The sequence below is a fragment of the Carcharhinus amblyrhynchos genome, chromosome 10 (genome assembly GCF_965287045.1).
Source record: "Carcharhinus amblyrhynchos chromosome 10, sCarAmb.v2.hapA, whole genome shotgun sequence".
NCBI classification, from domain to species: domain Eukaryota; kingdom Metazoa; phylum Chordata; class Chondrichthyes; order Carcharhiniformes; family Carcharhinidae; genus Carcharhinus; species Carcharhinus amblyrhynchos.
The window spans coordinates 63,752,429-63,994,496 of NC_137333.1; the positions used below are offsets into that span (position 1 = coordinate 63,752,429).

General features: G+C 41.3%; 3 protein-coding genes across 12 annotated transcripts; 2 read left to right on the forward strand and 1 right to left on the reverse strand.

Annotated features, from left to right (window-relative positions):
- The first annotated feature begins 6,541 nt into the window (after positions 1–6,541).
- Positions 6,542–148,687, forward strand: LOC145349000 (LIM and senescent cell antigen-like-containing domain protein 1). Of its 6 annotated transcripts, none has more exons than XM_080197189.1 (11): positions 6,542–6,779; positions 101,653–101,812; positions 116,522–116,588; positions 120,094–120,214; positions 125,465–125,614; positions 128,508–128,658; positions 141,912–142,004; positions 143,892–143,940; positions 144,347–144,422; positions 144,648–144,821; positions 146,525–146,611. In XM_080197189.1, exons 1-10 carry the CDS (start codon positions 6,751–6,753, stop codon positions 144,793–144,795), a joined length of 1,044 nt encoding a protein of 347 aa, XP_080053315.1. In that variant the 5' UTR covers positions 6,542–6,750; the 3' UTR covers positions 144,796–144,821; positions 146,525–146,611. The 6 variants fall into 6 exon arrangements, with proteins under 6 accessions (XP_080053315.1, XP_080053316.1, XP_080053314.1 ...); XM_080197190.1 differs by lacking the exon at positions 6,542–6,779 and adding an exon at positions 44,437–44,527; XM_080197188.1 differs by lacking the exon at positions 6,542–6,779 and adding an exon at positions 78,531–78,725.
- Positions 120,533–123,717, reverse strand: LOC145349386 (uracil nucleotide/cysteinyl leukotriene receptor-like). Its single transcript, XM_080197905.1, has 2 exons — positions 123,629–123,717; positions 120,533–122,677 (listed from the first exon to the last, which is right to left on the reverse strand). Exon 2 carries the CDS (start codon positions 122,656–122,658, stop codon positions 121,636–121,638), a length of 1,023 nt encoding a protein of 340 aa, XP_080054031.1. The 5' UTR covers positions 122,659–122,677; positions 123,629–123,717; the 3' UTR covers positions 120,533–121,635.
- A 10,022-nt stretch (positions 148,688–158,709) lies between the features above and the next one.
- Positions 158,710–239,877, forward strand: ranbp2 (RAN binding protein 2). Of its 5 annotated transcripts, none has more exons than XM_080197192.1 (32): positions 158,710–158,863; positions 159,709–159,776; positions 166,611–166,722; positions 176,339–176,494; positions 176,845–177,075; positions 177,517–177,659; positions 186,475–186,670; positions 186,777–186,867; positions 186,996–187,205; positions 187,583–187,764; positions 187,850–188,025; positions 188,125–188,248; positions 189,646–189,807; positions 196,702–196,839; positions 196,921–197,070; positions 199,605–199,814; positions 200,353–200,436; positions 202,117–202,258; positions 202,858–202,952; positions 203,038–207,673; positions 210,480–210,557; positions 216,316–216,456; positions 217,197–217,280; positions 217,357–217,443; positions 217,675–217,752; positions 222,432–222,631; positions 228,591–228,801; positions 231,159–231,251; positions 233,306–233,445; positions 233,770–234,043; positions 234,270–234,604; positions 237,274–239,877. In XM_080197192.1, the coding sequence occupies exons 1-32, from the start codon at positions 158,789–158,791 to the stop codon at positions 237,580–237,582; spliced, it is 9,411 nt and encodes a 3,136-aa protein (XP_080053318.1). In that variant the 5' UTR covers positions 158,710–158,788; the 3' UTR covers positions 237,583–239,877. The 5 variants fall into 5 exon arrangements, with proteins under 5 accessions (XP_080053318.1, XP_080053319.1, XP_080053320.1 ...); XM_080197193.1 differs by having other exon boundaries at positions 217,681–217,752; XM_080197194.1 differs by having other exon boundaries at positions 202,870–202,952.
- Positions 239,878–242,068: the final 2,191 nt, after the last annotated feature.

The window sequence follows — 242,068 nt, forward strand, 5'->3', positions numbered from 1 at the left end:
ATTATTCTGCCCCCTCTCCAACCTCCCACATCCCCACCCCGAGAAGCTTTTGTTCAATTCAAAATGGGAACAACACTTGGACAACTTTTTTGTCTACAGAAGACAGATCCCTGTCTATGAACATATGTAGCTTCTAGCAAGCATAAAGGACACGTGATAAGTCTGACAGTCTTAAACTGGTTGTCATGTAATTGTTGGCATATTCTGGATCATAAAATTGTTAGTGCAGAAGGTGGCCATTTGGCCCATTATGTCTCCACTGACTCCAAACAAACATCATGACTTGGTGCCATTCCCTTGCCTTTTCCCTGTATCCCTGCACATTGCTTCTATTCAAGTAATCATCCAATACTCTCTTCAATGCCTCAATTGAATCTGCAGGCAGCACATTCCAGACCCGAATCACTAATGCAAAGATGTTTTTTCACCGCGTTTGCTTCCTTTGAAACTAATTTTAATTCTGTGCCTTCTTATGCTTGATCTTTTTATGAGCAGAAGCTATTTTTCCCCATCTACTCTCTCCCGCACCCTCATATTTTGATTGTGAACCTTTCTACCAATTCTGCTCATAGCTGTTCTCTTATAAGCTCTCCAAGCCATGTCATAACTTAAGTTTCTCATCCCTGGAACCATTCTTGTAAACCATTTCTACACTCCACTGTCCTCCATTCCTTCCTATAAGGTGGCAGCCAGAACTGTGTACAATATTCCAACTGAGGTCCAACTAGTACCTTGCATAAATTCAGCATAACTTACTTGCTCTTGTACTCTATGCCCCTATTAATAAAGCCTAGAATACTACATACTAAGATATCTATTGCTCTCCTCACCTGTCTTCTGATCTTCAATAATCTATGCACATATACACCCAAGTACCCATGTTTCTGTATCCACTTAAGAATTTTATCCATTATTTGATATTGTTTCTCCATTATTCTACTAAAATGCATAATCTCACACTTCTCTGCCTTGGACTTTATCTGCCCATTGCACCAACGTATCTATACCCTTTTGAAGTTCTATGTTGTCCTCCTCATAGTTTACAATTCTTACAGGTTTATATCATTCACAAAGTTTCAAATTGTCCCCTGAACACTAAAATCTCGGTCACTGTTTGACCGACCCCTGAGAACACCACTACAAACCTTCCTCCAAAGTATTGTGGAACTGTGGCCCAGCGAAGGAAGTGTCACAGCATAGTGGTTAACACAGAGCCAGGGACCCGGGTTCAATTCCAGCCTCTGGTGACTGTGTGAAGTTTGCACATTCTCCCTGTGCCTGTGTGGGTTTCCTCTGAGTGCTCTGGTTTCCTCCTACAGTCCAAAGATGTATGGCTTGGGTTGATTGGGCATGCTGAATTGCCCTTTAGTGTCAGGGGAATTAGCAGGGTAAACATGTGGGAGTTATGGGAATAGGGCGTGGGTGGGACTGTTGTTGATGCAGGCTCAGTGGGCCGAATGGCTCTTTCTGTACTGTAGGGATACTGTGACTAAGAAAGCTGAGAAAATTGGCAAGAAAAATGTCACCTTCAACTGGTTAGTTAAACATTCATTTTTTTAAATTTCAAAACTAATTTCCTGGAAATATTCACCAGAAAAGACCTTAGCAGCATGCCTAGAAGTTGCATAAAAGGTTCTGCAGAAATTGGTATAAGCTCAAACTCCATCATCGTTCAGGACAAAGCAGCCCACTTGACTAGCACCCTATTCACCACTGTAAATATTTACTCCACTGTTGGTGCATATGAGCCAAGTGCTGGAAAGTGAAATTTGTGTAAATTTAGTGTAGTTTTGTTGGTGCATACTCAATAGGCTGAAGGGCCTCTTCTGAACTGTATGATACCATGGCTCTACTATTGAGTCTTAAAGCAAACTTGTCCAACCCCATGGCCCACGGGCTGGATTGTGGCCTCAAAACAATTGGTTGGGGCCCCCAGAGCCACTGGTCAAAATGCCAGTCCCACGGGGAAGTGGAGTTGAAGATTCTATAAGGGGCTGCTCCACCAATGGAGTGGTAATGAGCCAATCAGCTGCAAATGTTGGACAGCACCAGTCTCTGAACAAGCAGTGATCACTGGCAGTGCTACGTGTGCTGGGGAGAGAGAATTTACGGAGGGAAAGAAGAGACAGATGTTGATCCGGAGCCTGGGGAAGAGAAGGTACTGAATTGCCCAGGGAGAGAGTCTGGGAGATCTGGAGAGAGAAGGTTTTACAGGGCCCAGGAAGAGAGAGAGAAGCTGCAAGGCAGGGGAGAAGGACCATAGGACCCAGGTTGAGAGTGGGTGAGAAGAAACTCACCACCAGGGGTTGTGTGAGAGGGAGAGTGTGAGTGAATGTATATGTGGTGGGGTGGGGAGAATGTGTGTCTGTGTTAGAGACAGAGAGAGAGAGAGAGAGACGGGAAGTGTGTTGTGGGGTAGTTGTCTGGCTTACTCCCAGTCTCAGGATCCTCAGTCAGCCACATCTCCATATACCAACATACATTCTCAGTCTTTCTCACAGTGGATAAGGGTGAGTGAGTGAGCACCCTGAGATGAGGAGTGAGCTGGACACACACAATCCCACTTTCTTGCACTCTAATGATCATGTTTATTCATTACTCTTTTTTTAAATTATTAATTTATTGCTTTAACATTGTTTTATCTTTGCTCAACCAAGTTACTTTTTCAGTCATACATAACCTTTTATGAAATTCATGTACTTTTCCAGTAACTGCTCATTAGCCCCTTGGCTGTGAAAAAATGGAAATGTGTCCCCCAACACAAACAAGGTGGACAAGCCTGGCTTAAAGGTTTCCAAATTATAAATCCTCAATGGTCAATTTGTACTGCCAAAGCTCAATTTGTACTGCCAATGCTCTGACCAAGACCTCAAGAAACTACAAAGGGTCGTGAACCAGTCATGGAAACCAACCTCCCATCTGTCAAATCTCCACACTTCCCACTGCCTTGGAAAAGCAGTCAGCATAATAAAGGACCCCATGCACCTGGACATATTCTCTTCCACCTTTTCCGTCAGGAAAAAAATATAAAAGACTGAGATCACATACTAATCGACTCAATAATAGCTTCTTCCCTGCTGCCATCAGATTTTTGAATGGACTTACTTTATATTAAGTTGATCTTTTTCTATACCCTTGCTATGACTAACACTATATTCTGCACCCTCTTCTTTCTTTCCCCCATATGTACTCCATGAATGGTATACTTTGTCTGTATAGCTCACAAGAAACAATACTTTTGATTGTATACCAATACATAAAATCATAAATTCCCCATAATACGAAGGAGGCCATTTGACCCATTGAGTCTGTACTGACCACAATCCCACCCAACCTTATTCCTGTCACCCTCATTTACCCTTCTAATCTGACACTAGGGACTAGGGTCAATTTAGCATAGCCAATCAACCTAACCCGCACATCTTTGGTCTTTGGGAGGAAACCGGAGCACCCAAAGGAAACGCAGACATGGAGAGAAAGTGCAAACTCCACACAGACAGTGATCTGAGGCCACAATTGAACCCAGGTCCCCAGTGTTGTGAGGCAGCAGTGCTAACATTGTGTCCATGTGACAATAATAAATCAAATCATATTGATGGATTGAAAGCAAACTAATATCATACCCATTTTCAAAAAATCCATAAAAACAAATTTGGACAACTGCAAATCTAGTTGTTTTGCAAAATAATAGAACTCATTACTAGGAACAACATACATTCCAAAGTGGCTTCAGAAAGAACAAAGTTCCCCTCACTGACCTCTGATACTTTGAGGAGGTAGCATCCCTAGACAACCTTGCAAAAGCCAACGATATCAATATACCTAAATGCCCAAAAAGCCCTTGATAAAGTTCCATGTAATTGGCATTTACAAATGGAATTGACAGAGCAGAAGTAGTGGATCCTAATGAAGGGGACAATTATTAGGCTGGGAGGATGTACCAGTGGAATATATCAATGATTGGTGTCATAGCCCCTACAGATTGTAATCTACATTACTGATCTAGATTCAGTTAGGCAAAGTATTTCCTCATATTTGTAAATCATACTAATCAGGGGGCTAGAAAGGCATTCAAGCCTGACTAAGCAATTAATGAATTACAGAGACATCTAGTCAATATTTGTAAATAGCAAGGACAATAGCAGCTTCAGTTCAATACAGTTAAGTGCAAGTTCTTACATATTAGGGAAATATAAAGAACATACATAATGAATGGGATTAAATTAGATGGAAAATATGGTCTAAAAGGGTTAATGTTAATTGTGTAAATATATAGTCTGCATCATTAGCGATGTAAGATCACATGACAAGAGAGAATTGAGAGAGGTAGTTTTATGTGGAGCCTTGTGTTAAGCCTGTACTGTATATAGTTAGTATTATATTCAATAAAAGGTAAAGTTTGCTAACGGCCTTGATTCCAGCAGCATCTGGAAGTCAAAGTCATAAATAGCTCCAACTGAGACCCAGAACAATGGTAACAAATTTTGACAGTGGAAAAATGATGAAAGAAGCTACAAGTGAAGAAGCAGCAAGAAAAATGACTGCTGGACAAGTACAGTGTGGGAAAATCACCAGATACAGCTACAGTGAACCGAAGCCATGGAGAAAATCCTATTTTCCATCAGTATATTTATGGCTGACATTTTACAGTAGTCTCAAACCACAAGACATTGTTAGGTCTTTTCAGAGAAGATAAGTTGGTGCCAATTGCCTCTGCAAGAGTGCAGAGGTGGATTACGTTGTTAGCAGCCTACAGTTATACTTATCAGTATCGCCCTAGAAACACTTAGCCAGTTGCCTTTGCCACAAGTAATAGCAGCACCAACAGGTTTTCAAGAGATCATACTGGCTCTGCATTTGGTAGACACTTTGCCAGTCTTGGCAAAATACATAAATTTGTGGACAGAAAGGGACACTGTATTGGTGAAAACAAAAAGATGGTCATGCAAGGGCAGTGATATGAAACATCAATGTTGTTAAAATGCTACCAAAGTAGAAAGTCAAAAATAACCAGGGAAGGGATGTTACTGTAGGAGTTCCGATTTTTAGTTCTATTCCAAAGTAGACAACTCCTGTTACAAAAATTGCATGACTCTCATCCACATAAAAGTAGAATGAAGGCCATAGCCAGTTCTGTGTGGTGGCTGGGTATTGACAAGGAAATAGAAAGGATGGTTAGTCAATGCCCAAGTTGTGAAGCTCAATGGGCTTTACCACCACCAGCAAATTTGCATTCAATGGAGTGGCCAAACTGACGATAGGTGAGGCTACACACAGACTTTGTTGGGAGCTTCATGGGTCATATCTTTCTTATATTAGTAGACACACACTCCCAAGTGATTAGATGTACAGCCACGATCATCACTGATAAGAAAGCTACTTGCTATTCATGACATTCCATGAGTGGCAGTGTCGGGCAATGGCACATCATTCACGGCATTCACCATGTAAGGTCAGCACCTTCCCACCCGGCATCAAATAGGCTGACAGAGTGTGCGGTACAAACATTTAAGTCATCAAAAAAAACAGGTGAACAGGCCCCTTCCTTCATGCATAGCCAGTTTTCTATTTTATATAACATCGCTCCAAATGTGACCACTGGCCATAGGGGTCAAGCCAGCCAAGTTACTGATAAGATATTGATTACAATGTAATAAGATTGGATGTGATATTACCAAATTTGGTGGAAAGTTTGGAGGCTAGGTAAGTCTCCGAAAGGTAAATAACGATTTAGGAAGGAAAAACAGAGTCTTTAAAGTGGAGGATGCCATCTTAGCTAGAAATTTCACAGCAGGCCTGGCACGGGTGGCTGGTAAAATTGTGGAGAGAGGACTGATCTGTTACATCAGTAACAGATGTGTAGTAATGTGGCTCCTTAAGAAAAGATGGAGCATTTTCCGAGGGACACATGATTGGTGATGACCATCCCGGTGAGAAGTTGGGCAAATCAGCATGAGGGTGCAAACGAAGGGGCTAGCAGTTTGAGCCAGGGAATCCAGCAGACCAGTTGCATTTGTAATTTAGTCTGACCTTGTTGTGTAAAAATATATATATATTGATTCCGTTGGTAATAAAGCCTCTTATTGTGAAAGCCACATCGAGTCACCCTCGATATATTACAGTTTGCATATCCTTTATCTGAGATATATATTGGCATAAAGTACAAGTCACTAATTCACAATGAATCGTTACTTAGCTCGCCACTTTCTACATCGAGTTCTTAACATGCTTCACGTTCAGACAGATAATTGATATTTTGATAAATATAGGCTGGTATTGCATACCATCCATTATGACAAAGAGCACGCTGACAGGCGCTCATTTTCCAGTCAGTTTAACCAATGTAACAATAAAACTGCAACTTTTCTGGCTGTCTCTCAGCAGTACTCATTTCCCTGAAGTTCTCGCTCTGCAGTAGTGTACATATTCCCCACGTAGTGCCCACCCGCCCCCCCCCCCGTATGCCCTGTGTTAGTGATTTAGTTCATTGCTACTCCGCCTCCTCTGTGTGCTTGCTGGTGCGTACGGTTACCAGAATTTACCAATCGCAGTTTGCCTGCTTCTCCCGCATTTAGTGAGCGATGTAAGCGGTGGGAGTCAGCGAGCCTGAGAATGAGTGAGTGAGTGACAGAGAGAGAGGGAGGAAAGCAGAGCTGCAGCATCGCCATTGCTCCGGCCCCTTGCGCACGGACAGCACTGACCACAGGGAGTGGACACTGGAACAAACACACCGCAGTGCTCGAGCGGGTGATGTTCGCCGTCGCTGGAATGACCGGAAGGTAAGGCAAAAGAAAACACAGTCATTGAGAGAACAACCAGATTTTATCCATGTATTTTCCCATTGCCTTGAGGTGGGTTTTTTTTCTGTATTTTTTTTTGAATAAAAGCTTGAACACATTCCAGCTGCACCGTACCGCCAACCTCAGCCTCGCTCCATGATTGCATTTTAATCCTTCTTGCTGGTTTTGTTCCTGTAGTTTGACTCTTCATTTCAGGGGGCGGGCGGGCGGGCGGGGGTGGAAAAAAAGGGCGGAAAAAATCCTCCCTTCTGTTAAATATTAAGTTCTGCTCCGCTTGAAAAGGAAAAGTTGGCTTTAGCCCAGTTGGTTGTAACTCTTGCAGGCCGGGTGGGGATTGCTGAAAGTTGGCTCCTGGATTTAGGGTCACCCCGCCCTAACATACCAGATTAGGTCAGTTTGTGTTAAAATAAAATTACACTGAAATAAAAAGTTTCTGTGATTTGAGGCCTAATCTGGGGTAAACCTCGAGTAAGTACAGTGAGCAGCAGCCAGGAATCCGCGGTTATTTTCTGCAGAGAACTATCTACCAAAGTACAGACTTGAAACTAGGAAGTGAATTCGGCAACAGGGGGAGGGGGGGATTTACACATCATGAAAAGCCAAGACATTACTCATTCAGTTACCAGCAATGCAGCTACAGTGAAGACTCTGAAATGGAAAAAGAATCCTGACCATATATGAAGGCTTATTTCCATTTCCGCCTAAAATCTCAGATACGTCCCGTTTTGAAGGGGCCGAGTTCCCCCCTCCCCCAATGAAACATTTCATTTCTGAAACGTTAATCAAAGCGACCCATGTGAAGGAAGATTTGTAATGAGCGCTTTTGATTTACCAAGGTTACAGAAACGTCTTGCATGCTTCGCAAAAGAATTGCAAGTTACAAAAACTTAAAACCAAATTAAAGTAAAACAATTTATTTTTTTTGCTTTGGGTTCAATTTCAACCACGTTTTGTATTTAGAATATCTTTAATGGAGCAAAACATCTCAGGGAGTTCAATCAGATTTAAAAAAAAGTATATCACGCCATAAAAGGAGACACTGGAACAGATGAGAAATAGGTTCATTCAGGAAGATCTTGCAGGAGATTGAGTGTTGCATGGTGGGTATTCCAGAGCTTAACTTCTAGAGGGCTGTAAGCACAACAGCCAAGGGAGAGCTCGAGTGGAAGAATGCTGGGTCTTCCATTGATTGTGGGGGTGGAGAGATGAGAGTATTGAGGGATTTGAACATGAGGATGAGGAGTTGTCAAACCAGGAGACAATGTGGGTCAGCAGGCATAGGGTTCATGTGTGAACGTGACTTGGTGTCAGTTAAGATTTGGGTAGTAAGTTTACTGATGTTAATTAGCTCTGTTAATTAAGGATAATATCAGGACGGTAGTAAGAGAAGATATAGGCTCCAAAGAGCAAAAGGTGGAATCGTTGTGGGTGTAGATAAGGAATAGTAAGGGGAGGAAGATGATGGTGGGTGTGGTCTATAGGCTCCCAAACAATAACTTTGAGGTGGGGTGGGCAATAAACAAGCAAATAATTGATGCGTGCAGAAACGGAACGGTGATAATTAAGGGGGATTTTAATCTGCATGTTGATTGGATGACTCAAGTCGGACGTGGTGGGCTTGAGGAAGAGTTCTTGGAATGCTGTCGGGATAGTTTCCTTGAACTGTATGTAACGGAACCTACAAGGGAGCAAGCTATCTTAGATCTGGTGCTGTGCAACGAGGCAGTTACAATTAGTGATCTTCTTGTGAAGGATCCTCTTGGGATGAGTGACCATAGTATGATTGAATTTCTGATGCAGATGGAGGATGAGAAAGTAGGGTCCGGAACCTGTGTCCTCTATTTGAACAGAGGGGAGTATGATAGGATGAGAGCGGAATTGGCGAGTGTAGATTGGGGGCGCAGATTGGTTGGTAGGACGGCTGAGGAATAGTGGAGGATTTTTAAGGAGATCTTTTTCGGTACTCAGCAGAAATATATTCCGATGGTAAAGAAGGACAGTAGGAGAAGGGATAACCAGCCGTGGTTATCAAAGGAAATAAAGTAGAGTATTAAATTAAAAGCTGATGCGTTCAGAGCGGCTAAAGATAGTGGGCGATTAGAAGATTGGGAAAGATTTACAAATCAACTAAGAATGACTAAGAAGGTGATAAAGAAAGGAAAGATAGAGTATGAAGCTAAACTAGCTCCAAATATAAAAAATGACAGGAAAAGTTTTTACAAATATATAAAGAAGAAGAGACTGGCTAGAGTGAATGTTGGGACCCTTGGAAGATGAAAGGGGGGATTTAGCAGTGGGCGATGAGGAAATGGCTGAGGCTTTAAATAAGTTTTTTGCCTCGGTCTTCACAGAGGATGACATGAATAGTTTGCCGGATATTAAAAATAGAAGGATGGTAGGAGATGAGGGCCTGAATGCGATAACTGTCACCTAGAGAGGTAGTGCTTTATAGACTAATGGGACTGAAGGTGGACGAGTCCCCAGGACCGGATGGACTGCATCCCAGGGTTCTGAAAGAAATGGCAGAGGTGGTAGCGGATGCCTGAGTAATTATTTATCAAAATTCGCTGGACTCCGGGGAAGTGCCGGAAGATTGGAAAACAGCTAATGTCATGCAGCTGTTTAAAAAAGGTAGCAGACAAAAAGCAGGAAATTATAGGCCGGTTAGTTTAACGTCTGTAGTTGGAAAAATGCTAAAATCTGTCATCAAAGAAGAAATAGCGAGGTGCCTAGAAAAGAATGGTTTGATTGAGCAGACGCAGCACGGATTCGTTAAGGGGAAGTCATGTTTAATGAATTTATTGGAATTCTATGAGGATGTGACTAGTGCGGTAGACAGAGGGGAACCAGTGGATGTGGTGTTTTTAGATTTCCAAAAGGCATTTGATAAGGTGCCTCACAAAAGGTTGCTGCAGAAGGTTAGGGTGCACGGAGTTGGAGGGTAAGGTGTCAGCGTGGATAGAGGATTGGCTGTCTAATAGGAAGCAGAGAGTTGGTATCAATGGGTACTATTCTGATTGGCGGTTGGTGACCAGTGGAGTGCCACAGGGATCGGTGCTGGGGCCTCAACTGTTTACCATTTATATAGATGATCTGGAGGAGGGGGCTGAGCATAAGGTGATGAAATTTGCTGATGACATGAAGATGAGTGGAAAAGAAAATTGCATGGAGGGTGTGGAAAGTCTGCAGAGAGAGCTGGATAGGCTGAGCGAGTGGGCGAGGACCTGGCAGATGGAGTACAATGTTAGCAAGTGCGAGGTTATCCACTTTGGCAGAAATAATAGTAGGAGGGATTATTATTTAAAAGGCGAAAAGCTGCAGCATGCTACGGTGCAGAGGGACCTGGGGGTCCTTGTGCACGAATTGCAAAAACCCAGTCTGCAGGTGCAGCAGGTGATCAAGGCGGCGAATGGAATGTTGGCCTTTATAGCGAGGGGGATAGAATATAAAAGCAAGGAGGTCTTGCTGCAACTGTACAGGGCACTGGTGAGGCCGCAGCTGGAGTACTGTGTGCAGTTTTGGTTCACGCACTTGCTCAAGGACATATTGGCCTTGGAGGGAGTGCAGAGAAGGTTCACTAGGCTGATACTGGAGTTGAGGGGGCTAGCCTATGAAGAGAGACTAAATAGACTGAGTCTGTACTCGTTAGAGTTTAGAAGGCTGAGGGGGGATCTTATAGAGACATATAAGATAATGAAGGGGATAGATAGGGTAGAGGTAGAGAGATTCTTCCCGCTTGGAAAGGATAGCAGGACTAGAGGGCACAGCTTTAAGATAAGGTGGGTGGGGCAGTTTAGATCAGAGTTGAGGAGGAACTTCTTCACTCAGAGGGTGGTTAATCTCTGGAATTCTCTGCCCGTTGAAGTGGTGGAGGCTACCTTGCTGAATATAAGAACATAAGAAATAGGAGCAGGAGTAGGCCATCTGGCCCTTCGAGCCTGCCCCGCCATTCAATAAGATCATGGCTGATCTGTCGTGGCTCAGTTCCACTTTCCCGCCCTCTCCCCATAACCCTTAATCCCCTCTCTTATCAAAAACCCATCAACCCGCTTCTTAAAAATATTTAGCGAGGCAGCCTCCACCAGTTCAACGGGCAGAGAATTCCAGAGATTCACCACCCTTTGAGTGAAGAAGTTCCTCCTCAACTCCGTTCTAAACCGCCCCCCCTTTATCTTGAGGCTGTGCCCCCTAGTCCTTCTGTCTTTTTTGAGCGGGAAGAGTCTCTCCACCTCTATCCTATCCATCCCATTCATCATCTTATACGTCTCAATGAGATCTCCCCTCATTCTTCTAAACTCTAACGAGTACAAGCCTAGTTTATTCAGCCTCTCCTCATAGCTCAACCCCCTCAACTCCAGTATCAGCCTAGTAAACCTCCTCTGCACTCCCTCCAAGGCCAAAATATCCTTCCGCAGGTGCGGTGCCCAAAACTGCACACAGTACTCCAGCTGCGGCCTCACCAATGCCCTATACAGCTGCAGCAAGATCTCCCTACTTTTATATTCAATCCCCCTCGCTATGAAAGCCAGCATCCCATTTGCCTTCCTGACCACCTGCTGCACCTGCAGGCTGGGTTTTTGCGACTCATGCACAAGGACCCCGAGGTCCCTCTGCACCGTCGCCTGCTGCAGTTTTTCGCCACGTAAGTAATAGTCCTTCCTACCATTCTTCCTACCAAAGTGGACCACCTCACACTTGCCAACATTAAATTCCATTTGCCATTTCCTGGCCCATTCGCCCAGCCTATCTAGATCCTTCTGCAGACTCTCCACACCCTCCGCACAATTTGCCTTTCCCCCAATCTTGGTGTCATCAGCAAATTTCGACACCCTACACTCGGTTCCCTCCTCCAGATCATCTATATAAATGGTAAATAGCTGAGGCCCCAGCACCGACCCTTGGGGCACCCCACTAGTCACCAACCGCCAATCCGAATAGCACCCATTGACCCCCACTCTCTGCCTCCTATTTGACAACCAATCCTCTATCCACGCTAACACCCTACCCCCAACTCCATGTCCTCTGACCTTCTGCAGTAACCTCTTGTGAGGTACCTTATCAAACGCCTTCTGAAAATCCAGAAAGACCACATCCACCGGCTCTCCTCTATCCACCGCCCTAGACACATCCTCATAGAACTCCAGTAAATTTGTCAGACACGACTTCCCTTTAATGAAACCGTGTTGCGTCTGCCCTATCAAGCAATTCCCTTCAAGATGCCTCGCAATTTCCTCCTTAATGACTGATTCTAACATTTTACCTACCACAGACATTAAACTAACCGGCCTATAATTCCCCGCCTTTTGCCTGGCACCCTTCTTAAACAACGGCGTAACATTAGCCGTTTTCCAATCTTCCGGCACTTCCCCGGAATCCAGCGACATCTGGAAAATAACCACCAAGGCATCCACTATAACCTCCGCCATTTCTTTCAGAACCCTCGGATGCATTCCATCCGGTCCTGGGGACTTGCCCACAATCAGCCCCTCCAGTCTGTCACGCACCACCTCTCTAGTAACAGTAATGTCATTAAGACCCTCCAGTCCTACCACCTTTCCATCGCTAACACCCGGCAAATTATTCACGTCCTCCTCCGTGAAGACAGAAACAAAAAAGTTATTCAAGACCTTAGCCATATCCCCATCCCCTACCACTAGGTCCCCTTTCTCATCCTCTAAGGGACCAACGTTCACCCTAGCCAGCCTCTTCCTTTTTATATATTTATAAAAACTCTTGCTATCCTTTTTTATATTAAGCGCTAGCCCAGCTTCATAGCTTCTTCTACCCTCCTTTATCAACTTTTTTGTCAATCTTTGTTGACATTTAAACCTTTCCCAATCCTCTTCTCGCCCGCTGCTCTTAGCTACTCTAAATTCCTCCGCTTTTAATTTAACACTTTCCTTCACCTCCTTCGTTATCCACGGCTTATTACCTCTCTTCCTACTGTCCTTTTTAACCATCGGAATAAATTTCTGCTGAGCACCAAGAAAGATCTCCTTAAAGATCCTCCACTGCTCCTCAGCAGACCTACCTTCCAACGCGCTCCCCCAGTCCACATTCGCCAATTCTTCTCTCATCCTACCATACTCCCCTCTATTCAAACAAAGGACGCGTGTCCGGGAACCCACTTTCTCCTCCTCCATCTGCAACAGAAACTCCACCATACAATGATCACTCTCTCCAAGAGGATCCTTCACCGCAAGGTCCCTAATTCTACCCGCCTCATTACATAGCACCAGATCCAAGATAGCTCGCTCCCTCGTCGGCTCCAACACACACTGTTCCAGGAAACTATCCCGGCAGCATTCCAAGAACTCCTCCTCGAGCCCACCTCGTCCAACATGGGTCGACCAATCAATATGCAGATTGAAATCCCCCATAACTACTGCCGTCCCATTCCTGCACGCCGCACTTATTTGCGCGTTAACAGCCCGCCCCACCTCCAGATCATTATTCGGGGGCCTATAGACGACACCCACCAGCGTCTTCCTCCCTTTGCTGTTCCTGATCTCCACCCACAACGATTCCACTTTCTGCTCTTTGGCTCCGATATCATCCCTTGCTACCACCTTGATGCTGTCCTTAATCAGCAGAGCTACGCCACCCCCTCTTTCCTCCTGCCTATCCTTCCTAAACACTTGATAGCCCTGTACATTCATCTCCCAGTCCCTGTCACCTTGCAGCCACGTCTCTGTAATGGCCACCAGATCATATCCATTTGTGTCGATCTGCGCCACCAGCTCATCCACTTTATTCCGAATGCTTCGTGCATTCAGATAAAGCGCTTTCATCCCAGCCTTCTTCTGGACCCTATTTGCCGTAACGCCACCACTTGGGACATCCTCAGCCTCTTCCCTTACCTGTACCCTATCCTTAACTGTAGACCTCCTAACATCACCTAACCTCGCACCCTCCCCCCCCCAATTAGTTTAAAGCCCTGTCTACAGTCCTCTTTACTCGATTCGCCAGCACTCTGGTCCCAGCACGATTCAGACCAACCCCATCCCGCCCGAACAAGTCCCACCTACCCCAATACTGGTGCCAATGCCCCATAAATTCGATCCCATTCCTCCCACACCAATCTCTGAGCCACCCATTCATTTCCTTTATCCTGTCAACCCTACGCCCGTCTGCACTCGGTTCAGGCAGTAGCCCAGAGAAGACCACCTTGTCGGTTCTACTTTTTAATTCCATTCCCAGCTTCTCATACTCCCTCCCCAGATCCTCAGTCCGCACTTTGCCTACGTCGCCGGCACCCACATGTACCACCACAACCGGGTTCTCACCCTCCCACTCCAGATTCCTCTGCAGCCCAGCTGCGACATCCTGTACCCGAGCACCAGGCAGACAACACACCCTTCTGTGCACTTTGTCATTGTGACAAAGGACAGTGTCAATACCCTTCACCCCACTATCCCCAATCACTACTACGTATTTAAGTCACGGGTGGATAGGTTTCTGATAGACAGGGGAATTAAGGATTATGGGGCAAAAGCAGGAAAGTGGAACTGATCCACTTCAGATCAGCCATGATCTTATTGAATGGCGGGGCAGGCTCGAAGGGCTAGATGGCCTACTCCTGCTCCTATTTCTTACGTTCTTAAGTTTAAAGTGAGCTTAAGGACATGAAGGATGTAGGAGTAGGAGGCAAGTCTGGAGGGTAACAAAATAAGAACGTAAGAAATAGGAGCAGGAGTAGGCCATCTAGCCCTTTGAGCCTGCCCCGCCATTCAATGAGATCATGGCTGATCTGTTGTGGCTCAGTTCCACATTCCCGCCCTCTCCCCATAACCCTTAATCCCCTCGCTTATCAAAAACCCATCAACCCGCATCTTAAAATATTTAGCGAGGCAGCCTCCATCACTTCAACGGGCAGAGAATTCCAGAGATTCACCACCCTTTGAGTGAAGAAGTTCCTCCTCAACTCCGTTCTAAACCGCCCCCCCTTTATCTTGAGGCTGTGCCCCCTAGTCCTACTGTCCTTTCTGAGCGGGAAAAGTCTCTCCACCTCTATCCTATCCATCCCATTCATCATCTTATATGTCTCAATGAGATCTCCCCTCATTCTTCTAAACTCTAACGAGCCTAGTTTATTCAGCCTCTCCTCATAGCTCAACCCCCTCAACTCCGGTATCAGCCTTGTAAACCTCCTCTGCACTCCCTCCAAGGCCAAAATATCCTTGTGTAAGTGTGGCTTACACCAAAACTGCACACAGTACTCCAGCTGCGGCCTCACCAATGCCCTATACAGCTGCAGCAAGACCTCCCTACTTTTATATTCAATCCCCCTCGCTATGAAGGCCAGCATCCCATTAGCCTTCCTGACCACCTGCTGCACCTGCAGGCTGGGTTTTTGCGACTCATGCACAAGGACCCCGAGGTCCCTCTGCACCGTCTGGATGAGACTTTCCATAGAGGATGGGATGAGGCAAAGGCAGAAACGGGTAACATTGAAGAGATGGAGTTAACTAGAATTATATGCAGTTTACAGCACGGATGTGAACAAAGGATAGTATAGCACAAGAACTGGCCCTTCAGCCCCCCAAGCCTGCACCAATCATGATGCCTGCCTAAACTAAAACTATGCACTTATGGAATCCGTATCCTTCCATTCCCATCCTATTGTACCTGCTCCCACCATCTCCCCAGACAGCATGTTCCAACCCTCTGTTTTTAAAAGTTTGCCTCGCACGTCTCCTCTAAACTTTTCCCCATGCACCTTAAACCTACGTCTTCTAGTACTTGACCCTTCTACCTGAGGGAAGAGCATTTGACTATCCACGCTATTTATAATCTTGTAAGCCTCTACCAGGTCACCCCTCAACCTCCGTCGTTCTCGTGAGAACAAACAGAGTTTATCCAACCTCTCGTCATAGCTAATACCCTCCAGACTAGGCAACATCCTGATAAACCTCTTCAGTGATCGGTGGGCATGTACGCCCAGATCTCTCTGCCTGTGAATACTCCTAAGGATTCTACCATTTACTGTATAATTCCTGCATGCATTGGACCTTCCAAAATGCGTTAGCTCACACTTGAGGAATTGGAAGATAAGCTCTGGTCAAATAAAATGCTAAGACTCAATAGTCTTCTCTGGAAATTAAAATTTTAGGACACTTTAACCCTTACGTTTTGTTAGTATTGCTCTTAATGGGTACCAACTGGTGATGCAAGGATCTGCAACAGCCGATGGGAGCCACAGAGCAAATTTGCTGGACTCATTAACTGGCTGTCAGGAGAAGACTCAATAATGAAATGGGTACTACATCATCTGGGATGATGTTTCAATCTGTTTATGTTCATAAACATTTTGCACTGAATTCTAACCTTAATACCTGTATGTTCGGATGGCTCTTTCTACTGAGAGCTGTACAATCGAAGTTATTGCAACTCTCCCTGTAAAATATGACCATATTGCATTAATATATGCTTCTTTCTATTAATTGAAAGAAGTTCTGTCATATGTCTTATTTGTCTTTATTTTGACAGTGCTTTCGTCCTGATTTTTTTCCCCAAGACTATTTCTCTAAGATCTTTAAATAATTATAGTATACTTCACCTATCCAGTTTCCCTCCACTCTCTCCAGTTCAGTGCAAGTGAACTACATAATGATGAGCCACTGTGTCTTTCACTCTGGCTGCTCACTGGAAGAAGGGGTCAGGCTGCATTTAGGTGTGGGGAAATACCTAACTGTGGTGATAGTCATCCAGCCAACATAAAAATTGCTTGCCTTACTAGCGCAAAAATAACTCAATTTGTAATGTTTTGCATTTGTATTCATTAAGTTGTTGGTGAAATTATCATATTGCTGTGAAAACTAAACAATTAATTGGCACGAATACTAAATTTGAATGCCTTAAGTCATTGTGCAAGTAATTTTTCTGTAAATCTCCATACCTCAATATGCATTCTATTTAAACCACTGTTGTGTACGTGTAAAGTATTTTAATTTGCTGCTGTTTTCCCACATACTTCCAATTTTAACGTGTTGTGATTTGAGTGTGCAGGTTTTTCTGCTATTTGAAGCTGGAGGACAGGCTATATTTTTTTCAAAGGACTTAGTGTGCATGCACTAATCTTGATTAACTTTCAAACAATCCAGGAATTTGTTTTCAATGTGAAGGTTAATTTTTCAGTATAGTTCAATGTGCTAATGTTTTATTTAACAACCCATTGAAACTTGGGTGGGGCAAAAGACCTTGTCGACCACAAGCAAGTCCCACCCAATCTGCTTTTGCCTGACACTATAAAAAAAAACCTAATCAGAATTGATGAGAAAAATTTCACTGCTTTTGGTGAGATACCAATAAAAACAAAATACTGACGATGCTGGAAATCTGAATTTAAAAACAAGAATCGCTGGGGATACTCAGGTCTGGCATCATACGTGAAGACAGAAATAGACTTAAAGTTTTGAATCAAATGTGACGCTTCATAATTGAAGAAAGGTAGAAATGTGATGAGTTTAGCTATTGAAGGTTGGGGGAGGATGAGGGAAAAACAAAAGGGAATGTTTGCGACAGGACAGAAGGTAAGAAACACTAAATGACAAAGACATCACGGAACAAATGCAAAGGGAGTGGTTATGGTTGTGGTGAAGAAACAAAACGTTTTGCCCAGAGTGACTGAAAGGCAGAAGAATGAGCAGTTTTGTCTGGAAGCAAAAACATGAAAAACAAGGTTAAGACTTGCACACAGCAGAAACAGAATCAACGTGGGGGACAAGGTTAATTGTCTGAAACTGTTAAACTCACTATTGAGTCTAGAAGTGCCTAATTGGAAGATGAGGTGCTGCCCCTTGAGCTTGCATTGAACTTCATCTGAATATTGTGGGACATCCAAGGTTAGAAAAGTATGCCTGGAGCAAGGTGATGAATTAAAATGGCAAGCAACTGGAAAATTGTGGTCGTGCTTACAGTGTGAATGGCAGTATTCCGCCCAATCTGTGCTCGGGCTCCCCAAAATAGTGAAAACAGCATTGTGTACAGCAGACTGTAAATGAAATTGGAAGAAGCACAAGTAAATCATTGCTTCACCTGGAAGGAGTTTTTTGAGGCCTGGGATGGTGAGGACAGTAGTGGCACGATAGCACAGTGGTTAGCACTGCTGCTTCGCAGCTCCAGAGTCCTGGGTTCGATTCCCGGCTCAGGTCACTGTCTGTGTGGAGTTTGCACATTGTCCTCGTGTCTGCGTGGGTTTCCTCTGGGTACTCCGGTCCCTCCCACAGTCCAAAGATGTGCGGGTTAGGTTGATTGGCCATGCTAAGAAATGGTCCCTTAGTGTCCAGGGATGTGTAGGTTAGAGGGATTAGCAGGGTATAATATGTAGGGATATGGGGGTAGGGCCGAGGTGGGATTGTGGTTGGTGCAGGTTCGATGAGCCGAAGGGCCTCTTTCTGCACTGTAGGGTTCTATGATCTATGACAGAGGAGGTAAAAGGCATGGTAAGTACCCTCTCGACACCAGGTTAAAGTCCAACAAGTTTATTTGGTACCACGAGCTTTCAAAGCACTGCTCCTTCATCAGGTGAGCGTATTTGTTTCACAAACAGGTTATATATAGACACAACTCAATTACAAGATATTGCTTGGAATGCAAGTCTTAACAGGTAGTCAAGTCTTTACAAATGCAGACAATGTGAGTGGAGAGAGGATTAAACATAGATTAAAGAGGTATGAATTGTCTCCAGCCAGGAGAGTGAGATTTTGCAACCCCAGGCAAGTTATGGGGGTTACAGCTAGCGTGACATGAACCCAAGATCCCGGTTGAGGCCGTCCTCGTGTATGTGGAAGTTGGCTATCACTTTTCTGCTCAGCGTTTCTGCATTGTTGTGTCTCGTGATGGCTGCCTTAGAGAATGCTTACCTGAAGATCAGAGGCTGAATGCCCTTGATTGTTGAAGTGTTCCCCTACAGGAAAGGGACACTCCTGCCTGGTGATTGTCGAGTGGTGTCCAAAAGATGGTCGCGTGGGAAGATACTGTGGGAATAAGATGAGGTGTTGGGATTGATTGAGTGGAGTAGGCTGTTGCAGAGGGAACAGTGCCTTTGGAATGTGAATGTGGCATGTTGGGGAAGGGATTGTGGAGTTATGTTTAGTGGTGGCATCATGCTGGAAGTGACGGTAGATGATTCTTTGAATGTAGAAGCTGGTCGTGAACACGAGGGAAACCCTATTGCTCTTCTGGGAGGGGGAGGAAACATGAATGTAGAAGTGTGGGGAAATATGTACATAAAAATATATGGGAACAAGGAACTTTCATCATTTGGCTCCTTTTCTTGGCTGAATTCAACCCTTTCTCAGGTCTGCCTTTCATGGCTGCGGTAGGTGTAGCTCACATTGCTGTCAAATGCATGGCGCAGTGTAAATGGTCTAGATTTCTGAGTACCTAAAATTTCAGCACCTTACCAAAACTGTCAATAGAAGCAGTTCTGTAATACAAGTCCTCTCAAAGGTCACATTCCATGTTGCCAAATGTCATCATCCATAGAGACCTGACTCTTTTGTGCCCAAGTTGAAATACAGAGCCAAGTGTCACATGTAGAGAAGTGATACTATGGCGTACACTAAGTAATGGTCTTGCTACAATTTTAAAAAAAAGCTTCTTGTACATTTGATAATCATTAAATGAGCTTTAAGATAAAAATAATTACTATGTCACGTAACAATGTTAACGGATAGGGTGAGGAGAAAACTGAAACCCTTGTATCATTTCTTTTGCTGTCCATAATCTTGTGCATTTAGGAAAGGAAGATGTATGTTTGTCTCTTGGTCCCCAAGTGTGTAGTCAATTTTAATCATAGCAGCAAAGTTTCATGAGTTTAAATAAAGAAGATTGTTTAATCATAGATTGAATCATAGAATCCCAACAATGCAGAAAGAGGCTACTTGGCCCCTTGAGACTGCAGCGTCAACAATCCCACCCTGTAACGCAACACATGTACCCCACTAATCTTCCTGGCAATAGGCATTTGAGCATGGCTGATCCACCTAATTTGCACACCTTTGGACTGTGGGAGGAAACCCACGCAGACACAGGAAAACATGCAAACTCCACACAGACAGTGGCCCATGGCTGGAATTGAACCTGGGTCCCTGGTGCTGTGAGGCAGTGATGCTAACAACTGTGCCACCCATTTAGTCACACATTCAGCCCGAAAGTCAATATTCTCACATATAGACGCACACAAAATGTACAATTAAAGAGATTAATGGATTTTTACAAGTTGTAAACAAAAGAACAATTCATGTCTTACATATTTGGTACATCGTAGGAAAATTAGTCATTGTGGACCTGGTAAAGAGATGCGTCATTCCAGTAGAATGGGTGGTTTGGAATAGTACATCAGGACTATTACAAGATTCCTTCAAAGAGAAGGAGTTTCAGCAGATCGCAAAGCTAGTCCCTTATCTATTTTCTCATCAGGAAGTCTGGTTGATAGATGGATGAGGAGTAGGAATTAGGCTGGGAGGCTTTTAACATATTTGATTTATTATTGTCACATGTATTGGTAAACAGTGAAAAGTATCGTTTCTTTCATGCTATACAGACAAAGCATACTGTTCATGGAGAAGGAAAGGAGAAAGTGCAGAATGTAATGTTACAGTCATAGCTAGGGTGTGGAGAAAGAACAACTTAGTGCGAGGTAGGTCAATTCAGAAGTTTGATGCCAGCAGGGAAGAATCTGCTCTTGAGTCGGTTGGTATGTGACCTCAGACTTTTGGATCTTTTTCCTGATGGAAGAAGGTGGAAGAGAGTATGTCTGGGGTGCGTGGAAGGCAGCTGGAAGTGTAGACAGAGTCAGTGGATGGAAGGATGGTTTGCATGATGGATTCAGCTATATTTATGACCTTTTGTAGTTTCTTGCAGTCTTGGGCAGAGCAGCAGTCACACCAAGCTGTGATACAACCAGGAAGAAGGCTGTCTGTAAAACTTGGTGAGAATCGTAGCTGACATGCCAAATTAAGAACATAAGAACATAAGAAATAGGAGCAGGAGTAGGCCATCTAGCCCTTCGAGCCTGCCCCGCCATTCAATGAGATCATGGCTGATCTGTCGTGGCTCAGTTCCACTTTCCCGCCCTCTCCCCATAACCCTTAATCCCCTCTCTTATCAAAAACCCATCAACCCGCGTCTTAAAAATATTTAGCAAGGCAGCCTCCACCACTTCAACGGGCAGAGAATTCCAGAGATTCACCACCCTTTGAGTGAAGAAGTTCCTCCTCAACTCCGTTCTAAACCGCCCCCCCTTTATCTGAGAAAGTAGAGGCGTTGGTGGGTTTTCTTAATTATAGTGTTGGCATGGGGGGACCAGGACTGGTTGTTGGTGATCTGGACGTTTGAAAACTTGAAACTCTCAACCATTTCTACTTTGTCTCCATTGATGTCGACAGGGGCATGTTCTCTATAATGCTTCCTGAAGTCAATGGCAATGTCCTTCGTTTTGTTGACATTGAGGGAGAGATTATTGTCATCGCACTAGCCTCAAAGATTAAAAGGCTTTGATATTAATGCTTGGTCAGAAGCTGATATTTTGCAATGGTGCTTTTTTGTAGACTGCATTGTTCATTCTGGATTTTGGAATAATAAAAGATTTTGATGTCATAAGCCAGTACTTGTCATATGATCATCTGTTTTCCACCCCAGAGTGGTTTAATGCTGAAAGTCATTGCTGCACATTTGGAAAAAGATGATGGTCATTCACATCTACTTGAGGTTAACTGATTTTCTGCAGTTTCCCTTTTAAATTGCAAACTTGGAAAGACAAAATCCAGAAATCCATTGAGTTTTGAATTTGGAATTAACCACAAACAATGTTAAGTGTAAATTCCACTGTTGGATGCTCTGTGGGTAAATTCATTCAAAGGGGAACCCCCCCCCCAAAAAAAAATCTGGGGTGATTCAATTCTCCGGAAGTTTAAGGTCGTCTGTGTTGAAGTTGACAGTGATCAAAACCACCCTGTTAGTGTCAACCATCAAAACGGAAAGACAGTTCCAGGAGCTTCCATACAATCCATATTTGAATAGGCCAAGCTTTCACTGAAGATAACAACAGACCACAAAGGTGTCTATTTCTGGCCTGGGATAAAACATGATGCTGCACTGCTTAAAGAATTGATCTGCACAAGATACTGGTATTCTTTTTCTCTACTTTTTGTTACCAATTTTCTCCCGTCCCCTCCTAAAGTTAGGTCGATTCCATTCTGGGTTAGCGGAGCCATGTTCTCTGTAGTAATTCATCAAATGATTGTTATTCATGAGGGAATAATTGCCAAGTCCAATCCAGCACTTGTCAAATAGAGCAGGGCTAATTAGGGAGCAATTGCGAATGGCACGCCAGTGGTCACATTCTCATTGATGTGCCAGAAGTGATTCACCTATTCTGCAGCTATGTTGCAGGTCAAAACTGGGACCTTATAGATCGTCTTCATTTAGTCATATAATAAACTTTGAGATTAGTTCTTGAATTTTTATTGACCACTGAAGTATTTTAAAATAGATAATTGATTTCTTACATATTGGAGATATCACTTTTGTAGTTGTTCATTTGAAAATGAATTTGCTGAGCCTTTTATGAAGTATTTCAGATTTTTAATGAACAATAAAGTATTTGTCATCAAAGGAATAAAGACATTTTAAGCATTCCCATGTTGGTGCCTGAACACTAGCCATTATTGTGGCCCTCCTGTCACATGTCTAGGGTTTGGCCCTGCATTGTGATCTTTTGTGAACTTTTTGCAGAATGAAATCTCATGGCATACTTTGTTGCAAAATATCGTAATCGTAATCTTACTGGAACCCATTAAACTCATTAAAGAGTTACTGTAGTGGAAATTCTGTGCTTAGCATTTCTGGAAGTTGGAAACGACAAGTTGAACAATGTTTGTAACTGGCACCAATTATGTGGATTTAAAACCTGAATACAAAATACCTAATTAAGAAGAATAGTTGATTTATGAAGGGGGCAAATTAGAATTATAAAATGATCTGGATTTTTAAAAAAAATCTACAAGTGAAACTTGATATGAACATATGTTTTTTCAAGTTTTTTGCTAGTGTCACAGGTAGGCTTACATTTAACACTGCGATGAAGTTGCTGTGAAAATTTTCTGGTCGCACAATCTGTTGTCTGTTCGGATACACTGAGGGAAAATTTAACATGGCCATTAGCACATCTTTGGACTGTGGGAGGAAACCGAAACACAAAATACTGTAAGAAGGAAAAAAAAGATAGTTAAGTACTTTATTACTTATTTCCCTCTTGTCCAAGGACATAGATTGATGGCTAGATGAACATTTATTGGCCATCCTATTTTATCTTTGAGAAGGTGTGGGTGAGCAGCTTTTTTGACCCGCTCAGTCACTCTGGCGCAGGTACTTGAAACTCCTTAACCAACAACATTTCAGGATTTTGACCCAATGATGATAGCAGCAATATGTCTCCAGGTCAGGATTGTGTGTGACAGGATGACAGTGGTAGTGGAGAAATAGCCACAAGTAAAGTTTAAAGATACCTCAGGTTTCAATGCTGAATGTGCCTGGTACAGGAATAGCAATCAAAATAAACAACAAGAATAGAATGTGGACCTTGAGGCCAAATCACTGGAATGCAGGTCAAATGCAGCATGACACAGTGGTTAGCATTGCTGCCGTGTAGTGCCAGGGTCTCGGGTTCAATTCTTGGCTTGGGTCACTGTCTGTGCAGAGTCTGCATGTTCTCCCCATGTCTGCATGAGTTTCCTCCGGCTGCTTCAATTTCATCCTACAGTCCAAAAGGTGTGCAGGTTAGTTGCATTGGCCAGGCTAAATTCTCCCTCAGTGTATCTGGAAAGGTGACGGAGTGTGGTGACTAGGGAATTTTCACAGTAACTTCACCGCAGTGTTAATAGAAGCCTACTTGTGACCCAATAAATAAACTTTAAAAATTAAATGTTGTGTCAAACATGCACAGTCCTCTGCTCAGACCACAGTTCAATTCTGGTCACCAAAATACTGAGTACCTTCAAGGTTTGAAGAAAGCACTGCCCACTAGGGATCTATCTTCGCTGAACTATCATAGAACTGAGTTACATAAGAACATAAGAACATAAGAAATAGGAGCAGGAGTAGGCCATCTAGCCCTTCGAGCCTGCCCCGCCATTCAATAAGATCATGGCTGATCTGTCGTGGCTCAGTTCCACTTTCCCGCCCTCTCCCCATAACCCTTAATCCCCTCTCTTATCAAGAACCCATCAACCTGCTTCTTAAAAATATTTAGCGAGGCAGCCTCCACCACTTCAACGGGCAGAGAATTCCAGAGATTCACCACCCTTTGAGTGAAGAAGTTCCTCCTCAACTCCGTTCTAAACCGCTTCCCCTTTATCTTGAGGCTGTGCCCCCTAGTCCTACTGTCTTTTTTGAGCGGGAAGAGTCTCTCCACCTCTATCCTATCCATCCCATTCATCATCTTATACGTCTCAATGAGATCTCCCCTCATTCTTCTAAACTCTAACGAGTACAAGCCTAGTTTATTCAGCCTCTCCTCATAGCTCAATCCCCTCAACTCCGGTATCAGCCTAGTAAACCTCCTCTGCACTCCCTCCAGGGCCAAAATATCCTTGCGCAGGTGCGGCGCCCAAAACTGCACACAGTAGTTATCAGCTAAAACTTAGGGCTTTCAAAATTGAAATGAGGTAACCCTATAGAGAGAGATATATAGGATTGTAAATACTGTGCAAAAGGTAGAATAGGAAAATTACTTAAGACTCGTCAGAGACTGGACATGGAGACACGCATTTAAACAAAATAAAGTAAGTCTAGAAAGAACTGTAAATACTGATATCTCAGAAGCATTAAAGAAGCAGTTGGAGGTCATGATAGTTTTTTAAAAGTCATTTATGGGATGTGAGCATCACTGACTAGACCAGCATTGATTGCCCATCCCTAGTTGCCCTTGAGAAACCACTGCAGTCCCTGAGATGTAGGTATGCCTACAGTGCTGTAAGGGGGGGAGATCAGTTCAATTTCATTCTTTTTTGTTCCATTTGTAATGGTTGAATACAACTGACTGTCTTGCTAGACCATTTCAGAGGGCATTTAAAAGTCAACCACATAGCTGTTGATTAGAGATAGGAAGTTTCCTTGTTGCAATATTATAATGGACCGTAGGTTTATTTTCAGTATTCAAAATTGCTGGCAATTTTGTAATTCCTGCTCCCAGTGCTTGTGGTCAAATTCAGCACATCAGTATGGTCCAACTATCTTTCTTTCTTCCCACAAAAAGATATAAGCCTATATGTGACTAATAAATTAACTTTAACTACATTGCAAAGACTCTGGCTGAAAGCATACACTGTGAATACAACTTCTACCTAGCACAATCTGAGTATGTGTTGTTTTCACATTGCCTCTAGTCTCCATGTAGCCAAGCTACAAAATGATATCAGCTCAGACTTGATGAATAGCTTTTACTTCATAGCTCCTTCCGTTATCTCATAAGAAACCCATTGCAGTTTCCATTGTTCTTCTGAAAGTTATACTTCCTAGTTTAATATCATCTGCAAATAGCAACATAGTTTTCTTTTGACCTATAACCAAATTATTGATCAATGAAAGGAAGTGACTGCAGCACTGAATCTTTGGGACACCACACCAAACCATTTTAAAAGAACTACCCGTTTTCTCCCTGCAAGACAATTTAGTCCAGTTTTTTTCTCCTCCAGCTAATTCCATAGTCATTTGTTTTTCTTAAAGATGTCCTTTATGGTACCTTGTCAATGGCTTTCTGAAAATCCATGTACCCTACAAACATTATAGTTTTCCATGTTTACTCTGTTTTCTTTTCTCACGTGAGAGCTTTACGTCAAGCACAATTGTTTGTTTGTAAAATTCCGTCTATTTTTCTCTAATTTTAGTTGCATGGTAATTTCATTCCTAATTAGAGACTCTAAAATTTCTCTGGCACGGATGTTAAGGTAACTGCCATTTCATTATCTGGATTAGTCTCTTCATTAAAAAAATGGATGCTATAATTGCTACACCCCTAATTTTTCAATAGGAAACATTTCCATAAAAGGGGATTTCCAAATTGTGCCCAATTGGAGGAACATATTTTACTTTGGTCTGTAGAAGGAAATTCATAACTTATCTTGCTGTCCCTTTACTATTAACATGCCTTTAGGAATTGGTTGGGCCAATATAAGGAGCAAAAATTGAAACTATATATGAAGGTAAAGGGTATGACAGAGATACTAAAGTTAATACCTTGCATATTTCTTTACCAAAGAAGAACGTGCTGCCAAAGTCAGTGAAGTAATAGGTAGTTGAGGGACTGGCAGGCTAAAAATTCATGAAGAGAATGTATTAGAAAGGTTGGCTGTATTTGAAGTTAATGAACAATCAGACCCGAAGGATTGAATGCATCTGAGGATACTAGGGGATCTAAGGGAGGATATTGTAGAGTCGTTACTTATAATCTTCCAATCCTCAGGTATGAAGAAGTGTCAGAGGACTGGATAACTGCCAAAAAAAGGTAGTTAAGGAAAATCATCAAGGACTTATTAAAGGCAAATAATATTGAATTTGTTTGATGAGCTATTTAGAGAATTGTTGAAGGTAATGTGGTTTATCCAGTCTAAATGGACTTCCAAAAGATAGTGGATAAAGTGCCACATAAACACTAGCCGGCAAAGTTGAAGCCTACAGAATAAATGGGACAGTGGCAGCACAGATACAAAGTTGACTGAGTGACAAGAAAAAGAGTAGTGGTGAACAGTTGATTTTTTTAGTTGGTGGATGTATGAAGTTCACCTGTTTTTGTTGAAATATATCAGTAACCTAGACTTGGGTATCCAGGACATAATTTCAAAATTCGCAAATGACACAAAACCTTAAAGTATGACATATTGTGAGATGAATAGTGATAGTCTTCAAGAGGACATTTTATAGTTATTTTATATAGAGGAACTATTTTATAGTTCCATTGTTAAAAAGTGACATAAGTGTAGACTTGTTGTTAGGGAAAGGCTGATGGAATAAATGGACATGTGGAGGATTAAATTTTAATTTGGAGAAGTATAGAGAGGCAAATAAACTGAACAGTACAATGCTAAAGGGAACACAAGGACCTAGAGGTATATATGCACAAATTGTTGAGAGTGACAGAGCAGGTTGGAAAAAGTTCTTATAAAGGCTAACGCAATATTGGGAATTGTAAATGGAAGCATGAAATACAAAAGCAAGGAATTCCTTATGAATCTTTATAAATCACTTCCCTGGCCTTAACTGGAATATTGTGTCCAAATTTGGCCTTTAGGAAAGCTTTGGAAAGTGCAGAAAAAAATTGCGGAATAATACCATGGATGTGGGATTTCAGTTAGGTGGATAGATTGGAGAAGCTGGGGTTATCTTTTTACTTCCCTTTTGAAACTTAATAGCTGAAAACAGCAAACCCTTACTTGCATCCGAAGGCAAAGTTCTACCTGCTGCTTGTTTACTTATTTAAAAAAAACTAACTTGACCATACCTAATTAAAATGCAGGCCTTTAGCACATACACTCCTTCTTTGCCCCAAACCCCACAAATAATGTTTTCAGTTTAATTAACTTAGTTTCACACATGCACACAGACCCACAGGTCTGCTTCACAACATGACACAATAGACTCTCAGAATATTAAGTATAACATTTCTCATCACAGTAGGTAAAGAAGAACTACACCGTTAGAAGAATGGCTGAGACCTAGTGAATTGCAAAAGGACCAATGGTGTCATGAAGAAAGGTTTTTTAATGCCACAAGTGGTTAGGATCTGAAATGCACTGTTTCATAGTGTGATGGAGAGAAATTCAATTAGGACTTTCAAAAAGGAATCAAAAGAGAAAACTTGCATGATTTTGTGGAAGCGGAAAGTCAGCACAGATGCAGTGGGCTGAATTGACCCCTTTGTGCTGTAACCATTCAATGGTTTGACTTCAACTTCCATCAGTGAGAGTTTAAAAGTTTATTTATTATTGTCACAAGTAAGCTTACATTAACACTAATGAAGTTACTGTGAAAATCCCCAAACTGCGGCGCCTGTTCAAGTACACTGAGGGAGAGTTTAGCATGGCCAATGCACCTAACCAGGCACATCTTTCATACTGTGGGAGGAAACCAGAGCACCCAGAGGAAAAAAGGGGTGTGTTTTCTAATTCACCGTGACCCTAAACTGTGACTAACTGAAATAAAAGTTAGCACTAAACACATTTTAAAACAACATTTCTACTAATAGGGCAATTTTTAATACTGTTTTGGATCTGCACATTTGCTGTAGCAAATGGTATAGCTATAATTAGAGAATATAACATTTTAAAATCATAGGCACATTATCAATAAAGTGGTATTAGGAATGAAAAATTGATGTGTAGCCAGAAGCCACTCTGAGACACAAGTAATGCTAATCAGGACCAATTTTCATGTCTATTTTGTATTCTGATGAATATAAAACATGGATGATTTTTGGAGTAGGGAAATCAAAATATTTACCACAAAATATATTCCAAAATATGGACTGTCTAAATCAAATGGAGTTTAATTGCTGGGAAGGAAAAAAACAATAGATTTAAAACAAATGTTTAAACAACTACCAGTGAAAATGGAGCTATGAAATTAAGGTGTGAAATAGTTTAAAAAATTAAATATTATATATGTGTTCAAATATCAAGAGTAGCAATTTGTATATTTGCCCATACCATAATTGTAGAAGTATTAATGTGAAGAGATTTACCTATTGCCAATTTAAATTATTCATAAATTTAATAGAGGTCATTTTGCAAAGGTGTCTCTTGCTTGAATAAAAATAAAGTGATTTCCTGGAGAAACAAAAGCTGTGTTTGCAATCATGGTGCTTTGTGCTTTCATGGTCACAACTACACAGGAAGGAGCCTGTGGAAAATAAAACATGAAGCTGACATTTACTGGATTGTGGCTAACGGCCAAAATCAGATAATGAAAGCATGGCCGTATAGAGTTGAATATTTCAGCTAAACAGTGGCTAGTCCTGTCCAGTATCTAAGCGACAACATTTCGACAGGATTTTTGTGGAACTGTCATTTGTAAAGTCAATTTACTAAAAGGACTGTCTTTGATCTATTTAGATTGTGAACCCTTTTGAGGTCAGCATCTTTCATTAAATTTCAACATCGACCATTTTGAATTATTCTAGTAGATGCATTGGAGTGAGTTTGATTTTTCTGCATTTGACTAATGAAATACAATGTGAAATATCTGAGTACATTTTTGAATATAATTAACTGGGAGGCATGATTAAACAGGTCAGTTACTGAGCAATTTTTATTCAGTGTTGGCACAAGGCAACCTATCTTCTACATTAACTTAACATGCTTCAAGACATGTGTACCTTGTTCACCCTGTGAGGCAAAGGTGACCATGTTCTGTAATGTTTGGCAAGGTTCCAGTGGGAACATAGGTGGCTGCTACGGTTGATCTGTGCCTGTAGGGTCCTGCTGCAAACAGGACAGGATACCACAGACTCTACTGAGTTTTAGACAGGTTGCTTTCTTGGGATTTCCTCTCCTGTATTTTCTCTCCATTTTTAATATGCACTTGCTTTTGAAGGTTGTATTAGTTGATGCTTCTCCTATGACTCAAAGTTGATATCAAAGCACCAAAGTAAAGTCTTCAGTGTTTCCTTGTTGTGTTCCTTTGACTGCCATTGGGCGTATTCCAGATTTAAGTTCTCTAAAGAAGATTCAGTTTACTAAATAAGTGTCGGGCAATTTCCTGCATGAACAGCCCAACTCAGTTGTGACCATCTTAGTATGGTGTGAATGCTTGGTATGCCAGGTTGGCTGAGCACCTCTGTGCCTGGTATTTTGTCCTGTTATTTGATACTCAAGCTTGTGAAAGCAGCCCAAGTGGAAGTGGTTGAGTATCTTAGCATGATGCTAGTACACAGTGCAAGTCTCATATATATTAGGTAGGGCTATTGCTCTATGGCTCTGGTAGGCAGACTTCATGTTCTTCATTTCTGGACTGATGTTCAAAGTTTGCTAAAGACTACACTAGTTCTTGCAATTCTTGCACATATCTCATTATTTAGTGAATCATAAGGAAATGTTACAAAACCTATTTATTAGCTTCACTTAGTAATGGACTATCCACATGCTTTGGCATAAATTGATACTGGGTTTACCTTCACAATTATTGGGATACCTGGTGAGAGAAAAGTTATTTTGGTACTTGTGTTAACTGTTGTTGCCAGGCCTTGGACTGTTGTTCCCAGGCCTCGACCAGACTGGGAATAGAAGGATACAAATGGATGGTCTAGTTAGGAACACATGATTGGTGCTTGGAGGGCCAAAGGGCCTGTTCCTATGCTGTGTTGTTCTTTGTTCCTACCGGTTAGTTGAAAACACCTGCCCAGGATGTTCTCGCTGGACATTTTATTTTGAAGTCAGCATGCCTTGGAAGCAGACAGTGAAAGAAGGCTGTTTTTCTCTCACTCCCTTTGTGTTGCCTGAAGTGAGAGTGACTTCAACCAGATAATTCTCATCTCAGTATAATTCACCCGTATTTTGAAAGCCTGCAAATCTATGACAAGTGACAGCTATCGAAGATAGTGGGCAGAATTTTCTTATCCCATCTGCCATGGAAATCGTGGTGGATGGGGGTGAACTATGCAAAGTCCATTGACTCTGAGCAGAATTTTCCAGTCTTGGGGCGAGTGCAGCTGGAAAATCCCACAGTGTTTCATCAAAGATCTATCTGAAAGGATTTCCAAGTTTACTGTCACCAGAACTCTGTCAGATTAACAGCTATGAGACATTTTCAAACTTTTGCCATCTTATGGCATTCCCTTCCTTTAACCTCTTTGGACACCTTATTTGTCTCATCCTTTAGTGTATGCAAGTGTGAGTTTGTTGAAAAAAGCCTGGTTAAGGTTTCTCATGTTGAGTGGGATTTGCCGGCTGTGTTCACCCAAGACCAGAAAATCCCACCTGAGGTCAATGGACTATTGATGATCCGTCCCCCACCTGTTAGGATTCCTGTGGCAGGTGTGATAGGAAAATTCTGTCCATTGACTATAGCAATAACAAAGATAAACAGTTGGTCATTTTGGTGGGTGAATTAACTTTTGCATTATGTTGTGACCTGTAAGCAGTGAGACTAGCATTAACTGTACTACTACTATCCACGTCCCATAGTAGTTCTAATCTAATGGAATGAAGAGGCAAATAGTATTATCCCAGCCATTGGCACTGGGTATTACCATTGCTCTAAAACTAATCAAGTAGTGGCATTGGCACAAATTATGGAGATGGAGAACAGGAAAAGGTCATTTAGCCCTTTTGACCTGTTCTGCCATTTGAGAAATCATAATATTCTGCCATCACCACATCCCTGCCTATGTCACATATTCCATGATACTTTTGGTTCACAAAAATCTTATCAGTCTCAGATTTAAAGTTAATAATTGACCCACCATCAATTACTGTTTGGGAAAGAGTGTTCCAGGTGTCCCCCAAACCCTTTGTGCACAGAGCTGTTTCCTAATTCTACCGTCCGAAAGGTCTAACTTTTTTGACCGTGACAGGAATTTTACTGCCCTGCCTGCCACGGAATCAGACCTGGCGAGGGGCGGACAGTGGAAATATTTGTTGACCTCGGGCGGGTTTTTACGGTTTCAGGACAAGCGAAGCCATAAAATCCTGCCCTGTGTTCAATCCTACACGCTTCCAAACAATGGAAATCGTTTTTTCTCTATCTACCCCAGGTGTTTCCCCTCAATATCTTAGAAATTTCAATCAAACTACCCTTTTCTAAATTCTGGGAACTATAATTCCAAATTGTTTAATGCCTCTTTGCAATTTAACCCTTGGACTCCAGATAATGTTTTGGCAAATTCTCATTGCGCTCCCTCCAAAGTAAATATACCCTTCCTAATGTGTGCTACCTGGAGAATCTCTCAGTAGTACAGGTGTTGTCTAACCAAGGCTTTACGTGGCTGAATCATATCTTCCTCTTACGATCTAGTCTTCTAAATGTACAGGCAAGCACTTTTTTCTGTATCTGTTCATGTTATTTTAATAATGCATGTATACAAACCCAAAGTCTCTTTGGACCTCCGCTGGTTTTAGCTTCCGTCAAGATCGTTTTTCTTTCTTTTGTCAATCCAAAGTCTCATTGTTGCCAATGTTCAAATCCGTTACCACATTTTGTCAACTCAATCTTTTAATAATCTATTTGGAATTTTGTTTTTATCTGCATTTTGTGTCAGTTATTTCCTAACTGTTGGAAGGTGAAAAACATTGAAAGCCCAAAAAGATTTGGGGTTCATATACATATGTTGTTAAAGTATCATGTATTGGACGTGCGGCTTTCTATCCCATCGTCTTAGTTGTTAAAAAATATGATGGATAGTTCAGACCTCACCACAGATCCTTGGAGGACACCACTAGTTACATTGTGGGGATAGGGTCTGAATGAGATAGTTGTTGGTGCAGGCTTGACAGGCCGAATGGCTTCCTTCTGCGCTGTAGGGGTGTTGTGATATTTTTCTGCTGCTACTTAGATCAATAATCAATTCTGTGAACAGGTTCCAGTCTGTTATGAGGATTATAGCAAATGCCCTATGAAAGTCCATATAAGCATTCATCAACATTTGCCTGTCACTATTTTGTTCAACTTTTTAAAAAAAATCAGATTATTCAGGCGTGACCTATCTTTTGCAACATCTGTGCTTGCTTTCTTTTATCACCTGAAAATGTTCAAGCTTTTTATTCACTCTATCCTTAATTTATAGGTTCTATTTCCGGTTCTTGGATGATAGGCTTAACTGGTCCAAAAGTCCCTGCCTGCCCTTAAGTGTAGTGACATGCAGTTTTCCAATCAATTTTCAAATAGTTCCCAAATGTGGGGAATATTGGAAGGTTACAGTTAGGGTATCTACAATGTTCTCTCATATTCCCTTTAAATCCTGGGATGGAAAGCATCTGATCCTGGGGATAAGTAACTGACTTCCTGCATGCATGTGTGGATGAGATCTTGGAGTCTGCAAAACGGGGTAAATTATTTTCACCCTACTGTACTGAATGCTGTCTCAAATGAAAGAATTCCAATTTGAAGTTTTGCTTTGTGAGACCCTTTCTACTGTGTGGTGGTATAATGGTGTAAGTAATAAATACTATGTAGTTTTATTACCTAAATAAGAATATGATCATGAGTCAAATTTATGACTATTAATTTTAAACAGTTGCAGATTTAGGCAATGTGAATAGGTCTCCAGTGTTATAAGTTGGCTTAGTTTTTGTGTTTCCTGCTGCACTCATTGTATGTACTTGCATCAATTACAAATACGTCAATAGGATTGTGTTAGTTCTAAGACATTTCAATATGATGACAAGTAACTTGATTGTTCTGAAAGCTAATTCTAAACAAAGTATTATTGAATTTAATGTATGGACTTTTGTTACACGTGTCAACTTGGTCGAATCTCTACACACTCAGCTTTTTAAAGTTTTTCTTTATAGTTTATTTATTAGTTTCACAAGTAGGCTTACATTAACATTGCAATGAAGTTACTGTGAAAATCCCTTAGTCGTCTCACTGCGGCGCTTGTTCGGGTATACTAAGGGAGAATTTAGCATGGCCAATGCACCTAACCAACTCCTCTTTGAGTGTGGAAAGAAACTGGAGGACCTGGTGGAAACCAATGCAGGCATGGGGAGAATGTGCAGATTCGCACAGATAGTGACCCAAGCTGGGAATGAAATGTTTTGGAAACCTCCAGAAAAGTTTTTTAAGAAAATTGCAAAATTTTGTCCAGATCTTTTTGTCTCACCTATTGTGTTCCACGTTTTAATTATTATTATACTTTACTTTTGGGACTTACAATTGTTGTAACACGCTGTTATGGGATATCAAAATACAAATACCAAACTAAGTAGCTGCATGTATATACAAAGAAATACTTTCACAAACACTGATACACATTTTTTGGAAGAAAGAATTTGATCATTTAAGTGTTTTCTTAAAATTTCACCAATAGCTTGATTTCCAAAATTTTCTTTGATTGTGGTGTGCTTCTTGTAGTGTGATTTAACAATAAAATTCTCATTCATTTCCATGAAATTTAAACTTGAAGCATTGAATTTACATCTGCTTGTAGACTGTTGCGAAATACTTGTACTTCAAAGTTAACTTTTTTCTCCCTTAACTGCTGTTGATCTGACAAGTTGCACAATTCAATTGATGTTTTTAGTTGACAATTAGTTTCATTTACATAATTTCAATGCTGTGCCAAAGCTATAAATGTTGCAAAGTAGTCTGCTCGTGCTTGGATTGGTTGTTTGGGTCCTGTCTGCAGAAGGTTCCTGATTGTTGCAATAATGTATGAACACCGCCCTGTCTACAAACTGCGCCTGAGACTTTGAAACCTGTCACATTATCTCTTACCTGTCTCTGTTTAAACCAACATGTTTATCCTAATCTTTGCATGTGTAACCTGAATTCCCTTTGTTCGTTCATAAGAACATAAGAAATAGGAGCAGGAGTAGGCCATCTAGCCCTTCGAGCCTGCCCCGCCATTCAGTAAGATCATGGCTGATCTGTCGTGACTCAGTTCCACCATCCCGCCCTCTCCCCATAACCCTTAATCCTCCCTCTTATCAAAAACCCATCAACCCGCGTCTTAAAAATATTTAGCGAGGCAGCCTCCACCACTTCAACGGGCAGAGAATTCCAGAGATTCACCACCCTTTGAGTGAAGAAGTTCCTCCTCAACTCTGTTCTAAACCGCCCCCCCCCCTTTATCTTGAGGCTGTGCCCCCTAGTCCTACTGTCTTTTTTGAGCGGGAAGAGTCTCTCCACCTCTATCCTATCCATCCCATTCATCATCTTATACGTCTCAATGAGATCTCCCCATATTCTTCTAAACTCCAACGAGTACAAGCCTAGTTTATTCAGCCTCTCCTCATAGCTCAACCCCCTCAACTCCGGTATCAGCCTAGTAAACCTCCTCTGCACTCCCTCCAAGGCCAAAATATCTTTGCACAGGTGCGGCGCCCAAAACTGCACACAGTACTCCAGCTGCGGCCTCACCAATGCCCTATACAGCTGCAGCAAGACCTCCCTACTTTTATATTCAATCCCCCTCGCTATGAAGGCCAGCATCCCATTCACCTTCCTGACCACCTGCTGCACCTGCAAGCTGGGATTTTGCGACTCATGAACAAGGACCCCGAGGTCCCTCTGCACCGTCGCCTGCTGCAGTTTTTCGCCCCGTAAGTAATAGCCCTTCCTACCATTATTCCTACCAAAGTGGACCACCTCACACTTGCCAACATTAAATTCCATTTGCCATTTCATGACTCATTTTAGCTCCCGTTCTTGAAATGAATCCAATATCTCTTATCGATGCCGCCACAATTACCCCTTTCCCCACCCTCACCAGACCCTTCCCTCTCAGTTCCATCTCTTCCTGCTGCGTTGAGACATGCCATCTTCCATTCCTTCTTTCCTTGGGCATTTTGTTTCCCCCAGCTATATCCCAAGTCATCATTGTTTCTTAGTACTGCTGCTATCTTGGGCTTGAATCCCTCTTTGGTAAGTCTGCAGCTCTCTGCCTTTTCCTGCACTATCAAACCATTTAAGGCTTCCTTGTGAGCAGCACCCTGTAGCAGCCCCAGACTCCTTTTTTAAGCTTCTTCCTTTGTACACTTGGTGCAGGCGCTAATCTCACCAACCCCATTCTACCCTATTCGGCACCTGGCTAACTCCTCAGATTCTACCAGCTGAACAATCACGATGGATTTTCCTCCAGAAATTGTCTATTCACCGACAGAGAAGGCTGTTACCATCCCTGATTTAAGGTTTGAGGGCATCCCTAGTTCCTTTTTTTCCCCAGGCCTCCTGCAGTGCCATGATAGGCCACCAACCCTGATGCAGCACGGAGCTGCAGGAGACGGACGGAAACAATAAATCCAGACACGTAGACTTTTTTCCAACATTTTAGAGCAGTTGACACAGCATTGAAATTATGTAAATGAAACTAATTGTCAACTAAACGTCAACTGGATTGTGCAATTTGTCAGCTCCCATCTCATACTAATTAAAGATGTTACTTTTTTAGTGATGCATAAAGCATACTGCACCAACATGACATGATTTGTGAGTTTCTAGCCACCTTGTCTGAATTATGCAGCTTATCAGTGTTGAATTTCAGCATTGTGTTATGCACTCTGTTTTAAAAAATCAGACTGATCCCTACTTGATCAGCATCAGTGTTTTGTGCTTGTATGAAGTTGTAGAATGACAACTGTCTTGCAAGCTGTTGATGAATTCACAGTTTCAGGTGGGAATGTTGTTTCCATAGTATTCCAATTTTGTTTCCAATTGCTCTATGGTTTTGGACTGATAAACTACAATTAAAAACATGTTAACATTGAAGCTGGAGGAAAACCTACAGCTGGTTATCAAACTTCCTTTTCTCTGCCATGACATTGTATTGTTTGTGTCCCTTTTACTTACTAATATTAAAATAGACCAGGTGCAAAGTACACACCAGGGTTTGTTGTGCTACGTACATGGCATGTAGGAAATATGTCTTTCCTGTTTCCTCTGGACTTCAGAGAGGTAACATGCCACCAGTGACACAAAAGGATATGTGACTGTGGGAACAGGGGGCAATATTGGCGAGAATACAATCAGATAGGCATTGTGTTTTTTAGACATTGTATAATGGAGTGAATTACAAATTACAGACTGTGCATTCTCATTGGGCTATGATTTGCTACGGCAGTAACCTGCCCATGCCCATTTCGCCTCAGTGATATTTTGCACCACAGGATTAGTACTACTGCCTCACAACGCCAGTGACCTGGGTTCAATTTCGGCCTTGGGCCGCTGTCTGTGTGGAGTTTGCACATTCTGCCAGTGTCTGCATGGGTTTCCCCCAGCTGCTCCAGTTTCCTCCCACAGTCCAAAGATGTGTGGGTTATGCTAAGTTGCCCCTTAGTATCAGGGAACTAGCAAAGTAACTATGTGGGGTTAAGTGGGTTAGGGACTGGGTGGGATTGCTGTTGGTGCAAGCTTGATAGGCTCAATGGCCTTCTTCTGCACTATAGTGATTCTATGATAACAGTGCAGCGAGAGAAAATGACTATTTGGGCTTTGAGCAGACTGAGGCTGTGAAATAAAGGACTAAGTAGGAAGTATAGATCAGAGTAGGTGAATTCAATCAATTCAAGTAGAGAAAGAGAAATTCGGAGAGGAAAAAATTAGGATTGAAAGAAAAACAAAAGGTTTTGAAACACAAGTTTTCATTTTCAATTTAAAGTTTAAAAAAGACTCCAACTATAATTTAAAGCCTTCAGGATTGTTCATTTTCAGATGCCAGATAGGTTTATTGGTGCTAATTAAAATCCCTTTGTTAAAATAATCCAATTAATTTTTTTAGGATCTTTAATATGTAACTCCAATCTATAGCTTCAAATCAGGCCTGGCTCTGTGATTTACTTCAGACCTGCTCTAACTTTTTGTAATTTTAATTTGTATGTACCATGCAAATACAGCAACTTAATTCCACTTGATGGATTTCAGTGGTACAGTGAAATGAGAACCAGATAGCAAAATGATTTTTTTGTAAATCTAACTTGAGTGGTGCATGTTGGAGAAAAGCATTAGGATTTCCATGAGGTACCCTTGTAGTTGTAACATTTGTGCTATTAGTCTCCCCATTAATTGGATCAAAAATTATAAGCCAATATATCTTCGACTAGCTGCACAGATTGCCATCCTGTTTTGCTGCCTTCAGTTTGTGTGTAGAATATGACACAACCGTAAATGTTTTTAGAAATGACGAGTCTCTTTGAACCAATGATAACTTCCCAGATCAGTCCTTTTCCGATCCTACCCTATGTTTGAACTTACTTTATTATAATGCAAAATCTGCATTGATGGGAATTAGTGTTACATTACTTAGAAAATTATTTCTTTAAAAGGTTAGCCTTTGGTCACCTGAATATGGCATCCATTCAAGGCATTAGATAATTGTGTTTGCACAAGTCCTATATTAGATAGTTTGTTTTATCTTAGGCACACATGCACATACAAGTATACGTGTTACTGGCAACATTACCACGTTTCTTCCCATTGGCTAGACAAGGGAGTGAATGTATTTGTCAGCTGTGGGGCAATATGTTATGAATTCCAATTCTACATGCTTCGGAGAAACAAATCAGAAAGTTCTTGTTATGTTGTTTGCTGATTAAGCACAGTAGTTTAAATTCAAACTATTTAGCAGTTCTCTTTTGTGTTCTTATTGATCATTTCTTAGACAACATTGTGGCCCACAATCCAGGTCCCTTATGGGTGGTTGCTGAGTTTTAGTTTTATCTGATGTTTATTCTGTTCTCCCCTGGAGATGGAGAAGGATTGGGGTCCAGTTAACAATGCATGTTTCCAGGAGGGTTATGAACCCTCTGAACATTGCTCCATCCTGCCTATCTATCTATTTTAACACTATGTTAGTCTTCAAAGCCAATTTTCTCTTTATGTACTACAGTTTTTCTTCTGTACTTTCTGTAAGTGGAGCATGCCTGAGTATGATCCAGAAGCTGCATTTTAATTTTATTTATTATTGTCTCAATAGGCTTATATTAAGCAATGAAGTTACTGTGAAAATCCCCTAGTCATTGCATTCCAGCGTCTGCTCAAGTACACCAAGGGAGAATTTAGTACGGCCAATGCACCTAACTAGCACATCTTTTGCACTGTGGGAGGAAACTGGAACAGCAGGAAACCCACACAAACATGGGGAGAATGTGCAGACTCCGCATAGACAGTGGCCCAAGCTAGGAATCAAACCTGGGTCCCTGGTGGTATGAGCCAGCAGTGCTAATAACTGTGCCATATGCTGCCCTGAAGCTATACTTATTCAAGAGTCAAGAAACAAGAGAAAGACTCATTTAAACACCAAAGACGTTTCAAGGCCACAAGCTGACGTCTATTGCCAAAGCCCTGAGTTATGAGGAAATACTGCGACAATTTTGGTTAGCCTTTCAGAAATTTCATTTCCAGGCTATCTTACAAAGGCACCAAAAAATTTTTGTTTCCGTAATGATTAATCCAAAATATGTGTTCATGTTAAAATGGAGAGTGAGACAGGAAGGCACAGGTTCAAAACAGTGGAAGGTAAATTTTAAGATGGATGTGAAAAAGTTCCTCTTCATACACAATAATCAATATTTGAAATGTAGCGCTAATGCGACCACACACCCACACCATTTAAGAAATAATTAATTTCAGCAATAGGTGGTCTCTACTCATTTTCTCGATAGAAATAAGAAATAGGAGCAGGAGTAGGCCATCTGGCCCTTCGAGCCTGCCCCGCCATTCAATAAGATCATGGCTGATCTGTCGTGGCTCAGTTCCACTTTCCGGCCCTCTCCCCATAACCCTTAATCCCCTCTCTTATCAAAAACCCATCAACCCGCTTCTTGAAAATATTTAGCGAGGCAGCCTCCACCACTTCAACGGGCAGAGAATTCCAGAGATTCACCACCCTTTGAGTGAAGAAGTTCCTCCTCAACTCCGTTCTAAAACGCCCCCCCTTTATCTTGAGGCTGTGCCCCCTAGTCCTACTGTCTTTTTTGAGCGGGAAGAGTCTCTCCACCTCTATCCTATCCATCCCATTCATCATCTTATACGTCTCAAAGAGATCTCCCCATATTCTTCTAAACTCCAACGAGTACAAGCCTAGTTCATTCAGCCTCTCCTCATAGCTCAACCCCTTCAACTCCGGTATCAGCCTAGTAAACCTCCTCTGCACTCCCTCCAAGGCCAAAATATCTTTGCGCAGGTGCGGCGCCCAAAACTGCACTCCAGCTGCGGCCTCACCAATGCCCTATACAGCTGCAGCAAGACCTCCCTACTTTTATATTCAATCCCCTTCGCTATGAAGGCCAGCATCCCATTCGCCTTCCTGACCACCTGCTGCACCTGCAAGCTGGGTTTTTGCGACTCATGCACAAGGACCCCGAGGTCCCTCTGCACTGTCGCCTGCTGCAGTTTTTTGCCACGTAAGATAGAAGAACATAAGAACTAGGAGCAGAAGTAGGCCATCTGGCTCCTTGAGCCTGCTTCGCCATTAAATAAGATCATGGCTGATCTTTTTGTGGACTCAGCTCCACTTACCCTCCTGCACACCAAAATCCTTAATTCCTTTACAGTTCAAAAATTTGTCCTTGCCTTAAAAACATTCATTGGAGATAGCCTCAACTGCTTCACTGGGCAGGGAATTCCACCGGTGATATGATCTGGCAGTACATTGGCTATGCCAATTGCTGTACGAGAATATCGCATTTTAAGTATTAGGTATGCTCCTGGAAACCATTACTGAGATCAGAACTAATATTGAAGCAAGTTTTCCAATTCAAATGTATGTAATATCTGGAGCTACGTCCCCAGCCCATGATTTTTGACCCCAATATGTAACTAAAGATGAAATAAATAAAATGTATTCCAGGTGATGTGGCAAAGAATCAAAACAAACAGGCTTTGTTTTTCTAATTGTTCTGTAATCGGTTAATAAGTCGGAGGCCACTGCTTATACACATACTGCTGATCAGGACGCTGATTTCTTTTTCCTGTGGTGCCAGTAACTGCTCTCCAGCTGATGAGAGCACTGGTCAGCAGTGTTTTTCTCCTGATGCTTTGCTTGATGATCACGCTGCAAGCTGTGAAGTGCTTCAGCAAGTACTTAGAAATCCAAAACATGGTGTTGGTGATCAGGGTTGGAGCCACTGGACTTCTGGTTGACTTCCTGGGATTCCCCTCCCCAAGCTGGAGATATGTGAGCTGTCCAACTGAATGTCTGAATGGCCTTTGGTCACTCCTCTGCCAGCAGAACCGTGGCCATAGAACATGCAGAGCCCTTGGCATTGATCCAGCCAAATGTGTTCTGGACCGTTGACTGGAGGAGCGGAGGCTGGAGTTCACTGCAGGTTTGAGGTGAGTAGCCTGTAAGTCGGTGGAAGGAGAGATAAATTGTTACAGTGCAAAAGCAATGGTATCTGATAGCATGTTGAAAGAGGATGACAGGGGAGAGATGAAAACCAGAGAAAAGGGAAACAGCCTTTTCACTCTCTCACCCAGCCAATAACTGTGCAGATGATTACAAAAAAAACCTTTGCACCTGTAAAGAGGAATTTTCGGAGGTGTCCCCCTTGGGGTGCCCTGTATTTTGTTGAACCTCACTCAACGAATACATAGACTGCGAAAGATAGTATATAGTTAAAGAATGAAAAGGAATTCATTTGCTAATGCATGCATCAGGAGAGAGACACAGTCAATGAGGGTTGACTGTCCTCTGTGAGCTAATATTGAGGTAAAATTATTATATTATTCTGAACATTTCACTATCTCACCCAGTCATGTCTGTTAGACTGGAGGGCCTAATCACAACATGACTCATTATTTTCAATAACATTCTATCTGTCACAGGAATAAGAGTTGAGCTTATTGCCCATGTAGGTTCCTTCCCCTTTACCTAAGAAACCTAACCCACATTATTGCTAGTAACCAATTTTTAATTGGCAAAAGGAGCCACTCTTTCGCTGGAATTGGGGCCTCCTTTATCATCTTGAGAGACTGCTCTAACCTCGCTAACCATGAATGAATTTACTCCCTTAAATAGCAAGCCTAAGATACGACTTGTTTTCGCATGTCCAGAAACAGTTAAGAGAACCTGCCTTTCTATGCTCCATTGTACTAAAAGAAGTTGGTTTGTCTACCACTGTTTGCCATTGTGCTGCATTCAGAACGAAGTTGGCCAAGGCACACGATACATATATATTGAAAAATACAGTTTAAGCTTATTTACTTTGTTAATTTTGGTTATACAGTTTATAATACCTTTGCATATTTTGTTCCAGGCACATTGTGAATTCTCTCTCTCTTTTCTTATATATATGGCACTTTATATTTACCTTAACCTAGTTGACTTATTATAGTAAAACTAAAATGAAGGGCCTCATACTAAGAATTCTGTACTATCCCTCATTAGCATCCTGTTCCCAACTACTTTATAATGGAACAGGTTTGAACAAATGGGAAGTCATTTGTTAACTGTGTAATAATTAAACTATGCTATTCAAAACAATGTAAACCAGGTGCCCATAACATAGGTACTAATTTATAAGAGAATGAGACAGCTCAATAGTAAAATATCGAAATACAGAGCATTTACCAGCTCAAATAACACATATTTACAAATTTAAAAATATAGTGTTTTACGATCCCAGTTGATGTAACTGGATGGAAGGTCCCGGAAAGGAACCATGGCTCAAAAGATTGTAACTTGTTACTTGAATTTTTTTATCAAACATGGAAGAGCACAGTCACAGGACTGCTAATTAGCTTTAACAACAAAAAATTATTAAACATAAAAAAGAATTATAGTACAATACTTTTCTCCTTTTAGCTTAATTAATACATGCAGGTTTTAAGACTAACACGAATGACGCAGTAGGTTTGAAACTGCAGTGGTCTCATTAGCACACAAAATTAGTGTTTGTGGATTTCTCCTCCAAATCACACCCGCCTCCCCCCCACCCCCCAAGATCCCAAGATGATTGTTGTATGAGGGTTTCCAAATCCATTCCCAAAAAACTTTTTAAAAATTTTCTCTCATAGCAACATGTTCACTTAGCAATCCGCATTCCAAAAGCCAGTTCATGTTTTCTAAAAGACCTGTTTGACCAGAGCTTCTGCTCATTTTTAGCAGCAAGTCTGTGCCTGGATTAATCTTTTCAAGGTTTTCACTGTTAGAGCAATTCTAATACCCAGTCACTGTTTTTTAATTTATTAATAGACCATAGTAAGAAAGTTCAAACTTTTGGATTATTTTTAGAAAGCCTTTCTCTGGTTTCCTCACCAATCGATTTCATCTCAACCTTTTCTGGTGTCCCTGAACAGAATTCTGTTCTATTTTCCAGATTCTTATTTCTTCCCTTAGCTCCAGACATTCTGGAAACTTTTTTTCATTTCAGTAGCTTCTTAGCTAGTTGCTCTTCAGATCTTTGATTGTCTGAACCATTTACTCCATTGTAGGGTTTTCTTACAACAAACCTGAAAGTACTGTTTCCTCATTAGCTTCCCCTAGCATTGTTGGGAGAGTGGCTCACTGCTTCATTATTTGTCTCCAACTGCTAATTTTCAGCTAAATCTAAGCACCCATTACAGAAACCCTCTAGTTACTAAGCAACTATTTTTCTTCATGCCATATCTTTCCGAACACAATAATATCTCATCTGGAATTGAAACTAACCCTTACACAGACGAACAGTTTTGTTCTGCATGAAATCTAACTACATTTCCCTTCCAGGCATAGAAACGTTAAGTTGAACTTACACCTTATTCCTCATGTTTACCAATACAAATATAAATTCCTTAAAACTACCTTTGGTTTCCTAACAAATGAAGTATCAGAATTTGGCATTACAAACAAAAACTCTATAATAATAGGTCTTTTAGACAGGAAGTCAATGTAAAGTATCATCTCAAAGTGATGATAAGCACATTCTGTTAAGCTAACATACATGTTTCGCATTTAGTGAACAATCAAAAACTGTTTTATTTCAATGGTTGGTAAAATTAACAGACAGATAAGAAAACACTATTTGAGGGGGTACAGGGGTTTTGAAACTGCGGTGCGAAGACCAGAAGCCTCGGTGTGTCATTATTCCACCAGATATAGAATGCCAGCGCTCCCCATGACAGTAGGTTCATGGGTTTTTATATACTGCTTGGTTCGCTTTAATATATACACGTGTATGCAAGAAAATCTTTACTCTTGCAATAAATAATTTCTAGCAACAGTACAAGAATAAACATGAGTAATTTCCACAGAATTTAGAGACTGCTTTTGAAAGAATTGTGCCAGTTACAGTAAATTTTAATGCAAATATTTGAATTCAAATCATCATTTAAATACAAACTGTTCCTCTTCCACAAAACATATTAGCCTGTCCATCAGTAAATGGCTGGTCTGTTGGTAATTAACAGCCAGTCAGTCCTGTGTGTTTGTGAAAATATAGAGCCTGTAGAAGCAGCTGCAGCAAAACCAAACATGGTGAAATGGTTCTGCGAGAAGTATGTTACCACCATAAAAGAGAAATGAAGAAGTGTCTTCATGCATTTGTTTAAATTATGTCAAAGTTAGGGAATGTGAACCAAGATGTAATTTTACAGAACCCTCGTAAATCAGAATTATGAAATAAGAGCTCCTGAACTTTAAATTGAAGAAAAACTTATGTGACCATTCCTGCAAAATGTTGGCTGTGATACTACCCAACATTCAGGCTGGGGGCAAATGCAGAACAGGAAGAAGCTGTTGCAGTGAATAAGCATATTTATATTAGAAGATGATTGATGTCCGGAAGGTAAAATGTATTCGATTAGCTTGGCAACAGCAGCAATGTCATTTTTTAAATAAATTTGAACGGAAGGTGGAGAGCAATTTTCAAATGTAGATAGGAGCTGACATTTCCCGTATTAGGTGGCAATGTCACAGCGGGGCAGTGCACAGTGAAGTAGGAAGTGGTTTGATGTGTCATCACTAAAGGTTTTACAAAATAACTATATTAAGTCTCAAGATAGAACATGCAAGTAGTTTTGCTGTTAAAAGTATTGGTGCAGTCATTATCCAGTGAAGAATTCGACTGATGAAACTTGAAGCAGCTCTTTGGGTAGTAAGTAGTGTTAAAATTTTCCTCTGACGTTTGCCCAATTAGTACATTAATCACTTTAAATGTACAACAAAATGAATGCTTGTGGTTTGTCATCTCAGTGTACTTGGGTGGTATGGGTGCATCAGTTCAGGCTTTTCAGCCACCTCCCAACTGTTGGATAATTTTAGGAATAATAATAAAATTGGGCAGCATGTTGGCACAGTGGTTAGCATTGCTGCCTCACAGTGCCAGGGACCCAGATTCGATTCCCAGCTTAGGTCACCGTCTGCAAGAGGTTTGCACATTCTCCCCGTGTCTGCGTGGGTTGCCTCCAGATGTTCCAGTTTCCTCCCACAGTCCAAAAGATGTGTGGGTTAGATGGATTGGCCATGCTAAATTGCCCCTTAGTGTCATGGGGAACTAGCTATGGTAAATCATTGGATTATGGGTATAGGGTCTGAGTGGAATTGTGATCAGTGCAGACTCGATGGGCAAATGGCCTCCTTCTGCACTATATGATTCTATGATAATACTTGCCCCGTGAGTCTTTGTTTCCAATTTTAATCAGCAAGAGGAACCAGGCCCATGTTTCGCCCTTTCCTGCAGGATAGAGAAAAAAATTAAGAGTGAGTCATCCTGGACCACACCCTTATGTCTTTGATCATAAAAAGCCTTATTGACTAGGACAAAGTGCATAATCCCTCAAGAAGAACGAATATGTGTGGTTTGAATATTTACAAAATCTTTCCTAGTTGCCCTGCCACACTGTTCTTCAACTTCTAGTTTTCACTACTTAAAACAGGAAGTTAATTTTGCCTCTAATTGGAAGAACACTATGTCCACAAGAGGTAATCCCCTTGTGTGAAAAGATTGTTTTTGATAAGATTTTAACTATTTTATTTGTTTGATGTAATTTTTTTACAGTCAATGTAGGATTTAAAATTCCCTTGTGTCTGGAAATGTCTCATTAAATATCTTGTAAAATCTACTCTACATAATTGTTGGGTTCTCTGACTGCAAATGCTCAGCATCCAATGAAAAGCCTTGCCACGTATACTTTTTGTCAGACGAGATATGGTCTGGTTTGCATCTCCCCACTCTGACCATTTTGTAAATCATAAAACCATAGAAAAGTTATGGTGCTGAAAGAGGCCATTCGGCCCATTGTGTGTGCACAGGCCAAAAAAGAGAAAAACAAACTAGCCATTCATCGCAGTTTCCAGCACCTGGATCCGTGTCCTTGCAGGTTGCAGCACTTTGGATGCAGATTGAGGTATCTTTTTAATGAGCTAAGCATTTTGAGTTTCAACCACAAACTTAAGCAGTGAATTACAGATGTCCACCGCCCTCTGTAACACAGGTGTCCGCCATCCTCTGTTAACACAGATGTCAGAGGGATGTATTTTACACAGAGGGTGGTGGGGGCCTGGAATGCACTGCCAAGCAAGGTGGTAGAGGCGGACATGCTGGGATCGTTTAAGACTTATCTGGATAGCCACATGAACAGACTGGGAATGGAGGGATACAAACAAATAGTCTAGTTGGAAGAATGAGTGGCGCAGGCTTGCAGGGCCAAAGGGCCTGTTTCCTGTGCTGCACTGTTCTTTGTTCTTTGTTCCAAAGTGAAAAGGTTTTTCCTCATGTCCTTCCTAATTTTTCTACCAATTACTTTAAATCTATTACCCCTGGAAAATATAGAATTCCAGAATTTGCTATTTATCTGTCTATGTGCATTTTGCAATGTTGTTTTATTATTAATTTCTGCCGTATGCAGAGTTGTGAGAGTCAATTTTTTATCATACTGAAATACAAAATAAAGTTACATTCGGGGAATGGAGAGCACTGGACCTGTGAGAGACATTTTGCAGAGAGTAGAGATAAAGGGAGCACAAGGCTCAGGCCCTCACTTACTTATAGGGAGGAGAGAGCACTGGAGCTGTGAGGGACACTGTCCTGGGAGTGGAGGATAAAGGGAGCGCGAGACTTAGGAACCTGCGAGGGACACTGTCCTGGGAGCGGAGGATAAAGGGAGTGTGAGACTTAGGAACCTGCGAGGGACACTGTCCTGGGAGCAGAGGATAAAGGGAGCACGAGTACCAGAGATCTGCGAGGGACACTGTCCTGGGAGTGCAGGACAAAGGGAATGCAAGGCTCAGGGAACCTGTGAGGGACACTGTCCTGGGAGCGGAGGATAAAGGGAACACGAGGCAAGGGATATTGTCGTGAGTATCGGGCACCTGCGAGGGACAGTGTCCTAGGAGCGGAGGACAAGGGCAGCATGAGGCTCAGGAAAATGCGACGGACACTATCCTGGGAGTGGAGGATAAAGGGAACGTGAGTCTCGGGAACGTGAGTCTCAGGAACCTGAGAGGGATAGCTGTCGTAGGAGTGGAGGATAAAGGGAGCGTGCGGCTCAGGAACCTGCGAGGGACACTATCCAGTTTAAAGTAATCCAAGAGTGATGTCACAGGTGAGTAGTAAGCTGATTGGTGAGTAATTGATATTCGGGACTATCTTTAAATAGTTGAAACTTAAATAGCTAAACATAATTACAATTACGGAATTAAGTTAGGAGGATAAAGGAGTAAAGGAAAAGTGAATCAAGAGCAGAACTAGGTGGTTAAGAGACTAAGTAAGAGCAAAGTGCATGTTTACATTTCCTAAGGAAATCTAAACAGCTGTTTGGATGGGTACTTATACTACTATTGGTTATAATTGTTAAAATATCATTCTGTGATTCACTGTGAGAAACATATCCAATAAAAAGTGCAGAGAAGAACAAGAGATCTAAGAAAAGTACAGCACAGGATAGGCCCTTCAGCCCACCAAGCTTGCACTGACACATGATGCCATCCTAAACTGAAGACCTTTTGCCTCCATGCGATCTGTATCCTTCTAGCCCCTGCCTATTCAAGTATCTGTCAAGATACTTCTTAAACATTGCCATTGTGTTTGCTTGTATCACCACTGCTGGCAGCACATTCCAGGCACTCACCACCATCTGTGCAAAATAAAACTTGCCTGCCAAATCTCCTTTAAATATTTCCCCTTTTTACTGTAAATCTATGTTGCCTAGTAATTGACATTTCTACGCTGGGAAAAAGAGACTGATTATCCATTCTATCCATGCCTCTCATAATTTTGTAAACTTCTATTTAGCTGCACTTCAGCCTCCAACATTCAAATGAAAACAAACTAGCCCATGTAAGGATTCAGAGCAAGGGGAATCCGGAACAAGATAAAAGACTGCAAGGAGAATAAGAATAAGATGGGCAGAGAAATCAAAGGCCAGAATCAGATAGGCACACTGTAAAAAAAAAGTAGGAATGGGACAAAGAATGTTAAAACAATTAACCTTCAGATTTTGTTTCAAATACTTGGCTCATTTGAAATAAAATGGATGAATTAATTGTGTCGATGGATGTAAAGGGGTATGATATAGTTGGAATTAGGGAGACGTGACTCCAGATGACCGATGATGGGAACTAAATATTGAGAGCTATTCAATGTTTAGGAAGCACAGACAAGGAGGAAAAGGTGGTGGAGTTGCATTATTGATCAAAGATATTGATACAATGTTGAAGAAAGATAGATATTAGCACAGATAATGTGGAACCTGTTGGGTTGAGTTAAGAAACACCAAGCACCAAAGGGCAAGAAACATTTGTGGGGGTGGTAAACCACTGAACTGCAGTGGTAATGTTGGGAATAGCATTAGAGATGCATGTGATAAAGGAATATCTGTGATTAAGGGTGACTTTAATCTGCATATAGATTGGGTGAATCAGATTAGTCACAGTACAATAGCGGAGGAATTTGTAGGGTGTATACCGGATGATTATCTGGATCAATATATTGAGAAACCAACAAGGAAACAGGCCATCTTAGACTAGGTATTGTGCAATGAGAAAGGATTAGATGGCAGTCTAGTTGAAAGAACTCTTGGGGATGAGCGACTATGATACAATTGAATTCTTTATCAAGGTGGATAGTGAGGAAACTGATTCTGAAGCCAGGCTCCTGAATCTCAATAAAGTTAACTATGATGGTATGAGGTATGTGTTGATTATGATGGAATGGGAAACATTACTGAAAGGAAGGACAATGGACTAGCAACGGCAGGCATATACTTTGCAGTCTACTCTGTGAACATGTGTGTTATGTAAATATTATATATATACATTAATACAGCAGTCCTAACTTTGAACCTTAAAGAATACCATTGTCATTTCCCAGAATGTAGATCAACTGTTTGCCATGACCCTCAGTTTTCTGTAATAAATGACTAAGTCATGCAAGAATAAACTCAGAACAGGAAAATGTGCAATATGGAGCTGGTGAATTATTGAGAAGTTAAACAAAATATCTCTAGTACTGATGAGTAACTTTCTAATTGAATTTAGTATTTACTAAAGTTGTTAAGTTTGTTTTTCGCGAGACCTTTCCGTCCTTGATACAAAGGCAAACACCAACTGCTGTCCGATTCAAAAGTTCTTTATTCTTCTTACATGTGCACGCTGGCAAGCCTTTGCTACCCAACTTTCACTCAGCGCTGGGAGTCAGTCAGCAAAGACGCCCCCAATAATGGGACATTCCCCCTTTATGTAATTTTACAATCCTCATGGCCACATTGGTCTGATGCAAAATAAATAATCATAAGACACCCTTTGTTCTAGTCAGGTTAACCATACCTAAGGTCATAAAATGGTTATGTTAAAAGAAAGAGAACTGTTAATCAGTAAGTTCATTAATCACAGATGTCTTAAGCTTGTCATTTTGAAATCAACTCACAGCAGGCTAAAGTTATTTATGCCTTTCATACCCAAACTGCTGATTTAGCAGGTTTTTACAAAAACTCATAGTTGCATGAGATATTAACCCCTTAATATCTCAAAGTTAGCATAAAAATGTTTTGCCCACTATAATTAAACAATTTAGCTAAGTACACAAGCTCAAGGTTTGTCCTTGGCACTGTCCAAATATTAGAACAATGCAATAATGCCTTGGTTCCAGAGAATTATAGGCTAAGACTGACGATAGGTAGAAAATATAAATCTAGAAAACGCAAACCTGTTGCTATGCGATGTTTGTTGTGTGATCATGATGAAGTTCATTGTTATTTTAAGTGTTAATTAGTATAAGCTTGTTTCTACTACAGTTTATACTTAAAATGTCGAATTTCCAAAACCATTGTTTCATGTTAAGGTACATTCTAAAACAATGTTCTAGATGGAGTGAGAGGTGTTGGGGGGAGGACATGACAGTAAGCGGCAGGGGGATAGAGGTCATACTAAACCTCTGCCCAGAGACAGGCCCATGTGAGCTGCTTTTTAATGGGAAAATAAACCCAAAACAAAACCTGTTGAAAATCAGATGACAGTTTTTACATCTTGACACAGAAAAAGATATAGCTGTGTTTTGAACACAGAGTGAGAGAGTGCATCGACTGTTCTGAAAAGCAGGAAATAACTGTTTTAGTCTTTGCAATCAGGCAGGATGCTGGTGACATCTGGTTTTCTGTCCGGAAAGAAGGCAACAACAGATAGGACTTTTGGTGATTTAAGGAACAAGGTGTGGGTCTTGTTGGAGGAAATTGGTTCTTGAATACTCAGCCTGAGTAGAATGATTTTTGAAGGACACTGCAAGATTCAACCTGGAATTGTAGGGAGAAATAAGCCTGTTAGAAGGCTGAGAGTAACTTGGAACTTGACCTTGTAATGCTATAGACGTATGTGATTAGCTTGGGATGTTGCTGTTGGAACGCCTTTTCTTGCAACTGAATTTGGAAGATCTTGTGAAAATACTGCTGGTGGTCCTTCTCCAGTACTTTGATGTACCTGGTAAATGTTGTCCAAGTCTCCAAAACCCACACTCTGTTCAGTAAACCATGACCTTGGTCTCAATTTTGAGACCTTTCTCTCAATTGGCTGAATGCTGATTTGGGACATTGAAATTCATTTTTGTCTTAACCTGCCTTCGTCGAGGGAGGATTCCAAGAAAGATAAATTGGCTCTTATTTTTCAGTATCCCACCATTGACCTTGATCAACAAGAAGAGAAATGTTGTGCTGTGGAAGCTGAATGGAAGATGACCTTAGTTTCCCAGTGGTTAGTAAAAGGCACATTTTCTCATAGGCTTATTACTCAAAATCAAATCCGTGGGCAGGACACATTGTTCCTATGCCTAACACCAGACACCCAAAGCAACTGTTCTACCAGAAACTCTGTCATGGTAGTAGACTTCCAGGAGGACCACGGAAATGCGTGAGGGATGAACTGAGGAGATCCCTAAACATATCAAACACCTGCACTGACGTATGGCAATCTCAGTCTTGCAACCGACCAAAATAATACAGGTCTATTTAGGGGAGGCAACAAACACATCCAGAAACTAAGGTGCAAAGTGAGGCAAAGTCAAGGCATCAGAGTGAATGCACAAACCTCCAAACACCTCGTCTGCTCAATCCTTTAAGCACCTCTGTATGTGGCAGAGTAAGAAGTCTCACAGCAACAGATTAAAGTCCAACAGGTTTATTTGGTAGCAAAAGCCACTAGATTTCGGAGCGCTTGCTTCACCGCTTGACAATCACCAGGCAAGACTGTTCTCTTCCTGTTGGGGAACACTTCAGCGGTCACGGGCATTCAGCTCTGATCTTCGGGTAAGCGTTCTCCAAGGCGGCCTTCACGTCCTTGCTCAGTGAGCGTGCGCTGTCGTGTGTCAAGTTCCGCACCCATGAAGACGGCCTCAACTGGGATCTTGGATTCATGTCACACTATCTGTAACCCCCACGACTTGCCTAGGCTTGCAAAATCTCTCAAACTGGCCTGTCTGCAGACAATACACATGCCTTTAAACTGTGCTTAATGCTCTCGCCACTCACATTGTCTGTACCTTTGTAATTCCAAGCATTATTTTGTAAATTGAGTTTGTGTCTTTATATGCCCTGTTTACGAACAGAACTCCCACTTACCTGACGAAGGAGCAGTAAGAGCTCTGAAAGCTGGTGGCTTTTGCTACCAAATAAACCTGTTTGACTTTAACCTGGTGTTGTGAGACGACTTACTGTGTTTACACCAGTCCAACGCCGGCATCGCCACATTGTGGTAGAGTTCACAGATTATGCATTGGATTGTGCCACCATCTCCGAATCCACTATCAGGAGTGGAAGCAAGTCATCCCTGATTCCAAGGGACTGTCTAAGAAAAAGAAGCAGCTCTATATTTGCATAGTGTAGTGCCCAGCGAAAGAGGTTGTAATACTGTCTCAATTGCATTAGTTAGTTATGCAGATGTACCATTTCTTTAGTTGGCTGTTAAATAATATTTGATTTATATTCATTTTAGTTGATTTCTTACAGCAACAACCTGAAAAATACATGAAATCTTGTCTTATGGTTATTTCCATTGGTAATTTGGAAAATTAATCTTTTTAAAAGTTATCGGTCACTATTAGGATCATAACAATTTAACACCTTTAAAATTATAAAAATTCAAGGCACTTTACAGGTGAATTAAAGAACACAATATGATACTGAGCCAAATAAGCTGTAGCCATATCTTGATTAATGCTCATTTTAATAGCATGTTTTCATTTTCCATGGCATGTAAATTACAAAGTTTGCTCAATTAGTGCTGCCTCCATTTACCGCTTGGCTCAGTCACTGTGCATGCATCAAAATCCAAGTTATGATTGTACATAATATGCTTTTTTAACCACACCCTCTCACTGCCTCTCCCAGATCTACCACTCATTGCTCCCTGGTTAGCACTGCTGCTTCAGAGCACTAGAGACCCAGGTTCAATTCCAGTTTCGGTCACTGTCTGTACAGAGTCTGTACGTTCTCCTCATGTCTGCATGTGTGTCCTCCTGATGCTCTGGTTTCCTCCCACAGTCCAGTGTGGGTTAGGTTGGTTGGCCATGCCAAGATTGCCCCTTCGTGCTCTGAGATGCCTAGGTTAGAGGAATTAGTGGGTAAATGTGTAGGGATATGGGGGTAGGCCTGGGTGGGATTGTGGTCAGTGCAGACTCGATGGACCAGATGGCTTCTTTCTGTACTGTAGTGTTCCTATGATTCTGTGTGCTGGTTAGGTGCATTAGCCATGCTAAATTCTCTCTCAGCGTACCCAGACAGCTCCATGAGTGTGGCGACTGGGAGAATTTCACAGTAACTTCATTGCAGTATTAATGTAAACCTGTTTGTGACAATAATAAATAAACTTTAAAAACTTTAAACTTAAACCTTCCCATTCATCACCTCTCCTGACCCTCATGTTCACTGTTTTCCTCACCAGGACACCCTTGCTTACTCCCTTGCTCACCAGGACACCTTCTGCTTACTGCCCCTCTTTCAAGTCTTTACTGTGAGCCAGGGCTCAGGGGAATGGTGGCGAAAGGGAGGAAAAGAATGGGGAAGAGGGAGCAGGAGGGTCAGGCGGGAAGTGGCAAATGACTGGTAAGTAAAAAGAGTAATGTTAGAGGATTTTTGGACGAGTGAGGTTCAAGAGAGGCAATAGATTTTGAATGTGAAAAATGAAGGTCAGGAAAGTGATCTACCTCCTTACATATTCTCTTATAAGAAAGTGATCTTCACTTTAGCATGTTTTAGTTTAGCATACTGTTTTTGAAGAACACATTGGGAGTGCAAAAAAAATAGTTGTATTAGATCAGAAGACAAAGTCTTGGTGCTCAAAATGGAAGATTAGTATCTTAATGGAGAAAAGTGAAATAGAGAGGCAGAGATGTCTGGGGAGAGCATTCCAGAACTGCAGCCTAGGCAACTGAAAGAGTGATTATCATTGGTAATTAAACTTGCCAGTGTTCCTCAGGGCCAAAGTTACCTAAGCACAAATCTTACTAGATCTTCAGGTTTCATTACAGATGGATTTAGCCTAAGAATCAGGCAAGGAGGCTCTTATGAAACAGCAACACCCAAGTTTAAACAGGCCCTGATGATGTTGCCTGCATCTGATATTCTGCAGTGGTGTTCTTTGTAGACTGCCTTTTCCAATCTGGTTCTTTGGATAATAATGGATTTTGCTAACAGAAGCCAGTTCTGGTTACGCAATCAACTGCTATTCTCTACTCAATGGTTTCAAGTTTAAAGCCATTGCTACACAATGGTTAACTGGTTTTATGCAGTTTTCCTTTTGTTAAATTGCAGACTTGAAAACATGAAGTCTGGAAGTCTATCAATTTTGAGTTTGGAATAAGCTACAAACAGTGGCAGGCGTGAATTCCATGGAGGAGTTCCAATTGGCTAGCTGTGTTGAAGGGGGAGACATTCAGTTGAGGTAATTGAATTAGCAATTTTCCAGAAGCTTGAAGTAGTCGGTGTTGAATTTGCAAAGTCACCTAACCTTTGACCGTCATCTTACATCGTCATTAAGTATCCATTTTCAAAGCTAAAAGTCCATTCTGGAAGCTTGCATACAAACATGGTCCTTGTTTGAAGTTCTGAGTAGGGCATTTCACTGGGCATAACATATTTATCTGTCCAAGATTCATGTCATCCTAGTTGCAAATGGATGTGGGCTGCATCAGTATCTCAGTTGTGGCGGACAGTGCTGAACATTGTGGAATCATCAGCAAACACCTCCCCTTCTGACCTGTTGATGGAGGGAAGGTCATTTGAAGCAGCTGAAGATGGTTGGGCCTAGGACACTACCCTGAGGAATTCCTGAGTGATGTCCCGGCGCTGAGATGATTGGCTTTCGATAACCAACTCCTACAGTACAATGTACAACATTGTACTAGGTATAACTCCAACCATTTGAGAGTTTTCTCCCAATTCAGTTTTGTTAGGGCTCCATGTGGTTAAATGCTGTCTTAGCATCAAGGGAAGTCACAATCGCCTCACTTCTAGAGATCAGCTCTTTTGTCTGTGTTTGAACCAAGGTTGTAATGGGGCCAAGAGCTGAGTGGCTCTGGCAAAGCTTAAACTGAGCACTGGTGAGCAGGTCATCACTGTATAAGTGGTGTTTGATAGCATTATCAGTGACACCTTCCGTCATTTTGCTGTTGGGGTGGTAAATGGCCAGATTTGATTTGTTCTGCTTCATCTAAACAGGGCATAGCTTGCAAACGTCCCACAATGTCAGATAGATGGAAGCATTGTAGCTGTATAGCTTTGCCAGGGTCATGGCTAATTCTGGAGCACAAGTCTTCATTTGTGTTGTCAGATTTCATAGCCTTGCAGTATTCAGTGCCTTCAGCTGTTACTTGACAACATGTGAAGTGAATTGAATTGGCTGAAGACTGGCATCTGTGATGCTGGGGACCTCAGGAAAATCAGAGGTGGATCATTCATGTGGTACTTCTGGTTGCAAATGCTTCATCCTTGTCTTTTGCACTGATATGTGGGCTCCTCCATTATTGATGAGGGGGATATTTGTGGAGTCTGCTCCTCCAGTGAGTCGTGTAATTGTCCACTTCCATGCATGTCTGACTGTGGCAGGATTGCAGAGCTTTGATCTGATTTGTTGGTTATAGGATTGCATAGCTCTGTCTGTCGCTTGCTACTTTCGCTTTTTGGCACACACGTCATTCTGTAGGTTAATGTCTCGTATTTAGTTATGTGCTCTTGCTGTTGTTATGGTAAAATATTGAAACCACTCAAATCTGTAAGTTGGACCATAAGATCATAGGAGCAGAATTAGGCCATTCAGCCCATCAAGTCTGCTCTGCCATTCAATCATGACTGATACGATTCTCATCCTCATTCTCCTGCCTTCTCCCCATAACTGTTGATCACCTTATTGATCAAGAGCCAGTCTATTTCTGTCTTAAAGGCACTCAATAACCTGGCCGCCACAGCCCTCAGGCAATGAATTCCACAGATTCACCACCCTCTGGATGAAGAAATTCCTCCTCATCTCAATTTTAAAGGAGCATCCCTTCGCTCTGAGGTTGTGCCCTCGAGTTCTAGTCTCTCCTACTAGTGGAAATATCCTCTCCACATCCACGCTATGCAGTCCTCTCAATATTCTGTAAATTTCAATTAGATTCCCCCCTCAGTATGATGTGGGAGCTGGTGGACCCCAGGGTCCTTCCCAGTGACCATGTCTGCAGTAAGTGCAGGTTGCTGGAGGAGCTCCAGCTCAAGGTAGATGAGCTGGCCTCTGAGCTATAGACACTGAGGCTCATCAGGGGGAGAGAGGGTGCCATTGTCAATGGGGTGCAAGTGACATCCACCCCCCCTTAGACTGGCTAACTCTAAGGGTCAGGAACAAGAGGGGGCTGCTGAGAGGAGGAAGGGGGGTGGGGAGCGGAGGCCTCAGCCTCTCAATCTGCATAACAGGTTTGAGGTTCTTGCTTCCAGTGAGGACGAGGGAGGTGAGGTCGGTGAGCAAACTGCACACAGTACAGTGATGCAGCAGGACATAGGCAAAGAGAAGATGAAAAGGAACGTAGTAGTGATTGGGGATAGTGGGGTGAAGGGTATTGACACTGTCCTTTGCCACAATGACAAAGTGCACAGAAGGGTGTGTTGTCTGCCTGGTGCTCGGGTCCGGGATGTCGCATCTGGGCTGCAGAGGAACCTGGAGTGGGAGGGTGAGAATCCGGTTGTTGTGGTACATGTGGGTGCCAACGACGTTGGCAAAATGCAAACTGAGGATCTGGGGAGGGAGTATGAAAAGCTGGGAATGGAGTTAAAAAGTAGAACCGACAAGGTGGTTATCTCTGGACTACTGCCTGAACCGAGTGCAGACGGGCGTAGGGTTGATAGGATTAAGGAAGTGAATGGGTGGCTCAGGGATTGGTGTGGGAGGAATGGGTTTGAATTTATGGGGCATTGGCACCAGTATTGGGGTAGGTGGGACCTGTTCAAGCGGGATGGGCTTGGTCTGAACCGTGCTGGGACCAGCGTGCTGGCGAATCGAGTAAAGAGGGCTGTAGACAGGGCTTTAAACTAATTAGGGGGGGGAGGGTGCGAGGGTAGGTGACATTACAGGGTCTAAAGTGAAGGAGAGGGTACAGGTAAGGGTCGAGGCCGAGGATGTCCCAATAATAAAGGGAGTAGGCGGCGTGAGTATGGTTGGTGGCGTTACATTAGATAGGGTCCAGGTGAAGGCTGGGATGAAGGCACTTTATCTGAATGCACGAAGCATTCGGAATAAAGTGGATGAGCTGGTGGCGCAGATCGACACAAATGGATATGATCTGGTGGCCATTACAGAGACGTGGCTGCAAGGTGACAGGGACTGGGAGCTGAATGTCCAGGGGTATCAAGTGTTTAGGAAGGATAGGCGGGAGGAAAGGGGGGGGGGTGCGTAGCTCTGCTGATTAAGGATAGCATCAGGGTGGTAGCAAGGGATGATATTGGAGACAAAGAGCAGAAAGTGGAATCGTTGTGGGTAGAGATTAGGAACAGCAAAGGGAGGAAGACGCTGGTGGGTGTCGTCTATAGGCCCCTGAATAATGATCTGGAGGTGGGGCGGGCTGTTAACGTGCAAATAAGTGCGGCGTGCAGGAATGGGACGGCCGTAGTTATGGGGGATTTCAATCTGCATATTGATTGGTCGACCCATGTTGGACGCGGTGGGCTCGAGGAGGAGTTCTTGGAATGCTGCCGGGATAGTTTCCTTGAACAGTGTGTGTTGGAGCCGACGAGGGAGCGAGCTATCTTGGATCTGGTGCTATGTAATGAGGCGGGTAGAATTAGGGACCTTGCGGTGAAGGATCCTCTTGGGGAGAGTGATCATTGTATGGTGGAGTTTCTGGTGCAGATGGAGGAGGAGAAAGTGGGTTCCCGGACACGCGTCCTTTGTTTGAATAGAGGGGAGTATGGTAGGATGAGAGAAGGATTGGCGAACGTGGACTGGGGGAGCGCGTTGGAAGGTAGGTCTGCTGAGGAGCAGTGGAGGATCTTTAAGGAGATCTTTCTTGGTGCTCAGCAGAAATTTATTCCGATGGTTAAAAAGGACAGTAGGAGGAGAGGTAATAAGCCGTGGATAACGAAGGAGGTGAAGGAAAGTGTTAAATTAAAAGCGGAGACGTTTAGAGTAGCTTAGAGTAGTGGGCGAGAAGAGGATTGGGAGAGGTTTAAATGTCAACAAAGATTGACAAAGAAGTTGATAAAAAAGGGTAGGAGAAACTATGAAGCTGGGCTAGCGCTTAATATAAAAAAGGATAGCAAGAGTTTTTATAAATATATAAAAAGGAAGAGGCTGGCTAGGGTGAACGTTGGTCCCTTAGAGGATGAGAAGGGGGACTTAGTGGTAGGGGATGGGGATATGGCTGAGGTCTTGAATAACTTTTTTGTTTCTGTCTTCATGGAGGAGGACATGAATAATTTGCCGGGCGTTAGAGATGGAAAGGTGGTAGGACTGGAGGGTCTTAATGACATTACTGTTACTAGAGAGGTGGTGCGTGACAGACTGGAGGGGCTGATTGTGGACAAGTCGCCAGGACCGGATGGAATGCATCCGAGGGTTCTGAAAGAAATGGCGGAGGTGATAGTGGATGCCTTGGTGGTTATTTTCCAGACGTCGCTGGATTCCGGGGAAGTGCCGGAAGTTTGAAAAACGGCTAATGTTACGCCGTTGTTTAAGAAGGGTGGCAGGCAAAAGGCAGGGAATTATAGGCTGGTTAGTTTAACGTCTGTTGTAGGTAAAATGTTAGAATCCGTCATCAAGGAGGAAATAGCGAGGCATCTTGAGGGGAATTGCTTGATAGAGCAGACGCAGCACGGTTTCGTTAAAGGGAAGTCGTGTCTGACAAATTTACTGGAGTTCTGTGAGGATGTGTCTAGGGTGGTGGATAGAGGAGAGCTGGTGGATGTGGTCTTTCTGGATTTTCAGAAGGCGTTTGACAAGGTACCTCAAGAGGTTATTGCAGAAGGTCAGGGGACATGGAGTTGGGGGTAGGGTGTTAGCGTGGATAGAGGATTGGTTGTCAAATAGGAGGCAGAGAGTGGGGGTCAGTGGGTGCTATTCGGATTGGCGGATGGTGACTAGTGGAGTGCCCCAGGGGTTGGTGCTGGGGCCTCAGCTATTTACCATTTATATAGATGATCTGGAGGAGGGAACCGAGTGTATTGTGTCGAAATTTGCTGATGACCCCAAGATTGGTGGAACGGCAAATTGTGCGGAGGGTGTGGAGAGTCTACAGAAAGATCTAGATAGGCTGGGCGAATGGGCCAGGAACTGGCAAACGGAATTTAGTGTTGGCAAGTGCGAGGTGGTCCACTTTGGTAGGAATAATGGTAGGAAGGATTATTACTTACGTGGAGAAAAACTGCAGCAGGCGACAGTGCAGAGGGACCTCGGGGTCCTTGTGCATGAGTCGCAAAAACCCAGCTTGCAGGTGCAGCAGGTGGTCAGGAAGGCGAATGGGATGCTGGCCTTCATAGCGAGGGGGATTGAATATAAAAGTAGGGAGGTCTTGCTGCGGCTGTATAGGGCATTGGTGAGGCCGCAGCTGGAGTACTGTGTGCAGTTTTGGGCGCCGCACTTACGCAAGGATATTTTGGCCTTGGAGGGAGTGCAGAGGAGGTTTACTAGGCTGATGCCGGAGTTGAGGGGGTTGAGCTATGAGGAGAGGCTGAATAAACTAGGCTTGTACTCGTTAGAGTTTAGAAGAATGAGGGGGGATCTCATTGAGACGTATAAGATGGTGATTGGGATGGATAGGATAGAGGTGGAGAGACTCTTCCCGCTCAGAAAGGACAGTAGGACTAGGGGGCACAGCCTCAAGATAAAGGGGGGGTGGTTTAGAACGGAGTTGAGGAGGAACTTCTTCACTCAAAGGGTGGTGAATCTCTGGAATTCTCTGCCCGTTGAAGTAGTGGAGGCTGCCTCGCTAAAAATTTTTAGGACGCGGGTTGATGGGTTTTTGATAAGAGAGGGGATTAAGGGTTATGGGGAGAGGGCGGGAATGTGGAACTGAGCCACGACAGATCAGCCATGATCTTATTGAATGGCAGGGCAGGCTCAAAGGGCTAGATGGCCTACTCCTGCTCCTATTTCTTATGTTCTTATGTTCATCCTTCTAAACTCTATTGAGTATAGGCCCAGACTCCTCAATCACCTCGTGACAAGCCCTTCATTCCTGAGATTATTCTTGTGAACCTCCTCTGGACCCTATCCTTCCTTCCTCAGATATGGGATCCAAAACTCTTCTTAATATTCCAAATGGGGTTTGACCAGAGCCTTATACAGCCTCAGCAGTGCGTCTCTGCTATTGTACTCTAGCCCTCTAGAAAGGAATGCTAACATTGAATTTGTGTTTTTAACTACCAAATGAACCTTCATATTAACTTTCAGAGAGTCTTGAACCAAGATCCCAAGTCCCATTGTGCTTCAGATTTCTGAAGCCTTTCCCCATTTAGAAAATAGTTTACACCTCTGTTCCAACCAAAGTGCATAATATCACAATTTCCAACATTGTATTGCATCTGCAACTTCTTTGCCATTCTCCTAATCTGTCCAAGACAATCTGCAGCCTCCCCATTTCCTCAACACTACCTGTGTCGCCACATATCTTTGTATTATCCACAAATTTAGCAATCATGCCCAACTTCCAGATCATTAATGTATATAGTGAAAAGCTGTCCCAACACTGACACCTGTGGAACATCACTAGTCACCGGTTGCCATTCTGAAAAGGACCCCATTATCCTCACTCTCTGCCTTCTGTCTGTCAGTCGGCCTTCTGTCTGTCAACCAATCTTCTGTCCAGGCTAGTACCTTGCTTCTAACATCACTGGCTCTTTGCTTATTTAGCAGCCTCCCTGTAAGACATCTTGTCAAAGGCTTTCTGGAAATCCAAATAAATCACATCCACTGGCTCTCCATTGTCCAGTTTCTTCATGACCTCCCTTTGACAAAGCTGTGCTGACTCACCCCTATTTTACCATGCATTTCTGCAATTTCATCCTTAATAATGGACTCCAAGATCTTACCCATGACCGTGGTCAGGCAATTGGCCTATAACTTCCCATCTTCTGCCTCCCTGCCCCCTTAAACAAGAGTGTTACATTAGCCTTTTTCCAGTCCTCCTGGGACCTTCCCTAACTCCAGTGATTCCTGAAAGATCACCACCAGTCTCCTCAGAACCCTGGGGTATAGTCTATCCAGTCCAGGTGATTTGTCCACCTTCAGAGTCCCTAGCACCTCCTTGGTGATGGCCACTACATTTACCTCTGCCCCCTGACTTTGTTGAAGTTCTTGAAATTGCAATAACTGAAACTTTTTATTCAGGGATGTAGTTGAAGACATAGCTCTCTTCCCACGGTCTGCCTGATATATCTCTTTTGGTTATCACCTTTTGCACTATAAATTCTAATAAGCAGCATTTTACAGGCTGCAGTTGTAATTTAACAAACTGGAGGCTGAAGTCTGACCTATCCTTGAAGGTCATTAAATTTGTGATTGTTACTTTCTCACACCAGCATGTTGAGAGAGGGCTCTAATAACTATTCTTCAAAGATGTTAATGCTCATTACCAGAACTACTTACTTTATAGCTAATTGTAATTAATGTCAAATTATTTCAGTTACCCCATTTCACTATGTTCTCCTGCATTCTTCATTGAATTAGGATTGATCCCTTGGTTTGATGCTAATGGTAGAATGAGGGATTTGCCAGACTTTGAAATTACAGATTATGATTGCATACACTTATGCTGGTGTCTGACAGTGTCTCAAAGATGGCCAGTTTTTGGATCAGTTCTGAATCTATCCCATTTGACTTGTTGGTAGTATCACATACACAGTATCCTGGACATGAAGTCGATCTTGTCTTCACAAGAACAGTCTGATGGTCACTTCTACCAATACTGTCTTGAACAGATGCATCTGTAACAAAAATTGGGTAAGAAGGTGGCCTAGTAGGTTTTGCCCCTTTATTGATTACCTCCCAACCTGCTGCAGACCCAGTCCTCAGGGTATGTCTTCAAAACTTGGCCACTAGTGGTGCTACTGAGCCACTCTTAGTGTTGGACATTGAAGTTCCCCAGCAAGATTCTTTGAAGTTATGTTCAACATGGAAGAGTACTGATTCGTGAGCTGAGGGGGCTGGTAGCTGATTATCAGAGGTTTCCTTGCCCATGTTTGACCTGATCCCATAACATTTCATGGAGTCTGGGTCAATGTTAGGGGGACTTGTAGGGAAACTCCCTCCTGACTGCCATTATGCCGTCACTTTTGATTGAACAGGAGATACCATCACCATGCCTAGGTATCCGGGAGTAGCCTGTAAAATATGATTCAGTTATTATGACTTTTTTGTTCTGTTTCTGGACTGGTCTGTGGGGACGGTGCAGAGGGACCTCGGGGTCCTTGTGCATGAGTCGCAAAAACCCAGCCTGCAGGTGCAGCAGGTGGTCAGGAAGGCGAATGGGATGCTGGCCTTCATAGCGAGGGGGATTGAATATAAAAGTAGGGAGGTCTTGCTGCAGCTGTATAGGGCATTGGTGAGGCCGCAGCTGGAGTACTGTGTGCAGTTTTGGGCGCCGCACCTGCGCAAGGATATTTTGGCCTTGGAGGGAGTGCAGAGGAGGTTTACTAGGCTGATACCGGAGTTGAGGGGGTTGAGCTATGAGGAGAGGCTGAATAAACTAGGCTTGTACTCGTTAGAGTTTAGAAGAATGAGGGGAGATCTCATTGAGACGTATAAGATGATGAATGGGATGGATAGGATAGAGGTGGAAAGACTCTTCCCGCTCAAAAAAGACAGTAGGACTAGGGGGCACAGCCTCAAGATAAAGGGGGGGCGGTTCAGAACGGAGTTGAGGAGGAACTTCTTCACTCAAAGGGTGGTGAATCTCTGGAATTCTCTGCCCGTTGAAGTGGTGGAGGCTGCCTCGCTAAATATTTTTAAGAAGCGGGTTGATGGGTTTTTGATAAGAGAAGGGATTAAGGGTTATGGGGAGAGGGCGGGAAAGTGGAACTGAGCCACGACAGATCAGCCATGATCTTATTGAATGGCGGGGCAGGCTCGAAGGGCCAGATGGCCTACTTCTGCTCCTATTTCTTATGTTCTTATGTTCTTAAAACTTTAATAATTTTGCACAAGATCACAGATGCTAGTGAGGAGGATTCTGCAAGATTTTACAGGGCTGGGTGTGTCATTGTCACTTCTGGCGCCTTAATTCATTTTATTTGGACTTCTGGTTTTATTCCTTCAGACTTCTCTGTTGTGGTTTGGCACAATTGATTGGAATGCTAGATCATTTCAAAGGGCATTTCAGGTCAACCATATTGCTGTTGATCCGGAATCACATGTAGGTCAGAGCAGGTAAGGATAACTGTTTCCTTCTGTAAATGACATTTTTGAACCAAGGTTGCAAACAGTTTAGTCTTAGATAGTTGTCAGGGGGAGAAAAATAGTTTGGAGTGGGGACTGAAAACCATGGCTTCAGGCTTTGAAGAAGAAGGTCAACTATGTCAAAGGCAGCAGACATATCAAGAAACACAAGGAGGGATAGTCTATCTTTGTCACTATCACATAGGATGCCATTTGTGATTTTTAATTACAGTAAACAGAGATGGAAACCTGATTGGAGAGTTGCAGACAAAGAGTTCTAGAGAAGTTGGGCATGGATTTAGTCAACACATTAAAGGTCTTTGGTGAGGAAAGTGTGTTTGGAGATGGGGTAGTAGATGGCAATGATGGTTGGTCAACCTGAGAAGAATGACGCAGATTTAAATAAGAGAGGAACAACATCTGAAGAGTGAAAACTGTGAACCGTATCAACCAACATTGTTGGCCAGAAGGGGAGGTTGGGTGCTCACCAATTTGGTGGGAATTGCCTAGAGGGAACAGGGGTATGTTTCACAGACAAGAGAACTTGGAGAGGGGAGATGGCAGAGAATCCAAAGAAAAGTGTATGATTTGTCCAATGAGCCAGTGGAAAGGAAGGGACCTCAGCAGAGGGAGCTGATCAGACCGTCTGATTTTAGTGATAGAGTTCGTGGATTCATCATACTTCCATTGTTGATGTATGTTATTATTATAATACCACAGGTTTTCTCAATTTTTGGAGAGTACCAAATTGAGAAAAAATTAAGCATAAGAGAGAAAGTCAACTAAGTAAAATAATAATTGAAATTGTGTTGTACTTTTTCAGATGGATCACTGGTGTTTTATAAATTTGTGTTTTTTTCAATTAAGAACCCTTTAAAAACTCAAGACAAAAGATAGACACACTTATTCAGGCTCTCTATAGGATACCAGAACAGTATAGTTTCACATTGTCTTTCACTGTGAAAACCACCCTCTTCATTATGACCTGGATAGGAAAGGGAAACTGTGGCAGTCCATTAGTATTCCAACTTAGCCCCTGTATATTCCAAATTCTGCCTTTAAACTTCCATCCTGGTTTCTCCTCTGGCCAATAGGCTAGTAATCAAATTCTATTATCCAACAAAGAAGGTATCATATTTACAGTTGTTTTGCAAATCAGTTAATTTTTTTTCAATTTTTTTATTTGTTCGTGGATTTGGGACATCAATGGCTGGGCCATTTGTTATCCATCCTTAGTTGCCCTTGAACTGAGGGCATTTTAAGAGTCAACCGCACTGCTGTTGATCTTGAGTCATGTAGGTTAGACCAGGTATGGACTACAGATTTCCTTCCTTAAAGAATATTAGTAAACCAGATGGGTTTTTACAATTGGCAGTGGTTTTCATTGTCATCAGTAGATTCTTAATGCCAGAAGTTTATTAAATTTAAATGTAACCATCTGCTGTGGAGGTATTTGAACCTGTAATACCTGGGATTATCAGTCCAGTGACAATACCACTTCGCCACCACCTTTCCCCTTGCAGAATGCAATGCTGCAAATATTTGTTTGTACTTTTGCCTTGTTTGAAACAAAAATAAAAGCAAAATACTGCGAATGTTGAAAATCCGAAATAGAACATGTGCTGTTTACCAGCACATGCTGGTAAACGCAGAGAGAGACAGTTAAAGTTTAGAGTTCGTATGGCCCTTCTACAGTGCGAACCGAAGAGGGGTAGAAATGTAATAAATTATATAGCTGGGGATGTGGGGCTGAACAGAAGAATAGGGATAGTTCAGAGCAAAGAAGAGACTGACAAATGTGTCATGGGCATAGGATAAAGGTATGTTAATGGTGCCAATAAGGATTGAAAAATGCTAATAGTGGCAAAAAGTATGATAGCAGGATGTGTGACTAGGAGAACAAAGGCCAGTGCTCAGTGAGAGCAAACCTGAACAAGGGACAAGTGGCCATATGGGGAAAGGATTGGAGTTGTGTTGGGGCATGCCAAGGACATCGAAAAACATAAAGCAGGGGTGTCAGGGAAAAGTTCACAGTCTAAAATTTTGAATTCCATTTTGAATCCAGAAGGCTGTAATGTGTCTAATCAGAATTTGAGGCGTTTTTCCAGTTTGCATTGGGCATCACAGGTGCATTGCAGCAGGCTTAGGATGGACGTGTGGGCACGAGAGCAAGAGAAAAGGAACAAAAGCACATTTTTTCAGTACCTTTTATTACATCCTCTATCCACCCCAGAATACTTCATGTCAAATAATCACATCACGGTGGGGCGGGCAATAAACAAAGAAATAACTGATGCATGCAAAAATGATACAGCAATCATCATGGGGGATTTTAATCTACATTGGTCAAACCAGATCAGTCAAGACAGCATCAAGGAGGAGTTCATAGAACGCATCCGCAAAAGTTCCCTCGAACAGTGTTTAATGGAGCGAGCAAGCTATCCTAGATCTGGATCTGTGTAATGAATCATAGAATTGTAGAATCATAGAACCCTGGTGTGCAGAAAGAGGCCCTTCGGCCCATCGAGTCTGCACCGAACACAGTCCCACCCAGGTCCTACGCCCATATCCCTACATATTTTACCCACTAATCCCTCTAACCTACGCATCTCAGGACACTAAGAGGCAATTTTTTAGCATGGCCAATCAACCTAACCTGCAATCTTTGGACTGTGGGAGGAAACCCACACAGACACAAGGAGAATGTGCAAACTCCACACAGACAATGACCCGAGCCAGGAATTGAACCCAGGCTCCTGGAGCTGTGAAGCAGCAGTGTTACCATGCTGCCCTGAGACAGGAATAATGAATGATCTCATATTTAGGGATCCTCTCAGAAAGAACAATCACTATATGGTTGAATTTAAAATACAGGTGGAGCACGAGAAGGTAAAACCCAATACCAGTGCCTTGTGCTTAAACAAAGGAAACTACGAAAGAATGAGGGAGGTATTGGGTAAGATAGACTAGGAGCAAAAACTTTATGGTGGGACAATTGAGGAACTGTGGAGGACTTTCAAAGTGATCTTTCAGTGCTCAGCAAAAATATATACTGGCGAAAAGGAAGGACTGTAGAAAAAGGATAATCAGCCATGGATACCTGAGGAAATAAAGGAGGGTATCAAATTGAAAGAAAATGCATACAAAGTGGCAAAGATTAGTGGGAAACTAGAGGATTGGGAAATCTTTAAAGGTCAGCAGAAAGCCACAAAAAAAAGTTATAAAGAAAAGTAAGATAAATTATGAGTGTAAACTACCTCAGAATATAAAAACAGATGGCAAAAGTTTCTATAAATATATAAAATGAAAAAGAGTGGCTAGAGTAAACATTGGTTCTTTAGAGGATGAGAAGGGGGATTTAATAACAGGAAATGAGGAAATGGCTAAGGCATTGAACAGATATTTCATGTTGGTCTTCACAGTGGAAGACGCAAATAACATGCCAAAAATTGATGACGAGAAGGATATGGCAGGTGAGGACTTAGAAACAATCAAATTGAGAGAGGTGGATACTCAACAAGGCCTTGGCGTCCTCATTCATCAGTTGCTGAAAGTAAGCACACAGATACAACCGGCAGTAAAGAAGGCAATTGGTATGTTGGCCTTCACAGCAAGAGGATTTGAGTATAGGGATAGGGATATTTTGCTGCAATTGTATAGGGCATTGGTAAGGCCACACCTGGAGAATTGTGTGCAGTTTTGGTGTCCTTATCTAACAATGTCCTTGCTATGAAGGGAGTACAGTGAAGGTTTACCAGGCTGATTCCTGGGATGGCAGGATTGTCATATCAGGAGAGACTAAATCGATTAGGATTATATTCGCTAGAGTTTAGAACAGTGAGAGGGGATCTCGTAGAAATTTATAACATTCTAACAGTGTTAGACAGGGTAGATTCAGAAAGAATGTTCCCAATGGTAGGAGAATCCAGAACAAGGGGTCATAGTTTGAGGATAAGGAGTAAAGGTAAGTGTAAAGTTCCTTTCAGAACTGAGGTGAGGAGAAACTTCTTTACCCAGAGGGTGGTGAATGTCTGGAATTCATTATCGCAGAATGTAATTGAGGCCAAAATGTTGTCTGATTTCAGGAAAAAATTAGATATAGCTCTTAGCGCTAAAGGGATCCAGCGATATGGGAGGAAGTGTGGATCAGGATATTGAATTCAATGATCAAAATGAATGGCAGAGCAGGCTCAAAGAGCCAAATGGCTGACTCCTGCTTCTAGTTCCTATATTGGGCAAGTAATGGGGCTAAAAGTAGACAAGTCCCCTGGCCGTACTAAAAGAGACGGCAGGGGAATTAGCAAATGTACTACTGGTAATTAACCAAAATTTGCTGGACTCAGGGTGGTTCCGGCAGATTAGAAAACAGCAAATGTGACGTTACTGTTTAAAAAAGGAGATAGACAAAAAGCAGGTAAATATAGGCCAGTTAACTTCTGTAGTGGGGAAAATGCTTGAATCTATCATCAAGGAAGAAATAGCGAGACATTTGGATAGAAATTGCCCCATTTGGAAGACGCAGCATGGTTCATGAAAGGCAGGTAATGCTAATTTACTGGAATTCTTTTGAACACATTGTGAGCGCAGTGGACAGTGGGGAAATGGTGGATGTGGTGTATCTGGATTTCTAGAAGGCATTCAACATGGTGCCATAGCAGGATGAGGTAGCCTATTGGATACAAAATTGGCTTGATGACGGATTTGAATTGATTTATTATTGTCAAACGTATACTGTGAAAAGTAACATTTCTTGTGTGCTATACTGCTAAAACATTCCGTACATAGAGAAGGAAAGCAGAGAGTGCAGAATGAAGTCTTACAGTTATGATTGGAGTGTAGAGAAAGATCAACTTAATGAGAGGTAGGTCCATTCTAAAGTCTGATGGTACTAGGGAAGAAACTGTTTTTGAGTCGGTTGGTAAGTATCCTCAGACTTTTGTATCTTTTTCCCGATGGAAATGGAAGAGAGTATATTTGGGGTGTGTGGGATCCTTGATTATGCTGGCTGCTTTTCCGAGGAGCGGGAAGTGTAGACAGTATCACTGTATAGGAGGCAGGTTTGAGTGATGGACTGGGCTTCGTTTATAACCCTTTGCAGTTTATTGCGGTCTTGGACAGAGCAGGAGCTGTACCAAGCTGCGGTACAACTGGAAGGAATGCTTTCTATGGTGCATCTGTAGAAGTTGCTAAGAGTTGTAGCAGACACGCCAAATTTGCTTAGTCTCCTGAGGAAGTAGAGATGTTGATGGGCTTTCTTAACCATAGCATCTGCATGGAGGAACCAGGACAGTTTGTTGATGATCTGAACACCTAAAAACTTGAAGCTTTCAACCATTTCTACTTCATCCCCATCTTCTTTTCTATGCTTCTGAAATCGATGACTACCTTCTTCATTTTGTTGACACTGAGGGAGAGATTATTGTCGCCACACCAGTTCACCAGATTCTTTATCTCTTTCCTGTATTGTGTCTTGTCATTGAGATCTGACCCACAATGATGGTGTCATCAGCAAACTTGAAAATTGAGTTGGAGGGGAATTTGGCAATATCGTCAGAGATGTACAAGGAGTATAGTAAGAGGCTAAGAACACAACCTTGCAGATGATGGTGGTGGAGGTGTTGTTGCCTATCCTTACTGACTGCAGTCTGTGGGTTAGGAAGTCTAGGATTCAGTTGCAGAGGGAGGAGCCGAGCCGCAGAAAATAGAAGTGGTTGTAGAGGGTTGTTTCTCAAATTGGAGACCTCTGACCAGTGGTGTGCCTCAGGAATCCGTACAGGGTCCAATATTATTTGTCATTTATATTAATGATTTTGATCAGAATTTAGGAGGCATGGTTAGTAAGTTTGCAGATGACACAAGATTGGTGGCATAGTGGGCAGTGACAAAGTTTACCTGAGATTGTAATAGGACCTTGATCAATTGGTCCAGAGGGCTAATGAATGGCAGTTGGAGTTTAATTTAGGTAAATGCGAGGTGATGCATTTTGGTAGATTGTACCAGATCAGGACTAATTCAGTTAATGGTAGGGTGTTGGGGACAGTTATAGAACAAAGAGATCTGGGTATATAGGTTCATAGCTCCTTGAAAGTGGTGTCACAGGTGGACCAGGTGGTGAAGAAGGCGTTCAGAATGCTTGGTTTCATTGGTGAGAATGTTGAATACAGGCTTGGGACATCTTGTTGGAGTTGTACAGGACGTTGGTGAAGCTACACTTGGAATGCTGTGTACAGTTCTGGTTACCCTATTATAGAAAGGATACTATTAAACTAGAAAGAGTGCAGAAAAGATTTACTAGGATGCTATCGGGACTTGATAGTTTAAGGAGAGACTGGATAGACTGTGACTTTTTTCCCTGGAGTGTAGGAGGTTTAGAGGTGATCTTATAGAGGCCTATAAAATAAGGGGCATAGATAAGGTATGTAGTCAACATCATTTCCCAAAGATAGGAGAGTCTAAAACTAGAGGGCATAGGTTTAAGATGAAAGGGGAGAAATACAAAAGGATCCAGGTGGGCAATTCTTTCACACACACAGTAGTGAGTGTCTACAATGAGCTGCCAGAGGTAGTAGTAGAGGCGGGTACAGTTTTGTCTTTTAAAAAGCATTTAGACAGTTCCATGGGCAAGATTGGTACAGGGGGATATGAGCTAAATGCCCACAATTGGGACCATCTTAATGGTAAAAACTGGGCGGCATGGACAAGTTGGGCCGAAGAGCCTGTTTCCATGCTGTAAACCTCTGACTCTGATTCTGTGCTTCTTTGACTATGATCCCTTGTAAGTTTTTGGTCTGTATTCCTACTGGACTGGATCTTGCTGAGGCAAAGCGTGTTGCAACATGTGCCATTTGACTTTCTCTGTACCCTTCAGCACAAATTATTGTACTGCACGTTTTGCTGGAAGTGCAAGTTAGTGAGAGTAACAGGGCATCCAGGACCTCCGTGAAAGGTGGGAGCTATAGTGTTTCTCCTTAATGGTTGAGATTTAAGGAGATTATGAGAAAGCATGAGATTGAATAATTCAACTTGTTCCCATTTTGGGCTGGATGGGGGGTGGGAGTGGTGGTGATTTGTTATTTGCTGCATTTGTGTTACTAGGTAGTGGAGGTTGCAGGTTTGGAAGGTGCTATTGATTGGCAGTACATTAACAGCTGTATATGTGTGTGTGTATTTTTATATATATATATATATGTATATATCTATTATATATAAAGGATATTCCTAGTTTCAGGACTTAAATTGTTACATAGAAACATAGAAAAACTACAGCACAAACAGGCCCTTCGGCCCACAAGTTGTGCCAAACATGTCCCTACCTACTACGCTTACCTATAACCCTCTATCTTACCAAGTCCCATGTACTTATCCAAAAGTCTCTTAAAATACCCTATTGAATCTGCTTCCACCACCACTGCCGGCAGCCGATTCCACGCGCTCACCACCCTTTGAGTTAAAAACCTACCCCTGACATCTCCTCTGTACCTACTCCCCAGCACCCTAAACCATTTCAGCCTTGGGAAAAAGCCTCTTACTATCCACTTGATCAATACCTCTCATCATCTTATACACCTCTATCAGGTCACCCCTCATCCTTTGTCTCTCCAAGGAGAACAGACCGAGCTCTCTCAACCTATCCTCATAAGGCATGCCACCCAATCCAGGCAACATCCTTGTAAATCTCCTCTGCACCCTTTCTATGGCTTCCACATGTAATGAGGCGGCCAGAACTGAGCACAGTACTCCAAGTGGAGTCTGACCAGGGTCTTATACAGCTGCAGCATTATCTCCCGACTCCTACACTCAATTCCTTGATTGATGAGTGAATTGTTGTGATGAGATTAATGGGCAATTCATATGCAAATTCATCAAGTTCTTAAAATAAAGCTAGGGCTAAAGATGAAATGGTCCTTATGCAAAGCAAATGGTAGCGAGCGTAAATCAATCAGCAATTTTTGGAGATTTACAATCGGTAATATATCTGTTTAACACCTTGAACTTTCTGGCTAATTAACGCCTCATTAACAAGGTGCATTGTTAAGATGGCATTGTTTTTAATGCCAACTCTGGCTGATTGAAGTTAAATGAGGTGGCACATTTACAATCTCAATGCTATTGGTAGAGAAAAACTGTGGATTATACAGCAGAGGGCACCATATCACTATAATGTCATGGCTTTCTGAAATATTTTCTGTTGATCAGGCCAAGTTTAAGTAGTGATAGCTGCTATTGTACACAATGCTATTAGCTCTTTTTCATAATCCTTAAGGTAGAGACTGATTTATCAGAAAGGAATTGCATTTGGGATGGTTGAAGATCAAAACACAACTGAAGTCAAAGCAAAATAAGGATTTAGCTGTAGGAACTTCTCATGGGCTGATGAAGAATATGCGTTCCACAGACAGTTGCTAAGCTGCAGGGTCAACCTTCTGAGCTAGAATGGTTGTGAGTTCAAACTCCTCTTTGGACACTTAGTACTCCTCTGAGACAATATAAAAGCAAGGGGTAATATTATTCCTTTTTTAGCGTGCTATTTGGGTCTGAAGAAGAATTTACAGAGCTACAGGAAAAGTGAGGGGGTCTAATTGGATGTCTCTTTTAAAGAACTGATGCAAGTATAATGGGCTATTGTACTTCTGTGATACTACTCCAACACACACCAGTGCAGTGCTGAAGATAAGCTGCATGGAGGAATGTGTGGTCTTTTGAATGGGACAGTATAGCAAGATGATACGATTTTCAAGGTCTACTGCAGAAGGAAAGTATACAGTTAATGGTAGAGCCCTTAGAAATATTAGCATACAGAGGAGTCTAGGTGTTCAGATCCACGGTTCCCTGAAAGTGGCAACTCAGGTGGACAAGGTGGTCAAGAAGGCATATGGTATGCTGGCCTTCATTGGCTGGGGTGTTGAGTATAGGAATTGGAAAATCATGTTGCAGCTGTATAAGACAGATTTGGAGTATTGTGTAGAATCTGACTGCCACTATATTGGAAGGACGTTGATGCGTTTAAAAGGGTGCAGAAGAGATTTAGCAGGATGTTGCCTGGCTTGGAGGGTACAGACTATGATGTAAGGTTGAATAAACTTAGATTATTTTCATTGGAGCGTCAGAGATTGAGGGGTGACCTGATAGAGGTTTACAAGACTATGACAGGCGTGGATAGTCAGAGCCTTTTTCCAAGGTTGAAAGGTCAATGACTCGGAGGCATAGGTTCAGAGTGAAAGGGAGAAAGTTTAAAAGAGATGTAAGTTTTTCACAGAGGGCGTGGATAGAGGGCGGGGGGGGGGGGAGAGAGAGTGTGTGATTGGAGGAGCAGTGAGTTTGATCAGGGGTAGGGGAAGAAAAGAAGAGCTTGGGTCGACAAGAGAGCAACCCTAGAGAGAAGGATTAGAGCAGAGGAGCTGGACAAGGCATCAGAACTCTAGGAGAGATTGGGAGAGTGCTTTGGTTAAGTGTTGTGGCTGGGGGAAAGATTTGGGAAATAGGTCAGCCTGTGAAGTAGTAGGAGCAATTCACCTTGGTGATGCCATAGCCATCAGAAGCTCTAGATAAATGCAAGTTCATCCTTCCAACTGTTTTCTGTCCTTCCAGTTGCCTTTCTATCTAATGTGAAACTTTTGGTGGATCTAAGGAGTATTGGGTTCATGTGTTCAGGATTTTACTGCTTTCAGTGAATATTTTGAAGAACTTGCTTAAAGTCACGTGACAGTTGAGTCAAATTTGATTACGACTGCTACGTGACGGGACTCAAGAATAGTGGTTACTTACAAAAAGGTACCAGAACTAATTCCTGTGGAACTATTAATCATCCATGAGTCAAAGCATTTTGGACAGGAAGGGAGAAAATTGATAATCATCGGTGGAGTGTTGTAATTAGATTCAAAAAGCTGAATAGAATTATCTTACAGATTCCAACATTTACTTCAGGATAACATATATACATGAGTAGGAGTGGACCTTGTGTAAAAATCAACCCTTGACATGGCCAAAAAATGTTTAATTATTCATGCATCTCGTGTATAAGTTGATCGTAGTTTTTGAGGGATAGTAGAGTGGGAAAACACGTACTTCCTTTTTTTTGCTATACAAGTTATATCAATTCACCAGTTACTACTGATAATTATAATTTCCTGATGCTAAAGTCATACTACCAATAGTATTACATTACCTATGCATGGATCAAAATATCCTCCGACACCATACTTCATAATAAGTCTTATAAGGCTATTTGAGATGCGAAATACTGTCAATTACGAACCCATTCAGAGGCAGATCATCAGCAAAATAAAAAGTGCTACTAACAGCGTTGCCAGGTCTGAAACGGCATTCCTACCAATCCCAGGCTCTAAACCAGGCAACGCTATGATAACTAACCTGTTAGTTCATAATATCAGGAAATTACAATTAATAATAGTGTCTACTAATTATTTTGGATTATGTACTTTTTTTCTCATTTCTCCCTGCAATGGGAGAGGATGACATTGCAATTAAAGTAAATTAAAATGAGAGAATATTTTATGTATAGATTTAAAGTGGAATATGGCGATTAAGTGCGGTTTTGCCCTCACCGCACCCAAGAAATCAAGTCTAAGGCTATCACTGCGTAACCTACTGCAAGGATTCAGCGACTTACCAGTAATTCATAAATGTTTTCCATGTCTTAAGAGAAGGTATCCCGCATGGATTTCAACTTCTTGAAAGTATTACTTATGTAAGTCAGTCCCCTGCTTTTTGCCTAAACGTTTGGTCTAGAAAAAACTACTTTTAAACACATGTATGGTAACTTGATCTCTTAGTACAGCAACTTCATTTTTATACAAAATAAGAACATAAGAACATAAGAAATAGGAGCAGGAGTAGGCCATCTAGCCCTTCGAGCCTGCCCCGCCATTCAATAAGATCATGGCTGATCTGTTGTGGCTCAGTTCCACTTTCCCGCCCTCTCCCCATAACCCTTAATCCCCTCTCTTATCAAGAACCCATCAACCCGCTTCTTAAAAATATTTAGCGAGGCAGCCTCCACCACTTCAAGGGGCAGAGAATTCCAGAGATTCACCACCCTTTGAGTGACGAAGTTCCTCCTCAACTCCGTTCTAAACCGCCTCCCCTTTATCTTGAGGCTGTGCCCCCTAGTCCTACTGTCTTTTTTGAGCGGGAAGAGTCTCTCCACCTCTATCCTATCCATCCCATTCATCATCTTATGCGTCTCAATGAGATCTCCCCTCATTCTTCTAAACTCTAACGAGTACAAGCCTAGTTTATTCAGCCTCTCCTCATAGCTCAATCCCCTCAACTCCGGTATCAGCCTAGTAAACCTCCTCTGCACTGCCTCCAGGGCCAAAATATCCTTGCGCAGATGCGGCGCCCAAAACTGCACACAGTACCAAAATATACTTGCCCTTTCTATATTGCAATCAGCAAAAGATTATGAAGCAGAAGTTAGTGTGTTTAGTGATGGGCAAGTTTTAACAGACTGAAATGTGTCATGGTACGTGGGTGAAAGTGTCAATGAATTGCAACTTGTGTAACTTACTTATTTTTTCCCTATTTTGTAAAAGTATTAAACATGTTGGATTTATAAACTGATAGTTTTGCCCTTGTCAGTTATGTGTTCTCACTCGGTTTGGAACAAATTTGGGCACAGCTGACGTCTTTGTTGAATTTATTAAGTTGTTTTATGTTCTTTAGTATTTTGACCAAAATTGTACAATTTTACAGAGTATTTTAGCATGGCTGATATTTTAATGGCCAGTGGCAACATAGACAGCCAAATCTTTACTGGCCCCGAACCTCTGCTTCTGCTTTGGCTGTGTCAGCATCACAGAAAAGGAGAAACCAGTTTTGAATTCAGTGAGATTGATCAATTTCTTCCTCTCTACCAATGTTACGTGTTGATAACAGTCACCTATTAATTGCTTTAGATGTTTAAATTTGAACTTGTTACTACATAATAGGTACAACTTTCCCCTGAACTGTTTTCAGTGTACAACATGTCAGTATTGCTGCGATCTTATCTCTAAATGTAGGTTGTTAGGCATTATTGAAATATGATTGCAATATGCTTACATTTAATTTGAGGAATCTAATATTCTGTTGAACTTAACCACAAGCAATACGTGGAATAGGGTTGGGAAAGTGAAGAGAGGTTATACAAATATAGTGTTTTAAAAAATATGTAAAGTTGAAATAGGAACATATATCCCAGTGATAGTTTAATTAAATAGTAGTAATAAGCATGGAATCATTCAGTGCAGTACAAAAGCTTAACTGAGTTAACTGAGTGAATTGGAGTGAGTTTTCCTGTCCATTTGAAGAGGTCAACCTTAAATATAACTACTTTGCATGAGTATGGCCCATGTAATACCACTTGAATAGCAGGATAAGTGACAACTAATTGCTGTGTAATGATGCATCTTAAACTTCACGAGAAGTCATTTCAATCATTGCAAGTGTATTCTGTGCAGCACCAACTAAAAAGCACATAAGGAGTCATGAATCACCACTTAAATTCCTAATCTTAACAGTGCTATTTCAGAGGAGGAATTAAACAGAATTTTAAGAAATTTTGCATCTTAAGATTTTCAGCTGAGGGGAGAGGAATTGCATAGAGCTCCTCGGGCTGCATGACTCTCATTGAATGTGTACAGTGAATATTACATGCATCACAGTTGTATTGAAGCACTTGAGTGCAATTTGATCTATACAGACAATGTTAAATACCACTGCATTCTTTGTAATGATCATTTTGAAATGTCTGTAATGTTTCTTTGATTGTATTGAAGGATGCAGAGTGCAGCAAGATCTATGTAGAAAAGTTGAATATCATCGCACTTCCTGTAATAGCCATTTTAAAAAGTGTGTAATGTTCTTTCAGATATTTTACAAACAAAGTATATTTTAGCAAAAATTAAAATTGCCATATATTTTGGTCACTTCCAAGCGATATATTCCTGAATGGCATTGGCAAAATGTTGTGATGAGACCAGATTACTTTCTTATCTCTGTAACAAGAAATCACACATGTACAAGAAAGCAAAAAAACATAGAATCCCAACAGTGCAGAAGGAGGCCATCCGGTCCATTGAGTCTGCACCAACTCTCTAATAGAACACCTTACCTAGGCCGTATTGCCATAATCCCATATATTTACCCCACTAATTTCCCAACTTACGCATCTTGGAACAATAAGGGACAACTTAGTAAGGCGAAACCACCTAACCTGCATTTCTTTTGGACTGTGAGAGGAAGCTAGAGCACCTGGAGGAATCCACACACACACAGGGAAATCATGTAAACTCCACATAGACAGTGAATAAGAAACATCTGAGCAGTCGGAGGAAAAAAACACTCATCCCAGAAGTTAGTCTGTGTGATGGTGTGTTGCACTGAGTTGTCTGATGGGTTCTCCTGTTGCTTTGACAGATGAGAAGTCAGCAGGGAGACCAGCTGTTTACCATCTAATTCGGTGATATTTCAGATGTGATGTTAACAAAATCTTGACTTTCAGATCTGATTACAGATATTACATATGTCACTGCTAGAGGAATGGGTGAGGGCACTAGCTTTATAGGGTGCTTGCTTATCATGAAGAGACCTATTTCAATACGCTTCTAATGTTGACATTGCTTGATGAGAGATTTATCCACTTGGATTGTTTCTTCACATATAGCGGGGTGCAACTTGCAGGGCCTGACATTGACTTTCAGAATATCTTTTCAAGTTTGGGGCTTTCTATGATTTCCAGAATACTTCTGGTACTCTGGAAGCCTCTGTGTGGACCACACAACCAACCCAGGGAAGGTGAACCATGAATATGCTTTTGATACCAGATACATGGCACCTTGTAATTACTTTGATGTTGGGATTTTTGCCCTGTCACTTGATGTTGCAGGTAGATCTTAAGCTAATGAGTGTGGAATGCTTCTAGATACTTTGTGACTCCAGTAGGTGGTCCACTGCTCAAAACCATAAAGAAGTCATGTCAGAATCACTGCCAGGTAGACTTTGATCTTTGTTTTCAGACAAACTTTGTGCTGTCTCCAAAACCTGTAAATGAGCCTGCCAAATGCTGTGCTCGACTCAGTTACCTACTTTGATGGTGATCAACATTAATGGAATTAAATTCCATCTGTTTGCTGGAAAGGTGCTGAGTGAAATGTGTTGAGGCAATCTCAATACCAGTTCTTCTTGATACAATTTCCACTTCAGGTAGAAAAAATAAGCGCAAGTAAAAAGCAGTAACATAATTAAAAAAGAAAGAAGAGAAAGCTGAAGTGCAGGACTGAAGTCTTAGCATAATGCTATTTTCATATTTAGATGTTGGCTAAACATATCTATAGATACAAGTTATTGGCATGCTTTCAATATTGTGATTTTTCAGAACAGCATATGCCATTTTCTATCTCTATCTTTCTTGCTTCTCCCTGGGTTTTTGCACCCTTTTGAATTTTCTTTTTGTGTCGTGCACGGGGCCTTTGTCTTCAGTTCCAAGTCCCTTTGGTCATGTGCATGGGCTTAACCAATGTAAAACAAAATCTAAATTGTGCATGTGTGGCTCTTTCCTAGCTTGTCGAGGAGGCCTGAGGTTCATCGGGCCTTGGTGATGTCAACCACAAAGCTGTAGACACTGGTTAGTTTTAGGTTGATTATATGGTATTTAATCATTTTGAATGTTTTTTCTTGGCACATTTGGGTTTGGTGGGGGGAGGCAGTCTTCGTGGTACATCAGTGTGCTGCATCCCACCACTTGGGAACCACTGCACTAGGACATACCTTGTGATGGTGATTGAGGAATCTTGGGAATTGGCATTGGGTGTGTTTCAGAATGCATGACTGTTAAGCTGTTGTAGGACTGTGCTTCCAACTTTAGCAGCAGTCTCCTTGTTTAAGATGATTATATTTGGGATCATTGTCTGTAAAGCTGCTTAAATATTTATTCTGCTCACCATTTACCTGTATTAAAAAAATACATTATTTGTACTGTTTGAATTTATTTGACAGTTCAGAATTTTTTGACTTCTTTTGATTACAGCATGGAGTTCACGGAGAATTTTATAGAATTTATTACTTTGGATTCAGTTTTAAACATTTACAGAATGTGTTGGTGAGTTTTGTTTAATGCTGAAAATTCTTCTTGGTGAGCAAAGAGTTAAATAGGGTGTACAACATCCCTTTAAGAAGTGTAGTTATGCAAAATCGAGGATTAACTTGTTCAGTCTTGTGTGTTATCTTCAGTTGGTTTAACCTTGCTAAAGCGAACCTAGAAGATCTGGGAACAGGACCTAAAGGAACTTAAAAGTTGCGCAATGATCTTGCGCAAAAGGTGTTCTTCTAAGACTGTTTACAGATCAAATGCCTGCCAATTGTGACGCATTTGAGCTTTCATACGTCTCCACTTAGGAAGGGAGGGGGAATAGAACCGTGTACTGATAGGTAACTTGTAATGAGGGTGACGACTTACGTTCTTTGTAACTTTATTGGGACTGAAGGGGAGGAGAGGAAGTCATATAGTTTTTAATTCAATTGAGTTTAATCTGTTTTGTGCACAGATAACAAATTTCCCACATGTGCATTCATTGGTTAAATTGATACTACTGTGTTCTGCAGTTTTTAAGAAAGCAACCTGTCTTTTAGAAGGGTGTGATCAGATGACAATTGAGAAGTAACCCAGCAACAGATTGCACTGTAAAGTGTGCCAGCAGTACTGCAGGTGTAGACATCGACCAGGAGTTGCATTTTGTGAGAAATAACTAGCTCATAGTGCTGTGTTGTTCTTTCTCATTAACTGCTGGGCTGGGCTACGAGAGCTGGTGGTTTTTTTAAAAATCCCAGAGAAATCTGCCATAACCGCCGTACACTGCAGACTTGATGATGAATTTGCTGCAGTTGAAGGAACTTTCTCAGTCTGACCTGTATCGACGGCGCCAAGAGCGTCATGACAGTTTTGGATCTGCAGATTTGGAGAAGAAGAAGTTAAAGTATGTTGTTTTATTTCTAGATTGAGTTGATTACAAATTGTACCTGGCATGTATGAACCATATGGAGGAATTCCTCAAAACATTCCTATTTGCGTTGATGCAGCTAATCAGGAATTAATGGAATTCTTGCCATGAGCAATGTTCAAAAGTAACTAAAGCAAATGCAGGTGTGTATGTTTTTCGATAGGTGTACAGCTTTTGAAATATATTAGTTACATTTATTTTGCTATCAGTCATCAAGGACTAATGTGACATCTGATTAGGCTTGACATTAGACTGGTAGTAACCTTGCACTGAATATTTAAAGCAGTAAATGTTAGTAAAATACTTGATGTGCACATTAAGTTTTGTGTAAGGGAATTGGAATTAATGTAAAGTGATTGGTACAAATTTAGATTTTCCATTATAGTTTTCATTTACTTTTGTCGTGGAGTGATGGGGTTTAGTGATGGCACTGCAGAGATTGAGAGATATCGGTTTGATGGCAGGAGTGCTTTCAGTGTAATGAAAGAGACTGTCGGCCTTTGTCATTCACTTAGTTTCTAATATAAATGCCACTCAACGCCTCCCTGGAGACGTCTATTGAATGCACTGCATTCTACAAATGCTACTGTTTGAGTCCTATGTGGAGTGTGCTGTAGGAATGGCAAAGTTGTGTATTTTCATGTAACTTGGTCGCAATGTTAGTGTAAGCCTACTTGTGACAATAATAAATAAACTGTAATTTTATTTCTAATTGTTGTTAAAGAAGTTACTATCTGTTTCATAAGCCAGAATCTAAAAGTACTGAATTGACTTGGCCATTGTTGAGACTCGGTCGTCATTCAAGACGTACAGAGGTTTCCTTACATGAGTTTCAAAGTGGTTGTTGGTAGAAGGTCCTTTTTTACAACCAGGTGTAGGTTCAGGAAGTTAAGTTATAGGAAATCTAACAAGTGCTTCAAATTGGAAGTATTATACTTTTCCTGATCTTCCTCAATATGGGAATATTTGACTCCAAGTAATTTCCCCTTTTTTAAAAAAAATAAAGATTTGGGATCAGTAAAGAAGCAGAGTTTATGCAGAGATCTTTACAATGTAAAGACCTTGCTTAACATTGTGAGGTGCGAATAAACAAACTTGACAAGTTGCCAGATATACAAAATACATTTCAAATTTTGAAATTTAGTATCTTTATCTGCATGAATATCAATCGTTTGAGGGTCTTAGGAAGCACTTGTCTCCGTTTTTAAAAAAAAGGATTCATGTATCCATTGTTTTTTGTGTCCTTCCCATACAAATAGAAATTATATAATTACAATTGTCCATTTTCGTGTGTCAATGTAATGGAAAGATATTGATGATTTTAACAATCTTTTTTGTGGATTTTTACAAATGAGCATTAGCAAGGTCTATTTCTACACTTCTAGGCTCATAAGGGAAAAGGTCAAATTCGAACTGAATTTCAACAGTTTGTAGTGACTGAGTTCTGGGGCAAAAAAACAGTGATAGGAAAACCCCAATTTATAAAGGAAATTGAAGTTTGAGAAGTCATTAATTTAGATAATGAGAGCAAAAACAGCTTGTATAGTGCCTTTACCTGAATGAAATGTGCCATAAAACACATTCTCCACCCCCCTGAAAAGTTAAGAAAGCCCACCAACGCCTCTAGTTTCTCAGGAGACTAAGGAAATTTGGCATGTCTGCTACAAGCTCTCACCAGCTTTTACAGATACACCATAGAAAGCACACTTTCTGGTTGTCCCACAGCTTGGTATGGTTCCTGCTCTGTCCAAGATTGCAAGAAACTATAAAGGGTCGTGAACAAAGCCCAGTCCATCATTCAAACCAGCCTCCCATCCATTGACACTGCCTACACTTCCCGCTGCCTCGGAAAAGCAGCCAGCATAATGGAGGACCCCATCCACGCACCCCGGACATTCTCCTCCTCCTTCATCGGGAAAAAAGTACAGAAGTCTGAGGTCACGTACAACTGACTTAAAAACAGCTTCTTCCCTGCTGCTGTCAGACTTTTGAATGGACTTTTCTTGCATTAAGTTGATCTTTTTCTACACCCAGCTATGACTGTAACACTACATTCTGAACTTCCTTGTTTCCTTCCCTATGTATGGTATGCTTTGTTTATGCAAGGAACAATACTCTTCAGTGTATACTAATACATGTGACAATTATAAATCAAATCAGAAGTCTATGGGTGGGTGACTGACCATATATCCAACTATCCTGCAATGATATTAAATTGAGAACAATCTTATTTCACACCCATCTTTTGGAGGGGGGGGGGGGGGGGGGAGAGAGTGTAGAGCGAGATTGTGATCCTGTGTCTCCAGTGCGCGCATGGGACCCCTTAATGCTCCGAACAGCAGTGAAAGCTGTTGGGCTGCTCATCTTGCTTGCCACCCCCTGCTGTTATATCAGTGGTGACAGAGTAAGGCTCTGATGCACAGAAGGCACGCCCAAAGTTAGTACCCCAGTTCCTTCCTGCCCTTTTAAAAAAGTTTATTAAAAAAATGCTCCTGTCTGACTGCTCAGGTCAAATGTTTAAAAGTTTGGGCAGGCTATTATTGGGGTCAATTGGCTTGTTAACGAGCTCAATTGACTCTGGATTATTTATTTAAATATGATAGGCAGGCTGCTGATTTTGGTTCCCTCTCTCCCCCTCCACGTTTGAAAAAAAAGTTCTGGTGGGGGATACATAAAATGCAGCCCATGAAATGCTGCTTGATGGACTGGGTATTTAACATGATTTCAAAATTGGTACCTGCACTAGCTAATATAAAAGCGAGACATACACAGAATCTATGCCCTGTATTCACTTCCTTCCATTGTGGATTCCTGTAGTACTTTTGTTTTGGAAATGGTGTTCCAATCAAGGCTGCACTTCATAAAGTTGCATTATTAATTTGGTTAAACATTGTTATAGAGCTTCATGTGGTCAGTTTTCATTGGAGGTGGGAGGAATTGCAAAGAACAAAAAAAAAATTACAGTACAGGAACAGGTCCTTCAGCTCTCCAACCAGGCTGCCCTCTGAAATACAACCCTCTTCCCTTCCAGGGACCATATTGCTCTATTCCCATTCTGTTCATGTATTAAACAGTTTTGGATAGTTTTAAATAGAATTAAATAGTTGTTCTTGCAATGTTTTTATTACATGAAGGTCTAAGCCAAGGAATAATATTTTGTAGAAGAGTGAGAGATGCTTTTCTCCCCCCCTGCCCCACTTGCACACCTTTGCTTTGCACTTCCCTTTGCATGAGAAACCATCCATGAAGGCACCTCCCATAATGAGGCCCATGACTATGCTGATGCTGAATTCAAACGCCAACTGAGAAGGGTTGAATTTCCCAATCTGGGATCTACCATATCTGTTCATTCTGAGGATAAAATTGATCTCATTAGTCAGCAAGGAATGCAGTCCATAAACAAGATCATATTCAGGCTGGCTTCAATATTGACGGGAAAACAATGACTTCTCTTACCATCAGGAAGAAGTTTCATAATAAAAAGTATCTGAGGACATCTTGTGTTGCATCTTTCAGTCAAAGAGGTCCAGACAGGGATTCTGGGGAAGTACCGGAAGATTGGAAAACGGCTAATGTTACGCCGTTGTTTAAGAAGGGTGGCAGGCAAAAGGCAGGGAATTATAGGCCGGTTAGTTTAACGTCTGTTATAGGTAAAATGCTAGAATTCGTGATCAAGGAGAAAATAGTGAGGCATCTTGAGGAGAATTGTTCGATAGAGCAAACGCAGCACGGTTTCGTTAAGGGGAAGTCGTGTCTGATGAATTTATTGGAGTTCTATGAGGATGTGTCTAGGACGGTGGATAGAGGAGAACCAGTAGATGTGGTGTTTCTTGATTTTCAGAAGGCGTTTGATAAGGTGCTGCACAAGAGGTTATTACAGAAGGTCGGGGGCATGGAGTTGGGGGTAGGGTGTTAGCGTGGATAGGGGATTGGCTGTCAAATAGGAGGCAGAGAGTGGGGGTCAATGGGTGCTATTCGGATTGGCAGTTGGTGACTAGTGGAGTGCCCCAGGGGTCGGTGCTGGGGCCTCAGCTATTTACCATTTATATAGATGATCTGGAGGAGGGAACCGAGTGTATGGTGTCGAAATTTGCTGATGACACCAAGATTGGTGGAATGGCAAATTGTGCGGAGGGTGTGGAAAGTCTGCAGAAGGATCTAGATAGGCTGGGCGAATGGGCCAGGAACTGGCAAATGGAATTTAATGTTAGCAAGTGTGAAGTTGTCCACTTTGGTAGGACTAATGGTAGGAAGGACTATTACTTACATGGCGAAAAACTGCAGCAGGCGACGGTGCAGAGGGACCTCGGGGTCCTTGTGCATGAGTCACAAAAATCCAACCTGCAGGTGCAGCAGGTGGTCAGGAAGGCGAATGGGATGCTGGCCTTCATAGCGAGGGGGATTGAATATAAAAGTAGGGAGGTCTTGCTGCAACTGTACAGGGCACTGGTGAGGCTGCAGCTGGAGTACTGTGTGCAGTTTTGGTTGCCGCACTTACGCAAGGATATTTTGGCCTTGGAGGGAGTGCAGAGGAGGTTTACTAGGCTGATACCGGAGTTGAGGGGGTTGAGCTATGAGGAGAGGCTGAATAAACTTGGCTTGTACTCGTTAGCGTTTAGAAGAATGAGGGGAGATCTCATTGAGACATAAGATGATGAATGGGATGGATAGGATAGAGGTGGAGAGACTCTTCCCGCTCAGAAAGGACAGTAGGACTAGAGGGCACAGCCTCAAGATAAGGGTGGGGGGCAGTTTAGAACGGAGTTGGGGAGGAACTTCTTCACTCAAAGGGTGGTGAATCTCTGGAATTCTCTGCCCGTTGAAGTGGTGGAGGCTGCCTCGCTAAATATATTTAAGATGCGGGTAGATAGGTTTTTGACAGGCAAGGGGATTAAGGGTTATGGGGAGAGGGCGGGAAAGTGGAATTGAGCCATGACAGATCAGCCATGATCTTATTGAATGGCGGGGCAGGCTCGAAGGGCTAGATGGCCTACTCCTGCTCCTATTTCTTATGTCCTTAGGTGAATTTGGTTTGGAACCCTCTCAAATACACCCAGAAAACTCATTGAAGGGGTGAACTTTCAATATCTCCCCCTGTGTATTTTGATTGGGGAAGTATCAAGCACGAGAGAGAGAATCTACAAGGAGCTCCTTTACCAATCACGGATTCCATCTGTCTATAGTTCCACCTCCTCCAATCACAGGTCCCTCCCGTGTGCTCTATTTATTGATCTTTTTCTATCCTTGCCAGAGTGTCTGTTCTTTCTGGACATCAGCTTGGCCTGGATGTTGGATAGGACCCCATCTTGGACAATCGTGAGCCCTCCCAGCAGATTATCAAGCTTCTAATCATTGCAGATGGCGGGGACTGATTCACATCATATTAGAATCATAGAATCCCTTTTGTCCATCAAATCTGCACCGACTCTCTGACCAGAGTATCTCACCCAGGCCCTCTTCACTACCCTATCCCTGCAACCCCACACATTTACCATCTCTAATCCATTTAACCTACACATTTTGGGACTCTAAGGGGCAATTTAGCATGGCCAATCCACCTAACCTGCATATCTTTGGAGTGGCAGGAAACCAGAACATCCAAAACTCATGGAGACAGAGGGAGAACATGCAAACTCCACACAGTCACCCAAGGCCGGAGTCTCTGACACTGAGACATCGGTGCTAACCGTTGTGCCTCCATGTCACCAAGCACCTTGTCCCAGGCTGCGTTGTTTGCCAATTCCAGGATCTGGGCGCAGGGACTCCAACCCTGACAGTCTACATAGTGACCTTAGTCCACTGTGCAGGGCAGATGGATGTGGCCAGGAGGCAAGGCTGATATTTATTCTGTTTGGCGAGAAAACGCTCGCCCAAGTTTTTAGTTGGCTTACATTGAAATTTTTAATTTGATTACAACATTGAATCTCCTTCATTATTTAAATGTTTTCTGTAATTTTACAGTCTTTCTTTATAGCCCTTCAGTTTCACTTTCATTGCGTCAAGTAGTTAGAATTTGAGATGAATCTGATCTTCGTATATCTGTAGAAGTTAGTCATTGTATTTAAAATCCAAATTAGAGAGAAAATACCAAGGAATTAAGGAAGAATAGTATCCTTAACTCTTCATGTGAAAATGAAGAGGAACCCTGGGGTGGAGGGGATGCTTTTTGACTCTTCGTTCTAACCCATCGAAAATTCTAATTTTTAATCATCTTTTAAAGAGATACCTTAGCAGGTAACATTTTACTATGGGTTCATTTGGATTACTTGCACGGGAGAGAATGAAATTCTTTTTGATTCTTGTTTTACTTGTTAGCAAATTTTAAGAGTTGTAGTTTGTCTAATTTTCTGGTAAAGTGTTTCATTCGCCCTCCCATCCCTCTGTTTGAACCTGTAATTATCTATGATGATGTGGATTCACACATGTAACTCTTACCTTGCTTGGAAATGTATTGGAATGTTTGGAATTGGTGCACGAGCACCCAAAGTATTCCTGAGGTGAGGATTTGGTTCACACACCAGCAAGGAATGGAAAATATTACTTAAAATAATTGGAACTCAGTTTATTCAATAGAACTAAATCCTTAATTTCTGGGATTTGACACATATTGGGATTTATCAAAGTCTTAAATATTGTATGTACAGTACTCGTACACAGTAGAATAAGTCCAGTGTCTGTCTTTCCAATGATTAAAAGTACATTTTTCCTATTGTCCAGTTATATTCCATATCCATATTTTTAGTATTCAGCTTGTCAGTTCATGTTACAATATCCATAGTTCCTTTTCATACTTATTTAATTATTTTTAAATATCCAATGAGGAAGGTAATGAAACAAACTCGAATGGACTCTGTATATTAACTGCATATGCTGGGGATTGGAAAATTGCTGATAAACATTAACACACAGAATCCTCTAGATTATCAGAAAATAAACTTGTAATTTCAGCATGTTGACTGAAAAATGCATGTTGCATTAAAACAAGTAGTGTCTTGTCCTCTGAGCACTTGTTCGGCTGTATGAATACGTTGTATGTGATCCTTTCCAAGCAGAATCCTTAGGCTGTGGACACCAATCTTAATCCTATCACAAGAATATTTGGGATGGGGCACTGAGCTGTGGAATTTTCTAGAATGAATGGCTCTCATTTTTAAAGGTAGTTGTTATTTTAGCAAGAGCCTGATGGTTATCAGCAGGGCTAGAGGAACTGAACTGTTCTCATCACTGTTATGTTAGCTTTTTCACTGCAGTGACTGTGTCTGTTTGGAATGAGGCTGAGTTATGCTGGGTGTGCCCTGAGGGGAAAATTGTTCCATTTCCTTTTGAGCGAGCAGCTGGTATCTATTCGTTCTTGATTTTTTTTAAAAATAAAAAACTAGTTTGGATTTTGACATTTGTAAGGATGAGCATTATAAAGACCATTCTCTCATCTGGTAGCTCAAAACAACTTTATCTCTTAATTCTAATCCATTCTGTCTGACATTCCCCTTGCTGTGTAATCACACAGTATTCCATGAGCAGTGACGGAGAGGAAGTGGGTGGTCAGTCATGCAGTTCTTAACTATGAGTTGGAACAGTGATTCAGTCTCCTCACCTTTAAAGGGTGGCAAGTGGCTTCTAGGAAGAGGGCAATAAATTGCTCACAGATTCATGTTGATCTGCTCCAAATTTATAATCAGTTTAAGTATAAATAGTTTTTTTGCAGAATGTTGTACCCTATGAAAATAATAATAAAAGAGAGAGTATGGACAGGTAGCAGGCTTTCAGACTTATGTAACTGCTATGGTTAATTTAGTTATTTAAAGCACATAGCTAGTTTTTAAACTGAACTATTCTCAATATCACTAGTTCCCAAACTTTTTTGGACATGTAACACTATTTAGATCTACTAACTTTGTGTACCCTGACAGTTTCTTTGCTGATATATTTTCTAAATCATTAGAATTACACATTAAAAAATAATCTTTACCATTAGAAACATAGAAGATAGGAGCAGGAGGCCATTTGGCCCTTTGAGCCTTCTCTGCCATTCATTATGATCATGGCTGATCATGCAACTCAATAGTCTGATCTCGCCTTCCCATACTCCATTCTTAAAGTTATAAAACCTATGTTCAGAGTGGACCAGGCAGACCCAAATCCATTCCTTGTTTGCTCCAAAATTCAAATTCCAGTTGAATCCAATTCAAGGTTCCCACAGGAGAGGCAAACAAGATCCAAGCTGACAAGGTATTGTACCCCATCTTGGGCTTAATCTGATTCTCAGTCTTAACCAAAACGCTGTGAACGTTACACATTTTGTCTAAAAATTTGCACTTATCACTGAGCAGTCCCTCTTCTCAACCCCTACTTTCCATTCACTCCTATGCATCCTAGCGAGATGGTCCCCACTAAGGTGATCGACTCAGTCAGGCATGCCATGTTCACCCAGGAGTCTACTGGCCTCCCATTTTAACACCTGGTTTGAACCAGGAGCTGCTGCTCTTGAACCACCACCACGTGGGTGCTCAGGTTCATGTGCCATCACTTAACTACCCTGCTGCTCACTGCTCCTCCAGTCAGAGGTTGTTTCTGCCCTGTGCTTGCTGATGTACTCGCAGTGGAGAGGATGGTATCCAGGGTAAGGGAGGAAAGGGCAATTAAAAAAGCAATTGAGATGAGATTTCATAAAGTTGACCCCTTAGGTGGGTTAAATGTCAGGAGAGAAGGTTGAAAGTAACTAAAATGACCGATTAAAAGCAAAATACTGTTGATGCTGGGATCTAAAACAGAAAAAGCTGGAAAATCACTGCAGGTCTGACAGCATCTATGGAGAATCTCTCCATGCTGTCAGACCTGCAGTGATTTTCCAGCCTTTTCTGTTTTTGAATAAAATGATTGATCGTTGAGAATTGAGAACTGTTGGAATGGATGCAAGTGAAACTCCTTTGATTATAGCAGATTAAGGCTGTGAGCATGCCTTTCCTTAAAAAAGGGAGCCTTTGGCTGTAGCAAGTTATGAGTTTAGCAGACTAGAAATACTAATTGCATGTGAGATTGACAAAGGACACGTTGCACTGAACCAAACACAGGGAATATTATTGGGGAAGTCAGGAAGAGGCTGAAGATGCGATAGGGAAGCAAAATATGGCAAAGGGATAGAGGACAAGTGGTTCAGAGGAAGCCACAATATGCACGTAACTGAGCAAAGAATTGACCAGTAATTGGTATTACAATGGATTTTAATTTGGGATTGGCAGCACATGTCCAATGCTTTGATAGCCAGCTGAGGATTGATTAACATTTTCCGGCACATTGGAAAGTTGAGCCCAGTCTCCATTTCAATTTTGGGGTCATCTGTTGAGTTGAAGCCTGCACATTTTAGAGCTGTACTTGTATCGTCAAAGCTGTTACAAGGTGTAGCTGTATCAAGAACAACAGAGGAAATTATTATAAGAATACTTTGTGATTGCTAGAAAAATGTCTTTTTTTTTTTAAGAGCATCGATTTTTCTAATCTCTTTAAAAATCAAGCACTTCTAGGTGATTTCTATAATCACCTTGATGAGGTTGAATTCATATAGAGACCATTGATGGACAATTGATCTACCAAATCTCACACAACTATATTGAAACTGACTCTTTCATGCCAGGAGAGTGCCTTAAAATGCTTCAAGGAAGGAGGGTGGGTGAACTGGTGTGGGAAAAGTAATTTTTTAGTCATCTTTTTAGAGGTGAGGATTTGAGGTAACAGTTAGTTGGCATTTAAGATAGTTGTAGACTGTAAACTTTATTTTTATGGTGCAGATGTGGTATGAAAAAATCATAGAATCCCTACAGTGCAGAAGGAGGCCATTCAGTCCATCAAGTCTGCACCGACACCAATCCCACCCAAGCCGTATTCCCACTCAGTTATCCTGCAAATCCCTCTAACTTATCACATCCCAGGACACTAAAGGTTAATTTAACAAGCTCAATCAACCTAACCTGCACATCTTTGGACTATAGGAGGAAACCAGAGCACCCGGAGAAAACCTATGCAAATACAGGGAGAATGTGCCAACGCCACGCAGACAGTGACCCAAGCTGGGAATGAACCGAGGTCCCTGGAGCTGTGAGGCAACTGTGCTGGCCCCAAAGCTTGTCAGAATAGATGCAATAACATACTTGTTATATTCAGGTTGCTCAAAATATTCAGTGGGGATTACAGATCAAGGATGTTTATTATTTGCAATATTTTTCAAAATCAAACCTTTGTAAGCATACACATGGGTGTGCAACAGTGTTGCTTGTTGCTAGTTTATATATTTTGAGTCCATTTTGGCGTTATTTTGCAAATAGTTACATGCATAGTGAGTCAGCATCTCAAGTCTATTATTCTAATTTTTTTAACAGTGAATGAATTTCACAGATTAAGTAATAAAACATAAACCTTGCTCCCTATGATTTGAGTTTACCTTTCCCGTTCTAAAACCTAAATAAGTATTATTAGTCTGAGGCGGATTCCTTAGCGCTATATTTTAATAAGATAAACATACATTTCCTAGCCATAGAGCAGTTTGTCGGTTACAGAGAATTACTCCATTAGCCCACTCACTTGTTCTCACACCCTCTGTTCCTAATCTGGTTTAAGTCTTCCTTTGATTTCCAGGAATTTAAGAAATGCAAAATAGTTTTTGCTCACACAAATGCAATTGCCCTATAGTATAATTCATAAATACTTCCCATTGTATTTGAGTTGAATGACAATACCATATACAGATACAAATTATTCTGGTCCACACAATTGTTGCTGGAAGAATGTAATTGACTTCTGGTGATTGTATTTGGAACAAAATGCACCAGGCAAGCTGGTAAAGGTTACAGTTTACAAATACATGTGGTCAAACTATTTACTTCAAACAGTAACTTGTCTTTGAGTCTCGAATATATGAAGGACATTTATGCTATCTTCTTTGTTTGAATCTTAAATCTCAATCTTCTGGCCAGCAAGAAATAAACCAATAATATCCTTGAGTAAAATTCTTCCTTTTTGTTGCAAAGTAAACCAGGATGGTTAACATCGCACATGCGTGTTAAATCCATATTTGGCATTTTACAACAGAAAAACCCAGTTATAAGCCACATTTAACTGTAAAGAGGCAAATTAAAAGTTTTATGTAGATAAATTAGCAGATGGGCTCAATATTCCAAATTGCAAATTTAGTTAAAAGATCTTCAATACTAAAATTGTACTCTTAGATTTTTGATAGTATGCAAATATTTGATTGTAATCAGCAGCTGTCAGTGTGCTGGTTTTGATTGAATCTTGAGGTGCTTGGTGCTGAATTACACGTTTTATCTGCTTTGTGAACCTTCAGTCATCATAAACTTCGAAAGGACCTCAATACATTGAAAGGATTCAAGGAATAGTGGGTACGAAATCATGAGCAATAGTCTGATTAAAATTGAACTTGTTCTCAAAATTGAAGACGTGGAAGTTTAGTGGTTGTAATCCAATTCTGTAACTCGTTGTTTACACTCACATTTTCTATTTACTTTGTCACATCAAATTTTGGAATTGTAGTCACAAGCTCAGAGGACACATGAAAATGTGTTATGCCTCTACTAACCAAACTCCATGAATGAGATGTGAAAAGGAACTGATGTGTTTGAGTGAACACACTGAAACCTGTTGGTGATAGTAAAACACGACAGCAGAAAATTCAGTTGGATTAACCTGTAATTTGAGGAGTTTCATAGTGCAATCAGTCTTACTGAATATAAAAGAGAGTGCAATCAGGTTAGATACAGTAAGAATTGTGGTTATAATTTTGATTTCTTGCTCTTTTAATTATATTGAGTGGTGGGGGAGGTTATGATATTTTCATCTGAGGTCTACCTAGTGGTCTCTGATCCTTGGTCCCAGGTGTTCAGCAGGGATTGTCTGGCACAGCCCAGCCTTGCGTTACGAACATTAAGGTAATAAATGGAAAACTGCAACAGCAGCAGAATCATCAAAGGCTGTGAGAATATTAAAATACATAAAAGTAATTAGAAGTTACTTTGTGTAAGGCAGGAAAGGTTAATATAGGGAAGAACAGTGTGTTAATTATTTTGCAATGATGAGTTGTAATTATTAAACTCTCTGATCTTAACTGTTCACTAACTGCAATGTAAATCCATTAATAATTCAGATCTATAATCCAAGCATATGTTTGATGGGTCTATAGGATAATAGAATGATACATCACAGAAGGAAACCTTTCAGCCTCATCATGCATGTGCCGACTCTTTGAAGAGTTTTCCAGTAAATCTAAATCTCCTATTTCCCACAGCCCTGCAACATGGGTGCCATTTTTTGAGAAGATTGAAAGGGTATGGTGTGAATTTAGTGCTGGATTTGAGGGCGAACAAACAGTCAGTGGGATCAAGAGACACATCTTGTAACAAAGTGTGATCTGGAGTCACCACAGTCAGTCAGGCAGGCCCCAGCAAAGGTGGGTGGGGGCTAGTGAGGACAGGTTGCGTTGTTGCGGTGGGGAGGGCATTGCAACTGAGATCCCCTCTGTAGGCCAAATTAACAGCTGGAGCCATTGTGGTACAGTTTTGGTCATCGTATAATGGGAGGGATGTGATTGTACTCCAAGAGGGCACAGAGATTTACAAGATTGTTGCAGGACTTAGGAAAGTTTTTTTTTCACCCTGGGGGTGTTGATGGTCTGCAACTCAATGCTTGAAAGGCTGATAAATGTTGACATCAAGTACTTAAATAAGCACTTGAACTGCATTGTTATTCCCAAGATAACTATGCATGGAGCCCTTTGAACTGCCACCACTTGCAGTGTTCTGGCAATCCCAAAAACCCAATGTTTTAATTACCTTTATCCTTGTAACTTTAACCTTCCCAAAAATAAAACTTATTCTAAAATACTAATATGAACTAGATGGCTACGACAAGCGCCATAACTTATAAGGCTACAGACCAAGAGTTGGAAAGTGAGTTTGGGCAGGATAGCTGTATTTTGACCAGCACTGACATGATATGCAGAATGGCATTTTTCTGGGGTATATGTTTCTGTAATCTATGATAAATGTCTTCATTCATTCACCTTCATAAGAACATAAGAAATAGGAGCAGGAGTAGGCCATCTAGCCCTTCAAGCCTGCCCCGCCATTCAATAAGATCATGGCTGATCTGTCGTGGCTCAGTTCCACAATCCCGCCCTCTCCCCATAACCCTTAATCCCCTCTCTTATCAAAAACCCGTCAACCCGCGTCTTAAAAATATTTAGCGAGGTAGCCTCCACCACTTCAACGGGCAGAGAATTCCAGAGATTCACCACCCTTTGAGTGAAGAAGTTCCTCCTCAACTCCGTTCTAAACCGCCCCCCCTTTATCTTGAGGCTGTGCCCCCTAGTTCTACTATCCTTTCTGAGCGGGAAGAGTCTCTCCACCTCTATCCTATCCATCCCATTCATCATCTTATACGTCACAATGAGATCTCCCCTCATTCTTCTAAACTCTGACGAGTACAAGCCTAATTTATTCGGCCTCTCCTCATAGCTCAACCCCCTCAACTCCGGCATCAGCCTAGTAAACCTCCTCTGCACTCCCTCCAAGGCCAAAATATCCTTGCGTAAGTACGGCGCCCAAAACTGCACACAGTACTCCAGCTGCGGCCTCACCAATGCCCTATACAGCTGCAGCAAGACCTCCCTACTTTTATATTCAATCCCCCTCGCTATGAAGGCCAGCATCCCATTTGCCTTCCTGACCACCTGCTGCACCTGCAAGCTGGGTTTTTTCGACTCATGCACAAGGACCCCGAGGTCCCTCTGCACCGTCGCCTGCTGCAGTTTTTTGCCACGTAAGTAATAATCCTTCCTACCATTATTCCTACCAAAGTGGACCTCCTCGCACTTGCCAACATTAAATTCCATTTGCCATTTCCTGGCCCATTCGCCCAGCCTATCTAGATCCTTCTGTAGACTCTCCACACCCTCCGCACAATTTGCCGTTCCACCAATCTGTGTCATCAGCAAATTTCGATACCCTACACTCGGTTCCCTCCTCCAGATCATCTATATAAATGGTAAATAGCTGAGGCCCCAGCACCGACCCCTGGGGCACTCCACTAGTCACCATCCGCCAATCCGAATAGCACCCATTGACCCCCACTCTCTGCCTCCTATTTGACAACCAATCCTCTATCCACACTAACACCCTACCCCCAACTCCATGTCCCCTGACCTTCTGCAATAACCTCTTGTGAGGTACCTTGTCAAACGCCTTCTGAAAATCCAGAAAGACCACATCCACCGGCTCTCCTCTATCCACCGCCCTAGACACATCCTCATAGAACTCCAGTATATTTGTCAGACATGACTTCCCTTTAACGAAACCGTGCTGCGTCTGCTCTATCAAGCAATTCCTCTCGAGATGCCTCACTATTTCCTCCTTGATGACGGATTCTAACATTTTACCTACCACAGACATTAAACTAACCGGCCTATAATTCCCTGCCTTTTGCCTGTCACCCTTCTTAAACAACGGCGTAACATTAGCCGCTTTCCAATCTTCCGGCACTTCCCCAGAATCCAGCGACGTCTGGAAAATAACCACCAAGACATCCACTATCACCTCCGCCATTTCTTTCAGAACCCTCGGATGCATTCCATCCGGTCCTGCCGACTTGTCCACAATCAACCCCTCCAGTCTGTCGAGCACCTCCTCTGTAGTAACAGTAATGTCATTCAGGCCCTCCAGTCCTACCACCTTTCCATCTCTAACACCCGGCAAATTATTCACGTCCTCCTCCGTGAAGACAGAAACAAAAAAGTTATTCAAGACCTCAGCCATATCCCCATCCCCTACCACTAAGTCCCCCTTCTCATCCTCTAAAGGACCAACGTTCACCCTAGCCAGCCTCTTCCTTTTTATATATTTATAAAAACTCTTGCTATCCTTTTTTATATTAAGCGCTAGCCCAGCTTCATAGTTTCTCCTTCCTTCTTTATCAACTTCTTTGTCAATCTTTGTTGACATTTAAACCTCTCCCAATCCTCTTCTCGCCCACTACTCTTAGCTACTCTAAATGCCTCCACTTTTAATTTAACACTTTCCTTCACCTCCTTCGTTATCCACGGCTTATTACCTCTCCTCCTACTGTCCTTTTTGACCATCAGAATAAATTTCTGCTGAGCACCAAGAAAGATCTCCTTCAAGATCCTCCACTGCTCCTCAGCAGACCTACCTTCCAACGCGCTTCCCCAGTCCACATTTGCCAATTCTTCTCTCATCCTACCGTACTCCCCTCTGTTCAAACAAAGGACGCGTGTCCGGGAATCCACTTTCTCCTCCTCCATCTGCATAGTGAAGTAAAGGTTGTAGAGTCCATATTACCTCTACTGTTGCATCTAGTCATGGTTCAGCAATACTAAGTCGACTCATTTAGTATTTACATAGGTGACAGAATATTGGAAACACCAACCAATCCTGTTATAGTACTACACTTGCCTGGTTCCTTTGCAAATGTTAACTGTGCTGAACAGAAAAATCTTGTTCAACAGATTTATGTCAAATCTGTTTTGATTATTCCAATTTACTGTAGCTAGAAAACATTTTTTACTTGATTACATTGCCAAGGTAAATCTACTGTTATTAAACTACAGTAGTCCATTATGTAAGGGGAAATTGCAATGAATTCTCAGAATTGCTGAGCATTATATAATTGGATTTTGTGATAACAATGACAATGAAGCTGTCAATATTTGCTGTCATTACCTTTCTAAAGCTGACAGCAACGTTTTGAATCTGCACATTGGCAGATTTGCATAGAAATCCAGATGTTGCTTTAATAATTCAGTGTTCCTCCAGAAGGTGTGCTGAGGTTCCCTCAGTAGCAGTCAATTGGAAATAAATGGATTTAGACTTCCTGGTTTAGGGATCCTGATTGCAATTAGGCAGGCTGTAAAAGCACTTGTAAAAGTTACGTGTTGAATGTGATGTAACTGGATTTTTTAAAGTGTGCTTAACAGCCTCACTGTTAAGTAATTTTATATTTACTGAATGTCAGATCGCTCCTTTATGATAAATTACACTTTTTAAAAAAGTAATCACTATATTTAAGAAATAAAGGTGAAGGGGTTCTGGTCTGTAAGAATGCTTGTGTGTGATTGGTTCTTTTTTCTGCTTTTGTGATGACATAATGTTTTGCTGGACACCGTGATTTCACACTGAAAACAATGTTGGGAAAGGGAGATTCCACACCACAGAAATTGAGACAGTTGTAGAAAGCTTTTCAGTGGTCAGCTATGAGTGTGTAGCTTCACTGCTGATTTCCAAAACCAATCCTATGGGACCACCTGGCTTGAGTTGCAAGTGCATGCAAGTCAAAAGCTCTGCACCCCCAAAAAATTAACGTAAACGTGCTACATGATGGATATGTAAAACAATCAAAAGCCACAACAAAGCTCAAAACTGTGCATCTTTCTTGCATTGACCTCCTTAGCATTGGAATTTTCATCATTAGAAATAATCAATCTAGTGTTTGATCAAGCAGGTGTGCTAACTTTGACTGGGCTTTATCTTGTTGGGTTGATCGCATGACACCAATTTTTGTTTTTATTCCAATTCAATCAAATCAAGTCCAATTCAGAGTCTCAACAAGTTGAGGCATTTCTGATCCAGGCTGACGAGACAAGGCTCTCACCTCCTATCTTGGGCTTGATCTACATGATCCAAGGTGATTGAAGTAGGCATAGCTCTTCCTCCAAGGCTTGGTCTTGTTTGCATCTTAGCCAAAAGGCCGAGATGCTGCTTTTAAAAATTGGTTCAAATGAAGCTAAAATGTAACCAAATGACTTCAACCAAGCACAGCATGTCGTTACTATACTTGGTTTTAGCCAAGAAGCATGACACCAGTTACTGCAATTTGCAAATTTTATTGTAGACACCTTGAAAATGTCACTTTGTCTGTAGTAGAGTGCCTTTGTTTTCAAGCTCTTTCTGCTGGATCTACTTAGCAAATGAGTGGCAGAGAGGGAACAAGGTATGAACAAACTCAAGCTGTTAAACTGATTGTGCACCCTATCTCTGTAACCCAGTGCATTGTACCATGGCTACTTTATTTAACCTACACATCTTGGGACACTAAGGGGCAATTCAATTTAACATGACCAAACCACCTAACCTGCACAACTTTGGACGGTGGGAGGAAACTGGAGCACCCAGAGGAAACCCACGCAGACATGAAGAGAGAATGAGCAAACTCCACAAGGACAGTCATCCAAGGCCAGAATTGAACCCAGGTCCCTGACACTGTGAGGCTGCAGTGCTAACCACTGTGTCACCATGCTGCATTATGTATGTCTGTTAATTCTGTAATCTCAAGAATCCAGCTTCTGAGCAAGTCACCTCTGGGTTTGAGACTTACCCTAGAACTCTCGGCCATGAAAAGATCGTTCGCTAGTCTCAGGTTTGAGGAGCAGGCAGAAGGGGCTAAATGGCCTACTTTTCCTATTTCTTATGATCTTGCATACAGTTATAATGAATCTAAAAAGCAGAAGTCAGGTAAGTATTTACCTGCTGGACCTGCTCCATTATGTATGTAGATCACAATTTTTTTTTCTCTACTTCATTTGACTTTCTAGAAGTTGTAGGCACTCCCAGTTGTGGTCCTTGAAATCCTCATCAAAATCTTTGTACCTCCAATCCAGTCCATCCTCCCACTCTTCATTCCACAGCAGCTCTTTCTCCACGAGTTCTTTGGCTAATGCACCTCCAGTAGTTCCAAACAATACCCAAATAACTTCACTGGAACTGTGACAAGTGGTGGGCATGCAAACAGCTCGTGGCTGCAAGAAAGCTGCCTGGAATATGTGTATGTGTGAGCTGCACACCCAACAAACCTTCTCCCAGGTTTCCCGCAGATAGATAGCTGGTTTAAAGAGGCTTCCAGCTAAGCTGAGAAGGATGATAGGATAAAATGCTTGAATAAAGTAGCATGGTACTTTGATAATGGAATTAAATTATTTAAATAAATACACTAGCTCACTTACCTACTTATAGATAGCTTTGTAACATTAAAGAAAGTTCTAAGATGTGTATTTTCGATAGTGAAATGGTGATTTGATCCTGAAAATCAAACTTTAATTAACATGCTCTTGTCATCTTCTACTCTTTTGAACAGAACATTCCAGCCAGTGGTGATGGCAGCAGATAGGTTGGGTGTTCCCAAACCATTGGGGCCAATCATTTGGGGTTATGAGCTCCAAGTCTATTGAGCAGAGATTCTGGTGGGACAGTCCTGGGATTAGTGCCAAGACACCATTATATGTGCACGCATGAGCCTTGGCACCAAGGCTAAGGCTTCAAGTTGTGGACAAGCATTGGGAGTTGCTCAACAACAGCTGCTATCCCACCCCCTGGTTTATAGCTTCCCTCTTCCCCTCTGATTTGCTGCCACGTTGTATGTTGCATTAATTAGAACTTCTTAATATGTTATTCTTGAATGATTATGACAAACTGGAATTGCTAATTATAATGCGGTGATTGGTATTATGCAAGTTGGGCACATAGATGAATAGTTAACCTCCACAAAATATTTCCTGTGCTAATGAAGTAAGCTGTTTAGATTGAAAGGACGTAGGGCTAAGGTCAAGGTGGTTGAATGGGATGTTTTTTATTTATTATATTAAGATGGCTATGTTACATATCTCTGCAAGACATAATTAGCTATAATTTTAATAGCATACCATTGAACTAGTTGAGTTAATAACTGTACGTTTATATATAATCCCTTTCACAAACACAGTGTGTTTACTTCTGTGAGAAAGATGTTTCTCTGCATAATATCTTGCCTGAAAGACAGCACCTTTGATATTACAGCACTGCTTTAATACTGCTCCTATGGTCTATTGTGCAATGAACCTAATTATGTTAGGGAGGAAGGGAGCTACTAATTCTTGATGCCTATTTAACAGTAATTGGCTCGTTGCAGATAGATGATCATTGTTTATTGTATGTCTTTGGCTACTGTAAAGAGTAAGCATTGAAACAGAGAACTTCCTAGTAACCAATGTTTGGATTGGTATTATACGATAATTATATTCTGGTATAATGACACCATATCTGTAAATATCCTCTTTAAATCAGACCGGGCGGCATAGTATTTCCAAATTAAACCATTTCAAACAGCTGTTGTCATCAAGCACCTAGTTTGGAAATGTGACTACCGTGTGTGCCTATTTGTGGAATGGGAGAAAATATTCAGAAGGCACCACTGCTCATGTGCTTTACTGTGTAAAAGTCCTCCTCCAAGAGGAGGACTTTTTAATGATAACATGTGGAGACTAAATTGTGACTTTTTATTATGTTGGTGTTTAATGAGAGCTGTAAAAACTTACTTCGTATTAGATAAGATTACATTAAATTTGTAATGTAGACATGGTTTTTAAAATTTTAGTTGTGCTTTATTGTTAACATTTCAAACTTGCCGATGAGTATTTCAGAGAAGATGAAACAAATTCTCCAAGCTTTGGAGAACTAAATCCACTATGACTTTGAAGATAAATTTGTTCAGATTGTGTGGCCAGAGATGAAACAATGGTGCTTGCCTATGACCTCAAAAGAAGATGCCCACAAAGTCAGAACAATCTCTTAATGTGTGGATTTCCCCTTCCCTGACATCAGTTTGGATCTGACACAAAAATAAGGGGATGTCTTGCCACACAGCAGCAGTTTTGCCACAAGCTGACAACGATTCAATCGCATCGTAGCATTCACAACAACAAACCAGAAAATTAAAAGCACTTTTCGTTTAAATTTTCAGGTAGTGAGATGGAAACTACGATAAATAAACTTTAGGCAAAATGGGGAAAAAATGCTTTCTTTGTTAGCATTAAGGGGAAATTTGACATTGCATAAATATAAAATTGAAATTTGACGGCCAGTAAATCTGTTTAGTAATAAGTCTGAAGTTGGTGAACCATTAAAAATCCAGTTACACTTTGTTAAACAGAGTGTCCTTTTACATGGGTTTCTACAGCAAGATTAACTATCAAAGTTTTTGTCAAATCATGATTGCAATGGAGTTTGCAACCTGTAGCACAGCGGGCCCTTTGGAGGGGCATAAACTCACTGACAGCCCCTTCTGCATTTCTGCATTATTTTGCACATGTTAAGTTCCAGAAGTTGCTGCCATTTTTAGTTGAGTAAACTCTATTATTGCCATAGAAAATACCAAGTTATTGTGTATGCGCATTAAGAAAATATCTTCAAAAAATACTTTCTATATACTTTTGCAATTAAAAGAGTGGAGTAATAGGTTATTTGTTTTATTCACTGCACTTTTTGGAGTAAATTAAAATTAGAGGTTTTTTGTCCAGAAATTTGCCTTAAGTCCTTAAAGGGATAATAAATATTGACGATGACAGAATCCATAATTTTTCTACATTTTTATGAATTAATTCATCTGTAAGATCTTCAGAATGACTATTGAATAGATTTGACAGCCATTTTCTCATAAAGTTGTTAAAGTAGCCATACCAAGCTCAGCAGTTCTGCTTCACGTCCTTGCTATGAGATCCTATGAATCATACCAATGGCATTCTGACCTTTCTCTTGGCAGAACTCTTAATTTGAAGCTGTAACATTTCCCCAGAAGGTTATGCTGACTCTCCTCTCTCTCAGAGTTGGAAAAGTTTACACGGTTTGGGAAGAGTGTGTTACAGTAATCATCAGGCAACGTTTTGTAAATTGCGCAGCGCATTGTGTTTGCTCAGATTGTCTTCAGCATCAGACAGTGTTTGTGTTTGGACCGTTTTAACAATATACCATGGATCCTGAAGAAAAAACATTGACCTACATACTTCCAGAGACAGAAGTAGTCCTCCATACTAGCATCAATGGTGGCCCAGAAGCCATTGAAAGCGATGAAAATCAGAAAGCTGTGGCAAAATTACAGAGAAGACGGAGTGATATAAAAATATATAAGGAGTTCTGTGACTTTTATGCCAGATTGTAAGTTGTGGTTTTTGGTGCACTGCTATCTTTTGTTGTACTTTCGCTCAGATGAATTTTCTGATGGATGTTTGTCAATGCAATATAGTGTTAAGATTTCTACACAATCCTATAAATTCACCTATCACTTCTACAGTAAGTTTGACACTCCATTGTTGTAGCAGGAGGTTTGCACTGGAGCATGCTATCAATTGTTTGGTATAAGCTGCTGTTTCTGCTGTAAACATTAGAAATTGGATATGGCTGTTCAAATTGTCATGCAGTGAACATTACCATTAATGGCCAAGAGACTAGAGACATCTGAAAACAATTTAATCATATAAACTAAGATTCTTCGCCTGGAAAATAGCATGTTTGCTGCTGTCTTTGGGAGTCCCTTGAGCCTTTGTCGCAACTTTGAGGAAGTGCTTGTTTGAGTGGTTGGAATTTTGGATGTCTTCCACCATGTCTTGCCAATTATTCTAATATTTATGCTGTGCTGATATCTGATTAAAGCAAAGCCAAAACATTATCCATGTGATTCTTGAGTCTCCAAATCGTTTCAGTACTGCTCTGAACTAGAGTTGGGATTTAGTTGTGTTGAGAATGACACAATTTGTTTATCTGGTACCTCCCAATGTTTTAAGAAAAATCTTAAAGTGCTTCGCGGATGGGCATAAAAGAGCAAATGGTTGACAAGTGGAAAAAGAGCAGTAAGGAAGAGATGACTGAAGGATGTGTTCTGACAGCATTTTTGATGAAGAAGGGGAGATGTTGGGATAAATGTCTACAAATAGTGCTCTGGAAGCTGGAGGCTATGATGCTAGAGGTAGGACAAAGCATAATGGAATAGATTTACATAGAAACTTTCATTCCTTCATTCTAAACAATAAAAATGGACATACTTTATCACTTCATCCACTTACCTTGTTGCTTCAGACAGACTTTTACCGATTTTGATTGTTCCCTCAAAAGAGAGATAATGGAGGAGAATTTTATTTTTACTACCTGAGCATTCCTTGACAAACTGCAGAAAAGAATATTACGTACTGGAGACATACTTATCCAATTTTCTTTGCATTAAAGTTAATAGCAAGAAAATCAGTGAATCCTATAAAGTTCCATCCTCCCTATTTATTTATCCTGCTTATGCTCTGCCCAAGTGCTGCTAAATGTTTAGATGATAACCACCAAAAACTATTCTGTAAGATTCTATAGAATGTCTTCAATTCTTCCCTCATGTTGTGTTTGCTCTCCCATTATAGTGTCATTTGAATCACATTTGGCTGTATTTAAAAAAAACTATCTCATTCCAGATACTTCTCACAATTCACTTGCAATTTATTGTTTTAATATTATCTTGCATTAAAGTGCACAAAAGAGGAGAGTATCTTAACTATTTTATCCTTTTTCTCTAACTTTCAAGTGATAGGTAAAACAGCCCTCCCTCAAGGAGCGAAACCAAGTGTCTGCCCGTTTGGAGCAAGTTCCTTTGACAATTAACTTTTAATTAACCTCGAGACCTATTTAGCCTAACTGCCCAAATGGTGAGAGTTGGCAAGTGGTCCTAACTATGATACTAACTAAATATTATATCTGTGCTTGTACACGATGTTACGGGAGATTAAATGTTTTGTGTACATTAGATGCACCATGGAACTTTAGGAATTGATTATTTGGATGCAGGGCTATGTTTCAAATTATTGCCTGCTTATCAGCTCATGAATTATGTGAAGCTACTGATGCAGGAGGTTCCTATGACATTAATGGAAATTCCTTTAAAAATGTGTACATTCCTGGAAACTTGTTTGTTTTTGTCGAAGGTTGAGGGAATGATGGGGAGAAGGAAGAAATAAGAACGTGGGCAAGTTCATTCATTATCAGTGTAGTGACATACAATGTCAGTTTAACTCTTAATGTATCATCTCTTTCTTCTATTGCAGCAACATGGCAAATGCTCTGGCTAATGCCATGTGCGAGCGATGCAAAAGTGGCTTTGCACCTGCTGAAAGAATTGTGAACAGTAATGGAGAGCTGTATCATGAACAGTGTTTTGTATGCGCTCAGTGCTTCCAACAATTCCCAGAGGGGCTCTTCTATGAGGTGAGTTGATGCTTGCGGGACAGCTGCACAGTCCATTAAATCTTTGATAAATGAGTTTCTCAATGCTGAAGATCATTTCCTGTTTCGCAACTATTTTAGCAGTTGATGACTTGTCTCTAATAATTTCCACATTTTGTGGCTCTTGACCTCAGCATAGCTATCTGAGCAGCTCAGAAGACCTCAATAAATCTGCATCTCTGTTTGCATTCCTTCAATATGGCACTGACCCAGTATTGTAGACGGGTGAAGTCTAAAGCTTAGAGAGCAATATTATTTGAAAGAAATAAATTGTATCATTGATCTCAGAACATACATGCAGATATGGCGAGGGCTGTGATTTCTAACAAAGAAGATATTTGGGGAAAATTCTGGATGATTAATCATGGTAAAGGTGTCGACATTCATGGATTAGCAAACAACTTTAGACACCAAGCCACTTTCCACTCCTCCTGCCTTGAAACTGTTTCTAAAGTGTGGGACCTGGAATTGAACACAGTGATTCAGCTGAAATCTAACTTTGTAAAGAAATAACACAGCTTCCTTACTTTTATATTTCATAGCTCCATTAATAAAGCCAAGAATCCCTACAGGCTTTTTTGACAGCCTTCTCATTGTCTTGGCACTTCCAAAAATTTGTGTGCATAAATGCCCAGATCTCTGTTCCTGCACTCCCTTTTAAAATTGTACCAAGTTTATCTTGCGTCTCCTCATTCTTATCAAAATACATCACTGCATGGTATCCATCCATTTCATGGCCTGCCTGTCTGTCCGCCTGAAATCTGTTACCATCTTCTTCATTATTTGTTGCATTTTCTGAACTTTTGTCTGATCTGCAAACTTTAAAATTATACACTATGTACCTAAGTCCAAGACTTAATATATTTAAGAACCACAATGGTCTGAATACATGCTATTGAGGAAGGCCATAATGATGTGACTAAAGATTTCTCTCACAATACTTTGTTTTCTGTCCCCCAGCGAATTTCATATTCACAGTGCCATTGTCCTTGCAATCGCACAGCTTTAATTTTACTAACGTCTATTGTGTGCTATTTTATTGATTGCTTTTTAAAAGTTCATATACATAATATCAACCTCAGTATTCTCATTAACCCTTTCCAATAATTCACAAAAAAATCAATCAAGTTTGCCAAAAACAATTAAACTTGTGCAAATTTGAGCTTACTTAATATTTATCCATTATTTTCTGATTGCCAGTTAATTGTGCCCTGGATTATTTTCTCGTTGAGAGTCTCTCGAAACCATAATGTTAACCAATATCTAATTGCCAGGTTTATTCTTCTCTCTCTTTTTGAACAGGGATGTAACACATGCAATCTTCCTCTGGCACTTACTCCATATGCCAGGATTAAAAGCTTGTGATCAGTCTGTGTAGTTTATACCCTTACAGTAAACTTGGATGGATCCCATCTGGACTGAGTGACCTCTCAATGTGAAGGACTTCCACACTTTTACGTACTTTTTATTTTTATTTTTTTTGCTGCTAGTACCTTCTTTATGTGGCATAGGTAACAACTACTTTAGTAAATACCTAAGCAGTATCCTTGCCTCCACAAGATGTGTTTTAAGGTTCCAAATTGCCCCATGTTTTCTTTGTCCACACATTTACTATTTACGTTAAAAATGACGTTTGGGTGCCCTTTCATGCTAGGGAATCCTGATTGCCCTCTTATTGCGCTGTTGTTCCTTAAATCTAACTAAATGGGTTATATCTCTAACTCCCTCATTAATGTATATTTCCAGAAGTATAATAATTAGTTTGATCAATGCTGTCATCATCTGCACTGCCCTCCTTTTTTTTATTTTCCATTTCTTGAATGTTTTCATTCCCCAATCCTCCCAGATCTCTTATTATCCTTTGGTTCCATGTAGTGACTTGTACCTGCAGTCCATCAACTTTATTTAATATATTGTATGTATTTATGCACATGTACAACAAACCCACCTTGGGACTGCCCTGCATTTGCCCCTTGACTGTTACCTTCTATTTCTGTTCTATTCTTGATTTGATTTATTATTGCCACATGTATTAGCATACAGTAAAAAAAATTGTTTCTTGCATGCTATACAGGCAAAGCATGCTGCTCATAGAGAAAGAAAGGAGAGGATGCAGAATGTAAGTTCATTAGATATAGGAGCAGAGTTAGGCCATTCAGCCCATCGAGTCAGATTGGCCATTCAATCATGACTGATATGCTCCTCATCCCCATTTTCCCCATAATTCTGCAGCCCGTTACCAATTAAAATTTGTCTAACTGTCTCACTGTCCCACCATCGACTACACTTTGGGTTGCAAATTCCACAGATTCACAACCCTTTGGGAGAAGTAGTTTTTCCTCAACTCTGTTTTAAATTTGCCACACCTTAATCCTAAAACAATGGTCTCTTGTCCTAGGATGCCCCCAAGAGGAAGCATCTGCTCCGTGTCTATCTTATCCATCTTGTATATAATCTTTTTATCATCTTGTATACCTCAATTTGATCTCCCCTCATTCTTCTAAATTCCAGAGAGTATAGGCCTAAACTGTTAATCTGTCTTCATTCGAAAAACCCTTCATCTCTGGAATCAATCTAGTGAACCTCCTCTGAGCTGCCTTCAATGCCACTACATCTTTCTTCAAATAAGGGGACCAAAACTATGCACAGTACTCCAGGTGTGGTTTCACCAATGCCTTGTATAATTGCAACAATATTCTATTCCTTTAATCTATAAATGCCAAGATTCTATTCGCTTTCTTTATTACCTACTGTACCGGCATGCTAATTTTCTGTGACTCATGAATGAGGACACACACATCCCTCTAGTGTTACAGACATAGCTAGAGTGTTGAGAAAGATCAACTTAATACGAGGTAGGTCCATTCAAGAGTCATATAGCAGCAAGGACGAAGCAGTTCTTGAGTCATTTGGTATGTGACCTCAGACATTTCATAGAATTCATAGAATCCTTGCAGCGCACAAGGAGGCCATTTGGCCCATTGAGCCTACACTGACCCCAATTCCACTCAGGCCCAATTCCCATAACCCCATGTATTCCTGCTAGTCCCCCTGATGCTATGGGGCAACGAACCTAACCCGCACACCTTTGGACTGTGGGAAGAAACTGGAGGAAACCCACTGAGACATGGGGAGATCATGCAGACTCCAAACAGACAGCGCCCCAAGCCAGGAATTGAACCCGGGTCCCCGACGGTCTGAGGCAGCGGTGCTAATCACTGTGCCACTATGCCACCCCTTTTCATCTTTTCCCTGACAGAAGAAGGTGGAAGAGAGTATGTCCAGGGTTCAAGGGTCCTTAATTATGCTGGCTGCTTTTGAGGCAACAGGAAGTGTAGACAGAATCAATGGATGGGAGGCTGGTTTGCATATTGGACTGGACTTCGTTCACGACCCTTTGTAGTTTCTTGTGGTCTTGGACAGAGCAGGAGCCAAACCAAGCTGTGATACAAGCAAGAAGTCCTATGTGTGCCTTGTTTCTCCACGGTAATTCATCCCACTGCCCCTGCCTTCAGAATTAGTTAACTGCCCTATGTGGATAATGGTCTCATCTCTATTGACTACAACTGTCCATTTTGATCAGGTCCTTCCTGTTACCACTGACCCAGCAACCTGAAGCTCTCCCTCCTCTGTTCTACTATTCCTGTATGCAATAGTACGTGGTACCAAGGATTAGCAAAGAGATTTTTAGATTCTTCTCCTCCTTCCATAGCTTCTGAAACTCTGATTGCAAGACTTCAGACCTTTTCCTTTCCATGCCTTCGGTTTTTGCACGCATCACAACTTCTGGCTATTCTCTTCTCTTTCAAGATTGGATTGATGAAATCTATCACATTGTCACATCTGAAGTTAATATGGGTCTATTCATTTGTCTACTCCCACCTTTCTCACCATCTCAAATACTAACTTGCATGTAATTTGATGCATGACTGAATAAATAAATTACAGAAATAACAAAAGACGAGATCCAGAAAAAATATTTACCAAGTCAGATACGGTGAAATAATTAATAGTATTGATTAAAATATGGAAATAATTTACAAAATGTAAGGAAAATAGAACTTAACAGTCATCTCACATAACTTACCTATTAAAATGATAACAATTGCATTGTATATGATTGAAGAATGTATTTCTACATATGAATTTGTTAAATGGATAAAGTACCATTGATTTTTATTTGCATATGTCTGTGACTTAGAAATGATGATTAAATGAATTGTGATGTATGAAGAAGATGGGGTGGCATAGTGGTTAGCACTGTTGCCTCAGAGTGCCAGAGACTCGGGTTCAATTCCGGCCTTGGGTCAATGTGCGGAGTTTGCACGTGGGTTTCCTCTGGGGGCTCCAGTTTCTTCCCACAATCCAAAGATGTGCAGATTAGGTTGATTGGCCATGCTAAATTGGCCCATAGTGTCAGGGGACTAGCAGGGTAAATACATGGGAATAGGGCCTGGGTGGGATTGTGGTCAGTGCAGACTCAATTGGCTGAATGACATCCTTCTGCACAGTAGGGATTCTATGAAGATAAAATAGAAGTTACTAAAGGATAAGCAGTGGGGAGAGACGTGGCTGTAATTGAGGCTTGATTTGAAGTCATGCAGTCAGTGTGACAGTTGTGGGTCAGAGGATGTTATAATGGCCACAAGTCCAGTCTCAGGAATAAAGTATTTTTAAAAGATAGATGCCAAAGAGGGAAAAGTGATAGTTCATGAATTATTGACAATATTATTGACTAGGGGCTGTGGAGGTTTTGAGGTTGGGAGGTACGCCAAGGAGGAGTTGGAAGCGGACAGTTAAATCCCAATCTCACAAAAATTGAGCCATAAAAAGTTACAGAAAATCCTCTGCAATTAATTGTGTGCAGCACAAGGAGGCAGAATCCAGCGTTCAAAATATTTAATTCATCAGAGTAGGAGGGAGGGCAGTTGAGTTGATGCAACAAAAAGTGAAGGGAAAGCAGGTTTATAGTCCACAAAAAGTATTTTTACTGTCAAGATATAGTGGTGGAGGAATTGAAAATAGGCTGAGCTGACATTAAAAGAATTCAGCTGGGATGTGAGCACTTATCCATAACGGGGAAAAGAACGGGACAGAAATTTAAATTTTGTCAACATACATTTCGTAAACGTGAAAATTAAAAACTATTAAATATTTTGGATTACTACTTTAAATGAACAAGGTTTTAAGAAAACGGCCATACTCTTGTACAGTAATGTGGAGTGGCACAGTGGCTAGCAGTCCTGCCTCACACCACCTGAGACCCAGGTTCAATTCCCAGCTTGAGTCACTGTCTATGTGGAGTTTGCACGTTCTCCCCCTGTCTGCATGGGTTTCCTCTGGGTGCTCCGGTTTCCTCCCACAATCCGAAAAATGTGCTGGTTAGGTGGATTGATGTCCAACTGTCACATCAACTGCGTGGTTTCAAATCAAGCCTCAATTACAGCCACGTTTCTCCCCACTGCTTATCCTTTAATAACTTTTATTTTATCTTCTTCATACATCACAACCGAACAGATATCGGAGTGTGACGATGAGGGGAATTTCACAGTAGCTTCATTGAAGTGTTAATGTAAGCCTATTTGTGACTAATAAATGAACTTTAATGTTGACTGCATATGGGACAAACCTGAGACTGGTGAAGAGCGGCACTCTTTTAATGCAGCAACTTATCCTACTGCTACTTATTGTGTGTAGCAAATATTGCTTCCTTTGGCAAAGATCAAGCCCTTGATAGGGTGCAAAGCCTTTTCTTGTCAGCTCGGATCGTTTACATCTCTCTTGTGGGGGCCATGAACTGAATTCAGTTTGAAATTGAATTGGTTTTTGGAGCAAACAAGGAGATGAATTAAGGGCTTGCCATATCCACTTTGCACATTGGCTTCTGAAACTTTAAAAAGGAATAAAATAAAAACTTCGCTCAAGTGTAGTTTTTGCAAAGAGCTAATGGACTTTGATGTGGATTGAAGAAGACAATGTTTGAGCTCTGCTGCTATTGTTGGTTCTCCATACTATAAGGATCCTCTTGGAGAGAGTGATCATTGTATGGTGGAGTTTCTGGTGCAGATGGAGGAGGAGAAAGTGGGTTCCCGGACACGCGTACTTTGTTTGAATAGAGGGGAGTACGGTAGGATGAGAGAAGAATTGGCGAATGTTGACTGGGGGAGTGCGTTGGAGGGAGGGTCTGCTGAGGAGCAGTGGAGGATCTTTAAGGAGATCTTTCTTGGTGCTCAGCAGAAATTTATTCCGATGGTCAAAGAGGACCGTAGGAGGAGAGGTAATCAGCCGTGGATAACGAAGGAGGTGAAGGAAAGTGTTAAATTAAAAGCAGAGGAATTTAGAGTAGCTAAGAGTAGTGGGCGAGAAGAGGATTGGGAGAGGTTTAAATGTCAACAAAGATTGACAAAGAAGTTGATAAAGAAGGGTAGGAGAAACTATGAAGCTGGGCTAGCGCTTAATATAAAAAAGGATAGCAAGAGTTTTTATAAATATATAAAAAGGAAGAGGCTGGCTAGGGTGAACGTTGGTCCTTTAGAGGAAGAGAAGGGGGACCTAGTGGTAGGGGATGGGGATATGGCTAAGGTATTGAATAACTTTTTTGTTTCTGTCTTCACGGAGGAGGACGTGAATAATTTGCCGGGTGTTAGCGATGGAAAGGTGGTAGGACTGGAGGGTCTTAATGACATTACTGTTACTAGAAAGGCGGTGCTCGACAGACTGGAGGGGCTGATTGTGGACAAGTCCCCAGGACCGGATGGAATGCATCCGAGGGTTCTGAAAGAAATGGCGGAGGTGATAGTGGATGCCTTGGTGGTTATTTTCCAGACGTCGCTGGATTCCGGGGAAGTGCCAGAAGATTGGAAAACGGCTAATGTTACGCCGTTGTTTAAGAAGGGTGCCAGGCAAAAGGCGGGGAATTATAGGCCGGTTAGTTTAACGTCTGTGGTAGGTAAAATGTTAGAATCCGTCATCAAGGAGGAAATTGCGAGGCATCTTGAAGGGAATTGCTTGATAGAGCAGATGCAGCACGGTTTCATTAAAGGGAAGTCGTGTCTGACAAATTTACTGGAGTTCTATGAGGATGTGTCTAGGGCAGTGGATAGAGGAGAGCCAGTGGATGTAGTCTTTCTGGATTTTCAGAAGGCGTTTGACAAAGTACCTCACAAGAGGTTATTGCAGAAGGTCGGGGGACATGGAGTTGGGGGTAGGGTGTTAACGTGGATAGAGGATTGGTTGTCAAATAGGAGGCAGAGAGTGGGGGTCAACGGGTGCTATTCGGATTGGCGGATGGTGACTAGTGGAGTGCCCCAGGGGTCGGTGCTGGGGCCTCAGCTTTTTACCATTTATATAGATGATCTGGAGGAGGGAACAGAGTGTAGGGTGTCGAAATTTGCTGATGACACCAAGATTGGGGGAACGGCAAATTGTGAGGAGGGTGTGGAGAGTCTGCAGAAGGATCTAGATAGGCTGGGCGAATGGGCCAGGAAATGGCAAATGGAATTTAATGTTGGCAAGTGTGAGGTGGTCCACTTTGGTAGGAAGAATGGTAGGAAGGACTATTACTTACGTGGCGAAAAACTGCAGCAGGCGACGGTGCAGAGGGACCTCGGGGTCCTTGTGCATGAGTCGCAAAAACCCAGCTTGCAGGTGCAGCAGGTGGTCAGGAAGGCGAATGGGATGCTGGCCTTCATAGCGAGGGGGATTGAATATAAAAGTAGGGAGGTCTTGCTGCAGCTGTATAGGGCATTGGTGAGGCCGCAGCTGGAGTACAGTGTGCAGTTTTGGGCGCCGCACCTGCGCAAAGATATTTTGGCCTTGGAGGGAGTGCAGAGGAGGTTTACTAGGCTGATACCGGAGTTGGGGGGATTGAGCTATGAGGAGAGGCTGAATAAACTTGGCTTGTACTCGTTAGAGTTTAGAAGAATGAGGGGAGATCTCATTGAGACGTATAAGATGATGAATGGGATGGATAGGATGGAGGTGGAGAGACTCTTTCCGCTCAAAAGAGACAGTAGGACTAGGGGGCACAGCCTCAAGATAAAGGGGGGGGGGGGGGGGGGGCGGTTTAGAACGGAGTTGAGGAGGAACTTCTTCACTCAAAGGGTGGTGAATCTCTGGAATTCTCTGTCCGTTGAAGTGGTGGAGGCTGCCTCGCTAAATATTTTTAAGACGCGGGTTGATGGGTTTTTGATAGGAGAGGGGATTAAGGGTTATGGGGAGAGGGCGGGAAAGTGGAACTGAGCCACGACAGATCAGCCATGATCTTATTGAATGGCGGGGCAGGCTCGAAGGGCTAGATGGTCTACTCCTGCTCCTATTTCTTATGTTCTTATAAGTGTTTGGTTTAGACCTAATGCTGGTACAGCGCGATTCATTGTTTGAGCGATGGCAGCAGCAGCTTCTCGAGCATCAGGCCAAGGGGTGTGGAACATTCCCCAAGTAACAGTGGGGACCATCGGGAGAAGACTCGCCTGTGGATTGAACCTGCTTCTTGAAGCGCATGCTTTTCGACTACTGCGGGTTTGAAGTGGCAGACATCTGCTTGAAAGATTTCCCCTGCAGTGGATACTTTGATGTTGCCTTCAGAAGCATTGTGGTTTGCATCAAGTTTCAAAGGCATTCAAGGAAAAAAGCAACCAGGGACCCCCTTCTGACTGTGGAGCTTCTGTTTGCTTTACCATTGCAGCAGAACCAGGTTGTCACATTCCACATATACAGCTCCCACATCCCTGTGGTGTACGTGCTCAAGTTCCTCACCAGGTACTTGGAGCTGAATGGAAACAGCACAGAAGTGAAAGAAAATTTTGGTATTTGGACAAGCAAACACCAGTTCAAGGTGACCTTGAGAACAGTTGTGAATGGAGCTATCCTGCGACCCCCTCCAGTTTCGCCATTGGAGGAAGTCAAGGTTACCTATTCTATGCAGACAGCCATGAGTGCATTGCACCTGCGGCAAACTGGAAATGTTGCTCTTAACTATAGTGTCACCTTCTATATAGAAACTGCATGCAGGAGGGACACGCAACTAAGGATTGCAAAGAAAGAAAATACAGCAACCTGTGGAGGGAGACAGGCCATCTTTACAAGGCCTGTCCAAAACGGGATACCACATATGCTCAAATTGTCATTGGTGTCCGAAAATGGAAGTCACCACAAAGGAGCTCAAGTACCATCTAACAACAAGAACAAAGACACCACTATGCAAGATGATGTAAAAGAAGACAGTGCTCCTTAATAAAAGGTGGAAGCCCCAGCACTCCTGGATGACAGCTCCCCATCGGAAAAGGAAGATTCATTGGAAGAGGAGGCAGCAGAACAAGAATAGCCCTAGTATATGTGGAAACGTTAAAGAAATTAAATGACTATACTCTTATGTGAACAATAAAAAGTGGTAGATGAGGAAGGACAAGCTAGCTGTCACTGACAAAATAAGTGTCTAAACACCAAGGCAGTATGGGAGCCATAAAGACCCCTGACAATAAAGACGTAAAACGTCCTGGGAACATCAATCTTTGGTAGATGGGAGCAGAAATGTGACCCAGGAAAATAAACTCAAAACACACAACTCTGGAAAACTGGGAGTAGCAGCATCCTAGATAAAGAATGGCTTGCAACCCCAAAATCATGTCCCAACTCCAGAAAAGCATTCAGGATCTTTTCCAGCTACAATTGATGGGGTTTGATGTCAAGGAAGATCTCCAAGAGGTGAAGAGTCAGTAAGCCTTGCTCTTTGCCCCAGAGGCCTCCAAGGTATTCTTCCAGTCCAGAGTCTGCTCTATGGAGCAGGATGGAATGTGCTCACGTTTCTTCCAAAAGGTACACAGAGAAACTCTGATCAGCAACCTGAAGGAAGAAGATGGCTTTGTAAAGTCATTGCTGTCTGACATTCTGAGGATTAGCAAATCCTTTTGTGCTGGCTAGTATGATCTGAAGCCAACAGACACCACAGCCTCCCAGTCCTTCCTGTCACCTATCATGGAGGTCTTCAACGGCAGCGAGCAGGAAATCCTGGACAAACCACTAACTGGATAAACTTCAGACACCGTCAAGGCCTTTGAGATGAGTAACACTGGAAGTGCCAGCCTACCAGCTGAGTTGTATCTGGCTGTGTGGGGCGAATCAGCCCAGACCTGCGAAATGCATACAAATGTATGCTCTTGGTTGGCAGTGTTATCGGACAACAAATTTTATGAAATTGGGCGCACAAAATGGAAGCAGACTAAATTTACGCTCAGAGCCTCTCCACTAAAAATCACAAAGTAACAGACACCAATCAGCAGGCAAGAGCGTGCTTTTAGAATGCAAATGAGGGCTAGCACATAAGGGAAGCTGGACAAGATGGCACCTACAGGAACTAAATCCCCACCCCATCAAAATCAGCACTTCTAAAACAGTCAAACAACCCATGGAGACACCTAAAATTAGCATAGTTAAGGAAACATTCCTGGCCCCTCAAACCTCTCTTGAGATCAATGACACACCTATGGTTCAAACCCCAGAGATTCTAGACCATTAATAACCAATCAGACAAAAACGATTAACACACACTTAAAACAATTGCTGCAACACTCAAACATCGAGGCAGGATGGCTGAAGTCGAATACTGTAAATAAAGAAATAGCGTTTAAATCGCGTACTACACCGAAGTTCAGGTATAACTGTAGCCCATTGCGGGGGAGTCTTTAGAGTGCTTTCGGGACAGTCCAATTGTATGTCCTGACTGCACCTCCGTCGACATAAAAGAAAATAAAGCTGTGCCGTTATTGAACTTCACCCTGAGTCCATAGTGGTCGTTTCGCCCACTCGCGCTAACAGCAGCATGTCAGAATCCATGAAGAAAAGCATCATTACACTCATCTATAAGTGGAAGGGGGAAAGGGACAAAATTAGAAATTGTCAACACATTTTACTGATGAAAGTGGAGTATAAAAATTCTAGCCAGTGTCATCGCCAGTGGATCAAATCTGCTCAGGAGTCAGTGATCCACCCTGATGAGGCCTGTACTGCACCAGGCAGGAAAATCTCTGATAGCCTCGATCATCTTAGCGATACGATTGCCTATATGCAGGACAGAAAGGTGGACACCTGCTTCATCAAACAGGACCAGGAGAGGGTGTTTGATAGAATATCGCAGATGTACATGATGTATGTACTCTCCAAAATTGAGCTTTGAAAGAGAATCTGCAATTGGATAAAACTGCTCTACTCAAACATCAGTAGCACAGTTTCAATCAATGATTATGAATCAGAAAATGTTCAGGTCTTATCTGGTGTCAGGCAGGCTGCTCTCTCTCCTCTGTCCTGTCTGTGTGTTGCATAGAACCTTTTGCCAACTTCATCAGGAAGGATTCCGGGATAAGAGGAGTGATAATCCCAAGCAGCGGAGGCATGCAGGTCAAAGCCTCCTTGTACATGGAAGAAACATCCTCATCTGGTTGAATCCGATATTGGTGCGCGTGCTCTTGAACAGCTGTGACCAGTTCGAACTGGCCTGGGGAGCCAAGGTAAACCATGGCAACAGCGAAGCTGTGTTCTTTGGGAGCTGCACTGCCTGATCCTTTGTCCCCTTCACTGTCAGGTCAGATTACCTGAAGGTGCTGGGAGGAGCATATTGCCAAGACAAAGCAGAAACTGGGCACGAGGGAGTGACTTCCCGCTCCACAAACCTGGTCATCAGGTATGAGATACACTCAGTGTTGCTGTACGTGGCGCAGGTCTAGCCCATACCTCGATCCTGTGTCGCAGCAGTCACCCGAGCAATCTTCAAGTTCGTCTGGAGATCCAAGATGGATTGTGTCCGAAGAGACACCACTTACAAATCTCTGGATGAGGGAGGAGGAAAATGTACCCAATGCCACCCTCATTCTGATGGCCACCTTTTGTGTGTGGCTGCATCAAGCTGTGCTTAGATTCCCATTATACAAACACCAAGTGTCACTATGTACTGAGGTTCTAGCTGTCCCTGGTGTTGCAAAGGATAGGTCTGGCAATGTTGTCACAGAATGTTTCAAGTCGTTGGACTGTACTACATCACCTGTCTGTCGTGGATAAATTTATTCAGAAAAACACAGTTGACCACATGGCGATCAAGCAGTGGTCTGCAAACAATGTCCTTGACACCCTGAGGGATAAGGAGGCCACTTGTCCCTTCAGCCTGTACCAGGAGTTGCAGACTGGCACATTCCAAGGTCCAAGACTATGTGCTACAAGCTTGGGGCAGCCACCAAAGTGCAACGGAAAAAGGCCATTATCTAATAGGGGTTGGCACAGTGGCACTGCCTCATAGCACCAGGGACCTGGATTCGATTCCATGCTGGGTTATTATCTATGTGGAGTCTGCATGTTCTCCCTGTGGCTGTGGTTTCCTCCCACAGACCAAAGATGTGCAGGTTGGGTGAATTGGCCATGCTAAATTCTCCCTCAGTGTGCCCAAATAGGCACCAGAGTGTGGCGACGAGGAGATTTTCACAGTAACTTCATTGCAGTGTGATTGTAAGCCTACATGTGACTAATAAATAAAATTTAAGATTGCTTTTACTTTAAGGCCTTTCAGGTAGTGCGCACTGAGGGGTTGAGAATCCGTCATTAAGGAGGAAATTGCGAGGCATCTTGAAGGGAATTGCTTGATAGAGCAGACGCAGCACGGTTTCATTAAAGGGAAGTCGTGTCTGACAAATTTACTGGAGTTCTATGAGGATGTGTCTAGGGCGGTGGATAGAGGAGAGCCAGTGGATGTAGTCTTTCTGGATTTTCAGAAGGCGTTTGACAAGGTACCTCACAAGAGGTTATTGCAGAAGGTCGGGGGACATGGAGTTGGGGGTAGGGTGTTAGCGTGGATAGAGGATTGGTTGTCAAATAGGAGGCAGAGAGTGGGGGTCAACGGGTGCTATTCGGATTGGCGGATGGTGACTAGTGGAGTGCCCCAGGGGTCGGTGCTGGGGCCTCAGCTTTTTACCATTTATATAGATGATCTGGAGGAGGGAACCGAGTGTATAGTGTCGAAATTTGCTGATGACACCAAGATTGGGGGAACGGCAAATTGTGCGGAGGGTGTGGAGAGTCTGCAGAAGGATCTAGATAGGCTGGGCGAATGGGCCAGGAAATGGCAAATGGAATTTAATGTTGGCAAGTGTGAGGTGGTCCACTTTGGTAGGAAGAATGGTAGGAAGGACTATTACTTACGGGGCGAAAAACTGCAGCAGGCGACGATGCAGAGGGACCTCGGGGTCCTTGTGCATGAGTCGCAAAAACCCAGCATGCAGGTGCAGCAGGTGGTCAGGAAGGCGAATGGGATGCTGGCCTTCATAGCGAGGGGGATTGAATATCAAAGTAGGGAGGTCTTGCTGCAGCTGTATAGGGCATTGGTGAGGCCGCAGCTGGAGTACTGTGTGCAGTTTTGGGCGCCGCACCTGCGCAAAGATATTTTGGCCTTGGAGGGAGTGCAGAGGAGGTTTACTAGGCTGATACCGGAGTTGAGGGGGTTGAGCTATGAGGAGAGGCTGAATAAACTAGGCTTGTACTCGTTAGAGTTTAGAAGAATGAGGGGAGATCTCATTGAGATATATAAGATGATGAATGGGATGGATAGGATGGAGGTGGAGAGACTCTTCCCGCTCAAAAAAGACAGTAGGACTAGGGGGCACAGCCTCAAGATAAAGGGGGGGGGGGGCGCAGTTTAGAACGGAGTTGAGGAGGAACTTCTTCACTCAAAGGGTGGTGAATCTCTGGAATTCTCTGCCCGTTGAAGTGGTGGAGGCTGCCTCGCTAAATATTTTTAAGACGCGGGTTGATGGGTTTTTGATAAGAGAGGGGATTAAGGGTTACGGGGAGAGGGCGGGAAAGTGGAACTGAGCCACGACAGATCAGCCATGATCTTATTGAATGGCGGGGCAGGCTCGAAGGGCTAGATGGCCTACTTCTGCTCCTATTTCTTATGTTCTTATGAAAACTGTATAAAACCCCTCCAACTGTGTGCTTAACCTGAATCGGATCTAACTGTATTGAATCACTGCAGAATGCAATATGACTGAGTACATAATTCTTTTTGAACTATATACATTCAGCACCTTCGGGATTCTGTGGTGCTATGGTTCAATAATATCGTTTTGGTGCTTTTCTGAGTGTCAGCTCTGATACAGTGGGTAGAACTCTTGCCTCGAGAGATGGAAGGTTGTGGGTTCAAGAGACACTCCAGCACTTGCACAACAATCTATGCTGACAATTCAGTGCAGTACTGTGGAAGTTTTATACCATCAGAGTGCCTTTTCAGATCAGATGAAACTGAAGCCCATCTGCTCCTGCAGATCCTGTGGTTATTATTTCTAAGAAGAGCAGGGTAGTAATCCCAGGGTAGTTTTCCTCAATCAATGTTGCAAAACTTATTACCTGGTCATTCTTGCATTGCTGTTTGTAGGAATTTGCTATGTGCAAATTGGTTACTGCCTGTCTTACATTACATCAGTGACTACATTTGAGTGCGTTGGGACATCTGATATTGTGATAGGCGCTATATAATTGCAAGTCATTTTGTTATTTCTCCCAATGTTTTCTCATTTAAACTTGCCATCTGTGTCCGTAAAACAATCTGACAAGGGTTTAGTTTAAAAAAAATTATAAATTATGCTCTTCAAATAAGTAAGCGAACAATGCTGTGGTGTAAAATAATCAGTTATTACCTTTTTTAACTTGCAGTTTGAAGGTCGAAAATATTGTGAGCATGATTTTCAGATGCTGTTTGCTCCCTGTTGTCATCAATGTGGTGAGTGTCCAACATTAATGAATAAATTGTTTATTTTTGTGCAAGAATAAACTCTCTTCTCATTTACTGTAATCTAACTGTGTGGTCTATTCATTCTCTCTGCATTAATCCTTGTTTTATTACAGTATCTCAGTAATATTTCAGTTAAATTACATTTCTGATCTTGGACCTGTAGCTGAAGAGCGTAATCTTCTGATCAGCAAAACTGAGTTAATGTGGCTGTAGAATTTTAACATGTCAAATGAGCTTCCATTTTTTTCAACATTTACCTCAGGAAAAATGTGCACAAATGACCTGAGACTGCTTGAGTATTTGTTTGGTGCTACAAGAGTGAAAATCTTTTCTTCTATTAAACTTAACAAATTCCTTTTGTCAGTAACAGTGCCCAAGGGGTTAAATATGAAGGTTCACGCAGTTATTTTTAATACACAACAGCTAAATTTGAATAAGTTATCTATATAGCCCATCTATATCGCACAAATTTGAATAGATTATCCACATAGCACATCTATAGCACCACTAGATACAGGGTTTTAACACATTACTTGTTCAAACAATTCAAACACTTTGAAATGTAGAATATTTGCAGTTTCTATTTCAAATATCATTCATCTATTTGGAATGAAATGGCAACCGAGCTAGTAATCAGATACGGAAGTTTGTTGATATACTTTGCTCTGACATGTCTTCATCGGATTGAGAAACGTGTCATCGAAATCCTTTGACATGGGTCAAAGCAGTCAAATATTGTGGAATGGTAGAATTGATTAGACAGCTGTGTCTGAGGCCCTTAAAGAGGTACGGTTTGACTCAGTGACAAGAAAGCTCATAGGATTAACTCTTAGTACTATTTAACTATGTTACAGTGCAACTATTTTCAGTGTTTTGGAAAAAATATTTGGTTTTGATGTATAGAATAATAAAGTTTATAATTACTGTGAACTGTTCCCATGAAGCACTGAAAACTGTTCATCTGCTTGTGCCATTGAAATTATCACTATCAATAGTACATCTTCCATTGAAAAATGATATGTAAACACACCAACCATATGGAATTTCCTATTTTAAATGCTGTGAATAATACCTTCCTATTTGTGATGCCTATAATATTTTAATAGTATTTGAAATGTCTTCTGTAATAACATGACAGAAACTGCAGTTACTCGGCTTAAGATGTAAGGATCTGAGATTCAGGAGTTAAAACATTTGCAGTTTATTAAGGGCTATATGTTGCTTACATTTTTAAAGCTAATTTGAGGGAGTGTTGAGAACTCAGATGGTTAGAGGAGGTTAGAAATTGAGAGGGGAGGTCAAAGCCATGGGGTGATTTGAAAATTAGGATCTTACAGAGAATATAAACATAATTGTATTGATGAGATGACTAGAATTATGCATATCTGGTTTATATGGTGACTGTTAGACTCTTATAGGTTTGTTGATGGTCTACAGATATTGTTAATCAGCTGCACTGCATTTTCAAGCTTTTTAGATTACTCTTTTAACTATAGAGCTTGTTATAAGAGGCACCCTAATGTCGGCGTGGGCAGTCTATGTTTGAAGCACTTCGTTAAATATCAACTAGTTCAGTCATTAAAGGAGCTGAGTAATTAGCTTTAGAAGTCAATGTTTGAGTGGAAGGAAATCTGTTGCATTCTTACAGCTACCGTATACTTCCTACCACTGACATTTCTGCATTCCACAGGAAACCTAATCACACTCTGCCTGCAGTCTTGCTTGTTTGCCTGTTCCCCATACAAGATTGTTTACATACCTGCCTGTTAATGTACCCACTGGTTTTGTCACATTTAGTGGATGGCTACTGCTGAGCTGCACTCTGGTCTTCATCTTTCCCTGTCTGCTAATGAGCAGTTTTAAAACATTTGCTGAATCCTGTAGCTGAACAGGAAAATTATCCCTCGCTCAGTTCTTCCTGGGATCAAAGCATGCCCTGGAAAATTAATTTCCTCCCAATACATACATGTAAATCAATGAAACAACACCAATAACATCATCCATTCCTTTTGCTCATTATCTTCCTGTCTCTCTCCTCTTGCGTCTCCTCTTGCATACCCCAATTAAATAGGTCCTTTCATTTCACTTTTTTGCTCATCTCTGTGATTTTCTCCTACTCGCGCTCTCTCTCTCTGTCCTTCCCCAACATTGTTTGTTTCCTCCCATTCTCTCTCCCTAACATATGCTCTTGCGTTCTCTCCATTCTTTGTGCTGCGCTCTCTTTATTGCACTCTGTCCCACACCCTCTCCATCGTGCTTCCTCCTGAGACTTCTCCAGTGCACACTTTCTTGTTCACAGACTCTATCATACTTTTTCACGTTCTTCCCTCCCCTCTTCCCTTGTCCCACGAGCAGTCTCCCTCACGAGTTCTCTCCCCCTCTCTCTTGCACACATACAGCCCTGCCATCTCTTTCACATGCCCTCACATTGTCTCTTGCATCCTCATTCACTCACACGTTCTCTCCTCCTTTCCTCCTCATGTTTTCTTTCATATGTACTTTTCACACTCATGTTCTTGCTCTTTTATGTATTCTTAAGCTCTCTCGTGCTCTTGCTCCACGATCAACTTGTTTGTATAAAGTTTAAAATGATTAATGACAAATAATTCTCTTACACCCTTTTGCCTTTTTAATTTTCCTCTTCCCCGCCCCTCACCATATTATTACCCCCTCGCGCAGAGTACTACTTTTTCATTCACAGTGCATTGTAAGTACCCAGTTGTGGAGCCACAAAAGTTACAGCACTTCCAATGACCCAGAACAATTCTGTTTGGCTGAAGTTCAGGTCCCCAGTTGCTAATTTGTGCTGCATTGCCCTTCCCAGCCCAGGAATTTTGCCTAGATCATAACCACAGAAGAGCAGCCTGCTAATGATGATTAATTTCCCAGTTGCCATACCAGCTGTTCTGGATACGCAAAAATTGCACCGATCAATTGTAATCTATTCTTTCTCATGTTCAGCTTAAGGATTTGAATTCCTAGCATCATTGCTTTGAATCCTAAAATTTTTATGATGAGATTTTCGTCATAGCTCTACTCTCTAAAGTGATGACTTACAGAGAGTAGAAACTAGACACCCAAACTTTGAGTCTTCTAACCCTATTACAATAGTAATAACATTTAACACAAGCAAATATTGTAGATTCTGGAAATTGAAACATTGCAAATGCTAAAAATGCTCAGCTAGACAGGGTGCATCTGTGGACAGAAAAACATTGCAGGTTGACCATTCTTCAAAACTGCAACAAAGTTTGATTATGTACCACATGAAATGTTGTGCTTCCATTTAACAATACTGGCTGTCCAGCAAACTGGATTCTACCAAGATCCTATATTTCTAAAACTTAATTGATGTTTATGCTGTTCAAGACATGGTCAGTTCAATCACCAAAACCATTTGTATAATCTGTAATTGCAACCAAAAGTCAAGGTTGGAGTGAGGGAAGAATGTTGTCTGCAAGTACATTTTTAAAAATTCTATGTTTCGTTGCAGGTGAGTTCATTATTGGCCGAGTGATTAAAGCTATGAACAATAGCTGGCATCCAGAATGTTTTTGCTGTGATCTCTGTCAGCAGATTCTTGCGGATATTGGATTTGTGAAGAACGCTGGCAGGTTGGTATATTTGATAGCCCATTTATTATGAATACAGTCTGCTGTGTGCAACTGACTTGCATGTTGTGATAGAGCTGCAATATTTTACAGGTGAAGATCACTTGGCCCATCCTGTCTGTATTTGCTCGAACATCCCAAAAGTTGATTTGTACTCACTGCCTACTCTATCTTCCACTGTTTTAAATAGTTAACAGTCTTAGCACACTCGTCTCTAAGTCTGAAGATCATGAATATTCTATTCCAGAAAGCCAGATGGTGAAGAATAGAAATAAAGCCAATCTTTACAGACAATTATAAACATTTATTTACAGTGATACATATTGCAAACCCAACAACCAAAACTTTAATCTGTTTCAATTTGTACGAACAGAAGTGAATTTCCAGTTCATAACCATTAGCAGATTACAATTAACACCATCATCCATTCAGCTATTATCAATTTTATTTTTAAAAGTTACCATTCTCCTGGCGATTGTAAGTGTGAATCTGTTTTCTTCTGCACTGAGGTTAATCAAAGAACCCAAATATAAATGCCTAACAGTACAATTGGAAAGTAAATCTGAGACTGTTTTCTCTGGCTTAGTATGACAGTATATCACTGAGAGAAAAATAGTAGTTATATTTTTCAGATATACTTGTGAGTTCAAAATTGCCTTAGTGTAAAACCTGATTGTCCATGTCAATTTATATCATTTAGCTTTAGTTTACATTTCTGATTCAATTTTCCTTTTCTATTATACATGCATGAACATGAAGTATGTCATATCTCTATCAATCTTTTCCAGCTCCTTATTTTCATGATTCTGTTAAATCCTACTCACTCTTACATAATTCAAAATCCAAAAGCTTTATGATAAATATGATGTGTATCACAAGAAAGTGTATATAAGAAAATATTGTTTCAATGCTTGTATTTTTAGCTGAACTCTAAAGAGCATTCTTTATTGTTAAGCATAAATAAGTAACGATATAAACAAGATCAAACCATGTCTTTGTATTATCCTAAGATTCATTCAGCACTGAGTCTTCATTTTGTAAGTTAGTTTATGCTTACTCTGCTATAAATGTAGGATGAAGGTTCAGAATTTTGACTATGTCATCCATGAAAGCCACAAAATATATTAGCTTCTTCTCCCATAATGAGAGATGTTGAGGAGCTGGTTTATTTGCTTGATCTTTTGGTTGAGAAGTGGACCAGTAGGAATCTTGAGAAAGAAAATCATTTGGAAGGGAGTGAATTACTGGTGGATTCAGGTGATTTAAATTTATCACATAGATCCCCTCTTCAGTGATTTGTTTATTTTAATGCTGATTTTCTTTTTGGTAAGACAGCTGCTGCAGTAGGTGAGATCATAAAAGACAACCAGTTTATAATCATACAGCTGACTTTGGGCTCTTCATTCCTGATCAAATATTGTACTTTATATACCATCTGTTGTAGTAGTGTTAACACTGGGGTGCGTTTCTTGGCCATTATATCCAGTTGTCGTCATCCACAACTTCTCTCTGCAAAGAGACTCCTTAAAATTCTCTCCTACAAAAAAGTAAACCACCGGATCTAAGCAGCAGTTAACGCTGGCCAGACAATAGAATGCACGGTTGATGATGGCAAGGCTTTGAATTGTGGGTGTAGACTCCAATTGTTGACTTGCCATAATAATGTACAGTAAACGGGCAACATGATATGGTAAGAAGCAAACTAGAAAGACAGTTAATACTGTGAAAATCATTCTGGAGGCTTTGTGCTTGTGGTCAAGTCGCCGGTATGACTGAAGATGTCTGATTATGCATACATAGCAACAGATAATGACTAGAAATGGAAAAAGAAATCCAACTACCAGTGCACCAGAAGCGTAAAGTGATGGCTTCTCCCTATACAATTGTAGGCAAACAGTAGTGTTCTCTTGTACCTGTACAGTCTGAGTGGTCACTGCAAGCTGAAAAGTTCCTAATACAGCAGTTACCCAGACAGTTGCACTGATTATTTTTGCATAGCGAACGTTTCGAAAGCTGAGAGACCGAACTGGGTGCACTATTGCCAGGTAACGATCAATACTGATGCAGGTAAGAAAGTAAACACTGCTGTACAAGTCAAGGTGAAAAAGAAAGCCAGTAATTCTGCAGGCTACCTCCCCAAATGGCCAGTGGCTTTGAAGTATGTGATAGGTAATGCGTAACGGTAAAGTCAGAATGAGGCAGAGATCAGCAATTGCAAGATTTAACATGTAAATACTGGTTATGGTCTTGGTTTTCATACGACTGCAGAATACCCAGACAGAGATGCTATTTTGAATTAACCCGGCTGTAAATACAGTGCTGTAGATAACAATGTAAATCAGTCTTTCAGCTGCTGCAACTGTAAAGTTGAAATTGGGTTCCATTGTCAGCTGTAACTTTGTGGTTATTGTAGATGTGTTCTTCCAATGCAGAGGATCATGAGCCATGATTATAGACTGTTACAGACTGTAATTAAAAACAAGGTTATTTTTCCACCTGAAAATTATAAAAAACTATGCATTTTTATTGTTTAAAAACTTACAAACTCTCTTCCTCTAGTGCCCCATACGTGAGTACTAAATTCTGCAGAAATGAAAGAAGTACCAAACACAGATTAAAGACTTGTATTTATTATAATAATGATGGATATTCGCATTTTCATCTAAGAAGTGAACACTTCAACTAATATTTACTGCAGTACTGAGTCAACAGCTTCAGGGAAGAGGAAAGAATTTGCAGTGTGAATGTACTCATCATAAACATGAAACAAACTCAATTAAATGAACAATACAAAAATGAAAAAGTTTTCATGGGAGCACCAGAGAGTGCTTTCAAATGAACGGAGCAGAATGGGTAACTATTAAAGTTTGAATTGCACCCCTTTCAATTTAGGAACATGAGTAACCATCCTGCATCTCCAAGATGCAGAAAGGAGTATAGGTAATGTCTCCCTGTACCAAGATCAAGTCAGAATTTGATAACACCCAGGAAACATCAGAAAATCTATAATTATATGCAAAATAGATTAGTGTACACTAAAGAACAAAGGTTACTTTTTGATAATTTACAATAGGCAGACTTAGACTAGCACAGTGGTTAGCACTGCTGCGTCACAGCACCAGGGACCCGGGTTCGATTTCCGGTGTGGGTCACTGTATGTATGTTCTTCTCCTGCCTGTGCGGGTTTCTTCCAAGTGCTCTGGTTTCCTTCCACAGTCCAAAAGATGTGCTGGTTAGGCGCATTGGCCATACTAAATTCTCCTTCAGTATACCAGAACAGGTGCTGGAGTGTGGCGACTTGGGGATTTTCACAGTAATTTTGTTGCAGTGTTAATGTAAAGTTGACTTGTGACACTAACAAATAAACTTAAAACTTTTAATCTTTATACTTTCCCCGTTGCAACATGTAGTACTTACAGTTTGCTGAGTGTAGCCTGCAACTGTTTGAAGAGCAATCATTCCAGTAGTGCACGACTCCTGCTTTTTTTGTGAATCTAACTCCGTCCCTTCATGCAGCTGTGAGTTGTTGTGCTGACAATGTATTCTTTCCATTATAGTAAGGAAACAGTTTCCATACTCCTTTTAAAAGCTGCTTTGATTATGCAGGAAACACTTCCTCTGGGAACACCATTCCATGTAGTAGTGTGTTCCCACAAGAAAATAGCATCTCCGTCAAAAGTCTCAAATAGAAACTTCCTTTTCCTAACTGTAGGCTATATCCTTTAGCAATTTGAGAACATGTATTTTACAACATATTTCCTTTCTTTTTTTTTCCTGTGTTACCTAACATAGCTTTGAAATAAACTAGTGTTCATGTTGACTAAAACAGGTATAATTACATGTGATGTATGTTAGTTCAGATGAACATGTGGAATTTGTTTTAACAAAGAGTATAACTAAAACAAGGTTTAAATTCCTTCCTCATCAAATCCTGATTGCGAGCCCTTCCAGATTTCTTCTGGCTGTCAGTTTTGAGAAATTAAACAGGGGAAAAGTTCCTGAAAATGTTAAAATGAGAAACAGAACACACAAACTAAACTTCAATTAAGCATTTCTCAAAACTACAATTTAGGAATAAAACTAAGACTAACATTATTTCGCAATCAATCCTGGAATAAACATGAACATTTGGTAAGTAAACTACTTTGAGTTAATTAAGATTTGGGCCCTAATCTGTACCTTTGGCTATCGAGCATGAATGAAGCATTAATATATGGTGTTAATGTTATGAGACTTGCTCTGGTCTTGTGCATCTTTTGACAGCTGTACATTTCAGACAGTTAGGCGTGGAGATCAGCATACCTGATTCATGTCTCAGTAAGATCAGATCAGCAAAAACTGGACTTGTGATCTCTGCACCAATTTGCATGATTTCCCATCTGCAAAATCATGCATCAAGAAAGTGTCATTAATTTTACCCTTTGATATACTTTGAACTATTAAAATTTTTGAATTTTTATTAGAGTTTTGAATTAAGGTTTTTGGTTTCTATGAAAGTGTTCTTGACGCACATTTGTGCTAAGTGCATCAGTGTGGATTGTAATTTTGTTTGTTTAATGTAACAACTTTGATATCTGATGTTTACTGTGTGTTATCATTTTCTGATTTGATCTTGGCACAGACAGATGTTACCTGTGCTCCATTCTGCATCTTGGGGATGCGGCTTGGTTACTTATGTTCTTAAATTGAAAGGCGTGCAAGTAGTTTAGTAGTTACCTGTTCTGTTCTGTTCATTTGAAATTGCTCTGTAGCACTCCTGTGAAACCTTTTCTTATTTTCATATCGTTCATTTAATTGAGTTTGTTTCATGTTTATGATGAGTACATTCACATTACAAAATCTTTCTTTTCCCTGAAGCTGTTGACTCAGTGCTGCAGTAAATATCAGATGAGCAGTTCACTTGTGATGGGAATATCTTGGACACTGGATAATGATCAAAAGTAAAACTCTTGGCCGATTTTGCTGCTGCACCCCCCCCCCCCCATTCCCATCATCCAATGTTCATGTAACACCTTAACCACAGCTTTGGTGGAGATCAACTAACCCAGTACAGACTGGGTTCTTGCTGATCTGTATGTCTCTGGCGCTCAATAAATCATTGAAGCATTAAGGACCACGTTAAAGCATTTTTAAGACACAAATTCTTATAGCACCACCATTTTATTTCATTTTAAAAGTACACATTTGCTGTTTAAAAAATGAGTAGAAAATATTTTGTTCCATGAATAATTATTTTAAACTTTTCACCTCCAGGCATCTCTGCCGTCCTTGCCATAACCGTGAAAAGGCCAGAGGTCTGGGGAAATATATCTGTCAGAAATGTCATGCCATCATTGATGAACAGCCGCTTATATTCAAGAATGATCCCTACCACCCTGATCATTTCAACTGTGTACACTGCGGGTGAGGAATGTTCTATTTTTTAATGTACATTCATTCAGTATATGTGCATAAGAATAGATCTAAACCACAGGTATTTGTCTTGGAGAAATTATCATTAATGATGGAAATGATTTAAGTATAAACGCTAAGAGGTAGGATGTTCAAATTTATTAATTTAGCAATAAATATTTGTCTCTTTCCCCATCCATCATGGTCTATCTCTACCTTGTCTTCCTTATTGCTTTTATATTTCCCTCAAGTTTTGTTCTCTCCTTTCTCCCTCCCTTTCTCCCTTTTTGTTTCTGTCTCGCGTGTGTGTATTTCTCTCTTACCTCCTCTCTCACTCACACTCTCTCATTCTTTCACACAGTATCTTCATTAGCCCCAGCCCCATTAATGTATATTGTTTAAATACCTCCTTTATTGTGTGAAGGTGTTCATTGAGTATTAACAAGCTATTCCATCATTGCTCATCTTTGTTTTTCTGTTGTCTAAAGATTTTTTGCATAATCAGGAAATTGTGATCAATATGCACTTGCCTTGCCAGTGCTGCTGGGGCTAATAGTCACATTTTTGCTGCTAACCTGATTTTGTTCAGTTAATCATACATCTGACAAACTTTCCAAAGCTCTTAAGTCCATTCAATGTAACTGATATAATTGTCTGAATGTGCTGAAGGGAGTATAAACTTCCTTGTCAATATTCAATGTTCACTTTAGTAGCTTGACATTTGAATGATGTACGAGGAGCCTATAGTGCTCTCACAAATGTGTACCAACAGGGAGGCTGAGGGGGAATGGGTAAAGACTGAACTAATTAAAATTTCGATAGTTTCTTTCAATATGCAGTTGTACTATTCTTCTTCCAACAAAAACATTAAAATCTGTATTACATAATATTTTATATTTTGTGGGGAGGGGGAGTTGTTAGACATGCATTGGTTTTCTCTCCAAAGATGATGTTAAATGAAAAACAAAGCCTACATTAAATACAAAGCTGATGTAAAAGTGTATCTTAATTAAATGGAAAGGTTTGTAGTTGGAACCATAAGCGCTATTACAATGCATTTAAACAGCAACAATAGGGCAGCATGGTAGCACAGTGGTCAGCACTACTGTTTCACATCTTCAGGGACCTAGGTTCGATTCCTGGCTTAGGTCACCGTCAATGTGGCGTTTGCTTATTCTCCTCGTGTCTGCATGGGTTTCCTCCGGGTGCTCCGGTTTTCTTCCACAGTCCGAAGGTGTGCGGGTTAGGTTGATTGCTAAAAATTGCTCCTTAGAGTCCTGAGATGCGTAGGTTAGAGACTAAATATGTAGGGATAGGGGGGCTGGGTGGGATTGTGGTCGGTACAAACTTGATGGGCCAAATGGCCTCTTTCTGCACTGTAGGGTTTCTATGATTCTATGAATATGAGAATGCTAAAATACAGTTCTAAAAGGATAGCACAAAGCTCAAATCTAAATCCTGATAGCACAAAGCTCAAATCTAAACCCTGAAAGTTCCAGTCTTGTTTCAAAATGTATATTTTCAAATATTGCATCCTGCAAGTCTGTTATTCATGTTTGAGAGGCTATTTGGAAGTCATTTTGCAATAGGGTGTAGCTATTCAATGCATTTTTAGTGAGTCATTGTATGCTTAGGCAGACATTGCCTGAAACACCAAGGGAGCAGTGGAATCTGGAGACTCTAGTGAAAGGTTACTTCCTAGATAGATTATTCTCTCCTTTGGTCTAGCCTTATCCTGTGCACCTCTGTTATTTCCACTTCCTGATTCTGTCCTACCTCTGTCTTAAGAAAAAAATGGGGAAATGACCACAGTTAACCCCCATGGTTAAGGGATCCCTGGTAGAAGAGTGAAGAGCAAAAGCTTTTCCTGTCTAAAACTGCTGAATGGCTATTTTCAGAATACTTTATTTGGAAGCTAAAAAAACATTTTTATTACAACTTCAGTTAAACCTGACATAGTTTGTAGACATTCAGAACCTGTGAATACAATTGCTTGTGGCTTGACAAGTTGTACATGTAATTCACATCATACAGACTAAATTTGAACATAGCTCTGATGTAAATGGCAGCATTTCTAAGATAACAGTTTTTGTTCTCCGTTTCCTGTTACTTGCATACATGCAGCACTTTGGGGAAGAATGTGCACATCTTCTGACACATGCACTGCTATTTGAACTTGCATGCATTTTAGAATAGCTGTAATCCTGGCACACCTGGCTTGTACCTCAAATACTAGTCCCCTGTGCCACTATTGCATCTATTTTGCTCTACCCTAGTTTACTTTTATTCTATGTATTATATGATACATTGGCATTCTGGGATTTAGTTGTTATTTTGGATACATTCCAAATGATAGAAAAATGAGCCTCATTCCATTTAGTGAATTCGTAACAAAAATGTCCAATTTCCAGCAAATTTCATTGCAGAATTTTAAAGCTACTTGGAAAAAGATAAACCAAGTATCGCACTTACTAAAGTATTTTATATACTTATAAGTTTTATGAATTAAAAAAAATTAATAGATTTAAGCACAGGTTTCCTGCATACAGACAATTAGTCTATATGGTCCATTTTAAAGTAATAATTATGAATGCAGATTTCCTTCTGACAAAAAAAACTTTCTTTTAAGTGCAGATGTAATGATTATATATCAGCGGCTGAAAAAGAGACCTGACCCTCATTTCCACGTCACTAACTTAAGTTTTTTTAACTGCACACAAGTGGCTTGAGTGTCAGAGTCCCAAAACCTATACTTGTATTTTTACGTTGCATCCACCAAGCACAGAAGGCTTGAAATAGGAGGAAATGTAACAAAACATTTCTTCGAAACAAGTGTCCTCATTACTTGTGTCAGAGATTATATACACAGTTACTGAGTATGTTTCTGATATTTCATTCCAACCAGAAAAGAGTTGACTGCTGAAGCTCGCGAGCTGAAAGGAGAATTGTACTGCTTGCCTTGCCACGATAAAATGGGAGTTCCTATTTGTGGTGCCTGCCGACGACCAATTGAAGGACGTGTAGTTAATGCAATGGGCAAACAATGGCATGTGGAGGTAAACTAATTAATCTCTAGTCAAATTCATTGTTTTAACTTTGTACTTTGGAGAACAAAGAAGATAATGATCAGTGCAAATGCAAGAATTTTATTCATATTTGTAAAATAAATTTGCTACTGAATATTGTTGCACTTTTTCCCAGAATTCTAGAAAGTGAGGTGTTTTTGGTTTCAATATGATGCAGTACAGTCGTTTCCAACTCTGGCAAATGGATTAAATCTAACCCACGGAAGGGGATTAAGGTCACCTCAGTGCAGCTGATGAATGAGCTGACTTTGGCCTGCATCACTCCATAACCAATAAATACAAGCCCCTAACACAAACTATTAGCAAGTGTTGGGCAGAGATGGTATGATCGTGAGAAATTGAAAAGTCAGTTTTACCAGTGAGTTTTCTTTTACATCACCCTTGATTTATGCAAAAATTAGGTACAGAATGGTGAAAAGTACCCCTTGAGCACAAGGAGGTTCTAATGTAAATCTTACTATGTAACCTATACATTTGTTTTGTGTCTGACGGCTGGGTGTTCATCAACTGTGGAAAGCTGCCACCATATTTAAGATTCACCAAGTTATTGAAAAATCTACTGGAAGACAAGCAGGAGTGTGGGATGAGAACAGGAGCACAGGAAGGGGAACGGGAGTGTGAGAGTGAGTGTGATTCTGCCTTATATCCAATCTTGGATTTTCCACCACCACACACCAACCCATAAACATGCAGCCACCCACAAGCACTGACTGTCCCACTCTGGTCATTTTTATTACTTTTTTTTAAACTCAACAATTTATTGCTACGACTGCTATACTTTTGTGAAGCAGTTTCCTTAAAACCTCAATTTTTTTTGAAATTCAATTTATTTTTGTGCCAACACTTGTCTTCTGAAATCTGCTCATCAACCCTTTGAGTAACAGAAGTATGTAGATGTGGTGCCCTGAGCCAAAAGGTTGGATAAACCTGCTATGCTGCCCATCAACGACCATTGGGGTTTTACAGGAAGAGTCTGTTGGAGTTGAGTGGGAAGAATCTGTGCCATGTTCCATGAGGCAAACTGGCTCATCGAATGTTACCAATACTCATCCGCCACAACCTGGACTTCGAGACTCTACCCAGAAATGCCCTTTTAAGCCTAAAGAGACTTTGTCATGCTGTATCTTTCATTACCCCATTACCAGAGGAAGATAGTGGCTAACTGGCTGTTTGACAACTGACAGATGTATGCTTGAGCATAACAGTTAATAGATCCTCTTCACGAGTAGAATGGCCAGCAGTACAATGAATCATAAAATGGACAAGTATATTTCCATCATATTCCTGACAACAGCATGAACATAAACTACTCCATCCACTGATTTGCCCCTCTGCAGTGCAGTTGTGGATGCTGCTGAGTATTAGATACATGAGTGTGTTCCCATTCCTGGCCTCTGAGTGAGAACACCAAGAAGCTTAAAGTTTAAACTTCCTCATCAGCTGTATATCTGAAATTTGACCTATTTTCAGCAGTTTGCATTGTGCCATGCAGTTTGGTATTCTGGACATCCAGGTCCCAGACTGGTATTTAATTATTCTTGAGTTGTGGATGATGTGGACAAAGTTCTTGCCCCAAGTTGTTCTAAGTGTATTTGGAGTCAAAGTAAGCTAGACCAGTTTGCAGTGGCAAATTTCCTTTCTGGTTAGGCTTTTGCAACCTGGCATCTTGGTGGTAATTTTTCAGTGTAATACTCCCTTGAATCCTTGAGGTTTGACTGGTAGTACCAGACTTAGTCGTCATTAGCACTGCCGCAGTGGAACTCTTTTGAATGATTGATGACTCCATTTAGCCAACAGAGAAGTTATTTTGGATTGTTTTCTACGTAATTGCAGTCTCCTGTGGTTGAACAGAATCCATTGTTCACTTTTTATTTTTTGTAACCTCCTGGCCTTACAACATACTGCATTATAATCTAGCTTTGCAGCAGCTCCTGACTGTTTCAAAAAGGCTTAAAATATCTTTGTTTTCACAGGCAGTTTTCCTTCCTTTCCAATTATCTTAATAAGGTGCTGCTTGGATGGCAGTTGACATGCCCAGTGATTTCCTTACTTTCTGAAGTCATAACAGTGTTAGCCTGATTTGAAAAGTGGTATTAATTGCATGCTGTTGTTTGGTCTGGGTAAAAGTCTATTTTAAGCCATTCCCCTTATTTCTTGACAGTAACGTATTTTGAGAATAGTAAATTCAATTTTTGCAGAACCTTTATTATCCCTTTCTACATAGAACATTACAGTGCAGTACAGGCCCTTCGGCCCTCGATGTTGCGCCGACCAGTGGAACCAATCTAATAACCCTCGAACCTAAACTTTCCAATATTATCCATATGTTTGTCCAATGACCGTTTGAATGCCCTTAAAGTTGGCGAGTCCACAACTGCTGCAGGCAGGGCATTCCATGCCCTTACTACCCTCTGAGTAAAGAACCTACCTCTGACGTCTGTCCGATAACGATCACCCCTCAGTTTAAAGCTATTTCCCCCCCATGTTAGCCACCACCATCTGAGGAAAGAGGCTCTCACTATCCACCCTATCTCTAATCCTCTGGTCATCTTGTATGCCTCAATTAGGTCACCTCTTAACCACCTTCTCTCTAACAAAAACAACGTCAGGTCCCTCAGCCTTTCCTCATAAGACCTTCCCACCATACCAGGCAACATCCTGGTAAACCTCCTCTGCACCCTTTCCAATGCTTCCACATCTTTCTTATAATGCGGCGACCAGAACTGTACGCAATATTCCAAGTGCGGCCACACCAGAGTTTTGTACAGTTGTAACATGATCTCTCAGCTCTGAAATTCAATCCCTCTACCAATAAAAGCTAACACACTGCACACCTTCTTAACAACCTTATCAACCCGGGTGTCAACTCTCAGGGAGCTATGCACATGTACACCGAGATCTCTCTGCTCGTCCACACTACCATTAGCCCTATGTTCTGTAATCCTGTTACTCTTACCAAAGTGAATCACCCCACACTTTTCCGTATTAAACTCCATCTACCACCTCTCGGCCCAGCTCTGCAGCTTATCTATGTCCCTCTGCAAACAGTAACATCCATCCTCACTGTCTACAACTCCTCCGACTTTAGTATCTCCGCAAATTTACTAACCCATCTTTCTACACCCTCATCTAGGTCATTTATAAAAACAGCAGTGGCCCCAAAACAGATCCCTGTGGTACACCCACTTGTAACTGAACTCCAGGTTGAATATTTCCCATCAACCACCACCCTCTTTCTTCTATCAGCTAGCCAATTCCTGATCCAAACTGCTAAATCACACTCAATCCCATGCATCCGTATTTTCTGCAGTAGCTTACCATGGGGAACCTTATCAAACGCTTTGCTAAAATCCATATACACCACATTAAGTGCTTTACCCTTATCCACCTCCTTGGTCACCTTCTCAAAGAACTCGATAAGGTTTGTGAGGCACAACCTACCCTTCAGAAAACCATGTTGACTATCCCTAATCAAATTATTTCCCTCTAGATGATTATAAATCCTACCTCTTGTAATCCTTTCCAAAATTTTGCCCACAATAGAAGTAAGGCTTACCGGTCTATAATTCCCAGGATGGTGTCTACTTGAACAAGGGGACAACATTTGCTATCCTCCAGTCTTCCGGCACTGTACCAATGATGACATAAAGATCAAAGCCAAAGGCTCTACAATCTCCTCCCTAGCCTCCCAGAGAATCCTAGGATAAATCCCATCCGGCCCGGGGGACTTATCTATTTTCACACTTTCAAGAATTGCTAACAGTACCTCCTTAGGTACCTCAATCCCGTCTAGTCTAAAAGCCTGTCTCTCAGTATTCTCCTCGACTATATTGACTTTTTCCTGCGTGAATACGGACAAAAAATATTCATTTAGTGCCTTTCCTATCTTCAGGCTCCATGCACAACTTCCTGCTACTGTCCCTGACTGCCCCTAATCTTGCCCTAATCAATCTTTTATTCCTGACATAACTATAGAAAGCTTTAGGGTTCTCCTTGATCCTACCTGCCAAAGTCTTCTCATGTCCTCTTCTAGCTCTTCATAACTCTCTCTTTAGCTCCTTCCTGGCTAATTTGTAACTCTTCAGTGCCCTAACTGAGCCTTCACGTCTCATCTTTACGCAAGTCTCCTTCTTCCTGTTCACCAGAGATTCAACTTCCTTAGTACACCACGGTTCCCTCGCTCGACCACTTCCTCCCTGCCTGACAGGTACGGATTTATCAAGGACTCGCAGTAGCTGCTCCTTGAACAAGCTCCACATTTCAGTTGTTCCCAGCCCCTGCAGTTTCCTACTCCAACCTGTGTATCCTAAATCTCGCCTAATAGCCTCATAATTACCTTTACCCCAGCTGTAACTTCTGCCCTTCGGTATATACCTATCCCTTTCTGTCACTAAGGTAAACGTAACCAAATTGTGGTCACTATCACCAAAGTGCTCACCTACCTCCAAGTCTAACACCTAGTCTGGTTCATTACCCAGTACCAAATCCAACGTGGCCTCATCTCTTGTTGGCCTATCTACATACTGTCAGGAAACCTTCCTGCACGCATTGGACAAAAACTGACCCCTCTAATGTACTTGAGCTATAGCTTTTCCAATCAATATTTGTAAAGTTAAAGTCCCCCATAACAACTACCCTGTTACTTTCGCTCCTATCCAGGATCATCTTTGCAATCCGTTCCTCTACATCTCTGGAACTTTTTGGAGGCCTATTTTAAAAAAAAACTCCCAGCAGGGTGACCTCTCCTTTCCTGTTTCTAATCTCAGCCCATATTACCTCAATAGACGAGTCCACATCAAACGTCCTTTCTGCCACCGTAATACTGTCCTTGACTAACAATGCCACGCCTCCCCCTCTTCTACCACCTTCTCTGCTCTGACTGAAACATCTGAACCCCGGAACCTGCAACAACCATTCCTGTCCCTGCTCTATCCATGTCTCTGAAATGGCCACAACATCGAAGTTCCAGGTACCAATCCAGGCTGCAAGTTCATCCACCTTATTGCGTATGCTCCTAGCATTAAAGTATACACACTTCAAACCACCCTGTCACCTGCCAATACACTGCTGCGACCTTGAAACCTTATCCATGACCTCCCTATTCTCAACCTCCGGTACACTGGAGCTACAATTCAGGCTCCCATCCCCCTTCTGAATCAATTTAAACCCCCCCCCCCCCCGGAAGAGCATTGGCAAATTTTCCCCTAAAATATTGGTACCGCTGTGGTTCAAGTGCAAACCATCCCTTTTGTAGAGGTCCCACCTACCCCAGAATGAGCCTCAATTGTCCAGGTATCTGAAACCCTCCCTCCTGCACCATGCCTTTAGCCATGAGTTCAAATGTTCTCTCTCTCTATTCTTCTCCTCGCTATCCTGTGGCACGGGTAACAAACCAGAGATAACAACTCTGTTTGTTTTAGCCCTAAACTTCCAACCTAACTCCCTGAATTTCTGTCTTCCATCCCCATCCCTTTTCCTACCTATGTCATGGGTACCTACGTGAACCACGACTTGGGGCTGGTTCCCCTCCCCCTTAAGGATCTCGAACACTCGATCGAAGACATTACGGACCCTGGCACCTGGGAGGCAACATACCAACCGCAAGTCTCGCTCGTTCCCAAGAATCTCCTATCTGTCCCCATAACTATGGAGTCCCCAATCACTAATCCTGTACTCTTCTTCCCCCTTCCCACCTGAGCATCAAGGACAGGCTCTACTCCCGAGACCTGTACCCCATGGCTCACCCCTGTTGAGTCATTCTCCCTAACAGCATCCAAAACAGAGTACTTGTTTTGCAGCGGAACAGCCATGGGGATCGCTGCTCTGACTGCTTCTTACCCCTTCTAGCAATCACCCACGTATCACTTTTAGGAGTAACTATCTCCCTGTAGCTTTTATTGATAACTGCCTCTGCTTCCTGAATGATCATTAGTTCCTCCAGTTCCAGCTCCAGGTCCCTAACATGGTCCTCAAGGAGCTGGAATTGGATGCACTTCCTGCACGTGTACTCAGCTGGGACACTACTGGTGTCCCTCACCTCAAACATCCCACAGGAGGAACATCGTACTGCCTGCACTGACATCCCTGTTACGTCCCTTACCAAGGAACAAAGAGAAAAAACTTATCTGCTCTCAGTCCGAGTCTCTTTTTTTAAGTTAGAGGAGGGGGGAGGGTGGGATACTCTACATGTGTAGAGTATCGGGATTCCTCGGGATTCTATTTCAGTTTCTTCATGCCTGTAATTCATTGATTTAATACAGTTCTCATTTGTATAGAAGTATTGTCTGAAAAGCTGATTTTTTTTTGGAAGTACAATATTTGATTGTGCTTTTCCACTCAATTTTTTTCAAATTCTCCTACTGCTGTTTTTGTTTAAAACACTTTGATCATGTTGTCATATGTAATTTATGCATCAAACATTCATACCAATTGAGGTCCCACAAAAAAAGCTAGAATACTTATCATCTGATATTTTGCTTGTCAGAAATTAGAAAAGTGGAGGATGCAGGGACCTCAGAATTTCTTCCTGATCAATTTGTAAATATTTGAGCCAAGTACAGAAGTTGTAGAGGAGGAAATCTTTGGATCTAAATACATATTTTTACGTTGCTTTTACTTTTGAATCACAAATTGTTCCATTGTTATGATGCAGAAGGAAGTAATTTGGCTCATTGTGTCTGCATTGGCTGTCTGAATGAGCTACTCACCTAATACTATTCTTCTGCCTTCTACTCATAACCTTGCACATTCTTCCTTTCAGAAAGCAGTCTAATTCTCTTTTGAATGCTTCAAATGAACCTGCCTCCACTACGGTGCATTTCAAATCCTAACCATTTGCTGCATCACCCTATTACATTTGTTTCTTTTACTAGTTACTTTATATCTGTGCTTTTTTGTTCTCAATCCTTTTACAAGTGGGAACGTTTTCTCCCTACATACTTTGCCCACATTGTGCATGATTTTGAATACCTCTATCAAATAGGAACACAATCCTAACTTCTCCAATATATTTTAACAACTGAAGTTCCTCATCTCTGGAACCATTCTTATGAATCTTTCCTACCCCCTTTCCGATACCTTGAATCCTTCCAAAAGTGTGGCACCCAAAAGGAGGCACTATATACCGTAGCTGAGGCTGAACTAGTGATGCTTACAAATTTAATATATTCTCTTTGTTATACTCAAAGTCCAGACTTTACTTCTCTCAACCTTTCCTGTCACCTTCAATCATTTTTGCACATAAACACCCAGGTTGCTTCTTCAGAGTTGTATACTTTATTTTCTATTGTTTTCCCCCCCCTCCCAAATATTCTTCCTACCAAAATTAATCGCTTCAAATTTCTCTGCTTTGGACTTAACCTGCCACCTGTCAGCCCATTCCATTACCTTTACTATGTCTCTTTGAAGTTCTATACAATAAGACCATAAGAAATAGGAGCAGGAGTAGGCCATCTAGCCCTTCGACCCTGCCCCGCCATTCAATAAGATCATGGCTGATCTGTCGTGGCTCAGTTCCACTTTCCCACCCTCTCCCCATAACCCTTAATCCCCTCTCTTATCAAAAACCCATCAACCCGCGTCTTAAAAATATTTAGCGAGGCAGCCTCCACCACTTCAACGGGCAGAGAATTCCAGAGATTCACCACCCTTTGAGTGAAGAAGTTCCTCCTCAACTCCGTTCTAAACTGCGCCCCCCCCCCCCCCCCCCCCTGTCTTGAGGCTGTGCCCCCTAGTCCTACTGTCCTTTCTGAGTGGGAAGAGTCTCTCCACCTCTATCCTATCCATCCCATTCATCATCTTGTATGTCTCAATGAGATCTCCCCTCATTCTTCTAAACTCTAACGAGTACAAGCCTAATTTATTCAGCCTCTCCTCATAGCTCAACCCCCTCAACTCCGGCATCAGCCTAGTAAACCTCCTCTGCACTCCCTCCAAGGCCAAAATATCCTTGCGTAAGTGCGGTGACCAAAGCTGCACATAGTACTCCAGCTGCGGCCTCACCAATGCCCTATACAGCTGCAGCAAAACCTCCCTACTTTTATATTCAATCCCCCTCGCTATGAAGGCCAGCATCCCATTCGCCTTCCTGACCACCTGCTGCACCTGCAGGCTGGGTTTTTGCGACTCATGCACAAGGACCCCGAGGTCCCTCTGCACCGTCGCCTGCTGCAGTTTTTCGCCCCGTAAGTAATAATCCTTCCTACCATTATTCCTACCAAAGTGGACCACCTCGCACTTGCCAACACTAAATTCCATTTGCCATTTCCTGGCCCATTCGGCCAGCCTATCTAGATCCTTCTGCAGACTCTCCACACCCTCTGCGCAATTTGCCGTTCCACCAATCTTGATGTCATCAGCAAATTTTGACACCATACACTCGGTTCCCTCCTCCAGATCATCTATATAAATGATAAATAGCTGAGGCCCCAGCACCGACCCCTGGGGCACTCCACTAGTCACCAACCGCCAATCCGAATAGCACCCATTGACCCCCACTCTCTGCCTCCTATTAGACAGCCAATCCTCTATCCATGCTAACACCCTACCCCCAACTCCATGCCCCCTTACCTTCTGCAATAACCTCTTGTGAGGTACCTTGTCAAACGCCTTCTGAAAATCAAGAAAGACCACATCCACCAGCTCTCCTCTATCCACTGCCCTAGACACATCCTCATAGAACTCCAATAAATTCGTCAGACACGACTTCCCCTTAACGAAACCGTGCTGCGTCTGCTCTATCAAGCAATTCCCCTCAAGATGCCTCGCTATTTCCTCCTTGATGACGGATTCTAACATTTTACCTACAACAGACGTTAAACTAAGAGGCCTATAATTCCCTGCCTTTTGCCTGGCACCATTCTTAAACAACGGCGTAACATTAGCCGTCTTTCGGCACTTCCCCGGAATCCAGCGACATTTGGAAAATAACCACCAAGGCATCAACTATCACCTCCGCCATTTCTTTCAGAACCCTTGGATGCATTCCATCCGGCCCTGGGGACTTGTCCACAATCAGTCCCTCCTGTCTGTCGAGCACCGCCTCTCTAGTAACAATAATGTCATTGAGACCCTCCAGTCCTACCATCTTTCCATCGCTAACACCCGGCAAATTATTCACGTCCTCCTCCGTGAAGACCGAAACAAAAAAGTTATTCAAGGCCTCAGCCATTTCCCCATCCCCTACCACTAAGTCCCCCCTCTCATCCTCTAAGGGTCCAACATTCACCCTAGCCAGCCTCTTCCTTTTTATATATTTATAAAAACTCTTGCTATCCTTTTTCATATTAAGCGCTAGCCCAGCTTCATACTTTCTCCTACCCTTCTTTATCAACTTCTTTGTCAATCTTTGTTGACATTTAAACCTCTCCCAATCCTCTTCTCGCCCACTATTCTTAGCTACTCTAAATGCCTCTGCTTTTAATTTAACACTTTCCTTCACCTCCTTCGTTATCCACGGCTTATTACCTCTCCTCCTACTGTCCTTTTTAACCATCGGAATAAATTTCTGCTGAGCACCAAGAAAGATCTCCTTAAAGATCCTCCACTGCTCCTCAGCAGACCTACCTTCCAACTCACTCCCCCAGTCCACATTCACCAATTCTTCTCTCATCCTACCGTACTCCCCTCTGTTCAAACAAAGGACGTGTGTCCGGGAACCCACTTTCTCCTCCTCCATCTGCACCAGAAACTCCTCCATACAATGATCGCTCTCCCCAAGAGGATCCTTCACCGCAAGGTCCCTAATTCTACCCGCCTCGTTACATAACACCAGATCCAAGATAGCTCGCTCCCTCGTTGGCTCCAACACACACTGTTCAAGGAAACTATCCCAGCAGCATTCCAAGAACTCCTCCTCGAGCCCACCGCGTCCAACAGTTTAATCCTCACAGTTTACAATATTTCTGAGTTTTGTAATATCTGTAAACATTAAATTGTGCATGGTACATCGAGGTTTAGGTCATTAATATTTGTCAAGAAAAACAAGGGCCCTGACACTGACGCTAGAGTCACAACAAGCCTTCCTCCAACAGGAAAAATATCTATTAAATGCTATTCTTTCCTGTCACTCAGCCAATTCTATATCTATGTTGCCACTGCCCCTATTATTCCATGGACTCTAAATTTGCTCATGTCTGTTAGGTGGAACAATATCAAGTGCCTTTTGAAAGTCCATGTACACCACATCAACAGCACTGCCCTCATCAGCCCTCCCTTACCATCCCAGAAAAGAACAAAGAACAACCCAGCAGGGGAAACAGGCCCTTCGGCCCAACAAGCCCACGCTGCCATTTCAACAAAGCATTTTCCTACACCTACCCTGCCCCGTGTGTATGTGAATGGTACCCCTAATGTAGCCAGATTCAGGGGAGAATAGTGTAGGGTCCTCCAAGCTTGTCAAATATGATCTCCCTTCCATGTTGGTTTTCCTTTGTTTACCCACGTTTGTCTGTGTGACTATTAATTTTGTCCCGAATTCTGGAAGATTACCCACCATTGAAGTTAACCTGTTATTGTTGGGCTCATTCTTGCTCCTTTCATGATCAAAGGTATAATATTTACACAATCCTCTGGCACCACCACTGAGTCAAAGGAAGACTGAAAAACTTTGGTCAGTGCTTCTGTAATTACCACTCATTATTCTCTATTTCATCTGGTCTCAGTGCCGTATCAATTTTAAGTACAGATATCCCATCTAACACAATTTCCTTTTCACTGTTTCACCCACCTAGGCTCTGAATTATCTTGTCTTTTACAATGGCTTGGGTAGCGTTGTCTTTCTTCATAAACACGGATGCAGAATATTCATTTAGTACTTCAAATTTACCTTGTGTAAATTTGTGAATCCATGAAAGTCCCTACTCTCTCGAGGGGAAGCAACCTCTCAGCATCTATTCTGTCAAGCCCCCCAAGAATCCTATATGTCTCACATTTCTTGCATGTTATCCATGTAACTCTCAACCTCATGGATGCCTCGCAGTAACACCAGCTGCTGCTCATGATCCACAACCTGGATCTCAAGCTTCTGTAACTTATGACTTGTAACTTCTTGCAATAATGGTTATCCAGAATATGGGAGTCCTTCTAGAGCACAGGATGAATGCATTTGAGATTGGAGCATCCCTGCCATTTCTCTATTTATTAGCAGATAAACTTGTAACTACAATTAAATCTTCTTAGTGGTAATAAACCTTACCATTATTAATAAAGCTTTACCGATGCTAGTAAAATTTACTACTATTAATAAAGTTTAGCATTATTCATAAATTCACTTCACTTCACGATAAACTTTACGATAAATGAATAAACCGTACCAATACATGTTACTAATACTTATGATCCCTACTAATAGTTTTTGCGACTTACAAGTAGTAATAAACCCTATTTTATAAAATTAGATGACTCTCACCTGGTATTCCCTAGGTTAGATCACAAATACTCACCAGCTAATCATCTATCTATATACCTGCGATGTCATGCCTGAATTTATTTTCTCAAATCAGAGTTTTGACTGGAAACCGTCCAGACCAACTGCTGTTGGTGATTCCTGTGTCTTGGACTGATCTTTCACCTTCCCTCCCCACTCTTTATAGCCTTGCTGTTTTCACTGATACTCTCCACTCGGACTGAGCCCTCACCTTTCCTCGCTACTCCTTGTGACCCTGCTGCTCTCGCTGTCTTTCTCTACTCAGATTTATTTTCCTCTGTTCTTCCCACACTTTTGGGATACAATGAGCAGATTATCTTTTGTTGTAGCTCTACCACCATTATGAACCAACCACTAGTAAATATGGAAATGCAACTTGTTGATGTCTACATGAAGGATTTTTTAAAAAACATTGTCCTTCAAGACATGCCTGGTATCCATTATGCTTTTTTCCAATGTAGTGTGACCTAGGCTGTGGGCAATGTATATGCCTTGCACTCCATGGCAGCACATGTTGATGGTCCCGGTATGTTGTATTGAATCATAGAAACCTACAGTGCAGAAAGAGGCCCTTCGGCCCATTGAGTCTGCACCAAACACAATCCCACCCAGGCTCCACCTCAACATCCCTACATATTATACTCACTAATCCCTCTAACCTACTCATCCCTAGACACTAAGGGCAATTTCTTAGCATGGCCAATCAACCTAACCCGCACATCTTTGGACTGTGGGAGGAAACCCACATAGACACGAGGAGAACGTGCAAACTCCACACAGATAGTGACCCGAGCCGGGAATCGAACCCAGCTTCAATCATATTTTACTTCATTATTGAATGGTAAAATAATGAGGGATATAACTGGCAATATATATTAAATTTATAAAAGGATTCCTCTTATCACAGTTGCATGAGTATGTTTTGTAATATATTAAAATGGCATTCAAAGCTGTGTGTCCCTGAGCATCCTTTAGCTTAGGCTTTGAAGTAGCAACCCAGATTAGGATATTTGGTGTTGCCAGACTAAACATTAAAAGTAATCGTTTTAAATATGCTATTTTGACTTTTAAGAAATCTGCTTCAGCACTGAGCTTTTGTTTTCATAACTGCACATATCTCAATTTGTTATCATGATTGAACACTTTGTACTGATTTAAATTGTATCCAAAACTTAGACAAGAATCCTTAAAACTGACCCATGTCTAAAGTTCAAAGTAAACAAACTAACAGTTAGGTAGAGTGGAATGGACGACAGGCAGCATTTTTGCCTCTTATATCTTCCTTTTTCTTCCACCCGGTCCTCAAAACAGATGATTGTAGAGATCTGCATATGACCCAAAAGAAACTAAATGAAAAGGCAAAATTAAGTGAGTTTCAAGTGCCTATTTAAATTTTAGTGTGTTTCCTTATGTTGCTCAGAATAGATCGGATGATTGAAATCAGAAGTCATCAGAACCGTATCCTCTTCTGATAATATGCATCTTCTGACTCAAATTAATTGGGATTTTCATTTTGCCCATTGTTTTTCTTTATGTATATGTCCCTGTGCAACAGTTTTCATGTGGGTTTGTAAAATTGTTACTTGAACAAGACTTATTGGATACAGAAAGTATGACGTATACCTACAAAGAAAATATGACGTTTACCTTTGGTTATGCTTTGCCCTGAACAATCATTCCCTCTTTAGTTCTTTTTCCTGACCGTGCACTTGACTGAACAGCCACAGTGGCTGCAGCTAGTGATTTATTTGTGAAAATATCAATTATTGAACTGAAGCTGTTAAAATTTTAATTGCAGCATTTTGTGTGTGCCAAGTGTGAGAAACCTTTTCTGGGTCATCGTCACTATGAAAGGAAGGGATTGGCTTACTGTGAAACTCACTATAATCAGGTAAATGCTGTGATAATCAATAACACGTAATTTAATAACAATTTTTTTTGTTTTCATGGAAACATTATTTGATTTTTGCATTTACTATTAGTTTGACATTTTTAATTCCAGTAGCAAGACTGCTGTTTGCAAAAATGTTCATAATGTTGAACATAGAACACTACAGCACCAACAGGCCCTTCGGCCCACGAGTTCCGCTGATCACATCAACACCTATCTATAACCCCCAACCCCATAAAACCCCATATACTCATCCAGAAGTCTTTTAAAAGACCCCAGCGAGTTCGCCTCCACCACCACTGACAGCAGCCGATTCCACTCACTCACCACCCTCTGAGTGAAAAACTTACCCCTAACATCACTTCTGTACTTTCCTCCCTGCACCTTAAATCTGTGTCCTCTCGTAGCGACCATTTCAACCCGGGGAAATAGCCTCTGAGAATCCACCCTATCCATTCCTCTCAACATTTTATAAACCTCTATCAGGTCGCCTCTCAACCTTCGTCTCTCCAGGGAAAAGAGACCCAGCTCCCTCACCCTAACTTCATAAGGCATGCCTCCCAGTCCAGGCAACATCCTTGTAAATCTCCTCTGTACCCTTTCAATAGCTTCTACGTCTTTCCTATAGTGAGGCGACCAGAACTGCGCACAGTACTCTAAATGAAGCCTGACAAGGGTCCTATAAAGTTGCAGCATTACCTTCCGATTCCTAAACTCAATCCCTCGATTAATGAAGGCCAGTACACCATACGCCTTCTTGACCACCTCTTCCACCTGCGAGGCCGATTTAAGAGTCCTGTGGACCCGGACCCCAAGATCCTTCTGCTCTTCAACACTACTAAGACTCCTGCCCTTGATAGTGTACTCGTTCATCCCGTTGGTTCTGCCAAAATGGACAACTACGCATTTATCCGCGTTGAAGTCCATCTGCCACTTCTCCGCCCAGTCCTGCATCCTATTTATGTCCTGCTGCAACTTTTGACATCCTTCCAGACCATCCACAACACCACCGACCTTCGTGTCATCAGCAAACTTACTTACCCATCCCTCCACTTCCTCATCCAGGTCATTTATGAAAATGACAAACAGCAAGGGTCCTAGAACAGATCCCTGGGGCACTCCACTGGTGACTGATCTCCATTCAGAAAAAGACCCATCCACAACCACTCTCTGCCTTCTGCAGGCAAGCCAGTTCTGGATCCACAAGGCCAAAGGCCCTTGGATCCCATGCCCATCCCATGTTGAATCTAACCTTTTTGTATAAATAGGCTAATATATTTGAAATTGCCAAGCTTTTGTATGTTGCATATCCTTGTTTTGTCTTGAATTGAAATATTGTTTTACTGTTGCATATTTCAAAATAGTTATACAGAACATCTGTACCAGCTGGTTCTAAATATTATGTTGCAATCCAGCATCTATTCAGAATAGATAAAGGACTTCTACTTTTTGGAGCCTTTTTGTGCAGCAAAATTATCTTGAAATACAGTCACTGTCGGTATACTTAGCAAGGAACTTGCAAATAACAATGTCCCAGAAGCAGCATATTTGACCGGTTGCATTTGGCAATGTTGATTGAGAAATGAATATGAGCTACAATATTGGGAAAACTCTTCAAATATTGCCTGCATAAATGAACAGAATTTGCCTCTGTTTAACATTCCTACCGAACAGCACCCATGATAATGAATCAAGTTTGACTTGGCAGTGAGAATGCTACCAATTGAGCCAAATTGATTCTTTAACAATAGTTTTGAACCTTTTTGTAAATGTCTTGAAAAGATTTCTGAAGGAAAGATTTTTTATCTTGAATTTATAATTTTGGCATGTACAGGTATATAACATATACACACTTTGTACATAATCTTACAATTATTTATTTTTCAGCTGTTTGGTGATGTTTGCTACCACTGTAATCGTGTGATTGAGGGAGATGGTAAGTGTTAAAATACTTCTATGATTGGAGTGTTGTGACAGAATGTATATATAATAAATATTTATATATGATGAAGAAGCACCAGGAATTTTTCTATTTTCTATCTGAAGACTGTTTCAGTGACACAACACCATCCAGTAATAGAAATTTCCTGATTCTAAAATGTAGCAAACAAAATAGTTTGAAACACTTTTCTATATCAACCTTCTTTAAAAGTTTAGGAGAATTAAGAATTGAGTCATTCCTTATTCATACCTTAGAATTTTGCAAACTGTTGTTAAATGTTGAAACATTAATTTTAAATCTGAATCTAATTAATCTGCAGTGAACCAAGTGGATAAATCCACATAAGGAAGATATTACTGCTGTGATTAACTGTATATTTCAACATATTTTTACTATACAGTTGTATCTGCTTTGAACAAGGCCTGGTGTGTTAACTGCTTTGCCTGTTCCACTTGCAACACCAAGCTGACACTCAAGTAAGTAGTTTTAATCCTGGCAATCCACAGTCTACTTTAAAATCACAAACTTTTATTGTGTTTAGTTTCTTTCTGTGACTAAGCTCTGGTTATTTTCATCTCCCAAACTAAAACTGTCAGAATTGCAACTCTCAATTTTTTTCTACGTGGTTCTACACTTTCCTTGTTTCATACATTACTCTGTCTGTGTTCTATCCTTTTCTATCCACTATTCATTCTGTGAAGAGACAAATTTGTTGAAATTGATTTGAAACCAGTCTGTAAACACTGTTACGAGCGATTGCCTGAAGATTTAAAACGGCGACTTGCTAAACGAGAAAGAGATGCAAAAGATAAACAGAAAAAGAAAAAACTGATGGATATCTGCCTGTAAAGGAATGCCTCTCTCTTCTGTTCTTGGTTAGTATCTTCAATTTCCATGTGTCTCGTGTTCTAATCAACTCATTCCATATTGTTCCATTCTTGTATTCTTTCACCTACTTCCATCTATGTATTATCATCCATCTTTGCTTCCTGTCTCTATCCATCTACTGGTTAGACCCTCCTTTGTATTTTGTTATCTCCAGACCTGGCTAACCCTGATCAGCCTCCCATTTTCCACTCTTGAAAAACTTGAGCTCCTCAAAAACTGCTAACCTGTACATTAACTCACACAAAGTTCTGTTCACCCATCAGCCCTATGCTTGCTAATTTACATTAGCTCTCTTTTCATCAGCACCTCACATTTAAAATTTGCATCCTTATTTTCAAAACCCACTATGAGCTTGCCCCTCTCATTCTCTGAAGGTATACCTTTCTAAGATTTCTGCAACCCTCCAATTCTGACCCAGATCATACATCCCAAATCTTCTCTACTCCATCATGGGTGACTGTGCCTTCAGCTGACTAGGCTACTAGCGCTGGAATTCCATCCATAAACATCTCCACTGTTCTACCCATCTCTTCTCCTTTAAGGCACATCTTTAAAGTGACTTATTTGACCAAACCATTGATCACCTATCCTAATACTTCTTCATTTGTCTTGGTGTTAAATTTTGCTTGGTGACTCACCAATGAAGTATTCTGGAACATATTTTAAACCTGATGTTTAAATGTAAGTTATCAGCTCAGAAATTTCATAATTTAAGATTATTATTCCATCTGTTATATTTAAATTAGTTTCTGCATCGTCATTAACTATATGGTGCTTATTAGAAACGTGTTTCATTCTCTCAGCACGTCGAAAGATTTGTATTATGGTAGAGGTATATTTGCAATGAGCTTACATTTTTCAAAAATTGAGTCAGTAAGTCTCAACCCATACCAAAGTTGATGCTCAGTCTCTAATTCAGTTACCTGTCTTAATGATTGTTCTTTGGCTATGTGTGAATTTTGTCTGATAAAACTTCTGGGAAGCATATTTTGCAATGTTAAAGACTCTGTATAAATGCCAATTATTTTTATCATGACACAAAAACATTAACTAATGACGATACAAAGGTAGCAGCAAAGTTCAAGAGCCACATCAACAATCTGTCTTTGGATGAGATCAAAATCTTCTCCAGTGGTAGCCACACATCACTTGGACTTTGGTACCAAATGCATTTCAGTGAACTATTTTACACAACACAGAAGAAGCTCAACATCCCCAGAAAAGAACAGTTCACTTGATTTTGTACATTTAATTTCATTTTTGCCTTCATTGCAATAAACTGCAAGGATTTCAAGATATGTCAGGTATTCATAGTGCAAATTAAATTGAGTGACTAAATAATGAAAATTAGTCTATTGAAGTACCGCAGATTTTCCTTACCATGCTCATCCTAGTTGTATAAAAAGAGTTACCTTTTATCCCGTTAACTGACATTTCATGTTACAATTGTATTTCATGATTATATTTTGGTAATGCCTGTTGATGAATTTTCATTTGATTTTGATTTTAGTGCAGTTTAAAACTTCATGGATTTGTTAGAAATTATTAAAACTACTGCCCAAGACTCTATGATGTTCTACTATAGCTCATTTTAAAACTAAAACTGGATAGAAAGTATCCATATGACAGAACATGTCCAGACCTTTTTCATTGAGTGGAAATAAGAAAATGTTTGTTTTTTGTTCCATAGAAACAAGTTTGTAGAGTTTGACATGAAGCCAGTCTGTAAGAAATGCTATGAGAAATTCCCTCTGGAGCTGAAGAAAAGACTGAAGAAACTGGCTGAAAGTGCAGGACGGAAATAAGGAATCTACTTGCTGTTGATTTGTAAAATAGCTCTTCTAAATTCAAACTTTTTTTTAAATAACAAGTCAACTGAGTACATTTGGAGCAACATTCTCAATGCAAGTGAAGTTACCACTAAAAATTAGTTTTGGAAAAAAAGAAATCTAGATTTTACTTTAACAGAGGCAGATCCATTTGTTCAACTTTATATAAATTATAATTCATGTTTGAAAATCTGTGCCCTCCCACCTTGTGATGCCACAGAAAAATACCATGTCCAGCTAAATGAATTATAGCCTTGTGATCCTTTTGTTGCTCGCAACAGCTCCCTAGGAGTTGTGCAAGAGCCGTACTGTGGGCTGATGTGAATCAGCTGCAAACCATTTTTTGTACACTGTACTCTCTGTCTTCCAATGGGGAAGTGCCTTATCAATGGCCTGACTGAGTGTGTGCCTTCACTTGGAGAACCTGAATCACGCTACTCTGATAGCATATTGAGCAGAATGCCATCTAAAAGTGGTGAATTGTATTCTTTTTCTCTAAAATGGTACTATTTTAATGGATTTTCAGAAATGTTTTGGTCCATTCTGTTAAATCTCCATGTGCACACCTAACAAATGAAAATATGAAGTGATAATGATTTTGTTCAAATTCATTACAACAGAAATAATTCATATGTATGTTCATTCATAGTAACTAAGAGTTTGCCAAATTATATCCTTATCAGCATAATATTATCAAAAATGCTCTGGGTTAGAAGTATCACTGAACGCTTAATATTAAAATATATTTTACTTACTCTGCTTCACTCCAAGCTTACACTACATACAATAATCAAGTCAATGCTTCTTTCTCTCTCCCATTATGAATGATTGTATGGAGTTACAGATGTTTACAAGAGATGCAAATTAAATCAAAATTCATAGTTCCACATTCCATCACAGTAATTCCAATGATCAATTTATTTCAATATATATTCTAATGATGTATGCATAGATCTTTATTATTTTTGTGCAGTTTGTAATTGCTATAAGGTGTTGATTGTAAGCTGTATCATTGACAAACAAAAATACATTATGTAGGGGAAGATTTCTTGCAGTTAAGTGACCAGCTTCCAAAAAAAAACCGTCATATACTTGGAGGATTAAATTTTTAAAAGTACTGTGATGAAATAAAACAACACCTGAAGAGGTAAAGAAGGAGAAAGTTACACCAAATGTCACATACTAGCCTATTTATGCATCTGTCTTTGAATTCTCACCTTTATTCATGTTTCCAAAAGGAAGATGCTGTAACAGCTGCAGTAATCAGTTTTGACAGAAATAGCTTTGTTTGCATGACCTATTTTTAAAATCCTGTAAATCAATTTTAGTATGTATTGCTTTTCCTGATATATTTAGCATGGTAGATACTGTAATGCAACATTTAAAGAATATATGCTATAATTTCCCTACATGTACTTGAAAACAAAATTGATCAACTGCTACATTTATAATTTTAATGTGGAAAGTATAACAAATTGTCTGAAGAAACTTATTAATTGCTAAAGAAACACATGGGCTGCCATGTCTTAAGGACATCAACGACTAGATGATGGCATTCTTGCACCTTATAGTTCAACATAGATGGTACTTCACAAACCATGAGAAAAGATGCAAGTTTTGTAGTATTTTATCAAGTTTAATTTAATGTATGTGCCCAAATTCCTGGACATACTAATAGTATTTAGTCACCTTTCTTTTCTATTGTTGCAGTTGAGCATATTTCTTAATTCTTGTAATAAATGCTGGTGCTAAGTATTGAGATGCGTTAGAATCTGAAAACATGTTCATCTCAAATGTTAGTTCTGTAATTACCCACTTGTATGTTCTACTGAAGTAGTTATATAGCGAAGTGACAATTACATCAATACTTCAATTTCTTGAGAACTAATGATTATTTTTACAGCACAGTGTAATGGGAAACACATAGTGTATTTGTGTTATTTTATCAAAGAATGTATTTTCCCCTGTATATCAGCCCAATACAGTACTCCAGTATTATGTAATAAAATCTACATATCATGAAATATTGGTCATATTTACAGCTTTTCAATAGTTTAATTTCACTGTGTATTTATAATATCTGCCTCAAGCATTACATAGTATCAAGTATAACTTGCTGATGACACCAAGACTGGGGGAACGGCAAATTGTGCGGAGGGTGTGGAGAGTCTGCAGAAGGATCTATATAGGCTGGGCGAATGGGCCAGGAAATGGCAAATGGAATTTAATGTTGGCAAGTGTGAGGTGGTCCACTTTGGTAGGAAGGACTATTACTTACGGGGCGAAAAACTGCAGCAGGCGACGGTGCAGAGGGACCTCGGGGTCCTTGTGCATGAGTCGCAAAAACCCAGCTTGCAGGTGCAGCAGGTGGTCAGGAAGGCGAATGGGATGCTGGCCTTCATAGCGAGGGGGATTGAATATCAAAGTAGGGAGGTCTTGCTGCAGCTGTATAGGGCATTGGTGAGGCCGCAGCTGGAGTACTGTGTGCAGTTTTGGGTGCCGCACCTGCGCAAGGATATTTTGGCCTTGGAGGGAGTGCAGAGGAGGTTTACTAGGCTGATACTGGAGTTGAGGGGGTTGAGCTATGAGGAGAGGCTGAATAAACTGGGCTTGTACTCGTTAGAGTTTAGAAGAATGAGGGGAGATCTCATTGAGATGTATAAGATGATGAATGGGATGGATAGGATAGAGGTGGAGAGACTCTTCCCGCTCAAAAAAGACAGTAGGACTAGGGGGCACAGCCTCAAGATAAAAGGGGGGCGGTTTAGAACGGAGTTGAGGAGGAACTTCTTCACTCAAAGGGTGGTGAATCTCTGGAATTCTCTGCCCGTTGAAGTGGTGGAGGCTGCCTCGCTAAATATTTTTAAGAAGCGGGTTGATGGGTTTTTGATAAGAGAGGGGATTAAGGGTTATGGGGAGAAAGCGGGAAAGTGGAACTGAGCAGCGACAGATCAGCCATGATCTTATCGAATGGCGGGGCAGGCTCGAAGGGCTAGATGGCCTACTCCTGCTCCTATTTCTTATGTTCTTATGTTCATATAACACATGGATGTATTTCTTACATCAATGCGTTATGTTATTTTGTAAGAAATCTCTCAACACCAGGTTAAAGTCCAACACGTTTATTTGGTAGCAAAATCTGCTAGCTTTCAGATCACTGCTCCTTCGTCGAGTAAGTGGGAGTTCTGTTCACAAACAGGGCATACAAAGACACAAACTCCATTTACAAAATAATGGTTGGAATGCGAGTCTTTATAGGTAATCAAGTCTTAAAGATATAGACAATATGAATGGAGAGAGTGTTAAGCACAGGTTAAAGAGATGTATATTGTCTCCAGACAGGACAGCTAGTGAGATTTTGCAAGCCCAGTCAAGCCGTGGGGATTACAGATGAATCCAAGATCCCGGCTGAGGCCGCAACTTGGCTATCAGTCTCTGCTCAGCGACTCTGCATTGTCATGTGTCATGAAGGCCGCCTTAGAGAACATTTACCCGAAGATCGGAGACTGAATGCCCGTGACTGCTGAAGTGTCCCCCAACAGGAAGAGAACAGTCTTGCCTGATGATTGTCGCGCGGTGTTCATTCATCCGTTGTCGTAGCGTCTGCATGGTCTTCTCAATGTACCATGCCTCGGGACATCCTTTCCTGCAGCCTATCAGGTAAACAATGTTGGCTGAGTTGCAAGCGTATGCACCATGTACCTGGTGGATGGTCGTCTCACGTGAGATGATGGCATCTGTGTTGATAATCCGGCATGTCTTGCAAAGGTTGCTGTGGCAGTGTTGTGTGGTGTTGTGGTCACTGTTCTCCTGAAGGCTGGGTAGTTTGCTGCGGACAATGGTCTGTTTGAAGGCAAGAAGTGGGGGTGTGGGGATGGCCTTGGCGAGGTGTTCGTCTTCATCAGTGACATGTTGAAGGCTCCAGAGAAGATGTCATAGCTTCTCTGCTCCGGGGAAGTACTGACGACAAAGGGTATTCTGACCACCATGTCCCGTGTTTGTCTTCTGAGGCGGTCGGTGCTGTTTAAGATGCCCTCATAAGAACAGGATATGGTGCTTGACTGATCGATTGACAGTTCCAATGCGCCACAGTGACTAACCGCACGGACAAACAGAAGACAGACATGGAACACGGCAGACAGAGTACCCTTCATTGTCCAGTACTTCCCTGGAACAGAGAAGCTACGACATTTCTCTGGAGCCTTCAACATGTCATTGATGAAGATGAGCATCTCGCCAAGACCATCCCCAGACCCCAGCTTCTTTCCTTCAAACAACTGCACAACCTCAAATAGACCATTGTCCACAGCAAACTACCCAGCCTTCTGGAGAACAGTGACCACAATATCACACAACGCTGCCACAGGAACCTCTGCAAGATGTGCCGGATCATCCATATGGATGCCATCATCTCATTTGAGAACACCATCCACCAAGTGCACAGTACATATTCTCGCAACTCGGCTAACGTTGTCTACCCGATTCACTGCAGGAAAGGATGTTCCAGGGCATCGTTCATTGGGGAGACCATGCAGACGCTACGACAATGAATGAATGGGTCAAGCGGTGTTCAATCACCAGGCAAGAGTATTCTCTTCCTGTTGGGGAACACTTGAGCAGTCACAGGCATTCAACCTCTGATCTTTGGGTAAGCATTCTCCAAAGCGGCCTTCATGACGCACGACAATGCAGTCACTGAGCAGTGATTGATAGCTAAGTTCCACATACATGAGGACAGCCTCAACAGGGATCTTGGGTTCATGTCACATTATCTGTAACCCCCACGACTTGCCTGGACTTGCAAAATCTCACTAACTTTCCTGTCTGAAGACAATACACATCTCTTTAACCTCTCTCCACTCACATTGTCTGTACCTTTAAGACTTGATTACCTATAAAGACTTGCATTCCAACCATTATTTTGTAAATTGAGTTTGTGTCTTTACATGCCCTGTCCGTGAAGTATAAGTAGGGAGGTCTTGCTGCAATTGTACAGGGTACTGGTGAAGCCGCAGCTGGAGTACTGTGTGCAGTTTTGGTTGCCGCACTTGCGGAAGGATATATTGGCCTTAGAGGGAGTGCAGAGGCTGATACCGGAGATGAGGGGGTTGGATTATGAAGAGAGACTAAATAGACTGGGTCTGTACTCTTTGGAGTTTAGAAGGATGAGGGGGGATCTTATAGAGACATGTAAGATAATGAAGGGGATGGAGAGGGTAGAGGTAGAGAGATTCTTCCCGCTTAGAAAGGATAGCAGGACTCGAGGGCACAGCCTCAAGATAAGGTGGGGGGGGGGGGGCAGTTTGCATCGGAGTTGAGGAGACTGGCTTCTAGGTAGATTCCAAGCCATTTGCTCACCACTTAAGTTTGATGCTGAAATTGGGTGCATCATAAGTGTCCTGTGGGATAATGGCTATGCTGATCATTTGGTACTCTATATTGCACAAACTCATTAACGGGCCTCAGGCCATCGCTTTCAGCCCTGCAAAATACTCAGTCTACCTAAGATTATGCTGGAAGGGTAATATTTGAGGAACAGGTGAAGCTAGCTATACTGCTACTATGCAGTAGTTATATGAATGGTATTCGTTACTGACAGGAAGCTACTGTCAAGCTAAAATGATGTTCACCTGTTCTTCAAATCTATACCACAATACTCATTTGTGTCTTAGGCAGAACATCATTTTAGCTTGACAGTAGCTTGACAGTAGCTTCCTGTCAGTAATGAATACCATTCATATTACTACTGCATAGTAGCAGTATAGCTGAGTGTTGTGGTATATGAATTTCAGTGCCAGCATGATGCTAGGTGCATAGGCCGTCCCAAAGTTTGGTGGATCGTATTAAACATCGTATTAAACAGCAATCCTAGCCACTCTTTGGGTATGATCTGCATCTTGCCCCTTGCAATCAGCCTGTGCTTATAAAATGAAAAACTGTGTCCACATTAGATGTAATTCCAGAATTGGACAACATTTGCTAAATAATGCTTAGTATGCTAAGAATTATGCTGACAATTAATTTGATTATTTGTTGGGCTTGCTGTGTGGTGCCTTTGTGTGTACTGGAAGCTACACAAATTATTATACAGGGCCCTGTTCTTTGCAAACAGAAATAACATGCACTCACATTGCATCTGTTTTTGTGAAACAAAATAAGTGATAGCCAGTTACTGATTCATTCCTCAAGACAATGCCTTGACCAATCAGAATCAAGCTATCTGATTCAAATTCCAAACACTGCTTGTAGTTAGTTGTCAGTCACCATTAACAGAAGCATTCTCCATGCCAATGGTTCTACTTGCCAACAATCAGCAATCTCTTATAAAGTTCTTACTTCCCTTGACATTGGTGTTCTTGCTGATGGTCTTGCTGAGTGCATGACAAAACAATTCAACAAACTGCCTTTTTTCAACAATACTCCAGTTCTGTACAACCAAATGACTAAATCACATTAAGACAAGTGAGGTATTCTTACATGTCATTAATTTATTACCAGGTAAAATGCCTATGCTAATGGCTTCCATGCCATTGACTTCTTTCTTTTACCACCCCATCCCAAAAAAAATAATTCTGACTCCATACATTTTTGCATTAACACTTGCTAATTTGCACATCTTATTGGGTAGATGGTGATCAGGTCTGAAAAGTTCAGAAAACCATGGTATTAGGACTCCTCTGCAGTCTGTGAGGTTTCATGGCATGCACATTATGTTCCCAGTGACTTTTTTGTGCCTAAAAGACAAACCTTGTTTTGGCTTCCAGTCAGATGTGGAGCAAGTCTGCGTTGGAGAGGGGAGATTATTGTAAGGATTGCCATTCCTGCTGCCCTGCTGGAGGGGCTTGGAGCATTTACAATATAACATGATCAGTATTATTTTCAGTTACTTCTACAGCAACATTCAATCTATAGCATTTATTACAATTTTCATTTGGTAATAAGTCAGAGCAGACCTCAGATCCCTCAACACCTGAGGCATTTTTGTTGGGTGCAAATGATTCCAGTTTATCCCCGGTTTCCAGATGCAAGCCCCGTGTCTGAGAATGATGCAACTGGCAGATGAAAACTATGGAATTCAAATTTAAGAATAAAATTCAGAAGGCTTCTGGAGAGCATTACTCAGTACTTCAGCCATTCAGCAACTTTATCAATGTTGGTTTCAGAAGATTTAGAAATATCTGGCCTTAATGATACAGTGTTCCTAATTGCAGGCACAAATAAGCAGTACTAGTATCTTTCCTGAAGTCAAAATGATGCTGCGTGAGATGCTTAAGAAGATTCTCCATGGTGCCACTCCACAATACTATTGCTTTTGTCAACACAATGTCCTGCCTGGAAGAAGCAAGTTACATTTCAGGCCAAAGCTGCTTGTTACTGTCCCCCTGCATGTGCAACTCTATTGAATAGAAGCTGCAGATGCCCTAAGAGCAAACGGTTTGGTTTGGCTGTGACCAAAATACTAAGAAAGCAACATATATAGTATTCCCAGTTATTCACCAAGGCCTTAAGATGTTATGTGCGAGTGAAGATTTGATGATGTGGAGTTCCTCTTGCCCGAAAGATGAAATGTCCTTCACAAAAAAGGGGAAGGGGCTTTAAAAGTTCCAGAAACACACCTTAAAAATCTGTGTGGTTAGGGCAAATGCTGAGGGAGAAAATTATTTTGAGATTTCCTGTAGTGCTGCATGATTTAGACAAATAAGGGAACTTGCAGTATAGGAGACCAAAAGAAAATTTCAGGAGCTTTGACAAAGTATCATCTAGTCTCAGAAACGTCAGCTCTTTTCTCTCCTTACAGATGCTGCAAGACATGGCTGAGATTTTCCAACATTTTCTCTTCTGGTTTCAGATTCCAGCATCTGTAGTAATTTGCTTTTCACTTGAAGCATAGGACAAGTCAATTCAATGAACCACACTTTAATGTTGACACTTGCTCAACTGGACCTGTCTACCCAAACCAATCTATGTGCTCCTTCTCGCATCTCTCAACACTTTTTCCAAATACATATCTGATTTGAATTTGAAAAGGTATCATTTTCTGCTAAATTATAGTCATTCTCATATAATGGCATACATAGGAATAGAAAGTTACAAAGGGACATTGATAGATGTGCATGGAGTACAATGTGAAGAAAGGTGATGTCATCCACTTTGCACCTAAATTAGATCAGATTATTTACTGAATGGTGGGAATTCAGGAACTATGGAGAATACAACAGATTTTGGGGTCAAAATTCCAAAATTTGAATTAGGGTATCATAGAATGGTTACAGCACATTAGAATGTAAATTGGATTCCAAGAGCAACTCAACCATGAAAGTATTTTGGGGGTCACTCAAAATTAATTCGTTCTTTTGAGACTTTAACCATTCAAGCAATAGGATACAAGGGGCAGGCAGCACAGTGGCAAGCATTGCTACTCTCAACACCATGGACCCAGGTTCAATTCCGGCCTCAGGTCACTATTTGTGTAGAGCTTGCACATTCTCCCTGTGGCCGCGTAGGTTTCCTCCTATGCTCCAAAGATGTGCAGGTTATATTGATTGGTCATGCTAAATTGACCTAGCGTCAGGGGAATTGGCAGGGTAAATATGTGGGGTTATGGAAATAGGGCCTGGTGGCTTTGTGGTCAGTGCAGACTTGAGGGACAGAATGCCTTCTGCACTGCAGGGATTCTGTGATAGTGGTGTAACTCAGGAAATTTTCTTCAAGATAGCAGTTAACAAAACTAGGCAGTGACTTTATTGACTAAATGTGGTTCTTTGCTTCCAAGTTCAACCCGGGTTCCAAGGTGACGTGGTCTCTCTCTCGGTTCTGTGATCTTCCCAGTTACAACTTGTCTTCAGCTTCAAGTTCAGCACACATAGCAACTGAAAGCTTGTGCCTTTGAACTTTCTTGGATAGAGCTCATGTGAATGGTCAGTGGTGCACCTTAAACACAGAATGGCACAGGCAGCACATGATCAGTCTTTGATTGCTTTATATAGTGCATAATCAGTTTCTGATTGGTTTCTTAAAGGAGATGGTCATTTGCTGGTCTTTTTTAATTGTCTCTTGATTGATCCTCTAAGTGTCAGTTATTCATGGAACCACTCCTCCTACTCCCTCATGATAGCTTTTCCTTAAGGATAATGGTCATTTGCTGATGTGATTTTCTATTATCTCCTGATTGATCTTCTAATGTGTCAGTTACTTGTGGGCCATTCCCTCCATGACAGCATTTCCTGTTACTATATTTTATGGCATTCTGCAGCAACAGTGGATATCATGGGGAAATTTCAAGAGGGGGCCAATTGCGTCTTAAAACTAAGACAATTCAAAACTCAAGGCAAATATTTCTGTGCAAAAGACATAACATTTATTTAACATAAAAGTACAATACTAACATACAGCCAACCGGAGTCTCAAAAAGGGTTAAGTAGCTCTAAGGAAAGAGTGATAGAACCTCTGAAAGAACTGGATCACAAAGTCAAATATAGATTGATTATCTTTTTTCATAATAATTCTACCTTTCATTAGCTTAAAATCAATTCCATTTAACAGTTATACATCAATACAAATCTCGATCAAGTACCTCAGCCAACCATGATACTTAATAGTATGGTTCTGGATGTTTCCCCTTTTGGCACTAACTAACTTCCAATCGCTTGGTAATGGCAGAGGTTACCACAAGGACATTCCCACCAGCTCACTGCCAAGTTGAATAGATGTGCTCCTGCGTCCGGGTTCATATCCATTCTGTGTCTGGGCAATGATATCTATTCATAATGTTTCATATTACGTACCCTCTTTCGAATGCCATCTGATAAGACTTGATGACTAACCCGATTCCAGATTTTTGGCTTTAAACTATTGACTTTTTCTACCCTGTCTTTCAGTAACTTTGCTTGGTTAAAGCACACAATACATTGAAATACATTTAAAATATAAACATATGTTTTAAAATCATAATTGTTTTGATTCACACTGCATTCACATGCGTAAGTTGTCTGTGTTAACTTGCCCAATAATCATTTAACTCTTTACTAATTCCTTGTCTTCCGAAAGACTGCATTCTGCCTATAAATCTTATTAGCTGATTAGAAATCTTCTACAGTGGACTACCTTAAAATATTTTGTTTATTTGGGTCATACAAACATCCAATTGATGCATTAGGACAAGCACCTATTAATATGTTTTGGGTAGGGAAATTGCTGTTAATACATGTTTTTGTATGCTTGGAACAATTAAAAAGTATAAAGAGTAACAAATTTGCAATGTTAAGTTCTACATATAAAATCAGTGCATTACACGTTCATAAGTAATAATCAAAAGAACCATATAATTACAAAAGTTGATTACAGAGCTTAATTTATTAGGCTTACAGAATCGAACATTACTTATATATTGTGAAAACTGACTTTTTTTTTAAAAAATGCTACATATTAAAACAAACTAATTCTCAGGACATAGGATTGAAGGCTTGAAAATTCATAGCTGTTTTCTTCAGATATCCGGCATTTGACTCTTAAGGAAGTAGTGTTAATTGCTAAGGGACCCAGATCCCATGGCTGAGCTCATTCAACCTCGACAGGCTTTCACAATATTTACTATGTTAAAACTATACAAATAAAACAAGTGTGTCTCACTGCATTTGTCCTGTAGTTAAACCATAAAAGTGTAGCTTTTGACAACAGAGGATGCAAGTACAGAGAGCCAGTTATGCAATACTAGACACATGCATCAATTGATTAACTAATATAGAACAAAGAAGAGTATAGCTACAGGAACAGGCCCTTTGGCTCTCCAATGCCCTAATTAAAGAAAAAGCCTTCTGCCCTTACTCAGTTCATATCCCTCTATTCCCTCCCTATTCATGCCTCTTGTTGCTGGCACCTGGACCAGTTCACTGGATCATCCCAGGCCGATCCCATTGATTTTTTTTCCTTCTTTCCTGGTGTGGTTGCCCTACAAATACAGAACACAAGAGAAGGTAGAAATTAGTCTCCTAAATCCTTCTACAGCAGCAGGCTTTTTTAAAAGAATTATTTTTTACTCCTTTCTTAAAGTTACAAAGCCAATGCTCAGAATGGACCAAGCAAACCCAAATATATTGGAAGATAGGGATTAGCAGCAGATGTAGGCAAATTCAGCCTTTGAGCCTCCTCTGCCATTCGATCATTGATCTCTCCCTGGTCTCAAATCCACTTTCCTTCCTGTTCCACACAGCCCTCTTTCCCTTTTTATTAGCAATATGTTTATCTCCCTCTTGAAACCATTTAACAATTCAGATCCCACTGCGCTATCAGGCAGTGAGTTCCACAGACTCACCACCTTTTGTGAGAAGTAGTTCCTCCACATCTCAGTTTTAAATCTATCGCCTCGTAACCTATACCTGTGACCTCTTGTTCTAGATTGTTCTGCAAGGGGAAACATTTGGTCTATGTTGACTCTATCAATCCCTTTTAAAATTTTATATAGCTCAGTCAGAGCCTCATCCTTATAAATTCCAACGAGTACAAGCCCAAACTGTTTAATGTCTCCTCATATGTCAACTCCTTCATCCCTGGGTTCAATTTGGTGAACCTCCTCTGGACCGCCTCCGATGACACCACATCTTTCCTCAAATCAGGATACAGGACATGATACTCCAGCTGTGGCCTCACCAACAAATCCATTTCTTGCTTCAAAAACTGAGAAAAAAATTAAAACTTAATTCAAGCTCCCGCACAGGGAAGACTGACAAGAAACATAAGGCATTGCACCCCCATCTTGAGCATGATCTTAGCCAAAAGGCCGATGGAGAAGCTCTGCACACAATCGAAAGCCTCAGCCCGGCGGTATGTGAACCTGAGTAGTCCCCTCCCCATTGTGCGTTGCGCCAGTGACGTCAGCTCGTCAGTACGTAAGGCGTTCCTTGTGACGCCACGACCTCTGCAGTGCGTCAGTGCGCGCGGAAGGCGCAGGCGCCCTGGGGGTGGGGGGAAGAAGGCTGGCATTTTTTACGCTTCGTGCCGCCGGAACCGGCGCCATAACTTCCGATTTTAGGACGGAAGGAGTGGAGTAGCACCGGAACTAACCTGGGAGGAGTGGTGTTTATCACGGTTTCTTGTGTACACAAGCGGCCTTAGGCCGGCTGGTAAACATGATGCGGAGTAAGGCGGAGGTGGAGAGGTACATCGCGTCGGTACAGGGTATTATGCCCCTTTCGCCCCGCGAGGTGAGTGAATGCGTGCGTGTCCGGCAAGGCAGGGCGGTCTGAGCAGCCTTGATGCTTGCCTGAGCCAGGAAAGCGCGGGCAGTGTGGCTTGCGGCCTGGATTGTGAGGCCTTGTCTGTGTCAGGCTGTGGTGGTTCTGCTTTTGGGACTTCGCAGCATTTGTCAGCTGCCTGTATTTTAACTTTCCTACCTCAAAGTGGAGGTGGCAGCAGCAACGATCTAATCATGTTTTTGGCGATGCTGGAGTCTAAACCAAACTTATCCACACTTTCAATTTGGCTCCATTGGTTTAATTTCTCTAGAAACTTGGATGCTCAAAGATAGATACGTTTTTATTATCGGAGAATGTAAACATGATGATTTGTTTGCACACGATGTAGATACATAGCTCAGTTTGGATTTTAATTTGAATGTCGCAATAAAGATGGCCTATTAATGAAGTTAAGTATAGTAAACTATTAAATTAGTTTATTTGTCTCCCAGGAATTTGGAGAATGGGCTTTTTTAATGATGGTATTTTGCCTATTTTACACAACCTTTGGGCAGCATGGTGGCACAGTGGTTGCCACTGCTGCCTCATGGTGCCAGGGAACCAGGTTTGACTCCAGCTTGAGTCAATGTATGTGCGGAGTCTGTATGTTCTCCCTGTGTCTGTGTGTTTCCTCCCACAGTCCGAAAGACATGCTTGTTGGGTGCATTGGCCATGCTAAATTCTCCCTTGGTGTACCCGAGCAGGTGCTGAAATGTGGCGACTAGGGGATTTTTGCAGTAACTTCATTGCAATGTTAATGTAAGCCTACTTGTGACACTAATAAATAAACTTCAAATTTTCATCTTTCCTTTTAGAAATCGCTCAAAGGATTTCTGTTTGCAAAGCTCTACTATGAAGCCAAGGAGTATGAACTTGCAAAGAGGTAAAGAAAATATTTCCAACATCCTTATCTCTTTACCTTTATCTATTTGAATATTTTGATTTTACAACAGAAAAATTGGGCTCATTCTGGAAACCTTTCAGCTTGTACACAGAAAAATATGAATTATGAACTAAAATATTAATTGCATGTGTAATTTTATTTAAATGCAGGGCAAACACTTAAATGTATCAAACACTTTTACACTGTTGCTCTATCCTGTTTTACCTCTAACTTATTTTCCTAAGTGCATTCCACCAAGACTTTTCAATCTTCTCTTCGGTTGCTAAAGATAGTATGTAACAGTCAAACACAAGAATCAGGAGATCAATAGCAACTTGTATTAAGTGACACCCTTAACATAATGAAACGTTCTAAGAAACGTCAGAGGAGCATAAAACAAAATATGACAACAAGAAAATAATGGGGCAAATGACTAAAACCTGGTCAGGTTTTGTGAAGGGGAAGTTGTGCCTCACTAACTTGATTGGGTTTTTTTGAGGAAGTGACGAAGATGATTTAGAGTAGAGCAGAAGATGTTGTCTACGTGGACGTCAGTATGGCCTTTGACAAGGTCCCTCATGGCAGACGTACAGAAGGTGAAATTGCATCGGATCAGAAGTGAGCTGGCAAAGTGGATATAGAACTAGCTTGGTCATAGAAGACAGAAGGTAGCAGTGGAAGGATGCATTTCTGAATGAAGGGCTGTGACTAGTGGCATTCCTCAGGGATCAGTACTGGGATCTTTGCTGTTTGTAATATATAAATGTTTGGGGGAAAATATAACTGGTTTGATTAGTAAGTTTGTGGATGACATAAAGGTTGGTGGCATTGTGGATAGCGATGAGGACCTCAGGATACAGCAGGATAAAGATCAGTTGGAGACTTGAGCAGGTGGAGATTAATCCAGACAAGTGTGAGGTAATGCATTTTGGAAGGTCTAATACAGATGGGAAATGTATGGTAAATGGCAGAACCCTAAGAGTATTGCTAGGCAGAGGGATCTGGATGTGAAAGTGGCAAAGCAGATGGAGAAGGTATTCAAGAAGGCATAAGGCATGCTTGCCTTCATTGGCCAAGACACTGCATTTAAAAATTGGCAAGTCATGTTGCAGCTTTATAGAATGTTAGGCCGCACTTGGTATATAGTGTTCAACTCTGGCCGCTGTTATACCAGAAGGATGTTGAGGCTTTGGAGGGGGTACAGAAAAGATTTACCAGGATGTTACCTGGTATGGAAGGTACTAGCTATGAGAGGTTGGAAAAATTTGCTTGTTTCTCCCTGGAATGATGGAGGTTGAGGGGTGACCTGATTGAAGTCTACAAGATTATGAGGGGCATTGACAGGGTAAATAGTCAGGAGCTTTTTCCTGGGGTGGAAGAGTCAATTACTAAGGGGCATAGGTTTAAGGTACAAGGGACAAGGCTTAAAGAGGATGTTCAAGGCGAGTTTTTTTTTATAGAGAGTGGTGGGTGCCTGGAACTCCTGCCTAGGAAGGTAGTGGAAGTAGATGCGACTTTTAAGGGGCATCTTGACAAATAGATGAATAAGATGGGAATAGAGGGATATGGCTCCCGCAAGGGTAGGGAGTTGTGGTTCAGTCGGGCAGTATGCTTGGTGCAGACTTGGGGGGTCGAAAGGCCTGTTCCTGTGCTGTGAATTTCTTTTCCTAAGTGTCTTAAAGGAGAAAAGTGAGGCAGAGGTATAGGTGGATATTCCAGAGTTTAGGTCTTGGGCAACTGAAGGCATGCCCACCAATGGTGGAGCAATTAAAATTGTGAATGCACGATGCCAGCATTGGAAGAGCACAGATTACATGGAGGGTTGTGGGGCTGAAGCAGATTAGAGATGGGAAGGAGTGCGGCCATGGTGCTCTTTTGCATGCCAAACAAGTAAACAAACTCAAATTAACTTAGGACAAATTAAAAGGGGTAGCCCCCCAAAAAGGAAGGGGAGACGACTGGAACAAAACCAAAGTCTAAAGGAAACTTAAAACAGTAAATCAAAATGTGATTGTTGGGGTCTATAATGCACCCCAGTCCCTGTGGTGCCCAGCGGGCACGGAAGGTGACAACTGCGCCCGCGGAGACCGCGTGCTCCCTCTCCAGGGACACCTGCCCGCGAATGTAGCCGCGGTAGAGGGGCAGACAGGCGGGATGGATGACCCTGTCGATCGCCCGCTGCTGGACCTATTGATGACGCATCTGGCCAGGCCCAGGAGCAGGTTCATGAGGTTGGCATCCCAACCCGCCCTCCTCTGCACCAAGTGCCCATAGATCAGGAGCATGGGACTGAAGTGCAAACAAAACGTCAGTAAAAGGTGTTTCAGAAAACCAAAAACGGTGTGCAACCTATAACACGAAATGTAGACATGGTCCACGGACTCCACGAGGCCACAGAAAGGGCAGTCTCAGGAGCCCACGTACCAGAAGAACCTATGGTTGTATGGCACCACTGCATGCAGCATCCTCCACCCCAGGTTTCTGAGATAATTGGGGGAGATCCCTCCATAGAGGGTCCTCTGCTGCCCGGCGGCAACAAGGCCCGCCAAGGTGTACCCGGGCGACAGGCGAGGACACGGTAGTGGAAGGTGTGCAGCAGCAGCCTATACAGGAAACGCCTCCACGCAGTGGAAAAGGGTGCGGAGGACATAAGAAATAGGAGCGGGAGTAGGCCATCTAGCCTTTCGAGCCTGTCCGGCCATTCAGTAAGATCATGGCTGATCTGAAGTGGATCAGTTCCACTTTCCTGCTTTCTCACCATAACCCATAATTCCCTTGTCTATCAAAAACCTATCTACCCGTGACTTAAATATATTTAGCGAGGTAGCTGCCACCACTTCAACGGGCAGAGAATTCCAGAGATTCACCACCCTTTGAGTGAAGAAGTTCCTCCTCAACTCTGATCTAAACTGCCCCCCTCTTATCTTGAGTCTGTGCCCTCTAGTCCTGCTATCCTTTCTAAGCGGGAAGAATCTCTCTACCTCTACCCTGTTCGTCCCCTTCATTATCTTGTACATCTCTATAAGATCCCCCCTCATCCTTCTAAACTCCAACGAGTACAGACTCAGTCTGTTTAGTCTCTCTTCGTAGTCCAACCCCCTCATCTGCGGTATCAGCCTAGTGTACCTCCTCTGCACTCCCTCCAAGGCCAAAATATCCTTGCGCAAGTGCAGCGACCAAAACTGCACAGTACTCCAGCTGCGGCCTCACCAGTACCCTGTACAGTTGCAGCAAGACTTCCCTACTTTTATATTCTATCCCCTCGCTATAAAGGCCAACATTCCATTCGCCTGCTGCACCTGTGACTCATGCACAAGGACCCCCAGGTCCCTCTGCACCGTAGCATGCTGCAGCTTTTCGCCTTTTAAATAATAATGCCTCCTACTATTATTTCTGCCAAAGTGGATAACCTCATACTTGCTAACATTATACTCCATCTGCCAGGTCCTTGCCCACTCGCTCAGCCTATCCAGATCCCTCTGCAGACTTTCCACACCCTCCGCACAATTTGCTTTTCCACTCATCTTCATGTCATCAGCAAATTTCGTCACCCTACACTCAGCCCCCTCCAGATCATCTATATAAATGGTAAATAGCTGAGGCCCCAGCACCAATCCCTGCGGTATTCCACTGGTCACCAGCCGCCAATCAGAATAGCACCCATTGATACCAACTCTCTGCTTCATATTAGACAGCCAATCTTCTATCCACGCTAACACCTTACCCCCAACTCCATGCACCCTAACCTTCTGTAGCAACCTTTTATGAGGCACCTTATCAAACGCCTTTTGGAAATCTAAAAACACCACATCCACCAGTTCCCCTCTGTCTACCGCACCAGTCACATCCTCATAGAAATCCAATAAATTCGTCAAACATAATAAATTTGTCTAACCGACCTATCTTTTGTCTGCTACCTTTTTTAAATAGCGGCATTTCTGTGAGGTGGCTCATGCAGTGGGGCGCCTGACTCTGTGTGTGTGCGCACGTGCGTGTGCGCGTTGGGGGGTGGGTGGTGTCCAATCTTCGGGCCAATGTGAAATTCCATCCGAACAGGGCAATGCTCGGACGGGATCCCACTGCACGCCTGTGCCGCATCCACACGTGGGGCCGAGTATGACCGTCCCAAGGTCTCGAATGGCTTTGGCTGCACGCTCATCCAGCACGTCCCTCCGCCATCCAGCACGTCCCCGATCCTGGTCAGCCCGGCGCTCATGGCCCTCCTCTCCACCAGCCACCTGAAGTTGTAAGGCTGGAGGTGCGTATTCCTGAGCCAAGGCTCTCCCATGACAGCCGCTGCTCCTGACGGGGGGCGGGGGGAGCTGCGTCACAAGGCGACTGCGTTCCAGACGGTGAGGAGGTCCTGGTAAAAGACGGGCAACTCCTGCAACGTGGATGTAATATGCCCCAGATTGATATGCAGGAGCTGCACGTCGTAATTGAGGCTGTGCCACTGGCGGAAGAAATACGTCACCAGGGCACACCATCGTGGAGGAGCGGCCATGGTGGCTTTTGATGATTTTTAAATCGTGATGTTTTTTGACTGGAAGCCAACATAAATCAGCAGGCACAAGATTGATAAGTGAATGTGATTTGACATGAGTTAAGATATCCAAAACTCTGTTGTCCATGACTTCAAGTTTACAGATATTAGCAAGTGTGAAGCCAGGAAGGCATATTTTGGAATAGTTGCGTCTCGGTAACAAAGACTTGAGTGAGGGTTTGAGCTGAAGGAGAAATGAAATTGGGTGATGTTATGGAGGTGGCATGAATGTAAGGTCAGCAGCTATGTTAAGTGGGTTGTGTGACAAGAATTTTATATTTTTAAGATGTGGGTATTGGCTAGCACTTTTGTTGCCCATCCCCAATTGCCCTTGAACTGAGTGGCTTTCCACAGCATTTCAGAGGGGAGTTATGATTAGACTGGACTGCATTCACAGGCCAGGTAAGAACAGCAAAGAGCATTTGTGAAAACGGGTTTTTAGGACAATCAACGATGGTTTCATGTCACAATTAAAATAGGTTTTCAATTCTAGATTTTTATTTGAATTTAAATTCCACTAGCTGCCATTGTGAGGTTTGGACCCTTGTCTCCAGAAATTAGTCTGGGCTTCTGGATTACTAATCCAGTGATACTACTATGCCACACAGCTTTGGTATTCTGGGGGCTGAGGGAGAAAATGAACTATGATCTAGTATTGTGGCTGGAAGTACTTTTTGTTGTGGCGTTGCTTGCTAAAAGTTTATCTAGACATAAAACATGAATGGTGATCATTTGAAAAATATTGGAAGGCATCATGGAATTATTTTATCACAGGCAGAATATGTGCTAAATTTGGAAGCATGCATCTCTGGAAAAACATTATTTGGCTTGTTTATGCTGGTAATGCCAATTCAGCAAGTTAAGTTGAAGGTACCAGAAAACTGGGTTTGTTGTAAGTAATGGGATTGAATTGACATGAGGCAAAGGTACAGATCAGCCATGATCTAACTGAATGGCAGTCAAATTAGCACCTGTTTACCACAACCCATTCAGCGTAGTTGGCAACCTTCTATTTATGCCATTGCTAAGTCTACCTAATTCCATCCCCAACATCATCTGAGTTCACCCTTGTTTCAGCTCATTTGCTCAAACCCTCAGTGGCTGAATGGCTTACTCGTATTCCGGTTAATTGGTGTGGGGTGAGGAGTAAACTTCGGTTTCCCACTGAAGCATGTTCTCAAGCTTAGTATTAAAAATTAATGTAATCTCCCCGCTAGTAGAATTCAATGCTCTGTGATTTGATAAGAAAGCAACATCTTGCCTTTGAATCATAGAATAGAATCCCTACAGTGCAGAAGGAGGCCATTCGGCCCATCCAGTCTGCACCAATGCATCCCGTCCAGGCCCAATCCCTGTAACCCCACACTAATCCCTCTAACCTATGCATCCTGGAATCTAAGGGGGAATTTATCATGGCCAATCAACCTAACCCGCACATCTTTGGACTATGCGAGGAAACGGGAGCGCCCGGAGGAAACCCACATAGACATGGGGAGTATATGCAAACTGTGCACAGACAGTGACCCAAGCTGGGAATCGAACCCTGGTCCCCGAAGCTGTGCCGCCCTTGAATATCCCAATTCTATTTGATATATTTCAGATCATGTATGTCCTCAAATGTTTGCTTCATTGATTATTGTTGGTTCATGTATGTTTACATGACTTGTAAAGTTCAAAATCATTCAGCATAACGAGATTGATTCCTTGACACCTCCAACCAGACTCAGCTATGGTTCCATTGTCAGCACTTTCACCTCTGTCAGAAGGTTATGGGTTTAAGTTCCAGTTCAGAATTTGTGTGAAAATCAAGGGTGTTCCAGTGTAATGCTGAAGGGGTGTTTGATTGTTGGAGGTGCTACCTATTGGTCCTAAACTGAGACTCCATTTGCTCCTCAGGTGGACATAAAAGATCCTATGGCATTGATTTGAGGAGGAACAGGGCACCTTAGTGCAATCATGGCCAATATGTATTCCTCAATTCACATCATAAAGCAATCATCTAATTATTATCACATTGCTTTTTCTGGCAATTTATTGTATAAATTGGATGCTTGATTTCCTACATTACAACAGTGACTACACTTTGGGATGTTCTTTGGTTGTGAAGGTGATGTAGCAATCTTTTGCTTTTGCTTTTGCCTAGAGTGCTTCAAATTGTTCCTTTTCCAAGTATGTATTAGACCCTATTGTGACTTCCTCATTTAATTCCAGGATTAAAAGCTATCTGCTTGGTTAGTTAGGAAGCATATGCTTGCTTTCGCCCTACTATAATCACTTATTTTGTTTTACAGGCATATATCAGCGTACATAAATATACAGGAAAGGGATCCAAAAGCGCACAAACTTCTTGGCCAGATTTATGAGTCTGAAGGCAATTTTGAGAAAGCCATTGGCTGTTATAAGGTAAGAGCAATGATACAAATATCCAAACATATGAATTAGGAGCAGGAGTAGGCCACTCAAGTCTGCTCTGCTATTTAATAAGATCCTGGCTGATCCGATTGTAACTTCAACCCCACATTCCTGCCTATCTGTGATAACCTTTCACACTCTTAATCAAGAATCTACCCAGCTCTACCTTAAAATTATTCAAAGACTCTGCCTTTTCATGAAGATATTTCTAGAGATTTACGTCCATTTTAGAAAAAAACCTCCTAATTTTGTGTTTTAAATGAGTGACCCCTTATTTTTAAGCAGTGACACCTAGTTCCAGATTCCCTCCAAGAGGAAACATCCTCTCCACATCCACTCTGTTAATATCCCTCAAATCTTAAAACTTTCAATCACGTCCCCTCTCACTCTAGTGGGTACAAACCTAAACTTTCCTGATACTAGTCTAGTAAACCTTCTCTGAACTTTTAATGCATCTTCCCTTAAATAAGGTAACCAATACAGTGCTCCAGGTGTGGACTCACCAATACACTGTACAACATAGAAACAAAAGAAAAACTACACAACACAGGCCCATCGGCCCACAAAGTTGTACCAAACATGTCCCTACCTTAGAGATTACTAGGCTTACCTATAACCCTCTATCTTACTAAGTTCCATGTACTTATCTAAAAGTCTCTTAAAAGACCCTATCGAATCAGCCTCCTCCACTGTTGCATCAGCCCATTCCACGGACCCACTACTCTGGGTGAAAAACTTACCCCTGACATCTCGTCTGTACCTACTCCCCAGCACCTTAAACCTGTGTCCTCTTGTGGCAGCCGTTTCAGCCTTGGGAAAAAGTCTCTAACTATCCACTCGATCAATACCTCTCAACATCTTATACACCTCTATCAGGTTACCCCTCATCCTTTGTCTCTCCAAGGAGAAAAGGCCAAGCTCCCTCAACCTATCCTCGTAAGGCATGCTCCCCAATCCAGACAGTCCTTGTAAATCTCGTCTGCATCCTTTCTATAGCTTCCACGTTGCCCCTGTAATGAGGCGACCGGAACTGAGCACAGCACTCCAAGTGGGGTCTGACCAGGGTCCTATATAGCTGCAACGTTTATCTCTCGACTCCTAAACTCAATTCCTCGATTGATGAAGGCCAGTGCACCATACGCCTTCTTAACCACAGCTTCAACCTGCGCTGCTGCTTTGAGCGTCCTATGAACTCAGACCCCAAGATCCTTCTGATCTTCCACACCGCCAAGAGCCCTACCATTGATATTATATTCTGCCATCCTATTTGACCTGCCCAAATGAACCACTTCACACTTATCTGGGTTGAACTCTATCTGCCACTTCTCCGCCCAGTCTTGCATCCTATCAATGTCTCGCTGCAAATTCTGACATCCCTCCACATAATCCACAACACCTCCAACCTTTGTGTCATCAGCAAACTTACCAACCCATCGCTCCACTTCCTCATCCAGGTCACTTATAAAAATCACAGAGTAAGGGTCCCAGAACAGATCCCTGGGGCACTCCACTGGTGAGTGACCTCCGTGCAGAATGTGACCCATCTGTAATCACTCTTTGCCTTCTGTGGGCAAGCCAGTTCTGGATCCACAAGCAATGTCCCCCTTGGATCCCCTGCCCCCTCACTTTCTCAATAAGCCTTGCATGGGCTTGCTGAAGTCCATATATACTACATCTACTGCTCTTCCTTCATCAATGTGTTTAGTCACATTTTCAAAAAAATTCAGTGAGGCTCATAAGGCATGATCTGCCTTTGACAAAGCCATGCTGACTATTCTTAATCATATTATACCTCTCCAAATGTTCATAAATCCTGCCTCTCAGGATCTTCTCCATCAACTTACCAACCACTGAGTTTAGACTCACTGGTCTATAATTTCAGGGCCAACTTTGCTTCCTTTCTTGAATAAAGGAACAACATCCGTAATCCTCCGGAACCTCTCCTGTCTCCATTGATGATGCAAAGATCATCGCCAGAGGCTCAGCAATCTTCTCCCTCACCTCCCACAGTAGCCTGGGGTACATCCCATCCGGTCCTGGCGACTTATCTAACTTGATGCTTTTCAAAAGCTCCAACTCATCCTCTTTCTTAATATCTACATGCTCAAGCTTTTCAGTCCGCTGCAAGTCTGCACTACAACCACCAAGGTCCTGTTCTACAATGAATACTGAAGTAAAGTATTCATTAAGTACCTATGCTATTCCTTCCGGTTCCATGCAAACTTTCCCATCATCACGCTTGATAGGTCCTATTCTTTCACGTGTTATCCTCTTGCTCTTCACATACTTGTAGAATGCCTTGGGGTTTTCCTTAATCCTGCATGCCAAGGTCTCCTCATGACCTGTTCTCTCCTAATTTCCTTCTTAAGATCCTTCCTATTAGCCGTATATTTTTCTAGATCTCTGACAGTACCTAGCTCTCTGAACCTTTTGTAAGCTTTTCTTTTTTTGACGAGATGTATTACAGCCTTTGTACACCACGGTTCCTGTAACCTACCATAACTTCCCTGTCTTATTGGAACGTTGCTATGCAGAACTCCAGACAAATATTCCCTGAAAATTTGCCACATTTCTTCTGTACGTTTCCCTGAGAAAACCTCATTCCAATTTAAGCCTCCAATTTCCTGCCTGATAGCCTCCTAATTCCCCTTACTCCAATTAAACACTTTTCTAACTTGTCTGATCCCCTCTCTCTCCGATGCTATTGTAAATGAGATAGAATTATGATCACTGTCTCCAAAATGCTCTCCCACTGAGAGATCTGACACCTGACCAGGTTCATTTCCCAATACCAAATCAAGTACAGCCTCTCCTCTTGTAGGCTTACTCACATACTGTGTCAAGAAACCCTCCTGATCACACCTAACAAACTCCTCCCCATCTAAACCTCTTACCCTAGGGAGACTCCAATCAATATTTGGGAAATTAAAATCTCCCATCACAACAAATGTTGTTATTACAGGATCCCTGTTACTATTGGGTGGCCTATAGAAAACATTCAGCAAAGTTATTGATCCCTCCACCCACAGAGACTCCGTAGCCAATCCCTCCATGCGTCTGCCTTTTCTGCAGCCGTGACACTATCTCTGATCAACAGTGCCACTCCCCCACCCCTTCTGCCTCTCTCCCTGTCCCTTCTGCCACATCTGAAAGCCAGTACTTGAAGTAACCAGTCCTGTCCCTGAGTCACCCAAGACTCTGTAATGGCCACCACATCACATTTCCAAGCAGTGATCCATGCTGTAAGCTCATTCACTTTGTTCACAACACTCCTTGTGTTAAAATAGACACATCTCAAACCTTCGGTCTGAGCACTCCTCTTCTCTATCACCTGCCTGTCCTCCCTCTCACATTGTCAACAAGCTTTCTCTGTTTGTGAGCTAACCTCCTCTCTCCCAGTCACCAATTTGATTCCCACCCCCAACCTTTCTAGTTTAAGCTCTCCCGAGTAGCCTTAGCAAACCCCTGGTCAGGAAATTGGTCCCCCTGGGATTCAAGTGCAACCCGTCCTTTACAGGTGATACCTGTCCCAATGATCCAGAAACCTGAATCCCTGCTCCAATCCCTTAGCTACGCATTTATCCTTCACCTCGTTCCATTCCTACTCTCACTGTCTCGTGGCACAGGCAGCAATCCTGAGATTACTACCTTTTGCGGTCCTTCTTCTCAACTCACTTCCTAACTCCCTATGTCCTCCTTTCAGGATCTCTTCCCTCTTCCAACCTATGTCATTGGTACCAATATGTACCACAACCTCTGGCTCTTCTCCCTCCCACTTCAGGATACCTTGGACGTGATCAGAAACATCCCGGATCCTGGCACCAGGGAGGCAAACTACCATCCAAGTTCCTTGACTGCGTCCGCAAAATCGCCTGTCCGACCCCCTCACCCGCCTTCCTCCTCCTCCTTTCCCTACCTTTCTGAGCCACAGGGCCGGACTCTGTGCCAGAGACACAGCCACTGTTGCTTCCCCTATGTTAAGGGGCACAGCCACTGGGGTACTCTCTAGTACCTGACCTTCCCCTTCCTAACCGTGACCCACTTGTCTGCCTCCCGTGACCCCGGTGTAACCACCTGCCTGTAACTCCTCTCTATCACCTCCTCACTGTTCCCGATCAGATGAAGGTCATAGAGCTGCAGCTCCAGTTCTCTAACACGGTGCCTTAGGAGCCGCAACTTGACGCACCTGGCACAGATATGGGTGTCTGGGAGGCTAGGAGACTCCAGGACCTCCCACATCTGACACTGAGAACAACAAACTGGCCTCACACTCATAATTCGCCCTTTCTTCAAATAGCACAGGAAAAACTAAGAACTAAACCTACCCTGCCTTGCTCGTTTCTGCCTAAGCCCGTTGAGCCAGAGCCCTTCAGCCTTCACTCTGCTACTTGCTCACTCCACTGCCTGGCAATGATGCTGTCTGCTAGATAATGTGGCCTGCTTTTTAAACCTCGCGTGTACTACTGGCTGACTTCAGGCACCTGTGCAGTCTTAAAATAAACTCAGCGAAATCTCTTACCCTCAGCACCCCTGCCACGAATCACTCCCTCTTTGCCTTGCTGCAGTTGAACGGTGAGCCTGATGGTCCCTCACCCCTTAGGTTTGAAGAATAAGCAAAAAGAAAGCTTACCTGCTCTCACTCTTGAAGCGTACCCTCCCTGCTTTTGTAATCAATTCCACTCAACGTAAGCAATAACATTCTATTAGCTTTCCTACATCATCATGCTCTCAGATGAAATTGAGGTACTTTACAAATGTAAAGTCTGCCATACTAAGATATTGACTGCTTAAAAATTGGCAAATTAAATCCTGTAACTGACCAAATGCATTCACTCCATAGACACTGTCTGTTCAAACTGATAAAGGATTTTTTAATACTATTTCATGGGATTTCCGCACCATGAATAAGGCTAGCATTTGTTGCCCAGCTTTTATTGCAATTGAAGAAAGTGATGAGCTGTGATTTGAACTGCTCTAGTCTACCTGTAGGTGCAAGGTTTAAATGTCAACAAAGATTGACAAAGAATTTGATAAAGAAGGGTAGGAGAAACTATGAAGCTGGGCTAGCGCTTAATATAAAAAAGGATAGCAAGAGTTTTTATAAATATATAAAAAGGAAGAGGCTGGCTAGGGTGAATGTTGGTCCTTTAGAGGATGAGAAAGGGGACCTAGTGGTAGGGGATGGGGATATGGCTAAGGTATTGAATAACTTTTTTGTTTCTGTCTTCACGGAGGAGGACGTGAATAATTTGCCGGGTGTTAGCGATGGAAAGGTGGTAGGACTGGAGGGTCTTAATGACATTACTGTTACTAGAGAGGCGGTGCTCGACAGACTGGAGGGGCTGATTGTGGACAAGTCGCCAGGACCGGATGGAATGCATCCGAAGGTTCTGAAAGAAATGGCGGAGGTGATAGTGGATGCCTTGGTGGTTATTTTCCAGACGTCGCTGGATTCCGGGGAAGTGCCGGAAGATTGGAAAACGGCTGATGTTACGCCGTTGTTTAAGAAGGGTGCCGGGCAAAAGGCGGGGAATTATAGGCCGGTTAGTTTAACGTCTGTGGTAGGTAAAATGTTAGAATCTGTCATTAAGGAGGAAATTGCGAGGCATCTTGAAGGGAATTGCTTGATAGAGCAGACGCAGCACGGTTTCATTAAAGGGAAGTCGTGTCTGACAAATTTACTGGAGTTCTATGAGGATGTGTCTAGGGCGGTGGATAGAGGAGAGCTGGTGGATGTGGTCTTTCTTGATTTTCAGAAGGCGTTTGACAAAGTACCTCACAAGAGGTTATTGCAGAAGGTCGAGGGACATGGCGTTGGGGGTAGGGTGTTAGCGTGGATAGAGGATTGGTTGTCAAATAGGAGGCAGAGAGTGGGGGTCAACGGGTGCTATTCGGATTGGCGGATGGTGACTAGTGGAGTGCCCCAGGGGTCGGTGCTGGGGCCTCAGCTTTTTACCATTTATATAGATGATCTGGAGGAGGGAACCGAGTGTAGGGTGTCGAAATTTGCTGATGACACCAAGATTGGGGGAACGGCAAATTGTGCGGAGGGTGTGGAGAGTCTGCAGAAGGATCTATATAGGCTGGGCGAATGGGCCAGGAAATGGCAAATGGAATTTAATGTTGGCAAGTGTGAGGTGGTCCACTTTGGTAGGAATAATGGTAGGAAGGACTATTACTTACGAGGCGAAAAACTGCAGCAGGCGACGGTGCAGAGGGACCTCGGGGTCCTTGTGCATGAGTCGCAAAAACCCAGCTTGCAGGTGCAGCAGGTGGTCAGGAAGGCGAATGGGATGCTGGCCTTCATAGCGAGGGGGATTGAATATAAAAGTAGGGAGGTCTTGCTGCAGCTGTATAGGGCATTGGTGAGGCCTCAGCTGGAGTACTGTGTGCAGATTTGGGCGCCACACCTGCGCAAAGATATTTTGGCCTTGGAGGGAGTGCAGAGTAGGTTTACTAGGCTGATACTGGAGTTGAGGGGGTTGAGCTATGAGGAGAGGCTGAATAAACTGGGCTTGTACTCATTAGAGTTTAGAAGAATGAGGGGAGATCTCATTGAGACGTATAAGATGATGAATGGGATGGATAGGATAGAGGTGGAGAGACTCTTCCCGCTCAAAAAAGATAGTAGGACTAGGGGGCACAGCCTCAAGATAAAAGGGGGGCGGTTTAGAACGGAGTTGAGGAGGAACTTCTTCACTCAAAGGGTGGTGAATCTCTGGAATTCTCTGCCTGTTGAAGTTGTGGAGGCTGCCTCGCTAAATATTTTTAAGACGCGGGTTGATGGGTTTTTGATAAGAGAGGGGATTAAGGGTTATGGGGAGAGGGCGGGAAAGTGGAACTGAGCCACGACAGATCAGCCATGATCTTATTGAATGGCGGGGCAGGGTCGAAGGGCTAGATGGCCTACTCCTGTTCCCATTTCTTATGGTCTTTTTTGCAAATAAAGCAGGTTCTTCTGGAACCCTTGTCATGCTTTGCTCAATTTATTACATTTATTAAGCATCAAGGCCATACATTTTATACCTTTAAGATAATCTGACTAGCATTTTCTTTTTCCTTATTTTCTCTTAACTGCTAACTTTCTCATTAGAGTTGAGGATAATTCTCTTCCTATTTGGTATTCAAGTGTCTGTGCCTCAAAACATCCGAGATTGCTTTCTTAGAAACATAGAATAGAGGTGCGGGAGATGACCCTTCAAGCTTGCACCACCATTCAATATGATCATGGACTTCCAGTTTCCCACTCCTGCTTTTTCTCCATATCCCTTTAGACACAAGGACCACACCCGCTTCCTCTTGAACATATCTAACGAACAGTTTTCCGTGGTAGAGAATTCCACAGGTTCACAACTGAATGAAGAAGTTCTTCCTTGACTCAGTCCTGAATTACTTACCCCTTGTTCTTGGACTGTGACCCCTAGTTCTAGACTCTTTCCCCTCTCTCTCTCTCTCTCTAAACACTGGAAAATTCTTCCTGCATCTGACCTGAGCAGTCCCATCAGGCTTTTATGTTTCTGAGATTCCCCCTCATTTTTCTAAATTCCAGTGAGTGCAAGCTGAGTTGATCATGCTTTCTTCATATGTCATTCCTGCCATTCCAGGATAAAAGTAAATTACTGCAGATGCTGGAATCAGAAACCAAAAGGGAAAATGCTGGAAGATCTCAGCAGGTCTGGCAGCTTGTAAGGAGAGAAAAGAGCTGCTGTTTCGAGTCCAGATGATCCTTTGTCACAGCTAGCCATCTTGACTTGAAACATCAGTTCTTTTCCCTCTTTACAGATGCTGCCAGACCTGCTGAGATTTTCCAGCATTTTCTCTTTTGGTCTGCCATTCCAGGAGTCGGTCTGGTGAACCTTTATTGAACTCCCCCAATAGCAAGAATGCCCTTCCTCAGAGTAGGGGACCAAAACTGCACGCTACACTTGAACTGTGGACTCCAAGGCCTGTATAACTGCAACAAGACATCTTTACTCCTATATCAGATCCTCTTGCTATGAAGGTCAGCATGCCATTAGCTTTCCTCACTGCCTGCTGGGCATGCCAAAAGTGACTGTTCACTGTGATACCCAGGTAATGTTGCATTTCCCCTTTTCCTAAACTGCCACCATTTAGATAATCTTGCTTCCTGTTTTTGCCACCAAAGTGGGTAACCTCATTATCCACATTAATTGTATTTGCCTACTCAGCCTGTCCAAGTCACCCTGCAGCCTGTTAGCATCCTCTTCACAGCACACATTGCCACCCAGCTTAGTGTCATCCACAAATTTGGAGATATTGCATTCAATTCCTGCGTCTAAGATCTTTGAGGTTTTAACGCTTGTTTTTTAAACCCTATAAGATTTCAGATGTTCTTCCAGCTGTTATTGGTTCCAGTGTAAAGCACGCCATTTAGCTGCTGTCCCTGTGACATTCCATCTTGCCCTTCATTCTGGCACCAGGAAGGCAATATCATTAGGGATTCATTGTTATGAATATAAAATAAACTGTGTTCCTCATTCTACTGTGACCTACAAGTATAAAACACTAATATATTGGCATTCTGTCATCCATGGCAAATGCAGGAGCTGACGGTAACAGATCAAAGATAAAATGTCTTTGTTTATACCTGTTCCTTTCTCTCCTCCGTTTTATCCAAACCTATTGGAGAAGTTGCTTATGAGACCTAAGAATCAGTTCCCTACGCCCAACATTTTTATTCTTAAAGAATATTTTAAGATTCTGTAAGCTACTTGAATACATGATGATAAAAAACTTGGCAGGTGGTAGTTTTGATGTAACAAATTAAGAGGAATTGCTAAGTAACAAATAATTAACAGCCAGGTGATAATTTACAAAGTGGGGCAGCATGGTGGCACAGTGGTTAGCACAGCAGTCCCACGGTGCCAGGGACCTGGTTCAATTCCAGCTGCGGGTCACTGTTTGTGTAGAGTTTGCATGTTCTCCTCGTGTCTGCATGGATTCCTCTGGGTGCTCTGGTTTCTTCCCACGGTCTAAAGATGTGCGGGTTAGGTTGATTGGCCATGATAAATTGACCCTTGGTGTCGGGATTAGCAGAGTAAATATGTGGGGTTACGGGATTAGGGCCTGGGTGGAATTGTGATTGGTTTGATGAATTAGCTCAGATGCTGGTTGATGCTAGTTCTGGTCTAGTCTGACTTTTCTCCTGGATCATCTTTCTTCTGTGAACCAGTGAAATCAAAGTTTAGCAATACAATCAAAAATACATAGTCTTGTCATTTTGGATTGTCTCTCTCTGTCATCTCTTGATAAACTGTACGCTCCAATATATTGTCAAACTAATCTCTGTTTGATCATTTTGAATTGCTCAAACTTCATACTTTTTGTACCTAATAAATGTCTACTTTTATACATATTAGGAATAATATCCTTAATTTACTTCTAATCTAATCAATGCAAAACAGTACTTTCAACGCAACTCAGCAGTTAACTTTGCTTACCAAAAGCCCACATATAAAGTACTGCATCTAAAATTCATTGTACAAGGGAAATGTATGAAAACACATTTCTTACAGAATATGAATTATGCTTTAACAAAGAATTTCTTGTAAATTGTGATTAAAATTACTTCTTCCTTGATGCTTAGCGAGTTGTGGAGCTGAACCCAGTACAGAAGGACATGATTCTGAAAGTGGCTGATTTGCTGTGTAATAATGGAGACCTGATTGATGGAAGAGCTGAGTACTGGGTGGAGAAAGCAGCCAGACATTTTCCTGGTAACGGAGTAGTTTACAAGTTGAAGGTAAGCTATAACGTTCCCCATTGTAGAACTTAGATAATAAAATATATTTGAAAAATCAATAGTTTTGTCAGCTGTGTCCTGTTCATTGGCTGCAGTAACGAGGTGCTAAGTCAGAAGTATCCAAGAAATTTAGAAGTTTTTGGAACTTAAACTCTGATAGAAATAAGGTTCATAACTATACCCTTGCATTTTATAGCTCTTAATTTTCCCTGAACAAATAGGGTGTTTTAGATATTTGAATTGTTGGTTATGTAAATTCTAACGTTGAATTTGTGACCCCGTTGTAAGCTTTTCTCTGCTATTGCAGTAAGTATACTTAAAACATGTGTTTGTCTGTTTTTTTTCGAAAGGAGAAGTTGCTGAGCACAAAGGGCGAATTGGGCCATTCTCAACTGTTCGACCTCATTCAGTCAGAATTACATTCTAGGCCCGATGATCCACATGCTAATATTCGCTTGGTGAAATTCTATTGCTCCATTGGGAAACTTGAAGAAGCAGTGAATTTCTGCATTCATACAGAAAAAAGAAGAGCTCTTTGCAGAAGTCTGGAATGGTATACCTGCATGGTACAAACACTGAAGGTATGTAATAGTGTTTTTTTTTTTTGCTACTCTTTCTGCAATGTTCTGTATCCTCTTTAAAAGCTATATAAAAGTCATACTCTATTTTCTTTGTGCTAATGAAAATGTCAACAACTTCAAATTCATTTAAAGTTTGTTTTCTACAATCTAAAACATTTTTAAAAACAAAATTTTCTGTACAAAGAAAGGAAGTAGCCTAAAATATGTAAGTGCAAATTTTTTGGAAGAACTAATTACTCATTTGTTATCTTAAATGGCTTTTCATAGCATGTAATCCAGGAAAGGAAGAAGGTAAAAGTAGACTCTTTTCTCTGCTCCATCTGATTTTGGTGTCCAGTGGAGGGAATGGTATCTTATTAGAATTGTTTTGCCCCCAGTATAGGATATAAGGCTTTCAAACATTCTAAGGTCTGTGGCATTTATTCTTGTACTATCCTGCAGAATAATCTTGGTTCAACAAATGTGTCAGCTGATAAAAGCAGACGGAGATTCTTGCAGAAGGAATTGTTGCTGGCTTCCTCTAATCTTTTGTACTTGACATTATCGACCAGAGATGTCCGAGATGCTATTAATGCTCTGATGAGGTAAAGTTCTAATGTTCTAAATTTTTTTGTTACTCCACTGGCTTGAGCTGAGCTCAGTGTCTGAGTCTCCTGTTTTCCCTTTCCTGTTGAGTTCTTGAACGTGGTATTGCCTGCCAAATCAGTTCCCATTTTTCTCAGAATTCCATCTTTTTATCCCTTTTTGTCAGGTTTCTACTCTTGTCACAATACCAAAACAGTTCTAATCAAAGTCACAAATTATATTTCCCTCCAGGTCCTTCTCATACTATCTTGTCTTTGACGTAGATGAGGGGAAATGTTTTCTGAGGGTTGTACGACTTTGAAACTCTGCTTCAGAAGGTGATGGAAGCAGACATTTAATATTTTTAAGGCAAAGGTGGATAAAGTTTTGTTAGTCATGGGAATTGTGGTCATTGGGGATAGATAGAAATATGGAACCTGAAATGCAGAGAACAACAATGATTTTATTGGATGGTAAATCCAGTTTGAGGGGCCAATGGCCTAGTTCTGCTATTTCATATATTTGTATTCAAAAATCGCACATCCTTTGAATTTCATTGAAGTTCAATGCAGGAAGTCTAACTGATTGCACTGTTTACCTTGATGTTTGTGGTGAACATGCTGAAAAGAAACTTTCGGGTACCCTGTATTTATTATTCAATGCACTTTACTTTTCTAGCCATTGTATTTGCTCTAGACCAGAACTAGCCTAAGCTTAAGGTATTTGATATGCCACTTTATATGGGGTATCCAAAAACAAAAATGATCTGAAATCCAAAATGCAATAGACCCTAAGCTTTTCGGATAAAGGATACTGGATGTGTATTGTTTATCTAATTTTTTAAAAATTAATGCAGTGCATTACTTGCCTATGTTGGCAAGAAGGGGCTTAATGCATTTATGCAGTGTTTTTTGGTAAATTTGTGGGATATGGTCAGGTGAAGAGACATTTAGAAATCTAAAGGGAAATGTCAGAACACTATGGCATGGAATGATTTGAGTAAAGGCAAGCAAGGTGAGGCAGTAAGAGGGCACCAGGAACTGTGCATTAGTGAATTAGATCCATGTGAAAGAACAGTGGTAAATAAAATTTGAGGCTCCTTATCTGAATGCACAGAACATTCATAATGACAACTAAATTTGGATTAAATGGATTTGACTTGATTGCCTTTACACAATGAAGTTTAGGAAATTAATATTCAGAATATTTTCAAAAAGACAGAATGGAAAAGGAACAGGGAGTGTAGTCAAGTAGTAAAGGATGATGTGAGAGCGTTGGTGAAAGCAGTTTGGCTTGGAAGATCAGAACTACATTCTGTATGGTAGAGTTAAGAAGAACAAGGGGCAGAAAACATTTGTGACACTAATTTATAGGCTGCTTAACAATTGTTATATTGATTGTATGAATCAAATCTACAAATGCTTCATCCAGAATACGTTTGTCAAAGACCACAGTTTCCCAGTGAATATATTGTGAAATCAACTAAGTGTGAACTTGTTTCATATCTAATGATGTAATGAAACAGAATTAGTAAAATATCCCCTGGGGGTGGGGTGATCAAAATATAATCAAATTTTATCTTAGGTTTGAGAATGACATATTCAAATCCAAACAATTGAGCCAGTTACATGAGGGAAGAACTGGCTAATGCTGATTGAGCTGAAAGGTAGGGTGGTAAATTTAAAAAAAAGTGGAAAGAATTCATTGTTGTTATGGCATGGCAGATAAGTGCCCAGCTGTCCAAATCCCAAAGGTAAAATTGTATTTATGTAGAGGTAACTGGAGTGAAGGTTGGTAGTCATCAGGCCACTTGTGGTGATTTCCAAATATTAAACATAAGCATTTATTAATATAAAGAGAGAACATGATTAGACAGTTAATAGTTCTTCAATGAACATTATGTACAAAATATCGCTGAAATAAACTGAGCTAAAAATTCCTTTTCAAGGCAACAGTCCTTGGCTTCCAGTAACATTACCACGCAATGCACTGCTACTCTAGGGGAAATCTCACATAGGTTCTCCTCTCCAAGAGTGGTGGCGTTCACAGGTTTGGCTTCAGCACACAGTCTTGGTAAAACTTTCTCAGTCACACCAAATGTCCTTCCGTCTCACTTGGGTATTTTTTTTCCTCTTTGATCTTCCACTCTTTTGTTTCTGCAGTCCTTTAGCAGCTCCTCCTCCCAAAATTAATCAACCCTTTCCCCCATTACTTTATGGCTAATATATATGTAAAGTAAACTTCCTCCCAATTGTGTTTTGAAATCCAACTTTTTGAAATCACTATCTGCCTAATGTTAAAATTTCAAGTCGAGCTGCTTCCCTGGAGTCTCATTTATTAGCATTTCAACCACTTTGCATTTACACCTTCTTTATTGATGTTAAAACCTTTGTAGTCTTCAGTTTAATTCTAGTGTCAAAAGATTCCAGGAATAGGGCCTGGGTCGGATTGTGGTTAGTGCAAACTCGATGGGTCGAATGGCCTCCTTCCGCACTATAGGGATTCTATTAATTAAACCAGTTGCACCCATGCATGCGCACATTGTTTTCCAGTAATGATAATACTGCAAAACTGTTAAGAATTTTCATTTTTTTCTCATTGTTCAACAAAAAATAAAAACATCGAGACAGATCCTGAACAGTGACTTGCAGCAATGTTAAAGATTGTGATAGATGAAAAGAGCCTTGCAATATTTTGAAGAATAACAATCTGGACTTGGGTGAATTCTTGGGTTGGGGGTGGGGGTGACCAAAAACATTGAGAGGAAATAAAATGAGAAATTAACCAGGGATGAACAGACTAAAAGCTTTTAAACATTTTAATGTTGGTCCTTTCTAGAGGTAGCAGCAGGGAAGTTAATGGTAAATGAAGAGGTGACTGTGAAATTGACAAAATATTTTTACATTTTTCCTCAGTAAAAAAATAGTTATGAACTAGAAATACACAGTAGTGAGGGACTAAAGTAAGGAACTTGCTTGTAATTAGTATTGACAGAGGATAACTATTCAAGAAATTTAAGATTAAAAGCTGACAAATCTCTAGAGCCTGATGGTATCAGTCCATTAGTGAGGGGAGACGTTTGGTTTACATACAGAAAGCAGAGAGTAGGGATAAAAGAAGCAATCTGAGGTTGGCAGGTCTTGATTGGTGGAAGGCCGGGAGGATCAGTGTGGGCCTCCAGTATTTACAAAGGAGATTAGAGTAATGTATCCAAGTTGGCTGATGATACAAAGCTAGTTGGAAATATAAGCTGTTGCTTCAATGACTGGGAACAAGCGGGCAGATAGATTCCTAATAGAAGTGAATGTAAGCTTCATAAGAATAGAAAAGCAGAATGTTTTTGTTGTGAAAGGCAATTTGTAAATGTTGCTGTTTGGAGAGTTGACAGGCAATCTGTCCCTTGATGTAGGACTTCATTCACACAAGAAAAGCAGCCACATCCTTTGGCTGAGTCTTTAAAACAAAAGTTTAAATAAACTCATCTTGAAAAAGGCGCATCTCCACCCTGATCACACTAAATAACATCCCAGTGGAAATGGTTGGCAAATTCTGTGAACTTGGATCCGTAAGTACAGACAATCTGTCCCTTGGTGCAGACCTTCATGCACATGTGGGGAAAGCAATGCATGGAATAGCATCAAGCTGACCTGGGGACCAAGCTGATGGTTTGAGATGCGTTCTTGGTACCTTGCTGTGTGTCTGAAACATGGATGATTACAGCTATCGAGGAAAGAACTTCGACCATCTTTGCTATCCACAGCACATTATGGTATTTCCTGGCAGGACAAATCATTAATGCAATAATCATGTCAAAGGTAGACCTCAAATCTGTGAACAGTCATTGAGCTGATGTGACTTTATTGGATCAGGCATGAGAGAGAATGCAAACATATTCTCAAGGACTCTTCTTGATAAGGTAGTTGGAGCCAGTGATCAGCAGAATGGCCAAAGCTTTGTTGCAAAGACGTTTACAAGCATGGCATGAAGACCCTAGACCATAAGAACATAAGAAATAGGAGCAGGAGTAGGCCATCTAGCCCTTCGAGCCTGCCCCGCCATTTAATAAGATTATGGCTGATCTGTCGTGGCTCTGTTCCACTTTCCTGCCCTCTCCCCATAACCCTTAATCCCCTTGCCTATCAAAAACCTATCTACCCGCGTCTTAAATATATTTAGCGAGGTAGCCTCCACCACTTCAACGAGCAGAGAATTCCAGAGATTCACCACCCTTTGAGTGAAGAAGTTCCTCCTCAACTCCGTTCTAAACTGTCCACTCCCCCCCCCCCCCCCCCCCCCCCTTTTATCTTGAGGCTGTGCCCTCTAGTCCTACTGTCCTTTCTGAGCGGGAAGAGCCTCTCCACTTCTATCCTATCCATCCCATTCATCATCTTATATGTCTCAATGAGATCTCCCCTCATTCTTCTAAACTCTAACGAGTACAAGCCTAGTTTATTCAGCCTCTCCTCAGTTCAACCCCCTCAACTCCAGTATCAGCCTAGTAAACCTCCTCTGCACTCCCTCCAAGGCCAAAATATCCTTGCGTAAGTGCGGCGACCAAAACTGCACACACTACTCCAGCTGCGGCCTCACCAGTGCCCTGTACAGTTGCAGCAAGACCTCCCTACTTTTATATTCAATCCCCCTCGCTATGAAGGCCAGCATCCCATTCGCCTTCCTGACCACCTGCTGCACCTGCAGGCTGGGTTTTTGCGACTCATGCACAAGGACCCCGAGGTTTAGAACGGAGTTGAGGAGGAACTTCTTCACTCAAAGGGTGGTGAATCTCTGGAATTCTCTGCCCGTTGAAGTGGTGGAGGCTGCCTCGCTAAATATTTTTAAGACGCGGGTTGATGGGTTTTTGATAAGAGAGGGGATTAAGGGTTATGGGGAGAGGGCGGGAAAGTGGAACTGAGCAGCGACAGATCAGCCATGATCTTATTGAATGGCTGGGCAGGCTTGAAGGGCTAGATGGCCTACTCCTGCTCCTATGTCTTATGTTCTTATGTCCCTCTGCACCGTTGCATGCTGCAGTTTTTCGCCATGTAAGTAATAGTCCTTCCTACCAAAGTGGACAACTTCACACTTGCTAACATTAAATTCCATTTGCCAGTTCCTGGCCCATTCGCCCAGCCTATCTAGATTCTTCTGCAGATTTTCCACACCCTCCGCACAATTTGCCGTTCCCCCAATCTTGGTGTCATCAGCAAATTTCGACACCATACACTCGGTTCCCTCCTCCAGATCATCTATATAAATGATAAATAGCTGAGGCCCCAGCACCCATCCCTGGGGCACTCCACTAGTCACCAACTGCCAATCCGAATAGCACCCATTGACCCCCACTCTCTACCTCCTATTTGAAGCCAATCCCCTATCCACGCTAACACCCTACCCCCAACTCCATGCCCCCTAACCTTCTGTAATAACGTCTTGTGCAGCACCTTATGAAACGCCTTCTGAAAATCAAGAAACACCACATCTACCGGCTCCCCTCTATCCACCGCCCTAGACACATCCTCATAGAACTCCAATAAATTCGTCAGACACGACTTCCCCTTAATGAAACTGTGCTGCGTCTGCTCTATCAAACAATTCTCCTCAAGATGCCTCGCTATTTTCTCCTTGATCACGGGTTCTAGCATTTTACCTATAACAGACGTTAAACTAACCGGCCTATAATTCCCTGCCTTTTGCCTGCCACCCTTCTTAAACAACGGCGTAACATTAGCCATTTTCCAATCTTCCGGCACTTCCCCGGAATCCAGCAAGGTTTGGAAAATAATCATCAAGGCATCCACTATCACCTCCGCCATTTCTTTCAGAACCCTTGTATGCATTCCATCTGGTCCTGGGGACTTGTCCACAGTCAGTCCCTCCAGTCTGTCGAGCATGCCATGTAAGTAATAGACCGATTGTCACACCAGAGAGGAATGAGCTGACAACAGGAAAATGTTGAGACCTCCTCTGGGCTGATGTGCACCACCACAATTACTAGTAGCTACAGTGGCTTGGCATTGGATGTCATTAATGCTGGCCTACAATGGCACATGGTAGCTTCAGATGAGGCACGTGGCAGAACTTGCCTCTTGAGGATTTGCCTCTTCAACCATCTGCAAAGGTGTGCTATATAACAGTACCCTATCTGAAATGGATTTGTTGTGTATCTATCATCTTTGGTAGCTAAGGATTCAGGAATATCCAAGGAAGAATGTACTCAGCTTGGAGTTAGTACATTGACCTTTCATTTTATTCGACTCTGGGAGAAGAGTGTTAATCAACGATGAGCAGGGTAAGCTCAACTAGGTCTATATTTTCTGGAGTTTAGAAGGATGCGATGACCTCATTTAATCAAACAGGGTTCTGAAGTGGCTTGACACTGTCGATACTGAAATATCAATTTTCCTGGCTAGGGAATCTAGAGCATGGGCACATCTTGGGTTAACTCCTTGGTTAAGGAGTTGATCATTTAGGACTCAATTGAATAACTGTTTTCACTCTTAGGGTTGTAACTCTTTAGAATCCTGTATCCTAGAGGGTTGTGAATGCTTCATCATTAAATATATTCTAGCCTGAGTGAGACTTTTGGTCATCTAGCAATCGAGCGGGTGAGAAGATGGAGTTGAGCCAGAAGATCAGCCATAATTGTATGAAATGGCAGAGCATGTTCAAGTGGCTGACTCTTGTGCTCCAATGGGGATTAGTAAAATGAATTCAAATTTAGTCTGCAGTTGGTGATGGTGGTTGGTGATGGTGGAAAGTTTGATAAGTGAAACTTTGGTCCCCAGGTCAGCTTGATGCTATTCCATGCATATTTTTAAAGAGCCAGCCAAAGGTGATAACTGCTTTCCGCACGTGTGATGAAGTTCTGCACCAAGGGACAGGTTGTCTGTACTAATGGATCCAAGTTCACACAATGAAAATCCAGTCCTTTCATTTGTATAGAGTTGACAACTTGTCTGGTCCTTGACATGTTTGTTGGGATAACAACCTTGATGTTCTTAGAGCAGCAAAACCCATCAAATTCAATGACAGCAGAGAGGAAGCTGTGCTATAGAAATTATTATAGAACAATGCTTGCATATAAATATTTGAAAAGCTAGAAGTAGAACTTTGGGATACTGGAGATAATTATCTCAGCATTGGAAAATAAGACAGTTTAAGTTTATTTATTAGTGTCACAAATAGGTTTACATTAACATTAATGTAACACTGCAGTGAAGTTTCTGTGACGGTCTCCTTTTACATGCATTATAAGGTGTATATTGCCCTTAACCAAGGTTTTGATCACCTATTCAAAAATTGTATAGTTGGTGTCAAATTTTGCTAACAATCCTGTGAAATGATTTGGAATGTCTATATAGAAGAGTTCCATAAGAACATAAGAAATAGGAGCAAGAGTAGGCCATCTGGCCCTTCGAGCCTGCCCCACCATTCAATAAGATCATGGCTGATCTGTCGTGGCTCAGTTCCACATTCCCGCCCTCTCCCCATAACCCCTAATCCCCTCTCTTATCAAAAACCCATCAACCCGCTTCTTAAAAATATTTAGTGAGGTAGCCTCCACCACTTCAACGGGCAGAGAATTCCAGAGATTCACCACCCTTTGAGTGAAGAAGTTCTTCCTCAACTCCGTTCTAAACCGCTCCCCCCCCCCCCCTTTATTTTGAGGCTGTGCCCCCTAGTCCTACTGTCCTTTCTGAGTGGGAAGAGTCTCTCCACCTCTATCCTATCCATCCCATTCATCATCTTATACGTCTCAATGAGATCTCCCCTCATTCTTCTAAACTCTAACGAGTACAAGCCTAGTTTATTCAGCCTCTCCTCATAGCTCAACCCCCTCAACTCCAGCATCAGCCTAGTAAACCTCCTCTGCACTCCCTCCAAGGCCAAAATATCCTTGCGTAAGTACGGCGCCCAAAACTGCACACGGTACTCCAGCTGCGGCCTCACCAATGCCCTATATAGCCTCAGCAAGACCTCCCTACTTTTATATTCAATCCCCCTCGCTATGAAGGCCAGCATCCCATTCACCTTCCTGACCACCTGCTGCACCTGCAGGCTGGGTTTTTGCGACTCATGCACAAGGACCCCGAGGTCCCTCTGCACTGTCGCCTGCTGCAGTTTTTCTCCACGTAAGTAATAGTCCTTCCTACCATTATTCCTACCAAAGTGGACCTCCTCGCACTTGCCAACATTAAATTCCATTTGCCAGTTCCTGGCCCATTCGCCCAGCCTGTCTAGATCCTTCTGCAGACTCTCCACGCCCTCCGCACAATTTGCCTTTCCAGCAATCTTGGTGTCATCAGCAAATTTCGACACCATACACTCAGTTCCCTCCTCCAGATCATCTATATAAATGGTAAATAGCTGAGTTGTTCATTGAGAGAAGTAGGAATGGAACTGAGAGCAGACCAACAAAAGGGAAGCAGAGATGCTTGGTTTTGTCTAGCTTTACTATAATTTCTGACATATTCTACAACTCCAAAGACATGTGGGTTGGATTGATTGGCTGTGTTAAATTGACTCTTAGTGTCAGGAGGATTAGCAGGGTAAATTTGTGGGGTTGCAGGGATAGGGCCTTGATGGGATTGGTGTCAGTGGAGGATTGTTGGGCCAAATTGACACCACCTGCACTGTAGGGATTCTATAACTAAGGTCCATTTCTAACCATGTCACAACCAGTGACTTTTTTTAAAGATGAAAATGTAATGTTGGTAGCAAGATCCTGGATAAAGCAAGGACAAAGGGTACTTTAAGCCCATGTGTTGCCCTAATGGTCTTTAGGAAAATTCTGACAATTCCTTAATGCTTTTTTGAATTTTTGTTTTGTTTTAGTTTTGATCATGCAATGCATATCTCAAAATCCTATTTAACTGCAACAATAGATGATCTTTCTGTTACCTTCACTGAAATGAGAGGACAACTCTATTTACATGCTGGAACATTACTTCTAAAGATGGCTCAACAGAATGAGATTCGGTGGAAAGCAGTTATAGACCTTGCAACATTATGCTATCTAATTGCCAATCAGGTAAACACTTCCACTTTTTATAGCTCTTGATCAATTGCCATGAAAATGTTGTAACTGACATTGTTTCTAACAGTGTTACTATACTAAATAATCCACATGTTTCCAGGTTCCAAGACCCAAACTGAAATGTATAAAGACTGAAGAAACAAACCAAGAATTGATAAATTGGTTAGCAGCAGACAGGCAAAGTCAATCAGGTAACACTTTAATGTCAGTTTTGTTTCTTAGTAGACCTCAAAATAACGTGCAGGAAGGTTTGTTACTTTTTTTTGTACAGAATCCCTGCCAATTGACATTTTAAGATCAGCCCCTTCTGTTTTTATAGGACATATGTTAATAACCTTAATGCTGGGGAAGCCTGATTTTCACAAAGAAGTGGTGGAGACTTTTGCGAACAAAAGTGGCCAGACTGCATTACTTGAAGCACTATTTGGAAGTCAAATATCTGTTGAAAGGTCATTCCTGGCCAATGATGATATCAGAAATGTAACTGGAGAGCAACCAGATCTAAATGAGCTCATAAAATGGGACGATGGTAGGAAACTTTCAAGATTTTAAATATTCCTCTGCTTCATCTTTTAGATTGTGGTATGATTACATTTGAATATCCTGGTTAGTGTTGTTGGATTATGTTCTCATCACGGTGCTATTGCTGTGCTCTATTCATTTTTGAAATGAGAGACAGGAAGCCATCTTGAACATGTTTTGTTAGCTGGATGCCTTTGTCTGGGATAAATTAAAAGGCAAATTATTTATTACGATATTTTGCAGCAAAGCTAATCCCACATCAAGCTTTGGTTAAAAATTATATTTTAGATTACATAATTTAAGAGGATTCTATGCTTCTTTTGGTATTCCTAATGTACTATATAGTTTGATAAAACCACAGTTTTGCTTTTTGGGCTTTCTCAGCTTCTGTTAAATTGCATGGTGGAAATCTGCAGCATCTTGCTTGGCTTGGTTTGCAGCAGTTTTCAATGGACCAGTTACCTATGGTGCGGAATTGGCTGAAGCAGTTATTTCCTCGACTGCCCCAAGAAACATCACGGCTTGAGACCAATGCTCCTGAGACTATTTGCATTTTGGATCTTGAGGTAGGGTTAAAGCAATCTCATTTTTAAAGTTCTAGCAGAAATGGATGGTCTTGGTCAGCATTAAAATTAAATATTTTTATTTCAGGTTTTTCTTCTTGGAGTGATATATTCAAGTCACACACAATTACAGGATAAATCAAATCTTCACTACGGTTTGCACCAACCAAGGTGTATGCCACTACCGATCAGTAAACTCCTCTATACAGACCAACAGAGAGCTTGGTGGGACGCTGTTTACAGCCTTATCCACAAAAGAGCGCAGTAAGTATGCTAATAATTTTAATAGTGAATTAACTGCACAATTGTTTTGAACATATGTTGAGACAAAACTAAAAACCATTTATTATGCTTTTCTCATAGACCTGGTACATCAGCTAAATTAAGACTCTTGATTCAACGTGAGCTTGGAACCTTGAGGGCACTAGAAAAGCATGGACTTCAACCTGCTCTAATTATACATTGGGCACAAAGCCTCCTTAACATTGTAAGTCTCAATTGCGATTTTTTTTTTTGAGGAGATTATACAGTAGCATAGTGGAAGCTGAATTATGATCTAACTGAATTATGATTTGACTTTTCATGCACCTTTTATAATCGAAGAACTGCAGTCACCTCGGTTTTTCTTATTGCAAAAGTATATATCTGTCAAGGTGGTTCATTAATCCAGGATCATCCTTGAAAACAATTTTCAACCTCCTTCCCCCATTTTGTGCTAGCTGGTATTGTAGCCTGACTACTGTTGTTTCAAACTACCATTCCATCTCCAAACTCTCTCTCTTCCTGCCCTTGAATGTAATGGTATCTTTGAAATCCCATCACTTCTGCCTGCAACATTGCTTGAACCTCTCTAGTTGGGTATCAGTCACAGGTGGTATTTGACTTTCTGTGGTGCACTCTTTTGACCCTTTTGCAGTGATCATCTTCCTTCAGTGCGCCACCTCTTAGAATCCCTACAGTGCAGTAGGAGGCTATTTGGCCCGTCGATTGTGCACCAAAAACAATCCCACCCAGCCCCTGTCTCCATAACCCAATGTATTTAGCCTGTTAATTCCCCTGACTCTAAGGAGCAATTTAGAATGCCCAATTAACCTTACCTGCACATCTTTGGAGTGTGGGAGAAAAGCAAAACACCCAGAGGAAACCTATGCAGATGGGGGAGAATGTGTGGACTTTGCACAGTGACCCAAGGCCAGAATTGAACCTGGATCCCTGGCACTGTGAAGCAGCTGTGCTAACCACTGCCACCATGCCTAATTCTTCAAGATTGTGATGTTTGTTTCCACACTTACCAATTGAGATATAGCCAGAGCATCTCCAGCAATAGCTTCGTTGAATTCTCCAATTTTCAGATAATAAACCACATGTCCATGTTAGTATCTTAATATAATAGTCAGCAGGTACAGTAAGATGATCATTACTGTACAGTAAGATACAGTAATGATGTACAATTACTACTTGTATGTTCAAAGGGCTATTAGGTCCACTTGTTTCTCACCTATATGCTGCCTTTCAGTGACATAATCTGCAGTGTGGAATCTACTACTGCCTGTGTGGTATCTTCTTTCTCTGCTGTCTGTCTTCACCCTCTCTCTGCATTTGTGGTTTTGGGCTTCTTATCCTGCAGTTTACTACAGTTAAGTTTGGAATAACTGAAGCCAATGCCTTTTGCCTGTTGAGGTGACCAGCCCTGCTGATTCAACAACCCCACTTTCCCCAAACATTGTTTCAGCTGTTGAACCAGAATTGTTGAAAGCAAGTAAAACAGCTCGCAATGTTAAGATTTTTGTCCTATTGTAACCTTGTGGATATGCTATTATCGTTTCAGAAATTCCAATTTGAGATGTTTCACCATTTTATTTGAATTTTGTTTTCTCTATACAGGGAAGTGGATTAGATTCATACTATGACCAGAAAGAATACATTGGGCGGAGTGTCTACTACTGGAGGAAAGTTCAACCCTTGCTGCAGAGCATCAGAAAGAAAAGGAGCATTCCTGAGCCTATTAATCCTTTGTTTAGACACTTCCGTAGCAAGGATATTAAGGTACTAATATGGGCATATAGTTTATCAGCTGAAAATTGGAGACTTCAATAATTATGCATTCATTTGATAAGGTATATGTTGCTCATAGTTAATCACATTTCTGTCACTTGCTATTTTTAGTTGTGATAATTGCCAGTTATAACTAGGCTGCCTATTTCTCCCATCAACAGATAGCAAGGGGGAATGGAAGCAATCTTGAAGCTCAGTAATAGGGTAAATCAGAAATAGGTGCTGAATAGCTCCCAATTATAAAGCCATCTATTAAAATTAGTTGAAACGTTTTAAACTTATGGCTGCCAGCTTGGGTGCTAAATTAAACTGAGCACTTGCCATTGGATGCAATTATAAAACTAGAGTTTAGAACAAAATGGTTACATTTCTGCATTTGAAAGGTCTGGTAGTTTCTAAATGAGACGATGGTGGCATGATGGTTAGCATTGTTGTCTTTCAGTGCCAGGGTGGGTTGCCCTTTCAGAGTCAGTGCAGACTCGATGGGTGTCTCCATTCTGCACTGTAGGGATTCTGTGACTTTGTGCAGGTTCTTAGACACTGTTAGTAGAAGAGATAATTGCTTCAGCTTGCACTGTATGTATTTACCAGAATTTTGATAGTCTGTCCCTTAGCATGCATCTGGACTTGTTTGTATGCATGCCCCTCCAACTCTTGTCACTGAAGTTTGCTGCAGATCTAGCTACTACAGAAAACAATGAGCAGCAATTTGAGTAATTTATCAAAGGAAGAATGAAGTATGAAATCAATTTTGAAAACAGTATGTAGATACTAATTTTTTCTGATCTGTCAGCAGGCACAGTAAGGCTTGAGTAGATAAATCTGAGGAGAAACCAGTGAATAAGCAAAAATTGAGGCAAACTGTGAACTGTCTTTGTTTTTTTCATTTGTTCTAAATGGCATCAGATGCACTTCTTCTAGTTTCAGAATTCAAGAAACCAGGATTCATCAATACAACGTACCAGTGTTCGGTTTGGAAAAAGGTTCTGACTAATGTCCTGAAATTAAGTTTATTTAAACCCTATTTTTAAAACTGGCTGTAGAAAGATGTATTTAAAAATAAGAAATACAAACAATTTAGCATTACAAAAAGATGAAACTTTTGCTTTTCCGTATTTCATGCAGTTATATTTTTCTATATCTGTAGTGGATAAGAAACGCTTTCATAAATGAATTGCATTATTTCAGGGAAGGTTTTCAATCTTCCCACAGTCTACTACAGTATTATACACACTGCCTTGACAAAGCTTTTCGTACTAATGAACTAAATGAAAAGAAATTCTAAGTTATATCTAGGAGAAGAAAACCCTGGGTTGTTACCCTTGAAGATGAAACAAACTAAATTCTTTGTCAATCGCCATGAAAAAAGGCAACCTTGATAGGATTGTTGGAAGTGTTCATTTCACAAATTATTCAGCAGATCGTCCAGCTTTGTGGACGTCAGTCTTTCCACAAGTTTGTCCTTCAACTGCCCATCCAATTTCCTTTTAAAATCGTTAATTGCTTCTGCTTCTAGCATTCCTCAGTGGGCAACTGGTTCCAGATCATTACCACTTACTGTATACCAAAAAATCCTCTTCCCCCAAAATCTCTTGCCCAAGACCTTAGATCGGTTCAGAAACAGAAATTGCTGGAAAATCTCAGCAGGTCTGATGGCATCTGTGGAGAGAAAAGAGAGCCAACGTTTTGAGCTGCATGAGCTGACCACTGAACGGTCATCCAGATTTGAAACGTTAACTCCATTCTCTCTCCACAGATGCTGCCTGACCTGCTGAGACTTTCCAGCTTTTTGTTTTAGATCCCAACATCAATATTTTGCTTTTACCTTAAATCAGTTTCCTTCTGGTTCTTGTGCCATCTGTTAATGGGAACAATTTTTCCTTGTCTAGCATAGAATCTTGTACATCTCTATCAAATCTCTCCTCAATCTGTTGTACTCCAAAGACTGCAGTCCCAGCTTTTCCAGCTTAATTTTGTAACCAAGATCACCCATCTGTGGAATCCTTCTGGCAAATCCATCCTTACATCATTCCTGAAGCATAGTGAACAGAACTGGACTTCATACTTTAGTTGGGGTCTACCCAGAGCTTTATAAAGGTTCAGCATCACTTTTTTTTTTGTACTCCATGTCACAGCCATTCTCAGTATGTTCTGCCACCTTCAAAGATAGATCCTTATGCATCCTCCCATGTTTCTCTGTACCTGTGTGCTCTCTTTAGAACTGTGCCATTAAGTCAGTATTGCCTGTTCCTATCCCTTCTGCCAAAATACGTTACCCACAATTAGTATTGTGCTGGAGATTTTTGGAAAAGATGAAGGGAAATGGAATAAAGGGTTAGCTAGGGAATCTAATTTAAAACCAGTTAGAAATAGAATCCTGTAATCAGCCATGATATTGAATGCAGAGCAGGTTCAACCAATTGTCTGGTATCCTGCACCTATTTCTTCTGTCCAGCTGATGCCCAGTTCTTGGAATACTGTAGGAGACCAAGAACAGATCTCACATGGTTTGGAATGGAGAGGTAACGTGCCACATGACCAGCAGCTCAGGTCGCATTTGTGAATAGATTGAGGACTGTTCTTGATCACTGATTCCGCATTTGAACACTGTGTGGAGGATCTGATGATATGAGCAGTGAGTAAAAAGTTCAAGGTTAATAAATAAGTAAACCACTCAACTTGATGTTACAATCCTCATGGAAACCACTAACTTTGGAAAAATAAATTTGAGTTTCAAGGGACTGACAGATCATCTGACAAGATTTCAAGCTTTACTCTAACAAACTAAAAACAACATTGATTACCCGTTATTTAGTAGGGAATTGGGGATTGATTTAGCTCAGTTGGCTGGACAGCTTACTAGTGATGCCAGCAACATGTGTTCAGTTCCTTTACTGGCTGAGGTTATTTATGAAGGCCTGCCTTCTCACCCTTTACTGTTTTGCCTGAGGTTCGGTGATCCTCAGGATAAATTGTGACCAGTCTCCTTTCCTCTGAGGTAAGAGCAGCCTACAGTTGTCTGGGAGGATGGCAACTTTACCTTTTTAATAGGCTTAACCATTAGGCTACAGAAATGATTTCCCACCCCTGCGCAATATGACTAAACATGACAAAGTCCCATGCCATGTTTTTCCTGGGGCTCAAGTGGAGATTTTATTCTCCTACAATAGCCCAAAGCTATTCTCTGTTCCTGATGATGTGTTTCCTTTCTCTTCTATATGGGTAGCTTCTAATCCTTCAACTGTCTTCCACTGAGGGTATATTGGTGAGTCCTCCTTTTCTCTTGTCTAGAATCATAAAATGCAGAAGGAGGCAGTTTGGCCCGCTAAGCTTGCAACGGCAACAGTCCCACCCCAGGCCCTATCCTCATAAACTGTTGTTTACATAAGAACGTAAGAAATAGAAGCAGGAGTAGGCCATCTAGCCCTTCGAGCCTGCCCCGCCATTCAATAAGATCATGACTGATCTGTCGCTGCTCAGTTCCACTTACCCGCTTTCTCCCCATAACCCTTAATCCCCTCTCTTATCAAAAACCCATGAACCTGCGTCTTAAAAATATTTAGCGAGGCAGCCTCCACCACTTCAACGGGCAGAGAATTCCAGAGATTCACCGCGAATCTCCAAGCTTCCTTCTCGCAAACTTGATCTCTTCAATCTGAGCAGCAATTTCTACCCATGTCCTGCATAGTTAACAATAAGTTCAGTATTGTCTCTGCCTCGCACTATCTTGTGTTTCTAGTGGGATTTAGTATTGCTTTTGTTTGCTTAATTGTATCTTGGGTTGTAGACCCATGAAGAAACATCTGGGATGTGACTTGAATACCTTCTTTTGTGTAGTGACAGTGGTATTTTAGAAATACAATAGCAATGGTAGACCTATCCCAAATCAGAGGCCATCAAAAAAGTCGTGCAACATCTATAAATTAGATCTCTGAAGCAGTATGACCAATTTAAAATTATCCCTCCTTAATTATCACTTGGGTTATAGGTTTATTATGACTTTCCAGTTCGGTTTCTGTTACATGAGCGCCTTGAATTTTATCTGTGCCCTGGGATCACATTGTATGCTTCCATTTTACAATACAAACTTAAAACCATGACTTTGGTTTTAATGGAACATGACCAGAGATTGTATCGATGCTTCATCCACTTTGAAAAGGATGCTTTGGTTGAGCTCCAAGCTCAAACAAAGGATGAAAAGTTATGCTGGAATCTTTGCAGCCTTTAATGGGAGGCAAACCATTGTGAACCCAGCCAGGCCTGTGACACTGAATCTCAAAGGACAGAGTGAACCCAGCCAGGCCTGTGATACTGAATCCCAAAGGACAGAGTGAACCCAGCCAGGCCTGTGACACTGAATCTCAAAGGACAGAGTGAACCCAGCCAGGCCTGTGACACTGAATCTCAAAGGACAGAGCGAATCCAACGAGTCCACTATGAGACCACCCCTAAGTCTCCTATGCTCCAGGAAAAAATGTACCAGTCTATGCAGCCTTTGCTTATCAGTCAAATCATTAAGACCCAGCATTAGCCCAAAAGTTCTTTTCTGCACATTTCCTAGTTTAATAATATCCTTTATACAATAGGGACCAGAACAATACATAGTATTCCAAGTGTGGCCTTACCAATGTTGTGTAACTTCAACATGATGTCTCAATTCCTATTCCATATTCCGACCAATGAAACCAAGCGTGCCGAATATCTTCTTCACTACTCTATCCACTGTGACTCCACTTTCAAGGAGCTATGAATCTGTACCCCCATATCTCTGTTCTATGACTTTCACCAATGCCCTACCATTAACTAAGTAGTGCGCTGGTTTGATCTACCAAAGTACATCACCTTGCATTTATCGAAATTAAACTCCATGTGCCATTCATCAGCCCACTTGATCAAAGATCAATGTCCCATTGCAATCCTAGATAAACTTCTTCACTGTTCACAATGCCACAAATCTTGGTGTCATCTGCAAAATTACTAACCATGCCTACTAAACTCTCATCCAAATCATTAATATAAATGACAAATAACAATGGACCCAGCACTGATCCCTGAGGCACACCACTAGTCACAGGCTTCCAGTTTGAAAAGCAACCCTCTACAACCACCCTCTGTCTTCTGTCGTCAACCAATTTTGTGGTAGGACTGGAGGGTCTCAATGACATTATTGTTACTAGAGAGGCGGTGCTCGACAGACTGGAAGGACTGATTGTGGACAAGTCCCCAGGACCGGATGGAATGCATCCAAGGGTTCTGAAAGAAATGGCGGAGGTGATAGTGGATGCCTTGGTGATTATTTTCCAAACGTCGCTGGATTCTGGGGAAGTGCCGGAAGATTGGAAAACAGCTAATGTTACGCCGTTGTTTAAGAAGGGTGGCAGGCAAAAGGCAGGGAATTATAGGCCTGTTAGTTTAACGTCTGTTGTAGGTAAAATGTTAGAATCCGTGATCAAGAAGGAAATAGTGAGGCATCTTGAAGAGAATTGTTTGATAGAGCAAACGCAGCACGGTTTCGTTAAGGGGAAGTCGTGTCTGACGAATTTATTGGAGTTCTATGAGGATGTGTCTCGGGCGGTGGATAGAGGAGAGCCGGTGGATGTGGTGTTTCTTGATTTTCAGAAGGCGTTTGACAAGGTGCCTCACAAGGGGTTATTACAAAAGGTCAGGGGGCATGGAGTTGGGGGTAGGATGTTAGCGTGGATAGAGGATTGGCTGTCAAATAGGAGGCAGAGAGTGGGGGTCAATGGGTGCCATTTGGATTGGCGGTTGGTGACTAGTGGAGTGCCCCAGGGGTTGGTGCTGGGGCCTCAGCTATTTACCATTTATATAGATGATCTGGAGGAGGGAACCGAGTGTATGGTGTCGAAATTTGCTGATGACACAAAGATTGGTGGAACGGCAAATTGCGCGGAGGGTGTGGAGAGTCTACAGAAGGATCTAGATAGGCTGGGCGAATGGGCCAGGAACTGGCAAATGGAATTTAATGTTGGCAAATGTGAGGTTGTCCACTTTGGTAGGAATAATGGTAGGAAGGACTATTACTTACGTGGCGAAAAACTGCAGCAGGCGACGGTGCAGAGGGACCTCGGTGTCCTTGTGCATGAGTCGCAAAAACCCAGCATGCAGGTGCAGCAGGTGGTCAGGAAGGCAAATGGGATGCTGGCCTTCATAGCGAGGGGGATTGAATATCAAAGTAGGGAGGTCTTGCTGCAGCTGTATAGGGCACTGGTGAGGCCGCAGCTGGAGTACTGTGTGCAGTTTTGGTCACCGCACTTACGCAAGGATATTTTGGCCTTGGAGGGAGTGCAGAGGAGGTTTACCGGAGTTGAGGGTGTTGAGCTATGAGGAGAGGCTGAATAAACTAGGCTTGTACTCGTTAGAGTTTAGAAGAATGAGGGGAGATCTCATTGAGACATACAAGATGATGAATGGGATGGATAGGATAGAGGTGGAGAGACTCTTCCCGCTCAGAAAGGACAGTAGGACGAGGGGGCAGAGCCTCAAGATAAAGGGGGGGCGGTTTAGAACGGAGTTGAGGAGGAACTTCTTCACTCAAAGGGTGGTGAATCTCTGGAATTCTCTGCCCGTTGAAGTGGCGGAGGCTGCCTCGCTAAATATTTTTAAGACGCGGGTTGATAGGTTTTTGATAAGAGAGGGGATTAAAGGGTTATGGGGAGAGGGCGGGAATGTGGAACTGAGACACAACAGATCAGCCATGATCTTATTGAATGGCGGGGCAGGCTCGAGGGGCTAGATGGCCTACTCCTGCTCCTATTTCTTATGTTCTTAAACACACAGGAAATTGTGTAGAGCTTTTATTTAAAAATTCGATATGTATTAGATGCTGATTACACTGTATAACTGAGGACTATTCATTTATTTTAGGTCACTGAGGTTAAAGATTATGAAAAAGAAGTGGAAATTGCTTTTGCTACACTTGATGTAGTTGATGGAAAAATTGATGAGGCAATCGCTGCTTTTGAATCTATCAATAATATTGTTGCGCATTGGAACCTTGCTTTGGTAAGTGACTGCAGAACCTATTATATTTAAAAGCATGTCTACAAGTGCTGATGTAATTTTGCAATTTACTGGTTTTGTTAGATATTTCACCGGCGATCTGAGGAATATGAAAATGGTGATGAGATGGCTTCTGATGAGCAAGAAGAATGCAAAAATTGTTTACTCAGCAGCAAAGAATACCTCCGAAAGGTCCTAAATGAAGCTGAATCTAACATTGTGGCTATTGACCGTGTAAGTGCCCATGAATTAATAGATTGTAAAGGGGAAAATACCATTGTGAATGAATGTTATTTTTAAAAATTACATTATGTAAAAACTAATTCAACATTAGGCCAGCTCATAATTATTTCACCAAAGAAACTTCAGTAATTTAAGTGGCATTAAGTTCTTTATTAGCAATTGTCATATTTCATGCAGGCTTAAGATTAATTTTCAATTCTATGAATCCTAAAAGGTTTACCCAATGAAGAACTGAGCAGTGCAGACTGGGAAAACTTTGAGCTTTGTGCTCTGGTCTTTATTGATGTAGAAAATATCCATCTTGGCACTATAGAGGGTGTCCAAATTTGATCTGTGTTCATGGCTTGGGGAAAGTTAGTCATAGTTCTGTTTACCTATGTTCAGCATCTATTGCAAGTACATATTGGATGAAAACACAATCTGCATGTGTGGATGATCTACTGAATAGCCTCCAGGCGGTGTCCTCCAATCTTGTACATAAAAGTAGGCCATTTAATCGCTTGAGCCTGTTCCATCATTCAGTAAGATCATGGTTTGCACCACACTTCTTTTACCTGTTTGTCTCATATTCCTTAATTCGGTCAACAAAAATGAATCATTAATGAACAGCATTGCCATATGCAGAAGAAAATTTTTAATTTCTGACATCCTCTGTGTATCGAAGTGTTTCCTGATTGTACTTCTGAAAAATCTGCTTCCAGTTTCTTTTTAGCTTGTACCTGGTCTTTGACTGCCCAAACAGTGGAAAATAGTTCCTTATCTACTCTATCTTTATCCTTAATATCTTGACAATTTCAGTGAAACTTCCCATTAAATTTAATTCCATGCGGCATACTGCTAGATTTTGTAATCGCCTCCCAATTTTACCCTTGAAATACAGCTATCATTTTGGTAACCCTAACACTGCACTCCCTCTAAGGCCAAGATATCCTTCCTTTATTCTTATGCTGTGGACAGTAGTCTAGGTGTGAACGAATCATGCATCTGTATAGCTGAAGCATGTATTCTTAGCCTTTCAGATATAACAAAAAGATTCCATTCGTCTTTTTAGATTATTTTCCACCTGTTCATGAGATTTTTAATGTGCAACCCCACAGCAACCCAAAATGACCTATGCAGGCTGCACACAATTCTGCCTCTTAACCCTGTTTGCACAACCACACTAAAAATTAAAGGAGTGCCACGTACTTAAGCAATGCGTTCTCACAATCCAATGAAAAGAGGATATGTTACCCTCAAGGCTCTGAACAATTGTTTTTCACCATTCGGGAAATGGTGTTCAGGAACACCATTCATGTTCCAACTTCTTAAGTTCAAAGTGGATGACTTGACATTTGCCCAGTCACTTAAAACTATATTTAAAAAAAGTAATAGATTATGCTTCCATCTACACTACTAATGATGCTTTCTATCTTACTGTCATTAACTGTGACTTTCTACCCCATTATCTAAGTGAAATACTTGAATCATGAATAGTTGAATTGCAACTTGGGTCCTTAAACCACATCACCAATCGCATCCTTCCCATTGAAGTACTCACCAATTGTCTCTATCATGTTCTGCTCAATCAATTTCCTGACCAGGTCGATACTTTGCTTTTAGTTTCACAAGCTTCTGTTTTACTGTATACTTGGAATTTCAGCAGATGCCTTCTGAAATGTGCATGATTAATAGTTGTTTGGCTAGATAGACAGTTGGGCTTATCTTTGATAAATGGAAGAAAATATATTTACGCTTGATGTGCAGCAGTACTTGAGACGTTAAACTGAGACCAAACCTTGCTGTTCAGCTGGATACTATAGCGAGAAGACTGTCTCCATGTTCCTGCCAAACAGATTAATTGACCATTATTTCAACTACTATTCATGGGTTCGCACTGAAATTACTTAGTGTTGGCCTGCATAAGTTACTATTCAGCAAAAGCCATTCATTTGGCTTTTCTTGGTGCACTTCATTCAAGTGCTACGGTAGCACAGTGGTTGGCACTGCTGCTTCACAGCTCCAGGGACCTGGGTTTGATTCTCGGCTTGGGTCAGTCTGTGTGGAGTTTGCACATTCTCCACATGTCTGTGTGGGTTTCCTCTGGGTGCTCCGGTTTCTTCCCATAGTCCAAAAATGTGCGGGTTAGGTTGATTGGTTATGCTAAAATTGCCCCTTAGTGTCCTGAGATGTGTAGATTAGAGGGATTAGCGGGTAAATATGTAGTGATATCGGGGTAGGGCCTGGGTGGGATTGTGGTCAGTGCAGACTCAATGGGCCAAATGGCCTCTTTCTACACTGTAGGGTTTCTATGATTTCTATGATTCTAATTACTGAGAAGGAGGTGATGCACAATATTTTCCTTTCTGAATCCGTGGGTTGGGAAACAATGCTTGTGTTTTTCCTTGTGGTTATTTAGAATTTGGACTATTCTAATGCTCATCCTTGGTTTTTAGCCAGTATGTGGCTATTATGGCTTTTTGCATCTTCCCCTTATCAATCTCCTCTTGAACTAATTATATAATGTGATTTTTTTTTAAAACAAGTTGCCTGTATCAATAGATACAGTGAAAGAAATGATGGAGTTGGTAAATCAACACCTTCAGGAATTTAATGGAGATGTGCTTGGCCATGGAGAAGAAATAAATGAATGTTCCCAGACAGCTGAAAATGGCATTTCCCTGGAATCATTACAAATTAAACAGTCTACCCCATCTCCAACAAAGTTAACTCCTTCACCAACCAAGAGTTACAAGGTAAATTTAGGATTTGCAAATTAACTTGAGTTCTACAAACGACAGCATTGTGTAGACTTCCAATTCATACTTTTAGTGGAGAAATAACTTTTGCGTTGATACTATCCACTTCCTTTTTTTTTCACCTCTTTCATGCCATATACATGAGCATTATGCTCTCATCAGTGATACTTCAGTTTTCATCTCGTACATGATCTTGCACCCAAAAATAAATAGTTCCACATTATTGATATTGTCAACTTTGTTGAAGCATCAAAACAAATGTAAATGATACTTATTAATTGTGGATGCATTGTTTTAAATTTGTAAGAAGCTAAATGATTGCACAGATATTAACATTATGGATGCTTGCAGGTTTGGTGTGAATTGAAAATAACTAAGGATTGGATGCTTTATTCAATTAGTTATGAACAGGAAGAATAGTTGGAATAGAATTTTAACCTTTAAATATCATAGTAAAAGTTCTAAGCAGTTCCATTCTGAACTTTTCTTGAGAGATTTTATAAATTGTTGTAAAACATAATTCATCTGTTTTCAGTGGTCTCCAAAAACTCCACCTCGCTGGGCTGAAGATCAGAAGCATTTGTTACAGGTGCTTTGTCAGCAAGTAGAACAGCTGAAGGTATGTCATCTTTGGAAATGTAAAAATTTTGTGTGTAGCTAGTGAAAAACTAGTGAAATTATATTTTCCCCTTGTTTAACTTCTTTAGAAGAGGGGGCCAAAGGGTGGGTTAGTAAATTTGCTGACGACACCAAGATTGGTGGAGTAGTGGATGAGGTGGAGGGCTCTTGCAGGCTGCAAAGAGACAGTGATAGGATGCAGAGCTGGGCAGAAAAGTGGCAGATAGAGCTTAACCCTGATAACTGAGGTGATTCATTTTAGTAGGGCAAACTTGAATGCAGATTACAGGGTCAACAGCAGGGTCCTAAGGAATGTGGAGGAACAGAGATATCTTGGGGTTCATATCCACAGATCTCTGAAGGTTGCCACTCAAGTGGATTGAGCCGTAAAGAACGCTTATCGTGTGTTAGCGTTTATTAACCTGGGGTTTGAGTTTAAGAGCTGTGGAGTTACGCTGCAACTATACCGGACGTTAGTGAGACCACATTTGGAATATTGTGTTCAGTTCACCCCATTATAAGAAGGATGTGGAAGCATTGGAGAGAGTGCAGAGGAGATTTACCAGAATGCTATTTGGTTTGGAGGGTAGGTCTTATGGGGAAAGGTTGAGGGAGCTGGGGCTTTTTTCTTTTGGAGCAGAGGAGGATGAGAGGCTACTTAACAGAGGTTTATAATATGATGAGAGGGATTGATAGAGTGGATGTGCAGAGACTATTTCCTCAAGTGGATGTAGCTTTTACTAGGGGGCATAACTATAAGGTTCATGGTGGGAGATTTAGGAGGGATGTCCAAGGTAGATTCTTTACTCAGAGTGGTTGGGGTGTGGAATAGACTGCCTGCTGTGATAGTGGAGTTGGACACTTTAGGAACTTTCAAGCGGTTATTGGATAGGCACATGGAGCACTCCAAAATTATAGGGAGTGGGATAGCTTGATTTTGGGATTGGACATAGCTTGGCACAACATTGAGGGCCGAAGAGCCTGTACTGTGCTGTAGTGTCCTATGTTTCTATGTTTTAGCTCAATTGCTATTTACTCATCTTTCAGCATAACTATTTGTGATTTTTACCAGTTTTACAGAGAGGATACAGTTATATATAAGCTAACATAATGAATGTATTACATAGTGGCAATGTGTTTGGTAGTTCATACAATCTGGGCAAAGCTATTAAGTGGTAAATGCACAGGGGGAGTTCATAAGCAGGATAGGACAGTTCCATATATTAACTATCCTGTCATGGCAAAATAACTTAGTGAAACTCATGATGCAATTTGTTGCAATAGGCTTGTACTAATTCAGGTATTCTATGACGGGGAAGGCAGAAACCTCTTATTCATTGAGACCCATATAAATTCGACTGTAATATCCTGTGTAGGAATTGCATGTTCAACATACAGTGGTTAACAAGAGTATGAACAGCATAATTTGGCTTGTATTTTGAGTGGACGCAGGTGCATGTATGTTCCCTAATAACTACTGGGTGTCATCCAGTGCTAATTTATAAAGTGTTGGTTCCCTGCTTTTGCCTTGGTTTTAGGAGTTGCATTTTGAATGGCTAATTTGATTAGGGCATGAATCTGCTCCTGGTCAATGCCCATGTTGTCTTGCATTGATGCAGTAAGATAACTTGGCTTTAAAAAAAAAAGTATGATCAATTGAGATTTTTCTATATTGCTAAAGGACGAAGTGCGTGAACTGAAGCTAAATAATTCAAATACAACTGAATCGCCACGTCCACGATGGCACACAGACAGTTATGGTGCTGATACCCATCCGGAAAGCTACCAGGGAACCCACAGTTTTCAGGGGGCACCATTAACAGGTAAATCCAACACTCACTGACTTCCATCTGTAAAATGTGTTGAGGGGAGAAACTATTAAGTTTTGATTCCTTGTTGTGAATAAAAGTGCATTATCAATGTTACCATGCATCTAGTCCATAAAGTGCCTTTAATAACCTGGTACAATCAGGTGCAGCCATTGTGCTGAACTGTATGCCTGAGTGTTGAACAGTAAGCAATATAATTTGTCTGTAAAACGACTATTTAAATTGGACATGTACTGTCCTAGTTAGTTTGGGTAACTTGAGGCATTTACTAGTTTGAATCAAGTGAATTGTTTCAATTCACAAGTTTTTGCTCACGTAATTGAGTGAGGGTTTAAGGAATTAATGCTGAAGTAGAAAGTGATTTAAATTCAAATTTTAGGGGTTGCCCAATAATTATGTACAGTGGGTTCTAGCTTGTTTCTGTTTAAAATAATCTCCTCAGAACATTAGTTTTTGGCTCGAGCTGGTAGGTTCAAGTAAAGTTTTAAAAAACTTGTTTTTAAAACTTATATAAACAGTATTTTAATATTTTTGTGTATTCTGTTAATAGCCATTGAGACATTAAAGATATAAACTAACAAATAAACTCTTAGTTTCTACCTCAGGACCTTCTGTGTTCTACAATCAATCACCAGCATATAACTCCCAGTATCTTCTTGGAGCAGCAAACAATGCAACTCCAACCAAGGTACCTAACAATATAATATGACAGCAGTTGGCATATATGTATGCATTGACCATCTAATATTTGACAATTGTTTTCCTTAAAATAGCCTCCTGCATATGGAATTGGTCGGATTGCACCACAACAGTCAATGTATGGATATCAGCAGCAAACTCCTACACCACCTGTTCAGAGCAACTCTGCTTGTATGTACTCGCAGGATATGTATGGAACACAATTGCGTTTTGAATCTCCTGCAACTGGATTACTTTCACCATTTGGTGACGATTACTACAAGCATGGTGTTCCACAAACCAACACAAACCCACCATTGCCAGAGCCTGGTTACTTCACTAAACCAACAGTGGGAATGCAGCTGACTAAGCCTACAGAAACTAAGGGGATGGAATTTGGAAAACGCAACCAACAAATGCAAAATGAAACTACAAAGCTGCCTTTGGGTGCTGGAATAATGCATTCCACACCAGCAACAACATTCAAATTTAACTCTAATTTCAAGAATAATGAGGGGGATTTCACATTTTCATCACCACAGATGAAGGTCCAGACACCGTCTTCATCAGCCAGTGATAGCCTTCTGGGCATTTTAACTGCAGGTAGAGGTATAAAAAGTGACCAAATTGTAGGACACATGTTTACACAAGAAGCAGTACCCAGTCGAGGAGGCTTCTTTTCCTTAAGAGGGCAGGACCCCTTTGATAACTCTTCAGCTCAAAAGCAAAACAAAAACTCATTCAACAATGTTTTGAGTAACCAGACATTTGGTTTCAAGGATGCTGGTAAAGTGACTGGAGTCAATGTAGAAGACAAAGTTGGTGAAAGTGATGGGGACAGCGTTCCTGATGAAGATGGTCCACATTTTGATCCAGTTGTACCACTTCCTGATAAAGTAGATGTGAAAACTGGAGAAGAAGATGAAGAAGTACTGTTTTCCAACAGAGCTAAGCTCTTTCGTTTTGACACTGAGACCAAAGAATGGAAAGAACGAGGCATTGGACATGTGAAACTACTACAACACAGAGCATCTGGCAAAATCCGACTCCTGATGAGACGGGATCAGGTTCTTAAAATCTGTGCAAATCATTATATAACCGCAGATATGAAATTGAAGCCGAATGCAGGATCTGATAAATCATGGGTCTGGTGTGCTTTAGATTATTCTGATGAAATGCCGAAACCTGAGCAACTTGCTGTTCGATTCAAAACTGCCGATGAGGCTGCATTGTTCAAAACCAAATTTGAAGAAGCACAAACCTTGGTTAAAGGTCAAAAGTTGAAAACAGACAGCCCACCCAGTCCAGAAAATAAAACTGGAATCAAAATCAGGTCTGAAGACACCCAATTGGGTGCCACGAAGTCTACAAATGATGTATCTAGATTTGGTGCTCAGTTCATCAAGAAAGATGGCGAATGGGATTGTAACACTTGTTTTGTACAAAATTTTGCTGCTGCTTCTGTGTGTGTGGCCTGCCAGAGTCCGAAAACCATAATTCGAAAACAGGCTTTACCTTCCATTTCGCAAACCCCAGTGCAAAATGGAAGTGAAGTTGGAGCAACTGAGAAGGTTGCTACAGTGTTTACTAAAACAATAGGATTTGGCGATAAATTTTCTAAGGAAGGCCAATGGGATTGCAATGGATGCTATCTCAGCAATGACGCTGCCTCATCACATTGTGTAGCTTGCCAGGCACCACGTGTCAACAGCAAGGATGGCATTACTTCAGCCATTCAGGCGCCTGCAACATTTGCATTTGGTGCCAAGAAAGACTTTGCAAAGCCGGCTGTACCTGCTAGCTTTGGTCCACTATTTGGAAAAATGGATGGCCGATGGAACTGCGATGTATGTAGTTGCAAAAATGAAGCAACTGCGTTGAAGTGTGTGTCTTGCCAGGCATTAAATACATCTTCTAAAGGCTCTGGGGTATCATACAGTCAACCAGCAACTACTTTTAAGTTCGGTTTTGACAGTGCATCTGTGAAAACACCTAAAGGATTTGATGCATTTAACAAAAAGGAGGGACAGTGGGATTGTGGGACGTGCTTGATAAGAAATGATGGAAATGTGGCAACATGTCCAGCCTGTCAGACACCCAAGCCTGATGATAGCATGACAGTTGTTACACCTATGGGTCAGCCTGCATTAGCATTGAAGTGCAGTGAAAGAACATCTGTACAGGGAACGTTTGAAGGATTGTTTGCCAAAAAGGAGGGACAATGGGATTGTGCCACTTGTCTTGTGACAAATGAAGCAAATGTGGCAAAATGTGTCGCCTGTCAGACAGCTAACCCAAACAGTAAAGCAGTAGGTACTTCAGCTACTGCCTCCTTTGGTCTTTCTGGTGTTTGTACTAAATCTGACGCACCTGAATCAGAATTTAAACTTAACTTTCCCGCAAGTGGCGTTAAATTTGGCCATAGTAATGGCTTGACAACTTTCAAAGTTGAGGCGTCGACTTCAAGACCATTTTCTAGCACACCATTTGCATTTTCTTCACCCAGTTCAAGTGGTGGATTTAAATTTGGATTGCCTGATACGAACAAAGATTCTAGTGATAAAGTTAACCAGCCACTACAGGAAGGATCAGCTGCACTCTTTTTAAAATCTTTTGCTGAACAGCAAAAAGAGAAAGAGAGAATGCATTTGAAACCTAGTGGAGAGACAAATCAAGCACTCGATACTTCAAGCCAAAGTGAAGCTTTTTTTCTGGGCAAAAACACTCACATCTCCTCTTTTGCTGATCTTGCAAAAATATCCGGTAAAGAATTCCAGTTTGGTCAGAAAGATCCTAATTTCAAAGGTTTTGAAGGAGTGGGTCAGCAGGTGTTTTCAACATGCATTACAACAGCTGCTTCTGCAGAAGATGAAGATGATGAACTGTACAAAACTGAAGAAGGAGATAATATTCATTTTGAGCCAGTGGTTCTCATGCCTGAAAAAGTAGATCTCATTACAGGGGAAGAAGATGAAACAGTACTTTACTCTCAGAGAGTTAAGCTATTTAGGTTTGATACAGAAACCAGCCAGTGGAAGGAACGTGGTGTTGGAAATCTCAAAGTTCTCCAAAACAAAGCTAATGGCCGGCTTCGGATACTAATGCGCCGAGAGCAAGTTTTCAAGGTGTGTGCAAATCACTGGATCACTACCACAATGAATCTGAAACCCTTAATGGGCTCTGATAGGGCATGGATGTGGTTGGCTAGTGATTTTTCAGATGGTGAAGCCAAACCAGAGCAACTGGCAGCAAAGTTCAAGACTCCTGAGCTGGCTGAAGACTTTAAAGAGAAATTTGAAGAATTTCAGAGGTTATTGCTAGATATCCCACTGCAAACACCTCATAAATTATTAGACAATGGTAGAACAGCCCGGCTAATAGAAAAGGCTGAAGAAATGAAGAGTGGTTTAAAGGACTTGAAACTTTTTTTGAAAGATGAAGGAAATATAATAAGCTCTGTTTCTGAAAGCAGCAATACCTCTGGTTTAGTAATTAAACCACATTCAGAAAGTACTGGGCCTACATTGGAGTGGGATAATTATGATTTGCGTGAAGAAGCCTTGGATACAAGTGTATCTAGCACTGCATACGGCTCCCCTGATACTAGCAGTCCAGTGAGGAAAAACCTCTTCCGCTTTGGCGATTCAACAACTGGATTTAACTTTAGTTTCCAACCAAGCTTGAGTCCATTAAAATCTCCCAAACTGAACCATAGTGGGTTATCTGTGGGTACAGATGAAGACTCAGAGTGTGGACAAGAGGAGGAGAAGGACATTCAGCATTTTGAGCCAGTCATTCCACTGCCTGATTTGATTGATGTATCAACCGGCGAGGAAAATGAGCAAGTTATTTTCTGTCATAGAGCCAAACTCTATCGATACGACAAAGAAGTATGTCAGTGGAAAGAAAGAGGAATAGGAGATCTGAAAATTTTACAGAATTATGATTCTAAAAAAGTTCGGATAGTTATGAGACGGGACCAGGTGTTAAAAATCTGTGCTAATCACTGGCTAACGCCAGAGGTAAGAATTGAGCCCATGAAAGGAACAGAAAAAGCCTTTATTTGGAGTGTAATGGATTTTGCAGATGATGAGGCAAAGATGGAACAGTTGGCTGTACGATTCAAGCAGCAAGAAGTTGCCAACTCTTTTAGAGACCTCTTTGAAGAGGCTAAGAAGGCTCAAGAGCAAGGAACGTTAGTCACACCATTGTCTTCAAGGGGGAATACACCAAGAGAATCCCCATGTGGTAAGATTGCAATATCAGTGTTGGAAGAAACTATTAAGGAGGCAACAGAGCAAGCAGATATATGTGTTGCACCTGCAACCAGTGCTGTCAAGTCAGCAAGTACTTCCTTGACAGAAGCACCATTATATGCCTCTGTGTCTCCTCCAAAATTTGTATTTGGATCTGATTCTATGAAATCAATCTTCAGCAATGAGAAAGAAAGGCCTTTCACCTTTGGTGGTTCAGCAACTGGTTCCTTATTTGGTTTCAGTTTTAAAAGTGCTGATCCTATATTAAAGGGCCAAGTACAAAATGGTTCCTCTGCCGCTAAGAACAAACTGCAGGAAGTGACGAGTGGTGGATTTGATTTTCGTAAAGCAGCTGCATCTCTATCAAAGTCCACAACTACTAGCCTATTGCCTTCAACCACAACAGAATGTGTTGAAACTGCTTTTGCATCAAAGGATACATCCAAGCACACTGCATTTAATATGCCACAAACTGGTAAGTTGCTGTAGTAATTCAAAAGAATATTATGTAAGCAGACTTGTTTGCTGTGGTCCAGTTTGACAACAGACCATTGGTCCTATCTTTGTTAATGCTGTGTCTGTTACTTTTTCACTTGTTATACCAGCTACGTATTCCCCTGCAGTCATCCTGTGCCCGTATAATTATTTCGCATCTTTAAACCTGTCTTTTTCTTGTTTCCTTCTCTCTCATTTACACATCAAACCTCTTCAGTGCATCAGTGTTATCTACTGCAATCGTGTCACATAACAATTAGTTTCCCATTGTGTAAAGAAATTAATCCTAAATGCTTTCTAGTTTATTTGGACTATCTTAGGTATGCCTTCTTTTTTGGATTCATCAACAAGTAGGAATAGTTTCTCAGCATCTACCTAACAAATACCTTCATAATTTTGAAACCTCTGTAAAGTCTCCCCTTGATCTTGACCGGCGAAGATACCTAATTTTTCCTTCATGTCAATTCTGGTAACCATATTGTACACCTCACTTTCTCCAGTACGTCAATGTTCTCTTTTTATATAGAGACTTTACTTGCATGCAGTAATGCAATCTAACCAAGTTCTAAATTTAATATTGCTGTTTTATATCACTTTCTATTGTTAGATCCATGGAACATTACAGCACAGAATCAGGCCTTTTGGTCCTCCTCGGTTGTGCCGAACCACTTTTTTAGCTAGTTCCACTGACCTGCACTGGAACCATAATCCCTCCATACCCCTCTCATCCACGTACCTGTCCAAGTTTTTCTTAAATGTTAAAAGTGAGCCTGCTTTCACCACTTCATCTGGCAGCTCATTCCACACTCCCACCACTCTGATGAACACACCCCCAAATATTCCCTTTAAACTTTTCCCCCTTCAGCCTTAACCCATGTCCTCTAGTTTTTTTTCTCCCCTAGCCTCAGTGGAAAAAGCCTACTTCATTCACTCTATCTATATCCATAATTTTACACACCTATCAAATCTCCTCTCATTCATTTATGCTCCAGGGAATAAAGTCCTAACCTATTCAACCTTTCTCAACTCAGTTTCTCAAGTCCCGGTAAAATCCTTGTAAACCTTCTCTGCACTCTTTCAACCTTATTAATATTCTTCCTGTAATTAGATGACCAAAACTGCACGCAGTGCTCTAAATTCGGCGTCGCCAATGTCTTACACAACCTCACCATGACATTCCAACTCTTATACTCAATACTTTGATTTATAAAGGCTAGTGTTCCAAAAGCACTCCTTATGACCCTATCTACCTGTGAAGCCACTTTTAAGGAATTATGTATCTGTATTCCCAGATCCCTCTGTTCTACTGCACTCTTCAATGTCCTACAATTTACCTTATGTTCTACCTTGGTTTGTCCTTCCAAAGTGCAAAATTTCTCACTTGTCTGCATTAAACTCCATCTGCTATTTTTCAGCCCATTTTTCTAGCTGGTCCAAATCGCTCTGCAAGCTTTGAAAACCTTCCTCGCTGTCCACTACACCTCCAATCTTTGTATCATCAGCGAATTTGCTGATCCAGTTTACACGTTATTATCCAGATCATTGATATAGATGACAAACATCAATGGACCCAGCACTGATCCCAAAAGATCAGTTCTAGAAATTAACTCTTGTGCTTTACAGGCCATATTACTGTACTGACTTGTGTTTATCAATTCATAGATCTTCCTTTTCTGGTAGCCTAAATTTATTGCCCAACAAAAAGTGACCTCCTTATCCCTTTTACCAAAGTGATTTTGCCCCACACTGTCTCCTGAAAATCTTACTAAACCTTGTGTCGCAGTGTTTGTTGTTTACACCTCTGCATTAGTTGACCATGTAAATTAGTGGCTTGCTCACATTTTTTTAAGTTGCTGAACTGCAGAGAAATACTACTTTTCCCACAATTAAGCTCAGCAATATATATCTGTATAAGCAGAGCAAATTTATGGGTGAGCAGCATAATTGCAGATTGAGAATTTTGTTTTCAATCTAATACATAAATACTTATCGCTGTTTAATTATACTTCTAGCACTTGTAGTGTTAACACATGTATATTAGAACACATAACAACAGGAATAAGCCACTCTTGCCCTTTGACTGCAGCACCGTTTAATAAGATGATGGCTGACCTGACTGATCTTGACTCTATCCACTACCTTTTGCGATCCTTGTCAATCAAGAATCTTGTCTAACCCAGCCTTAAAAATATCCAATGAGCCAGACTCCACTGCTCTTTGGGAAAGAGAATTCCACAAACTACCAGTGTTTTGAGAGAAATATTAATTTCAAGTGTTTCATTATCAAATTTGTTTCATAATTTGAAGCATTTGTAACTTTTAATTTTTAAATTGAAACTATAAGTTGCATGGGAAGTCACTGCTTTGGTTTCATTGTGTGACAGGGTTCACTTAGCGCCATTGGATAGAGACCAAGCACTCAAAAAAATGCTATTTCAATTAATCTAAGTAAATTGGATGTTACTGGAATTAACCTGATTAAATCAAATTTGATTTAGAGAATTACGTGGGAAATTATTTCAAGTATAAGGAAATGAGCAGCATCCACTGTTAATAGTTTTGGTGTTTTTTTTCTATTGGTAACTTGAGATTTTAAGTTCCCCTTTATTAAGGGGGGGTGGGGGAGGTCTGCAATTTCTTCATCAGAAGTAGCTTATAAAAAATGATTAGACTGAGAGAAGTGTGCAAGTGTGGTTGTAAATTAGTGCCTTGCATTTTGAGAAGGGTCCATTTTTCTTGGCCAACATTTTGCATCTAGTCATTGATACAGGAATTCTTATTTTTAGGATTTAATTTTAGCCTTTTCAAATCTAATCCATCGGCTTTTTGGACCAGCACATCTGTCCCACAGTGTGACAACAAAGGTATTTCTGGTGTCTTGAGCAGCAACCTTGCATCAAAATTGCAAAATGGTACTGCAATGGTGTGTTTATTTAAAACAAATAGTGGTCTGCTCCTGTACAATCTAACTCCTGCATGCAATACTTTTTGACTTAGAAAATACTTTAGTCAGCATGTTTTTTTTTAAAGAATACTGTTTTGTGCTTAAAGGGGAAGAAATGGTCATGACAGGACATCACTGTTGTCCATAATTGAATGCATTCAAATCAATTATTTTCTCAATGTTTTTCCTCTATTTTTGCCAAAACTGACTTAACTGGCAATTTTGGGGTCACCCTTTTCTATACTCCTGGGATTTAGCCAGGTTTATCCACCTGAGATCCTCATGACTTCTGCTGAATTGTTGCATGTTTTCTGTGGAGCAAGACCTGACTAGTTAAGTTTAAAATTGGTTTCATGGAAACACTTGAACTAACACTCACTGTGTGCTTGTGCATGTCCTTCTATCTACCTCTTGAGCTCTATCTGTCCTCTGCTGCCCTCTCCCTTTTTTAATGGTCCCCGTTAGGAGCATTTTCCCCTCAATCCACCTAGCCTTGTCATGCTTTTAAATCTCTAGACTGTTCGCAACCTGATTTCCTGCTGCTGATGGTTTCTGTAAAGATGGGTCCAGCTTCCATTTGCTCTACCCAAGGCATCCTTCGCCTTGCTCATTGTAATTCTTCTCCCCCCCCCTCCCCCCCATGGTACCCCAAAACTGCACCTGTCATTCCTGCCTCCCCACAATTTCTAGCCATCTTTTAGGATCAAATCTCTGACCCTCTGTCCATCTTGTTCCCTTTTGCACCAGAATGTCTGAACTAGCCATTCTGCATTAGTCCCTTGTGGAAAAGCTATTGCTCTCGGCGCAGCTTGTGGTCTGAAGAGCCTGTTTGTGCTGTAGCTTTTCTATGATTCTCCTGGATAATTCTAACACTCTTTAGAACCATGGTGGGCTACCACCTTACTAATGCTGTGCACTAACTAAATTTTTCACCATCTTCCCTGCTGTAGCAGCTTTCAATATGACTCTCAACACTCAACCCATCTTGGCCCTGTCCCAAAATTCTCCCAACATATTATCATCCTAGGTGTTGTACTGCCTTCAATCATCATAATAGAATGGTTTAGCAAATCTGCTGATAACTTGCTCACCAAATTCACCTCCATCTAATTTCTGCACCGTGATTAAGTACCAGTTGCCTTCCCAATTACTTGCTGTACTTGCCTATGGGCCTTGTGATTGATATGCAAGAACACCCCCACCCCTTTCATGCTTCTGCATTTACTAGATGCTTTTTTTTAAATAAAAGTAATCTGATTTAATGTGAATGATCTCACATTTCTCCATAGTGGGCAAGAAATTGACAACTTTTCACTCCTTAGGCCAAATCTTCCAAACTCTGACCTGGAAATTAGGTGTACAGCCAAAAATGTGCATCTGGACTCTGAGAGCCCTTGACATGAAGACCTCCGTGGAATTGTCGAGGAGGTTTTAACTTCTAATGCGTGATTCCCCAGCTTCATGTCCCCTCTGTAAATGTCTGAGCCCAAGCTAGAGTTGGAGACTTGGGGCAGTTCTGATGTACTTAACCTGAGGAGTTGTGCAGGAGATGTTAAGACAGATTAAAGGGGTACCTCCTTAACTGACACCCCAATTACTTAAGACTGCCCACCCAACGAACCACCTTATCATTTGTTCCCTAGCGTTCAAAGACTGAACATTTGAACTTAATTTATAGCTGCTAGTGCTCTAAAAATGGGCCGTGTCTATTGATCAATCATCAATCCACGCATTAGTGTATTTGTACCTGTCGACCATGGTTTAGAGACATGTTAGTGATTAAAAATATGTTTTCATAGTTCTGGGAAAAATTGAGTTATCAGAACCAAAGTAAAGGGTGCAGAAGCTGGGAAAAGAGTAGAATATTAAAAAGAAATCTAATGTATGTTTTGGTGGGCTTACAATGAATGTCTATGAAAAGCACATTGTTAGAGATGGCAAGCAAAGTTCAGGAAGTAAGTAATAATTGGAAGATATAAACGTGAAAAATGGGTGGGAATTGGAAGAAAACTGAAGTGAAAGCAGGCTATAGCAATCATAGGTGTATCTGTTTCTTTGCAGAGATGATTTCTGGAAGGTTAGTGCACAATGATTGCAGGCCAGGGCTAGTCGGGCGTAATCCTGACCAGCAGATTCTCCCAGGTGCAATTGCTGCTGGGGGCAATTTGATCTTTCCTTCTCTTCTATGCTAGTTTTTCATTCAGTCTCAAAGGTGTCTATAGCACTTAGAATATAGCATCTCCAGACATCATGATCTAGGGCCTGTGCATCCCACTGATGATGGTTGTGGAATGGAGCAGCTTGAACACCTGTTAAATTTCCCTTAACCGTGACTGCTCTATGTCAATAATCTGAGATTCCCTAGTTGTGCCACAACCAAAGTCTCTGTGTAATTCTGGTCAATCTTCTGCATACCTATTGCAAGGAATTGACATTTCTTCCCAGAATAAGGTACGGTATTCTAGCTGAAGGATAATTTGGCCTAACCTCGCTATCATAGAATCCCTACAGTGCAAAAAGTGGCCCACTGAGTTTGCACCAATGCGCTGAAAGAGCATCTTACCCACGCCTGCCCATCTCTGTAACCCCACGCATTTACTATAACTAATCCTCCTAACTACAAATTCCTGGATACTTGAAGGGAAATTTTGCATGGCAAATCCATTTAACTTGCACATCTTTGGACTCTGCGAGAAAATCGGAGCACCCAGAGGAAACCCATGCAGATACCAGGAGAATGTGCAAATTTCACAGACACTGCAGTTCCCATGGCTAGAATCAAACCCATCATGCCAGCCCTAAAAGCTTGATACAGCCAAGGATCCCATATGCTTTTAAAATTGTTGTGCCACCTTCCATGTGTGAGCCACTGTCATTGCTCTGCCACTCTGTTTAAATTTGTTCAGTTTATATTGTCTCTTTATTCTTCTTCCAAAAGTGTATTAGTTACTGCTTAACAATCAATTTAATCCATCATGTGTCTTCCCATTTCACCAGTTTCTGTACCCTCCCGAGCTCAGCTATCTCACTCCTGGTTCAGGTGGTGTCACCTGTAAGTTTTGTTTTGCTCCTATTCCCAAGCCCAGGTCATTAATACATATCGAAAAGAACAGCGGTCTTCTGGTGAGTGCTGTTTTGAACCTCTGCTATCTATACAGGTTCATCCAATAATGTAAATCAGATTACTTTTTTACTTTTTTAAATGACTGTTAGTAAATGCAGAAGTTCTAGAATTCTGACCTAGTCACAGTGAAGGAACATCAAGATACTTAGTTGCTTGGTAGTACGCAACTTGAGTATCACTGAAGAGACGTGCTATCAACGCTTTTTCGTACTGCACGCATCAGAACTGACAGTGCCAAATTTCAAAAAGAGCAGCAGTTTTTACTGCATATAAAAAGGTGCTGATTGTTTGGCAAGTTTACTCGGTGTTTGAGGATTGCTATGGAAAATGCAGAATAAATTGTTGTTTCTTTTGAAATTTGGCATTTTTGCATTGTTCTTGAGTGTGAGATGAAAAGCTTCAACAGCATGTCTCTTTATTCAGCAGTATTTAAGTGGCATGTTTCCAAGTCAGAATGATATTTGGAAAGGAAATTGTAGGTGATGTTCCCATACCGTTGTCTTTTTTTAATTTGTTTGTTCACAGAATGTAAGTGTCACTGGCTATTCCAGCATTTATTGCCCTTGAGGCTGGTGGTGAGCTGCTGCCTTGTACTGCTGCAGTCCATGTCTTTCCAGATGTTAAATTTCAAAGGTGCCTTTGAAGGAACCTTGGCATGTTGCTGCAGTGCAATTTTGGATGGTAGACACTAATGGTGGTGGGAGTGAATGAGTATTTTAACTAGGTGGATGAAGTGTGATGTAAGCTGCTTTGCCTTGGGTTGTGTTGAGCTTCAGGGATATTGATGAGGCTGCACGCATCCAGATAAGTGAAGAGTATTCCGTCACACTCTTGACTCATGCCTCGTAGATGGTGAGTAAGCTTTGAATCAGGAGATAAGTTATTTGCTGCAGTATTCCCAATCTTTGACCAGTTCTTGTAGCTATAGCATTTGTATGGTTGATCTAGTTAAGATTTTGGTGAATGGTAAATCCAGGAGGTGATTGGTAGGGTTTCAGCATCACCAGTGTTGAAATCCGTTTTATCATAGTTTCATCCGTTCAATCTATCAATATCTCTTTAGAGTTATAGAGGTTTACAGCATGGAAACAGGTCCTTCGGCCCAACTTGTCCATGCCACTCTTTAGAACCCCTAAACTAATCCAATTGCCTGCATTTGGCCCATATCCCTCTATACTCATCGTACCCATGTAACTATCTAAATACTTTTTAAAAGATAAATTTGTACTTGCCTCTACTACTATCTCTGGCAGCTTGATCCATTCACTCACCACCCTCAGTGTGAAAAAATTGCCCCTTTGGACACTTGTATCTCTCCCCTCTCACCTTAAACCTATGCCCTCTAGTTTTAGACTCCCCTACCTTTGGGAAAAGATATTGACTGTCCACCTATTTGTAGCCATTATTCAAGGTGGCTATCTTTAATTTGAGCCATCTGTCTTTATTTAATCTGATAAATGGATCTTTATTGTATTGAAAACAAAATGCTGGAAATACTCTGGTCTGGCAGGATCTATGGAAGGAGAAACTAAGTAAATGTTTCAAATCCATGCTGCCTGACATATTGAACTTTTCCAACTTTTTTTGTTTATTTCATATTTCCAGCATCCACAGTATTTTGCTTTTGTACAAGAACATAAGAAATAGGTGCAGGAGTAAATCTCAGTCCATCAGCCTCCTCTGCCATGCAATACAATCATGGCTTATGTTAGACTTCAGTTCCCTCAGACCAGAAGCCTGTTTAGATCTCTAGAACATTGCCTACCTTTACCTCATTCCCACCTCATTTGTCATAGTCAAAACTTTAACTCTGTAGTACTGTCAGCTGTTGTTTTCTTCCAAGCCGTGTAAGCCATTGATTCCAATGTCCAAATTTATACCCTTCAGCAGTCTGTCTCACTATGTTCTGGATACAGTGCCATCTTTAACCACCTACTTCCAGTGAACCAATTTTTGTTGTCATGTCTTAATTCCCCCTATCTCAGGCCACTTTAGCTCCCTGCTATCTTCCTTTATACCTGATCACTGCATCACCATTCCCTTTATTCTGTCATCACTCCTGCTCCCTGTGCCCCCACCCCTATCCTCATCCTTTTGAAATGGCTTCATGCCTACTTATTCAATCATGCTTTAGATTACCCAGCCTATCTTGTGCTTTGTTCATTTTAACCGCAAAGTACTTTTGAATGTTTCTTGATGTTAAAGATGCTATACAAATGCAAGGTTTTATTGTCTAATAACTGATTTTAATCTGTGTTCCTCATACTCAAATTCTCATCTGCATTATGATTTCTGTTATGCATTTGAATGCTACCATTATGCTATGCTCTCCTGAAATTGTCCTATCATGTAAAGTCTTTTAATACAAGTCAGAGTTGTAATGTATGGTTATGGTATTTACAAAGCAGCATAGAAAATTATTGGGTGAAGTAGAGGGTGAATGAGAGGTCTACAATGTCCATTTAGTTTCCTGATATTGTACGAGATGTAGATTTGCTAATATCATTAATTCTGCCCTTTCAGATGACAATTAATTCAATTGATTCTTTTGTAGCTGATGATGATGATGTACAGATTGTTTTTGTACTGACACCCAAACCTGAACAGGCGGCTCTTGCAAAGCAACTGCAACTTCCTCCAACATTCTTCTGCTACAAGAACAAGCCTGGCTATTTTAGTGAAGACGACGAGGACGGTGAGATGTGCTTAGTCAAAATCTCAGCCCTTGCTGGTGGTCAATTTTTTATTGGTGTATCTGTAATTCAATGAGGATTAGTACCCTCAGTTGTAGCCATTTGTTTCTTTTCTCAAAAACTGTCAATCTGGAGACTTTAGCTAGTGTTAAACTAACACGGTAGCACAGTGGCTAGCGCTGCTGCCTCTCAACTCCAGAGCCCTGAGTTCGATTCCTGGCTTGGCTCACTGTCTGTGTGGATTTCCTGCAGGTGCGCCGGTTTCCTACCACAGTTCAAAATGTGAAGAGGAAACTGGAGCTGTGCTAAATTGCCCCCAAGTGTCCTGGGATGTGTAGGTTATAGGGATTAGCGGGGTAAATATGTGGGGTTTTGGGGATAAGGCCTAGCTGGGATTGTGTCGCTGCAGACTTGATGGGCCGAATGGCCTCCTTGTGCATAAAGAATTTCTATGATAACAAAATTAATCTTCTGTCATGGCTTTCAGCCTGTCCTGTTTCTCACCCAGTCTGACACGTGCTCTTGCAGCCTGCCTGCTGCACTTCTTGCCCACCTTGCTCTTGCACCACATAAATTAGAAAGTTCAATTATTTGACGACTTTTGTGTACCGACTATTGGTTGAACAAAGCGTATCATTGTCATCTGATTTGTTTGGATATTTCAGAGGCAGAATCCTGTAAGCTAGATTTTACATTTAAATCCAAATTACAAATGCTGCATTAAATTATGTTTCTGTTTTAGATGAAGACTATGAAACTGCTATTAAAAAGCTCCAGGGAAAATTGTATCCAGATAAGCCAGAAAAACACAAGTCATCTAACACAGGTACAGATTTGAAATTGAAGCAAAAATAGTGTTGTAACTGAACCACCAGAAGATTAATTTCAGAATTTTGTGCCAGGTGAACTCTTGGGAACTGCTAGAAATTTGTGCCCAGGTGAACAAGGGGAGCAGTTGCATCCTAATGAACCAGAAGATTTCGCTGCAGGTAAATTTTTAACCTAAATCTAAAAGTAAAATAACTTGGTTTTAATTGTGATCTTTACGCTTGAGATAAAATGCCAGAAACTGTTAAAAGACTTGGTGAAAGTTTGTACCCAGATTAACAGGTGAATAGGTGTACCAATGTGAATCATACAGCAAGCCTGTGAAATGGACACTGTTTTGTACTGAAGGTTTCCTTGTGATTGTGACAAAAATTTAAACTCTAATTTTCCAATTCAAGGTACATCCTTGCAAACCAGTGATACAAAGCTCTATGCAGATGAACAAAGTGAACATCAATCCTGTGTAGCAGGTATGTGTTTTAGAAGGTCTATACTTGTGACGTTATCTGTGGATTTGATATTAGTATTTGCACCTGCAAATGGAATTGTATGGTTTGTACAGATGGCTACAAATTTGTGGCTTAGTTGCACTCCGTTGATCTTTAAAAATGGATCAAGTGGTGTTTCTAAATGTCCAAAACTGCAACAGCTGTTGATTGTGGCTGTTAGTCAGTGTTTTTGTCTGCAAAACTTAAGACTTGGTATTCTGTGTGGAGAGTGCAAATGCGTATAGAATTTCATTTGAAAGATTCAGAATTTGAAAGAACAAAGATACAATCATGACTTTTAAGGGGTGTCTTGACACATAGATGAATAGGATGGGAATAGAGAGATATGGTCCTTGAAAGGGTAGGAGGTTTTAGTTCAGGTGGGCAACATAGTTGTTGTAGGCATGGAGGGCCAAGGGGCCTGTTCCTGTGCTGTAACTTACTTTCTTCTATTCAAAGGTGCTCAAGCATTATATAAAAGGATAACGAGGGTTTTCCCATTTCCCTCTTTCAGGGCACCAAGAATTTGTCCAAAGTGGTAGTGGTTCCTAATTAGTACTCCGTTCACCTTGTTTCCAACTGCAATACTCTTGTATCTCATAAGAACATACCAACATAAGAAGTAGGAGTAGGCCATCTAGCCCTTCAAGCCTGCCCTGCCATTCAGTAAGATCATGGTTGATCTGAAGTGGCTCAGTTCCACTTTCCCACTTTCTCCCCATAACCCTTAATTCCCTTGCCTACCAAAAACCTATCTACCCGTGACTTAAATATATTTAGCGAGGTAGCCTCCACCACTTCAACGGGCAGAGAATTCCAGATTCACCACCCTTTGAGTGAAGAAGTTCCTCCTCAACTCCGTTCTCAGTTGTCCCCCCCTTATCTTGAGGCTGTGCCCTCTAGACCTGCTGTCCTTTCTGAGCGGGAAGAATCTCTCTACCTCTACCCTATCCATTCCCTTCATTATCTTATACGTCCCTATAAGATTCCCCTCTCATCCTTCTAAACTCGCAACGAGTACAGACCCAGTCTATTTAGTCTCTCTTCATAGTCCAACCCCCTCATCTCTGGTATCAGCCTAGTGAACCTCCTCTGCACTCTCTCCAAGGCCAAAATATCCTTGCGCAAGTGTGGCGACCAAAACTGCACACAGTACTCCAGCTGCGGCCTCACCAGTGCCCTGTACAGTCGCAGCAAGATCTCCCTGCTTTTATATTCTATCCCCCTTGCTATAAAGGCCAGCATTCCATTCGCCGCCTTGATCACCTGCTGCACCTGCAGACTGGGTTTTTGCGACTCGTGCACAAGGACCCCCAGGTCCCTCTGCACCGTAGCATGCTGCAGCTTTTCGCCCTTTAAATAGTAATCCCTCCTCCTATTACTTCCACCAAAGTGGATAACCTCACACTAGGTAGCATTGTACTCCATCTGCCAGGTCCTCGCCCACTCGCTCAGCCTATCTAGATCCCTCTGCAGACTTTCCACATCCTCTGCACAATTTGCTTTTCCACTCATCTTTGTGTCATCAGCAAATTTTGACACCCTACACTCAGCCCCCTCCTCCAGATCATCTATATAAATGGTAAATAGCTGAGGCCCCAGCGCCGATCCCTGTGGCACTCCACTAGTTACCAACCGCCAATCAGAATAGCACCCATTGATACCAACTCCCTGCCTCCTATTAGACAGCCAATCCTCTATCCACGCTAACACCTTACCCCCAACTCCATGCCCCCTAACCTTCTGAAGCAACCTTTTGTGCGGCACCTTATCAAACGCCTTCTGAAAATCGAGAAACACCACATCCACCAGTTCCCCTTTGTCTACCACACTAGTCACATCCTCATAGAATTCCAATAAGTTTGTCAAACACGAGTTCCCCATAACGAATCTGTGCTGCGTCTGCTCTATCAAACAATTCTTCTATAGGTGCCTTGCTATTTCTTCTTTGACAGATTCCAGCATTTTTTCCAACAACAGACGTTAAACTAACCGACCTATAATTCCCTGCCTTTTGTCTGCTACCTTTTTTGAACAGCGGCGTAACATTAGCCGTTTTCCAATCTTCTGGCACTTCCCCGGAATCCAGCAAAGTTTGGTAAATAATCACTAAGGCGTCTACTATCACCTCTGCCATTTCCTTCAGAACCCTGGGATGCATTCCATCCGGTCCTGGGGACTTGTCCACCATCAGTCCCACTATTCGATCAAGCACTACCTCTCTAGTGACAGTAATCGCATTCAGGGCCTCAACTCCTACCATCCTTCTATCTTTAATATCCGGCAAACTATTCACGTCCTCCTCCGTGAAGACCGAGGCAAAAAACTTATTTAAGGCCTCAGCCATTTCCTCATCTCCCACCACTAAATCCCCCCTCTCATCCTCCAAGGGTCCAACATTCACCCTAGCCAGCCTCCTCCTCTTTATATATTTGTAAAAACTCTGTCCTTTTTTACATTTAGTGCTAGTTTAGCTTCATAGTCTATCCTTCCTTTCTTTATCAACTTCTTAGTCATTCTTTGTTGATTTTTAAACCTTTCCCAATCTTCTACTTGCCCACTATTTTAGCCACTGTAAATGCATCAGCTTTTAATTTAATACTCTCCTTTATTTCCTTCGATAACCACGGCTGATTATCCCTTCTCCTACGTTCCTTCTTTACTATTGGAATATATTTCTGCTGAGCACCCAAAAAGATCTCCTTAAAGATCCTCCACTGTTCCTCAGCAATCCTACCGACCAATCTGCGCCCCCAATCTACATTTGCCAATTCCTCCCTCATCCTGTCATACTCCCCTCTGTTCAAACAGAGGACACAGGTCCAGGACCCTATTCTCTCATCTTCCATCTTCATCAAAAACTCAACTATACAATGATCGCTCATCCCAAGGGGATCTCTCACAACAAGATCCCTAATTCTACCTGCCTCGTTACATAACACCAGATCTAAGATAGCTTGCTCCCTCATCGGTTCTGTCACACACTATTCAAGGAAACTATCCGGCAGCATTCCAAGAACTCTTCCTCAAACCCACTGCGTCCGACATGGCTCAACCTATCAATATGTAGATTGAAATCCCCCATGATTATCGCTGTTCCATTCCTGCATGCATCATTTATTTGCTTGTTTATAGCCCACCCCACCTCCAAGTTATTATTTGGGGGCCTACAGACCACACCCACCAGCGTCTTCCTCCCCTTGCTGTTCCTTATCTCCACCCACAACGATTCCACGTTCTGCTCTTTGGAGCCTATATCTTCCCTTACTACCATCCTGATATTATCCTTAATCAGCAGAGCTACCCCACCCCCTTTTTCCTCCCGTCTATCCTTCCTAAACACTTGATACCCCTGGACATTCAGCTCCCAGTCCCTGTCACCCTGCAGCCACGTTTCCGTAATGGCCACCAGATCATATCCATTTGTGCTGATTTGCGCCACCAGCTCGTTCACTTTGTTCCGAATGCTTTGTGCATTCAGGTAAAGTGTCTATCCCAGCCTTTATCTGGACCCTATTTGAAGGAACGCTACCAACCTTTCTCATGCCCCCTACTCCCTTTTATTATTGGGACATCCTCAACATTTTTCCTGTGCCTGTACCCTCTCTTTTACTTCAGATACTGTAATTTCTCCCACTCCCCACCCCCCTAATTAGTTTAAAGCCCTATCTATAGTCCTAGTTATACCATTCACCAGGACTCTGGCCCCAGCACGGTTCAGACCAAGACCATCCCACCTGCCCCAATACTGGTGCCAATGCCCCATAAATTCAAACCCATTATTCCCATACCAATCCCTGAGCCACCCATTCATCTCTTTAATCCTATCTACCCTATGCCCATCTGCACACGGTTCAGGTAGTAATCCAGAGATAACCACCTTGTCGGTTCTGCTTTTTAATTTCATTCCCAGCTTTTCATACTCTGCAGATCCTTAGTTCCCATTTTGCCTATATCATTGGCACCCACATGTACCACAATGACCGGATTCTCACCCTCCCACTCCAGGTTTCTCTGCAGCCCAGATGAGACATCCTGGACCTGCGCACCAGGCAGACAACACACCCTTCTGTATTCTTTATCATTATGACAAAAGACAGTGTCTATACCCCTAACCACACTATCCCCAATTATCACTACATTCCTCTTTACTTCTTCCTCTTTGTCCATTCTCTCCCCACCAGCTTTCCCACCCCGTGTGGTTTAGTATTACCTAACAATTTATTGTTAGGTAATACTAAACCACACGAGTCCTGCTCAGTGCTTCAATTTTGCTTAAATCTCTCCCAAATATTTCCACCTAACTCCTTAAAATTTATTTGGAGCTAGTTTTGTCCCAAATACCATGGCCCAACATCACTAGCTCATTTGTCCCAGCATTAATGTCTTTTAAGTCTGGCTTCTAGGTAGATCATACCTGCTGGTAAAAGACTCTACGTGCCTTGAGTTTGTGTGAATTTTTTGAGATTGCCACCAGTCATTGTAGCAATCGTTCCCATGCTTGATGGAAATGGAGTCCTTCAGACTAACATTGTTTTGAAGGAATGTAAGATTGAGCATTTGATCATTACATAGCAATTGATACTGAAGTGATTTATTTCAAGTTTCAATCAGCCATTTTCTTTCCAGTATCTTTTATAGCCTTATACTTTTCATCATAGACTCCAGTGGGAATAATCTTGTAGAAGATGATGACAAAGACTGTATCCTTGTGTGGGAGAAGGTGCCAACCCCTCAAGAGAAGTTGAAGGCTGAGAAGTTATTGCTTCCTTCCACATTTTTTTGTGGTTTAAGCAGTGACACTGAAGGAGAGAAGGAAGATGATGACTTTGAGAGTGAGATGAGAAAAGTTGGGGCAAAGGTGAGATTTAAAAATGCCTTTTTATAACCAATTGATCATGGGTCCTGGTAATGACCTTAATTCAGATCATTGTAATTACAACACACACAGGACTTGCAAATATTGTCACAGTTTTTCATGAAAATCATCCCTCATTTGGACTGATATTTGTATTTATTACATAGCAAAATTGAGGCTGTGCTGCTTTGAATTAGTAAGTATTTACTATTTGAAACTGTCAAAAGAAATAACCAAAAACAGAAAATGCTTGCCAAATTCAGGTCCGAGTCCATATAACCCTTCAGAATCATAGGGACTTAGAACATGTAATGCCTTAAGTATGTTAGGGATGTGGGTTTTAACAGAGAAATGAAAATGTTTGCCACGTGTGGATTCAAAATAACAGATTTATTGAACACTTTTCCAATTTGACAGTAACACAGCAGCCTTCAACACCCAAATGGCATCACATCAAATTGTGATCAGCTCTTAAAGCAGTCTGCAACCATTTTAAAAGTTATTACGATGTTATACATGGGGTCGATGGTACTATGCATCATCAACCATTATATATAGTCAATAAAAAAGTTGATCAAGAACTCTGGAATTAGGCTGTCCATGACCTTAAAAGTATGATTTGCAACTTCAGTAGATACAGAATTAGTTCCAAGAGAAGAAGCATAATTTTCACTCCTGTGTAGTAGCAACACCATCAAGCAATTCGGATACAACTAAACCTTCTATAGTAATATTCGCGATACTAGGGATTAAAGAAGTTGGTTCGTCTTGAGATTATTCTGAGAAATCATTTCAAAATAAACATTCAGTTAGCATGATGTTGCCAAACTAGTTCATCTTCCTTTTGAACCATGTAAGAAATTGACCTGTTTTTACCAAAACTATGGCTGGTATCCATTTCTCACTTGTGGCATAATTACATACTAACACTCAATCTCCATGTTGAAATGACCATGATTTTGTCCTCACACCATGTCTAACAATTTGGAGATTGTTATTGATCCTCTATATTTCTGAAGCTTTTGGAGACAAACATAGTGCTCAGCTTTCTTTGAGTTAATAATGCAGGTGCACTTTGGGTAGCTAATGTGAGTGGTGTTTAAAGAAGATGCCAAAAAGCTAAATAATATTTATTTTGGGATGATCCTCAATCTTGTGACATAAACTATGAACCATTTTCTGTTCTGGTTTACCAAATCTTGCAAAGGTTTTGTCAAATTTTTCAATGGTTTGTTCCGTTGTAGTAATTCTCATAACTTTTTGGCCATTTTGAATGTACGGCAATTACGATTTAAGAACATGTAACCCTCAACGGACCAGCAAAATCTACCTGTTGCCGTGGCATTTTAGACCACTCCTAAGGGTGAAAAGGAGACAATGGTGATGCATTTCTTATTCGTGCATAGGATGGGCACTTTCCCCAACTGGTTCTTCAATCTATGCATCCAAACCCAGCCACCAAAAATAACTTTTTTTTTTCCTTCGTCTGTCCTATAATAGGATGTCCTTCATCTAATTGTTCAAGATCTTTCATGCTGTCTGGGTGGAATGATGACTCAGATTCCTCACAATAGACACCCACCTTTGGACAGTCAACTCGAGTTTCCTTGATACGTATGGTTTTGAATCAGGATGCAACATTGTGTTCCAGCTATCATTTTATTTCAATTCCATATCCATTATCTTCCCCATCACAGGATTATTTCTGTATGTCTTTGAACTTGAGATTTGCTCACAGGCAAATGACCTTCTAGTGACAAAAAAAAATTAGCAAAGCTACCTGCTCAACAGGTAAAGGTACGGGTGATAATGCATTAGCATAGCACCCTGATTGACAAAACTTTATATTGTAAGTGTGCAATCAGCTAGCAGCTAATTATGATATTCCTTTATATGGCCAGAAATATAGTGAAGGGTCGATGATCAGTCAATAGTGAAATAATGATCATATAGATAATGATGAAACTGTCATACTCAATGCTGCTTTTTCAAGCTAAGCACAGTTAAATTCATCACCAGTCAGAGTATGTGAAACAGCAGCTGTTGACTGTTCTTCTCCCAAAGGCATAATATGCAACACTAATGCCTCTACTATATAAGGTTAAGTGTCACAAGCAAGTAGAAATGGTAGCTTTGGATTAAAAGGAACCAATCCTTCAGATTTCTGCAAAGCACCTTTGACATCCTTGCATGCTTTCTCACATTGTTGTCCAGTCCCATCATTGTTTCACACACAGTAAATTATGCAATGGCTTCAATAAATTTAAGAACAAATTTACCATTATAATTTACCTAATAAACCAGCAAACAAATCTTCAATTAAAGGAATCCAATATTGATCTCTCAACACTGAATTTACAGTTTCTAAATTACCACAAATATGAACTGGACCATCCAATTTCATGGGTACGAAAGGGGTAGCCCAGTCATTCATAACTGGCTCTAATACAGCATTGCTAATAAGTCATACTAATTCTTCTTCAATCTTGGGACGAATTGCATACGGTGCTACTTTATGAAATTTCTTGGTTGACTATTATTTCACTTGAACTCCCTTCAGTGAGCCATGTGTCTCTCTGAATACATTCTTGTGTTTATCCAGATGCTGCTGTAGGTCTGTTTTGGCATTGATCATTCCAGTTAAGCTTTATCTTCTCCAACTGGAAAATTATCACATGGAGAGGCAACTTGTCAACTCTGGCCATTATGTAAACTTTTAATGTCACAATCTCTTCCAGTTGTGTCCTTAAAATCACATCAGCTGATTTTAAAGGAAGATGTTTCAGCTTTTGTTAGTAAGTAGTCTCACGAACTAAAGATACTTCTCCTTAGGATCTTTTCTTGATGTTTTCAATGAAACAAAATCCTGTTCATCGCCAATTTGTTTTCTTTCTATAATTTCCGAACAATGTTAGTGGTGTGGGTTTTAACAGAAAGAAATATGTAGTTTTGCACACAGTTTCTAAGTAACAACAGGTTTATTCAAGAGCTGTTCTCTGCTCTGCACGGAGTACAAAACAAAGTCAATACCCTAATGGCATCGTGTGATCAGCTCTTAAAGCAACCTGCATAAGAATATAAGAAATAGGAGCAGGAGTAGGCCTTCGAGCCTGCCCCGCCATTCAATAAGATCATGGCTGATCTGAAGTGGACGAGTTCCACTTTCCCATTTTCTCCCCATAACCCTTAATTCCCCTGTCTATCAGAAACCTATCTACCCGTGACTTGAATATATTTAGTGAGGTAGCCTCCACCACTTCAATGGGCAGAGAATTCCAGAGATTCACCACCCTTTTGAGTGAAGAAGTTCCTCCTCAACTCTGATCTAAACTGCAACACCCCCCGCCCCCCGCCAAAATCTTGAGGCTGTGCCCTCTAGTCCTGCTATCCTTTCTGAGCAGGAAGAATCTCTCCACTTCTACCCTATCCATCCCCTTCATTATCTTGTACGTCTCTATAAGATCTCCCCTCATCCTTCTAAACTCCGAGTACAGACCCAGTCTATTTAGCCTCACTTCATAGGCCAACCCCCTCATCTCCGGGATCATCCAAGTGAACCTCCTCTGCACTTCCTCCAAGGCCAAAATATCCTTGCACAAGTGCGGCGACCAAAACTGCACACAGTACTGCAGCTGCGGCCTCACCGATACCTTGTACAGTTGCAGCAAGACCGCCCTACTTTTATATTCTATCCCCCTCGCTATAAAGGCCAACATTCCATTCGCCTTCTTGATCACCTGCTGCACCTGCAGACTGGGTTTTGCAACTCGTGCACAAGGACCCCCAGGTCCCTCTGCATTGTAGCATGCTGCAGCTTTTCGCCTTTTAAATAATAATCCCTCCTCCTATTATTTCTGCCAAAGTGGATAACCTCATACTTGCTAACATTATACTCCATCTGCCAGGTCCTCTCCCACTCGCTCAGCCTATCCAGCTCTCTCCGCAGACTTTCCACACCATCCACGCAGTTTGCTCTTCCACTCATCTTCGTGTCATCAGCAAATTTCATCACCCTACCCTCAGCCCCCTCCTCCAGATCATCTATGTAAATGGTAAACAGTTGAGGCCCCAGCACCAATCTCTGCGGCACTCCACTGGTCACCAACCGCCAACCAGAATAGCACCCATTGATACCAACTTTCTGCTTCCTATTCGACAGCCAATCTTCTATCCACGCTAACACCTTACCCCCAACTCTGTGCACCTAACCTTCTGTAGCAACCTTTTATGAGGCATCTTATCAGATGCCTTTTGGAAATCTAAAAACACACATCCACCGGTTCCCCTCTATCTACCGCACTAGTCACATCCTCGTAGAAATCCAATAAATTTGTCAAACACGACTTCCCCTTAACGAATCCGTGCTGCGTCTGCTCGATCAAACCATTCTTTTCTAGGTGCCTCACTTTTTCTTTGATGACGGATTCAAGCATTTTTCCAACTACAGACGTTAAACTAACCGGCCTATAATTCCCTGCCTTTTGTCTGCTACCTTTTTTTAAACAGCGGCGTAACATTAGCCGTTTTCCAATCTTCCGGCACTTCTCCGGAGTCCAGCGAATTTTGATAAATAATTACTAAGGCATCCACTATCACCTCTGCCATTTCTTTCAGAACCCTGGGATGCATTCCATCCAGTCCTCGGGACTTGTCCACCTTCAGTCCCATTAGTCTATCAAGTACTACCTCTCTAGTGACAGTAATCGCATTTAGGCCCTCAACTCCTACCATCCTTCTATCTTTAATATTCGGCAAACTCTTCGTGTCCTCCTCCGTGAAGACAGTGGCAAAAAACTTATTTAAGGCCTTAGCCATTCCCTCATCGCCCACCGCTAAATCCCCCTCTCATCCTCCAAGGGGCCAACATTCACTCTAGCCAGCCTCCTCCTCTTTATATATTTATAAAAACTTTTACTGTCATTTTTTATATTTAGTGCTAGTTTAGCTTCATAGTCTATCTTTCCTTTCTTTATCACCTCCTTGGTCATTCCTTGTTGATTTTTAAAAAAATCTTTCCCAATCTTCTAATCACCCACTATTTTTAGCCACTCTGAACGCATCTTAACGCAAGTGCAACCCTCTTAAATGTCAGCAAAACATCATAGTGCTTCTCTCTCCAAATATGCTACCAGAGCTGCTGAGTTTTTCCAGCATTTTGTTTTTTCAGATTTGCAGTATTTTGCTTTCATCAAAGATATAGTTACTCCTGAAATTCAGTTATGTTTTTGTATCTGGAGTGAACGTTGCATTTGACAATTGAGCCAAATAGCATATTAATAATTAAAGTGGTACAGTACAGTTTTGTTTAATTTAAAATAGTCAAACAAATCCTTTTGTCTTTAAATTGATCTGTTGCATGATATAAAAACCATTGGGAAGAGGTTAGTTAGAACAAAAGTTTCTTTGGTTTTGTTTTAACAAATGTCATTGACAGTTTCTAAGGTTTGGTGCTTTGCATTCGGCTTGGTTTGATAATCAAGTCAACTCCGGATAGAGGATTTATACCTTTATTCTTTTACGACGTCGGAGCTAGTTTTCCTTAGGGTGAGCAGGCATCAGTGGTCCCGCACACCCAGGCAAAACTAACTCCTTTGTCTACTATTTCCAAACACTTATCCCAGTTGGAAGGTGGGCTTCCAGAGCACTAGCCTATTACAACTTGTCTCTGACTCTTACACCAATAGAGTGGTAGTATAGCTGCATGCACAGTTCATAATGTTCTAAAAACCAATCAACTCTGTACACACTTTCCTCACAATAAATCCTTACACGACAGTTAAAACACTTGGTACTAGGTATAGCTAGGCTACAGAGTGTGATTAATTACACTTCTGCATACTTGCAGGACAGCATGAGATTACAAACTATACAAAAACCTTATGGCTTTTATATTCTCATCATTTGTGAACCTTGTGTTTATTGTAGTTAATTAGAAAGTGGTAATAATTTGATTTTGTTACAGATGGCACAGGAAAATACCGTCAGCAGCTCCACTGACGTTGGTTCTGCAGTCCACTTGAATGAACAAACTACTTCCGCACAAGTCGATGTTTCAGATGCTGAAGCAGACCTTGCGTCGCAGTTTGAAGTTAAGGAATTTTCAGATGTGGATGTCGGCCGGCCCATTGATTTAACAACTAAAAAAGAAATGGAACCTGATTCTACAATCCAAGGTACAAAAACAGGTGATAAGAATTAAGGTCAAAATATTCCTATTAGGTCAATGTAATGAATGTACAATGATTTTGATCCAGTGACAGTGAAGGAACTTCCAGATGGTGGTTTTCCCATGTATCTGCTGCCATTGCCCTTCTAGATGGGAGTGGTCGTGGGTTTGGAAGATGCTAGCTAAGGAACCTTGGTGAATTCCTCTTCAAGGCAGTTAAAACATCTCTGACCAAAGTTTTATTCACCTGACCCAATATTTCCTTTTTGCCTTGGTGTCATACTGTTTTACACTGCACCTGTGAAGCATGTTGGAATGCTTCATTACTTTAAAAGGTGCTATATAAACACAAGTTGTTGGAATGTGTTTTCACTGACCCAAATGCCAATGTTCCCTAGGTTGTGGGAATGGGGCCTGGTGGGTTTGTAGTCAGTGCAGACTCGATGGACTGAATGGCCTCCTCACGCACTGTAGAGATGCTATGATTTTATGAACACCTCCGTCCATCTTTTAAAATTATAAATGTTTCAATAGTCAACTATCATTCTTCCCCACTCCCACAACGCAGGAACTATTGGTGTTTGGGTCAGAGAACACATTCCAACAACAACTTGTGTTTATATAGCACCTTTTTAAAGTAATGAAGCATTCCAACGTGCTTCATAGCTATACTGTAAAACAGTATGACACCAAGTCAAAAAGGACATATTGTGTCAGGTGAATAAAACTTTGGTCAGTGATGTTGTAAGTGTCTTGGAGGAAAATCAGGTAGAGGAACACCTATCAATGGAGTGTTGTGGGCTTGGTGAAGGTTGCAGACACAGGGTAGAACAAACCCATGGAGAGGTTCAAAAACAAGAATGGTAATTTTAGAATCAAGACATTGCCTGACGGATAGATAATGCAGGTCAGCAAACAGGTGGTGGGGTGGGAGGGGCACGGACTTCCTGCGAGTTAAGACACAGGCAATAGAGGTATGGATGACCCCAAATTTACAGCTGAGTTTGACGGATTCTTACCTACAAGGGAGACAGAAAATTGAGGGGGAAGCCCAGAAAGTGAAGTTGAGGCCACAGTCAAATCATCTATGGCATTGAAGAGCCAAATGGTTGATTCCTCCCATTTCTTGTGGGTGACATCTAACTTCTCAAAACCTTTCAATCATCTACAAGGCAAGAATGATGGAATACTGTCTTGTAACATGTGAAGGTAAGAGCAGCTAGTGCATTGGAAGCTTTACTCCATGTATAACTGATTAGTATGTTTCATTGCAAGGCCAAAATCTGCAACTCTGTAACGGTACTGTAGTGTGTCATCTTCACACTGATTGGAATAGTTTAAGAAGTTGGCTCACCATTTCTGGAGAACCGTTAAAGGATGAACAGTGATTTATTTGCCTTGCCATCGACTTCCACCCTGTGAATGAATAAAAAAACATTTTTTGTGGCTCACAACTCTTAAGTGGGCACAGTGGTTAATAGTGCTGCCTCACAATGCCAGGGACCCAGGTTCAATTCTGGCCTTGGGTGACTGTGTATGTGGAGTTTGCATGTTCTCCCCATGTCTGCGTGGGTTTCCTCCAGGTGTTCTGATTTTCTCCCACACTGCAAAGAGGTGGATTGACCATGCCAAATTGCCAAAGCTATGTAGGCTAGGGGGTTGGTGGAGTAAACACCTAAATTTACAGGGTAAGCCCGAATAAGAGTCGGTGCAAACTCGAGGGGCCAAATAGCCGCCGCCTCCACAGTAGGGTTTCTATAGTTCTATGAAATAATTATAATTTTTTTAGTTTAAAGCAAACAAAAGAAGCTCACATCTTAGTACACTGAGTTGAACTGGATTTAAACAGAACTATAAGATTAAAAATAGTGTTTAGATTTTACCAGATCATACAGTGGAGTAAGGAAATTGGTTAATTCTGTTCTGAAGACTAATGTGGAACCAACTTCAAATTGGTTCACTTGGGAAGTTTGCTAAGGATTTAAAGTAGTGATGTCTGTGCGTATTGAAATTCATTTTTAAAACATTCTTTGACTTAGATGTCCAAAGATGTGCAGGATAGGTTGATTGGCCATGGTAAGAAATTGCCCGTTAGTGTCCAGGGATGCGTAGGTTAGAGGGATTAGTGGGCATAATACATAGGGATATGGGGGTAGGGCCTGGGTGGTATTGTGTTCGGGGCAACTTGATGGGCCGAAGATCCTCTTTCTGCACTGTAGGGTTCTATGATTAATACATCATTCTGAATAGCAATTCATGTTTTATGGCATACCCAATGATAAAATGGTAACTGCTTATGTTTTTATCTAAATTTCTCCTAAATGTGTTTTTTGTATTTGTAATACATTTTTTTTAATCTTCCAGACAATGCCATGTTTGGATTTGGTGCCTCCACAATACCTTCTTTTGCAGATTTGGCTGCACAGAGTACAGAAGGTTATAGATTTGCACAGAAAGGTAGTATGAGTTGCTGCTCTAACTATATAAAAGTGCGCACACAAGTGGTGTCTTGTGTAGTATAAGCCTTTGGTCAAGAATATGTAAAGATCAACAATGGATAACAGTAAAACAACAAATGTCTCTTTTCATACAGTTTAATTTCCTGACTATTGTTAACTTGATAGTCTTGCACAATCATTCCCCTGCTAGTGTAAGCTGGCCTGCTCTATATCTGAACTTTAGGAGGACTAGATAGCAATCTGGGTTATCGATAGAAAAAAAAGTGTCCTAATGTTAGGTTGAGTTGCCCTATCTTACAGATCAAGAATCCCATGTTTAATTTCTGATCGTTATTGTTATCTTGGCCAGAATGGGTACGTTATTGTTAGTCTCAGTATGGCAACAAATAAATACATTGGCTGCGCATTTCTAGAAACACTGACACTGTCACAGGTTCGTGGGGTGACAGAAAATTTTTGAAAATAGCAGGTCAGGTGATATCTGTGAAAAGAAACAGTTAACATATCAGGTCTATGACCTTTCACAGAAGTTCTGATGAAATGTCATCGATCTGAAACTGAAAATCGACCCAAGCTTGCTGGATAGTTCCAGAATTTTGTTTTTATTTCAAATTTCCAACATCTGCAGTATTTTGCTTTTGTGCAAGTCTTTGGATATTTGCTTATCTGTGGTGCCCCGCCTCCTACTTTGCTAATACGAGTTCAAACATCAGTATGGCTGTTTGGAAATATAAATTTAGTTTCAAAGTTTGGAAATGAAATAAGTTGTCAGTTAAATTGACTCTGAAGCTATCAGACTCTTTTAAAAATAAAATCCAAAACTGGATCACTTCTGGCTCCAAGTGAGCTGTGTGAATAAGGAGGAAAGAAGAAAAATTAAGAACAGAGCTACAAGCCAAAATAATCACTCCGTTTTGAAGTTAATGCTAACGCACCCTGCAGCCGTGTAAGTTATTGCACTTAGCTGCATGAAACTTTAAATCCGAGCTTAATTGTTTAGTTAATTCTTTGCCTTGCTTTTTCTTACTGAATAAAACCATTCAGCAGCTATAACTTTCATATACAGGCTGAACGGTTTTGCTTACTAAAATGCGAATAACGACAAAAGGAAAGTTTACAAATGTCAACTGTTCCAATTTATTTTAACTTATGCATGAAAGCAAATTTATTTTTAACAAGACTTTTTCCAATTCAGTAACAAATCTTGTTTGAGTGGAATTTATTCTTTTCTAAACTGAATATCTATTTGTAGCTTGGATATTTTCTTGGTGAATTGTACTGCTGTAAAGTGTCAAGTTGCATTGTACTTCTGCTTTTTAGTGGTTTTTATTTTTCAAACTAAATGATGCTGTCTTAAATTTTCTGGCAATTTACTTCTGAAATCTGCACAAATGTTTACATAGAACACTACAGCACAAACAGGCCCTTTGGCCCACAAGTTGTGCCGATCACATCTATACCTACCAAGCCATAGAACTATCTGTAACTTCCAATGCCATTAGATCCTATATACTCATCCAGAAGTCTTTTAAAAGACCCCAGCGAGTTCGCCTCTACCACCACCGACGGCAGCCGATTCCACCCTCTGAGTGAAAAACTTACACCTAACATCTCCTCTGTACTTGCTTCCCAGCACCTTAAACCTGTGTCCTCTTGTAGCGACCATTTCAGCCCAGGGAAATAGCCTCCGAGAATCCACCCTATCTATTCCTCTCAACATTTTATAAACCTCTATCAGATCATCTCTCAACCTTCGTCTCTCCAGGGAGAAGCGACCTAGCTCCCTCAACCTATCTTCATAAGGCATGCCTCCCAATCCAGGCAACATCCTTGTAAATCTCCTCTGCACCCTCTCAATAGCTTCCACGTCTTTCCTGTAGTGAGGCGACCAGAACTGCGCACAGTACTCCAAGTGGGGTCTGACGAGGGTCCTATAAAATTGCAGCATTACCTCCCGACTCCTAAACTCAATTCCTCGAATGAGTGGCTTGGAATGGTGCAGTTTTATTTTCTAGAACGCTCTTGATAATGCAACTTTCTTTAAAAAAACAGAATCCAATTTCACGTGGGCAAATGCAGGAACAGCTGTCTTTTCTTCAATGATGCCCAGAACTGTATTGGATGAAGATGATGGTACCGATGTGGTATCTAGCGATGATATCCACTTTGAACCGATAGTTTCTTTACCTGAGGTAAAAAAGCACACGTTCTGTCAAGCGATTTACGTAATTGTGCAGGGGAAATGTGCCATTATCTTTTGGAGATTCTGAATAAATGTAAAAGTCATAAATTTAAATGCAACTCTACATGTTATAGTTGTCTTAATTATTTTTATACTCATCTAATTTGTTTAGTTATTCTGTCGCCTAAAATTTGGGCAGTAACTAATACTGCGATGCAAGTGCAGACCAATGTTTGTCCCTTTTTAGAAGTGCAGAAATCTTACAAAAGTTGAATTGTCATCAAAGTCCATGTAACAATTCTGTAAAATTAATAAATGCTACTAACCTCACTAGGTTGAGACAAAATCTGGTGAAGAGGATGAGGAAGTTATATTTAAAGAAAGATGTAAGCTGTATCGATGGGACCGAGATATTTCTCAGTGGAAAGAACGTGGTGTTGGAGATCTAAAAATTCTGTATCACGCCGAAAAGCAATGCTACCGTATTCTAATGAGGCGAGAACAAGTTCTCAAGGTCTGTGCGAACCATGTTATTACTGAGGAAATGGAACTCAAATTAATGAATACATCAAATAATGCATTTGTTTGGACTGCAGCAGATTATACTGGTGAGTTTATATCCTGCATTAAGTTCCATACAATTTATTTTTAAAAAGCCAGTCATCACCACCAATTGTATTGCAATGAAGAATATTAATATTCTGCATAGACTGCAAGTCCTTTGAGTGCTGATGAACTGCTTTTGCTTTGAATTATTTGGTGAATTTTTATAAAAGTTAAAGTCACCCCTCGCCAATAGGCAGAAAAGTAATATACCTGTTGGTACTTTTTCAGATGGCGAAGCAAAAATAGAACAACTTGCTGCCCGATTCAAAACTCCCGAGTTGGCTGCTGTTTACAAAAAGAAGTTCGAAGAATGTCAAAATGCACTTTCACAGCTTCAAAAATCTGAAGAATCCCAAGTTATGGCCCAATCTGATAGTAGCAATCCTGTTGTTTATTTTGATGTATCAGCTGGCAAGGAGGTCTTGGGACGAATTACAATGGAATTGCTAGCAAATAAAGTTCCGCGAACAGCTGAAAACTTCAGAGCCCTCTGCACTGGCGAAAGGGGCTTTGGATATAAAAAATCAATATTTCACAGGGTTATTCCTGAATTTGTTTGCCAGGTAATTAGTTGCCTCACTTCCCCGTGTGTTGGTAGCTTTTTTTGGTAGATGAAAGCTGTTTGTAGCTGTAATGTAAAACTCTATGCCAATATCTTATTTCTGTGCTAAAAGGTGATGAGAGATGTATGTGTAGTGAGTTGTAGATTGATCAGTTGAACCCAACTATCTCATGTTTAATGGATTAGTGTCTGCTATTGCTGAGAGACAAGTGAGCATGATAGCACAAATTTATAAATTAAATCTTCCAAAATTACACGGAATATACAGCATAGTTGCAGGCATTTTGGCTCTGCTAGTTTCTGCTGGTGTTTATGTTCCAAACGAACCTCCTCCAATATCATCTACCTCATAACAGCCTTTTAGCATATTTTGCAGTTGCTTTTTCTGTTATGTTCTCATCTTGTTTCCTTTTGAAATCTAATTTGTTTCAACTATTTTTTGTGGTTCTAAATCTCTCACTCTAACCACTTGAGTAAATACATTTTTCCTATTGGATTTATTAGATTTTGTTGGGTTCATGGCTCCTAGTTTAAGATTAAGTGGAAACATTTTCTCCATTCTCTTCTGTCCAATTTAGTGAATTTAAATACCTCTTGGGTTATCCAAGCCCCTCTTTTTTTAAAGAAAAAATATTCCAAACTATTTAATTTTTTTCTTGGTAGCTGTGATCTTCCAGTTTTGGTACTATCTCTATTTTTTTTTGCACTTCTCCAGTGATTCTATCTTTCGTTTATAGTGTGAAGCTAGAACTTTGCTCGTGTAGCCTGGCCAGTATTCTTTATAAACTTAGCTTCTATTTTTGAATTCTCTGCCTGTAGAAGTAAATCACCATAGTTCTGTTAGCATTGTTATTTGTTAACATTGCTGATCTACGGTACTGTTCTTAATAACTTTACCTATATCCCTATCTCACCTATCTTTTATTTTCTAAGGCGATAAAGGTGATCTTTCCGTATTTTTTACCCAAGCGCCTCATTTCGGTTATCTATGTTAAAGTTCATTGGTCACTTAACTGTCCATGCATCAAATTATGCAGGAAGCGCAAGGCCAATTTGCACATAGCAAGATTCTGGTCTGAGAAACAGTGTCCTGGATTTTGTGGTTGGGACAAAATAATGGCGCTTGCTGTTTCTGCAGGCTTTTGAATGTTGAATAGCTATTAGCTGTCTGCTCAGCATGGCAGCCACTACAAAGATTTCTTGGTGTTAGACCAGGGCAAGGTGCATCAAGGCTGTTCAACCAGTCAGATTGAAGAATCTTCTCTGAGCCCCACAGAATCTAAATCAAGAATTCTAAAATAGATTCAAATCATGCACAGAAAGCAGAAAAAAATTGTGATTAAGATAGCAATAAGAGACAGGAAAAGTAGAAAGCATGTCCACATATTTTGAATCTCTAACACTAAATTCTGAAGAATGAGACTTCACTGTTGTAAAAGTAAATTTTCACACCCACGTAATCTTGGGAATACTTAAGGCTGATATCACGGTTTAACAAATCACTTCTACCTGAATGCACAAGTCCCAGCTTTCTGTGGCATATTTAGCCACAAAAAAGAAGTTGAGTATTGCAACCTTTCACATCTTTGTATTGATTTCAATGCTGTGTCTATTGGTCAGCACCATTATTTATTGAACGCCCTGTGGAGAGGGGTACCTCAGATCTCAACTTCTAGATTTCTGGCTTTAATTTTGTGTGTAGACTTCAGATTGCTGAATAATAGAGCGCTGTTAGCCTTGCCATTATTCTCAGTACAAAATTTCAAACTATATTGCCTCCAGTAAGGGGTGTACAAAGTCCTGGGAGGCCAAAGATTGTTCAATTTTCAGCAGTAACATTGCATTGCTTCTCAATCACCATAACAATGAAGCTTGTCCAGTCTAATTTGAGACAGTTATCAGCGCAAGATACCTACCTTCAACATCCAAAGCTTCCTGATGTTTATTTATAGTCACAACATATTTTGAAATGCAGCAGAAAATTTTACCCAGGAAGAGATGACATTTAACCCAGTGGGGAGGAGGATGTACCATGTAGATTCGCAACTGGATAACAGGCTCCTCCTCCTGTCTTCACTGCCATGTGTTCTGCTCATCACCTCTATTGCTTTGTCCTCCTGTGCCATCTTTTATCTTGCCATTGCCTTCTCTTCCTTGTTCCAGTTATTGGGCATACTGTAATACTTGCTTGAACTGTTGATATGCAAATATGTGCATTGAGAAACAATTTTCTCTTTGGTCTCAATTGATTGAAATAAGGATCTTTATTTAAAAATTGCAACTAGATGGGCTGTGAAGTTCTGAATCTAACACTTGTGATTATTTTCCCAAGTTTGTGGCTGATTTCCTTCAGTATCCTTTCTGATAGGGTAACCTATTCGGCTAAATGGTAAACTTTCCAAATGGCTTGCTCATTTTCAATTCATTGCTAATTATTTAAAATTTGAGATGGTCTCAAAGACAGCCAAAGGGAGTGGGCTGAAATTTAAAATCAGCAAGAGGGAGTGTTATTTAAATATCTGTGGTGGCAAAGCAGATGAGAATGCAACGACTGAAATGAGACACAGAAAATGTACTTGGATGCCAACAGGACAAAGTTTAGAATTTAGGTGGAGAGTATCTTTGTAATATTTTGAGTATTATGTAACATGAATTGCATTCTTGTTTCAGGGTGGTGATATCACAAGATCTGATGGAACTGGTGGAAAATCTATTTATGGCGATAAATTTGAAGATGAAAGCTTTATTATACGTCACTCTTGTCCTGGTTTGTTGTCCATGGCAAATTGTGGGCCAAACACCAATTCTTCACAGTTTTTCATCACTCTGAAAGAAACCAAGCATTTAGATTTGAAGCATGTGGTTTTTGGTTATGTAAAAGAAGGTATGGATGTTGTGAAGAAGATTGAAACGTTTGGCTCAAACAGTGGCCAAGTGAGTAGTATCATTATGATCACTGATTGTGGACAGATTTCTTGAATGGAGAATACCAAGTTTCCCTCTGTGCACTCTATTTAGGATTTGAAATGGTGTAATATTGGATATTGCTGGTGTAAACTGTACTGGTCTAAACATTGGATGTACAAATTATATTGACTGCTACCAGCTGTCAATTTTTTAAATGTTGAATTGCATGTTTCAGAATAAAGGTTTTGGCAAACATTTGATGAGCAGTGGCATTATCTTAAATGTACACAACATGATTTTTCTGACGTTTTGCAGTTCCAGCCAACTGTACAGAGCAGTCTTTAAACCTGGCAATCAAAGTTTGAACTATAAAAAGTTGCTACTATTAAAAAAATGCAACATTTGAGAATTAAGGTGGAACTTAGTAACTGCATTCCAGGACTAAAAATGGTAATTACCTAAAAGGATTTGGTCATTTTAACCAGGTTTTGCATATTTTTGTTGCATTCATTTTACAGCAACCAAAACACTAGGTGTTTTATTTTTCAATGTAAAAAATCCTGGAATGGGGTTAAATTTGCTGATGGCCCTGTTACCAAGATTAAAGTTCTGCTGTTAACATTGCAAATACTGGAACAGATTGACACTATTGTAAAATGTAAAGTCTTTTTTAAACACAGATTTTCTAGTATTTGCTAATGAGATTGGCTCTGTAATTTTAAATTGGTAAATTTAAATAGTTAAAACCCGTAACTTTATAAATATTTATAATAAAAGAATAGATCTATCTACTGGTGATTTTAAGCAGTTTCCTTTCTACTGGTTTGTTTCAAATTCATGCAAACTTAGTGAAGGCACATGCCTAACCAGCAATAAATGTTATTGTACCTTTCTAAATGTTTTCAAATTGTGCATTTATTCTTTATTCCAAGATAGTTTTGGTAAGATATTAGCGGCATGGTGTATTTAAGAGATTAATACATGGTTACAAGTACTATATTAAGTCGTCCTTCCATGGGAACTACTTTTCCTCCTCTTGCCAGCAGTCTTAATTACAATCTCAAAAGGATTTTATTCGATGTAAAGCTTTTTTCTCCATTTAAGTTCTGTTAAAGATGAATTTGAACTCTTGCCCTTTTTTGAATTCCTTTTATGCAGCTGCCAGCAAGCAATGCTTTTTCGACATGTAAGTATTTTCTTATGAAAGTGTTTTCAAACTTTGCATTCTTTTATACAAACAGAAGGCCCGTGTAGCAGGAGGTACCTACCATGTCATCCCCTCCAAGTTGAATTTGCACATGGAATTCATTCTGTTTTCTTCCTGATGTTTTCATAATGAATGTTTTTTTGGTTCACACATCCTAACCTAAATTCTTTTTTAACCACCATTTTTTTAATCACCTTGTGGTGATTTTTGACCCAGAAGTATGTCAAGGAAAATGTGTAATTTATTTAATGTCTGTGGAATCTTTCTTCCAAGAATATTTGAAAAGGACTTTTAAAAGAAGTTTGCAATTATAAAGGGATTTTTTTGGATAAGAAATACATGTGACCTGGTGACCCTTGACCTGGAAGTAGTATCAGTAGGATGCTAGAAGTTGTATGGCTGACAGACATGAAGGAGAGTCGCAGCAAGTGGAGATAGGAAGGCATATTTGCAAGGAGCTCTGTGTGATACAGTTGGGACAAAGCCAAAGATGGTGTTAGAGTAGACATTTGTGAACTGGACAATTCAAATATTGCTACTTCAATTTTGCAAGAGCTTACAATGATTTAATGGGGTATATTGAAAGGCGTCTCTGGGGAAGCTAAGCCATTAGGACTGTTGTAAATCTAGCTAAGTTCTGCAAGCATGTGCTGTTCAGGTAGCAACCATCTCCAGGGACCTCTGGAATATGGGTGCTAATGAGCACAGCGCAACTCAATTGAGCAGTAAACTGAAAGATCTAAGGTAGGATTCTCTGGCTGTGTAAGCCCCAAGACTGGAAATTCCCAACTAAGCTAAAACCTCTGACTATTTTTTTTGTTTTGCCTGCTATGATTCCTGCAGCGGGTGAGATGGGAGATTTTCAGCCTTTGTGTACCAGAGGCTTAGTTGGAGTTGCACATTGCCACGTGTCTGTAAGGAATAATGCAGGTACTTGTGGTTATGTAACATGTATCTTTGTAAATTTCACTTTAAATAGTCTCTACAATTTTATTTTATTATTTGCCTGTTAATTCATGTTTAATGTTTGTTGGTTCTGATTCATATTAAAGTATGAAGATACAAAAAGTGAAGTTTTGTTGGTAAATTCTTTTGGAGATCATTCATTAAATGTAATTACTTTGGTTTATGGTTTTCACACAGGAATTTGAGTTATGGTGATTTGCACATGGCTTGTCATGCCTAATAAAGGCATGTCATTTTATGAAATTTCTGCTGACACTTCTCTAAATTACAAACAAAATCGATGGTTTCCACAAATCGTGTGAATTTGGTATTTGAACAGCAGGCAGTATTAAGTCTGGAAAATGCCTAATTAAATATGGACCAAGGTGATCGTACCTCACAACCATTTGTGAAATTCTCACATTTTATTGTTTTAAGAATGGACCAACACCAAAGACTATGGGGTTCCTAGACTGCTTGTTTCCATGTTTTATACTGTACAAAGGGAAGATAGAAACCACTGATCATTATTAATTTCCCATTGTGTCATGATGGTCTACCCATTCCAAATTAAATAGTGGAACCTTGTTAGTCTGAGAATCAGACTGAAACTGGATGCAAATCTTCAAGTAGTCAAAGTACTTCACCTGTTCCAGTTTCAAAAGTTCACATAAAAACCAACTTCCTAGATGTTTTTGCCACAATAAACTGCTCAATTTGTTGTGAGCCCTTCACCTTGCAGGTTGCTCATTTCAATTTTAAAGCATCAAATCCATTCAAGAAACCACAAATCTATTATGTGGGAGACTGAATTAATCTATCTGTAAAAATGTACTAATCTGTATCCAAATTCTGTGTGAAACAGGAACATGTATTTGTTATTTTGAGATAAATATGTGGTGGTGTGGTATTGTTACTGGACTAGTAACTGGTAAATCCAGGCTAATGCCCTGGGCATCTGGGTTTGAATCTCACCATGGCAGATGGTGAAATTTGAATTCAATAAAAATCTGGAATTAAAAGTCAAATGACCATAAAACTATTGTCAATTGCTTTAAAACACATCTGGTTCACTAATGTCCTTTTACTGAGCATTTGTAATGTTCCTAATATAGTTGACCCTTAAATAGGCAGTTGGGGATTGGCAATAAATGTTGGCCCAGCCAGCAACACCCATGTCCCCTAAATTATTTAATTGGAATGCATATCCTAAAAGTAAGAAAATACGCACCTCTCAGTACAAAACATGTTGATTGCAGACAGAACAGATGCATCCTGTCTTGCATCATCATTAGGAGATCATGACTCTTAATGTTCAGTTCTCTAATTTTCCTTCAAGTTCCTGGCAGTCTCTAAACAGGACCACCTGCCTACTCTAAAGATTGGTACTAGTACCATTACTGCATCAAATAGAGGGATGTGTGAAAACGTGGCTCAAGGGTTATTATAGAAGAAAATTTTATATTTTTGAATAAGGGATCAAAGGTGTGTTGAGTGGTGGTGCAGGCAGGAAAGGTTGCAACTCGATCTTCTATTACTTTACCAGTCAATAAAGTAAGCTTGAGGGGCCAACTGGTATATTCAAGCTAATTTCTGACTCATTGAGATCATTTTGGGGAAAAAGGATGGGAAAAACTTGAGTACTGACTAAATTTTTTCCTTATTAGGGATGTCACTTTAGACTAAGTGGATATACCCTTAGCCTGGATTGTTTCAGCTAGCTGGAGAGGCTGGGGTTCTTTTCTCTGGAGCAGAGAGGGGAGGGGAGGAGAAGGACTTGATTGAGGTGTATAAACTAAGGGACTAGCTAAGGTGGACAGGAAGGAACTTTAAGGATCTTAGGTGAATTACCTGCTAGACAGCATCTTCCAACCCCATGACCACTTCCATTTAGGAGAACAAGGGCAGCAGATACATAGGAAGACCACCAAATCCCCCTCCAAGCTACTCATCATCTGACTTGGAAATATATTGCTATTCCTTTACAGTCATTGAGTCAAGATCCTGGAATTTCTCCCCTAATGGCGTTGTGGGTCAATCAACAGCATGAGGACTGCAGTGTTTCAAGAGGACGACTCACCATTATTTTCTCAAGAGCAATAAATGTGGGCCAGCCAGTAATGCCCATGGCCCATGAATAATAAAAAAAATCCATGCCCCTGGACATTGATCCTTAAGAGGTAGGAAGTTTATGCAAGAAGTTTTTACCCAGAGGGTGTTGAGAATCTGGAACTCTGAAAGGATGGCAGAAGCGGGAACGTGCCAACGTTTAAGAAGTATTTAGATGAGCATTTGAAATACCACTGCACACAGGGCTTCAGGCCAAAGGGGGGGAAAATGGGACTAGAACAGCAAGATGTTTGATGGCCTACACGGACATGATGGGCCGAACGGCCTCTTTCGTTG

Excerpts from the sequence above, each read along its gene's own strand:
- LOC145349000 (XM_080197191.1), top strand. The coding sequence starts at position 99,546 with ATGGATCCTGAAGAAAAAACATTGACCTACATACTTCCAGAGACAGAA. Across the intron at positions 99,731-101,652 it reads TGTGACTTTTATGCCAGATT|CAACATGGCAAATGCTCTGG; the intron begins GTAAGTTGTGGT and ends CTTCTATTGCAG. Across the intron at positions 142,005-143,891 it reads GTGAAACTCACTATAATCAG|CTGTTTGGTGATGTTTGCTA; the intron begins GTAAATGCTGTG and ends TTTATTTTTCAG.
- LOC145349386 (XM_080197905.1), bottom strand. The coding sequence starts at position 122,658 with ATGGCTCATGATCCTCTGCATTGGAAGAACACATCTACAATAACCACA.
- ranbp2 (XM_080197192.1), top strand. The coding sequence starts at position 158,789 with ATGATGCGGAGTAAGGCGGAGGTGGAGAGGTACATCGCGTCGGTACAG. Across the intron at positions 158,864-159,708 it reads TGCCCCTTTCGCCCCGCGAG|AAATCGCTCAAAGGATTTCT; the intron begins GTGAGTGAATGC and ends CTTTCCTTTTAG. Across the intron at positions 187,765-187,849 it reads TTTGCATTTTGGATCTTGAG|GTTTTTCTTCTTGGAGTGAT; the intron begins GTAGGGTTAAAG and ends TTTTTATTTCAG.